Source organism: Loxodonta africana, chromosome 11, assembly GCF_030014295.1.
Source record: "Loxodonta africana isolate mLoxAfr1 chromosome 11, mLoxAfr1.hap2, whole genome shotgun sequence".
Classification (NCBI taxonomy): Eukaryota; Metazoa; Chordata; class Mammalia; order Proboscidea; family Elephantidae; genus Loxodonta; species Loxodonta africana.
The window spans coordinates 82815365-83056828 of NC_087352.1; the positions used below are offsets into that span (position 1 = coordinate 82815365).

The 241464-nt window shown below is 39.4% G+C and overlaps 1 protein-coding gene and 1 long non-coding RNA gene across 2 annotated transcripts; one reads left to right on the plus strand and one right to left on the minus strand.

The window, feature by feature from the left end:
- Window positions 1–77305: 77305 nt before the first annotated feature.
- TAF4B (TATA-box binding protein associated factor 4b) lies at window positions 77306–221385 on the minus strand. Its single transcript, XM_003406347.4, has 15 exons — window positions 220529–221385; window positions 211561–211706; window positions 210389–210496; window positions 203764–203925; window positions 203376–203498; window positions 199464–199553; window positions 194308–194922; window positions 176486–176621; window positions 175467–175572; window positions 150414–150583; window positions 148224–148354; window positions 135208–135333; window positions 130521–130577; window positions 109229–109333; window positions 77306–79121 (listed from the first exon to the last, which is right to left on the minus strand). Exons 1-15 carry the CDS (start codon window positions 220875–220877, stop codon window positions 78954–78956), a joined length of 2592 nt encoding a protein of 863 aa, XP_003406395.2. The 5' UTR covers window positions 220878–221385; the 3' UTR covers window positions 77306–78953.
- On the plus strand, window positions 221162–237205 carry LOC135232865 (uncharacterized). Its single transcript, XR_010323479.1, has 3 exons — window positions 221162–221536; window positions 225987–226166; window positions 236605–237205. It is a non-coding gene; the product is annotated as an uncharacterized LOC135232865 (long non-coding RNA).
- The last annotated feature ends 4259 nt before the right edge of the window (window positions 237206–241464 follow it).

The window sequence follows — 241464 nt, forward strand, 5'->3', positions numbered from 1 at the left end:
ATGAAGTCCCGCTATCCTCACTTCTAAGGAGCATTCTGGCTGTACTTTTTCCAGTACAGACTTGTTCATTCTTCTGGCAGTCCATGTATATTCAGTATTCTTTGCCAACACCATACAGTTGGCCCTCTGTATCTGTGGGTTCCAAATCCACGGATTCAACCAACCTTAGACTGAAAATATTCAGGGGAAAAAAAAAATTCCTAAAAGCGAAACTTGAATTTGCCATCGCGAGTACTGCGCTGAATGCATGCGAATGAAGTGATGCGTAAGCACATCCTGCTGCAGCCGCCACCGTTTCACAGATCCTCAGTCTCTCTCCAGCACTCACTGAGCAGTGTTCACCTTGGGTCTTATCATTACTCCCTAAACAATACAGTACTATACAACAACTACTTACGTAGCATTTACACTGTAGTCAGTATTACCAATAATCTAGAGATGATTTTGGAGCCCTGGTGGCACAGCGGTTAAGAGCTCAGCTGTTAACCACGAGTCAAGCAGTTCAAATTCACCGGCCACTCCTTACAAAAGCTATGGGGCAGTTTACTCTGTCCTACAGGGTCTCTATGAGTCAAATTCGACTTAACAGCTACAGGTTTGGTTTTCGGGTTTTGGTAGAGATGTTAAAGTACACGGGAGGATGTGCATAGGTTATATGCAAATACACCATTTCATATCAGGGACTTGAGCATTCCTGGATTTTGGTTTGGGGGTGGTGTCCTGAAATCAATCCTCTGCAGATAACAATGAATGACTGTAATTCAAAGGCATCAATTCTTCTTTGGTCTTGCGTATTCATTGTCCAGCTTTCGGAAGGGTTATATCAGTGTTGCCCAAACTTGGCTATTCTTTAGACAAATATGAGGCCCTTGTTAAAATTATAGAGCCCAGTCCACCACTCCTTCCACCACTACTCCCCTTCCCCCTGCTCAAGCATCCTGAATCTCAATCTCTCTATGAGTGGCCTGGGGATCTGTAGTTTTAACAAATGCCCAGCACAGGTGACTCTATGATCAGGCAAGTTTTGAAAATACTGGATAGTATCATTGCTGTTGTTGTTGTCACGTGCCATCGAGTTGGTTCCGACTCATAGCGACCCTATGCACAACAGAACAAAACACAGCCCGGTCCTGAGCCATCCTCACAATTATTGTTATGCTCGAGCTCATTGTTGCAGCCACTGTGTCAATCCACCTCATTGAGAATCTTCCACTTTTCCGCTGACCCTGTACTCTGCCAAGCATGATGTCTTTCTCCAGGGACTGATCCCTCCTGACAACATGTCCAAAGTATGTAAGACGCAGTCTCACCATCCTTGCCTCTAAGGAGCATTCTGGCTGTACTTCTAAGACAGACTTGTTCGTTCTTTTGGCAGTCCATGGTGTATTTAATATTCTTCGCCAACACCACAATTCAAAGGTGTCGATTCTTCTTCAGTCTTCCTTATTCATTGTCCAGCTTTCACACGCATATGATGCAATTGAAAATACCATGGTTTGGGTCAGGTGCACTTTAGCCTTCAAGGTGACATCTTTGCTCTTCAACACTTTAAAGAGGTCCTTTGCAGCAGATTTACCCGATGCAATGCATTTTTTGATTTCTTGACTGCTGCTTCTATGGATCCAAGTAAAATGAAATCCTTGACAACTTCAATCCTTTCTCCGTTTATTGCGATGTTGCTCACTGGTCCACTTGTGAGGATTTTTGTTTTCTTTATGTTGAGGTATAATCCATACTGAAGGCTGTGGTCTTTGATCTTCATTAATAAGTGCTTCAAGTCCTCTTTGCTTTCAGCAAGCAAGGTTGTGTCATCTGCATAACGCAGGTTGTTAATGAGACTTCCTCCAATCCTGATGCCCCATTCTTCTTCATATAGTCCAGCTTCTCGTAATTATTTGCTCAGCATACAGATTGAATAGGTATGGTGAAAGAATACAACCCTGACGCACAACTTTCCTGACTTTAAACCAGTCAGTATCCCCTTGTTCTATCCGAACAACTGCCTCTTGATCTATGTAAAGGTTCCTCATGAGCACAATTAAGTGTTCTGCAATTCCCGTTCTTCACAATGGTATCCATAATTTGTTATGATCCACACAGTCGAATGCCTTTGCATAATCAGTAAAACACAGGTAAACATCCTTCTGGTATTCTCTGCTTTCAGCCAGGATCCATCTGACATCAGCAATGATATCCCTGGTTCTACGTCCTCTTCTGAAACTGGCCTGAATTTCTGGCAGTTCCCTGTCGCTACACTGCTGCAGCCATTTTTGAATGATCTTCAGCAAAATTTTGCTTGCTTGTGATATTAATGCTATTGTTCTATAATTTCCACATTTGGTTGGATCACCTTTCTTGGGAATAGGCATAAATACGGATCTCTTCCAGAAAGTTGACCAGGAAGCTGTCTTCCACATTTCTTGGGATGGACAAGTGAGTACTTCTAGTGCTGCATCCATTTGTTGAAACGTCTCAATTGATATTCCATCAACTGCTGGAGCCTTGTTTTTCACCAATGCCTTCAGGGCAGCTTGGGCTTCTTCCTTTAGTACCATCGGTTCCTGATCATATGCCACCTCTTGAAATGGTTGAACATTTACTAATTCTTTTTGGTATAATGACTGTGTATATTCCTTCCATCTTCTTTTGATGCTTCCTGCCTCGTTTAATATTTTCCCCATAGAATCCTTCACTATTGCAACTTGAGGCTTGAATTTTTTCTTCAGTTCTTTCAGCTTGAGAAACACCGAGCGTGTTCTTCCCTTTTGGTTTTCTATCTCCAGCTCTTTGTACATGTCATTATAATACTTTGTCTTCTCGAGACACCCTTTGAAATCTTCTGTTGAGTTCTTTTACTTCATAAATTCTTCCTTTTGCTTTAGCTGCTCGACACTCAAGAGCAAGTTTCAGAGTCTCCTGTGACATCCATCTTGGTCTTTTCTTTCTTTCCTGTCTTTTCAATGACCTCTTGCTTTCTTCATGTATGATGTCCTTGATGTCATTCCACAACTCATCTGGTCGTCAGTCACTAGTGTTCAATGCACCAAATCCTTCCTTGAGATGGTCTCTAAATTCAGGTGGGATATACTCGAGGTCATATTTTGGCTCTCATGGACTTGCTCTGATTTTCTTCAGTTTCAGCTTGAACTTGCATATGAACAATTGACGGTCTGTTCCACAGTTGGCCCCTGGCCTGGTTCTGACTGATGATATTGAGCTTTTCCATCATCTCTTTCCACAGACGTAGTCAATTTGATTTCTGTGTGTTCCATCTGGTGAGGTCCATGTGTATAGTCACCATTTATGTTGGTGAAAGAAGGTGTTTGCAATGAAGAAGTCATTGGTCTTGCAAAATTCTATCATTCGATCTCCAGCATTGTTTCTATCACCAAGGCCATATTTTCCAACTACTGATCCTTCTTCTTTGTTTCCAACTTTTGCATTCCAATCACCAGTAATTATCAATGCATCTTGATTGCATGTTCGATAAGTTTCAGACTGTAGCAGCTGATAAATATCTTCTATTTCTTCATCTTTGGCCCTAGTGGTTGGTGGGTAAATTTGAATAATAGTTATATTAACTGGTCTTCCTTGTAGGCGTATGGATATTATCCTGTCACTGACAACGTTGTACCTCAGGATAGATCTTGAAACATTCTTTTTGATGATGAATGCAACACCATTCCTCTTCAAGCTGTCATTCCCAGCATAGTAGACCATTTGATTGTCCGATTCAAAATGGCCAATACCAGTCCTTTTCAGCTCACTAATGCCTAGGATATCCTTGTTTATGCGTTCCATTTCATTTTTGATGATTTCCAATTTTCCTAGATTCATACTTTGTACATTCCAGGTTCCGATTATTAACGGATGTTTACTGGTGTTTCTTCTCATTTTGAGTCATGCCACATCAGCAAATGAAGGTCCTGAAAGCTTTACTCCATCCACGTCACTAAGGTCGATTCTACTTTGAGGAGGCAGCTCTTTCCCAGTCATCTTTTGAGTGCCTTCCAACCTGGGGGGCTCATCTTCCAGCACTATATCAGACAATGTTCTACTGCTATTTATAAGGTTTTCACTGGCTAATGCTTTTCAGAAGTAGACTGCTGCGTCCTTCTTCCTAGTCCGTGTTAGTCTGGAAGCTCAGCTGAAACCTGTCCTCCGTGGGTGACCCTGCTGGTATCTGAATACCGGTGGCATAGCTTCCAGAATCACAGCAACGCACAAGCCCCCACAGTAGGACAAAGTGACAGACACGTGGGGGGGGGGGTAGTATCATTGTGCTCCCCAAATTAGGCTAAGAACAAGGATGAGAATCTTCTGGGGGTTACTTTTGTGACATGCCCCTTTATGACTTTATTGCTGTTTTATTAAATGATAGTTGGTGTCTCTTATACTTCTGAAGGCCTGATTGCATACTTCACATAAAGTTGTGGGGGGGGGGTACTCAACATAAATTTAACCTGAGGGCCTTCATCCTTTCCTAGTTAGGCAGGGAACTGTCCAGTCCTGTGGAAATAGCCTACTAGCCACAGATTTCTTCTGCCTCCTCTTAAAAAGCTATCAGAGGCTGGAGTGAACAGACACCTCGTGGCACGGGAAACAGTGACAGTACCATCTACCACCTGCAACAATAGCTATAGGTGTGCAGGGGTCACTTTTTCTCTGATATTTTAATTTATGTGAGTTTGTTTGGAACTTCAATGCGGATCTCAAACCTTCAGAATTTGAAGGGGTGTGCAAATATTGGAGCCCCAGTTGTTCAGTGATTAAGAGCTCGGCTGCTAACCAAAAGGTCAGCAGTTCAAATCCACCAGCCACTCCTTGGAAACCTTATGGGGCAGTTCTAGTCTGTCCTATAGTGTTGCTATGAGGGGGTGTCATGGATTGAATTGTGTCTCCAAAAACTGCGTGTCAACTTGGCTAGGCCGTGATTCCCAGTATTATGTGATTGTCCACCATTTTGTCATCTGCTGTGATTTTCCTGTGTTATAAGTACTGCCTCTATGATGTTAACAAGGCAGGATTAGAGGCAGTTATGTTAATGAGACAGAACTCAATCTACAGGATTAGGTTATGTCTTAAGTCAATTGCTTTTGAGATATAAAAGAGAGAAGTGAGCAGAGGGACAGGGGGACCTCATACCACCAAGAAAGTTGCACCAGGAGTGGGGCATGTCCTTTGGACCTGGAGTTCCTGCACAGAGAAGCTCCTAGACCAAGGAAAGGTTGATTGCAAGGACCCTCCTCCAGAGCCAACAGAGACAGAAGGCCTTCCCCTAGAGCTGACACCCTGAATTCAGACTTCTAGCCTACTAGACTGTGATAGAAAAAACTTTTGTTTGTTAAAGCCATCCATTTGTAGTGTTTTTATCATAGCAACACTACATAACTAAGACAGGGAGTATGGATAACCATTAACCTCAAAGCTCCATTTCATATGCTGTGATGTACGTTAGATTCATAGTGCTTAACCTGATTTTTTTCACATAACTCTGAGTTTGTTCTCTCTCCTTTTTCCCCCACTCTCAGTGGGAATCACACAGTGTTTCATCACTCCTGCCCATCTGTCTATGGGATTGTGCCTGTTAGAATAAGGAACAGGCAGTACAGGTGTTGAGTCAGACTGTGGACTAACAGGGTCAAGAAAGCCAGAGAATCTCTTGCTATGTGTTCCATTAAGCCTTGGGACTAGGCTAAGAAAGCCTGTCATGGAAGCTGAAGATCAATCAATTCCTTGTTGCAAAAGTATCACAGTAGTTGGAAAAGAAGCAACACCAGTAGGGAGAGTTTATAAATCCAGTCTGATGAGGCCTTAAAGGATCACCCAAAGGTCTGCAACATGAGCAATCTGCTTGGTGCAGCTGGTTTTTCTATTAGTCAGCAGCAAAGGGCAGCTGAATTGCCAAGGGGAAAGGTAGGGCATGGACGGCTCGTGAGCCTTACAATTCTAAAGTTTAGTCCATAATTGCTCTTTATTTAAAATGTTTCATTATTTAAAGTATTGCTCTTTTGTAAGTCATATTCTCAAATAATTGGTCTCAAAAATATAAATACCAGATATTTTGAAATTCTGTTAAGTAGCCTGCATATTCATGGAAATAATTCAGTTGTAGCTCCCTTACCTTCAGCAGAGTAGACGTATTTCTAAAACAGAATACTTACCTGTATAATCTTTTCCCTATTGTCATTATAATTGCACATCTGAGTTATTTTCTCATAGCCTCTATGTGGGGTAAAAGAAAACTATACACACACGCACATCCGAAGTTTCCCTTCCAAGAGCTTTATGCCTCTATATAGTCTGCAATGAATCTTCCCGCCCAGTCCCACTTTTCTTCCAAGCAAAGTTAGTCAAGTGATGGATCTAAATGATTCCTGCACATTCCCTAAACCTCTTCACATTAATCATTTTTGTTAGCTGCCGTCGACTTGGCACCCACCTCATGCCAGCTCCATGCACAATGAGACAAAATGCTGCCTGGTCCTTCCACCATCCTCACCGTCAGTTGCAAATCAAACCTTTGCGATCCATAGGGTTTCCACTGACTGATTTTTGGAAGTAGATCACCAGGCCTTTCTTCCTAGTCCGCCTTGTTCTATAAGTTCCACTGAAACCTGCTCAGCATCGTGTTGTTATTATCAGGTGCCATAGAGTCAGTTCCAACTCATAGCGACCCTATGCACAACAGAACGAAACACTGCCCTGTCCTGAGCCCAGCATCATAGCAATACATAAGCCTCCACTGACAGATGGATGATGGCTGTGCATGAGGTACACTGGCCAGGAATCAAACCCAGGTCTCCCGCATGGAAGGCGAGAATTCTACCGCTGTACCACCACTGCCTCCGTTGGTGTTAATTAGGTATGTTAAAAATACACAAACAGAATGACTTACATAAACCAAAAACACTGAGGAGGCAGCAGGACCACATCTGGGTGGTACTTCTCAGGGCCCATGGAGGAGCCACATGACAACATGAGGCCACCAGGTCACTCACTTCTCATATTCTCACTCCAAGGTGTGAACACCTTTTTCTTGTGTGTCGCTTATCTTCTCAGTGTACTGTCTGTCTCCCTGGTGCTGTGCCCCATATCATGGCTTCCACCACCTGTGCTTCAGGCCTAACCTTTCCCCAAGCTTCAGACAGGGGGGCCAGGCACTGAGGATACAATGCAAATAAGACATGGTTCCACCATCTGACTTTTAGTCTAGCCAAGGAGTAAGACATTGTTTTGTATCACTGTTGTTGTTGTTGTATGCCATTGAGTTGATTCTAACCCATAGTGACCCTATAGAGCAGCGTAGTACTGCCCCATAGGGTTTCCAAGAAGCGGCTGGTGGATTCAAACTTCTAACCTTTTGGTTAGTAGCCAAGCTCCTAACCACTATGCCACCAGGGCTCTGTAGTGTATCATAAGCAATGATAGATGTAGGGTCTGCAAAATACTTCCATTTGACTATCGAAAACCAAACTTATGTTGGCCTCTATATCTTTCCTTTCTCCACTTAGATTTATTTCTGTATAGGATGCCCCCTTCTTTCCAAACCAGAAATCCATTTTCTGTCCCCCCACATGCAGTTGTTCAAGTTCAACAGAAAGACTCTCCTAAATAATTTCTCAAATTGATCTTTCCTCTTCATCCCAGCTTCCGCTTCCCAATTTCAAATTATCAACTTCTCTTACGTGGACTGCTTCCAAAATTCGTTTTCTGCTGAGGGTTGGAAGTGTTGCCCCCTGAAATCCACCCTCCACATTACAACCCAGTCGGTCACTGCCTGGCAGTATTTCCTCATTGCTTTTAGAATTGTGTCCTCCCCTTAGTGTAGCCTGCAAGGCCCTCCATGACCTACCCCTCAACCTCATCTGCAGCCACCCCTGGCCTCCTACTTACTGCTTTCAGCTCCCTCCGATGTCAAATTGCTTCAAGGCTACCTGCTTTGAAACCTATTTATCTTCTTGTTTGCTTAATCAAATTTCTAGAAATGAAAACTACAAAGTCTAAGATAAAAAATATACCTGATGAGATTAGCCGCAGGTTACATGTTAGAGAAGAAAAGATTAGTGATCTTGAAATACAGCAATAGAAACTATCTAAAATGAAACACAGAAGAAAAAAAAAAAAGGCTGAAACAAAAATCACTGAGCTGAGGGACAACTTCAAGCAACCTCCTATACATGTAATACGAGTCTCTCTCAAAGGGGGTGGAGGGAACAAAAAAATTTTGAAGAAATAATGGCAGAACATTTTCTAAAGGTGATGACAACTGCAAGCCCACAGATCCAAGAAGGAAAATGAGCTATTAGCCCAAGAAATATGAGGAAAGCTATACCAAGTCCCATCATAACCAAGTTTCTTAAAACCAGTGATAAAATAAATAAGTAACAGTGAAAACATTTTAAAAGCAGCTGTGGGGAAGGAAGGGGGAGAAAAACGCACATTACATGCAGAGAAAGAAAGATAAGGTGATAGCAGATTTCTTGTCAGAAACAATACCAGCCAGAAGAGCAAGGAATGTTACCAGTGATAAAGAAGGTCATTTCATAATTTATAAAGGCGTCACAAGGACATAATCCTAACCATATTGGCTTATAGATAATACTAAAAAAAAAAAAAAAACTAGAGCATTAGAATATAGGAACAAAAATAGATAAAATTGCAAGGAGAAACAAGCAAATTCACAATTATAGTCAGAGATTTCAAAACCTCCCTTGCAACTCATAGAACAAAGTAGACAGGAAATCAGCAAAGATATATTTCTTTATGCTGACAACATAAAGAAATATTAATGAATTTAAAGGATTCAAGTCAGATGAAGTATGTTCTCTAACCCACAATGGAATTAAATTAGAAATCAATAACAGAAAGTACTCTGGAAAATTCCAAAATATTTGGAAACCAAATAATATGCTTCTAAATAGCCCATGGGCCAAAGAAGAAATCAAAAGGGCAATTAGAAAATATTTTGAACTGAATGAAAATGAAAATACAGCATTATTAAAATGTGTGGGATTCTGCTAAAGCAGGATCTGCTAAAAAGCAGAATCTTAAGGGGAACTTTGCAGCAACAAACACCTACATTAGAAAAAGAAGAAAGTTTTCAAATCAGTGACTCCAGCTTCCAGCTTAAGAAACTAGAAAAAGAAGAGCAAATGCAATCTAAAGTAAAGAGAAGAACAAAAATAGTAAAGATCAGAGCAAAAAGCAATAAAGAAAAAAAATAATAGGGAAAAGCAATGAAATCGAAAGCTGATACTTTGAGAAAATCAATACTACCGATAATTCTCTAGCCAGGCTGCTGGGGGGTGGTGGCGGGCGGGAAGAGGGGACACAAGAACGATTCGAACAGTAAATAAAGGGGAAGCCCACATTCTAAGCCAAGCCTGGCCAGCTGCCAGCCGCATGCCATCCCCACCTCACGAGCAGCTTCTTCTGGGCATTCAGAGAGGCACACCAGATTGACGAACAGGTTGGGCTCAGCTTTCATAAAGTTTTCTTGAGACCATAAAAGTGTATTTAACAAGTTAAAAACAACAAAAAAAAACTTCCAAGTTACACATTTGGAACCCAAACACTTTCCAGCAACACTTTTTGGGAAAGAATTTTCTATTTTGTTGTCTTCTGAATAAAGAATGTGTAATGAGTTTTAAAAGAAACCACTGCCTTTTCAACTGGTAAGCTATCCGACTTCCAGCATTAGAGTAATAATAATAAATAAATCCTTAAATTCTGTATCTTTCAAATGAAAAGAGTATTTGCCAGAAAAACAACATTATGGCTTGTATTTCAAAGATACATTATGCCTGGCAACATGCTTGAACGCTGACGATATTAGAGTTTTTAGGTAGGGCTTTCTCTCCTTCCCGTGATAAGCATCAGGAAGGAATTACAGGGTTAATCAAGATTGATGGGATGGGGGTGGAGAAAAGAAACTTACATGGGCTCAACTCCCCGCTCTGCACCTCCAGTCTGAATACACTGATAAATGAGTTCATCTATCACACAAAACAGCCTTTGTTGTATTCTGTAGCTTACTGGCTTTCCTCTGCAGGGAAAGGAAAGCAGTAATATGGTTTGCCCCAAATTGCCTACTTACTACTGGGCTTTAAATTTTTAGGCTCACAATACAGTACAACTATTTTCTGAAATTTGCCTCTATTTGGATGTTAACCACTTTTCCTTCGACTTTCACTTGAAAATATACAAACCTACAGGAAAGTTGAAACAACCGTACAAAGAACACCTAGGTTCATCAGTTGTTAACGTTTTACCACATTCGTTCTCTCTTCTTCTCTGTACTTACTGTTGTTGCTGAACTGTTTGCAAGTAAATTGACACCATCATGACACCTGTTGCCAAGTCATTCTGACTCATAGCGACTCTATAGGGAGAGTAGAACTGCCCCATAGGGTTTCCTAGGCTGTTATCTTTACCAAAGCAGACTGCCACATCTTTCTCCCACAGAGTGGCTGGTGGGTTTGAACCACCAACCTTTAGGCTAGCAATTGAGCATTTTAACCACTGAGCCACCAGGGCTCCTTAATCATGACAATTCACCCCTAAATACTTTAGCATGAATTGCATAAGAACAAGGGCATGTTTCTCCTATATAACTCTTAAGAAATTTAACATTGATGCAATGTCGCACACACACACACACAAATTCACATTTCTCCAGTTGTTCCAATAATTTTCTCTACACTGTTTTGTTTGCCAATTCTCGAATCAAGGATCACATGTAGCGTTGGCTGAGCAATTTTTAACCCACATTAAATGTTTCTGTCTGATTTGCCATGCCCACCAATTAGCAAATCTCAGATAAATGAAAGCTTGATTCTGCAATTAATCCAGAAGTAATGACACTTGCAGCAAAGCCCTGAGTATCAGATGCACTGTTCCAAAAGGCTGAAGCAGCTATTTCATTAAACTTCCTCTTGGCTAAATGACATAACTCATTTAGGAATGATTCAGAGCACTGAAGTCAGGGAAACCACCGTCTTCCAGCCCTCAAGGCCAACCTTTCCCTCACAAATGGTGGTGGTGTTTGCCAGGTAGCTGGTTGGTGACATAAGAAGGCCACCTGCTCACAACCTCTCATCCTTTGCTAAGTTAGTTTGCAGTAGAACCTGAAGCCCTGCATGGGTATCATCACAATCACAGACACTCAGAGCTACATGATCTTTAATGGTAGGTCCTTCCCCTTCCCATGGAAGGAATCACCTCAACAGAATCCCACTATGATCTTTCAGCTTCTTCTTCAACCTTAATCATGGGTCACCTGGCTGGAAACCAGAACACCTGGATTCCAGTCTTAGCTCTGTGACCTTTGTGACATTGGAAAGGTCACTTAAACAATCTCGGGTAGTTTAGCTTTAAAGAGAGCACACGCGTCCTGCCCCCTTCTTGGCAGATTGTGCTGTACCACTGGGCTGGAGAGCCTCTGACACATGGCCTCCCCAGGTGTGCACCACCCCCTCAGGCTGGCTCCCCCAGTGCCATGTTTTTAATTTTTCTTTATCTTTCCCTTTCTCCCCTTTCCTTCTCCCTCCCACCTAGGTCCTACACTGCCTCCGCCCTTCCTGACAGGCCATGCCACCCAGGGAGAGACATCAGCTCACCACCACCCCAATTCCACCCCACTCCCAGCAGCCAACTCCCCCACCACCATATTTTTGTTATCATCATTGTTTTTATTTTATTTTTTGTTTGTTTGTTGTTCCTCTCTTTCATTTCCTTTCTCCTGCCCACCTAGCCCTGAGCACTGCTCACACCACTTCTGGACATGCCAAGCCACACTGCTCAGCTAGAGAACCACTGGCACATGGCCTCACTGAGTTTGGCCCTCCTCCACCTGCCAAATCCTACCCTGCTGCCATTTTATTTACTTTTTCATTTCTTTTTTCCTTTTGCTTTTGTTTCTTTTTCTTTTTTCTCTTCTTTCACTCACCCACTTAGCTCCACCCATCACATCCTCTCCCTTGCCTCCTGCCTATCTGCACTATGCACTGAGCGCTGTGCCCCTGAGCAGCACCAGCGCGGTCCCCCAGGCCCTGCCCTGCACCAGCCCCCACCCTATCAGCCCCAGTTCATGCCAAATACTACCCATCCCCATCCCTACATCCCCCCTGGACTCACCTTGCTGCACAATAGCTGAGTGACCGGCCCTGCCCACCTGGACATGGTGGTGAGAAGTATCATGCCCACAGGCAAGCAAGCAACAAAACACACCCAGCCCACCTGCCCAGACGTAACCAAATAAAACAAAAAAGCAGGACGAAACAAACACATCTACAATCAATAAGCAAAGAAAATAATTCCTGAATGTCCCAGAGACAGCAGACAATATCAAAACATAAACACATATAAAAAAACAAGACAGGATGGCTCCAGAAAGTGACCAAAATAGAAGAAAAGGCACTGAAACTACCTGATAGGGAATTCAAAAGTCTAATATTTCAGAGTCCTCCAAGAAATGAAGGAAAATGCAGGCAAAAATAAGGAAAAAATAGACAAAATCAGGGAAAACACAGACAAAGCAATGGAGGAAATCAGGAAAATAATACAAGAACAACATGTCAAAATAAATAAACAACTATAAATCATACAAAAACAGCAATTCGAGATTCAAAGGATAAACAACAAAATTTCAGAAATGGACAGCACAATAGAAGGTTTCAGAGCAAATTGAAACAATAGAAGACAGAATCAGGGAAATTAAAGAGAACACATGGTCTCCCTCAACTATACAGGAGAGCTGTCATGGGGAATAAGAACGAGAATGTGGAAAAGCCAAGCCCTACACAGATAGAAGCCATTCCTGCTGTTATCTTGATAGTCCGTCCTTTAGCCTACTGCCCTCCACCTAAAAACTATTTGGAGAAAAGCATCCTTACTATTTTCTTTAACTAAAACTCCCTTGACCTGGACACTATACCCAGCTTATTATATCTCAAGAAGTAGACACCACCCCGAGCTTGCCTTTGATCAAGTCAGGTATCCCAAATTCCATGAGCAATAGATTATTTTACAACCAAATCAAAACCTCGCCATTAGTTCCTGTTAAGTTTCACAGAGACGGTATTAGTCCTTCATTCCTGTCTCTCGGATGCTTCGGTAATCTTACATCTCTTCTCTAGGATATTCACTCTCCTTCAAATCTTGAGTCATCTGAAAATTCTGTCAGCATGGCTTGTATGTCTTCAGTGAAGCCACTGATGTCATTGTCAAACTGTCACACACCATAAGTCCTCTTTCCAGGATGACACCAGTCTATGAAACAGTATTTTTCAGGTACAGTGTTCCCGACAACTATGAACCCACATAAGTGTGCTGCCACTCAACATAGTTCATCCCTTCATTCAGTTATTGAGCACCTACTGCACACCAGCACTGTGCTCTGTACCAGCCACTCAAAGACAAAGAAGATAAAGTCACCTCCTTTATAGCTTTTCTACAAAATCATCTGACTATTACATCTATGCCATTCTTCTTATCTACCTGTTTAGAAAGTCCACTAAAAAGGAAACGACTTATTCTCAGGGGCCTAGGATAGTCTGCTTCCATACATAAACTATAACATTCAGCTCAGAATTGGGTGAGAAATTTGGGTGTCAGCTTAGACACCCGCCCTACCTGAGAAGAGTTCCTTACCCTCCTGCCCAATTTCCTGTGACCTGACCATACACACACATACACAACCTCCCCCACCATAGATGGAGACCACACACACACACACACATACGCAACCTCCCCCACTATAGATGGAGAGGCTATTGATTGATTAGCTTCACTGATTGGCCCAGGGGGAATAACTGTGGCAACCAGAGTCCTTGCCTGGGAATATATACATAACTGGGTCCAAGGGACTCTCATCTCAATTCTGGCTGGACTCTCAAAAAAAAGAAATATCAGCCTGGGCTCTGTGGGCCACCAAGTTCACTACCAAGAGAAACTTGGGCAGCAGGTGCATAGCTGAAGCAGCAATGACAGCAGTTGGTTCCCAGGTTCTTGTTCATTCCTGAGGTCTGCTGGATCTCTGCTCCAAGTTCTCTGAGACATCTCTGTATCCTTGTAATAAACTGCACTTTGTTTACACTATTTAAATTGGTTCCTGTTATTTGGAGTTGAAAAGGCTTACCTAACGCAGAAAAGGTGTCATTAATAGTCTTTTAGACTATTCCTTTAGATCTTTTTTTCCCCCTTTTTGATGGTTGGAATATTTATGGGTCTTCAGTTTTTACCACCCTGCTTTCTCCAGCAAATCTGATTAGTTCACGCATCAAAAGTTCTTCCTCATCTGGAAATGTACTTCACGTAAACCAAAGGCCTTTAAAGGCATTTAAAGCCGCCAAGAGCTAGCCCACACTCTGCACCTATCCTGAAGTTCAGTTCCTTCCTTATTGTGTTTGTTCTACTCCTTCAGATTTGAAGCTCACTCTCTGAGACAGGAAAGTAGATCTGCCTTTTTCTGCCACAGGTTAACATTACGCCAACTCTACAGCAGGCCTCTCCCTCCCTCCTGCCTTGAGGAACGCTGTGGCATGATGAATATAGTGTATGTTCAGATCCCTGCCCTCTGCTGACTAGCTGTGTGACCTTGGGAAAGTTACATAACCTCTCTGTGCCTCAGATTCCTCTAGGAAACATGAGGGATAATGTCAGTACCTACCACACAGGGCTCTTGTGAGGATGAGCGTGGTAAGTAACACGTGTAGAGCTCACGGGATAGGATGTGACTCAATAAAGACCGAAGAACCCTCTTGTGTGAAGTTTATATACGCTTCAGTTTTAGTCTTTTTATCATTTTTCATGCTTCTTTTTCCTTGAGATCTTCCTGCTTTCTGTGAATGGAAAAATAAAACCAAGGCCAAACCACTCACTTAAAGGGCCTAGCCCACTGATAAGAAATATTCACTCCTGCAACGACCCACCACACTCTCCAAATGGGTGCTTGACCCTGCATTTGTCTTTCTAGAAGGCTCTTTTCTCCCAGACCTCACCCCAGTCTGACTCAGGACTGATACCTCTCCATGCAGTCCTCCTCTGCCACAAAAGGTCAGGCCAGGAGGCAGTGCCCTGCCAGGTGAAGAAATGAATGTTACCTCTTGATAATCAGGAAAACCACCTCAGTGGGGTTTTCAACATAGAAGTTCTTTACTGTGAAATAAGTAAATCTTTCATTACACCCAAATAAATCCCACCAGCTGCACTGTAGGAGAAAAGACCTGGTGATCTGCTACCATAAAGATTACAGCCTAGGAAATCCTATGAGGCAATTCTACTCTAATATAGGGTCGCTATGAGTTGGAAATGACTTGATGGCACATAACAACCACCATCAAACCGCGCTGGTAGGCATCAGAGTTGAGAAGCCTCATGTTGGAGACTCTCATTTCTCTTTCCTTTGCCCCTCCTCAACCCCTTCTTAATTTTCTCCTACTAAAATAAATGAAATAAAGTTTACCAAAACTGGCTTAGAGAAACTAAAGGTCCTAACTAAAGCACATTTATAAGGCAGCACTCATCACACCCCCTTTCAAGCAGTGCTTGAAATGAGAGGAAGCAAGGAGACTCATTCAAGTTACTTGTTCGTCAAGGGCTGAGTGGGGCTGTTATGAGTAAGCTGTGTCTTTCCGTTGAGGAGACACTCCCATTTCTATGAGGGAGACAGGAGGGAAGCACATAACCACCCAAGAGTTGATAGATGCACTAACAGAAGTATGGTGAGACCACTCTGGGAACCTGGGGGAGAGAGCAACTAACTAATTCATCCTAGGGAGCCAGCAAATGCCTCACAAAGCTGGGCCCAGAGCTACATCTTCTAGGATGATCCCACCAGTCAGAAAAGGGAAGAGGCCTGGGAAGCAAAAGATGTTCTAGGTAGAGAAAATAGCAGGTGCAAAACACTGAGGCTGCACGCAGAGGCCTGAACTAGCTTGGTGGGTGCTGATACACTAAGAAAAGCAAGTTCTGGGTGGGGCAGGAGCAGTGGTAGGGAAGAATGGTGGCGGACCCTCCTGAGGAAGTTAGGAAGGGAGCTCTTTTTTTTTTTTTTTTAACATTTTGTTGTGTTTTTGGTGTAAGTATACACAGCAAAACAGGTTCCCATTCAACAATTTCTACACGTTGTTCAGTGACATTGGTTACATTCTTCACATTGTGTCAACATTCTCATTATTTCCGTTCCAGTTGTTTCATTCCCATGAACTTAGTTTCACTGCCCCTCAAGCTTCTCACCCATGTTTTAGAGTAACTGTTGACCATTTGGTCTCATATAGATCATTTTTTAAAGAGTGCAGTACTCAAGGGTGACATTCCTTACTTTTTGAGCTAACTTCAGGTGATAGTGTCTGCTCATGACGTAAATAGTATCACAGGTTTATAGTCTTGGGGATTCCTCCAGTCTCAGTGAGTCCAGTAAGTCTGGATTTTTGGGGAATTTCAAGTCCTGTTCCGCATTTTTCTTGAGAGGGAGCTCTTTTTAACGCAGATTTCCAGGCCCTAACTATGGGCTCAGAATCCCCTAAAGCGAGGTTCTAGGAATCTATCTTCAATGGGAACCAGCCACAGGCAACAAGAAATCATTGCCATTTTTAAGCAGAATGATGCAACTAGATTTGTTTTTAAGAAATACTGTTTTTGTGGCCAAATGGAGAAAGAAGTGGAGCAGAGACTGAAGTGGAGATAAATTAGGAGGTTATTCCAGTTGTCTCATAAAGCTATGATAAATGAAAGCAATTGGGAGGGAGAAGAAAGGGTGAATTCACAAGATATTTCCAAGGTAGAAACAACAGAATTGGATGAACAATTAGATGTGGGTGGTGAAGGAGAGAAAAGTGTCAAGAATGATTCCAGAATTTCTGTCTCAGGCTCCCAGCTGGTTGAAGATCCCTTATGGGAAGGAATAAATGAAGGCCAAGAAGAAGCCCTGCATTTGTGGGGCAGGAGAGAAGTCTCGCTAGAGTTTGGTTTTCAGCATGTGCATGAGGTGCCTGTGGGCAGCCAGAAGATGGGCAGGAGATAGGGGTGGACACTGCGGGGAGCTGGACACTGAGGGGAGCCAGGTTTCAACTTGTAGGTTTGGAATGGTGAGTGACAAGAGAAAGTTGATGAAGCCCATGGAGACTGTTCAGAGTGGGATGAGACCAGTGCTTGGACAGGTCACCAACACTTATGGTGAGTGGACACCCAGGAGGCACAGTCCAGAGGGAAGAGGAAAACCAGTGTCAACTGGGGTGGGAAATTGTTGAGAGGAAGAGTTTCCAGGAGAGAATGTGAGTGTCCAGTGCCCAAAAGAGGTCAGATAGGAAAAAGACTGAAAAGTGTTCATCATGTATGGCAATTACAAGGTTATTGCCAACCTTAGAGTAATAAATTGTGAAGGGCTGGGATCTGGAGCCAGGCTGCAGTTGCCAAGGAGTGAATCAGAGGTCAGGAAGTGAAGCCAGCTGCTGTTGATTATTCTTTTAAGAACTTGCAAGGGAAAAGAGAGCCAGGACAGTGGCCAAAAGGAAACAGTACACTGAAATACGTGGATTTTTTTTTTTTTTTTACTTTTCACTTTCTTTATTAAAGTGGCACAACTTAACACTAGTCATTTGATATAGTTATTCTTTTCTACATTTTATAGACCAAGAGTTATTGGAAATATCTTCTCTCTCAGTATTACCTAACACTGAATTTGCAGAGGGTACAATTTCGGCCAGTTACGGTGATAGTTTTTTTAATTTGAATATTTAGAACAACCATATCTAGTCATATCATCTCATACTCTTACAGTAAAAAGCAAACAAATAAAAAGAGGTAATTAGTCACAGAGCTGGAATTAGCACATAGTTTTTTCACTCAGTGGGATAAATCAACTGGAGTACTGTCAGGCTCTCCCCAAATTTGATGACTCAGCCTTACCTCCCACTGTTGACCCCAAGCACTACTAATGAGGGCTCTTGCTCTTGCTTAAGGAGCTCTGGTGGTGCAATGGTTAAGCTCTCAGCTGCTAACTGAAAGGTCAGCAGTTAGAACCCATCAGCTGCTCCACGGCAGAAAAGACCTGGCCATCTGCTCCTGCAAAGATTACAGCCTAGTAAACCCTATGGGGCAGTTCTACTCTGTCATATAGGGTCACTATGAGTTGGAATCGACTCCATGACACACAAGGCAATGGATGAGTTCCATTCATGTCTACACTCAGTAAACATTCCATTAATCACCTTCCATTTGCCAAGTGCTGAAAATCCAAAACTTAAAAGCCACTGCCCCTGTTCTCAAAGAACTCAAGGTTGGCTAGGGGAGATGCACAGAACAGATGACCCCACTCTAGAATAGTATGACTATATGAGAAGGAGTTTAAGGTTTACTGGAGTCCCTGGGTGGTGCAAGAGTTCAATGCACTTGGCTGCTAACTGAAAAGTAGGTGATTCGAGTCCACTCACAGGTGCCTTGGAAGAGAGGCCTGGTGATCTACTTCTGAAAAATTAGCCATTGAATCTATGCGGTACAATTCTACTCTGACACACATGGAGTCACCACGAATTGGAATCAGCCAAATGGCAACTGGTAGGCGGTTTAAGGTTTACTAGGGGCACAAGCAGAGTTTGAACAATTCTGCCAAGGAGAGTTGAGAAAGTTTCATAGAGAGTATGTTTAAGCTTCTTAGGGGATGAGGCAGGCTGAGATTGGGGAACTGTGGAGAGGAGTTTAAGGCAACAATAATGGCACGCAAAGCATGGAAGTGCATGTGCAAAAACACAAGAAACTGCCCTTCCCCACGTCCCCATCCAAAATTCCAGGTCCAGAAGGCATGAATCTGACAACCCTTAGTAAAGTGCACCAGCCAAACGGACCCATACCAACCAACACCAAAAGCATCCAAGAAGCCATTACCTTACATACACCCGTGAGAATAAATACAACGGAAGCTCAACATGTGTTTTTCTACAAATGGAATTGCCACCATAGTTAGGACTGAGGTTCGGTGCGTGGAAACACAATGTTTTTAAGCACATTTTAACCAACATGAGGATCTTAACAGTCACCTAGACCTGCTCCAAAAGGCAGTCGTCACAGGCATTAACTGCTGGCTCAATCAACCAATTTCTCCTGAACCCACAAACCACTTGAACTTGCTGAAATGTAATCCACAGCACCGAGGTGACGGATAGCAAAACAAAGGCAGCACTAATGAAAAATTAATGACAACGGTTACTTCCATGAGAAAAATGATCTGTTTGCTGCCACCTTTGTATTGATTTTTAACCAGCCCTGTAATTGGAAATGTATAATTTTATCCTAAGGCGAAGGCTGGCAGAGGAGAGCAGACAACGTAACTCCGCCAGCTGTGAGCCGGTTTTCCGGCAGTGCAGTGGCGCCCTACCCTCGCTGTGTATCCCTCCGCCTCGCACTTTCTCTCCACATCGACCCAAAGCTGATCCCTAAAAGTCCTGAATCCCCAGTCAGCCGAAGGTTACTGGCAAAAATGAGTCTCTAGTGTTTCCATGCCCACAAGCCTCTTGGGGTCACCTTTTCCTTCAGCATTTGTCATGGATTGAATTGTGTCCCACAAAAATGTCTGTCAACTTAGCTGGGCCGTGAGTCCCAGAATTGTGTGACTGTCCACCATTTTATGTGATTTCCCTGTGTGTTGTATATCCTATCATTATGATATAATAAGATGGATTAGTGGCAGTTATATTGATGAGATCTACAAGATTAGATAGTGTCTTAAGCCAATCTCTTTTGAGATATAAAAGAGAGAAGCAAGCAGACATACAAGGGGACCTCAGACCACAAAGAAAGAAGCACTAGGAGCACAGCACATCCTTGGACTTGAGGTTCCTGCGCTGAGGTGCTCCCAGACCAAAGGAAGGCTAATGACAAGGACCTTCCTCCAGAGCCCACAGAGACAGAAAGCCTTCCCCTGGAGCTGGTGCCCTGAAATTGAACTTCTAGCCTACTGGACTGTGAGAGAATAAACTTCTTTGTTAAAGCCATCCACTTGTGGTATTTCTGTTATAGCAGCACTAGATGAATAAGATAGAATTCAAAGAAAATAAACACATACAGCCTCATCTGCCATAATGCAGAAATCCACACTCTTACTCAAATTTTTAGGAATCCCTTGGGGAGGTGTTTACATTTCTTCTGGTAGTCACCTGTAACATCTCACTCGATTTCCGTCTCAACTCTCCCATATCTTCCTTCCTTCACTGTCCCCTTCCTTCCTTCCTTTCTTCTTTCTCTCTTTTATTTATCTACGTGATGGTAAATATATATATAACACAACATTTGTCGATTCAACATTTTTCACATGTACTATTTTTTTTTACTATTCAGTGACACCAATTACATCCATCATGTTGTGCAGCCGTCACCAGTTTCGACTGCCAAATTGTCCATCACTATTAACAGATATTCAGTGCTTCCTAAACAATGATTCCTCCTTTTCCCTTCCCTCCCGCCCCTGGTAACCACTGTTTAATGTTGGTCCCTATACACTTGCTTATTCTAGACATTTTGTATAATTTCTCCCATCTGTCCTTGCCATTTCCCCTGCTGTGGCTACCGCCTTCTCTAACACACTATGTTGCAAGCCTGAATATAGCCCACCTCCTTGACTCTCTAAAGACACTAACCTAAAAGAGCATTAGGTTCAGTTAGTAAAGTTAGTTAAACCACACTGCACTGAAGGTTAAGGGCAGAAAATTCATTTGCCCTATTCACTGCTGAATCCCAATGCCAAACTAACATCTGGATCATCAAATGAGCTTAAAAATAATAACCAAATAAAATAATAATACAATAAGAGAGGACAGCAGCTCCGGATAAAACATAACCTAAAGGTGAACATCTGACCTCAGAGTTCCCTAATCTCCCAGCTTGTAGGGTGGCTGGTCCAGACGTCCCCAAGGCGAGTGTGTCAAGCCTGTTCATAACACAATCCAACCGGGATGACAAAAAAAAAATACTAGGACTTCTATTTATATATTTTAATTTATTCTTTAAATTTTTCTATTTTGAAAGTATATTTAAATATACATGACATATTAGTATAGAAGTAAATGTATATACCACCACCTGACTGTCAGTTTGTCATACCTGTCTGTCAGATTGGTGGTTGGCGTGTTGTTATGATGGTGGAAGCTATAATACCAGTATTTCAAACACCCACATGGTCACCATGGTAGACAGGTTTCAGCAGAACTTCCAGATTAAGACCAACTAGGAAGAAAGGCCTGGTGATCTGCTTCTGAAAATCAGCCCATGAAAACCCTCGGGATCACAGCAGAATATTGTCAGATACAGTGCTGGTAGATGAGCCCCCGAGGTTGGAAGGCACTCAAAATACACAGTGTCCGCAACAATGGATTCAAGAATGCCAACGATCTGAGGATGGCACAGGATGAGGCAACATTTCGTAATGTTGTACGTGGGGTCACCACGAGTCGGAGCCAACTCCACAGCAGCTAACAACAACAACAACACATACATAGTTTGTAAATAAACTGGCTTACATGAGAGGAACATTATCAAAAACGTTTTACTCCTGGCCCGCCCCACTAGACTGTGAGCTCCATGAGGGTAGGAGTCTTTGTGTGTTTTGTTCATACATATATCGCACACCCTAGAACAGTGCCTGGAACATAATCGTTCTCAATAAATAGTTATCGGATGAATGAGCTGTGGTCACCATTACTGGCCCTCTCCCCAAATACAGGGCGCTCTTAGCCTAAGCCTGCCGTGCTGCTGGGATTTCTGACTTCATGGGGACCTCTCCTACTCCTCCTCCCTTTTGCCACTACGTACTTCAGTTTTTTCATCTGTAAAATTAGGACATTGGACCACTTCTCCCAAGGTTCCTACCTTTCTATGATGCCGCGTTCCCTGCCTAAATGCCCAGTAGGTGGAAGTCATTCTAAAAGACATCGCATTACCACCTCATCCCTGTGGCCATGGCTTCACAGTGGCTCTGGGGATGTGGCCTACTTCCTGCACAGTCCTGGGCACACTGCCAACATGCCTCCTAGGATAAGAAGAACCACATGTCTTTTCTAAGATCACCAGTCAGGGCCCTCCCACTCTTCAAAGTAGATGCCAGAAAGGAGACCCCTTTAGAGGTTGAAAAACAAATGTACATTGAGTTTCCATTGAGATCTTGTTCCTATAAAGCCCAAGTCTGATGGGAAATCTATGTTTATAAGGATGTGACCCAGCGTAAGTCCTGTGTCCCTCCACTCATTCCTGGTGACTTCCAGCAACTTGCTTACCCTAGCTGAGTCTCCAGTTCCTCTTTGGATAATCCAAGAAAATGCCTATCTTTCAGGGCTGTTGGGATGAGTATTAGTAATACCTCAATAAAACATAATTATGATTAAAACCAAAAAAACCAAACCCATTGCCATCGGGTTAATTCTGACTCGTAACAACCCTATGTGACAGAGTAGAACTGCCCCACAGGGTTTCCAAGGAGCTGCTGATGGATTCGACCTGCCGGCCTTTTGGTTAGCAGCTGAACGCTCAACCACTGTGCCACCAGGGCTCCATAATCATGATTACTATTATTATATTTATTTCCCCATATATGAAATGAAAGACTACATCAGTAGCCTTCAGAGGACTTCAAGAATTTCCAGCTACTGCCAGAGAGTGAGAAAACCCCTGGTGGCGTAGTGATTAAGAGCTACAGCTGCTAACCAAAACGTCAACAGTTTGAATCCACCAGGCACTCCTTGAAAACTCTATGGGGCAATTCTACTCTGTCCTATATGGTCACTATGAGTTGGAATTGACTCAATGGCAGCAGGATTTTTTTGTGTGTGTGCCAGAGACTGGGTGGGGCTCCAGGTAGCTCAACTTCCAATATACCTCCCTTTTCCAGATTTGCTTTGCTTTTTATGAATTTGGGTTTCATATGATTTATGAATTTGGGTTTCTTTTGATGAAAGGATTCTGAAGATTTTTTAAAGTATTTTAAAAATACTGGACTAGGAGGTGGAGCCAAGATGGCGGAATAGACAGATGCTTCTGTCGAGCCCTCTTTACAACAAAGACCCAAAAAAACAAGTGAAAAAATATATTTGTGACAAGCTGGGAGCCCTGAGCATCAAAGGCAAGCTTAGACAACGAACTGAGGGGCAAGGGGAGGAAGAGGCCATTCAGAAGTGGAGAGGAGTTACAGCACCTGAATCCTGCGGAACCCTCAGGCGTCAGTTCCAGAGCGGTGGTGGCAGCGGCAGGCTGGTCCTAGTGATCGGCCACAGTTTCCTCAGGGAGAAGCAGCCAGCCACACAGCCCACTCACACCTCCAGAACCTGAGGAGAATGCACTCCTGGCAAAAGCTAAGGACTTGAGTATATTTTACCGCGCCCCCCCACCCCCCGCCCCAAGCTGGCTTCAGCGGCTGAACCCCTGGGCCTGAGATAGACCCTAGTGAGCACCTAGAGCCATCCTCCCGGCCTTGGGGAAGGAAAAAATTTGCAACTGGCGGGAGAAGATAACTTGCTAGTTCCAGTAACTGGGGGAGCTCAGGACAGAAGCAGCTCCTGTCCAGGCATCAACTGTCCCTGGACCTTCAGCACCTTTCCCTTCTGCATGGCCCTGTGTGGGCCTATTTTGGGAGAATAGGCCCTTGTTGGCAAACTCCAACAATTTCAGCAGTGCTGTGGAGAGGTGGGTGTTTGAAGTTTGACATTGCTTTGCCTATTAAACAAGGTCCTCACCTACCCACAACAGGGACCTAAGGACTGGGAGCTCCACTCAGGTCACCCAGCCACCCGCGACAGGGGTCCAAAGATAACTGGTATCTCACAGTCCTTACAACAAAAACTTTGGGTGCCCATGGCCCCTCTGCAAAATCCACCCACCAGCATGCTCTGGGAACAGAGATGCGTTTTCCTCAGAGACACTTGGGGGTCAGTTCTCAGCCCCCTGCCTTGTTCAGAGCATGACCCCCTGCTACAATCAGATACTGGTATATACGCCAATCACCCCTGCCCCTCTAAGACTGTAGGACAGAGCCTATACCACACGCTTGATATCAGCTACCTAGAAACCTGAGCTGAATTCATACAAGAAAACTGAATGGACTCCTAGACTGATATACCTGATAACAGCTCTAAACAGCTGGGGACAGGACGCCAGAGCGCCAAAGGCGAAAATAATCAAGCTAGCTCACCCAAGCAACCCATAGGGGTATACCAAACAAAACAAAGCAAGCAGCTAGGACACAGTAAGCAAGCATAAACTAATACAATTACTTATAGATGGCTTGGAGACAACAGTCAATATCAAGTCACATAAAGAAACAGGCCATGACCAACTCAACAGGCTCTCAAAACAAAGAACCCAGAGATCTTTTAGATGAAAGTGCATTCCTGGAATTACCAGATGCAGAATACAAAAGTTTAATATACAGAACCCTTCAAGACATCAGGAAGGAAATGAGGCAATACGCAGAACAAGCCAAGGAACACACAGATAAAGCAACTGAAAAATCAGAAAGATTATTCAGGAACATAATGAAAAGTTTAATAAGCTGGAAAAATCCATAGACAGACTGATAGCAGACATAGATTGCTATCAGAAATTCAGAAAATTAACAATAAAATTACAGAATTAGATAACTCAATAGAAAGCCAGAGGAGCAGAATTGAGTAAGTAAAAGCTAGAATTTCTGAACTTGAAGATAAATCACTTGGCACTAATATATTTGAAGAAAAATCAGATAAAAGAATTTTTAAAAAATGAAGAAACCTTAAGAATCACATTGGACTCTATCAAGAGAAATAACCTACGAGTGATTGGAGTACCACAACAGGGCAGGACAACAGAAAATACAGAGAAAATTGTTGAGGATTTGTTGGCAGAAAACTTCCCTGATACTGTGAAAGATGAGAAGATATCTATCCAAGATGCTCATCGAACTCCACATAAAGGTAGATCTGAAAAGAAAGTCACCAAGACATATTATAATCAAGCTTGCCAAAGCCAAAGATAAAGAGATAATTATAAGAGCAGCGAGGAATAAACGAAAAGCCACCTACAAAGGAGAGCCAATAAGAATAAGCTCGGACTACTTGGCAGAAACCACGCAGACAAGAAGGCAATGGGATGACGTATTTAAAAAATTGAAGGAAAAAAATTGCCTGCCAAGAATCATATATCCATCAAAGCTTTCTCTTAAATATGAAGGTGAAATTAAGACATTTCCAGATAAACACAAGTTGAGGGAATTTGTAAAAACTAAACCAAAACTACAAGAAATACTAAAGGGAGTTCTTTGGTTAGAAAATCAATAATATCAGGTACCAACCCAAGACTAGAACACTGGGCAGAGCAAGCAGAAGTCAACCCAGAAAGGGAAACCCAAAAAAAAAACAAAATAGATTAAAAAAAAAAAAAAAGCCCAACACAGGGTAACGGCGATGTTATTATATAAAAGAAGGCAATATTAAAATAATAAGCAGGGACTAAGAAATGTAATCATATACCTTCCATATGGAGAGGAAGATACGGCAATACAAAGAAATAAAAGTTAGTTTTAAATTTAGAAAAATAGGGGTAAATAATAAGGTAGCCACAAAGGAGACAAACGATCCTTATCAAAATAAAATAAAAGGGAAAAATGCAGACTCAGCAGAAACAAAATCAACAACAACAAATATGAGGAAAGGACAATATATAAAGAAAATCTACTCAGCACATAAAATCAAGTGGGAAAAAGAAACTGTCAACACACACAAAAAGACATCACAATGCTAGCACTAAATTCATAAAAAAAAAAATTTTTTTTTAATTCATACCTATCCATAATTACCCTGAATGTAAATGGACTAAATGCACCAGTAAAGAGACAGAGAGTGGCAAAATGGATTAAAAAACAAGATCTGTCTACATGCTGGCTACAAGAGACCCACCTCAGACTTAGAGACACAAACAAACTAAAACTCAAAGGATGGAAAAAAATACATCAAGCAAACAACAATCAAAAAAGAGCAGGAGTGGCAATATTAATTTTTGACAAAATAGACTTTAAAGTTAAATCCATCAGATAGGATAAGGAAGGACACTACATGATGATTAAAGGGTCAATACAGCAAGAAGATATAACCATATTAAATATTTATGCACCCAATGACAGGGCTGGAAGATGCATAAAACAAACTCTATCGGCATTGAAAAGTGAGATAGACAGTTCCAAATAATAGTAGAAGACTTCAACACACCACTTTCTGTGAAGGACAGGACATCCAGAAAGAAGCTCAATAAAGACACAGAAGATCTAAATGCCACAATCAACCATCTTGACCTCGTAGACATATACAGAACACTCCACCCAACAGCAGCCAAGTATACTTTCTTTTCTAGTGCACATGGAGCATTCTCTAGAATACACCACATATTAGGTCATAAAGCAAGCCTTTGCAGAATCCAAAACATTGAAATATTACAAAGTATCTTCTCTGACCATAAGGCCATAAAAGTGGAAATCAATAACAGGAAAAGCAGGGAAAAGAAATCAAACACTTGGAAACTGAACAATACCCTGCTCAAAAAAGACTGGATTATAGAAGACATTAAGGATGGAATAAAGAAATTCAGAGAATCCAATGAGAATGAAAACATTTACTATCAGAACCTTTGGGACAAAGCAAAAGTGGTGCTCAGAGGCCAATTTATATCAATAAATGCACACATCCAAAAAGAAGAAAGGGCCAAAATCAAAGAATTAGCCCTACAACTTGAACAAATAGAGAGCAACAAAAGAAACCCACAGGGACCAGAAGAAAACAAATAATAAAAATTAGAGCTGAACTAAATGAAATAGAAAACAGAAAAACAATTCAAAGAATTAACAAGACCAAAAGATGTTTTTTTGAAAAACTCAACAAAATTGATAAACCACTGGCCAAACTGACAAAAGAAAAACAGGAGAGGAAGCAAATAACCCGAATAAGAAATGAGATGGGCGATATTACAACAGACCCAACTAAAATTAAAAGAATTGTATCAGATTACTATGAAAAACTATACTCAAACAAACTTGAAAACCTAGAAGAAATGGATGAATTCCTGGAAACACACTACCTACCTAAACTAACACAAAAAGAAGTAGGACAACTAAATAGACCCATAACAAAAGAAGAGATTGAAAAGGTAATCAAAAAACTCCCAAAACAAAAAAGCCCTGGCCCAGACGGCTTCACTGCAGAGTTCTACCCAACGTTCACAGAAGAGTTAACACCACTACTACTAAAGGTATTTCAGAGAATAGAAAAGGACGGAATACTACCAAACTCATTCTATGAAGCCACCACATCCCTGATACCAAAAAAGGAAAAGACACCACAAGAAAAGAAAATTATAGACCTATATTCCTCATGAATGTAGATGCAAAAATCCTCAACAAAATTCTAGCCAATAGAATTCAACAACATATCAAAAAAATAATTCACCATGAACAAGTGGGATTCATACCAGGTATGCACGGATGGTTCAACATTAGAAAAACAATTAATGTAATCCACCACATAAATAAAACAAAAGACAAGAATCACATGATTTTATCAATTGATGCAGAAAAGGCATTTGACAAAGTTCAACACTCATTCATGATAAAAACTTTCAGCAAAATAGGAATAGAAGGAAAATTCCTCAGCATAATAAAGGGCATTTATACAAAGCTGACAGCCAACATCACCCTAAATGGAGAGAGCCTGAAAACATTCCCACTGAGATCGGGAACCAGACAAGGATGCCCTTTATCACCATAAAGGCCATCCGGATTGGCAAGGAAGAAGTAAAAGTATCTCTATTTGCAAATGACGTGATCTCATACACAGAAAACCCTAAGGAATCCTCAAGAAAACTACTGAAACTAATAGAAGAGTTCAGCAGAGTATCAGGATACAAGATAAACATACAAAATTCAGTTGGATTCCTCTACACCAACAAAAAGAACATTGAAGAGGAAATCACCAAATCAATGCCATTTACAGTAGCCCCCAAGAAGATAAAATACATAGGAATAAATCTTACCAGAGATGTAAAAGACTTATACAAAGAAAACTACAGTACACTTCTGCAAGAAACCAAAAGAGACTTACGTAAGTGGAAGAACATACCTTGCTCGTGGATAGGAAGACTTAACATTATAAAAATGTCTATTCTACCAAAAGGCATCTATACATTTAAAGCAATTCTGACCCAAATCCCAAGGACATTCTTTAATGAGATGGAGAAACAAATCACCAACTTCATATGGAAGGGAAAGAGGCCCCGGATAAATAAGACATTACTGAAAAAGAAGAACAAAGTGGGAGGCCTTACTTTACCTGATTTTAGAACCTATTATACCACCACACTAGTCAAAACAGCCTGGTACTGGTACAATAGCAGATACATGAACCAATGGAACAGAATTGAGAATCCAGACATAAATCCATCCACATATGAGCAACTGATATTTGACAAAGGGCCCAAAACAGTTAAATGGGGAAAAGGCAGTCTTTTTAACAAATGGTGCTGGCATAACTGGGTATCCATCTGCAAAAAAATGAAACAAGACCCACACCTCACTCCATGCACAAAAACTAATTCAAAATGGATCAAAGACCTAAATACAAAATCTAAAACTATAAAGATCATGGAAGAAAAAATAAGGACAATGTTAGGAGCCCTAATACATGGCATAAACAGTATACAAAACATTATAAAGAATGCAGAAGAAAAACTAGATAACTGGGAGCTCCTAAAAATCAAACACTTTTGCTCATCCAAAGACTTCACCAAAAGAGTAAAAAGACTACCTACAGACTGGGAAAAAGTTTTTAGCTATGACATTTCTGATCAGCGCCTGATCTCCAAAATCTACATAATACTGTAAAAACTCAACTACAAAAAGACAAATAACCCAATTAAAAAATGGGCTAAAGATATGAATAGACACTTCACTAAAGAAACATTCAGGTGGCTAACAGACACATGAGGAAATGTTCGCAATCATTAGTCATTGGAGAAATGCAGATCAAAACTACAATGAGATTTCATCTCATTCCAACAAGGCTGGCATTAATCCAAAAAACACAAAAGAATAAATGTTGGAGAGGCTGTGGAGAGATTGGAATACTTCTACACTGCTGGTGGGAAAGTCAAATGGTACAACCACTTTGGAAATCGATTTGGCGCTTCCTTAGAAAGCTAGAAATAGAAGTACCATACGATCCAGCAACCTCACTCCTTGAAATATATCCTAGAGAAATAAGAGCCTTTACACGAACAGATATATGCACACCCATGTTTATTGTAGCACTGTTTACAATACCAAAAGATGGAAGCAACCAAGGTGCCCATCAATGGATGAATGGATAAATAAATTATGGTATAGTCACACAATGGAATACTACGCATCGATAAAGAACAGTGAGGAATCTGTGAAACATTTCATAACATGGAGGAACCTGGAAGGCATTATGCTGAGTGAAAGTTGTCAGTTGCAAAAGGACAAATATTGTATAAGACCACTATTATAAGAACTTGAGAAATAGTTTAAACTGAGAAGAAAACATTCTTTTGCGGTTACGAGAGGCGGGAGGGAGGGAGTGTGAGAGAAGGGTATTCACTAACTAAATAGTAGATAAGAACTACTTTAGGTAAGGGAAAGACAGCACACAATACAGGGGAGGTCAGCACAATTGGACTAAACCAAAAGCAAAGAAGTTTCCTGAATAAACTGAATGCTTCGAAGGCCAGCGTAGCAGGGGCAGGGGTCTGAGGACCATGGTTTCAGGGGATATATAAGTCAATTGGCATAATAAAATCTATTAAGAAAACATTCTTCATTGCACTTTGGAGAGTGGCGTCTAGGGTCTTAAATGCTAGCAAGCAGCCATCTAAGATGCATCAATTGGTCTCAAACCACCTGGATCAAAGGAGAATGAAGAACACCAAGGACACAAGGTGATTACAAGCCCAAGAGACACAAAGGGCCACATGAACCAGCGACTACATCATCCTGAGACCAGAAGAGCTAGATAGTGCCTGGCTACAACCGATGACTGCCCTGACTGGGAACACAACAGAGAACCCCTGAGGGAGCAGGAGAGCAGTGGGATGCAGACCCCAAATTCTCATAAGACCAGACTTAATGGTCTGACTGAGATTAGAAGGACCCCGGGGGTCTTGGCCCCCAGACCTTCTGTTGCCCCAGGACAGGAACCATTCCCGACGCCAACTCTTCAGACATGGATTGGACTGGACAATGGGTTGGAGAGGGATACTGGTGAGGAGTGAGCTTCTTGGATCAGGTGGACACTTGAGACTATGTGGGCATGTCCTGCCTGGAGGGGAGTTTAGGTGGTGGAGGGGGTTAGAAGGTGACAAAATGGACACGAAAAGAGAGAGTGGAGGGAGAGAGCAGGCTGTCTCATTAGGGGGAGAGTAATGGGGAGTGTGTAGCAAGGTGTATATGGGTTTTTGTGTGAGAAACTGACTTGATTTGTAAACTTTCACTTAAGGCACAATAAAAATTATTTTAAAAAATACTGGAGTAGATAATCAGGTACATTTTAATCCTATTAATCTAATTAATACATACATAGCAAGCTATCCCACTGAAAGGTTGGAGAGTTGAGTCCACCCAGAATTAGCTCAGAGAAAGGCCTGATGATCTACTTCTGAGAAATCCAGTGGAGCACAGTACCACTCTAACACACATGGCGGCGCCATGAGTTGAAATCAGCTGGATGGTAACTGGTTTAAGACTTCTGAACACGAGTCAGTAGGGCGGGCTTTCTTACCTGACAGGGAAAGTATGCTGGCCCTGCCCCCAGAATTCTAGACCCCAAACTTCTGAAGTGTCCTTCACTAGGCTCTATAATCAACAAAACCCGTTGCTGTTGAGTCATTTCCTACTCATGGTGACCCTATAGGACACAGTAGAACTGCCCCACAGGGTTTCCAAGGCTGTGACTCTTTATGGAAGCAGACGGCCACATCTTTCTTCTGTAGAGCGGCTGGTGGGTACGAACCACCAACCTATTGGTTAGCAGCAGAGTGCTTAATCACTGTGCCACCAGGGCTCCTTTCTATAAAACCCATTAAAACCCGTTGCCATCGGGTTGATTCCAACTCATAGTGACCCTATAAGGAATAAACAAGGAAACAGAAAAAAAGTTGCCGTTTAGTCAATTCTGACTCATAGTGATCCTATAGGACAGAGTAGAATTGCCCCCAAGGAAGGGCTGGTGGATTCAAACTCCTAACCTTTTGGTTAGCAGCTGTAACTCTCAACCACTGTACCACCAGGCCTCCTCTCCTAGACAGGTGGTGGTTAAATACCTCCTCAGGAGAGCATCTCACACTGCCCTCTCTGCCAATGGCTGCTGTCTAACGCTCTAACCTCTCACTTTTAAGAAAGGGAAGAGGGGAGAGAGTTAGATACTAGGAAATGCTCCTGAGTACACTTAGAACTGCCATCTCGCACATCTTTTCAATCCAATTTCAGCCCTGGGCATGGATTTAAAATGATGTTATCCTATAGACGGTCTTTAAAAGCAATAGACGGTGATTTATCCTTTGAGGCTGTGGGCAACCTTTTGGACTATTCTCCATGGGCTGTCGCTAATCTGAGCCAGTGAGCCAGGTGGAATGAGCTTTGCATTGGATGCAGTCAAGGAAACAGGACATGGTGAAAACAGCCTATCCTGGAGTTTCTGGGTGGTTTAAACAGTTAACAGGCTCGGCTGCTAACCAAAACACTGGAGGTTCCAGTCCACCCAGAGATGCCTCAGAAGAAAGGCCTGGTGAACTACTTCTAAAATATTAGCCATCGAAAACCTCATGGAGCACAGTTCTACTCTGACACACATGAGGTTGCCATGAGTCAGAAGCAATTCACAGCAACTGGCTTAGTGGTGTAAGTATAGGACAGGGCCAGCTGCTCCACGCATTGGCTGAAAAACCTTGGGCAGATCACTTACATTCTCTCAGCTTGGTTTCCACATGTGAAAAATGAAAGTAAATAATCTCGACTTTGTCTACCTCGCAGGACTGGTGTGAAAACCTCGAGAGAGAACGGGTGCAAGAAACCACAAAGAACCAGACAGAAGATGGTCCCCAAGGCTACCAGAGACGTCTGAGCCCACTCCTCACAGAGAAGATCCACTTGGCAAGGAGGGAAGATACACTGGTGATCCCCGGGTATGAGGTCGTTTGGGAGAGGAGAGGCGATGAGGGCTGCAGGTTGTAGCATGACCCATCCTCATATCTGATCCCCGGCAGCTCCCTTTCACACTTTGCCCATTGCTGGGCAGGTTTGGATCAAAGTGTCCTGGCTGAGGTTCCATCCAGATACCGCTGCTGCTTCCATGATTAAACAGATAGTAGCTCTCACTCCCACAGCTTCTCTAAGTCAGAGCTGGCCTTTGCTTCAGTGGAGCCCAGGGCAAGAATGGGTGGGGCCGCTCCTCCTCCTCCTGCCACCCCCACCCAGCCCCCCAGGCAGGTGGAGGTGAGGGATTTACGGGCATAGCCGCTGGTTTGGGGGACACCTTGAGCATGGAAAGCCAGAGGTGGAATCCAAGAGGGTTAATGGCATGGACAGAGTCCTTGGGTGGTACAAACATTTAATGCACTGGACTGCTAACTGAAAGGTTGGAGGTTCAAGTCCACCTAGAGGCACCTCAGAAGAAAGGCTTGGCAATCTATTTTTTAAAAATCAGCCAATAAAAACTCTATGGAACACAGTTCTACTCTGACACATGTGGGATTGCCAGGAGTCAGAACTGACTCAGCAGCAACTGGTTTTTGTTTTATTTATTCTTTATTTATTGTGCTTTAAGTGAAAGTTTACAAATCAAGTCAGTCTTTCATACAAAAACTTATACACGCCTTGCTACGTACTCCTAGCTGCTCACCCCCTAATGAGACAGCACACTCCTCCACCACCCTGTATTCTTCTTGTCCATTCAACCAGCTCCCGTCCCCCTCTACCTTCTCATCTCGCCTCCAAACAGGAGCTGCCCACATAGTCTCATGTGTCTACTTGATCCAAGAAGCTCACTCCTCACCAGTATCATTTTCTATCCCATAGTTCAGTCCAATCCCTGTCTGAAGAGTGGGCTTCGGGAATGGTTCCAGTCTTGGGCTAAAAGAGGATTGGGGGACCATGATCTCTGGGGTCCCTCTAGTCTCAGTCAGACCATTAAGTCTTGTCTTTTTATGAGAATTTGAGGTCTGTATCCCACTGTTCTCCTGCTCCATCAGGATTTCTTTGTTGTGTTCCCTGTCAGGGCAGTGATTGGTGGTAACCAGCATCATCTACTTCTTCCAGCCTCAGGCCTATGGAGTCTCTGGTTTATGTGGCCCTTTCTGTCTCTTGTCCTCATATTTACCTTCTGTCTTTGATATTCTTCATTCTCCTTTGGTCCAGGTGGGTTGAGACCAGTTGATGCATCTTAGATGGCCGCTTGCTAGTGTTTAGGACCTCACATGCCTCTCACCAAAGTGGAATGCAGAACATTTTCTTAGTAAAGTTTGTTATGCCAATTGAGAAACCATGGTCCCTAGACCCTCATCCCTGCTACTCTGGCCTTCAAAGTGTTTGGTTGTATTCAGGAAACTTCTTTGTTTTTGGTTTAGTCCAGTTGTGCTGACCTCCCCTGTATTGTGTGTTGTCTTTTCCTTCACATAAAAAAGTTCTTACCTACTATCTGATTAGTGAATACTGCAATCCCTCCGTCCCCACCCTCATAACCATTAAAGAATGTTTTCTTCTGTGTTTAAACTTGTTCTTGAGTTCTTATACTAGTGATCTCATACAATATTTGTCCTTTTGCAACTGACCAATTTCACTCAGCATAATGCCTTCCAGAGTCCTCTAGGTTATGAGATGTTTCACGGATTCATCATTGTTCTTAATCGTTGTGTAGTATTCCATTATGTGAATATACCATAATTTATTTATCCATTCATCCGTTGATGGGCACCTTAGTTGCTTTTATCTTTTTGCTATTGTAAACAGTGCTGCAATGAACATGGGTGTGCAAATATCTGTTTGTCTGAGGGCTCTTATTTCTCTAAGATATATTCCAAGGAGTAAGGAGTAGGTTGCTGGATAGTATGGTAGTTATATTTCTAGCTTTTAAAGGAAGCATCAAATCGATTTCCAAAGTGGTTGTACCAGCAACTGGTTTTTACTGGTTTTGATAACATGGACCAGGAAACGTGTGGCTAAATCGACTTGGCAAGTAAATGATTTAGGAAAGTGAAGCCAGACAAATACAAGTACAAAGTCCATTGGGATCCTTCACCATCTCAGGCATCTGTAAATCTGTAAATTGATGCAGTTAGACCATAATCTTGCTTCTTACATCAGTGCATTTAATCCCAGTTTACTCAGTGGTGAAAAGCTACGAGTTACTCATCTTCCCAGAATGCTAATCCTACTTGAAGACTGGGCAGGACAATTTTTTGTTTTTCAAAATGCTTTATTTATGATATAGTGCACATACCGTATAACTCACCTATTTAAAGTATACATTTCAATTGTTTTTAGGACATTCACACTGTTGTGCAATCATCGCCACAATAAATTTTAAAACTTTCTCATCACCTCCAAAAAGAAGCCCCATACCGTTTAGCCATCACTTCCCACTTGCCCACGACCACCCTCATCCAGCTACGCAACCATGAATCTACTTTTTGCCTCTACTAATTTGCCTATCCCGGACATTTCATATAAATGAAATCATACACTATATGGTCTTGGAGGGATAATTTTTATATTAAAACAAACAGCTATGTTATGAAAAGCATGCAAAAAAATTGTATTATTTCTAAATCACAACAGGTATTTCAAGGAAATTTTATTGTGTCTGGCAGCTTCATGTTAAGTGTGAATGTCCCCCAGGGACAGTAATTCACCCCCCTCGGCCACTTCATGGAAATTTGTGGGTAGCGCCAGACTGAATGATTTTTTACCCCCATTCTAGCTCGAAACTTTGAAGACTCTAAGGCCCAGTCTGATAAATCTATAGAGTGATTTTCCAGGAAGACGGTTAGTGAGCTTCTGTTACCAGTTCCCTCCCTCATCTCCACATTTTTCCATCTTATCTCCTTTCTACCCAAGGTCTACATCCAGTATAACTGTAAAAATAGTAAGATTACACCAATATTTCAGTTTCTGTGTAAAATAATAACAGGCTGGGGTTGTCCTGGGAGGAAGTTCATGATCATTTTATTCACTGCTGCATAAATCTCCAGTGCCCAGGCCAGTGCCTCAAATATGATAGGTGCTCAATAAATATTTGCTGGAAGAAAGAAATGAAGAAGGAAAGTATGGCAGAAGGGAGGGAAGGAGGGAAGAGAGAGAGGGAGAGACAGAAGGGAGAGACTCGGCATAATTGTATGTGGAAGTAAGGCTGTAAGAATTACTCAACACCAGCACAAGGGAGATTTGTCTTCCAGATATTTCACTCTGAAGGAACTGACTCTGCCCTTTCATCAAGTGGAAGGGGGAAAAAAAAGCAACTATGAATAAAAGAGAAATAGGAAGCCTAGACAGAGAAGGGACTCTGGTGCGCCCCTCCCCCCACCCCACCCCGCAGAGGTGGAACCCGATAGGCAACTCGGTGGGAAAGCAGACCAACAGGAACATCTTCTGCACGCTGTTATGATTGTTTCATTGAGAGATTTTCTTTCCAATGTAAAGTCCTCACCCAACACAAAGAACAACCTCAGGATCTCGCCTTACAACTCTGCATGGAAAAGCAGTTCAGGACTTGATTCTGAGACCAAGAACCAAATACTCATCAAAAATAATAGCAAAGAAATATTCAAGTCTAGGATCCAAAAGCCACCAAGATCATGGGCAGGCAGACTGTGAACTTCTGTGGATTTGATACTTCCAGTGGCTTAGATCTGAGGCCGTAAAGACAAGACGTAAATGAAGTAGATTCTTTAAGTCATATGAAATCTACCAATTCAGACATGAGGATTACTGTTCTTATCACCAAACTGCCACAAATGAGGAAACTGATGATAAAGCCCACATCTTTCTGTTTGTATCACTCAGCTTTTGCTAGGGCAAGCTGCGTAACAAATGTTCCCAAAATCTCAGAGTCTTACAACAACAGTTATTTCTTACTGTTGCTACATATCTCCTGTGGGTCAACTGTAGCTCTTTTTCCATTCCAGAAATAACGCTTAAGGTGCAGTCCCTCTCTGGGACAAGCTGATCTCATAGCAGAGAAAAAAGAACAGGAGAACTGATAGAGACTTGCAATGACCCAGAGTGGCCTATGTGACCTTCACTCACATTCCATTGGCCAGTGTAAGCCATATACCCATGCCGATGTCAGTGGAGTAGAGAAGAACAATCCTCTTACAAGGAGGGGCAGCAAATAATTGTGGACAATGATACAGTGTACTACACTGCTCCAAACACTGCAGCGAAGACCAGGCTGAGCTTCTGGAAAGCATCATTTACAACTTTTACTTCTGTATCCCTAGCGCCTAGCACAGAATCTGGCTTATAGTAGGTGCTCGACAATGAGAAGTTGGGGTCCACATTTAAAAGTTGAAAATACAGGTAGTCCCCGAAACTTATGATGTATTCAAGTAACGAAGAACCACACTTACAACCGTCTTTCATTTGTACATTGTTAGTAATACGTACTACATACAATGTTGCAGCACATAATTAGCTGTTATTCTCATAGATTCATTTGTAGATGTTCAAAGATCAGATTTATAAAGACACTGAAAATAAAAGGCAATAATAATGAAAACTCAAAAAAAAAAAAAAAGAGAGAGAAATTCGACTTATGTCATCTGAAGGGAACGCTGTTGTAAGTCGTAAGTACCTGTAAGTACAAGGGCATTGCCAACAGTAGAAATCAGATATCCTGATATCGGCCTTCTATCTTCCTATAGGGTCACAATGAGTTGGAACTGACTTGACAGCAAGGGTTTTTGTTTTTGTTTTTTTCCCCTTGGTGTATCTTTCTATCACCAGACCATGTTGAAATGCAACCACCTAAAGGGCTTTGGAGCCCTGGTGGTGCAGTGGTTGAAGCATTCGGCTGCTAACCAAAAAGTTGGCAGTTTGAATCCACCAGATGCTCCCTGGAAACACAATGGAGCAGTTCTACTCTGTCCTATAGGATCTCGATGAGTCGGAACTGGCTCAGCAATTTTTTTTTTTAAAGGTTTTGCTTTAGCTTTACTTATCACAAAGCATCTCTGCCCCCAAATCAAGACAACAAAACCAACTGTTTAAAATGACCAACTAAGTGATTTTAAAGTAATTTGAAAATGAAAAGGGGTGAGTGGGTTGTGGGGGTACTTACTAAACCAGCATAGCACGTTTAGCTAACAAAGTCCTTTTGCATATATTATCTCATTTGACCTTCCCAGAAACCTTGTGAGAAAGCCAGGGCAAGGGTTACTTAGACTGTTTTTGATGAAGAAACAGCACTGAAGTAGAATGCAATGGTTTAGCATACAAGTTCCAGAATCATTCATTCTGGTTTAAATCCTGGCTCTGCCCTTGCTAGCTGTGTGACCTTGGGGATGTTTTTTAACCTTAGTTATGCTAGTGGACTCAGCAAGGGTCACTTGAGGCAGGCTGGAATTCACAGGTAGAGAGTCAGCAGGTACCTGCATCCTCCATTCTCTGGACAGCCTGCTTAGAGCACTGCACAGCGGTATGCCCTGGTTGTGTGGGAGGGGAGGGGCCTGCCCCTCTGGTCTCTTCTTTTTATTAGGCATAAAAGGAACCTGGAGAGTAAGGACAAATGGGGCATGGGTGCCAGGAAGTCTGAGCATAGATGGTGGCTGTTCAGGGTGGTGCTGGGAATCCCAGCTGCACAGGACCTGAGGCCAGTGGGGGAAGTCAAGAGCATGTACAGACCCTCCCACCATGGGTAGAGGGGTCCCCAGTCCCAGAGACCTCATTGTCAGGCAACTTAAAGGTCATCCACTGAACCACTCAGCTCTTCTCTCTACAACCTCTCTAAATCTCAGGTTCCTAATCGGTAAAATGGGGATAATAGCAAGGTCCCTGAGTGGCGCAAGCAGTTTGTGCTCGGCTGCTAACCTAAAGGTTGGCAGTTTGAATCCACCCAGTGGTAGTATTGTGGAAGCAAAGGTCTGGCTGTCTGCTTCCATAAAGACTACAGCCAAGGAAATCCTATGGAGCAGTTCTACTCCGTAACACATGGGGTCGCCATGAGTCAGAATCAACTTGAAGGCAACTAACAGCAACAACACCTCCCTCAGAGCACAGTGATGAGGTGAAAATGAGACAGTGCACGGAAGGGACTTTGCCCAGAACATGGCATATAGTCAGTGCTTGGAGAGGACACTCACCCACGTAGCCAGGGCTGGGGGAGCTGGGACTTTCACCCAGATTCCCAGGTGCTTGAACAGGTCCGTTTGGTGATACGGGCTGCCTCGCTGCACCGACTCAGGGTCTTCTACCCTATCCTGCATCTGTCCCCAGGCACTGCTGTCCTAGGGCCCCATGGAGCTAACACAGTTACCCTGAGGAGCACAGAGCCTTCTCTGTTCAACACAAGCTTGTCACTGCTTCACAAATCCAGGGTTAAGGGAATTTTCCTGAAAAAATAAATGCACAACTTCAACTGTCTGATTGGCATCCACTCCAGCAGACTTCTCAGAGCTACCTGGGGTCCCCAGGATAGGAAAAGATGTTCAGACTTAGAAGAGGATCGTGTATGTGCACTCTGCTCAGCTCTCACAAGCAGGGTCGAGGAGCACAGGGTGCATGGACCCTAACGAAATCTCACCCAGCCTTGGCCATAGTGCTGAGCCATCTGGGCTCCCTGCTCAAGGTCTGCTCCCTTGAGAAGCTTCAGATTGGTGGGATAGGCAGTCATAGCAGCCCTCCATCCCGGCTGCTCCGGGGGAAGTCCCAGATCCCTTGTCCTACCCGTGCTGACCAAACCTTCAAGCTGTCTGTCTTACCTTCTTGCTACTGATAGAACCTGAGGGCAGGAGTTGCGAGTGAGCACAGCTAATGCCAAATACCTGGGGCTGAATGACAACTTTTGGGGGGCCTGATGCACCTTTGTCTCTGTGGGCCCCTTCTTCCATGAAAATATTAAAGACTATATTTTATGAGTAACTGGCATAAAGGCCAACATAATCCACGCTGAGTTGATATATATTTATTATAATTATATTCATTTTTTTCTTCTGATTTTGAAAGAAATTGAAACAAAAACATTTTTGTGAGCTCCTAAAAGTATCATGGTCCCCAGGCTCTGGGCTTTCTGTGCCTAAAGGAGGCATCCTCCCTGAGACCCCAGCAGTATCAGGGCCCAGCAATGCTCACAACCCAAAGCTGATCATTCACCCAGGGTACTGAGTGAGTCAACTAAAAGAAACCCTCCCTGCAAAAGTCTGCAAGCGCTGGAATAGAAATCAGAGGTGGGCCCTTTTTACCCTATAACACCAAGAGAAGTGAAAGAAAAAGGCAGGTTTAAAACAAAGTTTTTGTGTGCATTAATTGTGGTAAAAAAAAAATCATATAACAGGATGTTTGCCATGGTAACCATTTTCGATTGTATGATTCAGTGACATTAATTACATTCACCATGTTGAGCAACTGTCACCAGTATCTAAAACAAAGTGCTTTTAATTTATTAGTAGCCTCAGTTAAAATACACACAGAGACAGACACATAATTAAGGGTTGAGAGCCCAGCGTTTGATAATGGCTTTTGGCTAGGGAATGAGTTCCGTTTTTTTTTAAAGAAATACTTGGAAGCCTAGGAAGAGTGTCCATCTTATCTGGACAGAAAACGAGCACCTCGGCTTGTGGGGGCAAGGCCCCACAGAGCAAGCCTCCTCTAGTCTGTTCAAACCCTAACTGTGTAAACCTGCATGGGTGCTTCAGCCATATGCCTGCTCCAGAAGCTCACCAGAAGGGCAGAAAAGCACAGGAGGTGAGCACGCCAGCCAGACCAGTGGAAGGGGTGAAGGATGCTCAAGGAGGTGACTTCCGAGCTGAGTCCTCAAGGTACAGGAAGAGTCAGACAGGGGAGGGGCGATGGAGGGGAGGCCTTCCAGGCCGAGGGTCAGCATGAGCAAAGGTAAGAACCTGTGTGGTGAGTGCAGGAGGACCGACATCTGAAGGGCAGCCCTGTGCGCAGGAGCCCAGAGCCCCAGACCAGAGGCTGCATGGGGTAGGTGGGGGAGGGAGGCAGCGGCAGCTCCCTGAAGGGCTTTCCAGGGCTGGATGTCCTTCTGCAGGGGAAGGAGAACCAGGGACGCAGGAGTAGCTGTAAAACTCACAGGGCACAGTGCAAAATTAAAATGCAGGGCCCTTTGTTCAAAAGTATTAAGAGCTTCAAGATGGCAACAGGAGAACATTAAACCAATTGCAGAGCCCTTCTGAGCTCTGGCCCCAGCTGGTGGATTCCGACTGGGAGCCCTGTTTGCACAATGGTTAAGTGCTTGGCTGCTAATAGCAAGGTCGGGGTTTGTAATTCACCAGCCACTCTGTGGGATAAAGATGTGACAGTCTGCTTCCATAAAGATTACAGCCTTGAAAACCCTATGGGGCAGTTCTACTCCATCCTGTAGGATCGCTATGAGTCAGAATCAACTTGACAGCAATGGGTTTTGTTCACACAGCCAGAGCCCAGGCAGCCCTGCTGGGAGGAGGCTCTCCTGTTCCCACCTCACTGAGAAGCTCTCTCTTAGTGGGCAGCCTTTCAAGGGCAGATGCTATTTCTTAGTCTCTTACTTCTCCCATGTTTGGCTTTCTACCTGGAATGTGAGGAAGTCTCCATGGACAACTCAACACCGTACTCTGAAGCAGTCCATATAGAGACTGGGAGCATGAGCTTCGAAGCTACACAGGTCTGGGTTCCCTCCTAACTTCATACAGCATGTGACTTAGCTTCTCTAAGCCTCAGTTTCCTTATCTGTAAAACGGGGCTAATAATACTCTCTTGCCATGAATCACAGCTTTGCCAAGAGTATCAACTGGAAAAATGGATGTGAAGACCTCTTTAACTGTGTCTGGTACACAAGAAGAATCTAATAAATGTTGGCCAGTTATTATGATTTCTATCTAGTTCCCTAAAGCAAATATTGTCAATATGGAGGACTCAGAGCAGGCAAGAGTTAGAAATGGTCTTGGTGGAAGGCCATTTTTCATAAAGTGATTAAGTCTACTCCCAAGTCCCCTCTGGGATGCCTGCCCAGTGGCACCAGTTGGCCTGTGTGAACCACCTGCTACCTAATTTACCTGTGACTTTTGCCTCTAGCAATGCCCCTAGACAGGACACTCGATGTTTCCTCTACACTTACCCACCCACCTGGCCCGCTCTGCACACCAACAAATGTCTTCAGTTGAATAACACTGTAAATTGCTCCTAAGAATTCCACTTCAAGTTTTTACGTCTCTAAACCGTACTTTAAATGATTACACTAGCCACAGAATGTCCATCAGCACACAAAAGTGGGCTTCCCCCTTTTGTCACAGAGAGGAAGGAATGGGGAGAAAGTTACTGAATGGGATTTTAGGTATGAAGGACCAAAAGCTTCCTGGCTCCTTAGCGGGCTCTGCTCTCCCTCCTTCCCAGTGTGCTCCACAGCGGAAAGATACTGCAAACCACCTCCAGCCATATGAGTTACTGTAACTCTTTATCCCCTCTCTTTCAGGGCATGGCTTGGGTCCTGGGAATAACCCAAGAATTACCACCCTGGGTCCAAGCAGCTGGCTTTGATGGTTAGTAGCTGAAAAACAGTCTTTGTTACAATTGCTGACGTTCACTGTGACTCTCCAGAAGGAGAAATTAAGCTGCGGCATTTCCCAAACAAACTTTATCACAAACGCTTTTATTTGTGGTGCTTTGAATAAATGGCTACTTCAAGCCACTGATCTAGGCAGTGTGAGTACTGAAGTTGGGATTCAAATCTTGGTTTGTCAGATTCCAAAGTCCATACTCTTTTTTTCCCGTAGACTTCCATCAAATTCATATCCCTCACAGGTCCTTATAGGTAGGAAGGAAAGGTGGTCGTTAGCTGCTGTCCAGCCAGCTCCCCACTCATGGTGACCCCATACACGTTGGCACAAAATGCTGCCCGGTTCTGTACCATGTCCATGATTGGTGGCAGATTGCGCTCTTGAGATCCATAGGGTTTTCGTGGAGTGGTTTTCAGAAGTAAATCACCAGGCCTTTCTTCCTAGTCCATCTTAGTCTGGAAGCTCTGCTGAAACCTGTTCAGCCTCATAGCAACACACAAGCCTCCTCTGACAGACAGATGGTGGCTATGCTGGCAATCGAACCCAGGTCCCCCAGGGAAGGGGAGAATTCTACCAGTGAACCACCAATGCCATAAAGGAGATTACATATGTGAAAATGCCCACCCGAGGTCCAGGCACATAGAGTCCCAAACCCAGACTAAATCCACTGCCGTCAAGTTGACTCCGACTCATAGCAACGCTGTAGGACAGAGTAGAACTGCCCACAGGGTTCCCAAGGCTGTAAATCTTGGCAGCAGCAGACGGCCACATCTTTCTCCTGTGGAGCAGCTGGTGGGTTTGAGCCACCAACCTTTCAGTTAGCGACCAAGCGCTTAACCACTGCACCACCTGGGTTCCTTAGCACACTACCCATTTACCCGTTGCCATTGAGTTGATTACAACTCATGGAGACCCTATAGGACAGAGTAGAACTGCCCCACAGAGTTTCCAAGGAGCGGCTGGTGGAGTCAAACTGCTGACCTTTTGGTTAGCAGCCATGTTCTTAACCACTGCACCATCAGGTCTCCCCTTAGCACATAGTAGGTGTCAATAAATATTCTTAACTCTGAATTTTCTTAGGTGCACAGGGAGAAGACACTTCCTGGCCACAAGGCTCAGATATGCATGTAGGTGTGGTCGTTGTTGCTCTCACATTGAAGAAGCTAGACTCCTGACCCCGACTAACAAAACAAAGGGCACACCATGAACTGAGGCTCATTCCCCTTCCTTTCTCTTCAACTCCTTTCCCAAGTTTACCGTACTGGTTGTTTTCATTGCTCCAGCCCAGTGTTAACATGAGCAGCTTCTGTGGGAGAGGTTCCAGTCCCTCCTGTAGCGCCAGATAACTTACACACTCCCTCAGCCAGGACTGAGGCAGGCCTGGGGATCCCCAGGTGTGTATTGGGGCTTTCTACAATTGTACTTTCCATCACCAAATGGAATTTTTCAAAGAAGCCCTTCTCATTGTTTTAAAGGATGAAATTTATGGCTTGAAAGTAACGGCTGCCAACCTCATAAAATGAGTTTTAATATCACCACAGACATTTGCACTATTGGCCAAATCCCCAAGACCCCTATGAAGAGTGGACTGCCCTGGGCAGAAAAGGATTAAATCCACTCAACGTCATAAAAGTACAAAATGAGCTACACACACTTTCTTATTTTCCAGGGAGAGTGGTGCAATGCAAGGATCCTTCTGACATTTTCTTCTCTCTCTATGCCACGCCCGGCTCTGTGTGTTTGCCTTTTCACTAAGCCCACTCTGCTTCTTCCATCCCTTTTCTCAGCCCCTGACTTAGGCCTTCAGCTGCCCCCGTCCAGTCATGGTCTCTCTCTTCTCTTGGTTTCTGAAGAACCTGGGATATCTAGATTTTGTTTCCAGATATCAGGAACATGGACTAATGACATGATATAGACTAACTGAAAGTTTATATTCCCTTGACCTCTAAAATGTATTAAAAATCTTGCCCTGTTTTATAAACTGTGACTTGAGAAAATTGCTCTGAATCTGCTTATTTATCTGTTAAAAGATTTAAAAAATATATGGAAATGTAGCTTTATTATATTGTCTTACTTAATACTCACTAAATTCCTGTGAGAGACATGGTTTCACCCTCACAGGAACTGAGGAAACGGAAGCTAGCCAGACAACAAGTAGTGGAATTGGAATTCATATCCTGGTTTGTCTGATTCCAGAATCTACACCCTTTTCCTGTACACCTGTATCATATTCATCCCCTCCACAGGGCTCTCATGATGTAAAGGATGTTGTCATTGTCATTCTTAATTGTGTTCCACAGAGTCCATTCTGACTCATAGCAACCCTATGTGACAGGGTAGAACTGCCCCATAGGGTTTCCCAGGCTGTAATCTTTACAGGAGCAGATCGCCATGTCTGAAAATGCCTAGCTCATACCTGACACATAGTAGGTTTTTAATAATTTTTTTAAACTTTATTGTGGTAAAATATATATTTTTTAAAAACCCACTAAACCAAATCCACTGCCATCAAGTCAATTCTGACTCATAGTGACCCTATAGGACAGAGTAGAACTCCCCATAGGGTTTCCAAGGAGTACCTGGGGGATTCAAACTGCTGACATTTGGTTAGCAGCTGTAGCTCTTAACCACTGCGCCACCAGGGCTGCCATTTTAACATTTTTAAGTGAACAATTTAGTGACAGTAATTACATTCACCATGTTGAGAACCATCACCACTACCTCTTTCCAAAACTTTTGATCATCCCAAACAGAAACTCAGTACCCTGTAATAACTCCCCATCCCCACCCAGCCCAGGATAACCACTAATCTACTTTTGTCTCTACACATTTGCCTATTCTACACATTTCACAGAAGTATAATCAGATGGTATTCACCCTTTCATGCCTGAGTTCTTTCATTCAGCATACTGTTTTCAAGGCTCATCTATGTCATAGCATGTATCAGAACTTCATTTCTCTTTATGGTTGAATAATATTTAATAAATATTCTTGACTCTGAATTTTTTTAGGGGCACTTAATCAAAACAAGGTGCTTGCTGCTAATTGAACTGCTCTCTATCCCTGTGACTGAACATGCCCAGGGCCACCTGGGAATATACAAAGTGAATTGGCTAGAAGGAAAAGGAAAAGAAGAAAGGTTGGGAAGCTACCTCAGAACGTCAGGAAGCAATATTAATATCAAGGGAATTATTTGTGAAAAATCTGAGAAATGACAGGTAGCACCAACAATCGCCTCCATCTCAGGCCTGAGTTCATGCTTGGCTCTGGGCAACAACTCCCACAACACTGGGCTGTGGATTGGTCACAGATTCTGTTTTCCAGTTTCTTCATCTAAAAAAATTGAGGTCAAGGAGGACATTTGAGGCTGAAAGAACAGTATCAACAAAAGCAGAGTCAGGAAAACATGGAGTTTACGTGAGGAACAACAAGTGGTTCCATTTGGATGGCATGTAAGTTTAACAGAGGGTAGGGAATTAGTTTAGATATCAAATAGTCTGTGATTTATTACAAAGAACATATGTATCTGGTTCAAGTAAGTAAATGCATGACAAATTAATCATACAAAGTTGTGGTAGGTGCCAAATGTACAGGTAACAAAGTACGTAAGAATTTGGAAGGAAAGATTGCTATGTTTTAAAATGGTTGAAAATAGCTTCATGGACCAGGTAAAGATTGAACTGGGATTGAAATACACATCCAAAGGCAGAAAGGAGAAGTGAAGAGGAAACCACCTCCAGGCAAAAGAGCAATGCGAACAAATGACTCAGTTGGAAGGTGATTTGTGTATTGATTCAAATGGATCATGTTGGGGAATGATGGGTCAAGAAAAAGGTTTAAGGAGGAATTTGAATGCCATGGTGAAGAATGTGTTCTTTATCCCATAAGCTGTGGTAGCCACAAAGAGTTCTGTGTATCAATAACATCCTGGGGGAAATTTTTGGAGTATTAGCCAATGATGTGCAAGATGAACGAGAAAGGAAGGAGGCCAATAGCCGAGGCATAGCAGGGAGCCTGGTGCGGCAATCAAGGGGGTGAGGTTCTAACCCAGAATAGAGGCAGCTGGAATGGAAAGAGATGTTGTGAAAGCAGAACCAACTTGTTTGGGGCATCTTTTTGACAGAGAGTGAGGGAGAGAGGAGTAAGAAATTGGGAGGGGTCAAACCAAATAGATTTTTTTGTCTGAATGACCCAGGATGTGACAGAAGAAATAATTGTAAAAAAAAAAAAAAAATTAAGAGAGTCATCTTGAGCATTGTCATTGTTAGTTGCTGTTGAGTCAATTCTGACTCATGGCGACCCCATGTAGGGACACTAAAATGAAAATGTTTGGGAAGAATTTATGGATGCAGTATTTTAACTTTAGAAGAGATTGCTGTTGTTAGCAGCTATCGAGTTGGCCCAACTCATGGCAACTCCGTGCACCACAGTACAAAGCACTGTCCAGTCCTGATAGGGTTTATAGCTCGAACAGTGTTCCCTCGTGATCCATAGGGTTTTCATTGGCTGATTTTCAGGAGTAGATTTCCAGGCTACTTCCTAGTCTGTCTTAGTCTGGAAGGTCTGCTGAAACTTGTTCAGCATCATAACAACATGCAAGCCTCCACTGACGGATGGTGGCTGTGCATGAGGTACATTAGCTGGGAATCAAATCCAGGAAAGAATTCTACCAATAATGGAGAGTCAAGATGTAAGAAGCAGCCACCTTATAATACCTAAAGCCATGAAGGCAGTGGGATCCCTCAGTACAGAGAGGAAAGCTGCAAGCTGAGAACCAGCTTAGGTGAAGAGTTGAGCATGAAACAAGAACATTCAGAGGGCAGGAGAAGAACCAGGGTACCGCAGGTCACAGAGGATAGAGAACACTTTCCCAACAAGGGGAGGAAGCTGAGGAGAGGACGTGGTGGTAATTTAGAAAGAAACCTTTTTAAGAGTGTTGACAGACAGAAGTCATAGACCACATAGTTAAAATATCTAGAAGGGAAAAGATTTTTTTTTTTTTTAAAAAAAGGAAGAGAACAAAAACAAGCGAAGATATATTTCTTTCCCTTTAAGGTCCAAAATACTTGAGTCTGTCTGACCACAGAAAAGAGGGATCTAGTAAAGGTGGATCAAATGAAGATTGAGTAAGGAAAAGAAATCACTGAAAAAGCTGATTTCTAGAGAAAACAATAAGGGATTCATTTGTGAATTCAACAGCACTGACAATAAGCCTACTATATGCAAAGTATTGTGTTTGTCACAGTAAGAAATAGTAAAGATAAAACAAAACAGTGGAAACCAAAAACTCAAAGAAGAAATTAGTCCACAGGACTAATAGTCTATACAAACCACAACCTCATCTACCCTAGAAGAACTAGAAGGTGCCCAGCTTCCACTGCTCACTGTTCTGATCAGGAACACAATAGATGAATTCTGATAGAACGGGAACAAAATGTGGAACTCAAATCAATTTCTTAAAGTCCAGACATACTGGACTAATTGTGCCTGGAGGACTCCCTGAGACTATTATCCTGAGATATACTTTACACCTCAAACCAAAACTATTCCATGAGGTCTTCTTTTAGCTAAATGACAGATTGGCTGATAAAAAAAAAAAAAAACAATATCACAGGTGAGTACTGTGCTCCTTTAAAAAATCATCTAAGTCAGACCAAACAGTCAACACTCACTCAAAAGCAAAGATAAGAAGGCAAGAGGGCAGGGAAACTAGATTATTGGAAACAGAACAACCAGAATGGAAATAATGAGAAAGCTGACAATAATAATAATAACAAGAAAAAGAAGTAGAAAGTGCAAAAGGTAACCAATGTCACTGAATAAACTATAGAAATTGTTAAATGGGAACCTAATTTGCTGTGTAAATTTTCACCAAAAACACAATAAAAAATTTTTTTTAAAAAAAGGGGAACACAACTGTCAGCACAACTGGACTAAACCAACAGCCAACAAGTTTCCTGAATACAACCAAACACTTTGAGGGACAGAGTAGCAGGGGCGGGGGTTTGGGGACCATGGTTTCAGGCGACATCTAGGTCAATTAGCATAACAAAGTTGATTAAGAAAATGTTCTGCACTGCATTTTGGTGAGTGGCGACTGGGGTCTTAAAAGCTAGCAAGCGGCCATCTAAGATGCATCAATTTGTCCCAACCCACCTGGAGCAAAGGAGAATGAAAAACACCAGAGACATAAGAAAAATATGAGCCCTAGAGACAGAGAGGGTCACTTAAACCAGAGACTCCATCACCCTGAGACCAGAAGAACTAGATGGTGCCTGGCTACCACCAATGACTGCTCTGACAGGGACACAACAGAGAGTCCCTGAAGGAGCAGGAGAAAAGTGGGGTGCAGAACTCAAAGACCAGACTTAATGGACTGATGGAGACTGGAGGAACCCCAGAAGACATGGCCCCTGGACTCTCTGTTAGCCCCAAACTAAAACCATTCCCGAAGCCAACACTTCTGATAAAGATTAAGCTGGACTATAAGACATAAGGAAACCCTGGCAACATAGTGGTTAAGTTATACGGCTGTCAGCCAAAAGGTCAGCAGTTCGAATCCACCAGGCACTCCTTGGAAACTCTATGGTGCAGATCTACTCTGTCCTATAGGGTCACTATGAATCAGAATGAACTCAATGGCAGTGGATTTACAAGACATAAATGATACTGGTGAGGAGTGTGTTCCTTAGCTCAAGTAGATACATGAGAGTAAGTGGGCAGCTCTTGTCTGGAGGCAAGATGAGAAGGCAGAGGGGGACAGGAGCTGGTTGAATGGACACGGGAAATACAGGGTGGAGAGAAGGAGTGTGCTGTCACATTACAGGGAGAGCAACTACGGTCACATAACAATGTACGTATAAGTTTTTGTATGAGAAATTGACTTGAATTGTAAACTTTCACTTAAAGCACAATAAAAAAAATAGCAAAAAAACAAACAGTGCCTTCTCTAAGGAATTTATAATCTAGTTGGAGAAATTACAGTTATGCAAAAAGTCACATTGCCTGGCAGGGTAACTCCTATGCTAATGTTAACAATAAAGTGTCATTGGAGTTCATAGAGAAAGGTTTGGGATGGAGGTTGAAGGGCCATCTCAAAAGGCATCACAGAGGTGAAAGGAGTGTATTTAACCTTGGAAGATTAGCCAGAACATAACTGGCAAAAGATGCAGAGAATAGGGGGGTGGGGGTAGGAATTCCAACTGCAAAGAAAGAATTTATGGCAAGGGGAGAGAGTTGGCCTGGAAAAGAAGGGACAATTCTCCAAATGGAATTTAAGGGAAAGATAAAAGTGGATAAAGAGGTGTTGTAAAGTAGAATGGAGGGAGCATGAGAGAACTCATATCTGATGGCTCAGTGTACTTTGTAATGCAGGAAAGCAGAGGATTCTCTGAAAGCAGAGGTTCATAAGTCAAGGCCAAGAGGAGAAGATCTGAAACAGCTGTGAATACACAGGGGCATCTGAAAGAGATGGTGAGAGGAACTGCATAGCAGCCAGGTAGGCTCTATGGAAGCTACAAACTCCCAAAACTTTTTTTTTTTTTTAAATAATTTTTACTGTGCTTTAAGTGAAAGTTTACAAATCAAGTCAGTCTCTCACACAAAAACCCACATACACCTTGCTACACACTCCCAATTACTCTCCCCCTAATGAGACAGCCTGCTCTCTCCCCCACTCTCTCTTTTCGTGTCCATTTCGCCAGCTTCTAACCCCCTCCACCCTCTCATCTCCCCTCCAGGCAGAAGATGCCAACATAGTCTCAAGTGTCCACCTGATCCAAGAAGCTCACTCCTCACCAGCATCCCTCTCCAACCCATTGTCCAGTCCAATCCATGTCTGAAGAGTTGGCATCGGGAATGGTTCCTGTCCTGGGCCAAAACAAGGTCTGGAGGCTATGACCGCTGCGGTCCTAGTCTCAGTCAGACCATTAAGTCTGGTCTTATGAGAATTTGGGGTCTGCATCCCACTGTTCTCCTCCTCCCTCAGGGTTCTCTGTTGTGTTCCCTGTCAGGGCAGTCATCGGTTGTAGCCGGGAACCATCTGGTTCTTCTGGTCTCAGGATGATATAATCTTTGGTTCATGTGGCCCTTTCTGTCTCTTGGGCTCCTAATCGCCTTGTGTCCTTGGTGTTCTTCATTCTCCTTTGATCCAGGTGGGTTGAGACCAATTGATGCATCTTAGATGGCTGCTTGCTAGCATTTAAGACCCCAGACACCACTCTCCAAAGTGGGATGAAGAATGTTTTCTTAATAGATTTTATTATGCCAATTGACTTACATGTCCCCTGAAACCATGGTCCTCAGACCCCTGCCCCTGCTACGCTGGCCTTCGAAGCATTCAGTTTATTCAGGAAACTTCTTTGCTTTTGGTTTAGTCCAATTGTGCTGACCTCCCCTGTATTATGTGCTGTCTTTCCCTTCACCTAAAGTAGTTCTTATCTACTATCTAATTAGTGAATGCCCCTCTCCCACCCTCCCTCCCTCCCCCCTTATAACCACAAAAGAATGTTTTCTTCTCAGTTTAAACTATTTCTCAAGTTCTTATACTAGTGGTCTTACACAATATTTGTCCTTTTGCAACTGACTATTTTCACTCAGCATAATGCCTTCCAGGTTCCTCCATGTTATGAAATGTTTCACAGATTCCTCATTGTTCTTTATCGATGCGTAGTATTCCATTGTGTGAATACACCATAATTTATTTATCCATTCATCCATTGATGGGCACCTTGGTTGCTTCCGTCTTTTTGCTATTGTAAACAGTGCTGCAATAAACAAGGGTGTGCATATATCTGTTTGTGTAAAGGCTCTTATTTCTCTAGGATATATTCCAAGGAGTGAGATTGCTGGATCGTATGGTAGTTCTATTTCTAGCTTTTTAAGGAAGCGCCAAATCGATTTCCAAAGTGGTTGTACCATTTGACTTTCCCACCAGCAGTGTATAAGTGTTCCAATCTCTCCACAGCCTCTCCAACATTTATTATTTTGTGTTTTTTGGATTAATGCTAGCCTTATTGCAAACTCCCAAAACTTTGTCTAGCAAAAATTAGCACTCCGGGAATAGGCACTGGAGCAGTAATTGTTGGAAAGATTTGTTTCTGGAAGTATGATAGAAAAGATACCCTGGTCTAACCACCTGTAGAAAATAATTAACAATCCTTTTATATAAAGAGCATTAGTGAATTTTCCAAGAAAAGTGGCAAGAAATCAAAATCCAAGTGAACTCAGAGAGATACACAGAATTCTGAAACCAGCTTATGCCTTGGTAACATTTGCTGAAACAGTGAACTTCAACTTTGATTTTTACAGACTTGCTGGGTGAAGGGAACAGAGTCCAGTCAAGGCAGTCTAACAGGAGAGCATTAGGCTAGAGCTCCAGTGGGTTATATCGTCCACATAAGAGTGAACTGGGAAATTAGACCCACTTCCCCCAAGGAAGTGAAAGGAATTTATTACCTTGAATCTTGCACTGAGGAGAAAGGAAAAATCTCAAGTTGAATGTTTAGCATAAAGCTGTCTGGTAGTGTCCCCAGATGCCTGGTAGAGGCAAATACAAATCTTCCCAAGAGAAACTCACTCAATCAAGCCTCAAATAATTCTCACGGATATGAGTTCACAGTCAAAAAATCACAAAATACACAAGGAAATAAAACAAAATAAGTGAGTACCAATAGGTGGGGGGAAAAACATCATGCAAAAGAATCAGACCCACAAAGATTTTAGATGTTGTAATTATCAAACATAGAATATGAAATTTTTTAAAATTGTGCTTTAGGTGAAAGTTTACAGAGCAAATTAATTTCTCATTGAACAATTAATACACAGGTTGTTTTGTGACACTGGTTGCTAACTCTACTATGAGTCCACTCCTCCCTTTTCCACCCGGGTTCCCTGTTACCTTTTGTCCAGTTCCCCTGACCCTTCCTGCCTTCTTGTCTTTGCTTTTGGGCTGGTGTGCCCATTTAGCTTCATACACATGATCCAACTATGAAGCACATTCCTCCCCTGTGTTATTGACTGCCCTACGGAACTGTCTAATCTTCGGCTGAAGGGTGCACCTCAGGAGTGACTTCAGTACTGAGTTAAAGGGGTATCCAGGGACCATACTCTCAGGGTTTCTGATAGTTCTGGTCATTAGTCTGTTTCAGACCAGCAAATCTGGTCTTTGTGTATGTGTGTGTGAATTTGAATTTCGTTCTACATTTTTTTCCTGCTGTGTCCAGACCCTCTATTGTGATCTTTGTCAGAGCAGTTAGTGGAGTTAGCTGGGCACCACCTAGTTATTCTGGGCTCAGTCTAGTGGAGGCTGTGGTAGTTATGGTTCATTAGTCCTTCGGACTAATCTCGTGTCTTTGGTTTTCTTCATTCTCCTTTGCTCCAGCCAGGATGGGACCAGATGGCCACTCGCAGGGTTTTAAAACCCCAGACGCTACTCATGACGGTTGGATGTAGAACATTTTCTTTATAAACTATGTTATGCCAATTGAGCTAGATGTCCCCCGAGACCAGGTCCCCAGCCCACAGCCCAGTAACCTGGCCCATCACGGAGTCTGGATATCTGTGAAGCTTCTATGGCTTTGCCTTGGTCAAGTTGTGCTGACTTCTCCAGTATTGTGTACTGACTTACCCTTTACCGTAAGTTATCTACTATCTCTCTAGTGTTTTTCCCTCCTCAGTCCTCTTGTCCCTCATAACAATTGAAGATTATTTCTTTCTGTGTGGAAATCTTTTTTAATTGTGCCTTAAGGGAAAGTTTACAAATCAAGTCAGTCTCCCATACAAAAATTTATACACGCCTTGCTATATACTCCTAATTGCTCTCCCTCTAATGAGACAGCACACTCCTTCCCTCCACTCTCTCTTTTTGTGTCCATTCAACCAGTTTCTGACTCCCTCCACCGTCCCATCTCCCCTGCAGATAGGACATACCAACATAGTCTAATGTGTCTACTTGATCCAAGGAGCTCATTCTTCACCAGTATCATTTTCTATCCCATTGTCCAGTCCAATCCCTGTCTGAAGAGTGGGCTTTGGGAATGGTTCCTGTCTTGGGCTAACAGAAGGTCTAGGGACCATGACCATCGGGGTCCTTCTAGTCTCAGTCAGACCATTAAGTCTGGTTTTTTTATGAGAATTTGGGGTCTACATCCCACTGCTCTCCTGTTCCCTCAGGGGTTCTTTGTTTTGTTCCTTGCCAGAGCAGTCATCAGTTGTAGCCAGGCACCATCTAGTTCTTCTGGTCTCAGGCTGATGGAGTCTCTGGTTTATGTGGCCCTTTCTGTCTCTTGGGTTCATAATTACCTTGTGTCTTTGCTGTTCATTCTCCTTTGCTCCAGGTGGGTTGAGACCAACTGATACATCTTAGCTGGCCACTTGCTAGCATTTAAGACCCCAGACGCCACTCTCCAAAGTGGGATGCAGAATGTTTTCTTAATAGATTTTATTATGCCAATTGACATAGAGATCCCCTGAAACCATGGTCCCCAAACACCCACTCCTGCTACACTGGCCTTCAAAGCATTCAGTTTTTTCAGGAGACTTCTTTGCTTTTCATTTAGTCCAGTTGTGCTGACCTCTCCTGTATTGTGTGTTGTCTTTCCCTTCACCAAAATAGTTCTTATCTACAACCTAATTGGTGAAAATCCCTCTCCCTCCCTCCCCCCTCTCGTAACCATCAAAGAATATTTTATTCTCTGTTTAAACTATTTCTCCAGTTATTATAATAGTGGTCTTATACAATATTTGTCCTTTTGCAACTAATTTCACTCATCATAATGCCTTCCAGGTTCCTCCATGTTATGAAATGTTTCATGGATTCATCATTGTTCTTCATCGATGCGTAGTATTCCATTGTATGAATATACCGTAATTTATCCATTCATCTATTGATGGGCACCTTGGTTGCTTCCATCTTTTTGCTATTGTAAACAGTGCTGCAATGAACATGGGTATGCATATATCTGTTCGTGTAAAGTCTCTTATTTCTCTGGGATATATTCCAAGGGGTAGGATTGCTGGATCGTATGGTAGTTCTATTTCTAGCTTTTTAAGGAAGTGCCAAATTGATTTTCAAAGTCGTACCATTTTACAGTCCCACAAGCAGTATATAAGTGTTCCAGTCTCTCCACAACCTCTCCAACATTTATTTATTTATTTTTACAATTTTTTAAAATTTTATTGTGCTTTAAGTGAAAGTTTACAAATCAAGTCAGACTCTCATACAAAAATTTATAAACACCTTGCTATATACTCCTAACTGCTCTTTCGCTAATGAGACAGCACACTCCTCCCTCCACTCTCTCTTTTCATGTCCATTCAGCCAGCTTCTGACCCCCTCTACCCTCTCATCTCCCCTTCAGACAGGAGATACCAACATAATCTCATGTGTCTACTTGATCCAAGAAGCTCATTCTTCCCCAGTATCATTTTCTATCCCACAGTCCAGTCCAATCCCTGTCTGAAGAGCTGGCTTTGGGAATGGCTCCTGTCTTGGGCTAACAGAAAGTCTGGGGACCATGACCTCCGGAGTCCTTCTAGTCTCAGTCAGACCATTAAGTCTGGTCTTTTCAACATTTACTATTTTGTGTTTTTTGGATTAATGCCAGCCTTGTTGGAGTGAGATGGAATCTCATAGTAGTCTGTGTAGAAAGCTTTTCATGAGTTTTTATAACAGTGGTCTCATACAGTATTTGTCGTTTTGTGATTGACTTATTTCACTCAGCATAATGCCCTCCAGATTCATACACGTTGTGAGATATTTCACAGATTCATCATTGTGTAGTATTCCATCGTGTGTATGTACCATAGCTTGTTTATCCATTCATCTGTTAATGGGCACTTACGTTGTTTCCATCTTCTTGCTATTGTGAATAATGCTGCAGTGAACACGGGTGTGTATATGTCTATCCAGTGACGGCTCTTGTTTCTCTAGGGTATATTCCTATGAGTGGGATTTTCCTATAAATTTTAGAGAGAATATGAAATATTTTAAAAGATGAAATAAGGAATTTAAGATATGAGTAAAGAGCAAGAGACTATACGTGACCATATTTGGAAAAGAACTGAATAGAACTTCAAGAAATGAAAATGATAATTAAAACGTCAAACTCAGTGGTTGTATTTAACAGCAGATTGGACACAGTTTGAAGAGGGAATTTGAGAACTAGAAGGTAGTTCTTAAGAATTAGATAGAATGTATCAGAGATAGACAATGAAACAGAAAATACGGAAGGAAGTTTAAAATGTGAGAAGGCATGAGAAAGTTTAAAATATGTCTAGTTGGCATTCCAGAAGGAGAAAGATTAAAGAATGAGGAATATCATATTTTAAGAGTTGAAAAAATTTCCAGAGCTGATGGAAGTTACCAATTCATATATTCAGAAAGACTTAAAAGTCCTAATCAGGATAAACAAAAATTAAAACTGTCATTATTATCATCCACACCCAGATATATCACGGTGAAAACCATTTTAACACCCCAAAGGGAGGAAGGGCTTAAAAGCAGCCAAAGAGAGATGACCAACCCCAAACCAAACCCACTGCTGTTGAGTCAATTCTGACTCATAGCAGCCCTATAGGACAGAGTAGAACTGACCACAGGGTTTCCAAGGTTGTAAATCTTTATGGAAGCAGACTGCCACATCTTTCTCCCACGGAGCGGCTGGTGGCTTTGAATTGCTAACCTTTCAGTTAGCAGCTAAGGGCTTAACCACTGTGACATCAGGGCTTCTTTTATTTATTTATTTTTTAATTGAACTTTAGATGAGGCTTACAGAACAAACTAGCTTCTCATTGAAGAGTTAGTATATATATTGTATTACGACATTGGTTAACAACCCCATAACACGTCAACGCTCTCCCTTCTCGACCTTGGTTTCCCTATTGCCAACTTTCCTGTCCCCTCCTGCCTTCCAGTCCTTGCCCCTGGGCTGGTATACCCCTTTAGTCTCATTTTGTTTTATGAGTATGTCTAATCTCTGGATGAAGGGTGAACCTCAGGAGTGACTTCATTACTGAGCTAAAAGGGTGTCTGTCTAGGGGCCATACTCTCAGGGTTTCTCCAGTCTCTGTCAGGCCAGTAAGTCTGGTCTTTTTTTGTGAGTTAGAATTTTGTTCTACATTTTTCTCCAGCTCTGTCCGGGACTCTCTATCGTGATCCCTGTCAGAGTAGTCAGTGGTGGTAGCTGGGCACTATCTAGTTATACTGGACTCAGTCTGGTGGAGGCCATGATAGTTCTGGTCATTAGTCCTTTGGACTAATCTTTGCCTTGTATCTTTAGTTTCCTTCATTCCTCCTTGCTCCTAAAGGGGTGAGACCAGTGGAGTATCTTAGATGGCCATTCACAGGCCTTTAAGACTCCAGACACTACTCAACAAAGTAGGATGTAGAACATTTTCTTTATAAACTATGTTATGCCAATTGAGCTAGATGTTCCTTGAGAGCATGATTCCCACAGCCCCGGCTTCTTTTTTTTTTTTTAGCTGTGCTTTAAGTGAAAGTTTACAGTTCAAGTTAGTTTCTCATACAAAAATTTATACATGCTTTGTTATGTGACCTGAGTTCCTCTCCTTATAATGTGACACCACACTCATCCTTTCCACCCCGATTTCCTGTGTCCACTCAATCAGCTCCTGTCCCTTTTTGCCTTCTCATCTTGCCTCCAGACAGGAGCTACAAGGCAGAGCTTCTTAAGAGAATTCACGGATTACCTAAAGGAACAATATTTAGGCTAATTAGATTGATAGCTGACTTCTCACCAGCAACACAGGTAGTCAGGCCACAGTGGAATGATATCTTTAACATATTGAAAGAAAATAATCATCTACCTAATACTGTATACCCACTGAAAAATGTCTGCAAAGAACAAAATAAAGACATTTTCAAATAAAGAAATACTGAGCGAGTTTTCCCAGCAGACCCTCCCAAAACAGGTAAGACTCACCATCTAATTTTAATGAGGCTAGCATTATCCCTTATCAAAACCAGATAAGGATAATGATAGGAAAGTAGCTATCTCACTTATGAAATATAGATGTAAAAATCATAAACTACTAGCTATCTACTTCTCCCATTGAGAGGTAGAGTCTCATTCTTTCTCCCTTGAATCTGGGTTGGTTCTAGAAACTTGCTTAATCAGGAGAATGTAATAATAGTGTCACTGCATGACTTCTGAGGCTAGTGAGAAGAAGCTGTTAGCTTCCACCTTAGTCTCTTGGAATACTGTCTCTGGGAGCCCTGAGCTGCCATGTGAAAAGTCAGACTACCCTGAAATGCCAGTTGGAGAGACAATGTGAAGACCCTGCAGTTGACAATCCCAGGTGACTCGTTTTTCAGCCATCTCTTGCCATGTGACAAACATGTGAATGAGGCTGTCTTGGACCCACCAGACTAGTCCATCTGTCAGTTGATTACCACCAAGTGACCTCAGTGAGTCCACATGGAAACATGAAAATCCCCTAGCTGAGCCTTACCCAATTTTCTGACCCACAGAATTGTAGATAAAATAAAATGGATGCTGTATTAATCCACTAAATTTTGAGAGTAGTTTGTTATGCAGCACCCACAACACTAATGAATTCCAGCACTGTGTAAAATCATTATGACCTAGTTGGTCATAAACATTAGAAAATCAATTAATGTAATTTACCTCATTAACAGATAAAAGGAGAAAAGTCATGCTGGCCCCCTAATTAAAACAAAAAAAAGTAGTTGTTAAAATGTTGCATCCATTCATTATTTAAAAACAACAACAACAAAAGAAAGACAAGAGAACTCTTAACAACCTAAGGATATAAAGGAACTTCTGCAGCCTAATAAAGAGTACGTACAGACATCATCATTAATGGTAAAGCATCAGATGTATCCCCTTTAATATCAGGTACAAATGTGTTCACTTTTACTACTTCTAATTCACTCTGTGCTGGAGATTCTAGCTAAGAGAGGATAGCAAGAAAAAGAAACAAAAAACGTAAAGCTTGCAAAGAAAGAAAGAAAATTATTATTTGCAGATGATATGACTATCTCCAAAAAAGAACCCTAATGACCCAGCAATTCCACTCCTGGGTATGTACCCAAAGGAATTGAATGCAGGAGCTCAAACAGATCCTTGTACACCAGTGTTCATTGCAGTATTATTCAACCATAAGGCGGAAACAACCCAAGTGTCCATCAACAGATGAATGGATAAACAAAATGTGGCATAGACATACAATGAAGTATTTTTCAGCTTATATCTGAATAAGAATGAAGTTCGAAAACATGCTACAACATAGGTGAACCCTGAAAACATTATACTAAGTGAAATAAGCCAGACACAAAAGGACATATATTGTGTGATCCTATATATATATATATATGAAATATCTAGAACAGAGAAATGTATAGAGACAAATGTAGATTACTGGTTATCATAGGCTTGGAGGAGGAGTAAATGGGGAATTCTTGTTTAACAGGTACAGGGTTTCTGTTCAGGATGACGGAAAAGTTCTGGAAACAAATAGTGATGATAGCTGCACAGCATGGGGGGTATGATTAATGTCACTATATTTCACATTTGTAAAAATGGTTAAAAAGGCAAATTTTATGTTGTGTACATTTTGCCACAATTGCAAATAAAAACCTAGTTAACTGGATGAGGGATCATAAAAAAGAAAAAGAAAATTTTAAAAATATAAGATTGTTAGTATTGATGGAATTTTAATAAGGTGCTAGATATAAAATCAATATACAAAAATCGATTGCATTTTCATCCAACTACAACAAACTCTAAAAAATTTAATTTAAAATATACAATTTGGAATAGCCTCGAAATTTTATAATCAATAAAGATACCAGTTATCCCTAAATTTATGTACAGATTTATTCCAATTCTAGTCAAAATACCAAGAAGAGTTTTTGTGGAACTTGACACGCAGATTCTAAAATTTATCTTGAAGTATAAAGGGACAAGAACAGTCTAGTAGCCAAGACACTCTTGAAGATGAAATGGGTGGCATGGGAGAGAGGGACTTGTATCATAAGATACATTTATTTTAAGCTATAGTAATTGAAACAGCACAGTATTGGAGCTAGATGAATTGACCAATAGAATTGAGAGCCTCAGTGAGACCCATAGTACACGACATTGGCAGCATTGCAGATCAATGGCAAAAGATGGTTTCTTCGGAATTAGTGGAACAGTGACTTATTCATATGGGGAAAAAATTAGACCCTGAACTCCCAACATTTTTAACAAATCAATATCAGATGGGCTAAAAAGCTAAATTAGAGAGACTATAAAACTTTTAAAAGTCAACATAGGAGACTATCTTTCTGAATTTGTTGTATTCCTTAAACCAGACACAATAATACAAACTATAAAGGGGAAGATGAAAGATTTTAACTGCATTAAAATTACTAACATCTGTTCATCAAAAGGTACCATAAAGAAGGTGAAAGACAAGCCAAAATTGGGGGTATACATTTGCAACACACATAACTGACGAAGGACTGGTATCCAAAATACTAAAGAATGCCTACAAATCTGTTAAGAAAACCAGGCAATAGGAAAATAGGCAAAAGATGTGAATAGGTGTTTCACGATGTTTAATTAGCATATGAAAAGATACCCATTCTCATTAGCCAACAAAGGAATTAAAATTGAAACCACAATGAGATATCCCTTCACACTCACCAGACTGGCAAACATAAAAAACAATTATCAAACGTGTTTGTAAGGACGTGGAACAAATGGAGCACTTACTACACTGCTGTTCAGAATGACTTTAGAAAAGTGAAGGTGTACATATCCTGTAACCCAGAGAAGGTCTCGAACAAGATGACAGGTCTAGAATGTACATATAGGGGTGTCTGTAATTGTACAAACCTGAGAACAACGTAGATGTCCATCAGAAGCAACGTCTGCATACAGTGGCACTCAATGAATGCAGCAGCAGAACCGACTGATTCACAGCCACAGCCACGGTGATGCTTCTCAGGAGCCTAAGGTGGGCAGAAAGAAGCAAGCTGCAGAAGAGTTTGCAGCCTACGTTACAGTACCAAAAGAAACCCGACACCATCCAGTCGATTCGGAGCCATATTCACCCTATAGGGTTTCCAAGGCTGTAAATCTCTTCGGAAACAAACTGCTGCATCTTTCTCCCACAGAGCTCTTGGTGGTTTCAAACTGGCGACCTTTCAGTTAGCAGTCGATTGCTTTAACCTGTGCCACTAGGGCTCCTTGTGTATTATAATACAGGGGGCAATGTCAGGGAGGGGCACACAGGAGACTCCAAAGATAAGAGCTGTTGTTGTTATTAGCTGCCATCGAGTCAACCGTATGTGTCGGGATTAGACCCTTGTGCTCTATAGGGTTTTCATTAGCTGGTTTTCAGAAGTAGATCCCCAGGCCTTTCTTCCTAGTCTGTCTTAGTCTGGACACTGCTGAAGTCTGCTCAGCAACATGCAAGCCTCCACTGACAGACACAGGCTGTGACTGAGCATAAGGTACATAGGCTGGAATTGAGCCCAGGTCTCCCTAACAAAACCTGCTGTCATCAAGTCAATTCTGACTCACAGTGACCCTACAGAACTGCCCCATAGAGTTGCCAAGGAGTAGCTGGTAGGTTCAGACTGCCGACCTTGTGGTTAGCTGCAAGCTCTTTGCTACCAGGTCTCCCTAATGGAGGGGCAAAAATTCTACCACTTGTGACGTTCTTTTATTTAAAGTGGGCGTTGGATACACAGGTGTTCACTGAACCATTTCTCTTTATATTTCAGTATGTATTGTATTAATTTTTATTCTCTCCAGTGTTACTAAAAATAATTATTACGGGGCACCCAGGGTTGGTGACTGGTTTGGTGAGAGGGGTCAGAGCACTCCCCACTCCAGCCTGAGCATCGAGGCTGACAGGCCTCAGGAGGAACGCGCTGCGATAGCCTGTCACCTCTCAGAAATAAGAAAATGCTTTTTTGCTTTTTTTCCTTTTATCTTTTTAAAACAGGTTTTCCACCTGTGCTAGATTCAGGGAAATCTCCGACTCTGATGAATTAAGGATTATGAATGTGTGAACTCGGCCAATAAGGGGAAGTGAGAAAGAGAACAGGGTGGCGGTGTTGGTTAGGGCCCAACCTGCAGGCATGGAATGGGAGTTCTTACGGGAAAGCTCCTCGTAGCACCCAAAGAAAACGAGGATTAACTCTGAAAAACACTGAACGCACCTATTAATGTGTATTGCGTGTACACTCAGGGCCTGATGAAACCAGTCCGATTCTGGCCCACAGCAAAGGCAAAAACTCCCAATGGGGCCTGATTTCAGAGTGCCCTGGAGGATGTGCCTGGTAAATGGGCACCTTGGAAGGAGGAATAAAGAGTTATGCCAGTTCCTGCCAACTTCTTATCCTTGCAAGGTTCCAGCATCTATTAAAAATGCCTCCGTCCTGTTGTGCCTGTCTGCCAGGGGACAGGGTGGAATACGTTTGCCTTGCCTAATACCAGGGATTGCTCTGCCTTCATTTTTCCTAAACCAAACTTGGCACTGGCCTCCAGCGTGGCAGAAAGACAAGTGTGTCCCTCCCAGGCCATTCATTCTTCGCCTTAGCTCGGGGCGGGCAGGCAGGTGACGCACGAAGCACCGTGGGGCAGGGCCCTTCGGCTGGCCTGACCTCTCCAAGGGCAGTACAGATATGAAAGGCCAGAGGGAGGGTCCCTGTGGCCCCAGTTCAGCCGTCTTCAGAGCTCCATCTGTTGGATTTTTTTCATTTTTTATTACATTAGTCTTAAAAAAAAAAAAAAAAAAGTTTTTAATCAGCAAGAATCAGTGAAGCTGGCTTTATGGTGCAATAATTCCGCATGTTTTGTTATAAATATCCCTAGGCAAAGTTAAGGTTATTTCACAGGACTATCAAAGTAACTACGCCCGCTTTGGTTGCAACAAGGAATCTGTGAGGACTAGCAAGCAGGAAGCACACCATCTGCATTTTAAGAGGCCTTTGTTTTAATAAAAGGAGCCCTGGTGGCACAGTGGTTAAGGTGATCAGTTGCTAACTGAAAGGTTAGCAGTTCGAAACCACCAGCGGCTCCACAGGAGAAAGATGTGGCAGTCTGCTTCTGTACTGGTTTACAGCCTTGGAAAGACCTATGGGGTTGCTATGAGTGGGAATTGGCTCAACGGCAGTGGGTTTGGTTTTTTGGGTTGGTTGTTTTAATAAGATGAGCACATATTACTTATAAAAGAGGTTGACCAGCTGGGCAAATTCACAACCCATGAGAAGTAAAGAGAGAAGCCAAATTATTTGCTGAATTAAAAAAAAAAAAAATCCCCTATCCATCCACTCCCCAGCAACTGCACCTAGTTGTGGCTTTTGGCAAGATGGCTGTTTACAGAGCTCAAATGCTACAGGTCCAGTACCAGAGTCCTCAGCACTAAAAGATAAAGTCGTGGTCTGCTTTTTTATGAAGAGTTAGGTGCTCCGCCTCCTCTGAAAAAAACAGCAAAGTTTGAAATTGTCCAATTTAGAATAAAGAGATACTGACATGGTTGTGGCTTTATGGATTGTATTTGATCTTGTTTATTCAGACACCAATAAGGCTTAGCCGTGGAGGCAAGCGAGCCACAGAGGGCAACGCAGAGGCCAACAACCCCACCTTCTGTTCTTTCCTGCTCAGACGTACAGACCTGCCTCTTAAAACCGATTCCAAACTACTGACGGCAGTGCTTTCTACCAGGGAAGACTGTGCAATTCTTTCCCATCAAATGTCTCTAAAGCCGCAATTCTTGAAGCAAAGTTTGTCCTAGGTTAGATTAGCAGGCAGTACCTAACAGCATTGATTCGGTAAGATGTTTATTTGCTTGCTTGAAACATGGAGACCCCAAGTGCGTCAGAGTAGAACTACTCTATAGGGTTTTCAAGGTCGTGATCTTTCAGAAGCACATCGCCTGGCCTTTCTTCCAAGTCATCTTTTGGGTGGGTTCGAACTGCCAGTCTTTCGATCTCAACTATTTGTACCACCTAAGGACTCCTACTTACTTTTTAGTTTTCTGAGCTACATTCTTATGCCCTCGTCTCTGTCCTGGGCTTTTTCATATTTAATCATCACAATGATCCCAAAAGGCAGCAGTGTCCTTCCCGGCCCACAGATCAACCAGTCCGCAGATCAACCAGCAGAGACTGGGGGAGAGGGCAGTGCCCCAGCCCGGGGCTGCTCACTCACTGAGCGTTTGGAGGGCAGAGCTGCTTGACGCCCCATCCTCACCCTTTCCTACAGAATCCTTTCTGCTTCCCCCTTTCTGACCGCTTCTCAATAAAGGTGAGTGACAGGCGAGACACATGTGTGCCCACGAAAAGTGATAAGAACCCACCTGGAGGCAGCCTCTGCTGGGACCCCAGGTCTTGGACTTGGCTATGGCAGCTGTGGCTCCTCAAGGTCAAACCCCAGATCTAGATTTTGCATAGGAAAATACGACCCCGCTGGGGAGCTGTAGTGACTGTCCCTCTGTCCTTTGACATACACCCTGACCCTGGAGAGCATCCCGGGAGTGCACAGGCATGCCTGCCTGTCCACACAGAGGCGCGGAACAAATGCACTGACCACCGGTTCCACATTTCTGAGCCACAAGGAGCCACTGCCCCTGCCCTGTGGTCTGTGAGCCCTGGGAGGGAACGACAAGATGCAAGAATAGGCTGTCGGGGCTGGGTGGCTCCTCCCCTGGCCTCCACCCAGCAGCCGCCCTGTGTTGGGGCCTCACTTAGACCCCATGACCTTGGGGCAGCTGGTCTAGAGATGCCTCCCTTCCTATCTGGGCAGAGGTAAGCCCACCAGCAGGGGGGCCTCCCTGCACCCTCAAACCTAGTTCCATATAACCTCCTGGAGGCCCAACCAGTAGCCTCCAGTGATACCTGGGAGAGATTTCTTCTCTCCAACCCCTTCCGCCCAATAGCAGACCCCGCTGGGAGACACTCAAAGAGCTCCCCAAGCCAAAAGATTAGGGAGCCCATTGTTGGTTAATAGGCCTTCAGTTGGTGCCGAAGTGTAAAACCGAAGTGTAAAACTTAGGGCTCCAGTTAGAGGTAGAAGGGTCTGTATGGGAAAACAGGTCTGTCCATCTTGCCTGTGAAGCCTGAGGCTTTGTTCCCAGGATGATGGGATAATGAGAGCGGAAGGCATCAATCTTCGCTCCTCAGTTTTCCAGCAGGAGAGACAACCATCAGATCCTTTGGGACAGTAAGGGCTGGGATACCACACTTGGGAACTGCACAGTTACAAGAACAGCTTTGATGAGGGCACTGACAAATGCCTAGAAAACTTGTGGGAGTCTTTTTATTACAGAGCATTTGAAAATGCTTGGCCAGGGTTAATGGTTTGAATGCACAAGGGAACAACCTGCTGGCCGAGGCTTCCATGAGGTGACTTATAACAGGTTCTGTGCTCAGAGGATCCACATAACCCTTCTGGGGCAGGGCCTGGAGGAACATGCCTGTGGCTCAAAGGGTGGCCTGTGCTGCCACCAACAGTCAGAACAACAGCCAGGGCCCTGCCCCTCCGGTTTGGCCCCTGCTGACTTGCAGAATTTCTATTCCAGACAAGCTAGGAAAAAAAAAAGTTGATAAACTCCCTAATTATGGCTTCTGTAGGCACTTCCTCCCTCAGGCTCAAACTACCTGGCAGGCAGCTAAGAAGTTTCCCAGGTGCTGAGTGTTGGGGAGGGGAGGGGAGGCCCCTGTTGGCTCTGAGCCCCCAATCCAGCCAGAAGCCACAACCGCATCCCTGTGTCCTCTACATTGAGCAGCCCTAAATCTTAAAACCAGTAAGTCAGGCATGGGTTTTTCTTGAAGGAAGGTTGCAGTGAAGGGTACTTCTTTTGCTTGTTACCACAAATAGGACAATTGGGGCCTCAATGGACCAACCCCATATATGAGGCTGTCTATAGACAACCCAGCATTGTGATCCCAACCTAACCTACCCACACTAGTCCTACCAAGGAGGAGGTGAGTATGGGTTGGGGTGGGCGAGCCCCATAAAGACGCTCCAGGGTTTTACAGGGCCAGGGGCTCAGCAAAACCTCCCTTCAAATGCTGGGTCAGGCAGCAGGGCCGTGGCCCACCCACTGGTCTCTCAGTGATGATGCCTGGCAGGCAGGACCACCACGAGATGCCTTAACATTGGTCCTGAGATGTATCAAATCCAGTGGCTGGGAAGTGGGTTGGTGTGTCTACAAGCAGCGAGCAGAAGTGGAGGTTGAGTGAAAGCCGAGGACCACTTGTACTTTAATTCGGGTAGACATTGCCTCTCATGAGTGCCTGTGTGTGTGCCATCCACATATCACAAAGAAAGAGTTGAGTGAGTGTGGGGTACATGCTTTGTACTGCCCCCAGGAAGGTCTGACAGAATGGCCACATTATCTCCTGCACACCTCAGCTTGGGTCACAAGGCCCTTTATGCTGTCACTCCCACTTAACACTTGACATTGCCAAGCCTTAATAGACCAACAACTCCCCAAGTTAAGACATAGCATGTCGCTCTCACGTGCTTTTGCTCTCTACCTAGAAACCCTTCCTCAGCCTAAGTATCTCTTATTTACTCTTCCAGTCTCAGCACGCCCTCTCTTGCAGAGTAGGCACTCCTTCTTTTTACCCACCGTGCCCCGCACATCCTCTATCACAGTGCGTACTTAGTGTATTCCAGGTAGTTATTTGGTGGCTTGTTTGTCTCCCCCACTTAGTCATCTCTGTGAACCCGTCACAGTGCTTGGGATTCCATGGACACCCATACCCATTGCTGTTGATTTTGACTCATAGCAACCCTAGAAGACAGAGCAGAACTGCCCCATAGGGTTTCCAAAGAACGGCTGGTAGATTTGAACTGTGACCTGTTTCGTTAGCAGCTGAGCACTTAACCACTGTGTCACCAAGGCTCAATGGACACATGATTAAAAATTTTTAAAGGGTCACCATAAGGTCACTGTGAGTTGGAATAGACTTGACAGCAACGGGTTTGGTTTGGGGTTTTTTATTACTATCCTTAAGCTATTGATGAATGTTTATTCTTTTTCTAGAAGACAATGCAACTGAAAGAAAAGGTAAACAGTAAAAGAAATGAAAGTTGATCCAAACAACAAAAAATCTCCCATAGCACTTGGTTCATGCTTTCAACTTGCCCTGTGGTGTTCTAATCACCAGCTCACACGTATGTCTCATCTAATACACGGGAGACTCCTGGAGGAGGCCGTATGGGTATTTATCACGGGACCCCACTGTACTGTAGGAGGCACAATGCCTGGTACACAGTCGGCACCAAATCTGTCTGTTGGATGTATGGCAAAGCAAATGAACACAATAAATCCATAGAGCAAAAGCAGTACTACACATTCAGGGAAAATAGTAGAGTGAATTGAAATGTATCCAACTTATAAAAAACCTGGAAAGAAGAGCCAAAGCTAAGACCTGTCATGGCAGGACAGGGTAAACATTTTACCAGGCATTACAAGCAAATGCCCAGATGTCAGGCCCTTAGGTAGTTCCCAGGCCCAGTCTCAGGGCCACAGAACGAGACCAGCTTGACCTCTAGGTAGGATGATTCAAACCTGCTGTCCCCTGCGCTCTGGTTTCTATTTTGCCACTGACCATTCATGAACATTATCTTCCTTACCTGTAAGATGGTGGTGGAGAGTAGAGGGTGCTATATCAGGATCTCTAAATTTCCTTTGAGCATTCGTGGGCATGATTCTAACACTTCAAAAACTCTATGAAATGGATGTTCTGTGGCTAAATATTGAACAAACAATGGCCATTATAAAACCTAAGAAAGATATTTTAAGATAGAAGATCAGCTTACAAATCAGATGGAGAATTCAGTAGGGAAAACCTTCAAGATTGCAATGGCACTTTTCAGAATCATGGTATCAATTTAACACACATTCCCAAATTGCTGGTTTATATAGATAGACCTAAAATGCCTTGCTGTTGTTGTGTGCTGTGGGGTCAGTTCTGACTGATAGCGACTCTATAGGACAGAGTAGAACTGCTCCATAGGGTTTCTTTCCTAGGCTGTAATCTTCACAGGAGTAGATTGCCAGGTCTTTTCTCCAGTGGAGCTGCTAGTAGGTTGGAACTGTGGGCCTTTTGCCTAGCAGCAGAGCAGTTAACTGTTGCTCCACCAGGGCTCCTTTAAATGTCCTAGTCACTATTATTACTATCAGTGCTACTACTACAATCAGGCTTTATTATTATTGTGTCTAATTTGGATTAAAAACTTGTGTGGCAATGGAGTATTATGCAATGATAAAGAACAAGGATGAATCGGTGAAGCATCTCATAATATGGATGAATCTAGGGAGCATTTTTTTTTTTTAGGGAGCATTATGCTGAGCGAAATTAGTCAATCACAAATGGACAAATATTGTATGAGACCACTACTGTAAAAACTCATAAAAAGGTTTGCACACAAAAAGAAACAATCTTTGATGGTTACAAGGGAGAGGAAGGATGGGGATACAAAATCACTAAATAGACAATAGGTAAGTGGTAACTTTGGTGAAGGGTAATTCAGTACACAGTACTGGGGAAGCCAGCACAACTTGTCCAAGGCAAGGTCATGGAAGCTCCATAGGCACATCCAAACTCCCTGAAGAACTGAATTGCCGGGCTGAGGGCTGTGGGGACCATGGTCTCAGGGAACATCTAGCTTAATGGGCATAACATGGTTGATAAGGAAAATGTTCTACATTCTACTTTGGTGAGTAGCATCTGGGGTCTTAAAAGCATGTGAGCAGCCATCTAGGATTCTCCAATGGTCTCACCCCTTCGGGATCAAGAAAGAATGAAGAAAACTAAAGATACAAGGGAAAGATTGGTCCAAAGGACTAATGGACCACATCTACCACGGCCTCCACCAGACTGAGTCCAGCACAGCTAGATGGCGCCTGGCTACTACCACTGACTGCTCTGACAGGGAACACAATAGAGGGTCCCAGACAGAGCTGGAGAAAAATGTAGAACAAAATTCTAACTCAAAAAGAAAGAGCAGACTTGCTGGCCTGACAGACTGGAGAAACCTTAAGAGCATGGCCCCTGGATACCCTTTCAGCTCAGTAATGAAGCCACTCTTGAGGTTCACCCTTCAGCCAAAGATTGGACAGGCCCATAAAACAAAAAGAGATTAAAAGGGCACACCAGCCCAGGGGCAAGGACTAGAAGGCAGGAGGGAACACAAAACCTGGTAATAGAGAACCAAAAGTGGAGAAGGGAGAGTGTTGACATGTTGTGGGGTTGTTAACCAATGTCATAAAACAATATGTGTACTAACTGTTCAATGAGAAACTAGTTTGTTCTGTGAACCTTCATCTAAAGTATATATATATAAAAAAAAATTGTGTGGACCAAAGGTACACTGGTGTAAATAAAAATGGAAATTCAAAATGTGAAAGATGATGGAGAATTTGCTTAGAAATGGGGTAGGCTTTAAAAATCACTCCAAAGAGAATAAGACCAGATAGAATAAACTGCCAGGTGTTAGCCCCTAACTGGAAGATGGTGGTGTTTCTCTCTGACAGACAATCCTAACTCCTCTCTAACCCCAACTGCACTGACCACTTTGAATGCAGTTAATGTATGTAGTCGGCTAATTCTTCCGTTGCTTCTGGTTCTTGAATTTATCTGGCTCAGAAACTGACTCAACGTTGCTAGGTCACACATGAAACTTTTTTTTTTTTTTATATATTATCAGCATTCCTAGAAAATTGTGCACAAATCACAATGCATTCTAGTGCTGTGGCCTCAGGCAAATCAGCTAATCTCTCTGGGCTTCAACTTCTTGCCCTGAAATTTGACTATACGGCTAATGTTCAAGACTTCTTTAAAATTCCTAAGCCTGGATCTGATCTGACACATAGGGGTATATGATTTTAAGCAAACCTAATATACAGGAAAGGCCAGATTTACTAAAAACAGGGAGTTCGATAGAGCATTGCTTCTCAAGCGTATAATGAACACACAAATCACCTGGTGAGCTTGTTAAACTGGAAATTCTGATTGAGCAGCTCGGGGTGGGTCAACGTTCTACATTTCTAACAAGCTCCCAGGTGATGCCCATGTTGCTGGTCCAAAGGCCACACTTTGAGTAGCAAGTATGTAGTGTGTCTGATATGCTAAATTCTTACTGCAAATAATCAACAGTACCAAGGGTCCTTCCTTGCAAATGACCTGTCTTGCATTATACCAGAGACACTGCCACTCTGGCTACAGCTGTCTATAGGCTGGCTACGAGATCTTTTAGCACAAAAGCACCATCCAAAAGGTATGATTACCCACTAGGAATAGCGTTTAATAGACATACTTAGGCGGTTTGAATGCAACAAACAGAGAACTGTGCCCAGGTCCGAAACTGTGCAAGAAGGAGGCTCTAGAATAGAGAACAAAGGCAGGAGTAGAACAGTTTGTAGTAGAAGAGTCAGAATAGCCAAGGCACTGTAAGGTCAGAGAGTTGAGAGAAAAGGACTCTGATACAGAGGAGACAAGATTACAGGCTGCTAGAATTTGTGCTCTTTGGTGAATGACTTTCCCATTCTCCCAGAACCCTGGCTCAGTGGTATTGTGTCCTTATTTTCCCTGTAACCTTTCACTAAATCCCACTAATGCAGACACCTTGGACATTCCTCTGTACCTCGTGACCCTAAAGAGGTGGTTCTTCACCTTGAGGCAATTCTTTACTTCCCTTGGGTTTACTGTAGCAAACACCCCCAGGGCATTTAAAATGTAGTCTTGCTGATGCCCACGTTTCTCACAGAGACAGGAGGGTACCACCTTAGGTCATCTTGCCAGAGCCAGGATGACCAAGCCCACCAGAAAGCAATGGTGGAGAGGGGAGGGATGGGAAGCCTCCAAACCACTCCCGCATTCGCCTTTGAGATGGCGCTAGGTAGTGCAAAAGACTGAGCAAGTTGCTTTCCACAGCCGTTGACAAAAACTTTGTGAACTCTGCAAATTATATAGTTAGATATAGTCACAGTTGACTGTAGAGTGACGTCAGCATTAATAGATTGATGTTGGAGAACAGCTGCATGTTTCAGGGTTTTATATCTGGCCCTGTCCTGCTCAACACATTTATGGGCAAGTTGAATGAACACTCAAAGCACACTCATGAATTCTGTGGATGACACCAGGCTGAGGTGGACACTGAATTGCATTGCTGGTTTAGTAACTTGAACTCAAGTAAGTCCTCTATAAACAAGACGTTGTCCTCAATAAGTGACAGAATCAAATTTTAAATGATTGTGACTGGCTAGAATAACAGGTCAAATCAACAAAATGAAATGGAGCTGGACTTGTAAAGTTTTCTCTTTAGGTTGACAAAGGCAACTGATCAGTTAGAGCGGGGCTTCTCAAATTCCAGTGTACAAGAATCACCTGAGGATCTGACTCAGTAGGCCTGGAGTGGGGCTTGAGAGTTCACATCTCTAACAAGTCCCCAGGTGATGCCAGTGCTGCTGGTCCATGAACCTGACTCTGAATAGCAAGGATGAAAAAGTCCCAGGTGGTCAGTTAACCACAAGCCTCACACTACCACTATCTGACTTTTCACCAGTAACAGTATGGATTTCTAATCTAAGCAGTAAGCGGGCCCACTATCCTCCACACTCTCAAACCCCATCTGCTGCATTGCATTTAGCATGGGGAACCATGTTTTAGCATGGCCTTTGGCATATTAGAATACAACCAAGAGAACAATTAAAATACTGAGAGATCTAGAATCCACATTGTGAACATTGATGAAACAGGGGCCCTTCAGCCTGAAGAAGGGACAATAGCCTTAGATATTGTCATGGATTAAATTATGTCCCCCCAAAAACGTATGTTTCACTTGGGCTGGGCCATGATTCCCAGTATTGATTGATTTTCTATGCTGTTAATGAGGGAGGATGGGCAGCAGTTGTGTTAGTGAGGCAGGACTCAATCTACAAGATTGGATTGTGTCTTGAGGCAATCTCTTGAGATATAAAAGAAAGAAGCAAGCAGAGAGACCTCAAACCACCAAGAAAGCAGTGCTGGGAGCAGAGCATGTCCATTGGACCTGGGGTCCCTTGCACCTGAGAAGCTCCTCAACCAGGGAGGATTGAGGACAAGGACCTTCCTCCTGAGCCAACAGAGAGAGAAATGTCCCCTGGAGCTGACACCCTGAATTTGGACTTTTAGCCTACTTTACTGTGAGAAAATAAACTTCTCTTTGTTAAAGCTATCCACTTGTGGTATTTCTGTTATAGCAGCACTAGATGACTAAGACAGATATTTAAAGTGATATCATGTGTTAATCAAAAATAACAGCTTAGTATAGGAGTCAAGAGTATATGTTCTACATAGACGTGGGTTCAAATCCCAATTTCCTGGCCTTCTCTGTGACTTCTAGTAAATTACCTAACTGCTGGACATACCAGTGCCCTTATCAATAAAACAGAATAACAATATCAGCACCGATCTGCATGAGTTAATTCAGCTATCTTAACTGCTGTAACAGCCATATTTGTTAGTGGCTTACACATTAGATGTTTCTTTCTTCTGTGTAACCAAAAATGGGTGTTCCGGATGAACAGGCAGCTTTGCTCCAAGCTGTGACTCAGTGACCCAAGGCTCCTCTAACCTGGTAGCTCCGCCATTGTCAACATGAGGCTTCCAAGGTCATCATGGAGAGGGATGATGGAAGATCATGTGTGGGAGGTTTCTAGGAGCCAGATCTAGAAGTGTCCACACTCAGGCACATGGCCACATTTAACTACAAGAGAGGTTAAGGGATGTAGTCTAGCTGTGTGCCTAGGAAGGAAAGGAAATGTGTTTCGTGAGTAGCTAGCAGCTCTCTGCCACTCTCAAAGTTATTTAAATAATGCAGAAGTTTGGCAAGGTATCTGACACACAGTTACTGTTCAATTAATTGCTGCTGTAATTATGTACCTTCAGAGAACAAAAGTATACTCAAAATATTAAATTATAGGAAGGCAGATTTCAATTCAAACTAATAGGAGTAATTTCAGTTGCTTCTGAGATAATTCTGACTCTTGGCAACCCCATGTGTGTCAGAGTAGAACTGTGCTTCATAGGGTTTTCAATGGCTGATTTTTCAGAAGTAGATCACCAGGCATTTCTTGTGCGGTGCCTTTGTGTGAACTAGAACCACCAGTCTTTCAGTTAGCAGCCAAGCATGATAACCATTTGCACTACCCAGGGACTCCATAGAAATAGGACAGTTCAATTATGAATGGCCAAATAAGGTAGTGAGTTTCTGATGACTAGAACTAATCACAGGGAGGACCTATATTTCAAGAATGCTGAAGCGAATTCATTTATTAGGTGGATGATATTGTACTAGGTAACTTTTAGCCAACCTCAGAAACATCAAGCACCTTGCACTGTACATATGCAGCTTGGTTCTAAGTGGATTTATACCTAAATGTGGTAGACTAGACCACATCAGTGTCCTTGTTCCCCAGACACTCCGCAACCCAGCCTGTACCTTAGCCAGTGATTTCATTCAGTAACCTGGAAGATTTGACCAGATCAACAATGTAACATCTACCATTTTGCTTGACTTGACACCTTTCTTTGTCCTCATGCCTACCTCTGTGTCTTTCAAAAAGGTAAATTAAAACTAAACCTTAAGACTTGAGTCTTCCCTTGAGAGAATTGAAGACACAGTGTACATGAAACAGGTTAGAGAATCACTGTCTTAGGTGATTGCTCCTATGTTAACATTTTAGGCAAAGTCTGATGTTTTCTGACCTTCACAGGCTGCATCAGACAGACTTTTCTGCGGACTTCTGCCTAGAGTATATGCAGACCTCTTCCCCAAACCCCTGACTACTATTTGCCTAGTCAATAAGACCAAAAGAAAAAGGTATATGGTCTTTTAAAACTATAATAGGCAAAATACACATTCTTTAAATAGTTAGGCTGTTTTTTATATTCCAGGCATAAAAGTTGGCAAAACCTGAGCTGCCTGTAGTGACCTTAGATTTACAACTGACTACAGACTCTCAGTTCTAGAGGCTAATGCCGATGGAAGCATCCGGGTTAATAAGTTGCCAAGCCCCCTTGGTGATATATCTTAAATCAGGAATTCTGGGCTTTGCTCTTTCTTTTCCTTCCCCAATAACTCAGATTTCTGCCTCAAAAGCAAGCCTGCCAGTATCAAATCAGTTAGAACTAAATCCTTTAATGGGACTGGGCTCCTGTTATGGACTGAATTGTGTTGCCCCAAAATGTGTTGGAATCCTAACCTCTATACCTGTGGATGTGATCCCATTTAGGAATATGGTTTTCCTGTTATGTTAACAGGGCCATATCACTGTAGGGTGTGTTCTAACCCTCATCAATTCTGAGTTATAAAAAGAGCCACACATTGAATTTGGACTTTCAGCCTCCTGAACTGTGAGAAAATATATTTTGCTTTAAACCACTCACTTGTGGTATTTCTGTTACAACAGCACTAGGTAAATAAGACAGTTCCCAACGGGCATTTTGGAAACAGATTGTAAGGGAAATAGTTACTGACATTTTCCATATTGGCACATTCTCATTTCAGGAAGGCTAGAACCCCTGGTCCTTGGAGAGAGGGCCCATGTTCATTTTTAAAAAGTTCTAATAATTCACACTTGTTAGATTCGGTATTTCCATGTGAAATAAATTTGTGATTTTCTCATAGAGTGGAGAATTTCCTTAAGAATAGTCAACATAACATGCAAATAGTATTCAAAACCACAAAAGCCTTCTGAAGGGGGCTTCACTTGAATAAACTACAAACACCATGAAGGCACAGTGTTAGCCACATCAAAGAGTATTTCTCAGAACAGGGTCACCTGCCTGCTAGGAACTTCTGAGCCTTGCCTGAAGTAGAAGAGAAGGTAAGGACAGTCACCTAGACAGGCCTCAAGGTTCCACATTTCCAGTGCGGGAGTCGCAAAAGCAACCCCTTTATATCATAACCACCAGAACCTTTGCACTGTTATTGAGGTCAGAGGTAGAAAGGAAAAATAGGAGAATAAAATCTTAGACAGTACACTCCTTTAGTGGGTTGAAAAGTGTTCCCCCAAAATTCATGTCTACCTGAAACTTCAGAATGTAACCTTATTCGGAAATAGGGTCTTGGCAGACGTAATTAGTTAAGAATAGAGATGAGACCCTTCTGGATTACGGTGGGCCCTGAATCCAATGACTGATGTCCTTGTAAGAAGAGGAGATGACAAGGGGAGGCACTAGGGGAAGAAGCCACCTGAAGATGGAGGCAGCGATGGCAGAACACACCAACGAACACCGGAAGCTGGAATTGGTAAGGAAGAATTCTCCGTTAGACTTATCGGGTCACTACGAGTTGGCATCAACTCAACAATGGGTTTGGTTTGGTGAGGGATTTACCACAATTGTTCCATTTGGAAGGACATCTATGAGAACCTAATATTTACACCCCTCCCTGGAATACAGCTGTGCTACTTTGCACTATTAATGTGTTTATGTGCATATTCCATCTGACAAGAGAGCTCCTCTAGGACATGGGCTGTGTCTTACACATCTTTGTTCCCTGTAGTGCCTCATACACAGAGTTTGCTAAATGACAATTTTGGGTATTAGATGTCCCATCAGGGATCACTCCAGGGAACCTCAAATTTAGATCATCCCTATTCTGATTATTTTTAACTGAAGACGAATATAAATCTTACAGAAGAGATGCTGGAGTGACTCTGAATTCAAATTAGTTTTCCAGGATACTAGTGTTCCCGGTGGGTGGGTGGTGTCAGCGAAACTGAACACTCAGTTCTTCCCTTACATGACCTTTCCCCTCTGACCTCCACTCCCTTAGGAAATCCTCACTCCCTTCTTGCTTTTCATGATACTCTCAGTGGAGGGACGCTGTTGACACATTCAGACGTGACAGGATTCTTCTAGTGAAATTTACAAAATAGAAAGTCATGTGTTGTTTTCCCAAAGATTACATCAAGATTCAACTAGGACTTCTGGCCTGGAATGTAGTGTAAATTCAACTAAGAATAATGGGATTGTGAAAACGGGTAAGGTATATAAGCTGCCATTTGCAAATAATGAAACTAGTAAAAATGGTTGAATCTAGGGAGGGAAACATGGGAACTAAGAGAATTACGTTGGGTTTGGGTTTGAATGTTCACCGTATTACCTATAATGTTTTCAACTGAAAATATGAAAGTAATGGCATGGCTTCTTTACTGCATCCAATCCTACAAGAAACTTTTTAGGCTAAACCATGAATATAGGAATCACTCTGTTTAATGTCTCCACTATAGTATCACGCCTTTCTCCTCCTAGCCTCCCATCCTACAATCCCCAATGTAAAATAATTTTGCATGATCTTAATTGTATTTAAATAAAACACTAAGGTTCATGCATTCAACTTTCATCAATAATACAGTACTAGAGGTGGGCAGGAAGTAGAGCTATGCCATTTATCTATCAAACAACCATTACTAACACATATAATGTTTACTACAAGTGATATGCTGTCCTAAGTGCTTGACTGTATTTTTATGCAAATAACGTGTGCTTTCTACGTTTGTTCGCCAACCTATTTTTGTAAGTGCGGTTATTTTTTTTTACAGTAACATGTAAAAAAATTTGCATACCGGCAAAGCTTCAGAAAATATCTCGCAGGGGAAGGGAGTAGAAGGCATGTGTTATTTGTGTAAAAATACGGTACATATACCAATTCATTGAATTTTCACAACCACCTCATGGATAGGTACTGTTAGGAAGCATAAGTGCAGGGAAGTTAAATAATGTGCCCAAGATCACACAGCTGGTAAGAGGCAGGACTGAGGTGGGAAGCCAGGCAGTCTTGCTCTAGAGTGTATGCTCTACCCATAAGCTTATTCCTCAATACCTCCTACAATAAGAGAACGTAGAAAGATGTCAACCTGACATTATTTTAAAGGAAAAGAGTTGCCATTAAAATTGCTCTCATCATCTCTATTACTGTTGCGTATCTGTTCCTCTCACCTAAGCAGTCAGTATTCAAGTATGGTAGTGAAGATTTTAAGTTTCTTATTTGTATAACATAACCTCTTAAATGCTTCCTATAAAAAAAATATTCTCCTGAGCACCAATTTCCAACTAGTGAAACAACTTCAGCAAAAAGGCAAACGCACAAACGCAATACAACTGAAATGCATATGAAAGCAGTCATGAAGAGGTGTTTAAACAAACGCAATACAACTGAAATGCATATGAAAGCAGTCATGAAGAGGTGTTTATTAAAAGTCACCGAGAAAAAGATGTTGATATCAGACGTAAATCACATCCATGTTAAAAAAAAAAAACAGTTGCGTCAGTCCGGAGAAGCCCATGAAGGTGTTTGAAATGATAGTAATGCTAAAAACAATAAAAGCTGGCCGCCAGGTCATGTATAAACACGTGATACGTTACACTTTTATCTCCTGCACAATCTCGGAGTCCTGTCCAGCTCTAAGTTGCATAAACATTGAGTTGGTTTGCTGTGCAACTAGGCAAAGAAATAGAGTCCAACCTCATCAGTATTTCTTGGTTCCATATTTTTTCAAAATATGCCTTAACATTGACTGCATTCTTTGTTGTATCCGTGACATAACTAGCATAGTCTTAATTCTATATAAAGTTCTACCAAAATTCTAATGAAACAAAATTTACCTCAAACGCAGGTTTTAAGTATAGGCTTTAAAACAGTATTAAATTTTTTTTTTTCTTAAGAGGAGGAGACTATTCTAAAGGTCTGTCATTCACATTAAGAGAGTATGGATGAAATGGGTGAATTTTGATATGTGAAATATGTCAACAAAGTTGTTTTAAAAAATTAAACAGATGGAGAATTTCTGCAACTTGCTCCTTTTTTCAGTTCATCACCCAAGAAAAATACTGAAGGCAAAGGGTCACAAAGTCCTATGCTAAAAGGTATTACACAAGGGGAGATAAACTTATGCACCCATATCTAAAGTGGACAGCCACTGGTTGGCTCCAGTAGCTTGCTGCCATACAAAAGAGTATACCTAATGATTCCAGATCTTCTAATTTTGGAAAAGTGGAAATATAGATTTTTGTGAATTAAACACTGGCAACACTGTGTGAGTAGATTTGTCGGATTAAATCTACCTTAAGGTCACCATTTGGAGAACAGAGGAAGAATACGTTGGAAATACTGTATTTGTTTTTTTGCACCTTACATTTCACAACACAATCATTTAAAATGTGTATTAAAGGTAACTTTTGAAAAAGAATATCTTAGTAAGAAAACTCCAATAGGCCAACAACTTCTATAATGAATATCTTAGCTTTCTTAGTGAGTCAAATAGCATGCAAAATTACAACTATTTCAAAGAAAGTGACAGAGCAGACTTGGATCTAAAGTGAGGTTGTAGAACCCAAAAGCCAACACTCCAAAATAACAATCAGAGCCAAGAAAGATCTACCGTCCAGCAGAGAAGAGCACCTCAGGAGCTAATGACACCAGTATTCAAAGTCAGTGACTGAGCCAAGTCATTCTTATAATAAAATAATTATTTTAATGAAGTATTTGAAATAATTTTAAACATCTGATCAATAAGATTATACACAAATATGGGAATATGTTGCATTTTACAAAAAATAAAGCTAAGCGTTTAAATATACAAAACCAACTTTGGGTGTACATCTTTTTTCAAAGTACTCTTAACATATACATAATTATAGCATTTTATGTAATAACTTGCTGAACCAAAAACTGTGGCTAATTTAAAACATACTACAGTGTGGAATATGGTCATAACAGTCCCAGTGGGAAGAATGGGATGAAGAGCAACATAACTTCAGGCTTTTCCCCCTCAATTCTTTTTCTAACAAGCATAGCTTTCCCGTTTTTAAAACCTTTCTGGAAGATTTATTCATTCATTATGTATACGATTCCAACTATAGCTATTATTTTTCACCAGGCATATTCCACACAGGTGGGATTAAAAAAAAAACAAAAAGATTTGCAAAATATCAGCCTCCTCTTCAGATGAATATGTAACATTATTTCTCATAGTATATTTATAGCCAAGATCCCCAAAAGTGAAATGCTGACATTACCTTTTAAGTATAGAATCCAGAGGTCAAAAATTTCTAATCACCAATTCAGATTTTTTAAATACACCAAGATGTTAAAACTTAAGAGTAACTAAAATTTTATGAGAAAAGAAACAATAAAAACTCTAACTTACGAAAACTATCCTTGATTTAAAACAATACAAAATAAAAAATAACTTCTTCCTTTTAAAATACTGTAATTTGAAAATGTTGGATGTTTTCCTTTTTAGTTGGGTTGTGATTTTTTTCCTTCAACAAAACACATACCGGTTGCTGTGAATTTCCACTTCTACCGCTGCTCCTCCCGGGCATACGCAGCAGTTTCTGTGTTAGGATTCCATTTTCATCTCCCCTTATCAGTTTGAACTCAGTGCCCTACCATCCATTCTAATACTTTCTACCTTTTCCATTTTTCATCGAGGTATTTCAGCAGCTTCCATTTTAAGGTTTCCCTGACAAGGATGTCCCCTCCCTTGGTATCAGGAGCAGCACATGGTGATATGAACCAGGGAATAGCAACCTCAGGCACAAACCATCTCCATCTGTCTTGGTTTTGACAACACCGGGACTCAGCCAGCCGAAGTCATCCTGGGCCCTGCTCTGTCACTTGCACCTTCAGCTACAGAAGCGGCCATCATAATTAGCAAGCAACTTCTGATTCCAACCCAGACAACCTAAGCTAACCCAGAAACAGGGTCAGCAGAGGATTAAACACATTTTTCTTAGTAAGTGGTGCCTCTTCCTTTCTTTCCCCTGTATCCCAATGCAAGTTATATTAGGCTGTTATCGGGGAAAGATACCTCACCTGTTGCAAACACTTTGGCAAGCAAAGCAGGTAGTAATAGACAGGGCCTTAACTTGCTGTAATCAAATGCAGATGCCTACTTCTGTGTAAACTGTTATCTCGTAACTGATTTTCACGAGACAAAGCTGAATTCTGGTCATTAAGAATCCCATGGGATGTATACATAAGATTTAATAAAAGTTTATAACTGTAAACAATGGCCTTCCAAACTGTGACTATTTTCCAGAAACTGACATTTCAGGACAGTGCAATAATGCTCTTTATATCTTCTTTGGCAGTAAACAGCAAGGCTTGGCATGGATAGCGGGGTGGTCACTTCAGAAGGGCCAGGTACAGAGCTCGGGAATATTTCATCTCCCTTTCCTGCTCCATACAGAATATCAAGTCCCTGAGGCAGACTCTTGTGATTCTTGGACGAAGCAACTGTTTGGTGGCTGTCAGGCTGGGCGTCCCAGAAGCAAGAAGGTTGTCTTTTATGCCCTAAACAAAATAAAGGGAGAAACAGTTTAAAATAAGGAATCTTTGATAAAGCGAATACCTCTGGTACTGGATTAGGTGCTGGAGATGATATAATGAAGACTCAACCCTGTCCTCTAGCAGCCCAGTCTCTCAGGGGAGGCAAACTGCCACCACACTGAGTTCATGATCTCATTCATTCATTCTCTCACCTGGGCCATAGCAACAGCCTCTTCAGTGATTTCTCCACTTCGAGCTCTACTTCACGCCAATCTTTCCTACACATTGCAGACCAAACTTTCCTTCTTTAAAATCTTACACAATATGTTTGAGAGTGGTGGATATATTCATTATTTTGATTGTGATGATGACTTCAAGGATACATACATATGTAAAAACCTAACAAACTGTACACTTTAAATGTGTGCAGTCTTTTGCATGTCAATGATAAAAATAAAAGCCTTGCAAGGTTCATATCCCACCACACCATGGTTCAAAAACCTTTGTGGTTCCCCATTGTCCGTAGTAGCTACTGGAGAATTTGTTATGGGTTGAGATCTATGTTAAGCACTTTTCACGTATTATCTCTTTTTTCACACAACATCGCAGAAGTTATGCAGGTGCTATCCCCATTTATCAACTGAGGAAACTGAGGTCAGGCAGGTTAAGCAATCTGTTCAAGGTCACACAGCAGTGGTGAGCTGGAACGCAACTTCTAATGTGATTTAAAGCAAGTGCTCTTAATCACTGTGCTATATTATCACCAAATCAGGTATAAACTCACCACCCTGGCCTTACTCCAGCCTTAGTTCACATTACTCCTCTACAAAGCAACTTAACTCCAGCTACTCTGTTCCTCTGCCAGCAGGCAGAAATCAGCGGAGGCCATTCTAGGCCAATCTACTCATCCTTTAAGACCCATTTCAAATGTTACCTGCCCAGCCACCCATGGAATTCTCACTGTGGCAATCACCTAACTTTGTATTATACTAATTCGTATATGCCCCCGTCCCCTGCCATTGCCATGTACTCTCTAGACCATAAGCTTTCTGAGGACAGGGACTATCATTTCTATCTTCTCTAGGGCTTAGCACAGTACACTGTACACGCAACACAGTTCATCAGTAATACTTGCTAAGCTGAATGTATTGGTTTAAAACTGAGCAACCAATATGAGTTCTAAATGACATTCAAAAATTAAAGAAACCCAATACTCTTCTATTAAGACAGTTTCTAAATGTTAGTACGTCTGTAAACTGCTGTTTAAAATATAAAATAAAGTTGAAAGAAACGAAAAACACAGAATTCCCAAAGGATAATTTTGTAAAAATGAATCTTTTATTCTCTAATTCATTTTTACCATATTTTGCTTCAAAAACATCTCAGTAGGATAGGTTCTTCTCCTTTCTCCATCCAAAGACTTACACAAGAAGAGGCATTTACGTAACATAGGAAGCAAATTTTCTGGTTCTGTTTCTTCTCTTTTACAAGTACCACATTTTAATTTCTCTCTTTAGCTTTCTGGGCTTTTGGTTTTGTTTTGATGGAAAGAAGGGTAATCTTTTGAGGTCTCCAAAACACCATGGTCAAAAACACAGTCAACTGAATTCTATGCGTGTTCACAGAATGACTGAAGGACCTTTTCTGATGGTCAAATAAAATTTCCTTAAAAGCTACTACCCAGTTTTTGAGAGATAGGATACCACAAACATATTTCTATACTCAGACTAGGTTATGCTTGTTGACAAGTATCTATGGAACAAATTTTGAAAACTTCACATTTTAGAAGAGAGGAACAAAAAGATTATTCTTGGCTGCAAGATGCCTGGCTACTTATCCTGGAGCCTATCTACAGTGTAGAGCCAGTCTCTCATCACTTCTGCAGAGCCCTTGGTAATGAACGCTGTTTGTATAAAGACAAGTGTTCAGCCCCTGTAACTTCAGCTAAGCCTGGCAGCCAGCACGACCATAGCATGCTTCCCTGCTGGCATCACAACTCAGAGGTGCGGTAACTTATGTAATCTTAACTACTATAAATTACCATCAAAATATGTCCGTAAGATTTTTGCAGAATGGGCCCACTAACTCAGCTCTGGGAAACTGTGTAAAAAACAGTAGGAAGAAAGTTAGTATAACTTGTCATTGGCAGTGAATGGCAATTTGCTCTACACAGGGGTGATCTGTCTAGAACTATATACTTCATTTAGCTAGAGGCACTCTCCTCAGCCACAAATTAGATACATTATGCTAAAGTTGAATCTCTGTATGTTTACAAATATTTCCTACCAAAGGTTTGCCTAAAATCAATTGTTTTGCCTTATATGGCTTTTTTAATTAAATGGCTAAATGGACACACTATGTCTCCACAATCCCACTTCTATTTAAGTACCCAGAAATATGACACGTGTTCATCAAGACATTTACAAGAATGTTACAGCACTGCCATTCATAACACCCCTAACTGAAAACCACCCAAAAGCCCATCCAGAGCGGAATGAACAGTGGTATATTCACACACTGGAATACTATACAGCATGTTAAATGAAAGGGCCCAGACACAAAGCAGTACATATTGTTTGATTCCATTCTTATAAAGTTCAAACACAGGCACAGCTGTGGAAGCCAAGGTAGTGATGTCCTTTGCGGGAGAGGAGCTGTGATGAGAAGGAGATAGCACTGGTTTTCTGAGGTTCTGGTGACGTTCTCCCTCTTGATCTAAGTACCGTCTACACGGGTGTTTTCATACTGTGAAGATGCAGTGAGTTTACGATTTGTGTACTTTTCTGCATCAAGGTTATACTTCAATAAAAAATCAAATTGCTACAAAAAAATCTTGCCTGGGTAGGAAATTAAAAGAAGGGGAGGAAGCAGGGAAAAAAGAGGAAAGAAAAGAAGGCAAAATTGTTAGAAGACGTAAAGAGAGCTAATCATCTGGGTAAGAGACAAAGGGGTAACAGTTAACGCTGTCATGTGAGCAGCCTGAAGGATCCAGGGAAAGAGCTGTACTGCAGCTGCCAGTGCAGGGTTGAGAAGGAGGTCATTTCAAAAGGATGCTGCAGAAGGCCTGAGGCAAAGTTATAAATGAAACAAGCCCCAAGGGACATTCAGTAACCCAGCAGAAACACCTTTCATAATTCACAACTTTACAAAGGTGACAGTATTCTCTTCCCCAAATAGTGACTTAGAAAGTCAATCTTTCTTGAACCTGGATATAAACATATAGTATTTTTATTCCCATGCTTATAATTTAGGAAAGCCTACAACTCATGACTCATCTATTTCCCAATGACCTGACCTGAATAATCAGCCACCTCTCAGTTATCCATGGTAAAGAGAATGGAGGGTGCATGGGTAATTGATAGCCATAAAAACCCAAATCTAGCTTTCTCTGTCAGTTTTAATTTTCTTCTGTCCCACTAAGTGCTTTCCCTGAAGTTGATACACTGATTTCTTGTCCCACTACACTGTCAATGCCAAAGAGCACTAATGTAGTCAAGGGCCCAGAATCTGTAATGCAGGGGCGGGGGAAGGCTCCAGTGACAAAGTACTGTTTATTTCTGAAACACAGGGTTTTCCCAATGGACTTTCTACAATGTGGCTATTCCTTAATCTCGATTCTTCACCTGGATAGGAACAGGGTGTAAGAAAATGGAAAATTCAATGAAGATGAAAGAAATAATTCACTTACTAAGCATACAACAGATGTTCTAGGAAGCCTAATCAAGCCTAACGTTAACATACTTGAAAACAGCAAGATCGATTGATTCTAAGTTAGCCCACGTTAATTTTTTAAATTATATCACTAAACAAAGTTTCATTCATTATAATAAAACTTTTGAAGAACGCTTCCTCTTCAACAAGAAAAAGTATCATCAGTTATCAATTTCAGACAATAATGCCATTTTAGGAATGATACTAAGAGTAACTAAAACAACCAGCCTTCCAAATGTTCGTCCCTTCAACAAAGCCAGTATTGAGAAGTAAAACCTTTAAAAGTTTCTTCATGTATTTTTCACATTTCTTTGTAAATCAGACGACAGCTATACTAAGGCAGAAGCGGACACATCAACTTTATGAACCCAGTCACTTCATAACTCTGCTGAAGCTCTCAGCGACTTCACACAGGCTTCTGTTTCCAAAAAAGCCACCATTAAATGCAACACAGCTTCGCGCTAGTCCATGCTCTAATTCAATTCAAAAGCTATCTGGGCTACCAGGCACCTACTATGGGGGAGAAACTGGAGATTTGAAAAGTGGCTGTCTCCTCCATAAGCAACCTCAGGCAAATGACTTAACGTCTCTGTGTCTCTGTTTCCTCATCTGCAAAAGCACAACAGTGACAGTAATGATCTCATAGGGCTGGTTTGAGAATTAAATGAAAACACTGGACTCTATACAAAGTTGACACATAGCATGCGCTCTATAAATGTTGACCCTTTTTATCATAATTAGTTGGGAGGCATTGAAGGTTTTTAAACGGGAAACAGTAGAATCCTAGTTTGAGGCCTTTCCTCCCATTCCCTAGTTAGAACTAGTTAAACTTCACTGCCCATGCCCTTTTCTGTCACGTTCTGGCTAAATGATTGGCTAACTACTAGAAACAATCTGTGCTGCCACATTATCTTGTCCCTCCCAGTGAAATTTCTGAATTTTAATGGAGCCTTGAATGCCTAAAACTAAAAGGAAGACTAACGGGTATTTCAGACCGGTGGCAGGCAGATGAAGATACATCATGGGACAGGCTGATTTTCTTAGGACCCTCCAATCAAACTGGGGAGGAGCTTGCTGTTTTCAGGATCAATGAGGCTCATAAATACTGTCTCTAAAAGCGAAAAGTAAACCTTATTCCCTGAATCATAAGACTACCAAAACACAAATGTGGCCCTGAATCTTAGTTAACCAAGCACAAACACCCATAGTAGGACATTTTAAATAGAGGAACTGAGAAGCAAAGATTCACTACATTTTTCAGACTCTCTATCTGACTTTCACTAAGTCCTAATCCTGTGCTACCATGGCAGCTCTTACGGGATGTCTCAAGTCTTTGAAACTTTAAGGAGAAAATGTGGAGAACAGGATGGAGTAGCCGATATGGCTCCAGAACAAAAATCAAACATCTTTGAAGTCTTGGAAGGAAGGATAAATAAAAGTGCACTGGATGTGTGACCCAGTAAAACAAGAACCCTGAAAATTCATATTCAAAAGACCTGAGCGTCTAGGCCTTAAGGTAAACACAAAGCAGAAAATGCTCAGCTTCAAGACTGAGTGCCCTCTGCTGGTCAACAGGCAGAACTCTGGAAGCAACAGATCTCCAGTTTTTATCACCTTTACTGTATCCCTTTTGAGTTATTTCAGAATACTGACAGCCCTGCATGTAACTTCTGTCCTAGAATTTTGTCTCTCCTAAATATCTGTGTTTCAACAGTCTTTTCCAGAAGTCATATGTATAAGTAGACTGATGTAATTTAAAATTATCCATTTTGAATTCCAATTCTACTTTTGTAATTATAAAGACAAACTTGTAGTTTGTGTGACACAGAAATTATACCATTTGTTTCATGACTGATTATTGCAAGACACTTTGACAAAAAAAATGACCCCAAAATCAAAGCTAAAAGGTGTCATGCACCTGCCCTACCCTAATAAAAATGCACAATGGAAGGAAAAAACTCTCCAAGGAGGAGGACACAGGCAAGCAGGTATTTCATCACTTCTTGTATTATATGGAAACCCTGGTGGTGTAGTGGTTAAGAGCTCGGCTGCTAACCAAAAGGCCAGCAGTCTGAGTCCACCAGCTGCTCCTCGTAAACTCTATGGGGCAGTTCTACTCTGTCCTATAGGTTCACTGTGAGTCGGAATCAACTCAGCAGCAATGGGTTTTGTATTACACACCCTTTTACCAAAAAAAAAAAAAAAAAGTTTCTGGGAGTATTTAACAAATCAAACAGGTTTTTTATACTACCTTTGGAGCCCTGATGGCATAGTGGTTAAGAGCTCGGCTGCTAACCAAAAGGTCAGCAGTTCAAACCCAGCAGCTGCTCCTTGGGAACTCTACGAGGCAGTTCTACTCTGTCCTATAGGGTCATTATGAGTCAAAATCAACTCAACGATACACAACAACATACAACACAGGTTAAAAAAAAAATTACCTCCCAGATCTCACGATGTTTTGCTACAGCTTTGACAAGAAAATTAATCTTTCCATCGCTGCATGGTCCCTAAATCCCTCCTCTTCAGAGTTCCAGCAGGTCTTAAGGGTTGTGTGGGAAGGAAAGAACCAAAAAGAAGAAGGCCAGCCACCGTCACACAGACACATAAATGTGCTAACATATTTAAAGTTATTATTGTAAACCCTATTGTGCTAATAATCAACTTTACTATTTCTCCCTGAAAAATAGAGAAAAATGTATTTTGACCATGCTTAAAAAAAAAAAAAATTTTTTTTTTACAGGTTGGCATTTCTGTAAAATATTACCTTAAATATCTGTGAAAGGAGGACAGACAAGAAAAAGGGAATGTATTTTACATCAAATTTTCTATAGTACAATACACTATGGTTATGCAATATCACAGCCACAGATTAACATTCTACTGAGAATTTCTAATTCTCCAGAGAAAATACCAGTCACCGTGTATCCTCAAATAACAAATCACTTAAGATATATATGACAATCATATAACCACCTGTCCCTGCCTGTTATATGCTGATGAGCACCCACATCTTTAGCTCCAATAAAACAAAAACAAAAAAACAAACCCTCTGCCATCGAATCGATTCCAAGCCATAGTGACCCCATAGGACCTAGTAGAACTGCCCCATAGGGTTTCCAAGGAGCGCCTGGTGGATTCAAACTGCTGACCTTTTGGTTAGCAGCCATAGCTCTTAACCACTACGCCACCAGGTTTCCAGGGCTCCGACAGAACTCCTAAATTCCAGACCCCAATGTGCAATCTCCTAGTGAAGTCACCAACAGAAAGTACTATATTGTTGCTGTTGTTAGGAGCTGTCGAGGTAATTCCGACTCATAGCAACCCCATGTGACAGAAAAGAACTACTCCCCTGTTTTCTTGGCTGTAATCTTTATGGAAGCAGACCGCCAGGGCTTTCTCTTGCATAGCCGCTGGGTGGGTTTGAACCACCAACTTTTCAGTTAGCAGTTGAGGACTTAACCATTGCATCACCAGGACTCCTTGAATGCACCATAAAAAAAACAAACCAAACCCGATGCCCTCTGGTCAATTCCGACTTATAGGGACCCTACAGGATAGGACGGAACTGCCTCCAAAGGGTTCCCAAGGCTGTAAATCTTTACAAAAGCAGACTGCCACATCTTTCTCCTGCAGAGTGGGTGGTAGGTTTGAACCACTGACCTGGTTAGCAGCCAAGCACTTAATTACGGCGCCACCAGGGCTCCAAGTTTCCCAAATTCAAAATACTTAAAACCATTACTCTACCAAAATAAAAAATGAAAAAGGGGTTATTACAACTGACCCCATAGAAATAAAGAAAATTTTGACAATATTATGAATAACTGTATGGCAACAAACAGTATAACTGAGATGAAATGGACAAATTCTTAGATGCACACAACCTGCCCAAACTGACTCACAGGGAAACAGAAAGTCTCAACAGACCCATAACAAGTGAAGACATTGGATCAAGGATCAAAAACCTCCCGACCCCCCCCAAAAAAAAAATCATGGACCAGATGGCTTCACTGGGGAATTCTAGCAAACATTTAGAGAAGAATTGACACCAATACAGTTTAAACTCTTCCAAAATATACAGAATAAAGGAATACTCCCTAATTCATTCTATGAAGCAAACAGTCCTGATACCCAAACCAGACAAAGACACCACAAAAAATAAAAGTACGGGCCAGCATCTCTGATGAATATAGATGCAAAAATCCTCAAAATACTGGAGTACAGAATCCAACAGCATATTAAAAGAGTCATACACCATGACCAAGTGGGATTTATTTCAGGAATGCAGGGATAGTTCAACATTAGAAAATCAATCAATGTAATACACCAGATCAATAAAACAAAGGAAAAGAACCACATAATCATCTCTATGGATGCAGAAAAAGCATCTGAAAAAACCCAACACTGTTTACTGATGAAAACACTACAGCAGATTGGAATAGAAGGAAAATTCCTCAATATGACTCAGGGCATATACGAAAAGCCAACAGCCAACATTACACTTCACGGAGAAAGACGGAGAGCTTCTTGAAATCACGAACAAGACAAGGGTGCCTGCTCTTACCACGTCTATTCAATCTCATATTAGAAGTCCCAGTGAGAGCATTAAGAAATAAAAGGTATCCAGATTAGAAATGAAGAAGTAAAATAATCTCAATTCGTCGATGATATGATCCTATATATAGAAAATTCCAAACAGTCCACAATAAAACTTCTAGAGCTAATAGAAGAATTTAGCAAAGTTGCAGGATACAAGGTCAACAAACAAAACCAGGTGGTTTTCTATACACCAGCAATGAGAAATCTGAAAGGGATATTAGGGAAAACAATTCCATTTACAAGAGCATTTAAGAGACTAAAATAACTAGGAATAAATCTAACCAGGGACGTGAAAGACATCTATAATGAAAACTATATAGATTCAATACAATCCCTATCAAAATTTCAATAGCCTTCTTTGCAGAAATAGAAAAACCAACTCTCATGTAAATCTGGGGGGAAAACAGAAAGGTAAAGTCCCTTGGTGGCTTACTCCTAAACCCTTTAACAATTTATCTCATCTACTCACCGCCACCGAGCTGCCACCAGTTGGCATTTGTTCAAGCATTTTGGTAATACTTATAATCTCTTGAATTGTATAAATGTAATAAAAGATGTGAAAGACTTCTACCCTGAAAACTAAAGCACTACATGGAGAAATTAAAGATGACAGAAGTAAATGGAGAGATTTACGAGGCTCATGGATTGGAAACCTCAATAGTGTTAAGATGTCGATTCTCTGCAAATTGGTCTACAGACTCAACACCGTCTTAGTTATTCTGGTGCTGCTTTAACAGAAATACAACTGGATGGCTTTAACAAACAAAAACTTATTCTCTCACAATTTAGGAGGCTAGAAGTCCAAATTCAGGGTGCCAGCTCCAGGGGAGACTTTCTCTCTCTGTCGACTCCGGGTAAAGGTTCTTGTTATTGATCTTCCACTGGTTTAGGAACTTCTCAGTGCAGGGATCCCAGGTCCAAAGGATGCACTCTGCTCCTGACTTTTCTTGCTTGGTGGTAATGAGGTCTCTATCTCTCTGCTTGCTTCTCTTTCCTTTTATCTCTTGTAAGATAAAAGGGGATGCATGTCACACCCCAGGAAAACTCTCCTTTTATCAGATCAGGGCTGTGACTTGAGTGAGGGTGTTACATCCCACCCTAATCCTCTTTAATATTACCTAATTTTGCCTCATTAACCACAAGCAGAGATTAGGACTTAGAACACATAGGAAAATTAGATCGCAAAAGGGAATACCAACCATAGATTACTGAGAGTCATGGCCTAGCCAAGTTGACACGTTTTTGGGGGACACTATTCAATCTGTGACATCTTAATAAAAAATAGAGTCTTTTTTTAGGAAATGACAAACTGATTCTAAAATTCATATAAAAATACAAGGTACTTACCTCAATGAGAACTAAGTAATCAAGAGATTGTAGTTTTGGCTTAAATACACAAAAATAGGTGAACAGAACACAACATGTATGTATATCTCCGCATACAGCTTTCAACATAAGCAATAAGTTAATTCAATGGGAAAAGGAAAGTAATATATGGGGTGGGGCAACACGATATCCATATGAGCAAAAATAAACCTCTACCTCACAACATACACAAATATTAAATCAAGATAGATCAAAGACCTAAAATAAAAGCTAAACTATAAAGCTTCTAGGAAAAAATATTCACAAGGACAGGGCAGAGAAAGATTTCAGAATACAGAAAGCACTAATGATACAAGAAAGAAACTGGACTTCATCAAAATTAAAATCTGCTATCTTCTGAAAGACAACATTAAGAAAATAAAGGCACATTACTAAAGGGGGTGTGAAATGGTACAACTACTTCAAAAACAGTTTAGCTGTCCCTTATAAAGTGAAACATACACCTATATCCTATGATCCAACAGATGCACTTCTATATATTTATAGAGAAATAAAAATGACTTATACAAGGATGTTCATGAAAGCTTTATCCATAATAGCCAAAAAGTGGAAATAGCCCAAGTGTCTAACAGCAACTAAATGGATAAGCAAATTATGGTGTATTCATACAATGCTATACTAAACACTAAAAAGGAATGTGCTACTGATACATGCAATGTCAATAAATCTCAAAACATTACGCTGAGTGGAAAAATTCAGAAACAAAAGAGTAATTATAAGTTCTAGAACAGGTGAGACTAAGCTATGCTAATAGAAATTAGATCAGCAATTGCAGAGAAGGTGGAGGTGGTACTGACTGAAAAAAGCCATGACAGAACTTTCTGGGGTCATAGAAATGTTTTGTATCTTGACTGGGTGTAGTGTTTACAGTTAAAACCAGCACATTTTATTGTATATAAATTACACCTTGATCTAAAAATCAAATGCAAAATTCATTTGAATTTTAAGTTTAAAATTGAAATTTCAAAGTCACTGCTGTGTGAACGCCTTCCTCAAATTCTCCCTAAAGGGGCATGGTTACTCTTCTCTACTGTCTTATGTAATTGAGCAAAAAAGTCTGAGAACCACTGTGATGTTAAAATTCTATATCTACTACTAGGTAGATGCACCAAAGATTAAGGCAGCTACATAGAATGTAGACAAAGAAATGTTTACTCCAATACTTACATGAAAAATTCATTATAAATAAATAAAAGAGTTTTGTAGAAGACACTTGGAAACCCTGGTAGCATAGTGGTTAAGTGCTACAGCTGCTAACCAAAGGGTCGGCAGCAGTTTGAATCCGCCAGGTGCTCCTTGGAAACTCGATGGGGGAGTTCCATTCTGTCCTATAGGGTCGCTATGAGTCGGAATTGACTTGACAGCACTGGGTTTGGTTTTTTGGTAGAAGATGCTAGGATATGGTCAACTCAGGAGATAAGTATTATCAAAATGCTTGAGAAATTTATATATCAGTATTTCTCTATGGGGGTGGTACCAGAAAACTGGGAAAGCATCACTTGGTGGGTCTGCCCCTTCACACTGCCTGGTGTTTAGCATTACTGCTCCCCAGGCACCAAATGCTAATGGTAGTCCCTGCCTCCCCCAGTCAATGTGACAAAGCAACAACACTCCACAGATTTCCAAACACACAAAGGAATAGGTACTGCCCCCAGCTGAGAACTACTGGCCTGAAAGCTAATGGCCAAAAGCATACTTAAGCAGTAGGAAAAATTATCTAATAACAATCTACCCTACACCAGGGTTTCCTGGTGGCATAGTGGTTAAGTGCTATAGCTGCTAAACAAAGAGTTGGCAGTTCGAATCCACCAGGAGATTCCTGGAAACCCTATGGGGCAGTTCTACTCTGTCCTATAGGGTCGCTATGAGTCGGAATCGACTCAATGGCAATAGGTTGGTTTGGTTTTTTGACCCTACACCATCTTATTCCCAAACCTAATAATTTAACTAATAATTAACTTTAATCTCTAACTAGGAAAAAAAATGTACTTGCTTTTATTTGCTATATATAAGACTGACTTGGAGGGATGAAGAATAACTGATTTTACTGAAATTCCTAATTAGAGCAACCAAATACTGCCACTGAGAACAGTTAAAAGCAATGGACTACAACATACAAGACATGATGTTAAAAATCAAACTACTGTGTGGTGTGATAAATCCAGCCGATGACCTGTCATAGTCAGAACTCTATGAACAACCCAAGATGTCCTTTGTGGCAGAGTGGCAAACCATTAAAATCTCCTTGGATAACACATTCTAAACTAAATCAAACAGGTATTACCCAATTATCTTTATGAGTTTTAATAAGTGAACATGTCTTTTATGTTGCAATCAAATCCTAACTATTTAGTGACAACAAAGGTTCCTTAAGTTTCTAGTACTTCACTCATATATGCACAGGACATTGAGGGCAAGATGAAAGAATGAAAAAAGGATACAAAGCCACATAACACCTGATACTAAGAAGCAAAAGATTAATCAAACTGGCACATGGTCCTACAAAAAATAAACTGAATAATAATTAAAAAGCTTCTGACAAAGAAAAGCCCAGAACTAGATGGCTTCACTAGTGAACTCTACCAAACGTTTAACATCAATTCTTCATAAACTCTTCCAAAAATACAAAGGAGGGAACACTTTTGTCTTAGTCATCTAGTGCTGCTATAGCAGAAATACTACAAGCAGATGGCTTTAACAAAGAGAAACTTATTCTCTCACAGTTTAGGAGGCTAGGAGTCCAAATTCAGGGTGCTAGCTCCAGGGGAAAGCTGTCAGTTCTGGGGGGAGGGTCCGGGTCCTCAATCTTCCCCTGGTCTAGGAGCTTCTACAGTGCCTCGGGTCCAAATGGCGCGCTCTGCTCCCTGCGTTGCTCTCTTGGTGATATGAGGTCCCTCTGTCTTTCTGCTCAGCTTTCTCTATCTCAAAAGAGACTGACTCAAGATACAACCTAATCTTGTAGACTGAGTCCTGTCTCTAATCCTGCCTCAACATCAGAGACAGGATTTAGAACACAGAGGAAAATCACATCAGATGACAAAACGGTGGACAATCACACAATACTGGGAATCATGGCCTAGCCAACTTGACACACATTTTTGGGGGACACAACTCAATCCATAACAACTTCCTAACTCACTTATAAGGCCAGTATTACCCTGATACCAAAAGCAGACAAAACCACCACAAGAAAACTATAGATCAAATCCTTTATGAATATAGATGCAAACATCTCAACAAAACATAAGCAAACCAAAGCCAAAAGTATATGAAAAGGATTATACAACAACAACCAAGTGGGATTTATTCCAGGAATGCAAGGTTGGTTCAACATATGAAAATCAATCCATGTAACATAGTTTATTAATAGAAAAAAAAAAAAAAAGGATCATCTCAATAAAGGCAGAAAAAACATTTGATAAAAGTCAACACCCTTTCATGATAAAAGCACTGAACAAATTAGGTATAGAAGGGAACCTTAAAAAGGTCATCTATGAAAGACCCAGAGCTAACATCACACTTAAAAGTGAAAGAGCTAACACACTTATAGAAGTGAAAGATTTGAGGTTTTTCCCCTAAGATCAGGAATAAGAAAAGGATGTCGGATATTCACTTGTGCTGGTGGTCCTAGCCAGGGCAATAAGGCAAGAAATGAAATAAAAAGGCATCTAGATTAGAAGGAAGAAGTAAAACTACCTCTTATTTGCAACTGACATGATCTTATATATATAAAATCCTAAGGGATACACACACACACAACCCCCATTAAAAATTAGAGCTAATAAATACATTCAGTAAGGTTACAGGATACATAATAAATATACAAAAATCAATTGTATTTCTATACATTCGTAATGGGCAATCACAAAATGAAAAAAACACCAGTTTACAACAGCATCAAGAAGAATAAAATACATAGGAATAAATTTAGCAAAAGAAGTCAAAGAATCGTACACTGAAAACTACAAAAACATTGTTGAAAGAAATTAAAGACCAGATGAAAACACATCATATGTTCACAATTTTAATATTATAAAGGTAGCTTAACAGCCAAAGCAATCTTGAAAAAGAAGAACAAAGTAGGAGGACTCACACTTCCCAATTTCAAGATATATTACAAAGTAAAACAGTATGGTAGTGGGAAAAGAACAGGCATACAGACTGACAGAACTGAGAATCCAAAAATAAACCCATACACCTATGATCAAACGATTTTTTGACAAATGTGTCAAAACCATTCAATGGGGTAAACAATAGTTTTTTTCAACAAATGCTACCGGGACAACTGGATTCCACAGGCAAAATAATTAAGTTGGACCCTTATCTTGCAATGTATAAAAAATTACCTCAAAATAGATCAAAGACCTAATTGTAAGAGATAAAACACTCTTAAAAGAAAACATACCTATAAATCTTGTGACCTTAGAGTAGGCATCAATTACTTAGACTGTGATCCCTAAAGTGCAAGCAACCAAAGAAAAAAACAGATAAATGGAACTTCATTTCCACAAACTAGATATACAAATGGCCAATAAACACATGAAAATATGCTCAACATCATTCGTCATCAGGGAAATGCAAAACAAGACCATAATGAGATACCACTTCATACCCAGTGGGATGGCTATAATAAAGGAAAAAAGAACAATGACACATATTGGCAAGAATGTAGAGAAACTGGAAACCCTTATACATTGCCAGTGGGAATGTAAAGTGGTAGCCACTTACGGAAAGCACTTTGGAAGTTCCTCAAAAAGTCAAACACAGAGTTACCACAGGACCCAGCAATTCTATTCCTAGGGATACCCAAGAGAGCTGAAAATATTTGTTCATACAAAAACATGTGCATGAATGTTCATAGCAGCATTATTTATGCATCGCCCACCAAAAACTGGAGCCCTGGTGGCAAAGTGGTTAAGAGCTACGGCTGCTAACCAAAAGGTTGGCAGTTCAAATCCACGAGCCGCTCCCTGGAAACCCTATGGGGCAGTTCTACTCTGTACTATAGGGTAGCTATGAGTCAGAATTGACTCAAAGGCAACAGGTTTGGTTTTGGTTTTTACCAAAAATTAGAAATAACCCAAAATGTCCACCAACGGACAGAGGGATAAACAAAATGTAGTGTATATCCATACAATGGAATATCGTTCAGCCATAAAAAGAAATAAAGTACTGCCTACAACATGGATGAACCTTCACAACATGCTAAGTGAAGAAGCCAGAAACAGAAAGTTATATACTGTACACTCAAAATGGCAAATTAATAAAGATTGAAAGCAGATTAACATTTGCCAGGGGCCAGGAGGGTGACTAGTAATGGGTATGGGGTTTCTTTTTTAGGTGATGAAAATGTTCTGGAATTAAATAGTGGTGATGGTTGCACAGCATTGTGAATATTCCAAAAATTAATGAACTGTACACTTTAAAATGGTGAATTATACTGTATTTGAATTAAATTTCAACAACAAAAAATATTGGCACATTCTGATAAATCAAAACAAATAAGCTAAACTGCAAAATTAACCTATGTCTATCTTCAATATGCTATGAGATGCTTGGAGAAAATACTTAAATAGGAACTCAAAAATGGTACTCTAAGTACCACTAGAAGGTACCATTGGAAATATACCTCAGGCAGTTATTCATTTCTTTTCATGTAAACCTGGGTTTTCAACAATAACATTAGCTAAACACCTAATATGGGCAAAATTCACAGAGAAATTAACTCATGTTTGGTAATGGGTTACCAATCACTTTTCCCACCAGCATACGTTTGTTGTTAATTAGCATTTGTTTATCACTCTGAAAAACCCTCTAAGATCTATTGATATTATTATAGGTAATGCTATACAACCTAGGTAATTCTGTGAACTAAACAGCTATATAGGAGACTAAAACAAACAGTTACAACATTTGGGAATAATCTTAACAGTATAACTGGTCATGTGAAAATATTTAAGAAGCCTAAGAAAAGTAACACTAGCCTAAATTACAGAAGAAACATACATATAGACACAGCCTGAAAACGTAACAGAATCACTGTAATTAGGCAACCTTAAAAAAAATCCTTCTTAGCATAGGCTCACCATTAGGGCTTTGAAGAAAAAAAAACCACATAAACCTTCAAATATTACACAGAAAACAACATTAAAATACAACTTGCCCTGGGGAAATCAATGATCAAAATATCTAAGAGGGCAGCAGAATGTAACAAGAGAAATACCTGAGCAAAGACATAGGAATCTTAAAGGTTCTTACAGACAGCTCTGCAACCACAACTCAGTATTTTATACACATCACGCTAATTTCCAGTGTAACCACAAGTATCTGTGGCCATATGCTACAAGGACCATGCTAAGAAGGGTCCTCATCCTGTATCACAGGCTCCCAGTACACCCTTAATCATCACCATGTGCTTTGCAAACACATGCTTAATTATAAGACAAAATAGGCCAGATCACCGCTGTGATAAAGAAAACTGACTTTTTGGACTATAAGTTCCAAGCAAGCTGAAAACTGTCTCTATTTTTCTTGCCATTGCACCTAGCAGAATTGTATGAGTGAATGAATGAATACAAATGCTAGCTCAACAAGTGTATTATGGCTCCTTACGAGGATGCAGGAAACCCTGGTGGCACAGTGATTAAGAGCTACATCTGCTAACCAAAAGGTCGGCAGTTCAAATCCGCCAGGTGCTTCTTAGAAACTCTATGGGGCAGTTCTACTCCGTCCTATAGGGTCACTATGAGCTGGAATCGACTCGACGGCAATGGGTTTAGTTTTGGTTTCAAATGAGGATGGAAAGGAGACTGACGATGCAAAAGACCAGGAGATAACACAAGGCACTAAGGTTTTTTAAAAAATAATATCCTGTATTGATGAGATGCTAATAAACAGACACTGCCATAAATTGCTGGTAGGAATGTAAAGCGGTCCAATTTTGGGGGACAGCAATTTGTAATTATATAAAAAAAACTTTAGTTACAAATAGGCTCACATAACATTACACAGAAAACTAAAACATGTCGAACAATGTTGTTGCTGTTGTGTGCTGTTGAGTCGATTCCAACTCATAGTGACCTTGTGGGACAGAGTAGAACTGCCCTATAGGGTTTCCTAGGCTGTAAAGAAACCAACCAAACCCACTGCTGTCGAGTTGATTCCAACTCATAGCAACCCTATAGGACAGAGCAGAACTGCCCCACAGTTTCCAAGGAGCACCTGGTGGATTCGAACTGCTGACCTTTTGGTTAGCAGATGTAGCTCTTAACCACTATGCCACCAGGGTTTAGAAGGTCAATGAAACGTGTAGAACAGCATTTAATATCACTGATAAAATGTACACATTACATCATTAAGTGTAAAAGTTGACCTCTTGCCTTCGAGTCAATTGCAACTCATGGTGACTGTACAGGACAGGGCAGAACTGCCCCATAGGGCTTCCAAGGCTGTAATTTTCACGCAAGCAGATTGCCACATCTTTCTCCCGCAGAACGGCTGGTGGTTTGAACCGCCAATCCTGAAATTCAGTGAGCAGCCAATTGCTTAACCACTGTACCACCAAGGCTCCTAAGTGTAAAACTTGTTGTTAGGTGCCATCGAGTCAGTTCGGACTCATAGAGACCCTACGTACAACAGGATGAAACAATGCCTGGTCCTGCACCATCCTCATATCGTTGTTATGCCACTGTGTCAATTCATCTCGTTGAGGGTCTTTCTCTTTTCTGCTGACCCTCTACTTTACCAAGCATGATGCCCTTCTCCAGGGACTGATCCCTCCTGACAACATGTCCAAAGTACGTAAGACGCAGTTTCGCCATCCTTGCTTCTAAGGAGCATTCTGGTTGTACTTCTTCCAAGACGGCTTTGTTCGTTCTTTTGGCAGTCCATGGTATATTCAATATTCTTCGCCGACACCAAAATTCAAAGATGTCAATTCTTCAGTCTTCCTTATTCACTTTCCAGCTTTCACATGCATATGATGCAACTGAAAATATCTTATATATTAAGTGTAAAAGTAGGACACAAAAAACATTAGTACACTATGATTTTTGTAAACACATGTGATAGGGTGGAGATAACTTTTCCTTTGCTATGTTTTCTACAATGAACGTATTTATTCTGCCGCAAATAACACTTTTAAATGTAAAATTCACATTACAGAGGAAGCAGAAGAAAGCTTAAAGAAGTCACCAGTGAGGAATCAAAAGTGAGGGAAAAACGGAACAGGGAAGAGCTGACAGCGAAGGACCCACTGGAAATAAAATAGAAAGAGAAACAAAATAGAGTCCTTCCTGGATAGGGCAATAGAGAGGGGAGCAATCCTCATTTCAGATCAAATGAAGCATATGGTGCCTCTAAAATCCAAATGTGTTTTTTTTGTGTGTGATGGTAAAAGTCAGATACAGCAAGTTCTCTTTTATCTTGGAAAGGGTATCTCAACATGTTCCAAACCGGTGAAACCCTAGAATGTTCCCCAAGATAAAAGGCCTCTAAATTTTTCTGAGAGTTATTCCTAACCTTCTGGAATACATGCACCATGCCAAAATGTATAGAGGAGTTGCTACTTCTTGCTCACCAGATCCAATCAGCATGACACCAATTTAATGGATCAATGTACTGTCCTGTGGAGAGGAGCGGTGATTCTGATCCTTGCAGGCTAGTTTATGACAGAAGGTTTCTAAGTTGAAATACCCTTGAAGTGGGTTAATGAAGGTGTATTGCTGGCCCCGACAACTAAAAGCAAACTGATTCTGATGGCTTTTACTAACAGATGTGGAGGTGGGGGTGGGGAGCACATGCCAGATCAGTATCTGCATACTAAAAGCCAAAAACCCACTGCCTTCAAGTCTCATAGCGACCCTACAGGACAGAGTAGAACTGCAACATAGAGTTTCCGAGGAGCGCCTAGCGGATTCAAACTGCCAATCTCTTGGTTAGCAGCCACTTAACCACTATGCCACCAGGGTATTTCCACTAAAAGCCAAAGGTTGCAATAATTTGCTCCAGCAAACAAAATCACATCTGGAACAGCTGAGATAGATGCCACCATCTGATATCTACCATCATTCTCCAAGACCTAAGTGTCTTCTTCACAGGCTGAATGAGGATAGTAGGAATCACCACTCCCGCATCTTTCATGTCCTTGATGGCGATTCTGTAATCCCTCCAGGAAATGGTTTACTGTTTTAATATTTAGAGGCCATTCTAGTGGCTTCCACTCAATTTTCCCTCTTCCTGGGGTCAGAGAACCAATGTGGGAATTCTACCAGTTGTTGAGTATGTCTATTCAATTATGCATTCCAGAAATGTAGAACTAACCATAGGGTGAGTTTAGGGGCCCACTGGGATTGACCAAAGCCAAAACTGATGGAAACAGTGGTGTTTTGGATCTCCTGGAACTCAGAACCTGTGTCTGGCAATTTCTAAAAGGTCTAATTATTCTAATTCTAATTATTCTTCTTCCCCAATGCACAGTCACCCTTGTAAATGGCTGCAGATCTTTTAAGGGGAGACTAGAAAGAGATTCATAGTATAAAATGTTGGCTGTATAGCAGGGCTCTTACTCAAGGGGGCCTTGGTTCTCCCTTCATTCAAAAGTCTTAGGGTATGTGAACTTGTTTTAAATTTGGGAACTGATTACGGGGCTATGACTCTTTATTGTGGTGATCCAAGTCATACTTCTGATCATCAGACCTAGAGCTCTTCCATTTATACAAATCAAGGAAGTCTTAATAGGCTGATCACCTATTTCAGTCCTAGTGGTACCACGATCAATTAACCAATGCCAAAGATTTCTACAGCTCAAACTATTCTGGTTACTGCTTTGGCCTTTCTGCTATTTACAATAATCAGAGTCATCTTGTCTTTAGCAATTAAGTGCCACTGCTTGCTTCTGGGGAAACCCTGGTGGCATAGTGGTTAAAGGCTACGGCTGCTAACCAAAGGGTCAGCAGTTTGAATCCGCCAGGCGCTCCTTGGAAACTCTACAGGGCAGTTATACTCTGTCCTACAGGGTCGCTATGAGTCGGAATCGACTCGACGGCGCTGGGTTTGGTTTTGGTTTTTACTTGCTTCTGGCACCCAGGGTTCCATCATCCCCACTGAATTCACAAGGAGCCCAGTCTGAAGGCAGCAGTTTTCCTATCATTACTGTCTTTAATAGCCACCAAAGCTCTTCAAAGATGGGGCACCCCTAATGAATGTATTTTTTGTAGCTCTGATGAATGTATTTTTTGTAGCTCTGGATCCACCAGGGGGACATATATGACCAGATCTCATATGATAAATCCACTCTAGCATTCCAATCTCCCTAAGCCTTTGGATAACTTCCTCTATAGTACATGAAGAAAGTTTTGCATCCCTCGCAACATCACTTAGTTTACACCAACTTTTGGTCTGGCTTTCAGTCAACCAATCTAGCAAACTGTTACAGCTGCTCCTAGCCCTCTGACCTAACATCTTCAATCTGAAATCTCTGCTTATGAGCCCGTAACAATAAACTGAGCCTGACCCAACTTTATATTACACTTCCATTCTAAACCCACACCCTTCTAATTCATTTCTAGACCACTCCCCAGGTAATTGCAGGCAATATCATTCATTTCTTTTAGTGTATATCATACCTCTTCTTGGAGCACACACTTAGGGGACTACTGCAAGGACCTGAGCCTGGTAATAGGCAGAGAGGCAATGAGAGATGGTATGGATAAGTCCTGAAGAAAATGAGTAGTCCCATCCAAGGTAACTACCTCAAGTGAAGCCATCACAGATTCTTCAGGAGATTTACCTCCCCCTCTGACAGGGGTAGAATGACTGGCAAAGGAAGCTCAGCAGAATTTAGAGTTTCGTTCCCAGATTCACTGGAATCTGTCCATATTCCCCACTCCAAATTCTAGTTTTCCATTCTTACCCAATAAATGTCCTAATATTAACAGAAATGACCTTCCAAGGCTAAAATTCAATTTGCATTGTAATTCAGCCACCTGCAGGATTAGACTTTGAATTGGTCTTCAGAAGTCTCTGCCTTTCACTATTTCCAAAAAGTCTAACTCCTGATTAGGAGTTGATATGCGCTTGATGTGGGTCAGTGAAGGTGTACTGCTGACCCTGACAAATGAAAGCAAACGGATTCTAATGGCCTTTAGTAAGGGCAAACAGAGGGTTTCAAGTCCCTTATATAGATCCTGAGCTCAGAATTTAAAGCCCTGTGTTCCCATTTTTCTTCCCTAAGTTCTCTAGCATACTTTGAAGGAACCAACCAATCCCATTATTCTTATTTTCACCAAAATGTTCTGTGGTAGTAAATACTTGGTCTCCAAAAGCCTTGCCTTCTATGGGCACTTGATCACTGGAGTATACAGGTAATAATTAAAGTCTGCTTTGCTACTGTATTGTCATGTACTACCAGTGGCCCCTTTACCACTAAAAACCTGGTCATTAATGCCTTTAAATCGAACTAGGCCAGAGAACCAATTCTGGAAAACCCAAAACTAATTCAGGACACCATCCTTAATGTGCTGTTCCTCTTAGCTACTTATGGTACAAAATTCTGAATCAGTCCAAGTTTGATCAGAGAACACTATTAATGGTATAGAATATGGTATTTATTGCAGAGATATGAAACAAACAAAAAAGCCAAATTGGTTGCCATCGAGTCAACCCAACTCACAGCAATCTTATAGGACAGAGCAGAACTGCCCCATAGGGTTTCCAAGGCTATATAATCTTTATAGAAGCAGACTGCCATATCTTTCTCCCAAACAGTGGCTGGTGGGTTTGAGCCACTGACATTTTGGTTAGCAGTTGAGCACTTAACCACTGCACCACCACGGCTGAGAGATACAGTCTTATATAATTACACAACCTGGCTAAAAAGTTTATCTATAGCTGTTGCTCCTGTGTCTGGTGCTGGGCCTGGCCTACGAATCAGAGAAGCTAAAAGAAAGGATCTGGGGGGAGCTGAGGAACTATGACATAGGCTGCTGCTCCAGGAACTGTACATAATAGCCTGGAACTCTGAGATGCTATAGGAGATCAGTCAGGGGAACTGCAGGAGCTGTGGGCCCAACTGCTGCCCATGCCAATGTTTCTGAGCTTCAGTAAATAATGCCTGTTGTCCCCACATTGAGCTTCTGACTGAAGAAGAATATGGCTGTAGCCATATAACTACCTGGCACTTAACTAGCTGACTCTCACTTCCCAGAAAGAACATACAGGCAGGGAGAGAGGTATTACTGCTATAAAGATTAACATGGAGGGGAAAAATGGCTACCTACCACACAGATTCCTTCATAAATCCAGAGGCTGTTCTGGAATTCCATTAACCAATTCTTTTGTTGAGTGTCTACAACATCCCAAGACACTGAGGACATAATATTGAATAATGATGAGTAGTGAGAGGGTATTTGTGTTTCTGTGACACTGGTAATACTTTTCTGAGATAAACTGACATTAGTGAAATGCCCTAGTGATTTCTGGCTATCTATTAAAATGACTGAAAATGGTTTTCTTTTTCATAAGAATGAAATTAAACTTTTCAAAATACAAACTTGCCAAATTCATTTTTGTCAGCTATTTCAAACTCTGCCATGTACTTCTTAAGTAACAACGCTAAAGAAAACTTTTTTTTTTCCAAAATAAAATGCATTTTATTTTTTTACACTGCTTCAGCACTGATTAGTAGATAAATATGGTTTCAAACAAGTTCAGTTTATTGCTCAAAAACAGCTTTAATTCCTTTGTGGTTTTAAAGTCATATACCAGGTACCAAAAATGAATTTGGGTTAACCTTAACACAGCTTAGGCCCAAAAAGCCATACTTGGCCCTCCAGAGGACCAGGTGTCTAGCAGAGTAAGCCATTGCCATCGAATCAATTCTGACTCACAGGGACCCTGTACAACAGACAGGAGCTGCCCCATAGGGTTTTCTTGTCTGTAATCTTTACGAAAGAAGACTGTCACATTTTTCTCTTGCAGAGCGGCTAGTGAGTTCAGACTGCTGACCTCTCGGTTGGCAGCCAAGCACTTAGCCACTGTGCCATCAGGACTCCTTTTTTAGAAACACTTTGTGTTTTATGGCACCCAGATACAGGGCCACGAAATGACAAAGAAAACATACAGAAAAGATTCTTAAAACTCTTCTGTTTACTTCGTAGCAAACCAAACCCGCTGCTGTCGAGTAGGTTCCGACTCATAGCAACCCTACAGGATAGGGTAGAACTGCCTCATAGAGTTTCCAAGGAGTGCCTGGTGGATTCGAACTACCAATCTTTTGGTTAGCAGACATAGCCCTTAACCACTACACCACCAGGGTTTCCTACTTCACAGCAGCATTACTTATTTATCCTGACTTTTATTGCTGTTTGCTACGACCTTCTGAAAACTGCTTCCCTTCTTCCCACCTTACCCCCAAAATCAAACCAGCTACCCCAATGTTTAAATATCAAGTCGGAACTAAAGTGGGGGTTAAGCTGCTACAATAGTGAAATAGATACAGACAATATCTTAGGTTTCACACAAAAAAGGTTCTAATTGAAGTGGAATACTATTTATGGTATGGGATTTCTCAAAAGTCATCTCTAAATACATGTAAAAAACAGTAGAAAACTCTTCTGCAAGCTACAACATGAAATATACCTGACAACGAACTTAACGTGTTATCCTGAAGTGTTGCTTCTCATCTTCTTTCCCCTACATCCATAAGTTATCTCAAAATACTGCAATGTGATGATTTCTATTATTAGTCTTATAGTGAGGCCACACAACACAACAGTTAAAAATATGGATATAGGATATTGCAGTAGAATTATAAGTTCTATTCAAATGATATCTGCCTGGGTTTTCTTATTAATATTTAGCATTAACATTTAAAGAATGACTACTTAAAAGTAATTATCACAACATCCAAAACTAAACAGCTTATTTTCAGTGCTAGGAAAAAAAAAAAAGTATAACGAAGAAGAAGAAATGCATTTGGGGATACACCCTTAATTGTAGGGAGAGACAGGACAACTGCTATCAATATCTGACATTTCTCTCTGAATTATAAGTCAACTGTGGGAAAAAAATGCACTTGTCTTGAAATCAGAATTGCTTAATAATGATTTTAAATTTTCTAATTTATTGCAAAGTTTCAAAAACACTTTTTCCTTTTATCCTCAAGAAGTAGAATTAAAGGGATAACACTCTAACTTGCTTCCAGATAAAAAGAGCATATACTTATCTACCTGATAATTTCTTCATTTTAGTTAGCAAACCAACACTATTTTAAGCAAAATTTACTAGACATACTAATACTATAACCACCATGGAGGTTCATTTGGTACCGTAAACCACATAATTTTTTACAGAAATATCAGTATTTTCAAGTCAATGAAATAATTTCACATTCTCAGGAGGCATCATTTATGTTGGTGAATATGCACGTAAAATAAAATTGCGCTCAGACATCCCTTAATTTGTACTTTCATAGCTCCAAAAATCTATTTTCTGTATAATGATGTGACTTTTTCAGGTATGTTATCATATAAAGTTAAAATAAACCTATTTTCATATTCAACAAAAATAAATGTCATTATTCAAGCTGGATCATTAATAAGTCATGTGAATTATCTGGAATTATTACTAATGGGGAAAAGGAGAGATCTTTTCTAATCCAAGAATCTCTAATGAATGCAGACGGCAATATTATTAATGTCAGAACATTCCAAAGGACCCCAAACATATCATCTACACAACCATATGTACACAATAGCAAATACTCTAAATCTTAAAGTAGGTTTTAATTTACGGTATAAATATCTGTAGAGTCTACATTAATTAAACTAATTTCACACATTTTTCTATTTTTTAAAATTTTTGTTTTGTCGTTGCTGTTGCTGTTGACAATAGACACAGCAAAACATACACCAACAGTTTCTACATGTAGCACTTAGTGACACATTACATTCTCTGAGTTGTGCAACCATTCTCACCCTCCTTTTCTGAGTTGTTCTTCCCCCATTAACATAAATTCATTGTCCCCTGAGGTTCCTATCTAATCTTTCAAGTTGCTGTTATCAATTTGATCCCATATATGAGGTAGATAGTTCTTAAAAGAGCATAATGCTCAAGGCAGATCTTTTTTTTTTTAATTAAACTAAGCTATTGTTTCATTTGCAAAAGACTTCACAAGTACTTATTTCTGTATATAACTTCAAACCATGGCAGTAATTAATGATAATTTCAAAATACTCCCAAATAGTAAATTTTAATTATTTTCCTCTCCTAAAGCCAAGAGGCTTGTAGTATAAATACTTGGTTCAAAATGGTCACTGGTACCTGCTGCTCTTTGCAGAGTAACATGATACCATAGCTGATACTATTCAACTTTACCGGGACTTCTGAGAAAATCAAGTGTAAATCTACAAGAGGCCAGTTTAGTATATAAATTGTACAAAAAGGCTGTTTTTAAGGATAGAGGCAGTTTTGTTTTATCATAACAGGGAAAAAAAAAAAAAAAACAAGGACAAAGACCAAAAAGTAATTTCTCTAATCTACTATCAACAAAAATGATAATCTCTGAATGTTAAAGGTACTAATTTTCTGAAAAAATTTTTTTTTTTAAACCATCATCGTTCTATTCAATCTTTCAAAATGAAGCCTCTCTCCTTTAGGAGAAAAAACCTGCATTTCAACTAAAGAAATATTCTTCAAAGTACCAGACTCTGCTCTTACTTTCCTCTTACTGGAATGACAGTATATCCTTATTGTGGCAAATGTAAATTAAACAGGTAAGACGGCAAGTTCTCATCTATAATGAAAGAAGAAAACAGAAGATAAAGCCTGTTTCCAACAATATCACTTTTGTGTTATTTATGAGGGAATAAAACAAATGAAAGGGGTGCTTTTACCATTCTGACTAATGCAAATCAATTTATTAGAGGGGCAAATAAATTAGCAGTATACTTAAACACTGAAAGAGCACACCACAGAGTTGTCTCCAGTTTCCCATCTTCAAAATGCCTTTAAAATTAAAATACCATGAATAAAAGTCAACAAAAAAGAAAGTAGTCTTCAGCTAATTTCAAAATAAGGATTACACTAACAGTGTCACGAGTTCATTAAAGAAACGGATACTTTCAATTCAGACTGACATTACTTACAACATTAGCTGTTGATTAATTCAATAAAAGTCTGACAACAATCTAAACTTAAAATCCAGAAAATACAGGGGGAAATACATACACATGCCTCAAGTGCTCAAAACTAAAGAAACACCAAGCATGAACTGACAATTCAAGATATTTATATCCAAGTTAGAAAACATCTGTTTTGAATTTAAAAGATAAGTTTACATTTTAATGTCAATCATTTAAACTGAGTTTTCTCAGTATTGTGAACTCAAACAGCACAATTGTTTGTTTTTCTAACCTAAGGACTTTCTCAGATTCAAATATCAAATCAATGAAAAACACTTAACATCTCTAAAATTTAGGACAAAGTCTAACAAGACAGAGAAGCAAAGCTCTAAAGGGATTAATAATTACCATTTCAAATTCACTATGTTTAAAAGTAATTACACTACTTGGAGCCATGGTTGCACAGTGGTTAAGGGTTTGGCTTCTAACGAATAGGGCAGCAATTCAAATCCACTAGCTGCTCCTTGGGGCAGTTCTACTCTGCCCTGTATGGTTGCTATGAGTCAGAATTGACTCAATGGCAATGGTTTTTTGTTTTAATATATTACTCATAAAATAAAAAGCTAAAATATGGCAATGACTATTACTACAATGACAGCAACAATTTATTAAGCACTTACTTGAGGCTGAAAATTAAGTAATTTATCAAATATAATCCTTAAAACACCATAAGGCAGGTATTATATCCATTTTACAGATGGGGAATACTGAGGTGTGGAGTTTAAAGAACTTGTCCAAGATTACAAAGCTTAACAGAGTCAAGAACCAAACCCATATTTGTCTCAGTCTAGAGTACATGTACTTATCCTGTGTGTTCCAATGCTTCCTCGAACAGCAAACACTGAACAGAATTTGTTGTACAATGCTACCATAATACAAAAGTATGTCAGCAACTTAGACATCCCTGTAGTTCTTTCTCAAAGGGTAACGTTATGATATTATAAACAATAACTATGGAAATAAAAAACCATTACAAATAACTACTCTTGCAGCATAAAGAAAAAAAGTATGTGAACTAGGCATATTTACAGAAATATGCTTCATGATGAAAAAGCACGACCCTGCTTTAATACAGTACTTACATACCTTCATACACAAATGAACCAAAAATAAAGAACACAGGGCCGTCCCATGCTAGAGACGTAGGGGAAAAAAACACACACACAAATCCCTTTAGCGGTCTGCTTTTTACCATGTTTTCAGATATATTAAAAGACTACAGAGTTGCTATGAGCCAGAATCAACTTGACAGCAACAGGTTAGGTATTTTTTATAATAATTAGGAGTTGGAACTGATATCTAACTAGACATACGTCAGTAGAATAGTCCTGTTGTACTGTTCAACAGAATGACTACCAGCCAGCCACACTGGGTTGTTTAAATTTAATTTTTAAAAATTAAAAATTCATTTCCTTAGTCACATTAGTAACATTTCAAGAGCTTAACAGCCATCTGTGGCTACTGAGGACAGTGCAAACACAGAACGTTTTCATCGTCACGGAAAAGTTCTGTTAGACAATGCTGGTCCAGAGTGTACAGAAACAGGCTCCAGTACATACGGGAGTTTGTATTCTATACAGAATTGCACATGATAAAGGTGCTATTTCAAATAATAGGGAAAGAATTACTGAGTAAGTGGTGTTTGGACAATTTTCTAGACAGGGAGGAGGATGGAGGACGGAGGGCTGAGGAAATAAAGATAAACCCATATCTCAACTCTTATTCAAAAGAAATTCTGGATGAATCAAACGTTTATACTTTAAGGGTAAAATGACAAAAGTATTAACACAAATTTTTAATTAAAAAAGGGCTTTCTAAATAGAGCTTAAGTCCAGAAGACAAAAAGGAAAGACTGATTTTTATTTTTACCCCTTGCTGTCGAGTCAATTCCAACTCACAGTGACCCTAGAGGACAGAGCAGAACTGTCCCATAGGGTTTCCAAGGAGCGGGCTGGTGGATTCAAACTGCAGACCTTTTGGTTAGTGGCTGAGCTCTTAGCCACTGTGCCACCAGGGCCCCAAAACTTTTAGATGAATAAAGCCCAAAGAAAAAATGGGGGGGGGAGGGGTTTTGTCTCCTTAATCAAAATATAACTAAGCAGGAAAAAGGAAAATTGAAAATGACAATACACACATGAAAAATTGCTCAACTTTACTCACAATTTAATCACTCTATTTAAAAAACTGCATTTTTTCAACATAAAGATAATACCCAGTGTTCATGAGTGTGCAGGAAAACAGGTGCTCTTATATGCTACTGGTGGATGTAAAAAAACTCATACAACTTATTCAGAGTTATTTTTAAATATTTATCGAAAAATAAAAAGTAACAAATAATATTTACGGGTAAAACCATACTGAGTCTGGGATTGACTTTAAATAGCCTGAATGGAGCGGGGAGACCTTCCCTGAGAAAGTTGGTAGAGATTAGGTAAAAATTAATAGTGGTTCCAACTGGGTGGTAGGCATATGGGGGTTCATTATACTATTTACTTTTGTATATGTTTGAATGTTCTGAGAAAGTTTTTACAAACATGCACACCCTTTAACCCAGGAATTTCACTTCTGGGAATTAAGTACAATGATGTTCTCTGAGGCAATAAGTCTAAGAACCTGGAGATGTCCATTAGAGGACTGGCAGAATAAATTATGCATTATCTAAACACTGTACTGTCACATATCTTTAAAAAGTATGAGATAAATCTATATGAGGTAGATGGTAGAAAGGGAGAAATATCAAGGACAGAACCACAGATACAGTTTGATCACATTTAAGTAAAAACAAATATGCGGATTTGTGAACGCACATCAGTACGTGCCCGTATTGAAAACAATTTTCTGGAAGGGATACTTAAAAAACCCAACAGTGGTTATACCTGGATGGCAAGGGACAGAGGGCTGGAAATCTGGAGGAGGAAATTTTTTTTATATATTCATATACTGTAAAGTTTGATTTTTTTAAAACATGTGAACATATTACATTCATTTCACTTATAATGAAAAAAGAAGTCAATTTTTTTTTTAACCCTTCATCTACTGAGGTGATTATCATTTCATAAATAAAGGAAACATCAACAGTGGTGAGGAGCTTGCCTCGAAGTACATTTGTAATTTGTAAGGCAGAAGAGCTGAGACTCGGTGCTTTCACTGTCCCCACCCCGAAGCTCTTACCACACCTCTACCTAAGCCCTGTTGATCAATCTTAAAATCGGACATTATGAAGAACAACTGCTCTGAAGGTGTAAGAAAGGTCCTTCCTTGGCGTTAATCAAGCAATTAACAATAGTCATGCCCCCAATTCTACAGGGAATATAAAGGAATAAGATCATAGTCCCTGCTCAAGAAGTTCACAATCTAATGGAAGGAAAAATATACAAGGAACAATCAAAGATCATTAATGCCATGCAACACATTATGTGCTCAGAAAAGAAGTCCGTATGGGAGTAAATACTCAGGGTTCACAGATAAAATAAGATGGCAGATTCAGTATTAATAGACAAGTAGCATTTGATAAGATCACTAGAAAGAATGCACAGAAATTCCAATAAATGGAGATAATGAGAAATCAGTATGACTGGAGATGCAGGACAGGAAGAAGTGTGAAGTAAGTAGTAAGTAAAATTAGGTTCAAGGGAATACAGTCACGTGCCACATAACACCCGGGCAACATCTGACCACATGTATGTCTGCGATCCCAACCTCCAGAAGGCCTATTGTATTAAAAATTCAAGGTATATACAACGGTTCCTAATAACAAATAGGCATGCATCAAAAACATTATTATTATTACTGCATTATTATGTTAAAGATGTTCAGTGTATCAGGAAGTGTTTCTTTAATGTTTTTTACACATAGAAAGGTACACTACACAACATATACTAAGACAAACATCTGACTGATGTTAGACATGAACCGCAGCTAACTATTCCGACTTATGTACAAATTAGACTTAAAAACAGACTTAGGAATGGAACTCATTCATAATCCTAGGACTGCCTATATGTAACATGGTGTTTGAACAATGTCTAAGTGACATAATGTCCTGTTTCACAGAAAGTATCATGGACATTAAGTGACATGCGACTGTATGCTTCTTAAAAACCAGGCAAAAATTAAAATTTCATAAAATAGGTAAAGAAAAGCTTTATGAAGAAGAGTTTGGCAGCAATACTGTGCAAGGTAGGCTAAACCACTTCCATGTCTTTGCTTCATACTTGGGTTGCTTTCTTGACAAGAAAAAGAAAATTATTTCAATACCTCATTTCCAGATTCTAATGGTCTCTTCTTCCTCGGTCCAATAGCTGCAAGGGCTGTAAGATTGGCATCTCTATGCTGTATCTGTGCGAGCTCCAACTGTTGTAACTGGAAGATGGAAAAAAAAAACAGTGTTTACACATAGTCATGCTCAGAGGGACAAAGAAACTGATCACTAAGCCTATTTCTGTATTCTTCCCCAAATAAGGTTACAGTGTAAAATAAATACTAGATTTCCCTAAAAGCCAAAAGCACATTCCCTGACTTCTTTACTCCAACATTCTCTGAATCTCTTATCGGCAGAGGCCGAACTTAGGGAGGGGGCATGTATGGGATAGTAGAAGAAAGGCATGGAAACCTTAATCAATCTCTCCCAGGTTGGGCTCAGGTAAGAAATGCCTGGAGAGTATGTAGAACAGTAAGTTGGAGAGAGACAGACATAACTATGGTCAACCTTTTCAGATTAAAGAAAATTAAAAAAACATTTTTTCTACACTATAGGAAACAACTCTACTACAGATTTACAAAGCACTTCCTCAAAATATTAACTTACACCTCTCATAACCACATAGAAAGATACATATTAATGATATAATAACATAAAAATCATCCATATACTTTATCCCCTTTTTACTAATGGAGAGTGTGAGGCTGTAAGCAGTTGAGAAAACTTCTTTACCGTCATTCATGTAGTAAACGGTAGAAATGGAACTCAGAGCAAGCAATCTTAATTTTTCCAATACAGTACGCTTTCTGATTTGCAAATAAAAGAGCATATTCTAGATTTATCTCCATGGCAAAAATGTAAAGCGATTTAGTATTATTTTGTCATACAGCTTTCATCATACCTAACCCAGAATGCCTAAATCTACAAAGTATACGCTTTTATTTTTTTCCCCCGAAGGGACTTTATTTTTTTAATTGTACTTTAGGTGAAGGTTTATAGAACAAACTAGTTGCTCATCAAACAGTATACACATTGTTCTATGACACTGGTTAACAATCCCACAACATTTCAATACTCTCCCTTCTCAATCCTGGGTTCCCTGTAAGTTAAAATCTTTTAGTTAATAATCAAGTATATGGGTAATCTATCTAGAAGTGGTCATAAAATATCTCCTATTAAAAGGCAGATGGGTAAGACAGTAAAGATGGAGAATAAATGCATGATAATAGCCTCATTTCATCAAGGCACACATCAAGTGGTAGTCTTAAAAAAAAAAAAATGAGAAAGTCAAAACAAAACATCACTGCATAGGTCCTTAAGCTTTTCTAGAAGAGGAAGAAACATTTCATTTCCACCAAAACCTTATTACTATGGAGGAAAAGGAAGAAAGAACACGGAGCTGGTGCTAGTCAAATATTCAAACAAGATCAGACTTTAAGGTAGTTAAGTGAAAGTAAACTGTCGGGTTATTCTGAGGATATATTAGAATATTCTCTTAAAAGAGCACTAACCAAATTTTTAACACATGAGCAGAACAAAAATAGGAAACAGTTAATGGTAAAACAATCTCAAGGAGGTACAAAGTAAAGAAACTCTACCTTAAGATCACTTTTTTTTTTTTTTAATATTAGAAGATAAAGAATAAGCCATAGGTAATGAATCTTTAGTAAAACAGAAAGCAGCTAAATAAAGGAAGCAAGCTAAGAATCATTTTCTATTTCCTCTACAAATTACAGGGCAAAAATTATTCTGTTAAACTGTTTACTTATAAATTGCTAGAAACGTTATTTTAGAAATACGTGTCTCAGAAATTACAAAATATCTTTTGTTGTTGGTCTTTCTAACAATAAACATATAGTGTTAGAGTCTGATGCTGCCATAACCCAGAACTTCTAGGTAACAAAATGATTTTAGTTAATCCACCCTGCAGCACAAATCACACAGCAAGCTATGTTTTTAAGTTCTTCCCTGTAAAGAAATGGCATCAGCAAGATAAAAAAACCAAACCCATTACTGTCGAGTCAATTCTGACTCACAGAGACCCTATTAAACAGAAAAGAACTGCCCCATAGGCTTTTCAAGGCTGTAATCTTTACAGAAGCAGGCTACCACATCTTTCTCCAGCAGAAAAACTGGTGGATTCGAACTGCAGACCTTTCAGTTAGCAGCCAAGCGCTTAACCATTGCGCTACCAGGGCTCCTTATTGTCTTTTAGAGAATGGCATATAAATGGGACCATACAGTGTATAACAGCTTGAGACTGGCTTCTTTCACTTAGCATAATGCATGTGAGATTCAACCAAGTTTTGCATATCAATAGTTCATTCCTTGTTATTGCTGGCTGTGCTACAGTTCTATGGATGTACTGCAGTTTATTTGCTGAAGGATTTTGGGGTTGTTTTCAATTTTGGATGATTATGAATTAAACTGCTTTAATGAAACATTTGTATGCAGGTTTTGTAGGAAAATTAAGTTTCTGTTTCTCTAGAGTAAATGCCCAAGAGCAGGGCTGCTGGGTCATAGGAAACTGCCAAAACACTTATTTTCCAAAATGGCTGTGCCACCTTGCATCTTTCATTTCCATCTGCAATGTATGAGGGTTCCTACTGCTACATGTTTGCCAGCACTTGACATCTCATTATATTTTGTTCGAGGTATTTCTAATAGGTGTGTAGTAGTATGTAGTAGTTTCTCCCTTTGGTTTTAATTTCCATAGCTAATGATGGTGAACATCTTTTCATGTGCTTATTTGCCATAATGCATCCTCATTGGTGAAGTGCCTAAGTGTTCTGCTCATTTTGAAACTGGGTTGTGTTCTTCCTGTTGAGTTTTGAGAGTTCTTTATATATTCCGCATACAAACTCTTTATTGGATATGTAATTTGCAAGTATCTCTCAGTCTATATAGCTTGTTCTTTCATTCTCTTTCACAAAGCAAAAGTTCTTAATTTTGTTGCAGTCCAATTTATTCATCTTTTTCTTTTATGTACCATGTCTAAGAGTCTTTTTCTAAACCTCAAGTCACAAAGTTTGTACTTCTACATTTTACATTTACAATTAATTTTTATATAAGGAGTGAGGTTTAAGGCACAATTTTTTTTTACACATCAATGTCCAGTTGCTCAAACATTCTGTTGAAAAGACTTATACGTTCTCAAATTGAATTCGTTTCCACCTTGTCAAAAATTAATTGGCCATATTTATGTGGGTTTATTTCTGGAGTTTTTACTCTGTTCTAACGATCTATATAGTCTATCCCTTTCCAAATACTATGTTAATTTGATCCCTACAATTTTATAGTAAGTATTAAAATCCAAAAAAAAAAAAAAGTTTTTTATTAAAATCAGGTGGTATATACATACAGGAATTGTGTTAGATCTGTAAATCAACTTGGGGAAAGCTGACATCTTTACTACGTTAAGTCTTGAAATCCATGATCATGGTATGTCTCTTCATTTATTTAAATCTTTTCTTTCATCAGTATTTTGCGGTTTACATAGCATACAAATATCTGTACATGTTAGCTTTATAATTATTTCATCTTGACCCAAGCCATGGTATTTTCAATCGCCTCATATGCATGTGAAAACTGGATAACAAGTAAAGAAAACCTAAGAATCGACACATTTCAGTTATGGTGTTGGCGAAGCACTGCCAGAAGAAATAACAAATCTGTTTCAGAAGTACAGCCAGAATGCTCCCTAGGACATGTTATCAAGAAATATCAGTCTCTGGAGAAGGACACCACGCTTGGTAGAGCAGAAGGTCAGCAAAAAAGAAGACCCGCAACATTTCGTTCTGTTGTACACAGGGTCACTATGAGTCAGAACTGACTCAATGGCACCTAACAGCAACATTTCATTTTGAGAAGAGAGATTGTAAATGGATTTTTTTGTAATTTCCAGTTTCTAATTGTACCTTAATGGTATTTAGAAATAAGACTGTGTGTTGACCTTGCATCTTGTTACTGTGTTAAATTCACTTATTAGTCCTAGGAGGATGTCTGTTTTTCTTTTTGGTAAGTAACTTGGGATTTTCTACATACTGTATCTTTAATACAAATAACATGTGCCTTCTACATTTGTTTGCCAACCACTCCTTCCCCCTGAAAGGTATTTTCATAAGCACCTATGCCAATTTTTTTCTACATGACGTACAAAAAATCAGCATAGTGCACTTAATCTTTGGAATAAATCATTTGGAATGATATTAGCAGAAGTTTTTTTACAGCTGCCCTTTATCAGACTGAGGAAGTTCCTTCTTTTCCTAGATTGCTAAGATTTTTTTTAATCATTAATGGAGGTTGAATTTTGTCAAATTCTTTTTCTGCATCAATTGATATTATCAAGTGGTTTTTCTTTTTTTAGACTGCTAAAATGGTGGATTTATACAGACTTATTTTAAAATATTAAATCAGCTTTGCATTCCCAAGGTAAACACCATTTGGTCATGGTGTATCGTTCTTTTCATATATTCCTAGTGTAATTTATTGATATTTTGTTGAGAATTTTCTATATCTATGTTCGTGAGGGACACTGGTATGTATTTCTGTTGATCTGTAATGTCCTGGTTTTGGCTTCATAAATTAGACTGGAAATGTTTCTATATCTTCTATTTTCTAGAAGAGATTATGTAGAAGTGGTGCTAATTTTTTTGTATATGTTTGGTAAAATTTATGAAATAAAAGCTTCTGCACCTGAAGATTTCTTTATTGGAAGGTTTTAACTACAAATAACATTTAATAACTACAGAACTATTAAGGTTATCTAACTCATTTTGACTAGTTTTGGTAGCTTGTACTTTGAGAAACAGGTTATTGCTTTTAAAACTGTCATTAAGATTTTCATTTGAATTCTTAAACTATGTGCACAGAACTGTTCACCGTATCACCTTTTTGGCTTTTCGGCATCCACAGGTCTGTAATAATAGCCCATCTTTTATTTCTGACATTAGAAATTTATGTCTTTTTTTCATTGCCAGTCTTACTAGAAATTTATCACTTTTGTTGCTCAAAGAACCAGCTTTTGGCTTCACTGATTCTCTTTTTCCCCATTTTCAAGGTCATTGTTTTCTACTCTTATCTTTATTATCTCCCTCCTTCTTCTTGCTTTGGGTATATATTGCTCTTCCTTTTCTAGTTTCTTAAGGTAGGAACTTAGTGATTTGAGACCTTTCTTCTTTTCTCATATGCTGTATATTACACAAGTAACAGATGGTATTTTTACAAGCAACAAGTATTAAAAAAATGGTATAGTGGCACTTATAAAAACACCTCTCGGGGAGAGAGGGGTTGGCAAAGGAATGTAGAAAGTGTGCATTATTTGCATAAAAATGCTGTAAGCTTTGATGGCATGAATTTCCCTCTAAGCACTGCTTTAGCTGTATTCCCAAATTTTGAAGTTATATTTTCAATTTAAACCAAATACATTGCCATCGAGTTGATTCTGACTCATAGCGACCCTAGAGGACAGAGGAGGACAGTCCCACAGAGTTTCCAAGAAGCACTTGGGGGATTCGGTTAGCAGCTACAGCACTTAACTGCTACGCTACCAGGGTTTCCTTTATTTTCAATTTTGTTTAGTTCAAAATATTTTCTTATTTCCTTTGAGACTTCCTTGTTGACCCATAGATTATTTAGAAGTGTACTAGTTGATTTCCAAATGTTTGGAGACTTTCCTGTTATCTTCTCTAATTCAGTTCTAGTTTAATTCCGTTATGGTCAGAGAATATTCTTTGCATAGTTGCAATTCTTTTAAATTTGTTAAGGATTGTTTATGATCAGAGAGATGGTCTATGTAGTGGTCCATGTGCTCTTGAACAAAATGTGCATCCTGCTGTTGTTGGGTGGAGTGTTTCCTAAATGCCAATTAGATTCAACTGACTGATGTTTAGTTTTATAATCTTGCTGATTTTCTACCAGTTCTATTTATTACTGAGAGAGAAGTTCTGAAGTCTCCAACTGTAATTGTGGATTTGTCTATTTCTCCTTTCAGTTGTCAGTTTTTCCTTCTGTTGTTAGATGGATAATTTTCTTTGCTCCGAAGTCTACTTTGTCTGATATTAATATAACCACTCTACATTTTTCTTAAGTGTTTTCAAGGCACATCTTTTCCCATCCTTTTACTTTGACCTAGCTATATAATTACATTTGAACCGAGTTTCTTGTAGACAGATATAGTTCAGTCATGGCCTTTTCATTCTGAAAATATCTGTCATTTAATTGTATATTTAGAACATTACTTAATAATTGATGTTTGGATTTAGTAATATCACCATTTTATTATTTGCTTTCTGTTTGTTCCCTCTGTTTTTCATTTCTCTTTTCTCCTTTCCTAACTTATTTTGGGTTATTTGAACAATTTTAATATTCCATTTTAATTTATCTTTTTTTTTTTTTTTACTATATCTCTTTGTATATTTGTAGTTTCTTTTTATTTTAGTGGGACTCCAGAGATTACAATAAACATACTTAAATTTTTAGTCTACTTAGAATCAGTATTTTACTACTTCAACTGAAATGTAGAAACCTCACCCATATGTATGTCCCTTTTGTTGTAAGCTGTTGCTGTCGAGTCAATTCCGACTCATAGCGACCCTACGGGACAGAGGAGAACCACCCTATATGGTTTCCAAAGAGTGGCTGGTGGATTGGTGCCACCGATCTTTTGGTTAGCAGCTGAGCTCTTAACCACTGCACCACCAGGGCTCCTTTTGTTACAGTTTTTTATATGTTGCACATACATACATTGAAAGTCCCTAAATAATGCTCTAATTTTTGGTTTTAACCAAACACATCTTAAGTAGTCAAAAAGCAGGAAAATAGTCTATTATATCTATCATTTCCGTTGCTCCTTCTTCAATCCTGATCTTCAAAGTTTCCTTCTGGTATCACTTTACTTCAATTTGCAGAACTTTTTAGGCAATTCTTTTACAGATTTGCTGGCAACAAAAAATTCTCTTCATTTTCCTTCATCTGAGAATGTCTTTATTTTCTTTTCATTCCTGAGGAATATTTAACGGGATATAGAATTCTGGGTTGGTTGACAGCTGTTTTCTCCCAGCACTTTAAAAATGTTTTGCCACTTTTTTTTGGTCTCCATAGTATCTGATGAGAAACCCAGTCATTTGAATTACTGTTCCCCTATTGGAAATATGGGGCTCTGGTGGTACAGTGGTTAGGTGCCTGGCTGCTAACCGATAAGGTCGGCAGTTTTAACCTACCTGCTACTCCATGAGAGAAAGATGTGGCAGTCTGCTTCCACAAAGATTTACAGCCTTGGAAACACCACAGAGCAGTTCTCCTCTGACCTACAGGGTCACTATGAGTCGGAATCGACTTGACCGCAATAGGTCTGGTTATTTTCAAGATTTTATGTCTTTAGTTTTCAGAGATTAATTAAACCTGGATTTCTTTATGTCTATCCTGTCTGAGGGTTCACTGAGCTACTTGAATCTCTGGGTTTGTGTTTTTCTCCAAATTGGGGAATTTTGAGTCACTAATTTTTTTAATTTTTTGCCATCTTTCTCTTTTCTTTTTCTGGGACTCTGATAACACAAATGCCAGGCCTTCTGTAACTGTCTTACATGTCTCTGAGGCTTTTTTTTTTCTTCTTCCAATTGGGGTAAAATATATATTCCAAAACATTTGCCAATTCAACAACTTTTACATGTACAACTCGGCGATACTGATTAAATTCATCACATTGTACAATCATTACCACTATCCTTTTCCAAATTATTTCACCAAACACAAATTTAGTGTCCCCTGGGTTTTTGGGTTAAGCAATGATTCCCCCATTCTTCCTCTTTCCTCTTACCACTACCAAAAAAAAAAAAAAACCGGCTGCCGTTGAGTCGATACTGACTCATAGCGACCCTACAGGACAAAGGAGAACTGCCCCATATGGTTTCCAAGGAGCACCTGGTGGATTCACACTACTGACCTTTTGGATAGCAGCTGCAGCTCTTAACCACTATATCACCAGGGTTTCCTCTCACCCCTGGTAACCACTAATAAGGTTTGGTCTCTATACATTTGCCAATTGCATACACGTGAGGTCATATACTATTTGTCCTCTTATAACTGACTTATACCACTCAGCATAATGTTTTCAAGATTCATCCACATTGTAGTCATGTACCAGTACTTCATTTCTCTATGGTTGAGTAATATTCCATTTTACGTATATACCACATTTTGTTTACCCACTCATCTATTGATAGGTATTTAGGTTGTTTCCCCCTTTTGACTACTGTGAATAGTGCTGCACTGAACACTATTGTACAGGTTTTTCTTTGCATCTCTGCTTTCAATTCTTTGGGGTATATACCTAGGATTGGGAATGCTCAGTCATACGGTAGTTCTGTTTAACTTTTTGAGGACCCACTCAACTGTTTTCCACAGCAGCTATACTATTTTGCATTCCGACCAGCAATGGATGAGGGTTCCATTTTCTCTACATCCTCACCAACGCCTGTTTATTTTACATTTTTTTGATCATAGTCATTCAGGTGGGAGTGAGGTGATTATCTCACTGTGGTTTTGATTTGCATCTAACTACGAATAATGTCTTTTTTTTCCGTTATGCAGATTACATACATTTTATTTATCCATCTTCACGTTCACTGACTCCGATATCATCTCTATCCTGCTACTGAGCTCATCTTGTGAGTTTATTATTTTGGTTATTATAACTTTCCTTTCTAAAATTTATAATTTAGAATGTTATTCTTTGTATCTTTTTCTGGGAGACTTTATATTTTTCCAATCATTCCGAGAGTTGCAAATGCTTCTTGGAGCATATCTGCAGTAGGTACTTTAATGTGTTTTTCAGATTATTCTAACATCTGCGTCATATGTCAGGATTGGCATCTATTGATTGTTTTTTCCCACGCAAGCTGAGATTTTCCTAGTTCTTCAGATGCCAAGTAATTTTGGATTTTATCTTGAACAATTTGAATATTAAGTTATGAGACTATGGGTATTGTTTATATTCTTCGAGGAATGTTGTTTTTGGTTTATAATGCAATCAACCCAGCTGGATTCAGACCCCAAGTTCCAACATTACTTCTGTCGGCTGGGCTCTAAAGTCAGTTCACTTTAGAAAGCCTTTGCAATGATATTCAGATCAGTCCTCATACACACCACCCAGTGGTCAGTCTGGAGCCTAACAGTGGTCTGTTATACTTCAGTTCTTAAAGTCTTTGGTATACTCATTAGAATCAGATCCACATTTGATATGTAGCTTGAGGGGTGGGCCCAGAGGTTTGTAACAATGATATGGGGTTACTTTCCAGAGCTTCTCTGTCTCCACAATCTTGCTAATGATTTCTGATTCCCTGGGGCTCCACTTTTTGGTCCTCTAGCCAGAAAGCTGAGGCTTTAGTTACTCTACTTTGCTGCACAAATTTGCAACTGTGTTTGTGTCTAGGGCCAGGCAGCATGAGGATCCATAGGGAGGGGGAAGACCAAGTGTCAGAGAATGGCTGGCTCAGTAGTTATTTTAAATTCTAATCTTCTTTCCCAATCTGTCCACTATTTACTTTTCAAAGTTCTCAAATAGCTGCTCCATGCGTTCTGTTCAGGTTTTATAGTTGTGCTCAGTGGAAGAGACAGTGCAGAGTGAGTTTATTACATCTTAATCAGAACCCTTAAAAGCTAGTTTAACCAGAATTCTGACAAGAGATTTCTGGTATATTCCAACTAGGCTTTGTTTCATAAAACTTAAGCCATTTGCTCATCAACACCATCAATGTACATCTTGGTCTAAAGAGACCAAACAGGCTTGGCAGGTTCTTTTAGGAATATCATCACTCCTTTCTTTACAGCTAATGAAAAAGTTGGAAGCCTTCATTTCCCTTATTACAGTCTCTCTGATATTAAGTAGGGTTCCCTGAAATTCAAGTCATCGCCATAAAGAGCAAAAGACCAACAATAATTGCAGATTATTTTATCCCTGGTGGTTTAGACTTGTCTCTGTTCTTTTTAAAGCACAAATCATGGCAACTCTAACTTTAATCAAGACCCAAAACACTTTAATAGATTGCCTCAAAGATTACGCAAGCTCTTAGAGGTAAAGTCAAACAAGGTAGTTCTTGATGCTAAGCACATAATTTTCAAAGGGAATAAAACACAAGGAAAAATAAAAACTAATAGAAACAGAAACCAAAAGATTAGGTAGAATCAGAGGAACTACATGAAGACTGAAGAAACAAGTGTTATATAGCCAACTGCCTGGACAGACAAAGGGACATCTTTAACAGGAATGACTAAATTATTTGGATAGTATGGCACTGACAATATAGGAAATCCAAAAAAAGGTGTCTTTTTCATGTGTAAGAAAGGCAAAATATAGAAAAATGTCGGCACTGAAAAGTACAGAAGACAACAGAGCTGCCTTTTGTTAACAAATTGATGCAAAAATACGGAGTGGTGTCATCTTCAGTCCAACTCTGCTACAAACTTTTGGAAAGTCATAATAAGATATAAACAATCAGTAATCAAAATAAATAAAGCTGAGAGATAAGTTAATGTGTCTCAAAAGCTTATGTGCGCCACCCAATAAATACATGAGGAGCAATAAAAATAGCTAATGCCACCAAATAGGAATCTTTGAAAGAACCTAAGAGAAATAAAGTACACTACAAGGTTTTGAGTCCAGAACACAAGGAATTAAGAATAATGTCCTGTTTAGACTCCATAAGGAAAAGTTAGAAGTATAAAACCCCTAACCACCAAACAATAGACACTTTAAAAACAAAATTTAAATAGAATTTTAGAAATGCTTTGGAAAAATTTATTGCCCAAACTCTAAATTCTCATCATCGAAACTTAGAATCACTTCTGAATTACTGCTAAGAATATCAAGTTTACTGGAAATGGCAAGTTTAAATCCTATATACAACCAAAATCCCAAAACCAAAACATACACACAAACTATTAACAGATATATCTTGAGAAGGATGATGAAATTCTAGATTTTTTTCTCTGAACAACAACCAAGAGGACTCGGACCGGTGTGACAAGGATCCCTTGGAGGAGTTTACCCATCTTTTGGAATCTGCAGCACATCCTGCAGGTAGGAACAACAACACTGATGTAGCACAGAATGGGGAAGCAGCTGACGTTGCAGAGGAAAGGGTTGAAGCAGATGATGACGAGCATGATGAACGGGAAGGAAATGAAGGAACGGTGAGAGGATGTCTTCTATTTTAACAACCTAACAACCTGGCTTCAGCAACATGCCGAAGTTTACCCGGACTTGGCCCATGAAGACACAGAAGTAGGTTATTTTTTGTCTGTATTTATGGGAGAGATTTTGGAAACTATAAAGGACCAAACAAATCTTAATGTGACCCAGGAGTGCACCACACCATCTAGAGGGCAGGAGATTAGAAAGTCAACCAAAAGCTGGCAGTCTACAACTGTAGAGGAAATAAAAGCATTCATTGCTGTGCACACTGATGGGTACATACGTCTCACTGGAACTCAGGCATTATGGATTCAGTGACCCCAGCCTGGGTGTTGCTTCGGTGCCAGAACTTATGACTAAAGCCAGATTCAAGAAACTGACAAGAATAAACACTGCAATGGTAATCCAAAAACTATGCCCAAAGGAGAACCTGGCTTCACAAACTGTGCCCAATTATCAATGCTCTCAATAGCCACCTAAAGGAGGTGTATGTGCCATAAAGTGTCATGGCAGTTGATAAAAGCATGGTGCCATTCAAGGGTCGTTCATCAATAAAACAATATATGCCATAAAGGCCCATCAAGCGCGGTTACAAAGTTTGGTGCTGGGTTGATTCACAAACTGGCTTTGTGAGTCAATTTGACAACTACTGTGGAAAAAAAAGGAGCAGACAATGATTCATCTCTCTCCCTTGGTGAGTGCTGGACTACGCAGTACATGGCACCCTTCTCATAAGCTTTGACAATTATCTTACTTATCACTTGATGAAAAGCATGAACGAAAGGGGACTGTATGCTGTCGGAACAGTGCAAGTAGATAAAAGGGGCTACCAGACATGCTGAAGAGGAAAGATAAATTAGCAGAGAATTTAGGTTTTGTACGGAAGGACATGCGTTGGAAGAAAAGTGGCAGGACAATAAACCTGTAACAGTTTTGTCACTGCTCCATAATTGAAAGGATATTATTAGTGCCAAAAGAAAAAAAGTGGTTCCTCCTCAGTAATCCCTTGCCCAAGAGCATAATACAACACAATTGTGGGAGGAGTGGACCACTTTGACCAGAGAAGGAAAAGGTATGCAATCAGAAGGCACTCTATCAAATGGTGGCATTGACTGCTGTATTTTCTTACTGACCTTGGCATTGTAAATAATTTCACAATGTCGAACTATAACCACGAGGGCAGATGTGACCAACTATCCTTCAGACTCACTCTTATCAGGCAGCTTGTTGTGGGTCGGAAAAGGTAGAGAAGAGGAAGACCCTCACTTCTGGTGAGAAACAAGCCAGGAGTAAGCACGATGCCAGGTGACATACTGCTCCAACAGGTTGGAATGCATTTACCTGTCAAAGGAGCTAGAATGCAATGCAGAGAATGCAGCACTGAGGAGGAGGAGACTGAAATGACAATGATGTGCAACCACTGTAGGGTGTCCTTAACGGATTACCTCAAGTTTTGAAAAGTTTCACCAACTAAAATTCCTAATAAAACGATTTTATCAATGCCTCATCCCACCAATGTTTCCTATCAACAGAGTTCACTGGGGCATAGATGCCCCACACAGTATTATCAAAATCCCTATTTCATAACAAAAATTCAGAAAGGCTCCTTGATTCAGCATGCCTTCCATTACTGAAAACACACTATCAGCAAAAATTTCAAAGCAGAAAATAATTGGGTTATAAAAGGGTTATTAAAAACAAAGGAAACAAAAAAAAGGCAAGTTACCCAAAAAAAATCACCAGCCTATCACCCTTACCTGGAAACCCCGGTGGCATAGTGGTTAAGTGCTATGGGTGATAACCAAAAGGTGGGCAGTTCAAATCCACCAGGCGCTCCTTGGAAACTCTATGGGGCAGTTCTAGTCTGTCCTATAGGGTCGCTATACGGGTCGGAATCAACTTGACAGCAATGGTTATGGGTTTAACCCTTACCTGAAATTAAGAATGTTGTAGCTAGGTGCCATCGAGTCGGTTATGACCCACAGCAACCCTATGTAGAACAGAACGAAACATTGCCCAGTCCCACGCCATTCTCGTAATCATTGCTAAGTTTGAACCCACTGTTGAAACTACTGTGTCAATCTACCTCGTTGAGGGTCTTCCTCTTTTTCGCTGACCCTCTACCTTACCAAGCATGATATCCTTCTCCAGGAACCGGTCCCTCCTAATAAGTCCAAAGTACATGAGATGAAGTCTCCCCATCCTCGCTTCTAACACAGGATCATTTTTGAGCCATCAAAGTCAATTATTAGGCAGACATTCTACCATTTCAAACAGTACAGGGCCTGATTTTTTTCCCCCTCAACCATTAAGGCAAATTCTTATGATGTCAAGACACTGTCCAGAACACTTGAGATTCTTGGAATTTAAAATATACACTCTGATGCCTTCCTGGTCAGCCCTTCTAACCCATCCCTGCCTTCTAGGAAAATGGTATATTCCTTAGTTTCAACTAAGTACCTCTCTTTAGCTTAAACATAATACTTTATGTATTATTCAAAGCAAATATATGCTGTATTCACTCTAGGTTAAAGAAACTTTTCCCCTGTTTTCATCATCCTTTTTTTTTTTTTTTTTTCCTCCTTCTCATCTTCTTCCAGCCCTCAGTAAAGAAAAAATAACCAATATACTCACAGTCAATCTCAAGGTTTAACCTAAGATCTTGATGGTACTGATCTTAAATGTCTCTATAGCTAACGTTTTCGAGCTTCGGGCTTTTCCTCTAATCCCCACATTTCCCTAAATTATGATAGCCTTGTGACATAAGCAGAGTAAGTATTAGTACCTTCATTTTAAAACAAGAAAACTGGGGTAAGTTCAAGGAAGTAACTTCCCCAAAGTGAGATCTAGACAGCAGACCCAAGCATTCTCTGATTTCTAGTTCAATGCTTTTTCTTTTATAATATGCAACACTTCTACAAAGAGGGTGATATGCTGCCTCTCAAGACACACCATCCTACAAAATTAAGGGATTCATGCAACCTTCTAATGAATCTTTAAATATTATCTTTTCTATGCAAGGCACAGGAGCTCTGATGGCACGGTGGTTAAGAACTCAGCTGCTAACCAAAAGGTCGGCAGTTCAAATCCACCAGCAGATCCTTGGAAACCCTATGGGGCAGTTCTACTTTGTCCTAGAGGATTGCTATGAGTTGGAACCAACTGAACAGCACCTAACAACAACAACAACATGCAAGGTATATCAATCAAGAAATACAGCCAATAATTGACTTTTGTGAAAGTATTCATGAAGAAACCTAGTATAGCTTTCCTGGTTGTATAAGAAATCCCACTGAATGGTCACTGAGCTATGCCAAATCTCGGATTCCCAAATCACAGTATTTTGCTTAACCTTCTTTGACAACTTAAAGTTAACGGGAAAATAAAAGTGATGAATTTTAAAGCTCCTTTCTTTCTTCTCCAGGACGAATGGTTCTAAGTGTGACCTCCAGAGCAGCAACAGGAGGAGCAGCCATCACCTGGGAAGTTGTCGAAAATGCAAATTCTCAGGCCCCACCCAAGACTTACAATATCAGAAACTCTAGGGCCGGGGCCCGGCAAACTGTGTTTTAAACAAGCCCTCCAGATAATTCTTAGGCATACTATAGTTTGAGGAATATTTTCCTAGACAATGTTTTGAAACATTTGCATCTATTTCCCTGCTATATATGCAAACCCTTTATAACCTGTCGTTTAAAAAATGTCTTTTCTATACAGCATTAATTTCACTGTAAGAATGTACTTCCAAAGACAAATTTCGTTTTGCCCTGTTGAGTGTTCCGTGAGTTTTGGCCCATTCAGAACTAGCATAAAGTTTAAAGGCAAACTGCTATAATTTAAAGCTTTAACTACCATGTTTCACTAACTCAGTATCTTTTTAAATTTCATTTTAAAAATATATCTTTCTTTTCTCATAACTCAGTATTTTCCAAACAGTGTAACGAGGCTCCAGAAATTGACGGAATACCAATTGAAATGTTTCAACAAATGGATGCAATGCTGGAAGCACTCGCTCATCTATGCCAAGAAATATGGAAGACAGGAACCTGGCCAACTGGCTAGAAGAGATCCATATTTGTGCCCATTCCAAGGAAAGGTGATCCAATAGAATGCAGAAATTATCAAACAATATCAATAATATCAGAGCCCTGGAGGAACACTGGTTAAGAGATCAGCTATTAACCAAAAGCCCAGGGCAGTTCAAATCCACTAGCTGCTCCTTGGAAACCCTATGGGGCAGTTCTACTGTCTTACAGGGTCACTATGAGTCAGAATTGTCTGAACAGCAATGGGTTTTTTTTTTTTTTTGGATCATTAATGTCACATGCAGTAAAATTTTGTTGAAGATAATTCAAAAGCAGTTCCAGCAGTACATCGACAGGGAATGCCAGAGATTCAAGTCAGATTCAGAAAAGGACGTGGAATAAGGGATATCACTGGTGATGTCAGATGCATCCTGGCTGCAAGCAGAGAATACCAGAAAGATGTTTACTTGTGTTTTACTGACTATGCAAAGGCATTAGACTGTGTGGATCATAACAAATTATGGATAACATTGCAAAGAATGGGAATTCCAGAAACTTAATTGCACTCATGCAGAACATGTATACATACCAAGAGGCAGTTGTTGGAACAGAACAAGGGGATACTAAAACCAAAAAACAAACCCGTTCCCATCAAGTCGATTTCGATTTGTGGCGACCCTATAGGACAGAGTAGAACTGCTCCATAGAGTTTTCAAGGAGCGCTTGAACTGCTGCCCTTTTGGTTAGCAGCCATATCACTTAACCATTATGCCAGCAGGGTTTCCAAGGGGCTACTAAGTGCTTTAAAATCAGGAAAGGTATGCATCAGGGTTGTGCCTTTTCACCACACTTATTCAATCTGTATGCTGAGCAAGTAATCTGAGAAGATGGGCTACGTGAAGAGGAGTGCAGCATCAGGATTGGAGGACGACTCATTAACAACCTTGATATGCAGATGATACAAACTTGCTGAAAGCAAAGAGGACCTGAAGCATTTACTGATGAAGATCAAAGAACACTGGATTACATCTCAACATAAAGAAAACAAAAATCCTCACAATTGGATCAATAAGCAACATCATGATAAACGGTGAAAACACTGAAGTTGTCAAGAATCCATTTTACTTGGATCCACAATCAATGACCTATCAAGCAGCAGTCAAGAAATCAAATGACGTATTGCATCGAGCAAATCTGCCGCAAAAGGCTTCTTTGTAGTGTTAAAAAGCAAAGATGTCACTTTTAGGACTAAGGTGTGCCTGACCAAAGCCATGGTATTTTCAATCCCCTCATATGCATGCAAAAGCTGGACAATGAATAAAAAAAAAAAAATCCAAAAAGAATGGATGTATTTCAATTATGGTATCGGCGAAGAATAGTGAATATACCATGAAGTGCCAGAAGAATGAAAAAAATCTGTCTTGGAAGAAGTACAGCCAGAATGCTCCTTAGAAGCAAGAATGGTGAGACTTCATCTCATGTACTTTGGACATGTTATCAGGAGGGACTAGTCCCTGGAAAAGGACATCATGCTTGCATAAGCACAGGGTCACCGAAAAAAAGGAAGCCCCTCAACAAGATGGACTGACACAGTGGCTACAACAATACGCTCACACACAGTAATGACTGTGAGGATGGTGCAGGACCTGGCAGTACATCATTCTGCTGTCCATAGGGTCGCTATGAGTCGGAACCAACTGACAGCATCTAAGAACAACAAGCTTTATGATTCAGTAATTATTTCTGGTACAATAATGCCTTATGGTTCACTGTACTGCAGATAGTCCCCAACTTACCATGTATTTGAGTTATGAGGAACCACACCTATGACTGTCAGTGTATCTGGAAAATTGCATCTTCCTGGGAGTAAGTTACAGGAAAGTGCATGCAGGAGATATGGAAAAAATTGCTGAGTTATATGAACACATTCCAAGCACTGATTATGATAATTTGATGGAAGGGATTGGTGGAGAAATCACCCATATGGCAAGAATGCTGAATTTAGAAGTTGATATTGCCAACATGGAACAGCTCATGGATCACGAGAAAGAACTGACAGATCGGGACTTAATGGATTTTGAAGAGGACAGAAATGCTGAACAAGAAAGAAGATGTAGACAAATCGTCAGAAAATTTTACAATGGAAGAAATAAGTTTTTTCTACACTAAGTCAGGGGCCTCAGTTGCTTGAAAACATCAAATATATAGATATATTGATAACAAAAGGCAATAATAATGAACACAAACCAAAAAAAGAGGTATGCAACTCACCTCAGAACTGACTTATGACGGAGCTGTTAGAAATGAACTCCGTCGTAAGTCTGGGATGACCTGTACTTGCAATTTTTATGTCCTGTGTTTTCTGTTCTGGGTGCCCAGATATCTGTAACTGTTTCATTTGGTTTCTCGATTCTTTGCTGCAGGAGGATGGCAAGGTGTGTGTGACTAAGCCTCTCTATGACCTGTTTCCTGTAAACAAAATTCCTAAATACTTCAGGATACAAGTTTCCTAATCTGTTTTGGATTTTAATCATTTAATATTCTTTTGCCCAGTTCCTACAGGGTACACTGCAAAGCTAATGTGCCAGCAGGTCCCTGACTTGCACTCCAGTATACAATTTCTTTCTTCTTTCCTCTACTGTGTGATAATACATGAAAGTGGGAACGCTAGGAACTGTTACAAAGTAAATGAATTCTTTGTCTCACTATGCACAGATGCACTGAACTCACATTTCCCAAAGGAGAGAGAAGAAATTCAAAAAGAAATAAGGGTCACACTATATATAACAAATGTTTAAGGAAATCAGGATGTTTGAACTTCAAGGTCAGATGGCTTGCTCTGCAGAATTTTGGATGATGTGGTACAAAAAGGAAAACACTGAGGGCTAGATGTTCATCTGGGACACACGGCACACAATCTCAGACAAGTCTGCAGCTGCACTAAACAAAGATGTGCCTGCTTGCTTGATGTTAGAATCTGGCAACTAGTAAGTCTATTTAAAACCTTTCACAAATAGATGGTGAAATGAAAGAATGTCAGTACTTACATTTTAGGAAAAGTATCTAGTGAAAAAATCAGAATTTTAAAGTGTTGGTATTGGAAATATAAACTTAGAAAGAGGTAGACAGAGAGAGAATACTCACCACGTTGTCTAAAGGGGGGAGGCAGGAGGGGGGCAGAAAAAGAGGAAAAGACAAGACAACCCAGAAGTTTAAAATGAAATGCTTGAATCACAGGGATATCCAGAGACAGACATCAGGATGATTTCTAATAGATAACCTGTCAGGTCAATAAGAACTGTATGCAGCAGGGGCTACTTCAATGGACTGTGACTAGGCTCCAGGCAAATCCAAAGGCAGCCTATTTTTTTTAAGGTGCCAATTGACAATGACAAATTTGGAAAAAGTCAACAGGACAGATGAAAAATTATTACATACCTCTATTAAAAAAAAAAAAAAAACCTGCCTAATTTAACAATTTAACACAATTTGTCCTTACGACCAAATGCAAAGAATAAATTAAAAGCCTCTAAAACTGTATTAGAGAGACGAAAAACCACAGGAGAAATAATGTAGTTATTAACAGCTGAAAGAAAACATGGATTATCAGATTATGTACAAAGGGGATTCAGGTTGTCATTTAATATTTATATGCCAAACACCACTGCTAAAACACTTCTCAGCATAAATAAAGCCAACAACTTCTTTAAAATTGTTTTTTGGAGTTCTGCATTCATTAAGATACTGTTATTAATCTATTTCCTTTGACCTGCTTGGTGAATATGTACCTGGAAAGGAAAAGCAATTCAATTCTTAATCAAGCAACTGTAAAGAATCTGTGCTAATTTTCACAACTGAACAATGAAAACTTGCAAGACAACCAAATACCAAAAAATCACAAACCGAAGCTTTACAGTTTATATTAGTGTGATACTGATTAGAGCATCCCGAATAATAATTTTACAACTTACCATAAAACCAAACAACATTTCTATACTTGGGTAGGGTCAATGATTCCTGCAACCCAACAAAATATGGCATCCCTGTGTATTTGATTCTGAACTAGAGCCCCTTAGAATATTAAAGTTATTAAGAGCTCAGGAGGACAGGGGGATGAAAAAATGACAATATTTTACTTTCATCAAACATTTGTTAACTAATACAGAGTAGCTCTGTTCTTGGAATGGGACCAATCTACTTGATTCCTTTCTTGATTAAAGAAGATTTAGGATAGAAAGCAACTAGAAAACTTTCAAAATATCTGGAAAGAAACTATATTGAGTTCTCTTAGTCTTGCTGGAAAAAGAAAGAAATGGAGGCACAAAGGGAGAGAAAAACCAGGTTTAATGCCACCTGTTCTATTAAGACAGACATTTTTACACATTTACTCTTACACTCTTCTTTGAAAAATGGCATCCATGTATTGATCCCTCAGGGAATAATTAAACACAACATTAAAACAAAAAACAACAAACGAAACCATCTCATACAAACCTGAAAGGAAAACTAATCTAAGATCCAGATTGTTTAGGAAAGAGGGGCAGATAGAGTAAAATCTTTCAGGATAAAAGGTAAGTTTTCTGATATATATTTTTCTGAAAGGTGATGCATTTAGAAGGAAATGAGATAAGCATCTCATCAGCTTTTTAATTAAAAGAAAGATACCCATGCATCAGGGCAATAACAGGTTGCCCATACCCAAATAATCAAGCCAGGCACACTTCTTTCTCATATTATCTTTTACATAAAATTTCCATTGGAAAGAATGAGTAAGAGAAATTTGTTGAAAATGAAATATTTCTGTTTTCAATCTTTTTTTAATGTTCCCACTTTTCCTCATTTCAATCCAGAAACCCTTCCACCCAGGGTTCATGTGTTTTCCTTCTGTATTTTGATAAAAATACACCACATTTGATCGTAAGAATCGTACTAGCTTTCTATTGTTTTGCCTCAGCTTCTACATTAATCCAAACAATAAAGGCCTTTAAAACATTCATAAATAACCTGCTGCTGCTGGCACCTAGGAGTCCAGTGCAGTGGTGTTAAGCAACAACAAATTTCATAGTTCAAGAGGCACAGTTAAGAAAAAAGGTTGCTCAGGAAATCGCTCTTATTTAGCACAAAAATCCTTAAAAATTGCATGACATCAGTCAAGTAACTATAGAAACCGATTTCTTCAGCTCCATATCACACGTCTCACACCTCAATTGTCTTTATTATCGTCTGCTGTCAGGTCCTTAATCAGAAATGTGAACAGGCTTGATGATTTATTCAGCAGGGAAAAGAATCTGTAGGTCAAGGGAAAAATTTCACACACCCCCATATACATGCCACATCTTCAACCTCAGGTACTTTCATTTCAATCCGTTCCCAGCAGCTCTGGGGGCAACTCCAATGAGATCCAATATTAAGGCTCAATTAAAATAAGCTCCAATTAGTGGAGCTTTTTTCTCCAGGGCTAGAAAAGTCAGGAAATGGATATTGGGAAATGTAAAAAGTCAGCTACTGAGAGGAGGCTGCAGACATAAATGAACTTATTTGTTGATTTCTACAGTTGCTATGCAGAGGCCTCTGGGAGTAAAAGCTTAACCAGTCTAAGCTATAAACTAAAACCCCTGCAGCTAAACATGAACTGTGTGAAACAAGGGCTCCATTCCAGAACAGAAAACTGCTGGGCCCAGAAAATTAAAAGCCAGAGGCGTTTTCCATTTAAAACTAAATCCCAGTACCGCCTCCCAGCCAAAGAATTATAAGTAGTATCAGATTTACAAAACGAACAATTACCCTGGAAAAATGTAGCCTATTGTACAGTCCCAGATGCTAAATCTCAAAAGTTTCTTTCTTTTTTTTTTTTTTTTAATTCCACATTATATCCCCACCAAGTAGGCTGCTGTAGTTTACAAAGAGCCATTTCTAGACAGGCCTAAGCCTTGAAAATAAATTTCAAAAAGAGAGCACATAACTCATTGACCTCATTTGAAGTCCTGCCCTTGCCTGTAGCAGTTCCTGTCCTTCCCCAAGGCTTCTGCAAATGGTATGCAACAGCAAAATAAACCCTGACCTAATTGCCAGGGGAGAGCAGCCAACCTTCCCTGAAACACAAAGACGAGCACGGTAACTTGAAAGTCCTACCTCTTTGGCTTTCTGCTTTAATCTCAGCTGTTCTGGATCTTCTTTATTGGAACGACTCTATCAAAGGAAAAGAAAATTTTAATAGAAATTACTAGCATCTAAACACCATAGTTGCCGTTAAATATTTAATAAATGACAATTTTCTCTTGTGATTGAAAATCTTAGCTCCAGGGGAAAATGCCTCAATCCAGTCTCCCTGCACTCCCTCCATGACTGCCCCCCTCCATCTCATCATCTGGGCTGGCTGCTGCAGTTGTAGCCTGGAGGAAGCTTATGCTGAAAATGATGCTAACAATGTCAGTCAGGTCCAGTTGAGGTATGGCGTTGTTCTTGTTGAAACACTAAACACTAGAAAATGGATGGTACGGATGAAGGGAAAGAAAAGAAGGCTAACTGTTGGCTCAAATGGAATGAAAACAATCAACACTGGCTGATCTTCAGGTGAAGCCATTTTGGAAACATATATTGTATTTCCAGGACTATTAAAATCAAGAACAAGGCCTAACCTTGAACCAAATCGCTCTCTCTTTAAAAGTATAATAATCTTTAATATAAGTAGGAAATACATCCCAGTGCTTTCATTAGAGTATCTTATTCATCTTTGGGTCCTCTACCACGTTTAATAGAATGCTGTGCACAAGTTAAATGTTCAGTAAATGTTTATTAAATGTCACCTTCCATACTGATTGAGTTTAACGCTCCAAAAATGAACAGTCTTAGAGGCCTCATGTAAGAAGAGAGCTCACTTTCTATATGTAACGCTGGGATGGAACAAAGTGGAAAGAACTCCGTTTCTGATACCATTAGCATCTGTCCACTGAAGTAATATGCTTGGGATAGGTATACCCTTTTTCTCATTCTAACAAAGCTAGCTAATTCCTTATAAAAATTTATTCTGTGAAGTGTAATACATGTTAATTAAGCTAAAAATGGCTAACAAAATAAAAGCTACAAGTAATTTCTGATTTACTAAGTTGATCTGATACTTTTACTGATTTATCAGTACCTCTGTTAAAGGAAAACACCAGAAAGAAACTGTTTAGATGTAAGAATACCTTCTAATCTCAAATACCTTAATTAAATACCAACATAAAATTCTATTCAAAGCTAGTCATTTGCTGTTTCATTTTAATGCCCGATCTACTAAAACAACTCCATTTCAGACCAAACTAAGACAAACTCCTTTGTTATTCCACCTATTATTAGCAGAAAATGAGTATGTGTTTGTATGTATTCACATATAAATGTTTGTGTATACATATGTCTGTATGGTAATTTTTCTGCCCCAGTATAAAATAGGTACATTTGGCTACTAAGACACTGTCAGTTATTCAGGATTTATTGATCATGCATAGTACAGATTCTATTCCGCATGCCACTGTTATAAGGCCTTAGAGATACAGAGATGAACTAACAAGACAAAGTCCCTGCTTTCAAGGGACTCACATTTTAAGGAGATAAAATAAAGCATAAACAATTTTATAAAAATTACACACCCATCTGATATGTAAAACATTTTATGATGAGGAACAATTAAAAATAAATAAGAATTGCTAATACTGATAAGTGCTATAGAGGAAATGTGATAATGTGATAGAAAGAAACAGAGAGGAAGGCATGTATGGGTACTACTTGAGCTAGGATAGTAGGGGAGGCCTCTCTCAGGAGTGATATTTGAGGAAATCTGAATGACAAGAAGCAGGCAGTCATGGAAAGGTTTGGGGAAGAACACTCCAAGCAGAGACACAGTCGTTGCCAAAGCCTTAAAACGGGAACAAGTTTGGAAAACTTGAGGAAAGAAAGAAGGCCCATGTGGCTGGAGCATAGTAAAGAGCTGAAGGGATAAGCTTGGAGATAATGTGTTTGTTGCCTTGTGGGTCATGAAGAGGAGCTGGGGTTATAAGAACAAGCCACTGGAGGGTGTGGGGCAGAGGAGTAATACACCACTGACATCACACTCAAAAGATCACTCTGGGTGCTAGGCAGAGGATGCACTGCAGGCATTCAAGACTGGAAGCATGCAGAGCAATCAAGAAACTGGTATAAAGCAAGTATTCTGAATAAGAGGCTAACTGAAGAAAATGAGGGTGGCTTGGACTACAGTCACGACAGAGATGATGACAAATTGTTGGATCCAACATATATTTTAGAGGTAGCGCCAACCAGATTTACCGACGGATTGGTTATCTAATATGAAGCAAAGACAGGAATCCAGGATGACTTCGAGGATTCTAGCCTAAGCAAGGGGGAAGATGGTAATTTCAACTTTTTGAGATGGTAAAGACCTAAGGAGAGCATATTGAGGGAAAGGGAACTCAATGTTCAGTTTTAGACCCTCAATTAGAAGTCCAATATCCTAAGGTGGGACACAAGCTTGGCACTTAAGAGAAAGGTTAGTGTGACTGGAGCCAACTGAGTGAAGAAGGGAATGATATGAGACCAACTAAGAGAGAGGGGTAGGTGCCAGATTATGTGAGGTCTTTTAAATTTTGGAAAGGAGTTTGGATTTTAAGTGAAACCACTGAAGGATTTTAGGCAATGGAGATACATATGATTTGTTATAAAAACATTATTCTGACTATAGTATGAAGAATGGACTGTGGAAGGAAGAGAGATCAGTTAGAAGATACTGTAATAGCCCACCTTGGAAACTCTATGGAGCAGTTCTACTCTGTCTTATAGGGTCGCTATGAGTTGGAATCAACTCGACGGCACTGGGTTTGGTTTGGTTTTTGGTTTATAATAGCCCAGGTGAAAGATGATGTAGACCAAAGTGGTGACAATGGTGATGGAAAGAAAATACGGATACATCTGTGAAGTAGAATAGAAAGTGAAGTAGTTGTGGAAAGAGAAGGAAAAGCGGAGTTGGAGTTTTTTTTTTCTTTTTTGGCTTGAACAGCTAAACAAATGATGGTGTCATTTACTTAGTTAAGAAACCAAAAAGAATAAAAGGTGTTTTGATGAAAGAACATCAGAAGTCCTTCTGGACACATTAAATTTGAGATGCCTACTGGCCAACCAAGTAGAGACGTCAAGCAGGCAGTTAGCCACATGAGTATAGTGTTCCAAAATGTGGTCTTAGTTGGAAATATAAAATATAAGAAAAAATGCAGACAGAGAAGGTGACCTAAGACTGAAAGCTGGGAAACCCCAACATTTAGAAGTCTGATAAAAGGAAGAGATGCTGAAAGAGGATGAAAGCAAGCATAATATATCCAATAGTCACTAAATAAATAATAAGTTTATGAAATAAAATATCAACAAACCACTTCATTACAATGGCTGTGTGCATGTTTATAATACTTGAGGGCTCATAGAAGAGTATCTTCCAGTTCCATCTCCCTTCTTTTCCCATTGCAGAGGAGGGTCAGCATGCAGGCTGAGACTGTGGGACAGTGGGAAGCTGCATGAGGCTGGGGGTGGAAAAACTTGCAGAGGCAATGTCCCACAGGGCCCAGAGGTCAAGGATGTAGTACCCCAACCCTTGTGGGAGGATTCGGGCACATAAAGGTGTAGACCATTTGTCAAGAAAGGCAAGGTGGTGAGGGGCTGTGGAACCTTGCCAAGCCATCGGCCTACATATATACACATACAAATACTGCATAGATATGTCCACTGAGAGGGTCTACAGGCAATGACACCGCAGTAGCAATAAGCACACTCTGCTCTAATGTTGGTTTCTGAATATCATCTCGAACTAAAAAAAAAAACAGAGGTCCTTGGAAAAATGGCTAATTCCAGGGCTAGGGCAGGAAAAGTAAAAGCTGAGCCTGGAATACCTTGTACCAGAAGTAAGGACATGTTCAGTGAGTGATGGAAACAGGTCTAAAGGACAAAAGTGCCAGCTAGATGGGCTTCCCCTCCAAAAGCAATTTGAGACACAAACTAAATAATGACTGTAATGAATTACAACTTGTTGAATCGAATAGAAATTCATGAGGCCATACTAATGTGAACGAATGAATGAGAAAAGGAAGCTTTTCCATATAGTAGACTGCTATATTATATAGAAGGGATGATGGAAACAATCACCATTTGGCAACTCTCAACCAATAAAAACCACATGATTACAAAGGCGAAATGGGGCGTGCCTGTGTGTATGTATAGACAGTGGGGGGAGAAGGTGAGGACGGAGCAAACGCAGTAAAATGTTAAAAATGGGGTAACCTAGGAAAGACAGTGAGACCTCTTTATACACTTCTGGCAACTTTTCTGTAAGTCTGAAACTATTTCAAAATTCACCTATTTTTCTTAATTCTCTCTTTAACCCATTTCTCCCCGTCTTATATTTTGTTTCATATGTTAATTACTCCTAATTTTACCCATAATTCTCCTGCCCATTTTCCAAATTTTTTCTCTCAACTCAACGAGGCACATTTCCAATCATATCAGCAAAAAGACTCTGAAAATTTTACGAAGTGCTTATACCTGGGAGGTGGTAGGTATGATGAGGAACACAGGAAATGAGAGTGAGAAGACAAAAGATTATGTCTCACCAAACTAAATTAACTGAAAGCCACTGTACCACACTACCCTGGTGGTGAGAGATTCTATTAGCAATTTCATTTTGAGAAATCCTCCAGGGAAATCTGAAGTCCTAATAAAACCAAGAAGGTCAACTAACGATAAAACCAATGCTGACCTCATTGCAAGGCCATGTTCGCTCATAAATCACACAGGCCCTTACCTTGGCTGCTTTAAATAACATTTCTCTTTCTTCTAAATCCTTTCTCTCCTTCTCCAATTGATCCAGTTTTTCAAGAAATTTGAGCTGTGACCTGGTGTCACTAGACAGGATGTAATTTTCACTTGTCTGGGAAAAAAACAAAATTTTATGATCATCTTAGTAACATATTCTACATTAGGTATTATTATAAATCAGCTAAAGACAGTAACACCAACATACATAGCAAGCTAAATTTTTTTGGAGGTAATATATATAGACAAATTTAACTGAAGAATAAAAGGAACTTTAATCATCCTTAAATTGTGGGAGGTGAGTCAGCATATAAGTTTCCAAGAGCTTTCCTAGTAAGAATTATGAATTATAAAAACAAAGGAATTAAGCCAAGCAGATCATAATAGCAAGTAGAAAGCAAGAGAGTATACCACCAACCTATAATCTAAATCTTTTTAGTTAAATTACTGTTCATCTTCAGGAGACTGTAATATGAGTAATTAAATCTTAGGCCTATAAAAGACAAAAAGCAGGAAACACCGGCTCACTGAAAAATGTAACAAGGATGAAAGTTATCACCCTTGTTTTCATTGTTGAAATGATCTTATCTTGACAAGTGAATACAACTTCTGTCAAAATAAAACATAAGATAATGTGGCATTTATTAAAATACTGAAACTCTGTATCAAAGAATTTCTTAAGCAGTGAATTTGGGAAGAAACTGCAGTCCAAAAAAATAACCCAAGTATATAATTTATAAATGAGAGCCATAATAAAGAAGTATAATTATTTGTCTTAAGTGATTCCATTCAATAAAATTCAAATTCTTCTGTTTATTCTGATATTCTACAGCATAAAAACATAAATTTTTTTTTTTTTCCATCTGATACGGCCACATATTTCTCCTAATACACAAGCGAGGTCCCTTAGTGGCACAAACAGTTTGTGGCCAACTACTAACCTAAAGGCTGGTAGTTCAAACCCAGCTGGCAGCATCATGAAAGAAAGGCCTGACAATGTGCTTCTCTAAAGATTATATCCAAGAAAACCCTATGGAAAAATTCTACTCCGTAACACATGGGATCACCCTGGGTCGAAACCGACTTGACAGGAAAGGGTTTGGTTTGGTATTTTAACACATGTGTGAGTGTGTTTGTGCTTTGGGGCGGTGGGGGGAAGTGTCTTCTCAATCAGTATTTAAGAATTCTTGCCATCTACTCATCTCAGTTGACCACTGTCTGTCGGTCTGTAGTACTACGGAAGCTGCACATTGCTCTGATGCTGGAAGCTATGCCACTGGTATTACAAATACCAGCAGGGTCACCCACGGTGGGTAAGTTTCAGTGGAACTTTCAGACTATGATAGACTAGGAAGAAAGGTCTGGCATTCTACGTCTGAAAATTAGCCAGTGGACTGTAACAGAATGTTGCCCAATGTAGTGCTGGAAGATGAGCCCCCTAGGTTGGAAGGAACTCAAAATACGACTGGGGAAGAGCTGTCTCCCCCATGTAGTTGATGTTCATGACAGGGAGTAAAGCCTTCAGGATCTTTATTTGCTGATATGGGACAACTCAAAATGATAAATAACAGCTGTAAACACACACACAATAGCCACAATAATGGACTCAAACAAACCAATGATCACGAAGACAGCACAGGACTGGGCAATGTTTTGTTTTGTTATACATAATGCCTTGAGTCAGAGCTAACTCAATGGCAACTAACAATAACACTCATCTCAGTAATTCAGACACTGTAACTACAGGAGAGAGCCTGTACAGTAGAGAAAGTGAATGTTTTCAAACATTTAGTCCACCAGTCAGTGACTAGCTTGGAAATCATGGGTACAGCACCACTGCCAGGGTCATTATATCCCCAGGCTTACAGCTGATTCAATTAAGTGAGACTGAGAGATTTCATATGCCCAATATTCTTTTATTTTTATTATATTTTTGGTGAATATATACATAGCAAAACACATTCCCCTTCAACAATTTCTACACATTGTTCAGTGACACTGGTTACATTCTTCATATTGTGTCAACATTCTCATTATTTCCGTTCTGGTTGTTCCATTCTCATTAGTCTCACTGCCCCCCAAGCTTCTCATTCATGCTTTAGAGTAACTGTTGTCCATTTGGTCTCATAGATAATTTCTTGAAAAGAGCAGTACTCAAAGGTGACATTCCTTACTTTTTGAGCTAACCTGCTATTTAGTTAAAAAGATGACTTCGGGGAACAGTTTTGGTTCAAGGGTTACAGTATCTAATATCTCAGGGCAATAGTCTTAGGGATTCCTTCAGTTTCAATGGGTCCAGTTAAATCTAGATTCTTTGGGAATGTGAAGTTCTGTTCCACATTTTTCTCCCTTTCTATCAGGATCCCTCTACTATGACCCCAATCAAAACATTCAGTAGTGGTAGCCAGGCCACCATATCTATTTCTTCTGATCTCAGGGTAGAGGAGGCTGTGGTTCATGCAGTATGGAGACAATTGGTTCTGTAGTCCAGTTCCTTCTCTGATTTCTCAGGTTTCCTTCTTTCTCTTCTGCTCCAGACAAACAGAGATCAATAGTTCTACCTTAAATGGTCGATCACAAGCTTTTATGACCCTAAATGCTACTCACCAACTAGGATATAGAATACAAATTTTATGAACTGTATTATGCCACTTGACCAAGTAGTTTCATGAGGCTATGACCCTAAGTCTTCAAACTAAGAAAACTAATCATGTGAGGTGACTGGTTATGTCTAAGAAGTATCAGCATCCGTAGCCCCTATTTGTTTTATATATGTTGTTTCTGCAAATTTACATATAACATAGCATTTACCAACACATCCTTTTTCTTGTATAAAACTTAGTGACATCAGCTACACTAATTAAGCTGTACATATTTACCCACCTTCAGTGTTACCTTTTCCATCCCCATAAACAAAAATGACTACTACCGGGTTACTATGAGCCAGAATAGACTCGACTGCAAGGGTTATCTAGAAAATGATTTCCCTCTTCCCCTTCCCTAGTAATTGTCAATGAACATCGGTGTCTGTATATATACCTATTCTTGTCATTTCATAAAAGTGAGATCATACAATATTTGTCCTTTTGTGCTTAACTGATTTCACTCAGCATAATGTCATCTGGGTCCATCCATGTTGCAAGATATTTTGGAATTCATTTTTCTTTACAGCTGTATTTCATTGTAAGTATGTACCACATTTTGTTTATCCATTCATCCACTGATGGGCACTTAGGTTGTTTCCATGTTTTTGCGATTGTGAATAGTATCACAATAAACACAGGTGTGCATACATCTGTTTGTCTCTTCTATTATATCCCTAGGGTATATTCCTAGAACTGGAATTGCTGGATCATAAGGTAGCTCTATTTCTAATTTTTTAAGGTTTGACCATACTGTTTTCCAAAGTGGTTGTACAATTTTACATTTCCATGAACAGTGGATAAGGGTTCCAATCCCTACACACCCTTGCCAACGTTTGTTTTGTTTTCTTGATCAATGCCATTTTAGCAAGGATGAGGTAGTATTGCATGGTAGATTTGATTTGCATCTTTGTAATGACTAATGACAGCAAACATCTTTTCATGTGTTTGTTGGCCACCTAAATGTTCTCTTCAGTGAAGTGTCTGTTTATGTTCTTCACCCATTTCTTCATTCGGTTATTTGTCTTTCTTCTTGTTAAACTGTAGAATTTTTATACACATTTTGCATATTATACCCTGTTATGGCTTGAATTGTGTCCCCCAAAAAATATATGTTGTAAATCCTAACCCTTATAACCTGTGGTTATAATTTCATTTGGGAATGGGTTTTCTTTGTTATGTTAATGAGGCAATATCAGTTTAAGGTGTTTCTTAAGTCAATCTTTTTCTCTCTAAATTTTATTTTCCTGTTGTTGTTAAGAATATACACAGCAAAACACATGCCAATTTACCCGTTCCTATACGTACCATTTAGTGACACTGATTCCATGTTGTGCAACCACTCTCACCCTCCTTTTCTGAGTTGTTGCTCCCCCTAAGGTTTCTATCTCATCTTTTAAGTGGTGTTGTCAATTTTTTTTTTCTTCATATAAACAGTTCTTAAAAGAGCATAACGCTCAAGGCAGATCTTTTTTACTAGTTGAGTTAAACTATTGTTTAAGGTTGATCTCAGGACAATCATTTCAGGGGTTCATCCACCCTCCATGGCTCTAGAAAGTCTAGAGTCCATGAGAATTTAAAATTCTGTTCTGCATTTGCCCTTTTTTGATCAGGATTGTTCTATGGAATCTTTGATCAAAACGTTCAGTAATGGTAGCTAGGCGCCATCCAGTTCTTCTGGTCACATGGTAAAGTGGGTAGTTGTTCATGGAGGCACTTGGCCACACATTCCATATCCTCCTCCTATTCCTGACTCTCCTTCTTCCTCTCTTGGTCTAGGTGAACAGAGACCAATTGTAGTGCCTTGGATGGCTGGCCCAAGGTTTTTTTTAATTGAATTTTTATTGTCGGTATTGAACTAAAACAAAAGAGTATTACATAGTTTAAGGGACAAGGACATAGTAGTGCTACTTATTTAATGTTTAATAAAAAAGAATTCCCAAATGCTTTTCAAGTTAAATAATACAAGATAGACTATAGAATAAATTACAGGCCAACCACAGAGGTATAAATAAAATAACCAGTGTTGTTTTTTTTTTTTTTAATTTCTTCTTCACTATTTTTGTACTGAGATGCTGTGGAGATAGTCTGCTGACAGGATTTAATTTTAAAAGGGCAACAAACACTAAATTAAAAAGGGGCACAGACTTACTAAATTTTAACCCAATCTCATCCCCATGGTAAGATTACTTCTCTAGTTCCAACTCAGATACAACTTTCTCTGATGTAGTACAGCCTTCCTTTACTCTTCCAGATATTACTAAGCAAATGAGTGAGTTCTACCTTATTTAAACAAGTGATCCAAACCTTTCCACATTCCTTCCTGTCTACCCAGCTGGCCTAACTGAAGTCCTCATGCACGAACATATTAGAGCTTTGGAATATTAGGGCCACTATGTATTAAACAGTTTAACAGTAAAAATATAAGAACCCAGACCAAATGATATCAACACCATTGAAAGAATTCCATTTAAAGGAAGTACTACAGCACATTTCTACTAGAAAAAAAATGAAGGTTCTTCATGGCCACTGGCATGCAGAGGACTATAATGTATCTTCAGTAAGAAAATACCTGGCAGCAAGATCAAGGTCCTGTACTACATGCGTCACTTCTACTTCTTTATGTACATCTCAGTTTATGGACTGTGATTAATTAGAGAATTCTATTTACCCAGGTGAAAGATTATTGAAAATAAACGGGTGTCCTGAGAAAAGAGATGGTGAGCTTTTGCTTTTAGTAACAGTTGCTTACTTTTGGGAAACTCATAGAGTAGAACTCCCACACTGCATAGATGAAATAAATCCTATAAAGGATGAACTGAAACACAAGGACACAGCCAAACCATGACTCAAAGAGTATTACAATCAAAATCTATGTGTTGTTCACTTCACTAAAGAAGACACTCAGGTAGCTAACAAATACATGAGGAAGTGCTCACAATCATGAGCCATTAGAGAAATGCAAATCAGGACTACAATAAGATTCCATCTTACTCCAACAAGATGGCATTAACCCAAAAAACACAAAATAATAAATGTTGGAGAGGTTATGGAGAGACTGGAACACTTAGACATTGCTGGTGGGAATGTAAAATGGTACAACCACTTTGGAAATTGATATGGTGCTTCCTTAAAAAGCTAGAAATAGAACTACCATACGATCTAGCAATCCCACTCCTTGGAATATATCCTAGAGAAATAAGAGCCTTTACACAAACAGATATAAGCACACCCATGTTCACTGCAGCACTGTTTACAACAGCAAAAAAAGATGGGAGCAACCAAGGTGCCCATCAATGGATGAATGGATAAATAAATTATGGTATATTCACACAATGGAAGACTACACATCAGTAAAGAACAATGATGAATCCATGAAACATTTCATGACATGGAGGAATCTGGAAGGCATTACGCTGAGTGAAATCAGTCAGTTGCAAAAAGACAAATATTGTATGAGACCAATATTGTAAGAACTCAATAAATAGTTTAAAAAGAGAAGAAAATATTCTTTGATGGATACGAGAGTGGGGGAGGGAGGCAGAGAGAGGGGTATTCATTAATTAGATAGTAGACTACAACTATTTTAGGTGAAGGAAAAGACAACACACAATACAGGACAGGTCAGCACAAATGGACTAAACTAAAAGCAAAGCAGTTTCCTGAATAAACTGAATGCTTCGAAGGCCAGCGTAGCAGGGGCGGGAGTTTGGGGACCATCGTTTCAGGGGACATCTAGGTCAACTGGCGTAATAAAATCTATTAAGAACACATTCTGCATCCCACTTTGGAGAGCAGCGACTGGGGTCTTAAACGCTAGCAAGCGGCCATCTAAGATGCATCAATTGGTCTCAACCCACCTGGAGCAAAGGAGAATGAAGAACACCAAAGGCACAAAGTAAGTATGAGCCCAAGAGACAGAAATGGCCACATAAATCAGAGACTACATCAGCCTGAGACCAGAAGAACTAGTTGGCGCCTGGCTACAATCGATGACTCCCCACACAGGGAATACAACAGAGAATCCCTGATAGAGTAGGAGAGCAGTGGGATGCAGACCTCAAATTCTCATAAAGAGACCAGACTTAATGGTCTCACTGAGACCAGAAGGACCCCGGAGGTCATGGTCCCCAGACTTTCTGTTAGCCCAAGACTGAAATCACTGCCAAAGCCAACTCTTCAGACAGGGATTGAACTTGACTGTAAGATAGAAAACGACACTGGAGAGGAGTGAGCTTCTTCACTCAGATAGACAAATAAGACTATGTGGGTAGCTCCTGTCTGCAGGGGAGATAAGAAGGCAGAGGGGGACAGAACCTGGCTGAATGGACATGGGAGAAGGAGTGTGCTGTCTTATTAGGCGGAGAGCAACTAGGAGTATTATATAGCAAGGTATATATAAATTTTTGTATGAAAGACTGACTTGATTTGCAAACTTTCACTTAAAAGCACAATAAAAATAAATTAAAAAAAAAACTGCATTGTTGTTAGGTGCGTGTCGAGTTGGTTCTGACTCACAGCAACCCTATGAACAAAAGAACGAAACACGGACCGGTCCTGAGCCATCCTCACAGCTATTGCTATGCTTAAGCCCACTGTTGCAGCCAAGGTGTCGATCCACCTTGTCGAGGGTCTTCCTCTCTTGCTGACCCTCTACTTTACTAAGCACGATGTCCTTCTCCAGGGACTGATCCCTCCTGACAACATGTCCAAGGCATGTAAGATGCAGTCTTGCCATTCTTGCTTCTAAGGAACATTCTGGTTGTACTTCTTCCAAGACAGATTCGTTCATTCTTTTGGTAGTCCATGGTATTTTCCATATTCTTCGCCAACAGCATAACTGAAATACATCAATTCTTTTTCAGTCTTCCTGATTCACTGTCCAGCTTTTACATGCATATGAGGTGACTAAAAACACCATGGCTTGGGTCGGGTGCACCTTAGTCCTCAGGGCTGACATCTTTGGTTTTCAACACATTAAAAAGGTCTTTTGCAGATTTGCCCAATGCAGTGAGTCTTTTGATTTTCTGACTGCTCCTTCCATGGGTGTTGATTGTGAACCCAAGTAAAATGAAATCCTTGACAACCTTAATCTTTTCCCCATTTATCACGATGTTGCTTATTGGTCCAGTTGTGAAGATTTTCATTTTCTTTATGTCCAGGTGTAATCCATACTGAAGGCTGTGATCTTTGATCTTCATCAGTAAGTGCTTCAAGTCCACTTCACTTTAAGCAAGCAAGGTTGTGTCATGTGCACAATGCAGGTTCTAATGAGTCTTCCTCCAAACCTGATGCCCCGTTCTTCTTCATACAGTCCAGCTTCTTGGATTATTTGCTCAGCGTACAGACTGAATACGTATGGTGAAAAGACACAACTCTGATGCACACCTTTCCTGACTTTAAACCATGCAGTATCCCTGTTCTGTTCAAAAGACTGCCTCTTGATCTATGTACAGATTCCTCACAAGCACAATTAAGGGTTCTAGAATTCTCATTGGTCAAAATGTTATCCATAATTTGTTATGATTCACACAGTTGAATGCCTTTGCATAATCAGTAAAACACAGGTAAACATCCTTCTGGTATTCTCTGCTTTCAGCTAGGATTCATCTGACATCAGCCATGATATCCCTGGCTCCACGTCCTCTTCTAAATCCCTCTTGAATTTCTGGCAGTTCCCTGTCAAGACACTGCTGTGGCAGCTTAAGAATGATCTTCAGCAAAATTTTGCCTGCAGGTGCTATTAATGATATCGTTTGATAACTTCCACATTTGGATGGATCACCCTTCTTGGGAACAGGCATAAATATGGATCTCTTTCAGTTGGTTGGCCACATAGCTATCTTCCAAATTTCTTGGCATAGACGAGTGGGCATTTCCTGTGCTGCATCTTTTGTTGAAACACCTCAATTGATATTCCATCAATTCCTGAAGCCTTGTTTTTCGCCAGTGCAGCTTGAACTTATTCCTTCAGTACCATGGGTTCCTGATTATCTGTTATGTCCTGAAATGGTTGAACGTCGACCAATTCTTTTTGGAATAGTAACTCTGTGTATCCCATTCATCTTCTTTTGATGCTCCCTGCATCTTTTAATATTTTCCCTGTAGAATCCTTTAGTATTGTAGCTAAAGGCTTGAATTTTTTCCTCAATACTTTCAGCTTAAGAAATGCTGAGCGTGTTCTTCCCTTTTGGTTTTCTATCTCCGGGTCTTTGCATATGTCATCATAATACTTCACTTTGTCTTCTCTAGTCACCCTTTGAAATCTTCTGTTCAGCTTTTTTATTTCATCGTTTTTTTCCTTTTGATTTAGCTATTTGATGTTCAAGTGAAAGTCTTAAAGTCTCTTCTCACATCCATTTACGTCTTTTCTTTCTCTCCTGTCTTTTTTAATGACCTCTTGCTGTCTTCAGGTATAATGTCCCTGATTTCTGTCATTCCACAACTGGTCCAGTCTTTGGTCATGAATGTTCAATGCATCAAATCTATCCTTGAGATGGTCTCTGAATTCAAATGGGATATACTCATGGTTATAGTTTGGCTCTTGTGGACTTGTTCTAATTTTCTTCAGTAAAATCTATATAATAAGTGTAATTCCGAGCTGGATCCAAATATAAATGAATACTATTTTTGTTTAAAGGAGAATGATAATATAGATGACTTTCTATATGTGCAAATGCAGTCAGCTGCATTAGCTATATTAAAGAATGATTGTGTTGGGAGGGTCAGCAGGGGGAAAATTAATCCGGAAAGGCAGTGTATAACACAGAAAGTTAAGGAGGTGCTGGCTTTAACCTAAGTTATTGAGGTCTTCTAGGTGGATAGATACTACCCACTTTACTTAGCGCAATTAAATCCTTGGGACATGTACTACTGACATACAACAGAAGAATTCCATCTGAAGACTGTACACAATAGAGTTCTGAATAATAACGAGAATACTAAACATTACTTGGAAAATTCTACTCCATATTAAATTGTTTATATTTGTGTAAAAGCTGACCACTGTAAATGAATATGCAGTCATCTATTTCTGAAAAAATAGTGTAATTAAGGTTTGTATGTGTGAGAGAATTCCTGTGTGTTTGAAAATTTCACTTTAAAAAGTTAAAGTAAAAACCCAAAAAGCAGACTCTAATATTCTCCTCTGAAAAACAGACAGTAATATAATATCACCCATCTGTCATGTTGTCATACTGTGGTGGCTTATGTGTTCTTATGATGCTGGAAGCTATGCTACCAGTATTTCAAACACCAGTATGGTCACTCATGGTGGACAGATTTCAGCAGAACTTCCAGACTAAAATGGACTTTCTAGAAAAATGGCCTGGATCTACTTCCAAAAATTATTTGATGAAAACCTTATGGGTCACAATGAATACTGTTTGATATAGCTCTGGAAGACGAAGCCCCTAGGTTAGAAGGCATTAAACAATGATGACAACAGTGGACTCAAACATACTAACAACCATGAAGATGGCACAGAACTGGGCAACATTTTGTGCTGCTATACATAAGGTTATCATGAGTTGAAGACAACTCAACAGCAACTAACAACAAAATACTAAAGGTGCCTCAAACGAGAGAGGTCAACGTTAATGAATTTTTACATGCCAAGATTTGTTAGCTTGTGCTAGGGCTCAATCTAAAACTAATGAGAGTAAAAATGTATGGTGAAAAAACAGTCCTCCATGGCTTAAGGGGAGCCCTGGTGGCGCAACGGTTAAGAGCTCGGCTGCTAACCAAAAGGTCAGCAGTTTGAATCCACCAGCTCCTCCTCGGAAACCCTATGGGGCAGTGTTACCCTGCCCTACAAGGTTGCTATGAGTTGGAACCAACTCGATGGCAACTGGTTTATAGCTTAAGAAATGGTGATATTGAATGTCAATGAAAATGATGGAGTACACAACTCCAAGGGCCTGTTTCTCCAGAGAAACATCAAAAAATTAAGCAGAAACTATCAGAATTAACTTTGTGAGAACTCTGGAAAACAGTCAAAAGTTTACAGTAAGTATGCAAATGCTGAATCAAGGAAGAAGAAACTTTAAAATGGTGTTAAAAAAAACTATGTCAAGTTACTGGCTGACCATTGAGAGAATTAGGACTTAAGTGATGACATATAATAAGTAATACACTATTTGCAAAAAACAGGAAGAGAGAAATAAACTAAGCAAATAAATAAATAAGTTGGGTAAGTCACTAAACAGACAAATGTAGCCCTCAAAAATCAAGAACACAAACCCTGGAGATGGGGGAGAATCTGATTTCCTGAGGTGCCACATTATATTATTCAAAATGCATAATTTTAAACAAACAAAAAAAAAATCACAAGACACACAAAGAAACATCAAAGTATGTCCCACTTGCAGGAAAAAATAAACTGATAACAACTGTCTCTGAAGAAGCCCAAATATTGGACTTACTAGACAAAGACTTTAAATCAATGGTCTTAAATATGTTCAAAGAGCTAAAGGAAACTGTAGACAAAGAACTTAAGGATACCAGGAAGATGACACATGAATATAAAGAAAGAAATTATAAAAGGAGCCAAATAGAAATTTTGGAGTGGAAAACAACAAGAACTAAAATTAAAAAATTCACTAGAGGAGTTCAGCTCCAAAATTAAGCAGGTATAAAAAAGAATCAAAATGAACTTGAATATAGGACTTTTGAAAAATTTTCAGTTTGAGGACAAAATAGAAAAAAAAAGATGAACAAAATTCAACAGAGCCTAAGGGACCCATGGGGCACCATCAAGCACACCAACATACACAGTATGGGAATCCCTGAAGGAGAAAAGAGACAGAAAGTATACATGAAGAAATAATGGCCACAAACTTCCCAAGTTTGATCTATACATCCAAGAAGCTCAAAAAACTCAAAGAGATTCACACCAAAAAACTTTAAAATCAAACTGTCAAATTTTAAGGACAAAGAGAGAATCTCGAAAGCAGAAAGAGAGAAGTGATTCATCACATACAAGGGATCCTCAATAAAACTCAATTTCTAATCAGAAAACATATTCCAGAGGCAGTGGGATAACATTTAGAAAGTGCTGAAAGAGAAAACTGTCAACTAAGAATTCTATATCCATCTATTCTTCAAAAATGAGGAAGAAATTAAGACATTCTCAAAGTTTAAAAAAGGTAAGCGTATTTGTTGCTGGCAGACTTACCCTACAGGAAATGCTAAAGGGAATCTTTCAGGTTGAAAGGACACTAAACATTAAAACTCAAAGCCATGTAAAGAAAGAAAAATCTCCAGTAAAGCTAATTTCATAGGCAAGTTAAAAAAAAAATTTTATTTTATTATTGGTTTGTAAGTCCTCTTTTTATCTCCTACATAATTTAAAAAGACCAATACATAAAAACAATTGTAACTCTATGCTAATGAGTACACCAGATATAAAGATGTAACTTGTGACAAGAAGTTAAGGGGGAGGGAAATAGAGCTGTACGGGTAAAGAACCCACTGCTGTCTAGTCAATCCCAACTCCTAACAACCCTATAGGACAGAGTAGAAATGCCCCCACAGGGTTTCCAAAGTTCTAAATGAAGCAGGGGAAAAAAAAAAAAAAAATAGAATGATTCCTCCAGGGAAATTACCAGTTGTGTGGCAACTTATATTTCCTTGGATTCCTTTTAAACCTATGGCTAGGATACCATGACATTAACCATGCTTGCAAACTCAAAATCTCATAAGGTTACTCACATACCTACTGTTGAAAATCTAGCTGTCAACATTTCTTTACATAAGGGGAAAGAAAAGGTTATATTTTCCCCCCTCCCATCCCTCATCGCAATCATTTGCCCTCCACCAAAACTATAATTCAAATGCATCAAGTACCTTCATCTTGATGCTGGCAAATGATTTGGTTCATAACATGAGAAAAAAGGTAGGCTATTCTCGCATTTAGTTTTTTAATAAAAGCAGCCAATAACATTAACAAGTGGCACCAGTTTTAACACTCAATGCGATCACTGAACTTATTAATAGGAACAGGAATGCTGGCAGAGTACAGACCACAGAGGAGAATACAAGTAACCAGTATTCCATTCCAACAAATCCTCCTTCCCAATCAAAAGCTTAAGGTAGAGAAGCCTGAGGCAGAACAGATGCATCTTTCAATCTACACTGACATAGAACGTTTGGATGCCATCTTAAACTCTATTTTAATTTCATTTGTCATGTTCAACATATCTAAATATGGCAAATTGGATATGAGACTGATTTCCAACCAATATGAAATGTAAGTCTCACTTATTTCCTTTATAAATATATTTAGAATATAAATCCATCCCAAAACACTAACACTACAAAGAGGAGAGACAGGAGTCTGTAGTTCTTTAATGACTGCCTTTACCTTGTAAGTGGTCATTCGATGCTGAGCAATTGTAGTCAGTTTTTCTAGAAGGCCTCGTAATCGCTCCTGGGTTGCACAGGAGATCAAGTTCACAGCATCAGAGTTAAGCTCCGTAATGTCATGCTTTTTACCTGTGGAAGCAGAGAAAATCCATTACGTGTTTTAGTAGTGGCTGATAATTGAAATAATTAGCACAGCAGGTATTCTGTTCCCCCTGGAAGGTATACCCATTATGAATAAAGGTTTGGAGATTATGATTTTCCTGGTAAAGTCACAACTTCAAAGATCTTAGACATTACATTAATAAAACCTAGCCTGAAGCCTCAGAAAATATAGACATTGTTTCACTTAGCCTCTAGAATCATTCTCCTTGCAAGGTCATTTATAGGACAAAGTTAATAAGAACACAAATCAAGTCAGTGTTCAGGGAGGAAAATGGTAACTGCAAAAATTAGCACCATATTCTGTTAATTTTACTAATTAAAAAAAATTGAAAATTACATTTCACCCTGTTTGACACTGTTAACAATTTATGCCATTTATGGCAGCGGGTTTTTTTTTTTACTTCAATAAATTCAGATTGTGAGTCTGTTAATGCCTTGTCTATAACACCTACCTTATACTTCTTTTAGCCCATTACCAATCATACTTATTTTGTACTAATTCATGTTCTGATAAACTGATCTGGTAATCAATTTACAAGTCGAAAGAAGTTCAAACCCTCATCATTTCACCTAACTTCTCTTTCACTGTATCTCCTTTCCATAAATAACCTAAACATCTTTCCTTCCTTCTGCTAACTAGGAAGAAAGTTTAAGGAAAACAATTTGAACCACATACCCAAAGGCAGAAGCTCATCTATAAATCAACCTTAGCAGTATTTCTGGGGCATACTGAAACCACCTATATCAATAGAGACCTAAAACTGAAAATACAGGCAATTATACAGTCTAATTTAAACGGACTTTTAATAATGCTATTGTGTTTGTTTTTAACATTTGCAGACATGCAGAAATTTTAAAAATATTATTGCTTGATTTCCCATTCTGATTTATCTGAAAAATACTCATATTGTCATCCAAGGGTGAAAGAGTACAGCAAAAATATGCTTTAATGCATATCAATACATTATTTGCATTCTCTGGCATTATTGTGTAATAAATGTTAAAACTTTAGTTCAAAATACAGCCTGCAGCAAACAAGATAGGAAGAAGATAACGTAAAATTACCTTTTATTAAGCTAAGCCTTCAAAATACATTCAAAATTCACTACTTTGCAACAAAACTGAATTCATCTCCAGTTGCCAACTGAAAGCAAGGGAAGTATCGTACCCCAAAATTTAACATAGGTGAAGAGAGAGCTGGTCTCCAATAAGTTCCAGGGTCGGGACATAACAAATAAGTCACACACAATATATCTCACCAATCTGTCTCCTTTTTCAGTTAATTTGTAGACTGTAGCCTTTCATGTTAATACAAGTTTGTGATTAATACTAAAAAAAACTTTTTGATGCCACAATAATACTGGTACATTCCCTTACATTTTAACACAGTGCAGCCACCTAACAACTAGTCCTGAACCTAGAGAGAACCCTAATATTCTACTTTAGTTATTTTAAGGCAAAAAACCAAACCCGTTATCATCGGGTCAATTCTGACTCATAGCAACCCTACAGGACAGAGTAGAGCTGCCCCATAGGGTTTCGAAGGAGCGGTTGGTGGATTCAAACTGCTGACCTTCTGCTTAAGGTGGGTTTAAATTTCAGGGATGAGGTAAGGAAAAAAGAGACTCTCACTGGCTGTTTCTATATTGCATAAACACATGTATGTAACTTAAGTATGCATTTGTACACGTACATGCCTAAAAGACAACCAAGAAGAAACAGGACAGAAAAAAACACTGTCACATGCACATTTTCTATAAACACACACATATATTCCCCTGTTAAGAAATACAAATAATTAACTTTTATTGTCTAAATCAGAAGCCACAGGTTACATAATTCACGTTATGTTAATCATTTTTAAAAATGAAGTACTTCTTTCTATAACATCCATGAAATCTTGATCTCTTGGGCCTTATTTAAACCTCAGAGTTCCAGGACAACCAACCTAGGCCATCTCTTTTGATAACATTTTCCCTCAAACAGACGATCCTACAACGTCAAGAATCATTAACTTTGCACTTACCAATGTCTAAAATTCTCTTTTGTAGAGCTCCAATGAAAAGAAATGGTTCATCTTTACATGATCGAATGAGCGTGCCAACCAACTCAGAGTTTGTTGCTAAGATGCAGGCATCTTCTTCATTGAGGTTGACCCCTGCCATGGAAGTCACATCATTGATGTCATCTTCATCTCTAACAGAAAAAAAGGTTATAGCTTTTTGGGGGTGCTGTGTGTGTATGAGTGTGTGTGTGTATGAGTGACTTAAGAGAGCAAAAGAGATACAGAATTTTCCTTAAGGAATGACATTTTACTCAATTCATCCAAGCAACAGGAGAACAGAAGATTGGTTCCCTTAATAAGCCTTCAAAATTTCTCTAACCACTGTTATTGTTGTTAGTTGCCACTGAGTTAATTCCGACTCATGGTGACCCATGTGTACAGAGTAGAACTGCAACATAGGGTTCTCAAGGCTGTACTCTTTCAGACGTGATCGCCAGGCCTGTCTTCCAAGCTCCCTCTGGGTGGGCTCTAACTGCCCATCTTTCCTCTAATAGTTGAATGCTTAACTGTTTGTACCACCCAGGGACTCCTCTAACTACCAGTGTACATTTAATATTGAAAAGATGATTCAGAAGCAACTTTGTATTCTGGTGCTCCTTCCTCTCTTGCTCTCAGTTTGGTAAATGAGATACACCAAGAGGAATGTGGAGGTTACACTAACTCATCCACAAATCCCCCGCAATGAAAGACAAAGAAATAAAAGTAGACGCCTTTGTTTTCATCTACAATGGTTAGAAGTCCTTCAGATTTCCCTAATGCACTCCACTACTCCACTGATAGGCAGAATATATCTCCAGGTCCTACAAGGTCCACACCCACATAAAAGTCCTTGAGAAGACGCTTTGTTGACTAGCTATTCTGAAACCACGTGGTTAAACTAGTTTTGTTTTTCTGCTTCAGACTTTTGGTGTGCTCCATCTGTACCAAATGAATTTGCTAAACTACATCCTCCAGCAAATGGCTAAAAAGGGCCTGTAGACAGTCCCTGGGTCACGAACAAGATCAGTTTCTATTTGTATCTTTAAGTTGAATCTGTAGGTAAGCTGGAACAGGTGCATAGGGTTCTTATTTAGCCTTTACATGTTCTTGAGTTCAAGAAAGGGTTTTTGACGTCTTTTCAATGATTTAAAGGCTGCACGTGCAGCAAAGTGAAGGTGATTGTGACGAAGAATTTGTTGTGTGTAGTGGCTAGTTCAATTGTTTCAATGTGAGGGCAAATTTGCATAACATCAAAGGACAAGTAGGAGTTGTCCCTAAGTCAGACATTTGTAAACCAACTGCCCGTATATATAAAATTTTATACACACACACTTAGGACGCCTACATATAAAATATAAAACACGTTTGGGCTCCTCATTTTGCACCAGCAGAGTTAAAGTGTTTTCCTCTAACAGAATTGCTCTATGGCTACAGCCCTAAAATCTGTATGTGTGTTTGGTGTCGAGAAGAGAGTAAGGAAAGAAAGACTCAAGTTTTCTCACTGCATTCTTACTATCATATGCATTAACAAGCACACTGCTCGTCATAACTGTCACACCAATGCACAACATAATCTACACAAACATCACATAAAAAAAATTCTGCTTCTTTATTGCATGGGCCAACTGGTATATCATGTGGTCTCATGTCAATGAATTTAAATTATGAACCTCCCTGTGGTAACACATTTGTGCACAAAAAAGAAAAGTAAATTATAATTGTCAAGCGCTCAAGAAATGAAGGCTTGTGGTGCTCAACTTTACAAAGCAGCATGTTAGGAGTGAGGGGAAAAGAGCCCAAACTCAAACATATGTAAGAGATCCAAGTGAAATGAAGGAAAGTAAAGTGCTAGACAGAGCAGCTGAAAAGTGAAAAGAAAGAACAGTTATCTAACAATGAAACAGTACATGAAAATCTCAACATTAAAAGGTGTTTCTCTGCAACGGGGCAAAGAAAAAAATAAGAAATTAGTATTTCAAACTTCCAAATAAAACAAGCAGCATACAAAGAACTATACGGAAACAGTCGGATTCCACCTTAATAATCTTAATCAGACATATGGGATGCTGAAATATTTCTAAGAACCAATTTGCCACCTACGTAAATAAAGTATTATGTACAGATTTAAACATAAGGGTGGTAGAAACCATGAATCTAAAGACATACAAAATCTAAGTAAAATATATTTTAAAACGCCTGAGTAAAAAATACTTTTAAAATGCCAAGAATACATCAACAAAAAGTCAGTTCACTCCAAAACAGAGTCCTAACCAGTTAACATCTATGGGACTCAATTTTCTCCTCTGGAAAATTAATAACTTAGATTAGCTGCTTTCTAAAGTCCCTTTCAAACTGCTTAAAAAGGAAGGCAGCTCTCTTTGGACTGCTATAGAACAATCATCAAGGTATACTGTGAAGTGAAAAAAGCCAGGGTATAGAATAGATTGCATCTTGAATATACACATGCTTGTATGTACACAGAACTCTGGTGGCCCGGTGGTTAAGAGTTAGGGCTGCTAACCAAAAGGTCAGCAGTTCGAATCCACCAGCCACTCCTTGGAAACCCTATAGGGCAGTTCTACTCTGTCCTATAGGGTCACTATGAGTCAGAACTGACTTGTTGGCAACAGGTTTTTAATGGGAATACATACATCTCTCAGGAAAGACACATAAGAAATTCCCCTCTGGAGAGGGAAATAGGGAAACATGTATCTTTCTACCTTTTGAATATTGTACTATATACATGGATTACACAATCAAAATGAATAGCTATATATATATATATATATATATATATATATAAACACTTGGAGAATAAAAATTAGAGGGAAGATAGAAAATAAAATGAAGTTATATAACCTCATCCTTTCCTTAAGAATAAAACTGGAATTATTAGAGGTATACAACAGCTGACCTTTACACACATACAACAATGAGTGCTTACAATCCCAGATGTATGCCAGGTACACAGGCCCCTATAAACCTTGCATTTTAGAAGGGTTCCTGAATAGCCCCTGTTGAGATCTCACGCATAGGCTGGAGAGACCAGTACCAGGTCTACTTACTACCAGTACTTAGCATAGTACTAGAATTGAATAGAATTCAGTCAATGAAGAGATAGTTCCATGTGTTTTAGAATCCTCTTCTTGAGGCCATTCACCACAAACAAATAGGCAACTACCCAGTAAGATTTGTTTTTGCCTGCCTTCCTTCCTATCTGGACCCAAGCTTAACACAGCTCCCTCCAGTACAGCTGTCAGTTGCTATGGTTACAGATGACAGCAACAGCAGACAAGGACCCCTACTGGGGAAAGAGGAAAAGGTGCCATAATAAGCAGCATCCAAGCCATTTAAAACATCCTCTGAGAAAGGAGGCAGAATGAAGAAAGCAGTGATGAAGCAGCATTATCAATAAGGCTAAGATAGGTCAGCACAGTAATAAAGGTTTAGATGGTTAGGGAAATTCATGACACCAGTTTGGTTTTAGTTTTAAAAGAGAGTGAGAATGACCAAGCAAGTCTCTGAGTCTTCTGGTTTAATGTACTGGCTTTTGATGAGGTGCTGTGAAAGATAACTGTTTTGCTTTAAAAGACAGAGAAGTAAACTTTATAGTGCCGCAGTAGGAAAAAAGTCTTCCAACTCTTAAGGGTCTAACAGGGTACTGTGCAAAATTAAGGAAGTATTACCCATTCATCATTAATGCCTTGTATCTGGTTTCTGAAACCAATCTAATCCTTTAGTTAAAAACTAAAGTTTTTGTATGAGAGGCTGACTTGATTTGTAAACTTTCACTTAAAGCACAATAAAAATTGTAAAAAAAAAAAGTAAAGCTAACCACTGCTCATGCCTGCCTTCTTAAATCTCATCTACCGCTTTAAGGTCAATAACAGTATCAGACAAATTCTTCTAAAGTAAAAAGATGGTACTTCTTTAATTTCTGTTCAAAAACCCTTCATGTTCCCATGAATTCACCCTGACATTCAAGGCCTTCCAGATAAGAGCCCAACTTAGCACTTCCCTCCCAGGACTGGCTATGGAATAGCCCCTACTGATTCTGGCCCTTGCTAAGAGGATCCCTTCCTGTTCTAGCTTTCTTATCTTCCTGCTGTCAAAGCCCTATCTATACCACCCACATCAAATGCCTCCTATAGAATGGCTGGTTTAATTGCTTTCTATACTTTAAAAGTGTTTACCCAAGTACTACAACTTGTGAACTTCTTAGCGCACACTTTTGTCTGTTATGACAGGCCTCACTCTTGCTCCTGTTCTAATTATCAATGTATTTGCCTTAACCTCCAACTAGACTAATTTTATTAATCATCTTCCTCACCTATTGTTCCTAACAGAGCAGTGTATAAATGGTATTTAAATAATTGAGAAATTACTATATGCTCAAACAATGTGCTGTTGATCTACTACAATGAACTGGGAAGCACCAAAACACTAGATAAAAAGGAGGGCTCTGTGTCAAACTGCCTACCTTGGAATCGTGACCCTGTCATTTCTTACTTATGTGAAATAAAGCACATGAACCTTTCTGGACCTGCATCTTCAGTAAAAATAAGGACAGTAACAGTCCCTGTATCGTAGGCTGAGGATTGAGGAAATAATTCGTATCATGGAAAATAAGCCAATTCCTTACTGCATAAAGAGCGCCTATAAATAACAAAGGAAAAGACCAACAATCTAATGGAAAAATGGACAAAACATATAACTCTTCAGTTAAAATAACTCAAATATAAGATGTTTTACCCCATTCATAACAGATACAAGGTATAAATTTTTCACCTATTAGATAGGCAAGTTTTTAAGGTTTACCAAAATATGAAGAAATATGCCATCACAAACTTTGCTGCTCAGAGTGTAATTTGTTAATACAACTTCTGTAGAAGGCCATTTGGCATTATCTAACAAGTTAAAATTAACAAATTTTTCTTCTTAGAAATTTTGTGAAATGATAATACACCTTTGTTTTGCTAGAGCAAAATACTGGAAACAAGCTAAATGCCTATCATGACGGAACTTTGTTAAAAAGACTAAATCACAATAACTATGTGCTGACATGGAACAATCTGCGAGGGTTTATTACTAAGTGGTAAAATTCAAAGTGCAAAACATTATGTTTCATACACTACCCTTCTATGTTGTAAAGACTATCTCTGGAAAGATGCACAAGAAACTGCTAACAACAGTTGCCTCCAGGCTGGGAAACTGGGTAGCAAAAGGAAGAAGCAATGAGGAAGAGCCTTATTTTTCCATTGTATACCCTTCTGAACATTTTGAAATTTGTAGAATATATGTGAATTACCAAGTCAAATAAATAATTTGCTTTCAAAATATAAACCAAGAACAATTTTATTTTAAGGTCAAGTTCTTCCCGTACATTACTAATAGCCTGATAAAATAACTTATTTTGAAGACTCATCATACATAATCCAAAAATACTTTTAAAATCTTTTTTCACTGTTCTGTTTATAGCCTTTCTGCTTTACCAAAGCCAGTCTGTAAACTCATACAAGACCTCGTTTATTCCTCCTCCTTTTTCTGAAGTACTTTTTCTCCGTCAGAAATTCCCTTCCCTCTTTGTTATATAGAGTCTCAGGGTGATACAAATAATTAATGTGCTTGGCTTCTAACTGAAAAGATTGGCAGTTTGAGTCCACTCAGAGGCACCTTGGAAGAAAGGCCTGGCGATCTACTTCTGAAAAATCAGACACTGAAAACCCTAGGGAGCACAGTTCTACTCTGACACACATGGGCTGCCATGAGTCAGAATCAAATTCACAGCAACTTATTTTTCTACTAACTCAAATGTAGCATAGCACACTCCAGTACTTCTCAAACTCTTTAGAGTTTAGGAACCACCTAAGAAGTAAAGAAATGCAGTCTCACAGTTAAAAACACACCCATACAGCACACATGATTCTTTCAGTTAGTCTATGATAGCAACCAGAAACCTGGATTTTTTTTTTTAACGAGCACACTGAGGCAACTGTGATACAAATGCTCTGGGGATCACACTTGGAAAAATACTGAGCTATAAAAATTAAGCGCATCACTTCTAGTGTTAAAGACACCACAGGTTCAGTCCCTGTTGTGACAATTACTAATAGTGTGACCTCAGACAAGTTTGTTTACCTCTTCATTCATCAATGTTCTTATCAGTAAAACAGCAGGGAAAACTGTACTTGTAATGTGATTTTGAACAAAAACTGTATTAGAAATTAAAACCAAATTTAAAATTTATTCACTGAAAAATAATAAACCCATTACGTGTCAACATAACACTTTTTATTTAAATGAATACCAAAATTAAAAATAATTAGTATGAAAAGCGACATTGTTTTATACATACTTTTGCTAAACTCTTTAAAATCTACTGGTCTTCTTGCACTTTGAATGGATCTCTTATTCATGTACGGTTTTGCACCATCACACATGGTCATTTGGAAAAGACTGGTTCACTGAGTTATGCAGATCTTCCAAATGTAGACTAATTATGCATAATCCAAAAACCACATTTGTTAATATTTCCACCAATCTCATCAGAAAATCTAACTATTAAGCTCATGAAAATGTCTATCAAATTCCCAAGTCCAAATAACCATTATCTGACAGTCGTTTCTCCAAGTAAAAACGGTATTCCACAAAATGAAACTGTTTAGGTTAGCCTGCAATTCAATACAAGCACAAGTAATTGTCCTTGAGACTGCCATCTTATTTCGGCATGCAGCTGAAGATCTTTTTGCAAATTCCCCATTTTGTCACACAGAATAGCAAAAAGGTGTGCACTCAAGGGTAGAGATTAAAAATAATAACACGTACTGCTTAATTAAGGGCATTCTTAAGAAAAACCAGCTTTTTTTTTTTTTCTTTTTACCTACAGCAAGTAGGTAAGGATAAAGGATACCTGGTTACTAGTACAGTTTGGTGCCACTGCCTTGATCTGTGCTCAGATACCAGTAGTTTTACCCAGCCACTGCTTTTGGATCAAAGTGAAAAAGGCAAATATTATTAATACGAAAATAGTTGTGACCTGTAGGCCCCTGAACGAGTGTTTCAAAACTATTTTCTGCAGACCACACTGTGAGATATGCTGGCCTATATATATAGTTCCTATCTCCTGCCCACATGGAAACCCTGGTGGCGTAGTGGTTAGGTGCGCCGGTCACTAACCAAGGGATTGGCAGTTCGAATCCGCCAGGCGCTCCTTAGAAACTCTATGGGGCAGTTCTACTCTGTTCTATTGGGTCACTATGAGTCGAAATCGACTCGATGGGCAATGGGTTTGGCTTGTTTTTTGTCTTGCTCACATAACTTCAACTTTGCTTCATGGCGTATCTACCTCTAATGTCTTTCTTTCCTATTTTTCTGCATGTAAACACAAAAATAATTTTCCTAAATAACATTTTATTATGCAAATCCTGGCTAAAAACTAAGACTTCATAATCTCATCTCCAAGTCTTCACTCATAACGCCCCTGTGGAATGTTCAATGACTTAATTTCCATCAAAACCTACTATAAGGCAAACTCCTCCAAGAAGACTTCTTTTGGTTGGATTTTAACCCTATGCTCTAATCTGGGCAGAGTTCACATGGATGCCTCTTCCCTGTCTCACTGGTCTCTCCAAGATGATAAGTTTTTGTCACCAGTGGCTGTTTTCTTTTTTTGAGATCCTGCTCTGGAATGAGCCATGTATGCTCCTGTAAGCTTAAATATAAAAGGACAAATAGACTCTTAATAAATACATGATGAACCGTGAATTACATATGTTGAGAGGTAAAGCATATGTTTTATCTACTTAACACTAGAGAAGCTGATTCCTGCAATATGAAAAATTGGACACCAACGTTGCTAGAGAAATACTATCTATGCACATACCATGTAATTTTGTCCTATATTATTTTCTAAAAGTGTCTTTTAAAATCAACAATAACATCGTACTAAACCCCTCACTGTTAAAATACCCTAGCAGAAATAACATATTTACATATATTTATCCATAAATATTTTATTGTTTCTCTAAAACATAAGAACTCTTAAAAATAAACATAAAACAGTATCACATCTTATAAAAGCTGACAATTCCTTACTATCGTTATATGTCCAGTCTAAATAGGGTTAACTATACAAAAGTACAAAGGTGCTATAATATTTGTAACTTCTGATTCTGGAATATGAAGGATAAAACATGAACCTCTGGCACCCTCTGGTGTTTAAGCACTATACAGCTTCCCATATTCATCCCCCGTATATTAACAAACTGAATAGAAAATACCATTTCTTTATTGGAAAAAGTCACAAATGAACAACTTTTTTTTTCACATTAATGAGGTGGTTTTAAAAAGTAGACATATACCACTCTATATAACTAAACCTCACCAATTTAATCAAGACAAGATCTAATGCCACACATTAATACCTCCTCTTATTTAACAAAAGAATCCAGATTAAGGGTCTATTTTAAGTTTTAACAGTATCTAAAGTGCTACTGATATTTAGTCTCCAGGAAAGCAAACTTAAATAAAACAAAGAAATTACTATGAAAACATATGCATGAAACCACATGACTTGAATTACTAGGAAATATTATTAAAAAATGAAAAGGGTATCTTAGCACAACGATAAAAGGTAGCTAAAAATTACCTAAGATTATAGATACTCCTATTCTCTTTTTGCAAAATTTATTGTTTCCACAAATATTTGAATGCCTATTATGAACCAGCCATTGTTCTAAACACTGGGTGAACAACAGTAAACAAGTTACTGTAAACTCTAATAGAGAATTAAAAAGAGATGAGAAACACACGGAAGGGTATACAAATAAAGCAACAAGATAATTTTAGGTGAGTACCTCAAGACAGTGGATGTGACTGGGGAAGCTACTTTACAACAGCTGGCCAAGGAAAACCTTTCTGAGGAGTTAACTTTTAAACTGAAATATGAAGGGCCAAGCCATACTAAGATTGGGGACTGAAAGCTCAGCACGTACCATGCCTAAAAACTGTACAGTGGGAACGTGTGTGTTTGAAAAAAACAAAGAAAACAGGAAAAGGGCCAGGGTCCCTAACACCATGGAACATGACACTGACTACTTCCAGTTTTCCTGAATCTGAGGGAGAAATAATTCTCTATCTTATTTTTAACACTGCTTTGAGTTTTCGGTTGCCTACAATCATACTGAATTCTAAAAAATATTACCATGCTTCCAGATGAATCTTGAACATCGTAAAAATGTTATTTCTTGCTCAAATTAACTTAATCACATAATCTCGAAACAAAATTTTTATGGAACTGCCATGCTGACTCTAAAAGAGAGGATTTGCCCTATCAAATATAAAAAAAGAGGTAAAGTTATAATAACTGCAAACACCAAAATACTAACAGAGAAATAAAACAACACATCACTAAAATGAAATTCTAGAAATGTACCCTTATATAAATGTGAATTTACTATAATATAAAGGTGGCATTTCGAATGAAAAGCTAAGGATGATGAACTCTTCCGTAGCTATTGCTGAGATGAGCAACCCATTGGGAAAAAAATTAACCTCTACTTCAGACATTACAAAGATAAAGTCAAGAATTATTGACGCTCTAAAGGTAAACGGCATATGTGAAAGGTGTGTGTATACAGGTATCTTAAAAGAAAATACAGAAGCACATCATTAGGATAGGGAAAGAATTCCTAAAATTAGGTAAAATTCAAAAGCCATAAAAGAAGAAACTGATGTAAATCTAATACTGTGATTTAATTTTTCTATATAACATACTAATAACAGAAAAGGGCCCTCGTAACACAGTAGTTAAGTGCTATGGCTGCTAACCAAGAGGTCGCAGTTTGAATCCACCAGCAGCTCCTTGGAAATCCTATAGGGCAGTTCTACTCTGTCTGACAGGATTGCTATGAGTCAGAATTGACTCAATGGCACATAACAACAATAACAACAGTAACAGAAAGGAGCCCTGGTAATGCAGTTGTTAAGAGCTACAGCTGCTAACCAAAAGGTCAGCAGTTTGAGTCCACCACTTGCTACTTGGAAACCCTATTGGGCAGTTCTACTCTGTCCTGTAGGGTCTCTATGAATCAGCATCAACTCGGCAACAGAAATGGCAATTACCAAAAATATTACTTATTATAACAAAAAGATAAGCTGCTTAGGAATAAATCTAACAGGTAAATGCAAATTATGTACAATCTGTGCAGATAAAATGGTATCACTTCGTTGAAAGACAATAAAGAAGGCATGCATAAATAAAGATATAAACCATGTTCATAAGTAGAAGGCTCAAGATTATGAAGACATCAGTCGGAAGAAAACTGACCTAGGGACTCAAGGCCATGCCAATTCAAATTCTAACAGATTTTGGTAGAACTTGACAGCTTGATTCTTAAATTTATATGGAACAAGATAGCAAGTTAGACATGCCATGCCATTCCTCTACAGCAAACACCTGAGAAGCCAAGTGAAATAGTTATAAATGACAATCCTGGAACCCTGAACACCAAATGAAAGAATAAAGAATTAGATCAAACACCAATTAGAAGCAGCGGCTTAACGAAAACAGTGAATGAGGAAAGAAATGGAGCGGAGGTACCCTGCCAGCTGGTCCAGCACAGCGTGGACAATTAAGACAAAGCCAGCAACAATCCTGTGTGAGGAGCACAGAAAGGCAACTTCATGGAACTCCCAACAGGAGACAGAGAAACTATACAGACATACTGGGAATGAAGCAAAGTGAGCAGGATGCGAACTGGAGCTAAGGAGGGAAAGTACAGGAAAGAGGGCAAGACCTTCAGGGATCCTGGAGTCCACAGAGCAGGGAGGAAGCCAGGATCCAGTGCCAGGGTGACGCTCCAGTGGCAGTACCTGACCATTAGGGCAGCAAAATGCACGAAGTAATAGATTCATAGACAGCACGAATGAACCCCGGGCAGCCCCCTCCTCCTTGTATTCACTCGAGGCTAGGTCGTAGTTACTGGCTGCACCCAACTGGAAGTGCAGAAGTACCCTCGCCTGGTGACCAAAAGACCACATTCCCCCTCCCCCACCTTCATGGCAATTAGTGGCGTGAACCCTCCCCAATCCCTGCAGGTGGTGAGAGAGGTGGTGAACGCTCCTGTGCCACAGACAATCAATCTGCGAAGTACGCCTGTTACACCACCGATATATCGAAATAAAACAAAACAAAAAATCATAAACAATACCTGAATGCCTTGGAGACATCAGAGAATATCAAATCATATAAAGAAACAGAACAAACAAGTGACCAAAATAAAGAGGCAGAAAATCTTTCCATGTAAGAAAGGGTAATGGGCCTACCTGAAAAGCATTCAAAAGGCTTTTACACAGGGTCCTCAAATAGATTAAAGAAACTGCAGACAAAACCAACAAAAACAGACAAAACCCTAGAGAATTAAAAAAAAGAAAGAAAATGACAAAATAGACAACTAACGCCATACAAAATGGCAACTAGAAATCCAGAAGATTAACAAAAAACAGTAATAGATAACTCAATGAAAAGACAGAGGAGTAGAACTGAATCAATGGAACACGGTACCACTGAAATAGATGACAAATTCCATGACACTATTTTGAGGAACACTTAGAAAAAAAGAGAAGAAAGTCTAAGAGTTATGTGGGACATGATCAAGAGGAATTCCAGAACAGGAGGGAGAGAAAAAAAAAAAAAAGATTTGCTGGCAGAAAACTTCCTGAATATCATGAAAGATGTGAAATTATCCAAGAAGCTCATCGAACCCCAAAAAGGGCAGACAACAAAAGAAAGTAACAAAAGACATATCATAAGCTTTCTAAAACCAAAGACAAGGAAAGAATTCTGAAAGCGGCTTGGGAAAAACAAACTGTCACCTACAAAGGGGAACCAGTAAGACAAAGTTCTAATTTCTCTGCAAAAACCATGTTGGCAAGAAGGCTATAAAACCCTGAAAGAAAAAACCTGCCAGCCGAGAATTATATATCCAGCAAAACTGTCTCACAAATACAATGATGAAGCTCAGTCATTTCCAGATAAACAGAAATTAAAGAAATTTGTAAAAACCAGACCAACCTTACAAGAAATATTAAAGGGAGTCTTTCAGACAGAGAAACACCACCAAACAACCACCTGAGATTAAGACACATGACATGATCACCCAGATACCACACAAGACAAAAAATTCTCAAAAATAAACTTAGAAGGCTGAAAAATGGAACTAGAGATGTCAATGTGTAAACAAGGGCAACTTCAAAATAAAAAGGGGGAATAAATCGTGTACTTACAGAACTTCCATATGGAGGGGAAGTCAAGGTGATATGAAGACATAACAGACTGTTTTAAACTTAGGAAGATAAAGGTAATTTCAGAGTAACCAAACACAAAGAAATGTAATAACCCAACTCACCAAAATAAAAAAGAAAACCACAAAACTCAGTAAATACAAAATACAATAATGAAGGAAATGAAAAGAAACTGCATAAAAAAAAACGAACTCAGCACAGGAAAATAAGTGGAACATACCTGTCAATACCACAAAAAAAAGCACAACAAAATGACAGCAGTTAATTCATACTGGTGTAGTATGAACTAATATAACATAGCTCGGCTGCTAACCAAAAGGTCGGCCTTTCAAATCCACCAGCCCCTCCTTGGAAACCCCATGGGGAAGTTCTACTCTATCCTACAGGGTCATGGAGTTGACTCAACTGCAACAGGCTTGGTTTTTGTTTTTTTTTTTAACTGATGGTCACACTGAATGTAAATGGTTTAAATACATCAGTCAAGAGACAAACAGAAGAGATAAAAAAAAAAATGATCCATCATTATGCTGCCTACAAGAGACACACCTTTGACACAAAAATATAAATAAGCTAAAAATTAAAGGCTGAAGAAGAAAAAAACAAACCAAGCAAACAGTAACCAAAAAAGAGCAGGAGTGGCAATATTAATCTCCGGTAACATCGACTTCAAAGTAGGTAAAATCCTCCACAAAAGACAATAAAGGGTATTACATAATGATAAAAGGCTCCATTCACCAAAAGGACATAATCATAATAAATATTAACACATCCAATGATAGAGCTCCAAAACACATGAAACTAATTCTAACAGCACTGAAAAGAGAAATAGTTCCACAATAACAGTAGGAGACTTTAACACACGACTTTCAATGAAGAATAGAACTAGTAAGAAACTCCACAGATACACAGATGATCTAAAAATCACAATCAATCAACTTTACCTCTTAGACGTATACAGAACACTCGAACCGATGGCAGCACAGCACACATTCTCCTCTAACACACATGGATAATTCTCTAGAATAGACCATATTTTAGGCCACAAAGAGAGCCCCAATAAGTTCAAAAATACCACAATAGTATAAAACATCTTCTCTGATCACGATGCTATAAAATTAGAAATGAGTAGCAGGAAGAACAAAAAATAAAATACATAGAAACTAAATAACCCTAGACTGTGATCCAGAGAAATCTGGAGTCTTGGAATCTGAAAGTCTTGGATCCTTGAAAGTCTAGAACTTTATTACCAATTCTGGCTCATGGCGACCCCGTGTGTACAGATCAGAATTATCCCACAGGGGTTTCAAGGCTGTGACCTTTCAACAGCAGATCTCCAGGCCTGCCTTTTGAGGCACCTCTGGGTGGGTTCAAACCACCAACCTGTTGCCTAATAGTCAAGTGTTTAACCATTTGCACCACTCAAAGGCTCCTCTAAAACTCTAAACCAATACCAAGCCCATTGCCCTCCAGTCAATTCCCCCGTAGGATTTCCGAGGGTGTAAATCTTTATGGAAGCAGACTATTGCATAACACCTTGCTTAAAAACCACTGGTTAACACATGAAATTAAAAAAATCCCAGAATCAAATGAAAATGAAAGCACATCAATGCATCCTGACTGCACATTTGATCAATTTCAGACTGCAGAAGTTGGTAAAAATCTTCAGTTTCTTCCATCTTTCGCCTCAGTGGTTGGTACACGAATTTGAATAATAGTCATGCTAACTCATCTTCCTTTTAGGCCTGTGGATATTATCCTATCACTGACAGCGCTGTACTTCAGGATAGATCTTGAAATGTTCTTTTTGACGATGAATGCAACACTATTCCTCTTCAAGTTGTCATTCCCAATATAGATCATATGATCATCCAATTCAACACAGCCAATGCCAGTCCATTTCAGCTCACTAATGCCTAGGATATCAGTGTTTATGCATTCCATTTCATTTTTGATGATTTCCAATTTTCCTAGATTCATTCTTCATACATTGCACATTCTGATTATTAATGGATGTTTGCAGCTGTTTCTCCTCATTTTGAGTCATGCCACAAAAACAAATGAAGGTCCCGAAAGTTTGGCTCCAAACACGTAATTAGAGTCAACTCTACTTTGAGAAGGTAGCTTGTCCCCAGTGGCACTTCTTCCTGCACTATATCAGACACTGTTCCACTTCTATTCGTAAGGTTTTCACTGGCCAATTTTTTCAGAAGTAGACTGCCAGGTCCTTTTTTCTAGTCTGTCTTAGTCTGGAAGTTCAGCTGAAACCTGTCCACCATGGGTGACCCTGCTGGTATTTGAAATACTGGTGGCAAAGCTTCTAGTATCCCAGCAACACACAAGTCACCACCGTAGGACAAACTGACCAACATGTGGTGGCATTACCCTTTAGAGAGATGCAAATCAAAACTAAAATCAGATACCATCTTAACCTGGCTATAATGGCACTGATCAAAAAAAAAAACAGAAAACAACAAGTGCTGGCAAGGTTGTTGGGAGACTAGAACTCTTATACATTAATGGTGGGAGTGTAAAATGGTATAACCACTGTACAGAATTGTATGGTGCTTCCTTAAAAAGCTATACAGAATTACCATATGATTCAGCAATCCCACTCCTAGGTATACATCCTAGAGAAATAAGAGCCATCATACAAACAGACAAATGCACATCCATGTTCATTGCAGCACTGTTCACGATAGCAAAAAGATGGAAACAATCTAGATACCCATCAACAGATGAACGCATAAACAAACTATGTTACATACACACAATGGAATACTATGCAATGATAAAGAACAACAACGAATCTGCAAAACATCTCACAACATGGATGAACCTGGAGGACATTAGGCTGAGTGAATTAAATCAATCAAAAAGAGAAAAATATTATACGAGACCACTATTATAAAAGTCAAGAATAGGTTTACACACACAAACATTCTTCAGTGGTTAACCGGAATGGGGGGGGCGGGGGAGAATCACTAACTAGATAGTAAACAAGTGTTAATTCTGGGGATGGGAAAGGCAATATACAATATGGAGAAAGCCAGTACAATGTGACCACGGCAAAGGAAGACACTGAGGGGTATGCAAAGAACGAAGGGCAAATACAGTAAATGCTATAACATATACAATCCTGCAACAGTAATAAAACAATAATTTGGTACATACATAAGCTAATACATATGCAAAACAGGTGAGGGAGGTCATACAGGAGTATACCCACATACAGATATAAATATGGTTGTGTATATTTCTATATACATATTTGTAAATGCTGCATGTACACTCATATATTTAATACAGTACATAGGAACACAGTCACAGAAACTACTTGGGCACTGGGACTGAACTACTGGATTTGAAGACTAACGATCATGGCCTTAAGGAACAGCCAGGTAAACTGGCAAAACAAAGTTCATAAATATTCTACATGCTAGCCTGGTGGGTAGCATCTGCAGTCTTAAAATCTTGCAAATGGCCATCTAAGAAGCCGGTATTGGTCTCTTCCCATCTGAAGCAAAGGAGAACAAAGAAAACGGAAGACTCTAGGAAGCAATTAATCTAAAGGACTAATGGCCCACATGAGCCACAGCCTCCTCTAACCTGAAACCAGAAGAACTGGATGGTGCCCAGCTACCACTACCAACCACTCTGACCAGGATCACATACAAGTTTCCAGTTAGAACAGGAAAAAAAATTCAGAACAAAACTCAAATTAAAAAAAAAAAAGGCCAGATTTACTGGTCTGAAAGAGACTAGAGGAACCCACGAGACGATAACCCTAAGACAACCTGTTAACTTGAAACTGAAGACACTCCCAGAGGCTACCTTTCAACCAAATTATAAATAAACAATATCACCAGTAAAGAATGTGCTCCTTAGATTAACCAACTATATGGGACCAAAAGGACAACATTTGCCCAAAATCAAAGATGAGAAGGCAGGGAAGGACACGGAAATTAGGCTAATGGAAACAGGGAATCCAGGGAGGAAATGGGGAGAGTGCTGGCACATTGTAGGGATTGCCACCAATGTCACGAACTATCTGTGTAAGAATCACTGATTGGAAAACTAATTTGCTATGTAAACTTCCACCTCAAGCATAATAAAATGTTCAAGATATATATACACATACATACAAATACAAATACACACACACACACACACACACACACACATAGAATAGCAAAGGACCAAGAACAGCCAAGAAAATCAAGAGGAGGAGGAAGGGGATATGGAAGAAGATACAAGAAGAAAAGGAAAAACAAGAGAAGGAGAGGTAAGCAGAGGGACATACCTGGTCAGACATAAAATTTATTTTGAAGTTATAGTAAATAAAACAGAATGTTATTAGGAATAAACAAATTAGCCAACAAGATAAATTAAAAAAAAAAAAAAAAAGGCAAACAAACCAAAAGAATAAATACAGGAAATAGGGGGGAAAAAAATGACTCCTAAGGCCATCAAGATTTAAATATGGTAAGTAAATGTAAAAATGGCATGATGGCACCAAGATCCCATCAAGATCAAGATCAGCCCAAGGGTGATTCCTATGAGGCAGAGGTCAGACATACTTCCTCTCTCAAACCTTTTTACCAATTCTGACACCAGTTATCCCTCCCAAAGCAGTCTACGTCTCTGCTGGGTTCCATAATTCATTACAACTGCCACAAAGAACTCACAGACCATACTCACAATTATGGGATCTATTAGGGAAGTAACAGGTTACAATTCAGGATCAGGAACTACTCAGGATACAGTTCTTCAGTCCGGACAGTTTTTCAGCAGTGCCCACAGGCAAGTCTCTCCCTTGGCCCCTGAGCCTCTTGACCTGGCATCTACCCTGCTCAGTCAAGTGTTATAAAGCTCTTTAGCTCCACCAGTAAGTGCCCAGAGGTACCCAACTTCACAAGGAGGCCTCCTGCCTGAAAGCACCCAGCTCTCTCACTCAGTGGGTCGGCACGTTCACTGTAACTACCTTAGCACATGGGCCAGGAAGCCCACCACTGTCTCTCATAGGCCTCTTGGTGCTGCTGCGTTCTGCTTCGGCCATTTCTCTGCCTGTTTCTTGTTGCCTCACGCTGTTTCCAGTGCCACTGTTCTCTCTCTCTCTCTGTCCCCTGGGTCTAGGAGGTTCTCAGCTCAGCAACCTCGGGTCCAAAGGACACCTGGACTCCTGGCTCTTCCTTTTTGGTGGCAGTGAAGCCTCCCCTTTTCACCTCTGGGATGGCTTATTTTAAGCCTTGCAGGATGGCAAAAATGACCAACCCACTTCTTAGGGTTTCATACAGCTTATCTGTGTGGTCCCACACCACAAGTGTGCCACGTACTTTATTTGCATTATTAGCAAGCTGTCCGATTCCCTTGGTGGGCCACGAGCACCCTATCTGCATAGTCATGCCCAATCATTTTGTGGAAGTCACAAGACCATGCATGGCTAAAAGGGCCATATTAAGTAATTCACTGCACGGCAGTAAAACTTAAAACTTTTAGAAGACAATATAGAAGACCAGCTTCATGATCACAAGGAGAATCTCTTAAATAAGAAATAAACAAACGATAGTCATAAATTTACCGAATTCTACTACTTTAAAATTAAGGCTTTCTGTTCATCATAATACACACTAGAGAAAACTAATTGAAAAACAGTAAATCTAATAGATATTTGCAACACCCAAAAATTATTAAAAAATTACACAAAGACTTCTGTTTCCATTGCTGATCACTACTTACAGCAGAAAATTAGTCTGGAGAAGAAAGACTAGCAAAGCTGGAAAAATTTTTAAAAGTTTGACAAATTATGGTATATTCATGCAATGAAATACTATATGACGATAAAGAACAATGATGGGTCTGCGAAACATCTCATAACATGGATGGCTCTGAAAGGCATTATGCTGAGTGAAATTAGTCGCAAAAGGACAAATATTATATGAGACTGCTATTATAAGAACTCAAGAAGGTTTAAACACAGAAGAAAACATTCTTTCATGGTAGGAGAGTGGGGAGGGAGGGGGAAGGAAATTCACTAACTAGATAGTAGACGAGAATCATCGTGGGTGAAGGGAAGGACAACACACGATACAGGGGAAGTCAGCACAACTGGATTAAACCAAAAGCTAAGGAGTTTCCTGAACACAACCAAACACTCTGAGGGACACTGCAGGGGCAGGGGTCTGGGGACCATGGTTTTGGAGGATATCTAGGTCAACTGGCATAACAAAGTTTATTCAGAAAATGTTCTGCATCCCACTTTGGTAAGTGGCGTCTAGAGCCTTAAAAGCCTGCGAACGGCCAACTAAGATGCAATTGGTTCCAACCCACCTGGAGCAAAGGAGAATGAAGTACACCAAAGACAAAAGGAAAATATTAGCCCAAGAGAAAAAAGGGCCACATGAACCAGAGACACCATCAGCATGAGACCAGAAGAACTAGATGGTGCTGGGCTACCACCAATGACGGCCCTGACGGAACACAACAGAGAGTCTCTGACGGAACAGGAGAAAAGTGTGGTGCAGAACTCAAATTCACCTAAAAAGACCAGACTTAATGGTCTGACTGAGATGAGGAATCCCAGAAGACATGGCTCCTGGTCTCTATGTTAACCTGGAACTGAAACCATTCCCGAAGCAAACTTTTCAGACAAAGATTGGACTAGATTATAAAACATAAAATGGTACTCATGAGGAGTGTGCTTCTTAGTTCAAATAGATACACGAGACTAAACAGGCAGCTCCTGTCCAGAGGCAGGATGAAAAGGCAGAAAGGGACAAAAACTGGTTGAAAGGACACGGGAAACCCAGGGTGGAAAGCGGAGGTGTGCTGTCATTACAGGCATTGCAACTAGAGTCACAAGATGGTATGTGCATGAATTTTTGTATGAGAAATTAAGTTGAGCTGTAAACTTTCACCTAAAGCACAATAAATAAATAAAATTAAACAAACAAACAAACAAACAGTTTGTCTGAACGCATCAGAGAGCCACCAAGGAAGCCAGCCCTTGAGGGGCCACAGCCCTGAGAAAAGAAAGCCTCACTAAAGTAACCTCAGTTTTCTCCTCGTTGCTTTTCCCTTGGGCATTATGCTTATTCTTGAGGGCAATCGCTAAGAAGCAGAAAACCTAGCAGAACATTCAGCAATCTCGTGAGAATCATGAGACAAAAAGCAAGAGTTCAAAGATTCCAAGGCTGCAAGGACTTAAGGAATGGGCCATAATCATATAAAGAAGTGAACCACAAAAAAGTCCCCAAGGCATTCAGCATTAAAGTTCTATAGAAATATAAGAAGAAGCCGAACAAAAAGCTTATGAAAAGCACACTGAGTTTTAAGTACTCGCACAGTACTGAGGAGATAAAAATTGGGGTTCAGAGCTAAGCAAAGAAAGCATCCCAGTCTTAAGTTGGAACGCCTGAGGGGCTACATCCTAGGGTGGAGGGAACCAAGGCACATAGAGTCTTAAAAAATTACAGCCTAGCTTTGAACCAGTCCCTGATTAGATTGAGATGATCTGTTCCTCTGCTGCCTGCCAGGAAATTGGGTAAATTCTCTTTTTAAAGAGAATCTAAAACTGCTTTAATTTTTTTTTTTTTTCAAACATATCTGGCATTGAATAAAAAATTACAAGGTACAGGAAGAAACAAGATTAGAAGGCCAGCTAACAGAAGCAGACTCACAGATAATCCAGATATTGGGATATCAGGCCTGGTCTTTAAAATAACCATGACTAATTGCTTAAGAACACAGAGGAAAAGATAAATAATTCCACCAGAGAACAATAACCTATAAAAAATAAATAGGGGTTATGGTTTCTGGTAATAGCAGAGTAGCTTCATTAATAACAATCACACAATCTAAATACAATCAACAAAAAAGGCAATCATTTGAAAACACTGAGAATTGAACAAAAAGCAGGCAGAAGCTAGAGGGAGTCAAATCTTGGAAGATAGGAAAAACAATGCATGAAATCTGTAGTTTATGGTTTTCGGTCTGAGGGTACTCCCCACTCTGTGCAGCCACGTTACTTATGGCCCCAGTTATCAGAGGGCAGATTTTGTTCAAGAGCCATGGAGGGTGGATGAACCCCTGAAACTACTGCCCTGAGATCTTCTTTAAATCTTAAACCAAAAATATCCCCTGAAGTCACCTTAAAAGCAAACAATAACCTATTAACCCGTTGCCGTCAAGTTGATTCCAACTCATAGCCACCTGACAAGACAGAGTAGCACTGGCCCATAGGGTTTCCAAGGAGCAGCTTGTGGATTCAAACTACCAACCTTCTGGTTAGCAGCCGAGCTCTTAACCATTATGCTACCAGGGCTCCTAGTAGTAAAGGTTTGCCTTCAGCATTAAACTCTTTTAGAAACTATCTATATGAGATCAAATTGACAACAGCAACTCAAAAGATTAGACAGGTACCTTAGGTGGCACTGAGCTTATGTTAGTAGGGGAGGAACTGCTCAGAAAAGGAGGGTGAGAGTGGCTACACAACTCAAAGAATATAATCAATGTCACTAAATGGTATATATAGAAACTTGAATTGGTATATGTTTTGCTGCGTATATTCTCAACAATGAAATAAATAAAATTTAAGGGAAAAAATCTAATAGACCTTAAAACGATAAGGACTAGAATTAACTTTATGGCCCCCCAAGAATCAATTAAAATAAAATACACAAAAACATTGAAAAATGCATTATACTACACTACCACAACAGAATTTACAGACATTAAAATAAAACAGAAATATGGATTCATGCCAATAAATTTTAAAACTAAGATTAAATGTACAAAAATCTTCAAAGATATAACCCTGAAATTGACATAAGATGAAACAGAACATCTAAATAGTTCTTTATCAGTGAAATCTGACTTTCTTATCAAAAACTTTCCCCCAAAGAAAACATATTTATTTCATTTTGATAGTAAATTTATTCATAGATTTAAGGAAAAAATAATTATCACTTCTATACAAAATAATATAATAATAATATCAGTTCTACACAAAGAAAATACTGGACATGGGGGAAATGCTTTAAAACTCATTTTTTTTAGGCCAGCATAACCAGATACCAAAATCTGACAAAGACATTTTAAGACCAAATTCCCTCATGAACACAAACCCAACACCCTTAAGAAAATATTAATTAAACCGAACACAGCAATGAATAAAAAGGAATATGCCAGGAATATAAGGTTGATTTAACATTAAAAATAATACATAACTTATAATACTGGAACAATAAAAATCAACAATTATTTTAAATAGATGTAGAAAAAGCTCATGACAAAAACACTCAATTAAAAAATAAGGAAAATATCTGAATAGACATTTCACAGCAGAGGTTATAGAAAAAACAACAAAGGCATGAAAGACATGAAAATATATTCAGCATCATTACTATTAGGGAAATGTAAATTGAAACCACAATGAGATACAACTATACACCAACTAAACTAGAATAGCTAAAATCGGAAAAACTGAGAGCATCAATTGTTGGAAAAACTGAAATCATCAATTGTCAGCAAGGATGTGGAACCACTGAACAAATCGATGGGAATGTAAAATGGTACAACCACTTAGGAAACCATTTGGCAATTTCTCATAAAGTTAAACATACACTTACAATATGACTCAGCAAATCTGCTGCTACGTGTTAGCTGAAGGCAAAACAGACAAAGATTTGGACAAAGGGGTGCCCAGCAGCTTTATTCATAAAAGCCAAAAACTAGGAACAATCCAACGTACAACAGGTGAAGAGATGTTTAAAAAACGCAATACAAACACATGCAGTACATCTATCCAATGGAACATTACCCAGCAACAAAAAGGAACAAACTACTGGTACATGCAACAATACGGATATATACCAAACACGTTACGCTAAGCGAAACGAGCCAGAAACAAGAACACAATTATGATTCCATTTATGCAAAGCTTCAGGAAAGACAAATTTAATCTATAGTTTTTTTTAATAGGAAGCAGATGAGTGTTGTCTGGGTCCTAGGGAATAATGTAGGGAATGGGTGGGGAGGAGCACAAAGGAACCTTTTCAGGTGTTGAAAATATTCTCTGTATCTTGACTGTGGAATATAGTACATTGAGCCTTTTGTCAAAACCTACTGAAATGGAAGACAATGATGGTTGCCTAGATCACCGTCTTCCGAGATTTCCTCCAAAAATAATACAAAACGACAAAAACCACATCAGAGTAACTTGAAAACAAAGAATATCCAAAACCCAAGATAACTATAAAATGAAAAAAATAAATCTCAGCACACACTGTCTAGTCCTCTGGCACCTTACCTTCCCCCAACTCAAACCTACTTCGGTAAGCAAAAAAAAAAATACTGAGAAAATGGATAGGACAGCTATTGGCAGGCATTAGGATAAAATATAGGCAGTACCCCGGTCATGAACAAGATCCACTCCTAACAGGGTCTTCGAGTCAAAATTTTTAGGTAAGCGAGAACAGTTGAATAAGGTTTTTATTTAGCTTTACATGTATGTTAGTGCAAGAAAAGGATTGGAGGCTTTTCAATGATTTAAATGCTGCTGTAGCAAGTGAAGGTGATTGTGATGAAGGATTTACCACAAGTAGGGGTTGGTTCAGTCATTTTAAAGTGAGGGTAAATTAACGACTCCTACATTTACATTAAAGGTCACTTAAGAGTCATACGTAAATCAGGCATTTGTAATCTGAGGACTGCCCGTATACTATTGGCAGAAAGATTAAGTACACTCCAAGTCAAGAAAACAATAAAAAGGTATTTTGGTAGATCACAGTATGAGCTACAGGAAAAGGACTCAAAAGTACATGTAATTTAAACTGACAGTCTTTGAAATATGTAGCTTCTTGGGGAGAAAACAGGCCAAGAAAAGATAGGGAGAAACAAATTTTGGTAAAGGGAAAAAGATGTAAAGGAAAAAAATTAGCGTGCTACAAACTGGTTTCCAAGGACAAACACATGCAAAGGAAAACCTATAAAGCAGCATTGAAGAAAGGCAAAAAAATAACCAAGAGAATAAAAATGAGATAGCGAAAGATGTTTAAAAAAGGTCAGAGCCAAAGTAGTGGAAATGAGAGGAAAAGAACAAAGTCTATACTATTGCAGTCCCTGCAGAAGAAACAGAAAACAAAGGAACAGAATACTTATGACTATAACACAAAACAAGTTTTCATAACTTACAAAAGGCCAGAACCTACAGGTTAAAAGGGCCAATTAGAAAGTAGGAAAATTAAGTTAGAACAATCAACTTTGCAACATACTCTAGTGTAAAACCATCAGATTTCAATACAAATTTTAAAATCCCCAACGTCTTCAAATGATCAAATATATTAAAAACAACATACAAATGAGGGCAGTAATGGAGCAGCATTTTTTTAAAGATACAATACAAATAAGAGTTAATCAATGATTTTATATCCAGCCGAACTGCCATGGGAATATGAGGTCACTGAAAACAGTTTTCAACATAAAAGAACTTGGGAATTCTGTACCTATGAGCTTTACTTAAGGAATCTACTAGCAGACAACCTTCATCCAGCAAGGGATGACTGAGAAAAATTCAGAAAGAGATCTGAATGTAAACAGCTTAATACAGCTATATAAAAGTAGACCTATGACTAAAATATAGGTGGGAATTAGAAAGGAAGACTAATGAACAAATACTATATGCTGTGACAAAGTAGAAACAGTGCAACTAAAAATGGGAGAAGAACACAGAACATGCACACGCTGATTCTTTTTTTACACCATGCCCGTTGCCATTGAGTTGATTCTGACTCAAAGTGACCCTATAAGATAAAGTGGGGCAGTTCTAGTCTGTCCTATAGGGTTGCTAAGAGTCAGAACCTACTCAACAGCAATGGGTTGGGTTTACATACCTATTAAAATGGTAAAAATCAAAAGAACTGACAATAGCAAGTGCTGACAAAGTTGTAGAGCAACAGGAACTCTCATCATTGTGGGAATATAAAATGATGCATTTACTTTTTGGTACACAGTTTGGTAGTTTTAAAAATAGTTAAACACATCAATCACACTCAGATATATACAAAGAGAAATGAAAACTTACATTCACATAAAAATCTTTACATGAATGAAGCAGCTTTCTATAAATGATCAAAAACTGAAAACAAACCAAATGTCCGTCAACAGGAAAAAGGATAAACAAACTTAAATTCATACAATGGAATAGTTCTCAGCAATAGAACAGTCTTCTAATATTCAAGACAAGAAGGATGAATATCAAAAACTTACTGTACATAATGTGGAGCCCTGATGGCGCAGTGGTTAAGATCTATGGCACTAACCAAAAGACTGGCACTTCAAACCCCTAGCTGCCCCTTGGAAACCCTACGGAGCATATCCATTTATATATGAGTTTAAGAGCAGACAAAAATGATATACGCTGATGGACATAAGAATAGTAGCTGACAGGGACAAAATATGAGCGTAATTCATTTGAAAGTTGCCTAAGGTGATGGATGCATTCAGTATGTTGATTTAAATTTTAATTACACAGGCATATACATTTGTCAAAATTCATGTAGCTGTACATTTAAGATTTTCCTACTTTACTGCTTATAAATTATACTCACTAAAGTACTTCGTTTTTCTTAAAGGCATCAATGTATCTTATTTAGGTATTATTCTCTGTCATCCCTTGTCTCTTTTTTTGAAATATTACTTCCTTAAACTAGTTCAAGTTTTAACTGTTATCTTTACCTGAACGATGTTGTTCCATTCTCTTTTATTTTAGTTTTCTGCAGAGGCGATACTTGAAGTGACAGAACTTTATTTCCTGGTAGGGTAATTTGTTTTAGAACGGAAGCTATAAAAACAAAACAAGAAAGAAGAAAGTAGGACACAGAAAATAAAATCATGCTACATTAGGAAAAATTCAAGATAACAGCTTTTAATATACGTATTTTTACACAAACAACGCACACCTTCTACACATTTGTTTGCCAATAACATCCTCTCAACCAAGAGTTATTTTTGTTAGCACATTACACTGATCTTTTTCAGCGACACGTAAAAAAAAAATGGCATAGCAGTGCATACAAAAATACTTTGCGGGGGGAGGGCAGAGCTGGCAAACAAACTTAGAAGGTGCACGTTCTTTGCACAAAAAGACGCTATATAGAATAATCAAAGAAAATTTCAATCTGCCCTAGAATTATGTTTAAATTCAAACATGGCAATGAATTTATTCTCTGTATAAGAAATCATTTCTATAAAATAAAGATCTCTCCACTTCTTTTTATATGGTGTTCAGATTGCCTATAGAATTACCAACATTATAAAAATATCATGCACAGAAGGTAGCTGAAACATGTTATAGTATACAACTTGCATTGCTAGATTTTAAAAACATAAAAGCCCTTACATGTGTAAGACTGATTTCCAAACTTGAAGAGCTACACTTTGAAAAGAAACAAATTTTATAAATTCAAAAATACTTATTTACTAATAGGTTGTTTTATCTAATTACAGAATATTATGAGTAGTTGCCTCTTTCATAAAACAACATAAAAAAAAAAAACTAAAACAACATACACCCCTAAAAAGTGGTTATGTAAGCACAAAGAGTGTAATGAGTAGTTATTTTTCAGTCTTCTTTCATAGGTGCCAACTTAAAACACCAAACCTCTCTTCCCTTAACACAACAACAGAAAATAGATTGCAAAAACCCACTGTGTTCCAATCCCAGTGTGTTGGGGCAGGGAGAGGCCAGAGTCTACCTGGAGAAAACTGACTGGTCGATATTACAGTGTCGACTGGCATTTTCTTTTGTCCAGATTTCTGAATGGTCAATGCTGAGGAATGGGAAAGTGTAGTCACTTGTTTTGTGATGCCTCCTGAAGGCTGTTGAACTACCTGAAACAATGAGAACGATCAATATATTCATTCAACTAAATCTACTTTAGGGAAGGGTAAGCTTCCAATATTAGCAACAGATTATGCTCTCCCAACTGTATATGTATATATACCCTTAGCTTAGTGTCACAAAAAAGTCTACTTAAAATTTAAAATTATATATAATGAAATCACCTTGTCCAGAAGTGAAAAACACGACTATCCCATACATTATATATTATTTTTTAGAGCAGAATTCAAATTTCCACTTCACATAGCCCAATTTAAGTTTCAATCGTGTTATAGATTGAATTGTGTCCCCCCAAAATACGCGTTGTAAATCCTAACTCCTATACCTATGGTTATAATCCCATTTGGGATTGGGTTTTCTTTGTTATATTAATGAGACCATATTAGTACACTGTGTCTAAAGTCAGTTATCTTTTGAGATATAAAAAGAGTAAATTGAGTAAGCAACTAAGCAAGCACAGCTGGTGGAAGAGAGATGGCATATCACATGAGATCTCCAAGGAACCAAGAATCAGAAGCTGTATACAGACATGGACCTTCCCCCAGAGCTAGTACAGAGAAAAAGCCTTCCCTAAAGCCCTGAATTCTTACTTCTAGCCCCCTAAACAGTGAGAAAATAATTGTTTTTTAAGCCACCACTTGTGGTATTTCTGTTATAGCAGCACTACAAAACTAAGACAGGCCCTATTTCTTTTTTTTTTAACTTATCTTGGAAATTTTTAGATATACACAAAAGTACAGAAAATAAAATGAAGACCCCTATACCATTACAGCTTCAACAATAATTCTTGGCCAATCTTGTTCATTTATGTCCCTACCCATGCTTCCCTGCCACCCTCAATTACTTTAAAGCAAATCACGGCTGTCTATCCTTTTATCCATAAATATTTCACAATATATCTCTAAAAGATGAGGACTTTTTAAGTGCTGTTTTTTTTTTAAAGTCTCTTCTTGAACAATTTTTTGAAAAGTGACAATGCTAAAGACATTCTCCAAGATAACATAATTCAAGAAATATAGATGGGTAAGGGCTAGGGATAAGGGAAGAAAAATTAAAATAGTAATAACGGGGTCTTATTTTTAGCTTTAAAGAAGAAAGAAACAATATAGCACAGCTTCTTTTTTCACTTCCAAGAAGCAGCACAGTCACCACATATTTGAGCAAGCCATTGACAGTGAACTGTTTAGAAGTGCTAAACTAACAGATGGCTAATATAAATCAGTCATAGTCTTGTCAGGACATAAACCACTGAACAGAGTTTTAGGGATACAATTTATTCTGATTTTCTAAAATTTTGTAAATAAAATGTAAAAGTCCAGTGTGTATTACAAAAAGTTAACTCAGAAGAAACAAAATGTTCTAGGAAGTAACCCTACAGGAACTATTGTCCCCAGAGAAGAAATACAAGTTGAAAAAAATTCAACAATCATCACTCTTTGAGACTAGACAAGAACTCTTAAAGAAAATGAAGAATTTCAATGAAGTAAAGGTCATACTCATGTTAAACATGAATTTAAATTTTGTAAACTAATATACACGCAGAGTCTCTTATGTATTTAGAGTGAAAGTTAACAGAAACACTCCTAACAATTCCAGCTTATCTCTCTATTGTTTATATTTTTCTCCTCGGTATACTTTATTAGGTATTCTTTTCAGTATTTTTATTATAAAAGACAGCAATAAAATATTATTAGAAAATTGTTTGCAAGTTAGTCTTCATATCATTTTTGATGCCTACACAAAAATATAACGCAAAGTTTTGAGCTGTAATTTAACGAGCCCAGATCCCCATCACTTGTCATCTTAATGACTATAACACCTGGGGCAACATACGTTATATAATCTGAAAAAATATGGGCACCATACTCCTGCACACCTGCCATGCAAAATAAAATATAATGAGGGAAAAGGTATAGGAAAATTCATTGGTGTTCTTTCAAAGAAAGTACCATTTTAAACCAGTATTACTGCATGTTATAGAGACTGAAATTACCTTAGAAACTGGCCCACAGAAGAAGCAGTGCAACTACTTGGCAAGTCAAAGAATGAGCTATTATGTTTCTTTAAAAAGGTATGTATTTTCCTTCCAAAGAACCTCTAGAATTAAGGAAAGAGAGGTAAAGAATTTTCTCTTGACATTTCAAGTTCCGATGTCTTATTTGGGATGTTAAACACAAGTTAACCTTATAGCAGTTTATATAAACTGCAGGTCTAGAGGAAACCCTGGTGGCACAGTGGTTAAGTGCTACAGCTGCTAATCAACAGGCTGGCAGTTCAAATCCGCCAGGTACTCCTTGGAAACTCTATGGGGTAGTTCTACTCTGTCCTGTAGGGTCGCTATGAGTCGGAATTGACTCGACGGCAGTGGGTTTTTTTTTTGTTTGGGGTACATGTCTAGAAATGCTACACAGTATTCTTTGGCAAACAGGTTTTTTTGTTGTTGTTGTGTTTTCATTTCTACTGTCTATAGAATCGACTGGATGGCACCGGGTTTGGTTTTTTTTGGATACCCACTGGCGGGGGGGGAACCCCACTGCCGTTGAGTCGATTCCAACTCATAGCAACCCTATAGGACAGAGCAGAACTGCCCCATAGAGTTTCCAGGGAGCGCCTGGTGGACACGAACTGTCAACCTTTTGGTTAGCAGCTGTAGCTCTTAACCACTACTCCATGTCTACAGTATCTATCATCCAGAATACCTGACAAGAAATTTTCACTAAATTCCACAGGAAAGGAAGCAAAGAAACAAGTATGGATTAAACACCCCTGACCTTGTTTTCCCTGTCTTTCAACTCCACCCACTCCCTTCTCCATAAATACACAGCAATCAAATACTGATCGCTAAATAACTCAAGTAGCATGTGCACATTAAGTTACTGGAATCGGGGCAGTATCACCTCTAATTTCCACGTGATATTCGATATGTGACTACTAGCATACACCCATTAAGGTTAAATTCTAGAAAATAGACCCCAAAATAAGCAAAAACTGTAGTATAAAAGTCGGAAGTACATTAAGTCGCTATGTGTTTCTCAGGAACTGTCAATGCGTGGGTCTTATGCTACCACTCCCTATTTTCTAGGACAATGGCACATACAACTAAATCCCTGCACTATTTCTAACTAAACCCACATCCAACCTCAGAATGTTTTAACACAAGGCTCTAGTAAATCCTACAGTGGGAGTTGAAGTTTATTTGCCATTCCTAATCCACAATAAAACTCAGCCTTGGTAAAACTCAGAACATGGTTTTCCTGTAAATTAAACAGTCTTCTAAACACTTTTTAAAACTTGCTCAAATGAATTCTACATTGTATTACCAGCTTTTACAGGAATAAGTAAACGTTGTTTCAGGTCAAAAATCTATTCGTTTCTGTTTTAAAAGATAAAAATGTGCTTACTGTATGATTCCATTTCAGTCCTGGGACATGGAAAACTAACCTACTGGTGAAATATATTAGCAGAGTCATTGCTTCTGGGAGAACAGGGGTAGGGATTGACTGGGAAGGAGCACGAGGGAACTTTCTGGAGTGATGGTAATGTTCTACTTCCTGACAGGGGTTTGAGTTACGTGAGGTATGCACTGACTATCAAAACTTGCCAAATGGGGAACAAGTTGTGTATGAACAACTGAATGGAAAACTAATTTGCTCTTCAAACCTTCACCTAAAGCACAAGTTAAAAAAAAAAGTTATCCAATGGTACACTTAAGACCTGTGCATGTCACTGTATGCATGTTTTACTTATAAATAAAAAAGTAAACAAACATTGAATTGTAATTAATGATACCCAAAAACCCATATGCAAGTTTAAATATTTAGGAGGAAGTCTTCGAAATGCACCAAAAAAATTAAAATGAGTAATTAAATACATGATGAAGCAAAGGTAGTAACTGCAAAGAGTAGAATCTAGGTGATCAGTATACAGGTGTTCACTATAAACTTCAACTTCTCTCTGTTTCAAATTTCGTATAATTAAACATTTTCACGAATAACGCATAGGACATGTACACTATAAATATTGCCTCTAGTTTTATCACTCCATAAATTCTAATATACACTCGCCAAGCTAAAATACAAAAAAAAAAAAAGTCCCTACTGTGGGGCCACGGTCTCAGGGAACATCTAGCTCAATTGGTATAACACAGTTTATAAAGAAAATATTCTACATTCTACTGTGGTGAGTAGCATCTGGGGTCTTAAAAGCCTGTGAGCTGCCATTTAAGATACTTCACTGTTCTCACCCCTTCAGGAGCAAGGAAGAATGAAGAAGACTAAACATAAGGTAAGGATTAGTCCAAAGGCCTCCACCAGACTGAGTCCAGTATAACTAGATGGTACCCAGCTACCACCACTGACTGCTCTGACAGGGATCACAATAGAGGGTCCTGGACAGGACTGGAGAAAAATGTAAAACAAAATTGTAACTCACAAACAAAAAAAGACCAGAATTACTGGCCTGACACAGACTGGAGAAACCCCAAAAGTATGGCCCCTGGATGCCCTTTTAGCTCAGTAATGAAGTCACTCCCAAGGTTCACCCTTCAGCCAAAGATTAGACAGGCCCATGAAACAAAATGAGACTAAATGGAAACACAAAAGCCCAGGGACTAGAAGGCAGAAGGGGACAGGAAAGCTGGTAATAGAGAACCCAAGGTCGAAAACGGCGAGTGTTGACGTGTCGTGGGGTTGTTAGCCAAAATGTGTACTAACCATTTAATGAGATACTAGTTTGTTCTGTAAACCTTCATCTAGAGTACAATAAAATAGAACTTAAAATAAGTCCCTAAAGTACATTTAAATGAACAGAATTAACTAATGTATATATCAAGACTATTTTACTATATAAACTCTGATCATACTATTGCCCATGAAGAATTTTCTACACAATTTCTAATTACATATGATAAATAATAGGTAGGCCTTGCATAGGTTCAATCTTCATCTAACCTTTCATTAGTCCTATTTAACTGAGAATAAATGAACATCTGAATTCCACCTCTCTTCTCACTCTTAAAAGAAAAAAATTAACTTCTCAAGTCTGAATACTAGTAGGACAGTCCAATAAGAAACTGAGGGTCAATTACTTGAGCAAATGAAACAATTAATATACTTTTATTTCAACTTCTGTAACAAAAATACTGGCCACCAGGATACTAAGAGCCTGTAACTCATACCTTGAAAATACTTATCCTTATCTGGAGCCCTGGTGGTGTAGCAGTTAAGAGCTATAGTTGCTAACCAAAAGGTCAGCAGTTTGAATGTACCAGTCACTCCTTGGAAACTCCATGGGTCAGTTCTACTTTGTTCTATAGGGTCACTATAAATCAGAATCAACTTGATGGCAACGGGTTTGTCGGGTTTTTTATCTAGCGATAACTGTCAGAAGCAATTGGCCAACTTAAGTATCACTGATTATTTTATATAAAATGTATTTCTTGGTAGAGTCTCTAAAGATTTCTCCCATTACAAAATAATTAAATAATTAGGTATCAAAAAATATGATACAAGATCAAAAAATTTTAATACACTACATCAACTTATGAAAGAACTGTTTTACTTCAATATAATGAAAATTACAATAATAATGCACTAATTAGTTATTATTTTTTCTTATACTAATAAAGTAATATTTGTAAAGTGAATGTTGAATGTACATGACCACTTGTTTAATAAATGTCAAAAATCCTATTAAGAAAGATATACAAGTAACAGAGCCACCTGGAGAAATATATTTTAAATAAGGAAAATATTATCTGTGTCTTATTGACTATGCAAAGGCATTCAGCTGCGTGAATCATAACAAACTATGGATAACACTGCAAATAACGGGAATTGCACAACACTTAATTGTGCTCATGAGGAACCTGTACACAGACCAAAAGGCAGTCATCTGAACAGAACGAGGAGATACTGTGTCGTTTAAAATCAGAAAAGCTGTGTGTCAGGGTTATATCCTTTCACCATAGTTATTCAATTTGTATGTTGAGCATACTAATCCAAGAAGCTGGTCTATATGAAGTATAACATGCATCACAACTGGAGGAAGACTCATCAACAACTTGGGATATGCAGGTGACACAACTCTGCTTGCTGAAAGTAGAGAGGACTTAGAACACTTACTGATGAAGATTAAAGACTTCAGTATGAATTACACCTCAACATAAAGAAAAAAAAAAATCCTCACATCTGGACCAATAAACAATGTCATGATAAACAGAGAAAATACCGAAGCTGTGAAGAATTTCATTTTACTTGGATCCACAATCAATGCCCATGGAAACAGCAGTCAAGAAATCAAATGACAGATTACATTGGGCAAATCTGTTGGAAAAGACCTCTTTAAAGTGTTAAAAAGCAAAGATGTGACTTTGAGGACTAAGGTATGCTTGACCCAAGCCACGGTATTTTCAATTGCCTCATATGTGAGACTCCTTCGTCTCACATATCTTGGACATGTTATCAGGAGGTACCAGTCCCTGGAGAAGGACATTGTGCTTGGAAGAAGATCCGGGAAAAAGAGGAAGACCCCCAACGAGATGGACTGACAGAGTGACTGCAACAATGGGCTCAAACATAGCAATGATTGTGAGGATGGCACAGGACTGGGCAGTGTTTTGTTCAGTTGTACACAGGATTGCTATGAGTCAGAACTGAAAAGCACTTAACAAGTTCGAAAATAATTTAAGAATATCATCAGTGAGTTGATTATAAACCATAGTCCAATTTAGTCCAAGGTCTAAGTAACTCAAGAAGGAAACACTCAGGGTGCAAGAAACATACAAAAGTATCTGGCGCAGCATAAAAGAAATATGGCAAATAATCATTTAAAACATGAGAATTGCCATACTGGATCACATCTGTAGTCCATGCAATTCAGGACATAGCTTCCAAAAGTGGTCTGAAGAAAGATGCAGGAGTATCTTGTTTAAAGTCAGGTTTTAAAATGTTATAATTTATCTCCTTTAGTAACTGATCATATATTTTAAAATTCCTTCTCAGTATTACACCTATTTCTAACTTGTACTCATTCTTCTAGAGAATTGTTTACGTTTCCCATCTCCTGAATCAGATGTTTTAAATACCACCCATTCAAGTTATGAAAAGAATTCTCTCAATCTACCGTTTCAAGATTAAAAAAAAAAAAAATTAGGTTTTATAATATTATCTTATGAAGCGATGCACTTTTTTCCTTAGTTGAAAAAACCTCCCGCCATTGTAAATTTTGGTTTATCACTACACAGTATCTTTTCTTTCTTATTGATTATTGTATATAGTCTTCTTGGAATCTATTAAGGCTCTCATTCAAGTAAATTCACTACAAATGTTCACAATTCCTTTTAAGATTTTCACTTAGTACCAACACTATAGTGCTTTCTAAATTTTGGTCCTCAAGTACCTTGAAATATGGGCCTAATTAGTAATTCTTGGTATTTCAGCTAAGAATTCAGTTCTTGTAAATAAAATTCTTGCTAATTTTCTTGGCCATCTATCAGTTATGGCATAGCAGTTGTTTGTTACATGATGTTATATACTTGAACTAAATGTTGAACTTAACACTGATGATGGTTTGATAATAAAGCAGAAACTCTTCAGGAGCCCTGATGGTTGAAAGCTTTCCTTTGGATATTTGTAAGTATTTCATTAAAAATTGAACAAAAGCTAAATTTAACTTAAATATTTTAATTAACAAAAGATAATTTAAACAGTAAAAGCTGATTAGCAAATGCCAAATTTTTGTTTCAGTCTAATCATTTTCAAAATTTAAACTTTGATGAATTTTTGATAACTTTTCATCACTCAAAGGTTATAAAATAAAGCCCCTTAAATCCACAGCATGTGTGAATAAAACATGAATGAGAAAGTTAACTCAAAATATCTGGTCTCATTTTTTTGATAAAAAGGGCAATAATTTTGGAGAGTAAGCTACATGTTGCTGTTATTAGTAATTTTGTATTTATCACTTGAGTATCTTTAAGAATAATCTACACTTGAAGAAAAGGCAGGAACCTTTACAGTTATTACAGATGTTGGTATTGTTGCTGTTAGGTACAACTGAGCCAGTCCCAATCATACTGACCCCATGCACAAAAGAATGAAATACTGCCTGATCCTGTGCCAGTCTCACAACTGTCTCTGTGTTTGAGCCCACTGTTGCAGTCACTGTGTCAATCCATCTTGCTGAGGGTCTTCCTCTTTTTGCTGACCCTCTAACTTTACCAGGCATGATGTTCTTCTCTATCATGTCGGTTCCTCCTGATAACATGCCCAAAGTACGTAAGACAAAGTCTCACCATCCTTGCCTCTAAGGAGTATTCTGGCTGTACTTTCTCCATACAGCTTTCCCATGCATATGGAAAAAAAAAACCCAAACCCGTTGCCGTCAGGTTGATTCCGACTCATAGCATGAGGCAATTGAAAATACCATGGCTTGGGTCAGGTACAACTTAGTCCTCAAAGTTTCATCTTTGCTTTTTAACACTTTAAAGAGCTCTTTCACAGCAGATTTGCCCACTGCAATATGTCATCTGATTTCCTGACTGCTGCTTCCTTGGGCATTGATTAGAGATCCAAGTGAAATAAAATCCTCAATAACTTCAATATTTTCTCCAGTTTATTGGTCTAGTTGTAAGGATTTATGTTGTTTATGTTGAGGTGTATTTTCAAACTTCAAGTAATAGTAAATTACTTGATTTGAAAGGATGTCCTAATTCAATCCTCTCTGTGGCATATTACCATACAGTATCGATGCCCCAGGTACATCTGTTGTAATACAGATTATAATGGCATCTTCAGTGTCTAGTGGATCTGAGTTTTGTGATTTTAAATAGCTGGGCATACTTAGGCATGAATACTAGCATCAAATTGGTTAGCTAAAACTGAAATGAAGGCCAAACAAGAAAGTAAAATACACAGTGAAAATTAAATAATTCCACATTCTTTTAAGAATGAAAGCAGGAAGTTCAAAAAAAAAAAAACTAAAATTAGATTTTCTACGTTTTTTTCTTTGTTGAAATTATTTCTAATGTATAACAATCAAATCTACAAAATGTAAACTCTGTCAAGACATTATTACCAGGTACAGCTTTATGTGTTAGGACATAACAGAAATCTAGAAGTTCTTGCCAGGACACTATAACCTAACGAAAAAGACACCAGGTTCTCGTCTCGTATCTTGTTTGTTAACTGCCACTGGATAAAATCACTTAAAATTCTGGGTTCTTAGTTTTCTCCCTACCCATGCCTCATCATAAATTATTTTAAAATCCATAACGCATACATGACATACTTTTAAAACTCTGTGTTAACCATAAAGTGTTATTTCACTTTAGCAGACTATAGATGTTCAATAAAAATTAGCACTGATTCAATAATCAGCTACGGCCCATAAAACCCACTGCCATTGAGTCAATTCCAACTCATAGAGAACCTATAGGACAGAGTAGAACTTTGAACTCTGGATTTGAACTGCTGACCTCTTTGTTAGCAGCTATGGCCCATAAAGAGGATTCTAATTCTGTTCAGTGCTATCAAAAGAAAGGCTTTTCCTTGGAGCAATTACTCTGTTCCAGTCGTTCCCAAACCTGGCTGCTCAAACCAACATTTAAGAATTACTGTGTCTAGGAGGCGGGGCCAAGATGGCAGACTAGGTAGACGCCACCTCAGATCCCTCTTGCAACAAAGACTCAGAAAAACAAGTGAATCGATCACATACATAACAATCTATGAACCCTGAACAACAAAGACAGATTTAGAGACGGAAAACGAACAAATACGGGGAAGCAGCGACTGTTTTCGGAGCCTGGAGCCAGCGTCCCAGTCAGCGGATTTTCTGGAAAAACAAGTTTCCCAGTGATGGCTCGGAGACAGCAGTCCATATCAAACCACATAAAGAAGCAGACCATGACAGCTTCTACAACCCCCTAAACAAAAGAATCAAAATCTTTCCCAAATGAAGATACAATCCTGGAATTATCAGATACAGAATATAAAAAACTAATTTACAGAATGCTTCAAGACATCACAAATGAAATAAGGCAAACTGCAGAAAAAGCCAAGGAACACACTGATAAAACAGTTGAAGAACTCAAAAAGATTATTCAAGAACATAGTGGAAAAATTAATAAGTTGCAAGAATCCACAGAGAGACAGCATGTACAAATCCAAAAGATTAACAATAAAATTACAGAATTAGACAATGCAATAGGAAGTCAGAGGAGCAGACTGGAGCAATTAGAATGCAGACTGGGAAATTTGGAAGACCAGGGAATTAACACCAACATAGCTGAAAAAAATCAGATAAAAGAATTTAAAAAAATGAAGAAACCCTAAGAATCATGTGGGACTCTATCAAGAAGGATAACTTACGTGTGATTGGAGTCCCAAAACAGGGAGGGAGGACAGAAAACACAGAGAAAGTAGTTGAAGACCTCCTGATAGAAAACTTCCCTGACATCATGAAAGACGAAAGGATATCTATCCAAGATGCTCATCGCACCCCATTTAAGATTGATCCAAAAAGAAAAACACCAAGACATATTATCATCAAACTTGCCAAAACCAAAGATAAAGAGAAAAATTTAAAAGCAGCCAGGGAGAAAAGAAAGGTCTCCTTCAAGGGAGAATCAATAAGAATAAGTTCAGACTACTCAGCAGAAACCATGCAGGCAAGAAGGGAATGGGACAACATATACAGAGCAATGAAGGAGAAAAACTGCCAGCCAAGGATCATATATCCAGCAAAACTCTCTCTGAAATATGAAGGCGAAATTAAGATATTTACAGATAAACACAAGCTTAGAGAATTTGCAGAAACCAAACCAAAGCTACAAGAAATACTAAAGGATATTCTTTGCTCAGAAAACCAATAATATCAGATACCAGCACAACACAAGGTCACAAAACAGAACATCCTGATATCAACTCAAATAGGGAAATCACAAAAACAAACTAAGATTAATTAAAAAAAAAATGCTCATAACAGGGAATTACTGAAGTCAGTATGTAAAAGATCACAATAATCAAAAAGAGGGACTAAATACAGGTGGAATAGAACTGCCATATGGAGAGTGATACAAGGCGATATAGGACAATACAAGTTAGGTTTTTCCTTAGAAAAATAGGGGTAAATATTAAGGTAACCACACAGAGGTATAACAACTCCATAACTCAAGATAAAAGCCAAGAAAAACATAATGACTCAACAAACATAAAGTCAAACACTATGAAAATGAGGATCTCACAATTTACTAAGAAAAACATCTCAGCACAAAAAAAGTATATGGAAAAATGAAATTGTCAACAACATACATAAAAAAGCATCAAAATGACAACACTAAACACTTATTTATCTATAATTACACTGAATGTAAACAGACTAAATGCACCAATAAAGAGACAGAGAGTCACGGACTGGATAAAGAAACACGATCCGTCTATATGCTGCCTACAAGAGACACACCTTAGACTTAGAGACACAAACAAACTAAAACTCAAAGGATGGAAAAAAATATATCAAGCAAACAATCAGCAAAAAAGAAGAGGAGTAGCAATATTAATTTCTGACAAAATAGACTTTAGACTTAAATCCACCGTAAAGGATGAAGAAGGACACTACATAATGATAAAAGGGACAATTGATCAGGAGGACATAACCATATTAAATATTTATGCACCCAACGACAGGGCTGCAAGATACATAAATCAAATTTTAACAGAACTGAACCGTGAGACAGACACCTCCACAATTATACTAGGAGACTTCAACACACCACTTTCGGAGAAGGACAGGACATCTAGTAAGAAGCTCAACAGAGACACGGAAGACCTAATTACAACAATCAACCAACCTGACCTCATTGACTTATACAGAACTCTCCACCCAAATGCTGCAAAGTATACTTTTTTTTCTAGCGCACATGGAACATTCTCTAGAATAGACCACATATTAGGTCATAAAACAAACCTTTGCAGAATCCAAAACATCGAAATATTACAAAGCATCTTCTCAGACCACAAGGCAATAAAACTAGACATCAATAACAGAAAAACTAGGGAAAAGAAATCAAATACTTGGCAACTGAACAATACCCTCCTGAAAAAAGACTGGGTGATAGAAGACATTAAGGAAGGAATAAGGAAATTCATAGAATGCAACCAGAATGAAAATACTTCCTATCAAAACCTCTGGGACACAGCAAAAGCAGTGCTCAGAGGCCAATTTATATTGAAAAATGCACACATACAAAAAGAAGAAAGAGCCAAAATCAGAGAACTGTCCCTACAGCTTGAACAAATAGAAAGTGAGCAACAAAAGAATCCATCAGGCACCAGAAGAAAACAAATAATAAAAATTAGAGCTGAACTAAATGAATTAGAGAACAGAAAAACAATTGAAAGAATTAACAAAGCCAAAAATTGGTTCTTTGAAAAAATTAACAAAATTGATAAACCATTGGCTAGACTGACTAAAGAAATACAGCAAAGGAAACAAATAACCCGAATAAGAAACGAGAAGGGCCACATCACAACAGACCCAACTGAAATTAAAAGAATCATATCAGATTATTACGAAAAATTGTACTCTAACAAATTTGCAAACCTAGAAGAAATGGATAAATTCCTGGAAAAACACTACCTACCCAAACTAACACATTCAGGAGTAGAACAACTAAATAGACCCATAACAAAAAAAGAGATTGAAACAGTAATCAAAAAACTCCCAACAAAAAAAAGCCCTGGCCCGAACGGCTTCACTGCAGAGTTCTACCAAACTTTCAGAGAAGAGTTAACACCACTACTACTAAAGGTATTTCAAATCATAGAAAATGACAGAATACTACCCAACTCATTCTATGAAGCCACCATCTCCGATACCAAAACCAGGTAAAGACATTACAAAAAAAGAAAATTACAGAGCTATATCCCTCATGAACATAGATGCAAAAATCCTCAACAAAATTCTAGCCAATAGAACTCAACAACATATCAAAAAATTAAGCCACCATGACCAAGTGGGATTTATACCAGGTATGCAAGGCTGTTTAATATCTGAAAAACTATTAATGTAATCCACCACATAAATAAAACAAAAGACAAAAACCACATGAGCTTATCAATTGATGCAAAAAAGGCATTTGACAAAGTCCAACACCCTTTTATGATAAAAACTCTCACCAAAATAGGAATTGAAGGAAAATTCCTCAACATAATAAAGGGCATCTATGCAAAGCCAACAGCCAACATCACTCTAAATGGAGAGAACCTGAAAGCATTTCCCTTGAGAACGGGAACCAGACAAGGATGCCCTTCATCTCCGCTCTTATTCAACATCGTGCTAGAAGCCCTAGCCAGGGCAATTAGGCTAGACAAAGAAATAAAGGGCATCCAGATTGGCAAGGAGGAAGTAAAATTATCTCTATTTGCAGATGACATGATCTTTTACACAGAAAACCCTAAGGAATCCTCCAGAAAACTACTGAAACTAATAGAAGAGTTTGGCAGAGTCTCAGGTTATAAGATAAACATACAAAAATCACTTGGATTTTTGTATGTTTATCTTATACACTTTGTATGTTTATCTTATACATCAACAAAAAGAACATCGAAGAGGAAATAACCAAATCAATACCATTCACAGTAGCCCCCAAGAAGATAAAATACTTAGGAATAAATCTTACCAAGAATGTAAAAGACCTATACAAAGAAAACTACAAAGCTCTACTACAAGAAATTCAAAAGGACATACTTAAGTGGAAAAACATACCTTGCTCATGGATAGGAAGACTTAACATAGTAAAAATGTCTATTCCACCAAAAGCCATCTATACATACAATGCACTTCCGATCCAAATTCCAACGTCATTTTTTAAGGTGATACAGAAACAAATCACCAACTTCATATGGAAGGGAAAGAAGCCTCGGATAAGCAAAGCATTACTGAAAAAGAAGAACAAAGTGGGAGGCCTCACTCTTCCTGATTTCAGAACCTATTATACAGCCACAGTAGTTCAAACAGCCTGGTATTGGTACAACAACAGGCACATAGACCAGTGGAACAGAATTGAGAACCCAGATATAAATCCATCCTCATAAGAGCAGCTGATATTTGACGAAGGCCCAGTGTCAGTTAATTGGGGAAAAGATAGTCTTTTTAACAAATGGTGCTGCCATAACTGGATATCCATTTGCAAAAAAATGAAACAGGACCCATACCTCACACCAAGCACAAAAACTAACTCCAAGTGGATCAAAGACCTAAACATAAAGACCAAAACGATAAAGATCATGGAAGAAAAAATGGGGACAACCTTAGGAGGCCTAATACAAGGCATAAACAGAATACAAAACATTACCAAAAATGACGAAGACAAACCAGATAACTGGGAGCTCCTAAAAATCAAACACCTATGCTCATCTAAAGAGTAAAAAGACCACCTACAGACTGGGAAAGAATTTGCAGCTATGACATCTCCGACCAGCGCCTGATCTCTAAAATCTACACGATTCTGTCAAAACTTAACCACAAAAAGACAAACAACCCAATCAAGAAGTGGGCAAAGGATATGAACACACATTTCACTAAAGAAGATATTCAGGCAGCTAACAGATACATGAGAAAATGCTCTCGATCATTAGCCATTAGAGAAATGCAAATTAAAACTACGATGAGATTCCATCTCACACCAGCAAGGCTGGCATTAATCCAAAAAACACAAAATAATAAATGTTGGAGAGGCTGCGGAGAGATTGGAACTCTTATACACTGCTGGTGGGAATGTAAAATGGTACAACCACTTTGGAAATCTATCCGGCGATATCTTAAACAGTTAGAAATAGAACTACCATACAATCCAGAAATCCCACTCCTCGGAATATACCCTAGAGAAACAAGAGCCTTCACACAAACAGATATGTGCACACCCATGTTTATTGCAGCTCTGTTTACAATAGCAAAAAGCTGGAAGCAACCAAGGTGTCCATCAACGGATGAATGGGTAAATAAATTGTGGTATATTCACACAATGGAATACTATGCATCAATAAAGAACAGTGACGAATCTGTGAAACATTTCATAACATGGAGGAACCTGGAAGGCATTATGCTGAGGGAAATCAGTCAGAGGCAAAAGGACAAATATTGTATAAGACCACTATTATAAGATCTTGAGAAATAGTATAAACTGAGAAGAACACATACTTTTGTGGTTACGACGGGGGGAGGGAGGGAGGGAGAGGGTTTTTTACTGATTAATTAGTGGATAAGAACTGCTTTAGGTGAAGGCAAGGACAACACTCAATACATGGAAGGTCAGCTCAGTTGGACTGGACCAAAAGCAAAGAAGTTTGCGGGATAAAACGAATGCTTCAAAGGTCAGCGGAGCAAGGGCGGGGGTTTGGGGACCATGGTTTAAGGTGACTTCTAAGTCAATTGGCAAAATAATTCTATTAGGAAAACATTCTGCATCCCACTTTGAAATGTGGCGTCTGGGGTCTTAAATGCTAACAAGTGGCCATCTAAGATGCATCAATTGGTCTCAACCCACCTGGAGCAAAGGAGAATGAAGAACACCAAGGTCACACGACAACTAAGAGCCCAAGAGACAGAAAGGGCCACATGAACTAGAGACCTACATCATCCTGAGACCAGAAGAACTAGTTGGTGCTGGGCCACAATCGATGACTGCCCTGACAGAGAGCACAACAGAGAACCCCTGAGGGAGCAGGAGATCAGTGGGATGCAGACCCCAAATTCTCATAAAAAGACCAGACTTAATGGTCTGACTGTGACTAGAGGAATCCCGGCAGTCATGGTCCCCAAACCTTCTGTTGGCACAGGACAGGAACCATCCCCGAAGACAACTCATCAGACATGAAAGGGACTGGAAAGTGGGTAGGAGAGAGATGCTGATGAACAGTGAGCTAATTATATCAGGTGGACACTTGAGACTGTGTTGGCATCTCCTGTCTGGAGGGGGGATGGAAGGATAGAGAGAGTTGGAAGCTGGCAAAATTGTCACGAAAGGAGAGACTGGAAGGGCTGACTCATTAGGGGGAGAGCAAGTGGGAGTAAGGAGTAAGATGTATATAAACTTATATGTGACAGACTGACTTGATTTGTAAACGTTCACTTGAAGCTCAATAAAAGTTAATAAAAAAAAAAAAAAGAATTACTGTGTCTATAAAATATTTTCTCTCTGAAATTAAACTCAGGATCCCAAGAGAAACTCTCCAAAGCACATACATTTCTCCATTTGAAAAATCAGACCAGCAATAGAAAAAGATGAAAAAAGACAAGGACCCAGGAAATGACTATCACTTTGTACCCAAGGGTTTGACTCCTGCCCCAGTTCTTGTCACCTGGCCTTCCCTTTTCATTCTATGTCCAAAGCTGCCCTTCTGCTTCTGAAGGCAACCATCCACAGACACTAAACTCTTATCTTGATCATGCAAACAAGGCTGGGAATTTTACAAAGATTTTACTATTCAAGGAGCAAAACAGTCTAAAAGGAAGAGATTAAATACACGGCCTTTAACACTAGATGCACCAAAGAGAAAAAGAACAATCACTCAAAATCAAAAGAACAACTCCGTTATGGCATAAGTCAGAAAAGAACTGTACTAAAAAATTATAATTTTAAAATTAATTTGCCACATACTATCTCCCACACGGAAACCCTGGTGGCATAGTGGTCAAGTGCTACGGCTGCTAACCAAAAGGTTGGCAGTTCAAATACAGCAGGTGCTCCTTGGAAATTCTACGGGGCAGTTCTACTCTGTTCTAAAGGGTTGCTATGAGTTGGAATCAAGTTAACTGCAGTGGGTTTGGTTTGGTTTTATCTCCCACAGATTAACAGTATTCCTGATAAAACTTGTCTTATCCTGAAAAAGTAGGTCATTGTAAACCCTAAAAATACTAACTAGCCGATGAAAACTTCCTTACTTCACTCAAGAACCTCCCAACTCACAAAGTTTAGGAAAAAAATACAATCTCTTACTTATTCACTTTACTCACAGTCTCTCTCCTCCCCTTAGCACTTTTCTAAAAGAAGTGTTACCATTATATCACCTACGAAGGAGCAATGCCAAATATATTTAACCTGAATCTAATCATGACGAAAAAAAAAAAAATCAGAAAAAACCAAATAATAGGAAATTCTGTAAAATAACTAGCCTATGCACTTGAAATGTTACGATAAAATGAACAACAACAACAAAAGTTTGGGGAACTATTCTAGATCCAAGGAATCTAAAGAGAAATGCCAACTAAATGTAAATGAACCAATTTTTTACTAGAAACAAAACCATAAAATAAGTACTGATAAAGGACATTATTGGGATAACTGTGAAAACTTGAACATCGACTATATAAAAGACAATGGTATTGTACCAATATTAATTCCCATGTGTGAAGATGAGTATATTATGGTTATGTAAAAACAAATAACCTTTTCCTCAGGAGATACATAGTTATTTAGGTATCAACTGTTATGACCTCTATAACCAAGTCTTAAATGGTTCATCAAAAAGTCCTGTGTGTGTTCATGTGAATAGAGAGAAAGGGAAACATAGAGCAAATATGGCAAAATGTTAACAATTGGTCAAAAGAGGTAAAGGGTATACAAGGTTTGAAATTTTCAAAATAAAAAAACTGAGGAAGAAATGAAATGTTACTCACTAGTTGTTTGACTTTAACTGCCTGTGGAATACCAGGTGGTTGTGAAAGGATGGAGTTTGGCTGTGCAAGTCTGATCTGGACTGGAGCATCAACCACAGGCTTGTCAGCTGTGGTCCCAGAAAAAGTAACAACAGGTTTCATAGAAGGAAGACAAATAGTTGCAGCTGAAGTTTCTCCAAAAGTCACCGATGGAAGGGCCAGTGATACTGCTGCTCCAGAAACAACTGGTTTTTCAGGTTGAAGTGAGACTGTTGTAACTGTATTTGGTACAGAAGTCACAAGTGGTTTTGAAGTCTGAAGCAAAACAGTTCCAGCTGTTGTTCCTCCTGGTATAGCAGCTGGACCCACAGGATGAAGTGTCACAACTCCAGTGTTTGCTCCGTCTGGACCAGCAAGTGGATTCTCAATGTGTACTGACACAGTTCTAGGGGCTGTTTCTCCAGAAACAGTAACAGTCTTTTCAGACTGGACTGAGGAAGCTGTTGTCACCACAGGAGAAGAAGTTACTGTTGTGGTACAAGTAGCAATGACTGCCTCACTAGAAGTCTGCTGAACACACTGCTGAATAAAGCTCTGAGAGTTAGGTATAAGTTGTCGTAAGGCAATCACACTTTTCTAGAAACAGAGAAGAGGAAAAAAATAATAAATTAGCACCTAGTAAAAAAAAAAAAAACTTTGTACTTCATCTCTTTATAACATAAAGTAAATCAAAAGTATATCAAGTGTTTCTGTAAAGGAAACCTTGTGTTAATTTTTTCTGTTCTGTCAATAACAAGCACACGATTTTAAGTCCAAAAGTGCATGAGCCCAAAAGTGTTTTATTTTTAACACAAATTCATGTCTCATTATCAGACTTATTTTATACACCTCAATATCAACTTAGTAAAATAAAACACTGCATTATTCTTCTTTGTATTTGTCTAAACTCCATAATAGGTCATTAGCTTCGATATCTCTAAGTTTATTTGCACCCCAAGTCTTTGTTAAGTAATTTTCAAACTTTGGATAGATACTCTTTAACATAAACCAAATAAAAACAAGGTGAATTTTAAGATAAAAAACAATTTCTCCAGTAGTGCTGAAATATTTTCTGACTGGACTTTAAATCATTCTAAACCGCTGAAAAAGTAAAGTCAGTTCAAACTAAAAACTAATGTTGCTATTGTTAGCAACCCTATGTACAACAGAACGCAACACTGCCTGGTCTTGCGCCATCCTCATAATTGTTGCTATGCTTGAGCCCATTCCGGCAGCCACTGTGTCAAATCCATTTCCTTGAGGGTCTTCATCTTCTTCACTGACCCCGTATACTTTACCAAGGCTGATGTCCTTCTCAAGGGACTGATCCCTCCTGATAATATGATCAAAGTATGTGAGATGAAGTCTCACCGTCCTCGCTTGTAAGGAGCATTCTGGCTGTGCTTCCTCCAAGACAGATTTGTTCACTGTTCTGGCAGTCCATGGTATATTTATTATTCTTCACCAACACCATAATTCAGAGGTGTCAATTCTTTTTCCCTCTTTTTTATTTGCTGTCCAGCTTTCGCATGCATATGAGACTAAAAATACCATGGCTTAGGTCAGGTACACCTTAGTCCTCAAAGTGACATTTTTGCTTTTTAACACTTTGGTATATTTGTCCAATGCAATATGTCGTTTGATTTCTTGACTGTTCCTTCTAAGTACACTGATTGTGGATCGAAGTCAAATGAAATCCTTGACAACTTCAATACCTTCTCTGTTTATCATGATGTTGCTTATTGGTTCAGAAATGAGCTTTTTTTGGCTTTGTTTTTAAGTAACAAAAAAAATGCCAAAAGAAGGCAGATAGCTGGTTATCCTCTGGGGAATTCATGGGCTGTTTTAGAAGATCTCCCTGTTTTAACTTCTGTCAGGCTGCATACTAAGAGCCATGAAAGCAATCACAAAGAAACACAGTCCCTACTTAAGAAGTAAAGAGAACTATTTCCCCCCTCCTCTACTTTGTTAAAAAAAAAAAAAAAAAAATTGAGAAAATTTTTATCTGAAGAAATTCCAAAAAGAAAATACAAACGGTCATAAAGAAAAGAAATAGAAAATCCCTCACAATCTTCTTCCAAAATTTCAAAATGGGAGAAAAATTGTTTTGGAAATAAACAAATGAAGTGATTTATTTAAATAAATATAAACTAGAAATCTAAGATGAGGTAGTTGTGAAGAAAAGTAAAATTGGGAAGAAATGTTGACGTCATGAGGCTTAAGACAGGCAACAGTATATATCTGAATTATCTCTTGACCATCTGCTCAGAGTTAAGCTTAAATGTTGAATCCCTCGTCCTATAAGATACCCAACTCCCTAAAACTCTCAAAGATGAGGAAAAAAAACTCTAAAAAAATCATGACTTAACAGGCCCTTAGAAAATAGATAAAAAGTACAAAAACTACATGGTAATATTTGGTAACTTAAAGGTAATGTTATCTAGCAAATAGATTCAGATAGCCTAAATTGTGGCATTTACTGGACCTGTGTGTCTCGTCAAAAGTTAGTCAATTTAAGCAGTTTTCTCAACTCTAAAATGGAGAATACACTTTACTCTCAAAGGACTGACATGAAAATTAAGTGTAAATAATGCAAATTAAAAGTATTTAGCAAAGTATATGATACATAGTTGGTGCTTAACTAATTTCCTTCCTTCCCACAGTGTCTTCAACAGGTATGAAATATAGATAAACTCAAAAGGGTTGCCAGTGTTACATGCTGCACCTCTAGCTCACAGAAACATGGCACTGAAAGAGACCTTGGATTCAATCTCCGACCAAAGAAAGAACAGCCTCTAACATCTCACTAGAGAGGGTCATCCAAAGACAGAGCACAATTCATTTCATGAAGCAGCCCACCACATTTTTGGACAAATCTACCCAATCCTAGCTACATGCTCTAGAGCTACAACAGTCAAAATATTTGTGCATAGATAATTTGCTATTAGGTATTGCCCTTCCTAGACCAAGTCTCCTCTGGAAAAAATTTTCTTTCTTTTTTTAAGTGTTATTGTGGTAAAATGCATATGAAACACAAAACCTGTCATTTTAACTATTTTTAAGCATATAACTAAGTGACATTAATTACATTCACCACATTGTTCAACCATCACCACTGTCCACTTCCAAAAGTCTTTCATCATCCCGAACAGAAACTCAGTATCCTTTAAACAACAGCTCCCTATTTCCCTCTCTTCCTAGGCCCTGGTAACTACTCAGAAACTTCTCTATACACATTTTCATTCTAGATATTTCACATAAGTGGGATCATACAGCAGTTGTCCTTTTGTGACAAAGTTATTTCACTCAGCATAATGTTTTCAAGGTTCATCCATGTCATAGCATGTATCAGAACTTCATTTCTCTTATGGCTGAATAGTATCCTGTTGTATGGCCATATCACATCCTGTTTACCCACTCATCTGTTGACATACACTTGGGTTGTTGCCACCTTTTGGCTATTGTGAACAATGCTGCAATGAATACTAATGCCCAAGTATCTGTTTGAATCCCTGCTTTCAAGTCTCTTGGGTATATACTACAGAGCAGAATTGCTGGGTCATATGGTAATTCTGTATTTAACTTTTTGAGGAACCACCAAACTGTTTTTCACAAAGGCTGCACCATTTTACATCCCCACCAGCAATTATGGTTGAGGGTTCAAATTTCTCCATATCCTTGCTACCACTTGTTATTTTCCATTTTTCTGATAATAGCCATCCTATTGTTATTGTATGCCAACAGGTCGATTCTGACTCATAGTGACCCTATATGACAGAGAACTTCCCCATAAGGTTTCCTAAGCTATAATCTGTATGGGAGATTGCCAGGTCTTTTCTCCCACAGAACCACCTATGAGTTTGAACCAACCTTTCCATTAGAAGCTGAGCTCTCTAACCACTGCACCACCAATCCTTATCATCATCCTGTTGCTGCTGTTGTTATTAGGTGTCCTAGAGTCAGTTCCGACTAATAGCGGACCCTAAGTACAACAGAACAAAACATTGTCCAGGTCCTGTGTCATCCTCAGCCATCCTCACAATCACTGCAGTTTGAGCCCACTGTTGCGGCCATTGTGTCACTCCATCTCACTGAGAATCTTCTTCTTTTTCTGACAGACATCCTAGTGAATGTGAAGTGGCATCCTGTTGTGGTTTTGATTTGCATTTCCCTAATGACAGCTGGGGATCTTTTCATGTGCATACTGGCTACCTGTATATTTTGTATGTCTTAAAGAAATGTCTATTCAAGTCCTTTACCCATTTTTTAATTAGGTTACTCATTTTATTTCCGTTGCCGTTGAACCGTAAAAGGATTCTCAGTTTCTTTAGCCACACTTCGTACCACACGATTCTCATCCTCCTATTCAACCTGGCCACTCTCTTGACAACAGTTTCTACTACATTAACTAGCCTTCTGAAAATGAAAATATGGTGCCATTCCCCTTCCCACTCTTCTCTTATTAGGAACAAAAGGAGTCTCCACTACAAAGCCTCTTTCATCTTCTCTAGACAACACAAAATTTTCTAAGAGCAACTCCTCATTCTATTATTTTAAAAGTTATGGGACGAGTCTCTGGATCACTCGAGCCCCAGATCTTTAATGACTTTATGAATTTCAATCTGATTCCTTTTCAGTTTCTGAGTATCTAAAAGGAATGTTATTTTTTTAGTCTGCCAAAATAATCTCATTACCAAAGTTATTGTTTTCTATCAAAATGCTATTTAATTCAATAAATCTTAGAGATGAGTATGCCTACTAACAATGTAAATTAATTTTTAAAAACAGTCTTCCTACCAAATTTGGTACTATGTGCTTTATTTCTAAAAGAATATGAGGAATCATTAGGACAAAAACAGAAAGCCCTTAATTTCCAAAACAACAGTCAAGAGTCCTTGAGTATATTCCTGTAGAAGCATTAAACAATATTAAGCTATGTTCATGAATGATATATTACTCGTTTTCTCAGCATAATCCAAAGAATACGGATTATGAACATGCTCTACAGTTTAAAACAGAAGTGAGAGAGTTCTCCTACACTGCTAGTTATCTTCACATTGAGTTGTTGTACTGAATAGGTTTTAAATTATCTTAATTTAATCTAACTCAAATTTCTTCAAGGTAACATATAACTCTACCTTAAGAAAAGGAACTAGGTGAGGTTGAGGTGAAGACTTGAGTTCAACATACAGTTTCCTAGTAAATTCTTCTGCTTCAATTTTTGCATCCTGAGGAGAGAAAGAAACACTTTTCAGTCTACAAACATTTTAAGAGGCAAAGTATAAAATGTGTGATTACACGTCTTGCTATCCTAGATATAGCAAATTTTTCACAATTGGTAGAAATCCAACACTAAGTGAAGGACAATTTTTTTCATGTCACCTTTGAAATGGGTAAACATAAATAACGTTTATAGAGAATACAATGAAGGGAAGGCTTCTTTTTTTTTTTTTTAAGATCCCAGGAAGCAAAATGACAGAGCTGAATGAATGAAAGTCTTACATTATTATAGTCTGTTATGAATAATTAGGAAGTGAAGACACACGGGAATTCTAAATTTCTTGGGGTAGGGAATAGGAAGTCATTTTGTTTAGGGGCCTTGGATATTTTTGTTTTGTTTTTTCAATTTTTAAGTTACATTAACCAAGCTAAGATTGTTATTTTAGAATACTATTGCAAGGCCATAATACTAGCTATACTATTGCTCCAAAGGACTGAGGAACCCTTACTTATTGCCTTATGCTCTAAGCCTTTCAGGAATTTGTGATGTCAAAATTACTTTCATATTAAGATTTTTTTTTTTTTTTTGCCTTTTTTACTGTGTTGATATTTATTTTACACCGATGGTACAAAAACAACAGTGGGTAAAACCGCTGGCACAAAAGGTAATGGCAACAAACTGTAATAGTCATCACCATACTCTACTATGTAGTTCATGTAGCAAAAAATTTGAGCCAGTTTCCTTAAAAAATGTCCTCAATGAAGCAGAAAAGATTAATTTTACTAAATTTTAACTCCTCAGTACATGTTTTTTTAATAATGTGACAAAATTGGAACCACACATTCTGCTGCAGACCAAAGCCAAGAAAGATGCTCAAGGAAAAGCACTTTGTGACTGTGTTGCCAGCTAAATTAGCTGTTTTGTCACAGATCACCATTTTTGCTAGAAAAGAATGTCAATCAAACTGTTTATTCAGGTTGGGATATTTGGTCGACATTTTCTTAAAAACAAAGTAAGTCTGTTACCGTAAGGAAAAAAAAAAAAAAAAAACTGATAGTATTTGTTACCAATGATAAAAATTAGAGCTCTCTAGCCAAAATTAAAATTTTGGAAAACTTGTATATCTGCTACCCTGAGCTTGATAGCTTTCTAGTATTTTGAGACTTTTCTGATGATATTGGGGTGAAATTAACCGGCATGATTTTTATCTTAAATATCAAATCTGCGAACACTTAGAAGATCTGCATAACTCAGTGAGCCAGTATTTTCCAAATGATCAATGGGTGATGTTACAAAACCATGCATGGGTAAAAGATCCATTCACAACATCCAAAACGAGTTAGACTCTAAAGAAAATCCACAACGATCTGGAGAAAAGCTGTTAAAAACAGGCAGTCCCCAGGTTATGAATGTCTGACTTCTGGACAACTCATACTTGCACTTTAATGTTATGTAAATTTGTCCTCACTTTGAAACAATTAAACCAACTCCTACTGGAAACAAATTCATCACAATCACCTTCACTTGAAGCACGTGCAGCTTTTAAACCACTGAAAAGGCTCTGAACCTTTTCTTGCACTAAAGTAAGACTAAATAAGGACTGCATGCACCTGTTCCAACTTGCCTACAAATCTGACTTAAAGACACGGGAACAGATCTCATTCTTAACTCGGAGCTTGCCTGTACTCACTTATCCAATCATCTTAGTATGTGACGTCAGAGGTTTTCTCTAAATATGTGGACCAAAATAACTTATCAGAAAGCAGAGTAAATCAGAAGCAGATATGAGAATCCAGCTGTCTTTAATTAACATTAAATAAAATTTACAAAATGTAAAAAATGCCACTCCTCACTAAATTCTTTTTGGTTTTTGAAACTATAGTTATTTTTCATAAAAACGCCACTTGCATTAATATGCAGTGAGTTTGTTAGTTTTAAATATTTTTTTCATTTCTCAGTTTTAATTCCAACACCATAAAAACAAAATGCCTTTGTGAAGTCCTCAATTTTCAAGAATATAGAAGTATCCGAGACTAAAATGTTTGAGAACTGCAGTTTTCAGCTAAATAAACCTGTTGCCTTTGAATCAATTTCAATTCATAGTGACCCTACAGTACCAAGTAGAACTGGCCCCCAGGGTCTCCAAGGCTGAAATCTTTATGGAGGCAGACTGCCGCATCTTTCCCCTGCAAGCAGCTGATGGGTTTGAACCACACCTTTCAGGTGGCAGCTAGGTACTTTAACCACTGCTCTAGGCCGCCTTTTAAGCTAAATACGTCTTGTTAAACTATAAAGAGTATTTGATTAATTCCTGATCACTCTTATCTGTCTGCAAAAGTTCACATAAATTTTTTTGCTTAGAAATTTCAAAACGTCTTATTGGATGGCTAAAGTCTCTCCATCTAGATTATTCCTTCTCAGAGAAACAAGCCACTAGACTCCCTTTCATAGCTAGCATACCTTGAAAACGAAGACCAGAACTCAGTGTTTACTTTTTTAAAAAAGGTTCAAAAGTTGAATACTTGTTTATATGACTTATAACAAAATTTGTAAAATAAAAACATCTCCCCAAATAAAAAACTAACCGTTTAAAATTTGCTCTATTTCTAATATTTTATAGACGCATTAAAAAAAAAAGTAGTAAAGAAGGTATTTTAATATTTGTAAACTATGGTTATTTTCCTGTACAATGTTTGAATAGGTACATATTTTCCTCTGGGAAAGAGTAGTTTTATGTGAAGAATACACAAAAATTCAGATTATACGGCCAGAGAAACCTATAGATTTCAGTAGTTCAAGAAATCCAAAATTACATTTGTTTCTTGGATCCTCAGAATATTTCTTGAAGCATATGGCAAAAGTATTTGCTAATTTCTCTAGTAAAAAGACCAGACTTATTGATTTGAGACTGGAGGAACCCCAGAAGACATGGCCCGTGGATTCTGTTAACTCAAAACTAACACCACTCCCAAAGCCAACTCTTCAGACAAAGATTAGACTGGACTATAAGACATAAAATGATACTTGTGAAGAGTGTGCTTCTTCGTTCAAGTAGATACACGAGACTAAACGGGCAGCTCCTGTCCAGAGACGAGATGAGAAGGCAGAAAGGGAGAGGAGCTGATTGAGCGGACACGGGAAATCCAGGGTGGAAAGGAAGAACGCACAGTCACATTACAGGGATAGCAGCTAGGGTCACAAAACAAGGTATGTATAAATTTTCATATGAGAAACTAACTTGAGCTGTAAACTTTCACCTAAAGCATAGTGCTTTAGGTGAAAGTTTACAGCTCAAAAAAAAATATATATATATATATACACATATTTGCTAATTTCCATTTTCATCTTCCTTAGCCTATCTAAGTATTTTAACTGAAAAAGGATATAAGAAACAAAAAATGAATAATTGGATAGCCGTGAAACATAGTATCTTGGCACTTGTGAAGACCAGTGATCATCAAGGTTACTCATCTTTTAGATAAGGAAACTAAGGTCTGAGAAGATTAACTAATTTTCAAAGTTTACTAAAAGTTCATTGTATATATGGAACTGAAATTTACATTTTTTGATAGCCTGGCTTTCTGGCATTTTGTAATTCTAATAACAATGTCCTACTTGACCAAACAGTGAATCTTCTAAGGCCTTTTTCAGGCTAAGGGAATCAGGATTGGTACACAGAAAGAAATATTTAATAGATTTGTCTGAGATTTACATTCATTACAAAGTTCTCAAGAAGAAAAAAAATCAAAAATGAAACTTATACATTTCCCATTTAAACATATTTGATGAGTCCTTACAAAGTGCCCAAGATTTTACAGTAATAACTCACCAGAAGTTGTTCCACCAATCCCTGCACATTCTGCCCCATTTCTGGGGACTGTGATCCACCACATGCCAGTTTTATTAACATTGCAAGGAAGTTCTTACATTTCTTCACATTTTCTAGCATCATCTAAATACGGAGATATAAACAAAATAACAATCACAAATGTGACGAAGACAACAGAATTCAGGGAAACTTGTATGTAATCGTAGTTATGCGGCACAGTGGTTAAGAGCTCGGCTGCTAACCAAAATGTCAGCAGTTCGAATCCACCAGCCCCTCCTTGGAAATCCCATGGGGCAGTTCTACTCCGTCCTACAGGGTTGCTATGAGTCAGAATCAACTTGACAGCAATGGATTTGGGTTTTTTTGGAAGATACATGTGAGAGCTTACCGGGGAAAGATTAGTCTGAGCGACTGCTGAGCTCTCGGTTTTCAGATTGGGCTCACTGGAGGGCATGGGTGATACTCCAAAACTTGAAGCCTCCAGGGTAGGTACAGTATTCAACGGCTTTACAGGAGTAACTGTGACAACATTGTTTGGCACAGGCACAGACTGAAATTAAAAGTAGTATATATTTAGATATGTATTATTATGATATCTTAGTAGGTATATCATTTTATACTCATCAAACTACAAATGAGTCTTGACATCTTTGCTTTTTTGTTCCACTCTACTACATCAAGGCAATGTAACAGTTATAAAAGCTTTGGAATCTAGCAGATGTTGGTTTCATTCACTGTATTAAATGAAATGATCTCAGGCAAATTACTTAATCCTGCTAGCCTTCTGATTCCTTTTGTTAAAAAGCAAGGAGACTAATGGTATCTACTATCCTAAGGTTGTACGTGGGGGAAAAAGTGCTTAACACGTCAGCCCTCAAAGAATATTAATACATCTCCAAAATGGACTTGAAATGGTTAGTTTCTATATGAAAATAGAGAATTTCCTGCTCAGTAATTTTCTGCTCTATCTACTTAATCCCCTTGCATTGTTGGATGCACAACTCAGCCTGAAACTATATTCTAAATTAGGCAGCAGTACTTCTGTGTTTTGGGTGGTAAAAGTGAAAAGCGGTAGAAAATAAGTGAAATAAATCTGTTTGAAAATCAATTATAGAGAGCTAGTGAAAGGGATCATATGCAAACTTAGCAAAGAAAACTGTACTTCAAGGAGAGCCATTTTCTGTACCTGTCTGAAAGGACAATTGTTTTAGGTTTGCTCATATTTAGTTAGGAATACTAATTCTAAATCCTACTATTTGCACATTAGATTCCAATCTAACAATAAACTATGCTACAACTTCATCAAATACAAAATAGCAAAACTGAACAAAGACTTCAAAATAGTTCTTATGTTTACAACACCAGGCTATGTTTCAAACCATTTTAAACAAATAATAGGAAACACTTTTATAATTTCTTAATACAGTGAACCTGTGAAACATCTCAGAACATGGATGGCATTATGCTGAGCGAAAGAAGTCAATCACAAAAGGACAAATACTTTATGAGACCACTATCATAAAAACTCAAGAAAAGGTTTACACACAAAAAGAAACAATCTTTGATAGATAATGTGGGAGGGGAAGGGTGGGGTGGGTGGGGAGGGAAAACACTAATTAGATTAAGTGGTAACTTTTTTGTCTAAGGGTAAGACAGTACACAATACTGGGGAAGTCAGCACAATTTGACCAGGGCAAAGTCACAGAAGCTTCACAGATACATCCAAACACCCTAAGAGACTAAGCTACTGGGCTGAGGGCTAGGGACCATGGTCTAGGGCGACATGTAGCTCAACTGGCATAACATAGTCTATAAAGAAAATGTTCTACAGCTGACTGTGGTGAGCAGTGTCTGGGGTCTCAAAAATCTGTGAGCAGCCATCTAAGATACATCTACTGGTCCCATCCCAGCTGGAGCAAAAGAGAATGAACAAAGCCAAAGACACAAGTGAAAGATTAGTCCAAAGGGCTAATGGACAACTACCACAACCTCTGCCAGACTCAGCACAGAATAACTATTTTTTTGGCTGCTCTGACAGGAATCACAATAGACGGTCCCGGACAGAGTGGGGGAAAAATGTTGAACGAAATTCAAAATCACACACACACAATAAGACCAGACTTGCTGGTCTGACAGAGACTGGAGAAACCCCAAGAGTATGGCCCCCAGACACCCTTTTAACTCAGTACTGAAGTTACTCCTAAGACTCTGCCTTTAGCCAAAGATTAGACAGGTCTATAGGGCAAATAATAACACCCAAGAGGAACAGCATGTATACAAGACTAAATGAGCATGCCAGCCCGAAAGCCAAGATGAGAAAGCAGGGAAGGACAGGAAAACTGGGTGAATGCAACAGGGAACTCAGAGTGGAGAAGGGAAGAGTGCTGACATATCTCAGGGTTGTCAGTCAATGTTACAAAACAATTTGTGTATTAACTGTTTAATGAGAAACTAATTTGCTCTGTAAACTTTCACCTAAAGCACAATTTAAAAAAAAGCACACTAAAAAAATTTTCTTAACACATACGTTCGCCTTTACAAACAGTCACACGCAAAAAATTTTACCTTCTCTCATTTCCAAGTTCTATCTCCTTATTTGCAAGAAATGCCTGAAATTGAGCTTCTTTATTCTTCAAAGTAGACAAAGATATTATTTATTAACTTCACTGGTTGAGGAGCCCTGTCGATGCAGTGGTTAAAAAGCTCAGCTGCTAATCAAAAGGTTGGCAGTTCAAATCCACCAACCACTCCTTGGAAACGCTATGGGGCAGTTCTACCCTGTCCTGTAGGGTCGCTATGAGTCGAATCAGACTCAACGGCAGTGGGTCCGGTTTGGTTTTGGTTCTCACTGGTTGAAGTAATCCAAGATATCCTCTACTGCCCTAGCTTAGCCCTAAGTAACAACAATAGCTTAAAACAGGCATCAATCTAAATTAGGAAAAGTTATAAACAAGCAATCCACCCGAGAAATACCACTGGTAAACATATATATGGAAAAGTAATCCAATGAAAAAACTAAGCAACCCAGGTATACCATTTTAGAACTAAATGTACTACATCTTTAAGAAATACATCCAACGTTACTGAGTATATTTTTAAAAAATGATACACTCAAAGCACTACTGATCTAAAGTGATAAAATCTTTTGACTAAAACAATATGATAGTAAATATCAATAGTCCTAAATTCATGCCCTTTGGTCTAAAAAATTTATCACACAAAAATTAAGCTAGACTTTGAGATAATCAATACAGAAGTCATTAAAAACAAATCTTCCTTTGCTACATATTAGCAGAAATAAAGTTTTTTAATCTAAGTCTACTAACCTAAAGATTAGTAGTTCAAACCCACCCAGCGGCACTGCGAAAAAGGGTCTGACAAACAGCTTCTGTAAACATTACAGCCAATAAAACCCTACAGAGCACTTCTACTCTGTACCAGGTGGGGTTGCCATGAGTTGAAATCAACTTAACAAGGAGTTTAAGCCTATTTTCACACATAAAATGGAAACAATACTTCCTTACAGCGTAGGCACAAGAAGAAAATGAAATAAATGTAAAGAACCTTAAAAAGTGTCAAGCACATGAAAAGTTCAATGAACAGTAGCTATTATTAGGGGGTTTTCTGGTTTATTATTAGGGGAGGGGGAACTACGTTTAAAATCAGGTTCACTGCTTCATCATCTGTGTTAAGGGAAAAGAATGGGAGCAATACAGTAAGTAGATTTTGGAAATTCTGGCTTCATCCACTAACATGGGATTCCGCACAACATGCTCCATGAAGACGTACCCTCTTCACAACAAAGGACATGGAGACTGGACCCACAAGCACGGATGCAGCGGTTGTAACAGATACGGCAAAATAAAGCACTGGAAGTCGCTGGCCTAAAGCAACGGAACAACCTGCTGCTGATACAACTGAAGTACAAGCTCAGAGGCACAAGCTCTGAGGATGGAATTCCATTCTGCAAGACGGAATCAAAAATGTCTACATGGCACTATGTCTCCAACAGGACAAATGCACGGATCCAGGAGCCAAGGTATGAAAGCATGATTAGCCCTATTTACCATCGTTCCCTAACATTTACTGGAAGACTCTGTGCTTTCCATTCCTGCAACTTTGGATTTGCATGATTAAGGGTCCTGGTCCTCACAGGGGGTATACTTTCACCAAGAAACACAACAAGGGTTCCTATAAATCCCAAAGACTCTACAAGAAAGTTACTAAAGCTAACAAATGAATTCAGAAAAGTTGCAGGGTACAAGATCAACACAAAAAAATCAGTTGTGTTTCTATACACCAGCAATGAACAATCTAAATGAAACAAAGAAAACAACTCCACTTACAAGAGCATCCAAAACAATAAAATACCCAGGAATAAATAAAACCAAAGAGGTGAAAGATTTGTACACTGTAAACACATTGCTGAAAGAAATTTTAAAAAATGGAAAGACATTCTGTGTTCATAGATTGGAAGACTGAATAATGTAAAGATTATCAATACTACCCAAAATGATTTACAGATTCAATGCAATCCCTATCAAAATTCCAACAGCCTGTATTGCAGAAATGGAAAAGCCAATCCTCAAATTCATATGGATTTGTAAGAGGCCCCCAACAGCCAAAACAATCTTGAAAAGAACAGAATAGGACTCACACTTCCCAATTTTAAAACATGCTACAAAGTTACACTATTCAAAACAGTGTGGTATTGGTATATCAACAGACATATAGACCAATGGCATAGAATTCAGAGTCCAGAAATAAACCTATACATCTATAGCAAACTGATTTTCTACCAGGGTGCCAACTCTGTTCAATGGGGAAAGAACAGTCTTTTCAACAAATGGTGCTGGGACAACTGGATCCTCACATGCAAAAGAATGAAGCTGGACCCATACTTCACATCACACATGAAAAGTAAGTCAAAATGGATCAATGACCAAAATATAAAAACTAAAACCATTAAACTCTTAAAAGAAAACACAGGGGTAAAACTTCAAGACCTTGTTTTTGACAATGGATTCTTAGATATGACACCAAAAGCACAAGCAACAAAAAATAAAATAGATAAATCGGACTTCATCAAAATTAAACCTTTACAGACAAATATTGTATATATAAGACCACTATTATAAGAACTCGAGAAATAGTTTAAACAGAGAAGAAAATATTATTTGATAGTTACAAGGGGGGGGGAGGGAGGAAGAAGGATATTCACTAATTAGATAGTAGATAAGATCTACTTTAGGTGAAGGGAAAAACAACACACAATACAGGTGAGGTCGGCACAACTGGACTAAACCAAATGCAAAGAAGTTTCCTGAATAAACTGAATGCTTTGAAGGCCAGCGTAGCAGCGGCGGGGTTTGGGGACCATGGTTTCAGGGCACATCTAAGTCAACTGGCATAATAAAATTCTTAAAAAAAATTCTACATCCCACTTTGGAGAGTGACGTCTGGGGTCTTAAACACTAGCAAGTGGCCATCTAAGATTCATCAACTGGTCTCAACCCACCTGGATCAAAGGAGAATGAAGAACACCAAGGACACAAGGCAATTACGAGCCCGAGAGACAGAAAGGGCCACATAAACCAGAGACCACATCAGCCTGAGACCAGAAGAACTAGATGGTGCCCAGCTACAACTGATGACTGCCCTGACTGGAAACACGACAGAGAACCCCTGAGGGAGCAGGAGAGCAGTGGGATGCAGACCCCATATTCTCATAAAAAGACCAGACTTAATGGTCTGACTGAGACTAGAAGGACCCTCAGACCTTCTGTTAGCCCAGGACAGGAACCTTTCCCAAAGCCAACTCTTCAGACAGGGATTGGACTGGACAATGGACTCGAAATGGAATAGAAAAAGATGCTGGTGAAGAATGAGTTTCTTGGATCAAGTAGACACTTGAGAGGATGTTGCCATCTCCTATTCTGGAGGGGAGATGAGAGGGCAGAGGGTGTTAAAGCTGGCAGAATGGACACGAAAAGAGAGAATGGGGGGAAGGAGCAGGCTGTCTCATTAGGGAGAGAGGAATTAGAACTATATATAGCAAGGTTTTATTATACAAATTTTTGTATGAGAGACTGACTTGATTTATAAACTTTCACTTAAAGCACAATAAAAATTAAAAAAAAAAAAAAGTTAAACCTTTATGCATCAAAGGACTTTACTAGCAAAGTGAGGAGACAACCTACAGTATGGGAGAAAATTCTGGACAGCCATAAATCTGATAACAGTTTAGCATCCAGAACATGTAAAGAACTCTCACAACTCCTATATCCCCCACGGTAGAGAACCACTGGAATCCCAAAAGAGCAGGTCTCCAGCAGAAAGGAGATGCAAAGGGTAGACCGTGATGAACCCTCACAAGGGGAGGTTTGTGTTGTCCTAGCTGCTAGGAGTGCTCTCAGCAGACAGCTTCCAGTTGTCACAAATTTCAGGGTTTCCCTTTGCTGCAGAGAATCACCTTGCTCAACAGCACAACCTCCCTCGGAGAGTCCATATCCAGTGACTGATCATGGAAGGAGAATTAAGGCCCAACTGACTACATTGGCCCACAACAGGAAAAGTCTGACAGGCCACATATGTTCCAAAGCTTCCCATCAGGTTAGCTGAGACTTTAGTGGGCCTGCATCCAATTCAAACTCTTACTTACCTCCCCCTCCCTCCCCAAGGTATCAATTCCTAAGAAATACTCCATATACCAAATTCTGTCTCAGCTTGTTTCTGATAACTGCAACACATGGCTATTAAGTCTATTTGTATTAATTGAATGCAATCAAGTAAAACTAATGCTCCAAGATACTCTATACACTACGTTTATTTTTTGTTTCCCACATCTCCAGCAGTTCCCAGTTTGGTACGTGTCACCTGACATCACTGAATTGCTCTCCTCAACGTACCATACTCGGTAACTTACACATCTGGCAGGAAATAGCTGAGTTAAAAAAAAAAAAGGATAAGTGACTAACTGGTGCACACATGAGCACAATTAAGTCACAACTTACTTGTACTGAGGAAGGCTTCGGAACAGTGGTTACTACTGTAGTTCCAGTTTGTGCCAATTTTTTAACAGGTACCATTGCCACTTTCTTGATTAACTGTGAGCTAGAATTCTTGCGGAAAAAATATATATTAACACATAATCATTGTCAGTGATTTAAAGTCAATCAGTGCTATGGCTAACATTAAAACACTGTACTATAGCAAGATTCTTTGTTTTAACTGCCTCTACAACCCTACAGGTTTTATGCACAAGCTATACTATAAATCTAAACTGCTCAACTGGCCAGCTGACGTTCATTTAACGTTTTTAACAAGAGAAAAACGATTCAATAAAAACCCTATTTACCTGAAAGCTCAAACTAAATAAATTTCACAGGATTCAGCATTAAAATCTTGAACTTTACTCTTTGGCTCATACATATAATTCTAAACAAAAATCTGCTAACCTATCTTCTCAATCCACAGCAGTTAGATACAGCAAACTAGAAAAGGAAGGAGCAGTTATTAGTGACAAATACACTAACAGAGGAAATGACTAGTTGAGAACCTGGAATCAAGTTAGGACAAAAAAAAAAAAGGCAGAGAATGGTATTACCACAGAACATAACGCAGTTTTTCAGTAAGATAAGCCTGAGTCATCAAGAAAATGTTACACAACATTCAGCATTTTATTTAAATAAGCAAAGAAAGATGTACATAAAAATATGTTTTTAAACTCTGGCACTTGAGATAAACTATAGTTACCTAGAAAGATTTCCATTTATATTAGTTCTTTCCTAACAATGCCAACTTAATACAGATTTATTTATTGCTTAAAGGTAATCTCTTTAGGATATGGTTAAAAATGAACACCATAAAACATAGACTTAATATCTTTACCACAAATTAAAACTGAAGTAGAATGCCTTTTTTCTCTCCATTTAGAGATGCAAATAGTTGTTTGACTCTTCCTTTGAGGACTATAAAATCTTTGAGTACGAAAATTAAATTTTTATTATTTCAACGATTATCAAATGACAAAAATGAAAGATTAACATATTCAAAGAAAGCCACTTAATTCAAAAAGTTGAGCAAAATCAGCTCTGAATAATTTTATTAGCAAACAGGTACATATTAATATGAAGATAATAGCTGGAAAAACTAAGGAAAATGAAAAAAATTTAAGGTATATTACCGGCATCAGACAGGTTTTGATTGATTGAGTATTCGTTGGTACTGCTGGCCTTGAAATTACGTTACTAGTAGTATCGGCTCTTGTTAAAGCTTGCTGAGGGGATACTAACATCAACTGACCGCTGTTACTTTTGATCACAACTGTTCCTATAGTTAAAAGAAAATAACCTCTGAGTTAATGACACATAGCCATTACATATTTTCTACTCTAATTTCTTTCAACACTAGAAAATGCTCTGAGTAAGTGATCAGTACATACTGAATTCTGAGCACGCTCATTACCATGCATAATATGGAAAAATATTTTCACTCAAAACTATTTAAAATATGAAAATTTTAAGCACATAGCTGAGATATTCCTAAAGAAGGTGAAACACTCTTCCTTCATAACAGTAAAACTATTTATAAAAAGTTACAGTAATTAATACGGTAGAACAACAGGACTACGCAAATTGACCAATGGAACAGAGAACCCCAAAATAGACTCAAGTAGATACGTTACATCAAATTTTCCTAAGAGGCACTGTAGATCAATGAGGAAAGGAGGAACAATAAATAGGGCTAGGCCAACTAGTTAGCTACATGGGAAAGATGAAATCGGATGCCTGTTTCATACCATATACAAAAAACCCAGGTATATTAAGGGTACAAAGACAAAAAGTACAATTTTAAAACTCTCAGACAATGTAAAAAGTTTTCTTTCTGATCTTGGATAAGGAGAAATTTTTTAAACAAGAAAAATTCGATACATTCAACTGCATAAAAATTAATAAATTATGTTTAGCAAAAGATACTGTTAAGTAAAAAGATAAAATGCAAAATGGGAGATTTTAGTTGGTATACATTCAAAGGATGAGTATCAATTCACAACACACACAAAAGAAACACAGATGCCAATGACAAAAAAAAAAAAAAATGACAAGGAAAGGTTAATCAAGACCACAGTGAGATACCATTTTACACCTGCTTAGGCAGGCAAAAATTAAGAAGTCTTTTTTTTTTTTTTTTAATACAGTGCCAAGTGTTAGATGTTGTGCATCAACATGATTGCTAACTTGGCACAAGTACTTCAACTTTACATGACTGTGCCAGATTGGTTTCTATTTACATACCCTTGAACCTATTATTTCTAACTAAGAAATTCTTGTCCATGTCCATAGAAGACACATAGCAGGAGTTCCACTTCCAGAATGGCAGCGTGGGGAACTCTATAGACCCATTCCCCAATAAAATAAGCTTAACTGATGAAAATTTTAAAAAACAAAAAACACAATCATTTAAAGTCTCTTGAAATTGTACTAATCAAAAAACAAACCAAACCCACTGCTGTCAGTTCCAACTCACAGCGACCCCACTGGACAGAGCAGAACTGGCCCACAGAGTTTCCAAGGCTGTCATTTTTACTGAAACAGACTGCCACATCTTTCTCCTGTGGAGTGGCTGATGGGTTCAAACTGCTGACCTTTTGGCTAACAGCTGAGTGGTTAACCACTGTGCCACCCAGGGCTCCTTAAATTGTCCTAAAGTACAGGCAGTCAGCACTCTATCAGCGGGTTCCACATCTGCAGATTCAGTTAAACACGGATCGAATATATTTGGGGGGGGGGGGGGACACTTCCAAAAAAGCAAAACTTGAATTTGCAGAACGCCAAGCACTACGCTGAATCCACGTGAATGAAATGACGTGTAGGCATCTCCTGCTGTAGCCTCCCGCCATTTCACAAATTCTCAGTCTCTCTCCAGCACTCATCCTTTGAGCACTGTTCCTGAGTCTTGTCGTTATTCCCTAAACAATACGGTATAACAACTATTTACATAGCATTTACATTGTATTAGGTATTACAAGTAACGTAGAGATGATTTAAAGTATACAGGAGGATGTGCATAGGTTATATGCAAATACTATACCATTTTATATAAAGGACTTAAGCATCATCAGATTTTGGTATCTGTAGGGGGTTAAGAGCTTGGCTGTTAACCAAAAGGTCAGTAGTTCGAATTCACCAGCTGCTCCTTGAGTCAGAATTGACTTGATGGCAACAGGTTTGTTTTTGTTGTTGTTTTGTTGAGGAGGTCCTGGAACCTATCCCCTGCAGATACCAAGGGGCTGTATACAGAAAATGACCATTTATTCAAGAAAATCTACTAAAACTCAGCAAGGACAGTGAGAATCTGTGGCACCTGAACCACAACCCACTCATTCTCTCTACAGCTCAGTGTGACAGAAAACTCCGTTCCAGGTAGCGTAGCCAAGAACACAGGGCTCCCTCTCCCATGAGTTTCCTGGGAGGGTAAGCCACCCGCATTTCTTGTTCCACCCCTCAGCTACATGCTGCAGTGGGATAAATTCCAGATGAGTGTGTCCAAGGGGGTGGAGGCTCCTTTCTTCAACCCATCCTCACTCATAAGGGGAAGACCCTACTTCAGACATGGCACGCTGAGAATACTCATCCCCAGATCCCCCTCACCCCAGCTCATTCGTCGGGAACAGGTTCAAGGTCAGGAGAGGTAACACCTTGCTTAAGCAGGGGTGTCACTAAGACAGAAGCACACCACTCTCCCCATCTCCAGCTCCAAAATTCTCCCGAAATGAACTGGCTTTACTTGAAAAAGAGTGCCTGGCGGCTCAAGGCTAAGGCACTCTTAGAAACAATGGAGCAATTAAGAAGAAACTGTTAGCTTCATGAATGATACAAGCTATAAGCCTGCTAGTTTACCAAGAGAATCAGACAATGAAGAAAAGGCCTCCTGAGCTGAGAACAAATGTCAAACAATGACCTTAAAAACTACTCCTATAAGTAGCTTAAATAAATTGGATCAGACTGTACAGCACTTAGGCATCAGGGCATTTCTTAAAACAACAGAGCAATATGCCGGCAGAGTAGGGTCTAACAGGTAGGTAAAACACCAGATGTCAGTTTTAACGAAGAATTCAAAATAACCATTATAAATATGCTGTTAAAAAAAAGAACTAAAAGGAAACTACTCTTCAAAAAGTAAAAAAAAAAAAAGGGGGGGGGGAGGGGGTCCAAGTCCTCATGATGGAGGCCCAAATAGAGAATATCACTAGAAACAGATTTTATTTTTTAAAAAATGGATTTTCTGTATTTAAAAAGTACAACCTAAATAAATTCACCAGAGCTCAACAGTTCAACTGGAAAAAGATCAGTGAATTTGAAGATAGACCAACAGAGATCATATAATCTAAAGAAGAAAAAGAATAAAGAATAAAAACAATCATCAAGAAGATTACAGTTATAAATATATACGCGCCTAACACTAAAAAACCAAAATAGATTATGCAAACATTGACAGAACTCTATATAGTTTAACATACTCTATTTTTCTGACCAATGAATTATTATCTTCCAAGGTGCCTTTCCTACTTTTGTTTGGAAGCAAGCTAACATGAAGAGAGGCTCTCTAATTTCTTCATATATAATTTAATTTCTTCATACTCTCAACACTGGTAGATATTGACTCTGGCAAGATAGATCCGTACAAATATAAAAGTCAGACAGGACCCTAGAAGTCATCTATTGCAATTTAATACCTCTACATAAATGCCTAACTGGTAACCTTCTAGTCTCTGCTCAAAGAAGTTCAGGATTAAAGAGGTGGAGATGTATGCGTATCATTTCTTCACAAGCAGGGCAGGAAAACTAAGTCCTTCCTTAATATGAAACCAAAACGTGACTCCCATTAATACCCAGAGGCAACTGCACAAGTCAGTCTATTTCCATTTCTACAGGACAGACCTTTAAGCATTCTAAGGCAACGTCTTGATTTACCAGTGCTGCTACAACAAATACCATAAATGGTGACTTTAAAGAACAGAAATTTATTTTCTCACAATTCTCGAGGCTAAAGTCCGAATCAGGGCCTCTGCCGTGCTGATTCCTTCTATGGACCTCACTCTCCTGGTTTCTGGTGTCCGCCAGCAATCCTTGGGTTCCTTGGCATCTCTCTTCTCCTTGTGTGGGTGTCTGTGTCTAGTCTGCTCTTTTTATAACTAAGAAGCAAGTTTTGGAGCCACCCTAGTCCTGTATGACCTCATTAACATAACAAAACCTCTATTTTCAAACAAGCGAATCCACAGGTTTAGGGCCAGAACTTCGGTACATATTTTGGGGCGGCACAATTCAATACACAGCAGGCAGCTAACATCTCTTGAATTGAGTGAATGAGTAAGTTAAATCGGCCAGGAAGTTTTCATCCCAGGTTCCCCTATTAGTTATGGGAGATCTCCCCCAAACTCCATTTACAGTTGATTTGCCAAAACAGAGCTTCTATTTATCTCCATGAAATTTCACCTTTTAGAAGCAGGCTCCTAAGACTTCAGGTGACTTCTACTTTCTTCTTTTTACTCTCCCTATTTTTATTGTTGTTGTTTTCATATATGCCTGAATTATTTTACAAAAATAATAAAGTTTTTGAAAAAAAAATTTAAGTTAATCCTAGAAGTCTATTTGCTTCCAAGAAGAGGTATTTTATCTACCTTATATATATATATTTAAGATTAAATCCATGGTACTTAGCATAGAGCCAGCACATAGTCAGCACTGAAATATCTGAGTAAATAACAAAATGTATCAATAGCCTTAAAACATTTATACTTCTTTGATGCAGAAATTCCAATTCTAGACACCTATCCCAAGAAAATGGGAGCACACAGGAGTACCTAACATAGCTTTGAGGAATGCAGAATGCCAGCCCTTTCTCCTGAGGGATGTCTATCCCACAAAAGTAACGCCATTGATTATTACCCAGTGGCTCCACAGCCTTCAGAAGCCTAACAGTGGATGGATGGCAGGTGGTGAGCAGTGGAGAAAAGAATCTCCTTCCATTTCACAAAGTCCAGCAGCACTCTGACAACTGTGGAAGTTGATCATGTAAATTGTATCCCTTTGATAAAGTCAGAATGGAAACAAAGAATCCCATCCAGGGACTATTTCGGGAATCTGATAAAGAAGATGCAAATTTTTTGCACTTTGTTGAACAGGAAAATTAACAGCAGACATCTCTAATTTTAAGGTTTTTCTTATCCACAAAACCAAATATTAACTATAAAAAATCTGACCCAATTGCAAAAGCCTGCCAGAAACTGCCCTACCGCAATGTAAATTTATCTTATTCTGCTGGACAAGGATAGTTGTTAATCCATTACCTCCTAATTTAAATCTCAAAAGAGCCTCCAGGCTGCAGGTGGGTGGAGGGCCAAATTATTGGCAGCCAGGCCCTAAGTAAACTGATACCGGTTGATCTCAGCAAAGGAAGAAGGCAGGGTTCAATCAACCATGTTAAGATTAGCCAATGGCTGATCGTCTATACTTCTCCCTCCTCTTCTCTTTATGGAAACCCTGGTGGCATCGTGGTTAACTGTTATGGCTGCTAACCAAAAGGTGGGCAGTTTGAATCTACCAGGTGGCTCCTTGGAAACCCTATAGTGCAGTTCTACTCTGTCCTACAGGGTCACTGTGAGTCGGAATGAACCTGATGGCGCTGAGTTTGGGTTTTTTGTTTGTTTCTTCTCTTTAGAAGCCCCATTGTACCAAGCTTTTTCAAGCCATTTGCTTCATCTGGAACCAAAATGGTCACCCTATATGTGTACGGAAATGCTGGTGGCGTAGGGGTCAAGTGCTACGGCTGCTAACCAAAGGGTCGGCAGTTCAAATCCACCAGGTGCTTCTTGGAAACTCCACAGGGCAGTTCTACTCTGTCCTATAGGGTCGCTATGAGTAATAATCAACTTGATGGCACTGGGTTTGGTTTTTTTGTTACATGCGTATAACTGTTGAGAATAAACCTTATGTTCAAATTCTGTTCAGTTTTGATTATTTTTAATACCTGTCTCAGCATGGAGTTGGTGAAAAGGGAACTCAATTGTTTCACAATTTAACTTTTACAAACTTTTGTACAGTATGACTGTCAAGCAGAATTTATCACTGACATAAAAAAGTAATCAAACTCCTTGCTCATCACTCTAAAACAAGTGATACGAGAGGTAGAAGACCACAGACAGAACACAAAAGACTGAAGAGATTATTATAAATATTCCATCCTAGAATAATTTTCAGAGCTTCATTCTACAGGTAGTCCCCAGGCTGACTTACAAGGACAACTACTTGCCCTTCAAGGTTATATAAATTTGCCCTCAACCTTGAAAAGACTGAACTAACCCCTACTCCCAAAGATCCTCCATCACAATCGCCTTCGCTTTCTGTATGTGTAGCTTTTAAACCACTGAAAAGACTCCACCTCTTTTTCCTGCCCTGAAGTACATGCAAGGCTAAATGAAAACCGTACGCACCTGTTCCAACTCACGTACAAATCTGGCTTAAAGACGCAGTTAGGAACGGAACCCAGAGACTGCCTGTAACTCCTTTCCCTTCCTCATAATGCTTCCCCTCCACAAACTTTTATCTCCAACCCTTGGTCCCTAGAAAAATATGGCTCATTTGTATTTTTTGCATATATTTTTAAAAACAAGTTCTGGTCACAGAGGAAATTCTGAAGGAGAAATCAAATAATTATTCATTACCTTGGAAAAATCAAGAGCTGACATATGTAAATATTAAGCATTTTTGAGCACCAAACACTAATCCTTAGTACATAAAGGAAAGGGGACATCAGATTCAGAACCTTAAAAAAAAAAAAAAAGTTACTTTAATCAGTGTTCCATTTCATCCCTCAACAACTGCCATTAAGGTCCATGAGGCTATCCTGTCTTGCACCCAATGACCATATCAATGAGTTACTATGCTCTTCTGTCACCCATCAGCAGAAATTCCCAAAAGCAGTTCCTCAAAGCACCTGCCCACCTTCTCAGTAACAATTCCTAAAAGTGATTTATCTGCTCTCTTTTATGGAGGTTTCTCCAACATGAATAACAATATGTTTTAGTGCAGTGCTATTTAGGTTGTGGTCCTAGTTTGCTGCTATTTAGCTCAGACAAGTTTGAGTCTTGGTTTCCTCATATACAAAACGAAAGATTAGAGCCTAAAATTCTCTAAATCACCTTTCAGCAACAGTACTCAATGAGGCACATTATACATACACACGCACCAACCTAAGAGATCTGGCTTCAAAATCCCCTCTGATACCTGTGAGTTGCCTGGCCAGGCACTGGACAAATTACCCTTAGAGACCTCATTTGCTACTTACCTATGGCAATCAACAAATAAAATATAAATCATGCAGAAAAACTATCTAGCACGATAAGCCCTCAAAAAATTATGTTACCACTTAGCAGCAAGCTTTCAGTCTTGACAGTTCTAAGTAATTTTTTCCCCAGAAAGAGCAGAAGAAAAATGTAGAACAAAATTCAAACTCTCAAAAAAAGACCAGACTTGCTGATCTGATAGATGATAGAGACTGGAAACCCCAAGAGTATGGCCCCCAGACACCCTTTTAACTCAGTACTGAAGTCACTGCTGAGGCTCGCCCTCTAGCCAAAGATTAGACAGGCCCATAAAACAAACAATAACATATGCAGTTCAAACATGTACATGAGACTAAATGGGCACACCAGCCCCGGGGCAAGGACGAGAAGGCAGGAGGGGACAAGAAAGCTGGATGAATGAAAATGGGGAACCCAAGGTCCGGAAGGAGAAGAGTGTTGACAGTCAAGTCAAGGGGTTGGCAACCAATGTCAGGAAACAATGTATATTAATTGTTTAATGAGAAACTAATTCGTCCTGTAGACTTTCACCTAAAGCACAATAAAAAAAAAATAATTTTTTATCTAAACAAACTTCATGACTAGACAAAAATTTTTTTTTAAATATTTTTGAAGGTAATTTCATCCAAACACACTCCTGCCTTCTGAGAGTGTATGCAGTAGGACAATTTAGAACTGGCAAATAATGTATCCAGCGGTGCACACAGCCTTAACAAGTGTATGCACACTGTGTACACAAGGACCCTCCCTGTACAAAACAAATGACACCTCATAAAAAGTGAAGACCATTATCTTTCCACAATTATTCATGACCAAATACATTAGCTACAAAAGAGCCCCTGCCATCATGCTAGGGAATAAAAAATTTTTTTTTTTTTTTAGCGATCTTTTAAATCAATACTTGCACTTTTTTACCATCTTTGCAGGTCAGAGTCTCAACTACTGTTAAGCAAAGTTGATTATATATATATATATAATTATATAAGTAGAGTAGTTCCTGTCAAAGAAGAGTGTACAATGTACCCCACCCCCAAAATTTCAAGAGACTTTGTGAGGAAGAAACAGGAGCATTCAATTATCATTACAGTATGTAAATGATCGCAAAGCAAAACTTTGCTGAAAAACAGCCTAAGGGAGAAAACACTAAGATAAAAAATAATCAAAGACTGATTAACTGTCGTATTCATGTATCAAGTCGAATATAACAATTCCTTCAAATATAATCCCATCCCTCTAATCTGTCAACTCTGGCACTTGTTCCCTCTGAGAACAAGTGAGAGTTACAATCGTTACACATCTGAAAATTGTGCATTATTTGTTTCTGGGACTGGAAAGCAGTACGTTGATTCTGGCTTGCTTAAATTTCAAATCCTCTTTCAGTTTTAACACACAAGAACCCTTTAAATACACTTTTCTTTGCATCGTAATCTAACCGTGTGGAAATGTAAAACGGGTCCTTTCGCCACATGAAACCAATAAACTCTAAAATAACCTCAAGGGCTCTCCTGGGTATACCGTACCGAGTCCCTTGGGTGAAAAGACTCCAAAATTATTAAAAGAGAAATTATACAGTAAGGATTTATAAAGGCTCTTTTAATTGCAAAGCCAAGTCAATGCCCAATAGTTTTGCTTCCTGCAAACTCCCTGCAAAGTCAAGATTATAAAAGGTTTCAACAGTTCTGAGTTTGGGGGGCGACCAGCAAGTATAAGGACTCGCAGGGCTGCGAACGTTTCCCGGGTCACCGCGAGCTGGACCAGTGGGTAAGGCTACAAAGACTGATCCACATACCTGGAGGAAGCTGAATATTAGCAGGCAACAAGATTGTTGTGTTGGGGGCTTTAGCGGCGGCGACTATCTGAGGGGCGGGCAGCCTAGGGCCGCCGCTGACTTGAGGAACAGCACTGACAGAAGCCACTTTGGTCACCAGGGTCCCCACAGGGGCCGCCTTCCGCAGGGGCTGGGACGCCGAGGACCCCATGCAGACAGTGACAGAAGCCTTGGTCGCGGCGCCCAGGGCCACCGGCGCGTTCTCCATCCGGACCGGCAGAGCCCCGGTAGGGGCCATGGTCACGGTCCCGGAGACGTTGACACCAGCCGGGGGAGCGGCACCGGCCGGCTCTGAGAGGCCCGCGGGCATCCCCCCAGGTGCCTCAGCGGCAGCAGCGGAGCCTCCAATCCGGGAGCAGAGGCGAGGAGAGGCTTTGCAAGCGACAGCCGACTCCAGTGCAGTTCCGGCTCCACAGCATCGCTAGGGAGAGGCGCAGGGGCCGCGACAGAGAAGTCAGGGGCCGGCTCTGGCTGGGCGGCAGGATCCGCGCGTCCTGGACCTTCTGCCCCAGGAGCGGGCGGCTCCGGACTCGCGCGGACACGCCCGCAGTAACACCTGCTCGGACGCTCGCCGCTTCCTCAGCAGCGCTCACACGTGCGCCGGCTCAGCCCGGCGCCTCAGCCACCGCTCCCGCTGCAGCTGAGCCCCGCCGCGCGGCTCCCGGAAGGGCGTCACTTCTGCTCCCACCTCTGAGCCTAACTTTAGCCCGCGGTTCCCCCGCCAGAAACTTCAAAACTAGAGCTCCCAGAGCCCCTCTTACTCGGCACAGCCCGGCTGCGCGACCGAACCAGCCATGTTTATATAGCCACGCGGAGACCTCGCGCACGCGCGCTGGCCGCCGCCGTCGCTTCGGGCTTCCCCCGGAATCCTACCATCTAATTGGCCAGGGGGAGGAATCGCGTTCGTGACGTCACGAGGACGACTCCAGAGAGCGTTAGAATCTTCCCCGGAATCCGGAGGGAGAAGGGGTGAGTTGCCAAAACCAGAGCACGTGGGAAGGGCTAAGTTCGTTTGGAAAACTGCGACGTCCGCGCTTTTCTCCGTGGTGTCCCGGGCTGTATGTTCCTTGAAAAATTGGGACTAGACTTGCCCCAGGCTTCTGCTTTGTGGGGAAAAAGTGCGGAGGACTGATTTTGGAGAAGGGTACTACAATAAGCTGTCAGTGTTTTTCTGCAGGCTTCACGCTAAAACGCCTCTAAATTAGCATTACAATTGACTGAATAAGATGTTTAAGAATTATGTATAAATTTATAGTCTGTAAAATGTGCCTATCTTCATATAATTTCAGAATTGAACTGCACAAAGGAAAGTCCTTTCTTCGGTAGTGCTATAGCTTCTCAGTCCCCTCTAATCTTAATAAAACTGTGTATTTTATCTCCTTGAACTCTAGGAGACTGCTTTTTGATACATACATCCAAAAATTCTACCACTTATATCTTAAATGAAATCGTAGGTATTCATTGAGTAATTAAGAAATGTTTGTTGAATTAATAAAATAAAATAAAAAAAACCCCAAGTTGCCATCCAGTGGATTCTGACTCATAGAGACCCTAAAGAACACAATAGAACTGCCTCATAGGGTTTCCAAGGAGTGGCTGGTGGATTTGAACTGCCAACCTTTTGGTTAGCAGCTGAACTCTTAACCACTGCACCACCAGTGCTCCAATGAATGATATCAATACTACAGTCCTATTTGAAAATTCTTGCCCCTTAGTGATCTAGTCAAAGAAGATGCCTCAATGTCAGGCTACTGTTATAATGTATTTTTTAGGAAAAGACTATGCTGAAGGGGATTTTGCAGGTAGGCGGACAACCTAACATTCACTGCTCCTAAATTTCTCCTTACCTGTAAACTCCAATGGACAGGATTTACTTTTCGCTACCTTTGCTATTTTCTACTCCCAAACCAGACCAAATCAAGAACCCATCCTTCATGACCCAAATCAGTCACAACCTCCTCCATTCCATACTTACCCAATCACTTCTACCAAACTTCTCCAAGTGGAATTAGGAAGAGGAAAACTAAATTATTTGGTTACCTCTTCTGTGCTGAGAGATGTGTTTCCTTCTTTATTTTTGTTTTTTAAACAACTTCATTTTACTGACTTAAGAACTGCAATTTTAAGAGTAATTTATTGAAGAAGCTGGGATTCAAAGTAGTTTATATGATGCCAAAGTAAATCTCTTTCCACTACTCCACGGATGTCTGACTCATCATATACCGACACTGCCTCGGAAAAATGCCTTGCACATAAAAGGTATTTAATAAATATTTCCTAAATGAATTAATTGAATGGAGCCATGCAACATTTTAGTGAAGCAAAAAGTTGTAGTGGAATTAGTTTTCAGATAGGCTCTTTACTACCTGGGCAAATACTTTTGCCTTGGTTTTTCTCTTTCCATATGGTATGGGTTCAATAAATACTTGTGGAAGGACAGTTCAAAGTTTGCTTCAAGGGCTCTCCCTTTCTATATTTCTATTATAGCTCTTACCCCAGCTCACATACTTTCATTAACCCAGTTGTCCTGAAGTTGATTCCAATGCATGGCGACCCCACATGTGTCAGTGTAGAACAGTGCCCCAAAGGATCTTCAGTGGCTGATTTTTTGGAAGCAGATTGGCAGGCCTTTCTTCCCAGGCACCTGTGGGTAGACTCCAACCACCAACTTTTTGGTCAGTGGCCAATTGCATTAACCTTTTGCACCACCTCAGGACCCGATACTTTCTTTCCAAACCCACCCATTGCCGTTGAGTCATTTCTGACCATAGTGATCATATAGGACAGGATAAAACTGTCCCATATTGTTTCTAAGGCTGTATATCTTTGACAGAAGCAAACTGCCACATCTTTCTCCCACAGAGCTGCTGATAGGTACAAACTGCCAACCAGGGCCAGATTACCTAATAAGCAAGGTATGCAGGGCACAATTGTGCTTTCCCACCAATCTACAATTTACAATTTCACCTGTCTCCCATCATGCCAAAGATGTGAAAAAAACACATGTGAAATTGCTCATCACAGGTTAGCAAGGAGATACAATTAACTGTGCATACCTTGCTCAAAGCAAGACAGAACATGCCATCTTTACTGGTTAATCCACCCCTGCTGCCAACCTTTTGGTTAATAGCCAAGTGCTTAACCACCACGGCACCAGGACTCCTATGCTTTCTTTAAAACCAAAAACCAAACCGGTTGCCTTTCAGTCAATTCCTATTCATAGTGACTCTAAAGGACAGAGTAGAACTGCCCCATAGAGTTTCCAAGGCTGTAAATCTTTCTGGAAGAAGACTGCCACATCTTTCCCCCATGGAGTGGCGGGTGGGTTCGACTGACCGCCAGCCTTCCAGTTAGTAGCCAAGTGCTTTAACCACTGCGCCAGAAGGGCTCCTTATACTTGCTTTTTAAAAGACAAAAAAAAAAAACAAACCCACTGCCACCCAGTCAATTCTGACTCATAGTGATCCTGTAGGGCAGGGTAGAAAGGCCCTATAGGTTTCCAAGGAGTGGCTGGTGGACTGGAATGCCAACCTTTTGATAAACAGCCGAGTTTTTAACCACTGTGTCACTAGGGCTCCATACTTTATATTAAAGTATGTCTATTTATTAACCAAACTACAAAGAGGCTTGGCTGAGCAGCCATACTTTTCTCTTTAAAGTGAACTTGCACATGTTTCTTATAATTGTTTATGTTACCTTTGTAATTCATCTCACTGATAGGAGCTTTACTAATTTCAAAGAGCATACTCTTCCCTACCCACCGCAGGTAACAACCACTATCCTGAATTTGAAGTTGAGTAATGATTATGTTTAAATTTCCTTCATATTTTGTTGTTGTTAGGTACCATTGAGTTGATTCCGATGCATGGCGACCCTATGTACAACAGAACAAAGCACTGCCCAGTCCTGCACCATCCTCACAATCATTGCTATGTTTGAGCCCACTCTTTCAGCCACTGTGTCTATTCGTCTCATTAAGAGTCTTCCTCTTTTTCACTGACCCTCTACTTCACCAAGCACATGTAGAAATTTATTAATAAAACAGGATTCTAGGGGAGAGGGGACAAGATGATGCATTTTGTCTATTTATGTAAGAAAAGAATTGGAGGAGTAGATAATGATTTGATTTTTATGTTTATTGTTTAAAATATCTGTAAAATTAAAAATCTTGAAAAAATATTTATTCATTTACTTTTTAAATGAGGGAATAAGATGTTAAATGTCCAAACATTCTGCTCAGTTCAGACAATGAAATAAAACTGTGAACAAAAAGGCTTACTTTATTATTTCTAATATTTTACTATTTTTCATACACACACACTAAGAACAAAATTTAACTTGGACAAAACACAAGGTTAGGGGTACAATTATTGGGTGACCAATGTAAATCTTATTGTCTTTTTGAGTTTCCAAGTACCTAAAGTAACTTAAGAAAATGAATCAAAGCTTACTGCTTTGTAGAACTTGAAGAAGCTTTATCTGTGAAGTAAGACCAGCTGAAAAATCTGCCTGAGAAAATGAAACTATTTGGCTCATATGTTTATGACCTCACTTTTAAAGTAATTCAGAAACATGCCCTCCTATACTGTTGAGCCAGGGCCACTCTCTGTGTACTTTTACAAAAGAGCATTTGAATACTTTCTGCTACAAAATACATTCTACAATGCCACATTTCACTCTCTGTCATTCATTTACTCTTAAAAGAATGCTATTTAAATGACTGAAATTTTTTTACTTCATTAATAATTTCCATTTTTTGATGCCTCCATTAAAGGATTAATGAACTTTGGAGTACCTTTAAAAAGTAATGCTCCTAGAAAAAACTGAATATAATCAAAATATTCAAAACAAACAAACAAAAACAAAACCAGTGCCACGGAGTCAATTCTGACTCATAGGACCCTACAGGACAGAGTAGAACTGCCCCACAGAGTTTCCAAGGAGCGCCTGGCGGATGCCGACCCTTTTGTTAGCAGCCGTAGCACTTAACCACTACGCCATCAGGGTTTCCATTCAAACAAAGGAGATTAGTTAATTAAATCGTGATCCATTCACACAATGGAATACTAATCAGCCATTAAAATTTATACTTTTAGAGATATAATTATTGACATGGAAAAATGATCACAATATATTGTTACGTGAAAAAAGGAAGTTATAAAACAGTATGTAAATGATGATTCCATTTTTTGTAAATTAAAACAAAAAAGACTTTTTAAACCAATAAGCAGACAGATTATATACTCAGAAGAAAATCTAGAAAAGTATACACCAAACTGTTAATAGAGGACATCTCTGGAGCCATTATAACTGATAATTTTCTTTTTGCTTCTCTGTATTTCCTAATTTTTCTTAAATGAACATATATTTGCATAATCAAAAATTAACACAAGCTTTTTCTTAAACTCTGTATTCTTAGTGACAACTGAAATCTGTAAGTATGGCTGATTACTCTCCAGTCTCTCACATCATATCCAAGAAACTTCATTGGACATCATAAACCTGGGCAAACACAATATCCCCCTGAAGGGCTATGCCAAGGAGAAGCTCATTAACAAATACTTCCTTCAACTACAAAGATGGATCATTTTCCCATAATGTGAGTAATCATTTCCTTTAATATTGTTGTTGTTAGTTGCTGTCGAGTCAGTCCCAACTAACAGCAACTCTATGTATGATAAAATAAAACGTTGCCCAGTCCTGTGCCAACCTCACAATAGTAGGTATGTTCAAGACTACTGGTCCAGCCACCGTGTCAGTCCATCTTGGAAATGGTCTCCCTCTTTTTTTGCTGACCCTCTACTTCACCAAGCTTGATGTCCTCCAGGGGTTGGTCCCTCCTGATAAAACATTCAAAGTCAGTGAAATGAAGTCTCGTCATTTAATATTAAGTGTAGAAAAAGTGGTGACTGTTCAAGAGGCAAAAATTCCATAAATAATAGTTTGTTTTCTAGAAGGCTCTGCAATCACAGAACTTTGTATTTGCAACATCTACATAGCACTTATTTTCTTGAGTTATATATCCTCAGAAGCCTCTCCTTCCCACCACCAGTCATTCATTCATTAGAAAATATTTATTGAGTGCTTATGTTATAAATGGACTGGTGTCCCCCAAAAATGTGTGTCAACTTGTATAGACCATGATTCCCAGCATTGTGTGGTTGGCCACCATTTTGTGATCTTATGTAATTACCTTATGTGTGATAAATCCCAACCTCTATGATCTTAATTCATAAGGTTTTCACTGGCTAATGCTTTTGAGAAGTAGACTGCCGGGTCCTTCTTCCTATGTTTTATTGACTATGCAAAGGCATTCGACTGTGTGGATCATAATAAATTATGGATACCATTGCAAAGAATGGGAATTCCAGAACCCTTAATTGTGCTCACGAGGAACCTTTACATAGATCAAGAGGCAGTTGTTCGGACAGAACAAGGGGATACTGATTGGCTTAAAGTCAGGAAAGGTGTGCATCAGGGGTGTATTCTTTCACCATACCTATTCAATCTGTATGCTGAGCAAATAATCTGAAAAGCTGGACTATATGAATAAGAATGGGGCATCAGGATTGGAGGACAACTCATTAAGAACCTGCATTATGCAGATGACACAACCTTGCTTGCTGAAAGTGAAGAGGACTTGAAGCACTTACTAATGAAGATCAAAGACCACAGCCTTCAGTATGGATTGCACCTCAACATAAAGAAAACAAAAATCCTCACAACTGGACCAGTGAGCAACATCATGATAAACGGAGAAAAGATTGAAGTTGTCAAGGATTTCATTTTACTTGGATCCACAATCAACAGCCGTGGAAGCAGCAGTCAAGAAATCAAAAGACGCATTGCATTGGGCAAATCTGCTGCAAAGGACCTCTTTAAAGCATTAAAGAGCAAAGATGTCACCTTGAAGACTAAGATGAGCCTGACCCCAGCCATGGTATTTTCAATCGCATCACATGCATGTGAAAGCTGGACAATGAATAAGGAAGACCGAATGATGCCTTTGAATTGTGGTGTTGGCGAAGGATATACCATAGACTGCCAAAAAAACAAACAAATCTGTCTTAGAAGAAGTACAACCAGGATGCTCCTTAGAAGCAAGGATGGTGAGACTGCATCTTACATACTTTGGACATGCTGTCAGGAAGGATCAGTCCATGGAGAAGGACATCATGCTTGGCAAAGTACAGGGTTAGCAGAAAAGAGGAAGACCCTCAAGGAGGTGGATTGACACAATGGCTGCAACAATAAGCTCAAGCAAAACAACGATCGTAAGGATGGCGCAGGACCAGGCAGTGTTTCATTCTGTTGTGCACAGGGTCACTATAAGTCAGAACCGACTCGACAGCACCTAACAACGAGGTGATCTTAATGAGGCAGGATTAGAGGCATTTATGTTAATGAGGCAAGACTCAACCTACAGGATTAAGTTGTATCTTGAGTCAGTTTCTTTTGAGATAAAATAGAGAATTAAGCAGGCAAGATCGAGACCTTATAGCACCAAGAAATAAGAGCAGGGAGCAAAGCACGTCCCTTGGACCTGGGGTCCCTGGGTTGAAAAACTTCTAAACCCAGGGGAAGATTGATAACAAGGACATTTCCCAGAGCCAACAGAGAGAGAGCACCTTCCCCTGGAGCTGGCACCCTTAATTCAGACTTCTAGCCTCCTAGACTGTGAGAGATAAATCTCTGTTAAAGCCACCCATTTGTAGTATTTCTATTACAGCAGTGCTAGATAATTAAGAGAACAGTGTTATTTAATCTTCAGTGTCTTTGCTTCTGAGGAGCATTCTGTCTGTACTTCTTCCAAGACAGATTTGTTTGTTCTTCTGGCAGTCCATGGTACATTCAATATTCTTCTCCAACACTGTAATTCAAAGGCATCAGTTCTTCTTCAGTCTTCCTTATTCATTGTCCAGCTTTTGCATGCATATGAGGCAATTGAAAACACCATGGCTTGAATCAGGCACACCTTAGTCCTTAAAGTGACATCTTTTTAAAACTTTAAAGAGGTCTTTTGTAGAAGATTTACCCAATGCAATGGGTTGTTTGATTTCTTCACTGCTGATTCCATGGTTGTTGATTGTGGAACCAAGTAAAATGAAATCCTTGACAACTTCAGTCGTTTCTCCATTTATCATGATATTGCTTGTTGGTACAGTTGTGAGGATTTTTGTTTTCTTTATGTTAAGGCGTAATCTGTACTGAAGGCTGCAGTCTTTGATCTTCATCAGTAACTGCTTCAAGTTCTCTTCATTTTCAGCAAGCAAGGTTGTGTCATCTGCATATTGCAGGTTGTTAATAAGTCTTTCTGCAATCCAAATACAGCATTTTTCTTCATATAGTCCATCTTCTCAGATTATTTGCTCAGAATACAGATTAAGCATGGTGAAGGGACACAACCCTGATGCACACCTTTCCTAATTTTTAAACAATGCGATATCCCCTTGTTCTGTTCCAATGACTGCCTCTTGGTCTAAGTACAGGTTCCTCATGAGCACAATTAAGTTTTCTGGAATTCCCATTCTTTGCAAAATTATCCATAATTTGTTAATGATCCACATAGTCAAATGCCTTTGCATAGTCAATAAAACACAAGTAAACATCTTTCTGGTATTCTCTGTGTCTTGTCATTGTCTTAGTCATCTAGTGCTGCCATAACAGAAATACCAAAATTGGATGGCTTTTACAAAGAGAAGTTTATTCTCTCACATTCCAGTAGTCTAGAAGTCTGAATTCAGGGCACCGGCTCCAGAGGAAGGCTTTCTCTCTCTCGGCACTGGAGGAAGGTCCCTGTCATCAATCTTTCCTTGGTCGAGGAGCTTCTCAGCGCAGGAATCCCAGGTCTAAAGGACACGTGCTCCTGCTATTCATTCTTGGTGGTATGAGTCCTCTGCTTGCTTCTCTTTTTTCTATCTCAAAGAGATTGGCTTAAGACACTATCTAATCTTGTACATCTCATTAATATAACTACCACTAATCCATCTCATTTCATCATAGTGGTAAGATTTACAACACATAGGGAAATCATATAAAATGGTGGACAATCACACAATACTGGGACTCATGGCCCAGGTAAGTGGACAGATATTTTTGGAGGACACAATTCAATCCATAACAGTCATTTAGTGCTGCTATAACAGAAATACCACAAGTAAATGGCTTTTACAAAAAAAAAAAACAAAAGTCACACCCAGTGCCATCAATTCCAACTCATAGCGACCCTATAGGACAAAATAGAACTGCCCCATAGTGTTTCCAAGGAGCATCTGGCGGATTTGAACTGCTGCCCTTTGGTTAACAGCCATAGCACTTAACTACTACGGCACCAGGGTTCCCAGCTTTAACAAAGAGAAGTTTATTTCCTCACAGTAAAGTAGGCTAAAAGTCCAGAGGAAGGTTTTCTCTCTCTGTGGGCCTTCTCATCAATGTTCCCCCAGACTAGGAGCTTTTCTGCGTAGGGACCCCGGGTCCAAAGGACATGCTTTGCCCCTGGTATTGCTTTCTTGGTGGTATGAGGACCCCCACTCTCTGCTTGCTTCCCTTTCATCTCTTAACTCTTGCTCACAGTATGTGCTCATGAACATGCTAGAGAAGTATCATCTGAGGTGTGACCCCATTGGCCCATTTCATGGCCCTAGGCTTGGTGGAGTCCAGGACAACATAGGTCTTTCATTCATCAATCAATATTGATCACCCACTAATGTTTTAGGCACTGTGCTGTGCTCTGGGGATACCCATAGGGTTTCAGAGTTTATAACAGTGGTTCTTAACCCTGACTGCCACTAGAATTACCTGGGCAGCCTTTAAAAAATATCAACATTTAGGTCTTTTATCTCTTGAGAGATAAAAGATGGTGCAGGTCACAGTCCAGGGAAACCTCCTTTACATTGGATTAGGGATGTGACCTTAGTAAGGGTGTTATAATTCCACCCTAATCCTCTTTAACATAAAACTATAATCACAAAATAGAGAACAACCACACAATACTGGGAATCATGGCTGAGTCCAATTGATACACACATTTTTAAGGGACACAATACAATCGACGACACTCTGCTTTCATCCAAGATCCACCTGACATCAGCAATGATATCCCTCATTCCACTTCCTCTTCCGAATCTGGATTGAATTCCTGGCAGTTCTCTGTCAGTGTACTGTTGCAACTGCTTTTGAATTATCCTCAGCAAAATTTTACTTGTATGTGATATTAATGATTTTGTCCAATAATTTTGCATTCTGCTGGATCACTTCTCTTTGGAATGGACACAAATATAGATTTCTTCCAGTCAGTTGGCCAGGTAGCTGTCTTCCAGATTTCTTGGCACAGACAATTGAGCAATTCAAGCACTGTATCTGTTTGTTGAAACATCTCAGCTGGTATTCCATCAATACCTGGAGCTTTGTTTTTCACCAATGCCTTCAGTGCAGCTTGGACTTCTTCCTTCAATTCTTGATCTATCTCATGAGATGTTGAATGTCAACCAATTTTTTTTTTTTTTTTTGGTACACTGACTCTGTGTATTCCTTCCATCTTCTTATGATGCTTCCTGTGTTGTTTAATATTTTCCCCATAGAGTCCTTCAGTATTGCAACTCAAGGGTTGAATTTTCTATTTAGTTTTTTTCAGCTTGAGAAATGCTGAGCATGTTCTTCCCTTTTGGTTTTATAATTCTAGGTCTTTGCACATTTCATTATAATACTTTGTCTTCTCGAGCTGCCCTTTAAAATCTCCCGTACAGCTCTTTTACATCATCATTTTTTCCTTTTGCTTTAGTTACTCTATGTTCAAGAGCAAGTTTCAGAGTCTGTTCTGATATCTATTTTGATCTTTGTTTCTTGTCGTTTTAATGTCTTCTTGTTTTCTTCATGTATGATGTCATTCCACAACTTGGTCATTAGGGTTCAATGCATCAAATCTATTCTTGAGATGGTCTGTCAATTCAGGTGGAATATACTTAAGGTCATACACTGGCTCTCATGGACTTGTTCTACTTTTCTTTAGCTTCAACTTGCTTAGTGCTCATTATTCCTTTTTTTCCCTCCAACTTCTCCCATTTGGAAATGTCTACCTTGTGCCTGTTTCACCATTGTACTTTGGAAGCAGATAACCTGTATTCTGGATTTCACAGAAGAAGAGAATTTTTTGGGAATTTGGACTTGAAGTTAAGATTTTGGGTTTAAAAATGATAATGATAGGGTGAATATATTTTACATGTGGCGAGGACATGAATTTTGGGGGACCAAAGGATGGAATGTTACGGATTGAATTGTGTCCCCCAAAAATGTGTATCATCTTGGCTAGGCCAAGATTCCCAGTATTGTGGTTGTCCACCAATTTGTTGTCTGATGTGATTACCTTATGTGTTGTAAATACTAACCTCTATGATTAGAGGCAGTTACGTTAATGAGGCAGTACTCAATCTACAGGATTAAGTTGTATCTTGAGTCACTTTCTTCTGAGATATAAAAGAGGGAATTGAGCAGAAAGGAGAGGGACCTCGTACCACCAAGAAAGAAGTGCCAGTAGCAGAGCGCATCCTTTGGACCTGGGGTCTCTGTGCTGAGAAGCTCCTAGACCAGGGGAAGATTGATGACAAGGATCTTCCCCCATAGCTGACACAGAGAGAAAGCCTTCCCTTGGAGCTACCACCCTGATTTCAGATTTCTAGCCTCCTAGACTGTGAGAGAATAAATCTGTTTGTTAAAGCCATCCTCTTGTGTTATTTCTGTTACAGCAGCAGAACTTGGAGGTATCTAGATACCCTGGTGGTGTAGTGATTAAGTGCTACGGCTGCTAACCAAAGCATCAGCAGTTCAAATCCACCAGGCACTTCTTGGAAACTATACGGGTAATTCTACCCTGTCCTATAGGGTCACTATGAGTCAGAATCAACTCGATGGCAGTGGGTTTTGGTTTTTTGGTTTCAGATACCAATTAAAATAGGAGTCCCATTGAATATTTTAAAATCTTGACCCTTTATTTTCTAATTTGCTCTGTAGAAAAATGAGTTTGCCTAGGTCAAACAAGGCCCACAATGGCCATCGAGTCTCTAGATCTTCCTTCATAAATGCATGCCACTGATTAACTTACAAAACAGTACCAGGGCCATAATGCTTAATCATATAAACCACAGGAGTCCCCAAAAGGGGCTCTGCTTGATCTTTTGGTGTGGCATCCCCCATCTTACTAAGTAACCTACAAATGCAAACTTTTAAGGAACACAAAAGCCTTAAGTGTCCCTAGAGATATCAATCTTACATCAACAGTGGACTTGCCAAAATGTTCAGATCCTAAACTAAAAAAATGTAAACAGAGAAAGTTAACAATAAATCTTTCAAAGACCCTTCTTTGCAATACAGCAGATGCTTGATTTGAGAGGCCTTTTTTTTTTTTTATATTAAGCGAGGAAACCCTGGTGGCTTAGTGGTTAAGTGCTACGGCTTCTAACCAAAGGGTCGGCAGTTTGAATCTGCCAGGCACTGCTTGGAAACTCTATGGGGCAGTTCTACTCTGTCCTATAGGGTTGCTATGAGTCAGAATCGACTTGACGGCACTGGGTTTGGTTTTTGGGGTTACATTAAGCGATTACCAAGAGACTGCAGAGGTGGATAAGCATAAAGGGCTTGCTTATGCGCTAGGCTCTGGTCCTTGACTCCTTAGGATTTGCCAAATTTAAGACACCTTCAAATCCTGCCAGCTATACCAGGTATGTTGTTGAGGGAGAACACATACTCTGTTTAAAATGAAAGTAAAGAGATTTATTAAGAGCAAAAGTAGTTCAAGACGGGAACACTTTGGCTATCACAAAGTGAAAACCGGGCTCTGAAAAGCTGCAGCCACACAGGCATAATTGTAGGGTTTGTTATGGATTTAATCATATCCCCCCAAATTTGTATCAACTTGGCTAGGCCAGGATTCCCAGTATTGTGTGGCTGTCTACCATTTTGTGATCTGATGTAATTATCCTGTGTGTTGTAGATTCTAACCTCTATGATGTTAATGAGGCAGAATTAGAAGCAGTGATGTTAATAAGGCAAGACACAATCTGCAGGATTAGGTTGTACCCTGAGTTAATCTCTTTTATAAAAGAGAGAAGCAAGCAGAGAGGAAGGGGACCTCATTGCCACCAAGAAAGAAGAGCTGGGAGTGGACTGCATCCTTTGGTTCTAGGGTCCCTGTGCTGGGAAGCACCTAGACTCAGGGGAAGATTATTTGTTAAAGCCATCTACTTGTGGTATTTCTGTTACAGTAGCACTAGATAACTAAGACATGGTTCAATCAGGAATTTAGCTTACAGTATTCTGATTGGTAGTGAGCAATCAGTAAAGTGGATGGCGTGATATCTTGGAGTGGGGTTTTGGTTGAGATTGGTTAACAGAGTATATGTGGGTTAAGGGGATTGGGTATACTCACATAATTGTGCAAGTACAGGCTTGCAAGGGGGTCACAAGATGGTTGAGAGGTGGCTAGGGTCTGCTTGTTCTGCTCAGCCAGAGGCTGAAGGCCATATACGTATGGATGGGAAGGAGTCAGTCTGCTGGTTCCACCCAGGCAGAGGCCCAAGATCATATGCATATCAATGGGAAGAAGTTAGTCTGCTGGTTCTACTCAGTAAGAGGCCCAAGTTCATATGCCTATAACGAAGTTTACATTTGGGAATGCGGAAGCAGAAGTCACAAAATGGAGTTGGGCCTACACCTGAGCTAGCCACCCTAGGCATTTCAGGCACCTCCGTTTTGGAACCTTTGCACAACTGGCACAGTAGATAACATTTCCCAAATGTCCTAAGCTCTCCCTCGCCTTAATGTATTTGAATACACTGTTTCACGTCATTTCAAAGACCTTCCCCATGTAAAACTCATCCTCTACTTGGTCTTCAATTACCATTTGGCCTTCAAAAGTCAATAACCTACCCTGGTCCTCCTGCATAAATTAGATGCCTCTCTTTCTACTCCCATAGCATCTTTCTGTAGTATTTATTATACTGTAACATACAAGTTATTTTTCTTGTCATCTCCCATTGAACTGTGAACTTCCTGGTGACTGAAACTATGTTGTGTTCATCTTAAAACCAGAATAGAGAACCTGATACATAGTAAATATATGAGAAAGAGTGCTTCTCTGACTTTCTCCTACCCAGGACTTCCACTGGTTTCTTCTGGTTCAAACCCCTGCTGAGAATTTGCATTTCCACCCCTGATGTACTCAATCAGAATTTTAACAAGATCCCCAGGTATAACAAGATTTTCATGTATAATTTTGAAAACCACTGTTCTACTTATGGCTCTCAGAATTGATCCGTCATGGATTGAACTGTGTCCCCCCCCAAAATATGTGTCAATTTGGGTAGGCCATGATTCCCAGCATTGTGTGGTTGCCCTCAATTTTGTGATCTAATTGTCCTATGTGTTGTAAATCCTAATCTCTGCCTGTGGTTAGGAGCCCTGGTGGTGCAGTGTTTAAGAGCTGGGCTGCTAACCAAAAGGTCGGCAGTTTGAATCCACCAGCTGCTCCTTGGAAACCCTATTGGGCGGTTCTACTCTGTCCTATAGAGTCGCTATGAGTCAGAATGGACTCAGTAGTAGGTTTTGGTTTTGCCTGTGGCTAAAAAGTAAAGATTAGGGTATGTTAAAGGGGATTAGGGTGGGATTTGACACCCTTACTCAGGTCATAGCCCAGATCTGATGTAAACGGACTTCCCCTGGGGTTTGCCCCGCATCAGTTTTTACCTTATAAGAGACAAAAGGAGAGAGAAATGAGCAGAGAGAGAAGGACCACCTACCACTAAGAAAGAACAGCCAAGAGCACAGCACATCCTTTTTGGGCCTGGGATCCCTGCGCTGAGAACTCCTAGGTCCAGGGGAAGAGTCATACGAAGACACATGGAGACTTCCATGGAACCCTGGGCCCACAGATGTTAAAAGGAGACAGGACCTTTCTCCACAGCCGTCAGAAAGAAAAAGCCTTCCCCTAGAGCTGTCACCCTGAATTTGGACTTCTGGCCTCCTAAATTGTGAGACAATAAATTTCTGCTTGTTAAAGCCATTTGTTGGTGGTATTTCTCTTATAGCAGTACTAAATAACTAAGATAGTCTCTAACTAGCAGCATTAGCATCCCCTGGGAACTTGTTAGAAATGCAAATTCTCAGCAGGAGTTCTAACTGTTTCTATCCCACTCTCATTCTAGACTGGCTTCTCTGGGGCAGAAATTTTTATCTTTCTTGTCTTTGTATCCCCTGTGCCTAGTGCAATCCTCCACATAAATAAGAGGAGTTAATGTGTGCAGCGGTTAAAGGGATTGGCTGCTAACCAAAAGGTCAAAGGTTTGAAACCAACAGCGGCTCCGTAGGAGAAAGATGAGGCAGTGTGCTTCCGTAGAGATTTACAGCCTTAGAAACCCTATGGGGTTGCTATGAGTCAGAATCAACTCGACAGCAGTGAGTTTGGTTTTTTTCTTTGAATAATGTATGAATGTTCCCGAATTGTGTCTGACTTGTATCAGAATGATTGGCCCAGATCTGAGCCTGGACTTCTTCTTAGCTTTTGCTTATTTGCTCTCCAACCATCAAACATTTAGACAGGTTTAAGTACATGACAAAGGAAATGTTTTCCTCAGTGGTTAAACTAAGAATGTTCCTAAGGGAGGATCTAGACACAAGACTCTTAACAGAAATTCCCTCAGCAGCCCTCAGGACAATTACCTTGTGACCACCCAGTAAAACCTTCCTTAGTCATGTATTTTAGCTAACCAATTGTAATAGCCCACATTTGTGTTCCCAACAAATCACTGTAAAGAGCCCACATTCATGTTTCCAAACAATCACTGTAAAGCCCCAGCTTCAAGTCATCCCAAATCCCGCTTCCCTAATCTTGCAACTTCCAATCAGAACGCTGTATTTTTACCTCATAAATATGCATCTCTGACTCTGCCGTTCTGGAGCATTTGGTTTCATTTCATGAGATTAGATGTGCTCCCAGTTCGAATTGTCTTGAAACTTCAATAAATCTCTTTGCTTTTATTTTTTAACAGAGTATGCATTCTTCTTACTCACTGACGATAAATATTTCGGAGTCCCTGTATGGTACAAATGGTTAACGTACTCAGCTGGTAACTGCAAATTTGGAGGTTCAAGTCCATGCAGAGGTAACTGGGAAGAAGAAACGCCTGGTGACCTACTTCTGAAAAATCAGCCATAAAAACCCTATGAAGCTGAGTTCTGCTCTGACAAACTCATGGTGACCAGTTTACTGGTAATAAGCATTTTAGCTTCTTTCTCAGTCTATACATTCCTTGGGTGATAAAATTCGCTTTCATGGCTTATTTTCTATCTATATGCTTATGACTTCTGTATTTGTCTATATTTTTGACTTGGATTTCTCTCCTGGCCTCAGACCTGTATAGACAGCTGTCTATTATCTCCACCTGAATGTTCCACAAGCTCAAAAGTAAACTTATCATCTCAACTTCAAAGCTGCTTTTTCTTCTGTGATCCCTATTTCAGTGAGCCTGGCCAACCTCCTTCCAGTTGCTCCACACGCAAAACTAGGACTCAACCTTGACTGTCGTCTCTTCTTTACCTCTGTTTCAAATCAGTCATTAAATCATGTCAATCCTGGCATAAATCTGTAGTGTCTCTAGCATCCATTCAGGTCTCTCATTCCCACTGCCACTGTTTTAGTTCAAACTGAAGCGTGCTCACTTGAATTACCCTAACTGGGCTCCCTCCATGCCCGCAGCCTTGCCCCCGCTTCATTCTCTTCTCCACTCTGCAGTCAGAAAGATTATTATTCAAAATATTCCTTTAAGTGTTAACATTGTAATTATTATCATTGTTTGATCTAGGATTTAATTTTCTTTTTTATGGAAAGAAACCTAAAAAGCAAACAATTTCTAATTTTTAATCTATTTATAATCCCATCATACTTGCTGAATTCTCATTTTTACATATTAGTTTCTAATCTTTGTCCATTTTATGCTTACTATTATGTGAAACTTAGGAGTCCTAATTTATGGCAAAGACAGACTATCAAACATAACTAAAAATGCACAAACTGCAGAAGATAAACAACTGGGACATCCTAAAAATTAAACACATGTACATCAAAAGACTTCTCCAAAAGGGTAAAAAAGAAAACCTACAAACTGGGAAAAAAAAATTGGCAATGACATATCTAACAAGGGACTACTCTCTAAAATTTAGAGAAAACTTCAACACCTCCACAACCACCACCAAAAAAAAATTCAATTAAAAAATGAACAAAAGACATGAACAGACATTTTACCAAAGAAGACATTCAAGCAGTCAGCAAAATACATGAAGCGATGCTTGTGATCATTAGCCATTAAACCAAAAAACCAAACCCACTGCTGTCAAGTCGATTCCGACTCATAGCAACCCTATAGGACAGAGTGGAACTGCCCCATAGAATTTCCAAGGAGCGCCTGGCAGATTCAAACTGCCAACCTTTTGATTAGCAGCTGTAGCACTTCATCACTACACCACCAGGATTTCCCATTAGCCATTAGAGAGATGCAAATCAAAACAAGATATCATCTCGCTCTGGCAAAAATGTCCATGATTAAAAAAACAGAAAACAACAAATGCTGGTGAGCGTATGGGGAGATTGGAACTCTCATACACTGCTGGTGAGATTTTAAAATTGTACAACCACTGTGGGAAACAGTATGGCATTTCCTTAAAAAGTTAGAGATACTTTATGATCCAGCAATCCCACTACTAGGTATATATCCTAGAGAAATAAGAGCCTTGACACAAATAGATACATATACATTCATGTTCATCATAGCATTATTCACAACAGCAAAAAGATGGAAACAACCTAAGTGCCCATCAACAAATGCGTGGATAAACAAACTATAGTATGTACACATAATGGAATACTACGCGACATTAAAGAATAGGATGAATTTGAGAAACATCTCGCAACGTGGATGAACCTGGAGGACATCGTGCTGAGTGAAATAAGTCAGTCACAAAAGTACAAATATTGTATGAGACCACTAATATAAAAAGTCAAATGTTTACACAAACATTCTTTGATGGTTACTAGGTGTTGTGGATTGAATTGTGTCCACCAAAAATATCAAGGCCATGATTCCCAATATTGCATGATTGTCCAACATTTTGTCATCTGATGTGATTTTCCTATGTGTTGTAAATTCTATCTCTATGATATTAATGATGAGATTAGCAGCAGTTACACTGATGAGACTCAATCTACAAGATTATAATGTGTTTCAATCTCTTTTGAAATATAAAAGAAAGAAGTGAGCAGAGAGACGTGGGGACCTCATACCACCAAGAAACAAGAGCTAGGAGAATAGTGTGTCTTTTGGACCTGGGGTCCCTGTGCTGAGAAGCTCCTAGACCAGGGAAAGATTGATAACAAGGAACTTCCCCCATAGCTGACAGAAACAGAAAGCCTTCCCCTGGAGCTAGCACCCTGAATTTGGACTTCTAGCCCCCTAGACTGTGAGAAAATAAACTCGTGTTTGTTAAAGCCACCTACTTGTGGTATTTCTGTTATAGCAGTGCTAGATAACTAAGATACCAGGGATGAGTAAGCATCCCCATATAGTAGTAGTATTAACTTGATGAAGGGAAAGGCAATACACAATAAGTAGGGTATGAGCATAGCATGACCAAGGCAAAGGAAGACACTGGGAGGAACACAAGAGTAAAAGGAACTAATGGTAAATACTATTACATACACAACCTGCAATAAGAGTAATAACAAACAATAATTTCTGCGTGGATGCATAGGTAGGTATGTAAGCTGAACAGTTATGGGATGTCGTATGAGTAAAACCATGAGCATATATAGATCTGGCAGAAGATATTTATACATACGTATTTGTATGTGCCGCAAGATATCCATGTATACAGTAAAGCACACGGGGCAAAGTGATGAAAACTTCTTGGCCATAACCAAATACCTTGAGGGGTTGGGTCACTGGGCTTAAGAGCTTAGGACCACAGTCTCGGGGGACATCTAGGTCAATTGGCATACCATAGTCCATAAAGACAATGTTTGACATCTTCCTTTGGTGAGTAATATCTGCGGTCTTAAAAGCTTGCAAACAGCTATCTAGGATACAAGTATTGGTCTCTTCCTGTCCAGAGCAAAGAAGAAAATCAAAGATTCAAGGAAATAATGAGTCCTAAAGACTTACTGAGCCACATGAACCACAGCCTCCACTCTAGATGGTGCCTGGGTACCACTACCTACAGCTCTGATCAGGATCACAATAGAAGGTCCTGGATAGACTGGGAGAAAAATGTAAAAGATAATCCAATTCACAAAAAAGACCAAACTTTCTGGTCTGATAGAGACTGATGGAATCCCTGAGACTATGGCCCTTAAAAAAAAAAAAAATTTTTTTTTTTTTTAGACTCCCATAAAACGTGGAACAAAACCCACTCCTGGAGATCACCTTTTGGCCAAACAATAGACAGGCCTATAAAGTGAACAAAGCACCCCATATGAGACCAAAAAGGCAGTATTTGCCCCAAAACAAAGTTCAGAAGGCAGGAAAGATGGGTGAATGGAAATGGGGAACCCAGGTAGGAAGGGGGTAGAGTCCTGTCACACTGAGGGGATTGCAACTAATGTCATGAAGCAAAATGTGTATAAATCACTGAGTGGGAAACTAGTTTGCACTGTAAACTTTCACCCAGACCACAATAAAATGTTCAAAAAGAATTATCATCCTTCCCTAAACCCTCTTCCTTTTCAGGAATTAAATAACATATAGACTGCCTACCACTTCAATAAAAGTCAAAATCCTTTTAAAGTTTCTTTAGTAATCACATATTGATGCCAAAAGATTTTGGCAATATTCTTAGCCTGAGGTGCTCACACTCTAGTAGGAGAGATACAAGTAAGAAACATTTGCTAGACAGTGTGAGGCAGGTCACAGAAGAAAGCTAGCAAAATGGAGCGGGTTAAGCCTCTAACCAAGTCTAAGGAAAGGCTCTTCAGAGGACTGACTGTGGTGAGTCATGAGACATATCAAGAGTCAGCTCAATAAAAAAGGGAGAAAAAAGTGTTTTCAGTGAGGGACAGGACATGTGCTGCCAGGCAAGTCATTTTGCCCACCCTCTCCACAGCCCTTCTCAAGGGAACTGCTTTACTTACACAAATGGCATCGCCAGGTGGAACTGCTGGACCCTCAGTCCATGGTCAACACTGCACAAGCAGTGGGAACCTGGCCCAAGAGAAACCAATCCTTTGGCTGGCCACAGTGACTCTGCCTTGATACAAAAATATCAACCAGTCCAAGCGTGCTTACTCTTTGCAGAATCAGAATTGGGAATCTTGGAAGGAGGGGGAAGCGAACTGTGGAAGCTGTGACCCTAATACTCCCCAGCATGTTTTCTTCTTTTCAAAATGGGCTACTGAGAGCTTGACATAACTAATGCCGTGATGAACCTGTAAGTTATTTTTTTCTTTTTGCCTGCTTTCTCCTTTCTGCATACCTTTGTTAATGACTTTGTTTTGCTCTGTCCAGCCACCTGTGACTTAAAACCCCCCACAGGAAGATTAGAGCCCAAATGTCTGACATATATACCTTTAGCCTGATAAAGAGATGTCCGGCAAGTATCTCTTTAGTCTGATAGTCTCTTGTAATGAATAACTCATCTGGTCATGCCATCTCTGGGCCACAAAGACACTTTTAACCTTTGTAAAAATCATATATAAGCTGTAATGTAAAAATTGCCTTTTGGGACTCCATAGAGACAGCCTGCATTGCTGTCCAACCTCCTGTTGGCGGACACCTCCTAAATAAACTTTCTCACTCTTTCTGACTTGGAATATGTTTCATCATCTCGACCGCTCCAGGGCACGGACCCTAATTGGGCAACAG

Excerpts from the sequence above, each read along its gene's own strand:
- TAF4B (XM_003406347.4), bottom strand. The coding sequence starts at position 220,877 with ATGCCCGCGGGCCTCTCAGAGCCGGCCGGTGCCGCTCCCCCGGCTGGT. Across the intron at positions 210,497-211,560 it reads TCAAAACCTGTCTGATGCCG|AATTCTAGCTCACAGTTAAT; the intron begins GTAATATACCTT and ends TTTTTCCGCAAG. Across the intron at positions 176,622-194,307 it reads CAGTTAAAGTCAAACAACTA|GTAGTTCAACAGCCTTCAGG; the intron begins GTGAGTAACATT and ends TCATTGTTTCAG.